This window comes from Rana temporaria, chromosome 12 (assembly GCF_905171775.1).
Source record: "Rana temporaria chromosome 12, aRanTem1.1, whole genome shotgun sequence".
Classification (NCBI taxonomy): domain Eukaryota; kingdom Metazoa; phylum Chordata; class Amphibia; order Anura; family Ranidae; genus Rana; species Rana temporaria.
This window is the reverse complement of record NC_053500.1, coordinates 17,713,919-17,937,794: the sequence shown is the minus strand read 5'-3', so window position 1 is coordinate 17,937,794 and position 223,876 is coordinate 17,713,919. Positions and strand designations below refer to the sequence as shown.

Genomic DNA, 223,876 nt, shown 5'->3' with positions numbered 1-223,876 from the left:
TGAAAACCTATCATTGCGTTAAGGATGGCTTGTCACCCATGGACAGTAATTCTAAGCAGAGACGTTTAGTAGACAAGCATTGCACTGGTTCTTTCAAAGAAGGATTTTACAACTTTTATGACTTTATTCTTATTATTTATTGTTGTTTACAGTGATTTTTTTGGGGACAGTGTAAAGATGATAGATGCTCCAAATGATGAACTGATACCACGCCTCCACAAGGGGAAGCAAAATTGAGAACTTCTAAGACCTTGTTAGTGTTTCTTTCAGAGTCACCTGTGGTTTTGGAGATAATTATGCGTTGTAAAGGAGGTTGGTAGGGAAGGTAGGCTACAGTTTCCTGCTCTTAATTATGACAGTTTTAGAGTATTTTGGAAGGCTGATTTTAGGATTTACCTTCTGTAGCCAATAAACTAAATCACCTATCCTCTACAGCAGCGATACCTCCCATCTTAGCTTCTGTTTTATGTGCAGCACATTTGATCATTTCTGACACAAGCCATTTGATGGCTTGACAGTTCCGTTAAACGCATAAGCAAATGTGACAGTTATCATTGGCAGTATGCCTTGAATGTAACTGTTTTGACATACAGTTAAATCAATAGGTTTAGTTCCGTTTGAAGTAGTGGCTCTCATTCCAACTGAGTCTAAGCCTCGTACACACAATACGATTGTTGGAAGTGGGTTGTCTGTTGACCTACTGTTGTCCTAAAATCTTAACGTTAGTACGCTCCTTTTGACAATTGTTGCCCAACTTTCAGGCCAACAAATGTTGGATGATAGGCTAGTAAATTTTCGGCGGACAACGGCTGCACGTCTGATTTTTCGTTTCATTACGTTTTAAGTAGTGGCTCTCATCCCAACTAAGTCTAAGCCTCGTACACACAATACGATTGTTGGAAGTGGATTGTCTGTTGACAGACTGTTGTCCTAAAATCCTACCGTTAGTACGTTCCTTTTGACAACTGCTGCCCAACTTTTGCACGTCTGATTTTCGTATGGTCAGTACACAAATCCGTCACGCAAAAGTCGAAAGCACAAACAGGCATGCTTGGAATCCATGCTCACCAAACACAAAATTAGCAGAACAGAGTGGCGCTCAAGAGCTGAAATTCCTCGTAGTAAGTAACTACGTTGGTGTTTGTGGCACCACAATTGTGTAACGTTAGTACGCAAGACAAGATCCTGGCACACGCCCTTTTGACAAAAATCAGACGCTCAGTTGGCCAACAATCGTATCATGTGTACGAGGATTTAGTCTCCTATGTCATATGGCAACAGTTAGAAGGTAAGGAAATAAAAAAATAGGTGCGACAGTGACATTCTGAGATACCAAATGAAAGTGGAGCCTGTTACAGGTAAATTCTAGGCAAGAAGATAAATAAACCATTCATATACATTTATAGAAACCTGCCAAAGTTTTGAAATCTGAGAAACTCTGAGTCCATATGGGTGGGCTGGTTGTACAGAAATTGGTCTACCAATCAACCAGAATGTTGGGTTTTTCCCGAATGATCACTGCTGATGGCTATTGCCGGCATCACTGATCAGTGCATTCTGATGGCGGGAAGGTTTCCTTTCTGTCAGAACACAATAGCACAGCAGGAGTGATTCCCACATCCACTCAAATGATTAGATGGGGGAATCTAGTATTTATTTATTTTTTATTCAACCAAGTGGTTGAATAAAAAAAAAATGATTGATGTTTGGCCTTTCACTGGCTCCTACCAATACCCCTCCCTCTCCCAATCTGAGTGCTGCTGTACAAAAGTATACAGACTTGTACTTTGTAATTAATACATTGTTGCACTCACCAGTTTTTTTTTTACTAGCTTAGCTTGAGGCGCGGCTCACACTTAAACCGGCCGTGGATTGCACGGCAACGCTATGCGTCCCTGTTCTCCATTTCAGGGATGAATCAGGGCAGAATCTTTGCCTGAATTCGGCCCTGAAACTGAGCCAAAGACGCACCTCAGCCACCCCGGAGATGATGATGATGATAATATAGGATTTATACTGCGCTGAACACGCCCCCTTAGGAGCGCTCCTAGGCGCACATAGAGAACCGGTCACATTCTCCTGCTATGCGAATTAGATGTGGGGAAACCCATATCCAATTTGCATAGGTGTGAACCCAGCCTTAAACATAGAGGGCAAGATTCACGTAGGAGGGCGTATCTTTGTGCGGGCGTAGCCTATCCTAGATACGCTACGCCGCCGTAACTTAGAGAGGCGAGTACCGTATTTACAAAGAACTTGCGCCCTAAGTTACGGCGGCGTAGCGTAAATGGGCCGGCGTAAGCCCGCCTAATTCAAACTAAGCTGGTAGGGGGCGTGTTGTATGGTAATGAATCGCGACCCCACGTAAATGACGCACCTAACGAACGGCGCATGCGCGCGCATGCTCAGTATCACGTGGAATTTTCTCCCTAAATTACGCCGGCTCAATGCTTAGTCGACGTGAACGTAACTTACGCCCATTCACGTACGACTTACGCAAACTGCGTAAAATACGACGTTTCCGACGTCCATACCTAACATGACTTACCCCTGCTTTATGAGGGGTAAAGTTACGCCGTTCGGACACCTTACGTAAGCAGCGTATCTTAATACGACGGGCGCAAGTACGTTCGTCAATCGGCGTATCTAGCTCATTTGCATATTCGACGCGGAAATATACGGAAGCGCCCCTAGCGGCCAGCGTAAATATGCACCCCAACATACGACAGCGTAGGAGACTTACGCCGCTCGTATCTTGGCAACCGTGAGGCGTATCTGATTCTATGAATCAGGCGCGAAGATACGACGGCGCACATTCGGACTTATGACGGCGTACGTGGAGATACGCCGTCATAAGTCCTTTGTGAATCCGGGCCAAAACATCTAAAAGAAACCCCCACTTGACAAAAAAAAAAAAAACAGTATTTACCCCCTACCTTCCTCCTTCACAACACTGGACTGATTTCACATAAGCAATTCTACTGCTGGTGATACATCGTCAGCGGCAAAGTCATGGGAGAGCCTTCCCATTATATATGATTGCTCCCTTGCTGGCCCTGTACACTGCTGCAGATCCCTTGTTAGTGATGAAGCAGCGAGTGAGCGACATTTTCTTGCTTGGGCCCGCTAGGAAGGCAGCATTGGCGTAGAGGCTGGCAATCAGTCCTGACACCGGGGATCTGTCGCCTGTATCAAGTTTGCCTGTGTGACATCAGCCTTAGCTTTACTACTAAATTACTGGTGTGCTTTAGGTTTGATATATCCAGTATTGTTTGACACTGTGATGGATTTATAGAAACTTTTACATCAGCATCAGAAAAAAGTAGCATTAAAAGAAAAAAAAAAAAAAGATGTCACCTTTGGAAAGGAGTGTCTACATATAAACTTCTGTGCAGCTTTTATCAACGTACCCAATTCCAGGATTCTTCAAGGACGCCTGTGAACAATGACAGCTTGAATCTGATTGGTTGCTAACACAATGTGAAATCGTTTTGTTCTTTTCCTCCCTTTTTTTTGTAAAAACGCATTTACAAAGCAAAGAGCGATGCTGTGCTGTAAGATGTATTATCTGACCAAAAAGGCAGCTTTTTAGTTTCATGGGGGGTGAAGAGAATGTAAACTTTGATTGGTTGTTGTGGGTTTCTACATCACAGGTAATGGCAGAGGCCTCAAGCTTCAAAAGATATAAAACAGAAAGCCGCATTGTGTGAGCAACGAGGAAAAACCGCAGATGTCATTCTTCTGAGCAGGCTAGAAAATAAAACACTGATGCCTTGTGCACACGATCGGAATTTCCGATGAAAAAAGTCAGATCGGATATTCCGACCGCGCGTGGGCCCCATCAGACTTTTTTCCGTCGGAGTTTAGAAGTAGAACATGTTTTATTTTTTTCCGGTGGAAAAAAATCCTATCGGAAATTCCGATCGTCTGTTTGGAACTCCGACAGGAAAAAAAAAAAAAACACGCATGCTCAGAATCAAGTCGGCGCATGCTCGGAAGCATTGAACTTCATTTTTCTCGGCTTGTCGTAGTGTTTTACATCACCGCGTTTTGGACAGTTGGAATTTGGTCTGAGAGTGTGAATGCAAGACAGCTTGAACGGAATTCCGACGGAAAATTCCATCGGATTTTATCCCATCGGAAATTACGATCGTGTGTACAGGGCATAAGAATTGGATTGGTTGCTACAGGAAACGAATACACTTCCCTTCTCATATGCCCATAGCTCACGACTGTCCCTGATTTCGAGGGACTGTCCCTGATTTGGAGCATTGCCCCTCTTTCCCCCTCATTTGTCCCTCATTTTGGTCTGATCTATAAAGTTGTATATAAAAAAAGATTTTTTTTATCTTTCAAAAAGTGTTTCCCAGCGCTAAACCTTTCATCCAATTTCTAAATTGCTGCATTTGCAAATTTTCAAAGCCAATATAAAGGAATAGTAGTGGGTAAAAAAGAAAAAGCCCATGTGGATTTATTTAACCTTTTTTGGGATTAATTCTCCTTTAAGGGGGTGTGGCAGGGTGTGTGGCCTATGCCTACATACATTTGTTAGTAGGCATCCCTATTTCCCATCTAAAAATGTTGGGAGGGATGTATACCAATGGCTTAATTCAATAGGGCTGTGCAAAGTCAAATGGTTGTGTCCAATCAAAAATAACCTCCTATCTGTCAATAAACTAACATCTGATTGGTTGCAAGTAGTCTCTATGCTTTGAGCTGCCTTATTGAATGTCTATTTATGTACACCAGGCTCTGATACAAGGGCGGGGGGGGGGGGGGGGGGGATATATACCATTACATTTGCCTAGTGTCCTACTCCTGTAGGTGGCGATATAACCCCTATGGTCAAGATTCAAGGAGATGTGTCCATCAATGAACGTAAGAGAAAAAAAAAAAAAAAATGACCATAACATTTAAAGCGGATGTGCCAGTAAAAAAAAATATTAAAAGCCAGCACCTACAAATACTGCAGCTGCTGACTTTTAATGTTAGGACACTTACCTGTCCTGGGGTCCAGCGCCGTCCACAGCAGAGGACGAGCGAACGCTTGTCACCCTGCTGCTCCCCCCGCCATCCTCAGTGAGGGAACCAGGAAGTGAAGCGCTCCGGCTTCACTACCCGGTTCCCTACGGCGCATGCGCGAGTTGCGCTGCGCCGCTGATTGGTTCCCGCTGTGCTCTGGGAGCCGAGTGTTCCCAGAGCACAACGGGGGGGAGGGCGGAAGGAGAAAACTGCCCGCAGAAAACCCGAGACTGAGTGGCCGGAAGTGGGTGCAAATACCTGTCTTTAGACAGGTATCTGCACCCCCCTCCCCCCTGAAAGGTGTCAAATGTGACACCGGAAGGGGGGGCAGGTTCCGATTAGCGTGAGTTCCACTTTAGGGTGGAGCTCCGCTTTAAGTTGCAAAAATCCTTTAAACGATATATATATGGATGGCACATTCCCTGCGCACTCCCAGCACAGTAACAGACTGGGGCGGTGCACTTGCGGGACGTTAGGAAAAGTCCTTCAAGCGACATCTTTGAGGCGGGTTGGGAGCGCTGTATTTAGTGCCATTCACTCCCATTGAAATTAATAGGCAGCACTTCAAAAGCGATTCGGAAGCGCCGCAACATGGGCACATTTAACCCCTTCTTTCAAGTTAAAAGCACACCCGCTGGTGGCCCAAAAAGCTCCGCTAAAACGGGCGGTGCTTTAGCGATAATGCGGCCCCACTAAGGAGTTTTTCAGGTGTTTTAGCGCTAAAAATAGTGCCTAAATACCGCCTGAAAAACTCCTGCCCTGCAGGCTCAGTGTGAAAGCCAGAGGGCTTTCACACTGGAGCGGTGCGCCAGCAGGACCGCTCCAAAAGTCCTGCTAGCAGCATCTTTGGAGCAGTGAAGAAGCGGTGTGTTTACCGCTCATCCACCGCTCCTTCCCTTTAAAAGCAATGGGAAACCATGGTAATACCTCCGGCAATGCGCCTCTGCAGAGGCGCATTGCCGGCGGTATTAACCCTTTTTTGGCCACTAGCCGGGGCTAGCGGCTGAATACCGTGGCAATTCTGACGGTATAGCGCCGCTATACTGTCAGCGCACCTCCTGCCCCAGTGTGAAAGGGGCCTAAGAGATAAGGGAAGGCGACAGCCACGTATGAGAAGACTGACCTTTCAAAACTCAGCCTCAGGCAAACACTACAACTGTGCCAATATATATAAAAAGTCCATTTAGTTTTTCCTAGAATCCCTTGAAATCAGATCTAGCAGACTAAAGGAAACTAATACAGGTCTACACCATTTCTGCGCTTGACCAGATGCAGAAAAATGTACATTATAGATATGATTGCTCACTGTGATTCTGAATTTATAGCACTTGCTCCTTCTCCCCAGTGCTTTTTAATAACGGTAGCACATAATCTTTTGAAAACGCTGAATATTGATTAATCACGCTTTATTTGGATCGTACAAAAGGAGGTATTTAAAGTCGAGGAAAGAAAAACATCCATTTAGTGAAATGGAGGCTGGAAACTAGTAGTTATCGGCAACACTGACACTTTTAATGTCTCTGGGTTTTACAAATCATGACAAGACCAGCAGATGGGGACCCCGCACCACATCTTATCTGAAGTCTCCGTCCACCTCCACAATAACAAAAGGTAGGAATCTGCAACAAAGTTTGGTAAAATTAGGGTTGTCCCGATACCACTTTTTTAGGACCGAGTACAAGTACCGATACTTTTTTTCATGTACTCTCCGATACCGATTACCGATACTTTTTTTTAAATGCAGCCATGTGTCCCCAAATGCAGCCTTGTGTCCCCAAATGCAGCCATGTCCCTAAATTCAGCCATGTCCCTAAATTCAGCCATGTCCCTAATGCAGCCATGTCCCTAATGCAGCCATGTCCCTGATGCCGCCATGTCCCGAATGCAGCCATGTCCCTAATGCAGCCATGTCCCTGATGCAGCCATGTCCCTGATGCCGCCATGTCCCTGATGCAGCCTTGTCCCTGATGCAGCCATGTCCCTGATGCAGCCATGTCCCTAATGCAGCCATGTCCCTAATGCAGCCATGTCCCTAGATGCAGCCATGTCCCTGATGCAGCCATGTCCCTGATGCAGCCATGTCCCTGATGCAGCCATGTCCCTAATGCAGTGATGTCCCTAATGCAGCCATGTCCCTAATGCAGCCATGTCCCTAATGCAGCCATGTCCCTAGATGCAGCCATGTCCCTGATGCAGCCATGTCTCTGATGCAGCCATGTCCCTAGATGCAGCCATGTCCCTAATGCAGCCATGTCCCTAATGCAGCCATGTCCCTAGATGCAGCCATGTCCCTAATGCAGCATTGTCCCTAGATGCAGCCATGTCCCTAATGCAGCCTTGTGCCTAGATGCAGCCATGTCCCTGATGCAGCCATGTCCCTGATGCAGTCATGTCCCTAATGCAGCCATGTCCCTAATGCAGCCATGTCCCTAATGCAGCCTTGTTTCCCCTAATAGAAAGCCAACCTGACATCTAGTTGATCAGCGCTGGGGGAACATAACAGCTTTCATTTGAATAGCTGTGTGTTCCCTGCCGCGCCTCGTCATGTATAGACACTCCCCCTTGCTCGGGCACTTTGATAGACAGATTACCCGTCCAATCCTGGGACGGGTGATCTGTCTATCAAAGTTTCTGGCAAGGGGGAGTGTCTATACATGAGGCGCGGCGGGGAACACACAGCTATTCAAATGCGCAAATTAACTAGATGTCGGCAGCAGCGGGGAGGGACTTGGCTTTGTCTTAGGGGACTAGGCGGCAGCAGCAGCAGCTCTCCTCTCCTCCATACGAGGACTGCTCTGCTCCGCTCTCCGCCCCCTCTTCACCCCCTCTCCACCCGCAGTCCACCCCCTCTCCACCAGCTCTGGGGGGAAAAAAAAGTATCGGGTCAGGCATCGGGAGCATTTGCACGAGTACAAGTACTCGCGCAAATGCTCAGTATCCATCCCGATACCGATACTAGTATCGGTATCGGGACAAGCCTAGTTAAAATCCCTGCAATGTACATGGATCACAAAATGTTTTTTTCTCAACAAAAGTTGAGTTAGGGCTCTTTCACACATAATGTCCATTTTTGACGGACTCCGTTTGCTCAGTAGGGGATCGCTCCGCTGATCTTAGCTGAGCCGGCGGATGACAGGTCCATCTCTGCTCACTGTGGAGAGACAGACCTGTCAGAGCTCCACTCTTCGCTATGGGGGATCAGATAAAAACGGATCCGCCTGTCCCTTTTGATCCGATCCGATCAGCCAGACGTATGGAAAATAGGGATTCCATCTGTCTGCATTTAGTGGATCGAATCGGAGCGGATCGGATGTCAGTGGACATGTCACCGCTGACTTCCGTCCCGCCATAGAGTGGGACCGAAGTCCGTTCAGGTCCGCCTAAAAAACTGACAGACAGACCTGAACGGTCTGCATGTGTGAAAGGGGCCTTACTCTTTAAGCTGGAACTCTACTTTATTAACAGTGCAAAGGGGAGTGGTTTGCAGAAATCCATAGCAACCAATCAGAAATGTGAAAGGTTTAACATTCTGAGGGAGATTTACTACAACTAGTTCACACAGATTCTAGTGTCGCTGTGCCTAGCAACCAATCAGCTTCCAGATTTTAATGTTAAAGCTTAAAGTCAGTTTTTATTGCTGTCTGCGCCCCTGTTCCACCCTCTCTATTTGTCCTGGTTACTAGGGCCGAAACAACTAATCGATTATGAAATTAATCTATTACAGTTTTCATAATCGATTAATCGGCCAATAACATAATGGGGTTAAAAAAACTAAAAATTAGCCCTTTTTATAGTACAAAAAAGCAAGTCGCTACTGTAAATATTACTTTCACTGTCCAACAGTAAAAAAAAGGAACATCAGCAAAGGCTGCAGTTGGTAATCAACAGGATGCAATGAAGTCTTCACTTGAAGGAGGATAGGGAAGGTATCAACAACTTGGAGATGACTCATAGAAGATCAAACCGTACCCAGTGTACATGGAGGAAATGAAAGGCACATAGTGTGATTCCGTAAAACATGGGATGTTTAATAACGGTTAAAAACACTTACAGTTGGTTGAATAAAACAGGACATCAATGTAGAAATGTGCATGGCAGCAGTAGAGTCTCGACGGGTTTCGCAAAATCTTGCATCGTCTGTGGTCCAGACGATGCAAGGTTTTGCGAAACGCGTCGGGACTCTACCCCATGTACACTGGGTACGGTTTGATCTTCTATGAGTCATCTCCAAGTTGTTGATACCTTCCCCATCCTCCTTCAAGTGAAGACTTCATTGCATCCTGTTGATTACCAACTGCGGCCTTTGCTGATGTTCCTTTCATCTACACACATTCAGCTCTATTGACCCTTTGAGCGTAGGCTTATTAGAGTTCAATATATCTGGTAAGCCTCCCCATCTGGTGGCGGGTAGTGACACTGCACGTTTAAGTTCATTAAGAATCACCGTGGGTTTGGAACCTTTTCTCACTCAGTCCCATCCATCTATCAAGTTCTATTTATGCACATGGACTTATATTCAAGTACACTGTTCATCTGGTGTTTATCTTAGACCAGGGATCTTCAAACTACGGCCCTCCAGCTGTTGCAGAACTACACGTCCCATGAGGGATTGCAAAACTCTGACATTCACAGACATGACTAGGCATGATGGGAATTGTAGTTCCTGAACAACTGGAGGGCCGCAGTTTGAAGACCTATGTCTTAGACCATCAGTGTCTTCTTATCAATTTAGCGCTACATATTTACATTTTGTCCGACAACAAATGTTGGATAGCGCGCTTTCAAATTTTCGGACAACAAACGTGTGCTGTCGGATTATCCGATCGCGTGTACACAAGTCTGTCGGTAAAAAAAGACCAAAGTACAAACACGCATGCTTCCGAACCACTGCTAACCATAAGACAACATTAGCAGAAGTTGCCCAAAGGGTGGCGCTAACTTTGCTGAAAAAACACGTAGTTTTGTGTATGTTGGCTGAAAAAGTTCTGCCGTCTGTAAGCAGAACAAGTTCACGGCCGACGCCCTTCGCACAAAATTCCACGGATTTGTTCCGATGGAAATCTGATCGTGTGTGTACGAGGCTTAACGGTAAGATTTTAGGACAACAGTCTGTCAACAGACGATTCCTTCCAACAATCGCATCGCGTGTACGGGGCTTTAGAAGCTGATTGGTTACTGTGCACAGCTGCACCAGATTCTGTGTGCACCAGTTTTAGAAAATTTCCCCCTCTGACTTCTAGAAAATTTCCCCCTCTGACTTCTAGAAAATTTCCCAATTGAAATGAAAAATAAAATATAAGAGCAGAGAGAAGTAGAAATGTATACTGTCTGGATAATGTTATAGGGTTGTGAAAAAATGGAAGGGATTGTAACGGTGCCTTAAACAAGTCACAAAAAACTGTAGTCAAAATCCAAAAACAAATACAGACATTTTATTGATAGTATAAATGGTTTAAAAACATAGAAAGAAAACTAGAATTGACATAAATTGTTACAGTATCCCGACATGTTTCGGCAAATCGTTGCCTTCCTCAGGGGTATGAGTCAATCAGTATATTTTGTACAATCTATTGAAAAAATACATACAAATATACTGATTGACTCATACCCCTGAGGAAGGCAACGATTTGCCGAAAAATGTCGGGATACTGTAACAATTTATGTCAATTCTAGTTTATTTTCTATGTTTTTAAACCATTTATACTAACAATAAAAGGGGAGAATCACGTACCTTTATGCGGGCGTAACGTATCTCCTATACGCTACGCCGCCGTAACTTTGAGAGGCTAGTTTGGTATTTTCAAAGATTTTGCCACCGAAGTTACGGCGGCGTGGCGTATTAGGGCCGGCGTAAGCCCGCCTAATTCAAATGTTGAAGCTATAGGCGTGTTTTATGTATATTAACTGTGACCCCACGTAAATGACGTTTCGATCGAACGGCGCATGCGCCGTCCGTGGACGTATCCCAGTGCGCATGCTCCAAATGACGTCGGCAAATCGTCATGCTTTCGACGTGAACGTAAATTACGGCCGGCCCCATTCACGGACGAGTTACGCAAACGACGTAAAATTTTAAAAATTCGACGCGGTTCCGACGTCCATACTTAACATAGGCTGCGCCATGTTTTTGGTGGTTTATCTTTACGCCTGAAAACCCCTTACGTAAACGGCGTATTTCTTTACTGCGACGGCCGGGCGTACGTTCGTGAATAGGCGTATCTAGCTGATTTACATATTCTAGGCGTAAATCAGCGTACACGCCCCTAGCGGCCAGCGTAAATATGCAGTTAAGATACGACGGCGTAGGAGACTTATGCCGCATACACACCATCACTTTATGTGATGAAAAAAAACGACATTTTCTGTGAAGTAAAAAACGAAGTTTTTGAAACTTCAATTTTCAAAGACGAAGTTGCCTACACACCATTGTTTTTCTCACAATGTTCTTGCAAAGTGAGGTTACGTTCCACCACATTTTTCCATTGAAGCTCGCTTCATAAGTAGCTTCTAGGCATGCGCGGGTGAAAAAACGTCTTTTTAAACAACGTTTTTGCTACACACGGTCAATTTCTGTGAAGTAAAAGTTGACGTTTTGAAAAACGACACATAAAATTGAAGCATGCTTCAATTTGTTTTGGTCGTTTTTTAGAAGACATAAAACGACGTTTTCCCCCACACACGGTCAATTAAAGTGACGTTTTTAAAAACGTCATTTTTTTTCATCACATAAAAACGACCGTGTGTACGCGGCATTACGTCGGTCGTATCTTAGCAACATTTAAGCGTATCTCAGCTTTGAGCATACGCTTAAAGTTGCGACCGCGCGGATTCGGACTTACGACGGCGTATCTACTGATACGCCCGTCGTAACTCTTTATGAATCTGGCCCACAATGTCTGTATTTATTTTTGAATTTTGACTACAATTTTTTGTGACTTGTTTAAGGCACCGTTATAATCCCTTCCATTTTTTCACAACCCTATACTATTACTCTATGAGGTGCCGGATCCAATAGAGGATACACCAATCACTTTTTTTTCAAAATGTCTGGATAATGTGTTATGACAAGCATGTTATGTCATGTCAATGTTCTGTGATGACCCTTGCTTCCTTCTTTATTAAAAAAAAGAAAAAAAAACTATGTTGGCGTCAGGTTATAAAGATCAATTTTGATTGGCCTGGCCCCTTATCCGCACCAAAGCTGGTACACGAGCATTGCGTAAGAAAGAGATGTTACCTGTCTGGGTGGTCCTGAGACTCTTCGCATCTCGTTCCAATGTAGCAAACCCGGCAGGGTGGGTTTCATGTGTCTGTAAAAAAAGTGAGATTTATAACTAATGAGCTATATTACCAATACAGAGTTGATATGACTGCTGAAAATTGTACGGGTCCTGCATGTTATCCACACAGAGACTCTACATTCATGCCTCCACGATTGTCTGTATCTTTCTGTCCCCCCCCCCCTCCCCGTCGGGTTGTATATTTGTACACAAGTGACATTTGTGATGCGGTGTGGCGTTCAGTCTGTGTGACCTCTTCTTGCTTGCGGTGTAGGGTTTGAACCACCGGCACTTTAATGATTTTCTTGTCATTGTATTTATGTCCCAGACATTCCGGGCCTCCAAGCGGATGTCAATAAATATGTATGTGTGATATTTGTGTCTAATAAATGTCACTGCAATCTGCAAAGCAATGTTCCCGTTTCATGGAAGATTCATCAGGAGCACAACGTACTGCTATGGAGATCAAAAAACATCAAATCCCTGTGGAGGGAACTGATATATTCCAATACTGTCATGGTGTGGGGACCAACATTTGTGGGGGGAGGGGGAATTGTTAAGCTACTTTCACATTGGGGCCTCGTTTTAGCGGCGCTTTAGCGCTGTTTAAGCGATGCTTTTCGCCCGTTAGCAGGGTGCTTTTTTTTTTTACCGCTCCATTGTCATATGACGCCCGCAGGAACCCTCTGTCCAGTGGCGGCTGGTGCTAAAAAAAATCTACTTTTATTGGGGGGCGCAAACAAACAAAAAAAACAAACAAACATCAATTGCAGCCTCACTGTGCCCATCAAACGCAGCCACTGTGCATATCAAACGCAGCCACTGTGCCCATCAATTGTCGCCACTGTGCATATCAAACGCAGCCACTGTGCCCATCAATTGTCGCCACTGTGCCATCAAACGCAGCCACTGTTCCCATCAATTGTCACCACTGTGCCCATCAAACGCAGCCACTGTTCCCATCAATTGTCACCACTGTGCCCATCAAACGCAGCCACTGTGCCCATCAATTGTCGCCACTGTGCCATCAATTGTTGCCACTGTGCCATGCCATCAAACGCAGCCACTGTGTCATCAATTATCACCACTGTGCCATCAATTATCACCACTGTGCCATGCCATCAAACGCAGCCACTTTGTCATCAATTGTCGCCACTGTGCCCATCAAACGCAGCCACTGTGCCCATCAATTGTCGCCACTGTGCCATCAATTGTTGCCACTGTGCCATGCCATCAAACGCAGCCACTGTGCCATCAATTATCACCACTGTGCCATGCCATCAAACGCAGCCACTTTGCCATCAATTGTTGCCACTGTGCCATGCCATCAATTGTGCCCATCAATTGTCGCCACTGTGCCATCAAACGCAGCCACTGTGCCCATCAATTATCACCACTGTGCCCATCAATTGTCACCACTGTGCCATGCCATCAAACGCAGCCTCTGCGTCATCAATTGTTGCCACTGTGCCATGCCATCAATTGTCACCACTGTGCCCATCAATTGTCGCCACTGTGCCCATCAATTGTCGTCACTGTGCCCATCAATTTTCGCCACTGTGCTATGCCATTAATTGTCGCCACTGTGCCCATCAATTGTCGCCACTGTGCCCATCAATTGCCACCAGTTTGCCCCCTTAAAAACCGCTAGTTTGCCCTGTAAAATGCCGCCAGATTGCCAGGCACTTGCGATTGCTCATCACAAAGCAGGGACGTGGAGCTGTGTATGTAAATACACAGCTCCATGTCCTGTCAGGAGAGAGGAGAACTGATCGTTTGTTTCTTGTATATAGGAACAGCGATCAGTCTCCTCCCCTCATTAGTCTCCTCCCCCCACAGTTAGAACACACACTAGGGAACACAGTTAACCCCTTGATCGCCCCCTAGTGTTAACCCCTAGTCTGCCAGTGACATTTATAAAATAATCAGTGCATATTTATAGCTCTGATCGCTGTATAAATGTTCCCAAAATGGTGTCAAAAGTGTCCGATGTGTCCGCCACAATGTCGCAGTCCCGATAAAAATCGCAGATCGCCACCATTTCTAGTAAAAAAATCAAGGGGTTAATTGTGTTCCCTCTGCATGTTCTAACTGAAGGGGGGGATGGGACTGACATTTCTCCCCGCACACAGCTCCCGGTTCTCACTGTGTCACGAGCGATCGCGGGTGCCCGGCGGTCATCACGCCCTCCGGGCACTCACATCGGCTCCGAAGGTGAGCAGCAGGCGCGTGCCTCAGGAGGCGAGCGCGCCCCTAGAGGCCACAGGGCGAAGCGACGTAACATATTGTAGTTTCGCCCAGCCGAGCCATGCTTCCGCAGTACTGCAGCGGCTGGTCGGTGGTTAAAACGCCTGAAAATTGCCTCAGTGTGAAAGGGGTCTTAAAGCTGGAAAAAAAGAATACCCTTAGCATTAATCTCCCCCCCCCCCACACACACACATGGGCCAGATCCTGTTTCCTCAGTAGGGGATCCGTCCTCTGATTCCCTGCTAATGCAGAGCGGACACAGACACAGACCCCTCTCTCCTCTGTGGAGCGGCAGATGTAAGCAAATCACATGTCCATTTACACCCGACTGCCATCCAATCCGATCAGAGGGGGAACAAATCCACTACCACTTATTTCTTCCAGATGGGATGTAGGTGGATGTAAACAGACATATAGCTAGATTCAGAAAGATTTACGCCGGCGTATCAGTAGATACGCCGACGTAACTCTGAATCTGCGCCGTCGTAAGTTTAAGTGTATGCTCAAACTGAGATACACTTAAACCTAGCTAAGATACGACAGCCTGCGCCGTCCTATCTTAGGGTGCAATATGTAGGCTGGCCGCTAGGTGGCGCTTCCATTGAGTTCGACGTAGAATATGTAAATGACTAGATACGCCTATTCACTAACGTACGTGCGCCCATCGCAGTACAGATACGACGTTTACGTAAGGCGTTTTCCAGCGTAAAGTTATTCCATCAAATAGCTGGCCTAGCCAATGGTAAGTATGGCCGTCGTTCCCGCTTCGAAATTTGAAAATTTTACGTTGTTTGCGTAAGTCGTCCGTGAATAGGGCTGTACGTAATTTACGTCCACGTCGAAACCAATACGTCCTTGCGGCGTACTTTGGAGCAATGCACACTGGGATATGTACACGGACGGCGCATGCGCCGTTCGTAAAAAACGTCAATCACGTTGGGTCACAAGTAATTTACATAAAACACGCCCCCTCATCCTCATTTGAATTAGGCGCGCTTATGCCGGCCCATTCACACTACGCCGCCATAACTTAGGAGGCAAGTGCTTTGTGAATACAGCACTTGCCTCTCTGACTTACGGCGGCGTAGTGTAAATGCCATACGCTACGCCTGCCTAACGCTGCGCCCGCCTACCTGAATCCAGCTAATACACTACATTTCCAAAAGTATTGGGAGGAATAGTGCCCCATCATTGGTATCAGTGGGAAGAATAATGTCCCATCATTGGTGTCAGTGGGAGGAATAGTGCCCAGTCATTGGTGTCAGTGGGAGGAATAGTGCCACATCATTGGTGTCAGTGGGAGGAATAGTGCCCCGTCATTGGTGTCAGTGGGAAGAATAGTGCCCCGTCATTGGTGTCAGTGGGAGGAATAGTGTCCCATCATTGGTGTCAGTGGGAGGAATAGTGCCCCATCATTGGTGTCAGTGGGAGGAATAGTGCCCCATCATTGGTGTCAGTGGGAAGAATAGTGTCCCATCATTGGTGTCAGTGGGAGGAATAGTGCCCCATCATTGGTGTCAGTGGGAAGAATAGTGCCCCGTCATTGGTCTCAGTGGGAGGAATAGTGCCCCGTCATTGGTGTCAGTGGGAGGAATAGTGCCCCGTCATTGGTGTCAGTGGGAGGAATAGTGTCCCATCATTGGTGTCAGTGGGAGGAATAGTGCCCCGTCATTGGTGTCAGTGGGAGGAATAGTGTCCCATCATTGGTGTCAGTGGGAGGAATAGTGTCCCATCATTGGTGTCAGTGGGAGGAATAGTGCCCCGTCATTGGTGTCAGTGGGAGGAATAGTGTCCCATCATTGGTGTCAGTGGGAGGAATAGTGTCCCGTCATTGGTGTCAGTGGGAGGAATAGTGTCCCATCATTGGTGTCAGTGGGAAGAATAGTGTCCCATCATTGGTGTCAGTGGGAGGAATAGTGCCCCATCATTGGTGTCAGTGGGAAGAATAGTGCCCCGTCATTGGTGTCAGTGGGAGGAATAGTGCCCCGTCATTGGTGTCAGTGGGAGGAATAGTGCCCCGTCATTGGTGTCAGTGGGAGGAATAGTGTCCCATCATTGGTGTCAGTGGGAGGAATAGTGTCCCATCATTGGTGTCAGTGGGAGGAATAGTGCCCCGTCATTGGTGTCAGTGGGAGGAATAGTGTCCCATCATTGGTGTCAGTGGGAGGAATAGTGTCCCATCATTGGTGTCAGTGGGAGGAATAGTACCCCATCATTGGTGTCAGTGGGAGGAATAGTGCCCCATCATTGGTGTCAGTGGGAGGAATAGTGTCCCATCATTGGTGTCAGTGGGAGGAATAGTGTCCCATCATTGGTGTCAGTGGGAGGAATAGTGTCCCGTCATTGGTGTCAGTGGGAGGAATAGTGTCCCATCATTGGTGTCAGTGGGAAGAATAGTGTCCCATCATTGGTGTCAGTGGGAGGAATAGTGCCCCATCATTGGTGTCAGTGGGAAGAATAGTGCCCCGTCATTGGTGTCAGTGGGAGGAATAGTGCCCCGTCATTGGTGTCAGTGGGAGGAATAGTGCCCCGTCATTGGTGTCAGTGGGAGGAATAGTGTCCCATCATTGGTGTCAGTGGGAGGAATAGTGTCCCATCATTGGTGTCAGTGGGAGGAATAGTGCCCCGTCATTGGTGTCAGTGGGAGGAATAGTGTCCCATCATTGGTGTCAGTGGGAGGAATAGTGTCCCATCATTGGTGTCAGTGGGAGGAATAGTACCCCATCATTGGTGTCAGTGGGAGGAATAGTGCCCCATCATTGGTGTCAGTGGGAGGAATAGTGCCCCATCATTGGTGTCAGTGGGAGGAATAGCGGCCCCATAATTGGTGTCAGTGGGGGGAATAGTGCCCCAAGGGCCGAATAAAAGCAAAGGGCCGCACCTGGCCCCCAGGGCGCAGTTTGGAGACCTCTGGCCTATGAGAAGGCGCTCTCGAGGTGTAACAATGTAATAAAGGCGGAGTTCCCCTATAAATCGCACCTCCAGACAGTTTGGTTTTCAAGCCGCCGCTGCCTTACGACTTCCCCCGGCAACCAGAGAACACCATGGAAACAACACTACCTCTACACTTCTCATCATTTCCTCCACTTTTCCCTCCAAAAATAATCCAAGTAAGTGGAGAAATATTAAAGCGGAACTCCAGACAACTTTTTTTAGTTTTGAGGAGAGCGGGGGAGGGGGGGGGGGGGGGTTGGCCTGTCAGGTGTTTTTGTGTTTCATTGTCTGTGTCCCCCACCTGATATCTCCCCCTCACTTCCTGTCACAGGTGGAAGAAGGGGCCGGAAGTGAGGAGAAATCCTCCCCAAATGGGGACACAGGAAGTAATAAAATCCTGTCAGAGGGTCTAATACGTCCCCACACGTTCTGTCTGGGGTCCCTCCTTAAGAATGAATGGGGGTGACGTCCCCTCTCTCTCCTCAAATTCTGACCAAAATATACCTCCTAATGTGAGTCAGTCGGAGACAGGTCCGCTTTATTCTTCCTGAGGTAAGACGCGCTCACAGGAGATAGCACCGCCCCTTTCACGGGTAGGCGGGGCCAACAGCAAAGAGCAGCGTTCAATATGTGTCTAGGCAGGTAGGCGTGGTCAGCAGCTACGGGGCCGCTTCGGTATAAGCTCCTAAGGGGTATCTGTGGTCAGTAACTGAGAGCCGCGTTCATTATAAGCGCATAGGAAGGTAGGTGTGGTCAGCAGTTACAGGGCAGCGTTTGGTATAGGCTCCGTAGGGGTGGTGGGCGGGGCCAGCAGCTGCAGGGTTACGTTCAGTTTTGTCTTCTAGGCGGTCCCAGCAGGCAGAGAGTGGGTAGGCGTGGCCGACGACACAGGACTCATGAAGGTAGGCGGGGCCAGCAATGCGAGCTCTGCATGTGAGAGGAGGTAAAATGGCGGGGGCGGAGCTGTTTAAAATGATTGACGGCTCGTGGGCGGGGCTGTGCGCCTGAGGCGACCAAATGTGGTCAGTCCCTCCCTGTTGCCTCTAGCAACCTATCCAAATCCCTGTTTACGCTGCAGCTCTTTGGTTGCTATGAAAAACAAGAATTGTACTTGTTATCAAAGCTGAACTAAAGACATTATAAGGGAGGATTATAACCCCTGTTATTTTTTTAATTAGCTTTTTCTGTCACCTGTTTCCCATTGGGGAAATTTCCCTTCGCTTCCTGTCGCATAGCTAAAACAGGAAGTGACTGGAAACCCCTCCAAAGTGAGCATATCTATGTGTGTCACCAAAACTAGTGTCCCCAATTGGAAGATTTGCCTTCTAATTCCTGTTCAGGTGACAACCAAAAACGTGGGATTTTCTTTTAGTTTCACTTTCAGTGATATCAATAAACAGGACAGAGAGAGGGGGAAATCTCCCTATTGGAGACACTGAGGGCAATAAAAACCTGACAGGGGTTCTAATCTCTCTCCATTCTATCCAAAACTTTAGTTATACTTAAAGCGAAAGCCCCTATATTGTATTTTTTCCTGATTATCTGTCCGTGGCCCCAGAAGACCACGGTGACCAGGGGGTGTTGTTTTCCCAAGAAGCTTTCCTGAGGTAAACATGGAGACCGCCATTGCTGGAAATGCTTGTTTCCAGGCTACCATGACGACAGAACGGTTCTATTACCGGCCGAGGACACAAAGATCACACTCTATAGCAGTGATGGTGAACCTTGGCACACCAGATGTTTTGGAACTACATTTCCCATGATGCTCATGCACTCTGCAGTGTAGTGGAGCATCATGGGAAATGTAGTTCAAAAACATCTTGGGTGCCGAGGTTCACCATCACTGGTCTATGGTCTCCGCTCAGTGGTGGCAAACATCCACGCAAACCAATCAATATATACTTATTGGGATTTTTTTTTTTTACCAAAGACATAGAGCATAATACATTTTGGGCTAAATTTATGATTTAATTTTTTATTTTATGGGATATGTTTTATAGCAGAAAGTCAAAGACATTGTTTTTTAGAAAACTTTTATTTTTTTCTTTTATTTATATCACAAAAATAAAAAAAATACAGTGGTGATTAAAATAACACCAAAAGAAAGCTCTATTTGTGTGAAAAAAATATATATAAATTCCATTTGCGTACAGCGATGCATGACCGCGCAATTACCAGCCCCGGAAGATTTTACCCCCCTTCCTGACCAGAGCACTTTTTGCGATTCGGCACTGTGTCGCTTTAACTGACAATTGCGCGGTCGTGCGACGTGGCTCCCAAACAAAATTGGCGTCCTTTTTTTCCCACAAATAGAGCTTTCTTTTGGTGGTATTTGATCACCTCTGCGTTTTTTATTTTTTGCGCTATAAACAAAAATAGAGCGAAAATTTTGAAAAAAATGAATATTTTTTACTTTTTGCTGTAATAAATATCCCCAAAAATATATAAAAAAAAAAAAATTTCCCTCAGTTTAGGCCGATACGTATTCTTCTACATATTTTTCGTAAAAAAAAAATCGCAATAAGCGTTTATTGATTGGTTTGCGCAAAAGTTATAGCGTCTACAAAATAGGGGATAGTTTTATGCCATTTTTATCTTTTTTTTTTTTTTTTACTAGTAATGGCGGCGATCAGCGATTTTTGTTGGTACTGCGACCTTATGGTGGACACTTCGGACACTTTTGACACATTTTTGGGACCATTGGCATTTTTTGAAGCGATCAGTGCTATAAAAATGCATCGATTACTTTAAAAATGCCACTGGCAGGGAAGGGGCTAACACTAGGGGGCGAGAAAGCGCACGTGCCCCTATAGGCTGATTCGCGAGATGACGTAATATTACGTGATCTCGCGCAGCCGAGCCGACCAGTTTTACGGCGGCTGGTCGGGAAGCAGTTAAATCTTTTTTTTTTTTTTGTATAATTTTTATTTTTTCATTTACAATCATTTTTTTTACAGGACAGGGAAGCCAACAGTGCCACAGGAGGGGGTGGGGGGGCAGCGCAGTGACAGAGGGCTGCACATGGGGGGGATCAGAAGTAGGCAGAACAAGGAGGGGGATTGTGCGGGGGGAAGCAATTACAGGAACGATGCCCTGTGTCTCGCCCTGCAGCAGCTGAAAGCCGAACACACCCATTCCTCATGCTGTTTGGGCCCCCTTGTGTGCCCGGGCCCCCTACAGGAGGACTGGTGGTCTCCCCCATCAGCGGCCCTGGGTACGTTGCTTTGCTTAGCCGTGCCATTCTGCCGACTTATAGCGGTGTTAAGTGGTTAAAGTAGCGTAGTGCCGAATAGCAAAAAATGGCCTGGTCATGAAGGTATTAAAATCTTCCAGGGCTGAAGTGGTTAAGAGAGATAAAGCGGTTTGGGGGGGAAAAAAAAACACTGGCGGTATCCAGGGCGACTGAAAATCATTCGCCTATTGTACAAACCTGTATACTGTGACTGCATTGCAGCTCCTGCACACTGACACTACCATAGGGATGATAAAACGTTCTCTGCCAACAAGTGACCCATAGAGAAGCACCAAACCTACCCATGACACAGGAGGGCACAGGGGTGCAGCTAATGTGCCCCTTCCCGGGTCTCTCTAATGCTATCTAGACAGAAATAGCGCTCGCCTCGTGCAAATTGATATTAATGTAACAGTTTAAACAACGCACGTAGACCCAGTCTGCCAAATCTGTTAATTATTTGTTCTAATTACCCAAGTGAATGGAAATAATGAATCACGATAGGAAACAGCGCAGCGGTGTGTCTGGCAGAGCAGAGGCATGGCATATTTCTCAGTACGGAGGTTGTATACGTGTTCCTGTACAGCAATTGTTACACCTCTCTCTCTTTCTGAATGAAAACGTTTCCACTCTCAGTTAAAGGGAAGCCGTCAGGATCGGAATGTGGGGGCTTGCCAGTGGCGGTGCGTCCATAAAGGGCGCAGGAGCGCCGCCCCCTCTCTCCCCTCTACCATTTTATTATTATTTTTTTTAAAGTGTATTTTGTGCGTGTACTCGAGAGAGGAGCCGGACTGCAGGAGTTGGGAGTAGGCAGGCCTCCCCCAGAGGCAATCTGCCACCTTTCTCCATGCCCCGGGTGGCAATGGCGGGTGTGTGAGGGGGTCCTCCCACACAGCCCGCCCTACCTGCTCCGCTTTGAAGCCCAACGGGGCAGAGGGAGTGAGAGGATCTAGCCTGCTCAACCAGCCCCGTTAGTCCTTCACCTCTCTTTTTAGAGACCTCGTGGTCAAAGTGCGTGCATGTTAACCCAATTTCGAGTGTGTGTAAGTGTGGTGGTTTTTGTGGGAGGGGGTGGGCGTGCTAATCGCAGGCTTACCTCGCACACCCACCGGGAGCCGGGCTGAGACCACCAAACTCAATTCACATGTAGCCGAGACCGGGATCCGAACCCCTAGCTGCAGAGGTGAATGGCTTGTCAGCGCAGTGCCAATCGCGTTGAGCCACCGCAGCTCCCAGCCCGCTCTACCATTTGGAAGCACCTGATTAGAGCCATAGGCGCCCAAAATTGTGAACAGTGGGCACCATGCCGGGCGTTCACTGTTCACTCAGCTGTGTGTTAGCAAAGGGAAGGAATTCCGCTTTGCTAACACTGACCCGCCTCTCAGCGATTGACTGAAAGGACAGGCGCTGTGATTGGACGCCTAGGCATCCAATCACAGGAAAGGACGAGCGGGCAAGAAGAGAAGAAGGAACGGAGAACACTGCTCGCCGCCTGCCTGTGAAGGAATTCACTTTGGTAACATTGAACTGCCTCTCAGCCAATCAGGTTGCCAAGTCTGTTACCGGTCACCTGATTGGCTGAAACGTCAGGCGCTGTGATTGGACGCCAAAGAGAGGACGGAAGAAGACATGGAGGACGTGCAGGAGACTGCCACTGACCGGGCAGCATCTGATGGGGCAGAGTAGTGGCAATTGATGGGCACACTGGCAGCATCTTATGGGGCACAGTAGTGGCAATTGATGGGCACACTGGCAGCATTTGATGGGGCACAGTAGCAGCAGTTGATGGGCACACTGACAGCATTTGATGAGGCACAGTAGCAGCAATTGATGGGCACACTGGCAGCATTTGATGGGGCACAGTAGCGGCAATTGATGGGCACACTGGCAGAATCTGATGGGGCACACTGGAGGCAATTGATGGGCACAGTGGCTGCGTTTTATGGCACAGTGGCGGCAATTTATGGGTACAGTGGCTGTGCTTGATGGTACAGTAGCTGCGTTTGATGGGCACAGTGAGGCTGCAATTTATGTTTTTTTTTGTTTTTTTTAAGTTTGCTTTCGCCCCCCAAAAATGTTGAGCACCAGCCACCACTTGGGCTTGCTGACTTGTTTTTGCAGGTACATGTTCCTGGGGGCAAACGCAGCATCCCTTAGCCCCGGTTCACTCTAAATGCAGCTATTTCAGTGCAATTTCAAAGCTGCCAGTCAGTGCGATTTCATGTGCAGCTTATCGACATCTGTGTGATTTTATGCAGGTTGCACGTGAAATCACCCAAAAAAAGTGCAGGAATCTTTTTCAAGTCGAAGTCGCACCAATTAGAATGCTTTCATAGGCACAAATAGGGTGCAACTTGTCATGCAGCTTTTGAACTGTTGAATCGCATGAAAAGTCGCACTAGTGGGAACGATGGCTATGCGCCGTTCACACCTGAGCGTTTGTGATCGCAAGCGCACCTAAACGTGGGGAAGCAATTCTGATGCAATTGTCGCAGGGCGTCTTTTGGGCGACAAGTTTCGTGCAATGCGGTTTGCCGTGATATATCGCGCGACAATCACACCCGCGTTTAGGTAGAATTGAAAATTAATGGCACGTGAACAAGTGCGGTGCAGATTGTCAGTTTTGCAGAGCGTTTTGGGATTGTAGGCAGAATCGCGGCAATTCCGCCTGCGATCGCAATCACCCATGTGTGAACGGGGCCTTATAATCTGCTTAGTTAACCACTTAACCTCTGGAAGATTTACCCCCCTTCATGATACGGCACTGCGTTACTTTAACTGACAATTGCGCGGTCATGTGACACTGTACCCAAATAAAATAGATTTTTTTTTTCTCCACACAAATAGAGCTTTCTTTTGGTTCTATTTGATCACCTCTGCGTTTTTTTATTTTTTTATGCTATAAACTAAAAAAGACTGACCATTTTGGAAAAAAAATAAAAAAAGTTTTACTTTCTGTAAACACATTCAATAATTAAAAAAAAAAAAAATGTCTTCATCAATATGTATTCTGCTACATGTTTTTGGTTAAAATAATCCCAATAAGCGTATATTGATTGATTTGCACAAAAGTTATAGCGTCTACAAACTATGGGATATATTTATGGATTTTTTTTTTTTACTAGTAATGGCGGTGATCCGGCGCCGCCCCCCTTTTCTGCCACCGCTCTAATTACCATAGATATTTTCATGCATTGCATGAATCTATCTATGGTCGCAGCTGACACCCCCTATTCAGGTGACGGCCCCTTTTTGAGCGCCGCTTGCCTGAATTACAGCTGCGGGGTGGTTTTTGGAAGCACCTGTTTAGAGCAATTGGCTCTAATAGACGTAAAAAAATTTGAAAAGCGGGCGCAACGTTGTGTGTTCGCTATTGCTAACACTGACCTGCCTCTCAGCCAATCAGGTGCACTGGGTCTGTGTTACCTGTCACCTGATTGGCTGAAAAGACAGGTGCTGTGATTGGATGCCTAGGTGTCCAATCACATGAGAGGACGAGCGGACAAGGTAAGGGCCGGGCAGGCGGGGGCCACAGTGGCAGCACTCGGTACACAGTGGCAGCACTCGGGGCACAGTGGCAGCGTTTGATGGCACAGTGGCTGCGTTTGATGGGCACAGTGGCAGCATTTGGGCACAGTGCCTGCGTTTGATGGGCACAGTGGCAGCATTGGGTACAGTGCCTGCGTTTGATGGGCACAGTGGCAGCATTGGGTACAGTGGCTGCGTTTGATGGGCACAGAGAGGCTGCAATTGATGGTTTTTTTCAGAATTTTTCAGTTTGCACCCCTGGCTGGGAAGAGGTGAACATCGGGGGCGATCAAAGGGTTAACTTTGTGCCTAACCAGTTTTTTTGTCGCCTGCTGCCGTCACCCACTGCCCACCCGAGACAAGGTAAGGTCTGGGCAGCCGGCGGGCAGAGTGGCAGCATTTGATGGGCACAGTGGCTGCGTTTGATGGGCACAGGGGCTGCGTTTGATGGGCACAGTGAAGCTGCAATTGATGTTTTTATTTTTTTTTATTTTTCAATTTGCGCCCCCCCAAAAATGTTGAGCGCCAGCCGCCACTGACTGTCACTGTACTAATGACACTGGCTGGGAAGGGGTGAACATCAGGGGCGTTAACTGTGTGCCTAACCAGTTTTTTTTGTACAGTGGGGGAGGTGCTTTTACTATGTGAAAACATGGATCCTATTCCCTGCTTTGCAGGAACACAGGATCCATGCCTTCTCTACTGACCAAACAGCAATCTGCTTTGTTTACATAGACAGACTGCCGTTTTGCCTCTATACCGAATGATCAGCGGGTGCCAGTGGACATCAAGTCCGTGGTACCCGATGATCGGCTCCCACCAGGGACGTGTAGTCAGAGCCTCACCTGCCATCAGTGTTGCCAACCATCAGTATGTTTACCGGCAGCCAGTAAAAAATGGGTACAAATATACAGTATCTGTGACGCTGGGCATGTTCTGTTCCGGAGCCGACCAAGACCATCCGAGTGCCTGCTACAGTGTGTACGGGAGCTGCTGGCGGATCTGGCAGAGGAGGTCCCTGAGCGTGCCATGTGATTATTATTATTATAACTTCACACTGAGATATCAGGACACAGCACAGGACTAAAACTTCAAGGGACAAGGGAATATAACCTGGGTTAGTTGTCAAGTATGAGGCAGCTCCTTTGGGCCCCAAAACAATGACAGGGCCCAGGGCAGCTGCCCCTTTTGCCCTGCCTTAAAGACGGCCCTGATTATGCAGCATAGAACCATGCATTGTATCATCAGTGGGCCCCAGAGAAATGAGAAGGTTTATTATCTGGCACATCAGTTACTTCAAGAGCCTGCGCAAGTATAGGGAAACATCATAGGTGAGTAATAACTTTCTCAGGTTTGATTATTTGTAATCATTAAATCTCAGCATCTGTGAAAGAGCTCGGTATTTCTTTCAACTCTTCTCAAATATGTGAATCATGTAGATATATTAATAAACATTAGACTGAATCTGACTCACCTTGTTTGAGAAATGATTGTATTTTTCCTATTCCGGTCTGTTAGTAACACATTCATTCATCATCCTTATCATGAGAAATAGAAATCGTGATTAATTATGTTTTTTTTTTTTTTATCTGGTTTACATTGCACATACTTTTTAATAAAAAAAAAATGTATCAGTGGTACTTATAAATTAAAAATTAAAATAGGTTGAAATGAAAGGTGGAGATGTCTCAGATTAAACATTCCCAAATTGGATAAACGAGCTGATATAAATTGCACTTTGCTCACATTCTGGGGCTGGTATGCGCTCTCTACACAAGCTGGGTATTTGAATTCTTTCTGGACATTGCATTTCAGGGCTTAATGCATTAGGACAGGTGCAGGGGCGTCCCTAGGGGGGGGGCAGAGGGGGCCCTGACCCCCCCAACATCATGCTGTGCCCCACCATGTGCCCCCCCCAAAAAAAAAAATTTTTTTTTTTTTTTTTTTTGCAATTTTTGTATTTTGCTCCCCGAGAGGGAGAGCGTCCCCAGTCAGCTCTGCGGGGGATTCCTCCCCCTCCCTCTGCTCGCCATCACTGCATAATGCGAGCGCTCACACAACCAGATATTCTAGCCTGGACCGTAGTACACTGTAATCACTGAACTACATTATCTCCATCCCTTCTCTCTCCCCTCCATCTGTCTCCCTCCCCCTCTCCTGTTCTTTCAAAACATTCACAATTTACTTTCACTTTCAGTTAGGCAGATAATATACAGTGCAAATTTCTTTCCTGCATCCACAGATTGCAGGAAAGAAACTTGCATGATTCCCCCATCAACAGACAGTGGTGACAGGGGAATACCCCTCCTGCCCAGCAATTATATTCTCCCGACAAACAGTGATTATCACCAGTGACTATACAGCAACCACTAGTGATAATTATAAGAGAATCTGCTCATTAATGGTTCAAATCTCAGCCAGTTTCTGCTGAACCAGCTGAGATTTAAACTGTCTATGGCTGGTCTTAGCTCTTAGGCAGCCCATACATTGATTAGCACTGTGGAGTGTCGGCTTCCTGGCGTGATCGGGCATGTGGGATTTCAAACACACCCGAGCCCATCTCTATTGGTTGCAGACAGTTGAGCTCCCTGCAGGTTGCTTAGCAGCAGTGGACCCTTCTCTGACAAGCTGATCGGGATGCAATCCAGGTGATGCTCTTAGTCAAATCCTAGTCATAAATATCAGTGATTTTATTGATCAAAGCCCACACTTTACAGGCATAGAGCCCACATGGCTGCGGAACATACGTTTGATTATATATATATATGTGGTTGTACTCTTGATGCTAATAAATACTGTGTTTATTAGATCTGACTGGGAGCATCACCTGGATCACATGCCGATCAGCATGTCAACAGAGAAGGTTATACAGCATTACTGCTGCTAGGTGACCAACTGGGGGCTCGGCTCTCTATAACCAATAGTGCCAGCCTTCCCCTGCATGCACCCATAATGTCACCAGCACTAGGTCCTAATAGACTGCCGCCGCTGCCAAGGAGACAGATGCCAGACCAGCGCTGTAAATAGCAGGGACAGGACAGCTGGGGATCCCCACTGTGGCAGAACCCCAGGGCCCGGTGGCAAGACAACCTTTGCAACAATGATAGTTCTCCCACTGCTTTGGACCCTTATATTTTCTTGGTGTGCCGGTGACATATATCTCTTGTTTTCTGCCACCCTGGGGGGCCCCAGTATAGTAGGAAGGGAGCTCACTGCAGAACATATGAAAGGGCCCATAGTGGGATCGTAGTAAAGGGCCCCAGGATATATATATATATATAATTGCATTTTTATAGTTGGCCACCCTACTTTTGTCCCTGTCCCCCCATGTGCCCCCCCTAAATATGAAAGCTGGAGACGCCACTGGACAGGTGTAGCACTACCCCCCGCAGGGGCTGCTGGCAACTGGTTCTCCTATTCCTGCACAGCCAAGCAACACGCATTTCCAACTTGCATCTGGACACAAGGGGCCAGATTCACAAAGAGATACGACGGTGTATCTACAGATACACCATCGTATCTCTGACTTACACTGGTCCTATCTATGCGCCTGATTCATAGAATCAGTTACGCATAGATATGGCTAAGATCCGACAGTGTTACACTGTCGGATCTTATTTTCGATTTAAAAATGGCGCCAGGGGCGTTCCCGCTGATTTACCTTGAATAATATGTAAATCAGCGAGATACGCAAATTCACGAACGTACACGGACCCGACGCAGTCTTCTTACAACGTTTCCGTAGCGGCTTTCCCGTCGTATACTTACCCCTGCTTTTATCAGGCGCAGCCAATGTTAAGTATAGCCGGCGTTCCCGCTTCGAATTTGAATTTTCTAACGTCGTTTGCGTACGCCGATTCACAAACACGCGCGTCGCAAGTCACGCTCACGTCGAAACCACTGACGTCCTAGTGACGTCAGTGGGAGCAATGCACGCCGGGAAATTCCCCGGACGGCGCATGCGTATTTAAATCGGCGCGGGAACGCGCCTGATTTAAATAGTACACTCCCCCTAGCTGCGGAATTTTAATTCCGCCGGGGGATTTAGGATGCGCCGCCGCAAGTTTGGAGGTTTGTGACTTAGCCACTTGCCTCTCAAACTTGCGGGAGCGGATCTTAAATCACGTAGATCGAGCAGATCTATAGATCCGCTGATCTACGTGAATCTGGCCCAAGAACATTACAACTTACTTCCTATGTACAGAAATATAGGTAGATTCAGTAAGAGTTAGGCCGACTTATCAGTAGATAAGCCGGCCTAACTCAGAATCTACGCCGATGTATGTTTAAGCGTATGCTCAAACAGAGATACGCTTAAACATATCTAAGATACGACGGCTTGCGCCGTCCTGTCTTAGATTGCAATTTTTCGGTTTGCCGCTAGGTGGCGCTTCCATTGCGGTCGGCGTAGATTATGTAAATTAGTTGTTACGCCGATTCCCGAACGTACGCCCGGCCGCGGCAGTCGATTTACGCCATTTCCGTAAGGCCTTAGGAGGCCTAAAGTTATTCCACCTATTAGGTTGAATAACAATGTTAAAGTATGGCCGCCGTTCCCGCCGCGAGGTTCGAATTTTTAAAGTTGTTTGCGTAAGTCGTCCGCGAATCGGGGTTTACGTCCACGTCGAAATCAATAGGCCCGTGCGGCATACGTAACCGCAATGCACACTGGGAAATGTAGTCGCCCGGCGCATGCGCAGTGTTTAAAAAACGTCAAAAACTTGATGTCAAGCCTCATTACCATACAACACGCCCCCTCCAAGAAATTTGAATCCGCCACCCTTACGCCCGCCCGATTTAAGCTACGCCGCCGTATATTAGCAAGCAAGTACATTGAGAATCATGTACTTGCCTCGCTAACTTACGGCGGCGTAGCTTAAATTCCTTAAGCTACGCCGCCGCAAAGTTAGGTCACTGTACCTGAATCTACCCAATAGTTCCTGGACTCGTCCATTAGGAGCGCTGGGCGCCACCCCGTCTCTCCACGCCACCCCCTATATGCAATGGATAGATTTATGCATCTGAAATATGCGTTGTGCGATTTGTCATTCTCACCTAGGCGTTTTGATATCGCGTGCAGAATCACGGCAAATCAAAACGCCCATGTGTGAATGCTATTTTTGCCCTCTTTGTCCCAATAGGGAGATTTACTTTCACTTCCTGTCCCATAGCCAAAACAGGAAGTGAGAGGAAATCCGTGCAAATTAAGGAAATCTCTTGGGCCCCAGGTCACCAGAACTAGTGTCCCCATTGGAAGGTTCCCCTCTATTACTTTTTTGGGGACAACCCAAAATGTGGGATTTTCTTTTACTTTCAATGATAATGGTAAACAGGACAAATAGAGAGGGGGAATCTCCCTATCGGGGGCACAGACAGCAATACAAACTGACAAGTATTCTAATGCCCCTCTCTTCTATCAAAACCTAAAAAAAAATTTGGCCTTTAGTTATACTTTAACCACTAGAGGCCCGCGCTATAGTTGAATGACGGCTACAGCGCGGACCTGAAAATCCGGGAGGACGTCACCCTTTGCACGCGCACCCCTGCAAATCTTCCCAAACTAGCAAGAAAACTTGCCACACACATTCTCACGGCGGCAAGGCTCTTGGTGGCGTTACACTGGAAAAACCGTCACTCCCCAACACTTTCAGACCTTTACGTCAGGATCAAAGACGTAGAGCTCATGTAGTCTATTAGCTGGATTCAGTAAGAGTTAGGCCAGCGTATCAGTAGATACGCCGACCTAACTCAGAATTTGCGCTGTCCTAAGTTTAAGTGTATTCTCAAACAGAGATACACTTAAACCTATCTAAGATACGACGGCTTGCGCCGTCCTATCTTAGGGTGCAATATTTAGGCTGACCGCTAGGTGGCGCTTCCATTGCGGTCGGCGTAGAATATGTAAATCACTAGATACGCCTATTCACGAACATACGCCCGGCCGACGCAGTACAGATACGCCGTTTACGTAACGCATTATCAGGCCTAAAGTTATTCCATCAAATAGCTTGAATAGTATGTTAAGTATGGCCGCCGTTCCCGCGTCGAAATTTGTAAATTTTACGTTGTTTGCGTAAGTCGTCCGTGAATAGGGTTTTACGTCCACGTCGAAATCAATAGGACCGTGTGGCGTACTTTGCCGCAATGCACACTGGGATATGTAGGTGGACGGCGCATGCGTCGTTCGTAAAATACGTCAATCACGTCAGGTCAAGCCCCATTAACATAACATAAAACACGCCCCCTCAGCCGAATTTGAATTAACCGCCCTTACGCCCGCCCGATTTACGCTACGCCGCCGTAACTTAGCAGGCAAGTACTTTGTGAATCATGTTCTTGCCTCGCTAACTTACAGCGGTGTAGTGTAAATGCAATACGCTACGCCGCCGCAACTATGCGCTCGCCATCCTGAATCTAGCTACATGTCAGCCCGCCTTAGAAAATCGTATGGCCAGACATTCAGCAATATGGGAGGGATGGTAACTTCGGTGGAACCCCCTTGACTGCCTGGGTCTCCTATCTCTTCCCTATCGTGGGATCTACATCTGCGCAGGATCCTCGGGTGGCGAGCCTGGTTGGTTGGAATTACTCTCCTTAGCACTTTTTCTCCTCTCTCTCTCTCTTTTTTCCACTATCCCCCCCCCTTTTTTTTTCTCTGTGTGTTTTCAATATACAGACTACGCATTTACAGAAACATTTCCTTCCTCATGGTATGCTTAATTGGATGACCGGGACCTGCACATAGGTCTATAGGCACTGTTATTAATTTGGGCTTACACTCCTCTAGAGCTGTGCCTCGATCTCGTAGGGTCAACCGGCCAGGCTTCATGTTTAATAATTGTACGCTACCTATAGATGCTTTTATTATTTTCCATTCCTCTCCCCTTCTGTATTTCTTTTACTCTACCGTGTTTCCCCAAAAATAAGACCTACCCCGAAAATAAGAGATATCGCTATTTTCCAGGAGGGCTGCAATATAAGCCCTACCCCGAAAATTAGCCCTAGTTCGAGGTGATTGTGTGATTTTTGAGGGAACGCGGTATATACCTGTTACGGCAGTGTGCCTCTAGCGGTGTCAGGTGCCTTTGATACAGAGCGCGCTCAGCTGATCTCCCCGCTGGTCTCCTCTTCTCCCGCCTGTCTGCGTGGGATCTTGGGCCCCCTCTCCCTTCACAGAGCTTTGGTGGGTCACTGAAAGTACTGTACGGTGTGGAGCCTCTGCAATCGACGTGTGCGGTATGCAGCATGGATACTCCGGTCTCTTCTCCTGCCCATCTGCAGGGAGCTTGGTCCCCCTCTCTTCACAGAGCTTCGGCGGGTCACTGAATCTATGGTGCAGAGCCTCTGCAATCAACATGTGTGTGGTATGCAGCATGGGTACTCCGGTCTCCACAAGGTATTTACAGGTTTGCAGTTTTTTTACCCCTCACATGCTGGTGTGCCCTCTTCCCTGCTTCGAGCATTGCAGAGGGAGGGGGGCTGGGGTCCCTCGCTGGTGGCTGGGATAGGTGGAGGAAGGCTGATGTGTTTAGCACTATTGGATTGCAGGGGCACACACATTCTGTATTGTGTGCTATTGTAAAAGAAACCATTTGGGCATTTTAAGTTTGTTCAAACTGGGGATTCTTGACAGGCATGGAGAGAGCGAATATATTAAGACCTACCCCGAAAATTAGCCCTACTGGGTTTTTTGTTGCCAAAATGAATATAAGACCCGGGGCTTATTTTCGGGGAAACATGGTACTACCCCTTCTTGTATTTTTGTTTCGTATTTTTCTTTTTGATTGATTGATTTTTGAGCTTAATTAGGCGCCAAATGCCCACTGTGAAGTGAGCGTCTAAGCGTATTGAAACTTTTTAAAACTTAATAAAAATTGTCAATTAAAAAAAGAAAGGTGGCCAGTAGAAAGGCAGGCAAGTCAGAGCACAAACTATGGTTGGAATTGTTATCACTGGTTTTGGGGCTCTTTGGGCACACTAGAAACAAACTTGAGATTGAAAACTAAAAATGTCATGTTACTTATTGAGAACTATTCGCAAACTGTTTTTAAACCTGGATTTTATACTGAACGGCAAGCTTCAGTAAATTTTAATCACTTTTGAACCATCTCCAGTGACTTTGTGTCCTACCAAACACCTTATTGCATGGGTAGAATAATGATATGCCCTTTGTTTCTTCAGTCTATCAGACTGTAGAGGATCTTCTAGCAACCATGCATTGCATACTAAGAAGGGATGACAGCCTTGACTTCGTTCTCAAGAAAAAAAATCTGGTATTTCTTATTCTGCTCATAAATTGATTTCCGTGGCTTTTATTTTGTCATATTTCTTTATACTATTCCCTACTTTTCCTTAAGAGAAAACCACACGGGTAATTTCAGTACCTGGCTGTGCCATCATTCAGTCCTGGAACTGACCCTTAAATTGAGTTAGACGCCCTGTGAATTGCTATTGACTCTTCACATTCTAAAGGTCAGATTTCGAGAATGCTGTATATCAGTCCACACAATGAGAAGGCGTAACGCTACACAAATACATGAAGGAAATAAAAGCATTGGTTTCACCAGGGGACAAAGGACACCGGAGAGTTAAAAAGGACACTATTATTATTTTTTTGAAAGACTAAGTCAATGTCCAAAACTTTTAACTGTATTTGAGATACAGGTGGACAATGGAAGGGTGAATCATGAACTGGCTTCTATCGAAGATTCCAGAGATGTGATGTTCTCTGTTGAACTCCCAGCTTGCCTTTGTTACAGCTATCACAAGGACCAGTCTTTGAGATATGCAGGCCTTGGGCATTCTGTTGCTTGTCCATACTTTAACTTTATTTGTGGTGTGCAGACTGTAACAGAATGACCCATGACACCCAGAGACTTTTGAAGGATGAGGGGTACTCCTGTGCCAGCGTCACTAATAAGTCTTGGGTCTAGGGTCATCCTGTGCCTCTTTTGGGCATAGGGTGACTGAGAAATATTAATTATAAATTACATGAGATGTGACTGATAACTGATAAGTCATATTGCAGGATATCTTGAGATATTACAAGTGGTTATTCTGACCCCACCAGGTCAGTGGAGTGTTTTCATTCAATGTGAGGACACATGCTTTTTAGGTGTTAATTGGGGCTGCTCCTAGACATTCCATTGTGTGATGCTAACTAAGTCTGAAGGGTCAGATGTCTCCTTTCAGGGGTAGGGAATTAGCATGTAAATTATATTTAGTAAAGGAATGTGACTTGTCAAGCTGTAGTAATTACCTCCTCTAATTGCGGAGACGGGACATCTGGGGGATGACTAATGATTAGCTCAACTGGATGTCATTATCTAAAATAATGTGATTGAAGCCCCATTGTGTGATGTGTGGGTGGAGAGTTCTTTGTCCCTGTGATTAACTTTAACATGCTGTACTGTATATAAGAAAGCTAAGATACCATTAAAAGCGTTCATACATTTTGAAACCAGAGCTCGAGCTTGTGTCTCGGTTATTCTGGGAAATGGGATGGATCGTGTCTGCTAGATTGTGGAGTGTCAGATAAGCTGTCGTGGGTTGATGGAATGGGAATATCGTAAACGGTGGTGACCGTTACACAGACGAAATGGCCTCTCTTCTCTGCGCACCAGCACCAGTTCTTGCACCACCACTGAGCTACTCACTAGCCAAGCTGTGTGCTTACCAGAGCAGCCTCCAACTGGCCATCGCAAACATCTTATCGATTGCTGCCTGCGTCTCCAATTTTAAGAAATGCTTATTCTATCCCCCACCATTCCTTTCCTCCATTGGATCCAAGATTCCTATGTAAATTCGGTCAGAGATGCAGAGAGCGGTTCACACTTGCGACTAAGCGCATGCCACACCCTGGAGATGGTACAGAGGGTGAATCGCGTACAGAGGCACAAGCCACCAGCAGGCTGGGCAGGTCTTGCCTGAGGATCACCGAGGGGCTGTTAGCCATAAAGGAACTGGAAGGTACTGACCCAACAGGGTAACAGGAAAGCAGTGTCCAGAACATGCCGAGGGTCACTGACAGTACTAGGATCCCTTTAGGACCCAGCACAGCTCGCCTGACACAGCCTTTGCCTGGGAAACAACAGTGATTGGCCAGCTCACCTTTAAATCACCTGTATCATCATCCAATCAGTGCTCGTGATAGAGTTACCTTTGTTTGCCACTGTGTGATCCAGCCTGACTTTCTGCTCTGTATATTTTGTGTTTGACCCTGTTTGTTCGCTTCTGATTCGGTACCGTTTGAACTCTGATCTACCTGTGTATGACCCAGCTTGCCTAGACTACGCTTTGCCTGATTCTCCTGTAGTACATCCATCTGCAGCGGTGAACTACAAACACGAGCAACATCCATCTGCAGCGGTGAACTACAAACACCAGATAAACACCCACCTTCATCTGCAGCGGTGAACTACAAGTCCCAGCTGACCTGCTCATCTCAGACCTGCTCATGGTATGTGCTTGTTCTTGAACTGTTTGCATAGTTAGCACACCTGAACTGTTATCTGCTCCTAGCCTGACAGTCACACACAGGAGATAAGTCCGTATGCAGGCCCAGGGTCAAGACACAGGAGACTGAAAGCAAATCCGTGAACAGGCTAAGGGTCAAACACCGAAGGCACAAAGCAGAGTCCATAAAGCGAGCCAAGGGTCAGGTCCAGGAGGAGATCAGAGTAAGAGCCGGTTTACACAGGGGCGGCACGACTTCGGGGGCGACTCGGCCGGGCGACATGAAGACGATATCTAAGGCGACTTGCAAAATGACTTCTGTATAGAAGTCAATGCAGGTCGCCCCCGAAGTAGTACAAGAACCTTTTTCTAAGTCGGAGCGACTTGTGTCGCTCCTATTAGAACGGTTCTATTCACTAGAATGGGACGCGACTTGTCAGGCGGCTGCGTCGCCTGACGAGTCGCCCCAGTGTGAACCGGGTCTAAGTCAATGGAGAACCCGGGTCACAACAGGTAATCAGAAGGCAGGAACAAGTACACAGGAAGCTGAAAGATAAACCAGCGATTTGCTTGTTGGTCTCATGTTATGCATGCACCAGTGCGCCTGCGCTCACGCCGTTCTGTTGGGCAGTGTGCGCCGTTCCGACGCGCATGCGTGCAGGGAAACGGCAAAACTGACAGGGTTGATCCCAGTTTCTTCCCTGACAAAGGTCTAGTAAATGTTAAAAGAAAAGGATCGCCGCTACACTTGACCAGTCCGGATTAATAAAATGATGAGAAGAGGCCTCAGCCTACAGGTCTTCACCAAACAAAACACCCTGGATTTCGCTCACCCCACTGGGGCTTAGTCACAGGGTCCCTGGGCTGGTCACGAGGAGCTTACACAACTTATTTCTCCTCTTGCTCATCAGGTGAGAATGTTCATGTCTAGTGATTGACTGCTCAGGCCTGAGCACTGCTTCCAGGGAGAAGGTCACATGCTCCTTCATACTCAGAAGTACTGAGTATTTATCCAGGTATCTTATGGACTTGCTGAGAAGAGTGACGAGGGTGAGTATCAGCAAATAAAGTGAAGGTTCTTCATACAAGAGAACCTGTCACTTTGTCCGAAACGGGCAAAGTATTTGATTTCTTGAAAAGTTGCAAGATTAAATACAGAAGCTCCCTTCTGCATGGTTACAGGATATTGAGCACTTAAACTAAATAAATGATGTTCTGCTATAACCTCCATTTAACATTATGGGAAATGCTTTGGCTCCCACCATTTGTTGCGCACCACTGCCCTCGCGTCATTTTTTTTCCACCGGAAATAAGTTTAAGAAATTAAAAACACTTTTGCCAAGAACATCAAGAACTTGTCCGGTTCCATCAAAGAAGACAATCAGTGCATATGAATTCAGGTAATCTACTTTCTGCACCACCAGATTCAATAAATTCAGAAAAAAAAAACACATTCATTATATAGACATGTACGAGAGCCACTGCCAGGCTGGCGACAGATGTCAAGTGCAAAAATATAAATGTTGCTTAATGGACTAGTACAGTATGACCTTGAGAATGTCACTACAAATGAAGCCGTGTTTAACGCCGACGAGGAATCGGAGGGTAAGGAGGCAAGGACGTCACAAGGGAAATTATACTTTACACTACCTGAGCATAGCATGATGACAATGATGACTTAATTGTTTTGGGCTGTTTCCCTATGCACTGAAGTGACATAAATGGAATCCGTCTTCAAAGACACCTCATGAGAGCTCAAATTCTTGTGTCTTAGATTACCGCTATCCAAGCGAGTTTAAGGTATATTTCTGGCAAATGTGAAAATGTTGCATTTAAGCTGACAATGGGGACACGGCCCACCACCAGCTTAGGCCCAGATTCACAAAGGAGATACTCCGTCGTATCTCTCAGAGTATCTATGCGACTGATTCATAGAATCAGTTACGCATAGATAGCCCTAAGATCCGACAGGTGTAATTGTTTTACACTGTCGGATCTTAGGATGCAGTACCGCGGCCGCTGCTGGGGGGAGTTTGCGTCGTAAACCAGCATCGGGTATGCAAATTAGGAGTTACGGCGATCCACAACGGTTTTTCGCGTTCGCTACGTCGCTGCTAGTCTAGTTTCCAGTCGCAAATTTAGTCGTCGTTTTGGGTGCCGCAACTTTACACAGCACACGTATGTGCTGTATAAAGTATGGCCGTCGTTCCCGCGTCGAAATTTAAAAATTCACGTCGTTTGCGTAAGACATCCGGGAATACGGAAGTACGCTACGCACGTCCCCGTTCGAAAAAATGACATCAGTTCGCGCAAAGCACGACGGGAATTTCAGAACGGAGCATGCGCAGTAGGTTCCGCAGCGGGAGCGCGCCTAATTTAAATGGCAGAAAGCCCCTTTGAATTACGCGGGCTTATGCCGAAGGCCGCCAGCGTAGGTTTTCATTGCAAGTGCTTTGTGAATCAGGCACTTGCGATGAAAACTTGCGGCGGTGTAACGTATCTACGATACGTTACGCCGCCGCACTTCTACGTGAATCTGGCCCATAGTGTCTGGAATATTCATTGTAGTATTCAGCCGGTTGCAGTATTGGTTAGGCACAGTTGTTGTAGTGGTTATCTTCTGAATGGCCCTGCATTGGAACCTGAGATATTGCAGGGTAAATGTTCCCAAATTCCATATCCCGCCTTCTATAGGTCTCAGAATGTAAGGTTACAAGTTAAAGCCTTGTACACACGATCGGATTGGACTTCCATCGGACTTTTCCGTGGATTTTGGTCCGTTGTCCGTGAACTTGGTAATTGTTGCTCTAGCTTGCCATATTGGGTCCTGAAGAAGCCTTGTAATTGGTGAAACGTTGACCTGGTTCCCGGAAGCATATCGTTTTTATATTGTTGCTATACTACCCTTAAACTTATTTACATAATAGCATTTTCCGGGTACCTAAGTAGAGTTTTTTGCAATATTATTCTGTTGATTATTTGAAGGCAGATATCCATGTTTTTACTAATTTGTTTTTAATGTGTACAAATAAAGATACAATTTTTATAAATTTTGTCTCCTATGTTGAGCCTCTAAAGTCCGGTGATTTAGGCTGGATCTGGTGGGGCCAGTCCCGCACTTTTTTGCATATATATATATATATATATATATATATATACCATATTTTCCAGCGTATAAGATGACTTTTTGCATCTAAAATCATGTCCCAAAAGTCGGGGGTCGTCTTATACGCCGGGTACCTGTCTGTCAGACGGCGGCCATCCATTATTCAAAAGCCGCGCCTCCTCCTCTGACTGTTCCGTGATAGGCTTCTGGAAAAACTAATTTTCCCAGCAGAGCCTCTGTTCAGTGTTCCGCCTATCACGGATGCCTTCTCATCCTCGGACGAGAGGACATCCGTGATAGGCGGAACACTGAACAGAGGCTCTGCTGGGAAAATTAGTGTTCCGCCTATCACGGAACAGCCTGAGAAGGAGGCGCAGCTTTTGAATAATGGACGCCTGCAGCCTGAGAAACTCTGCAAACAGGAGAAGGTAGGGAGATCGTTGAGGCAGGCATACTGGCACAGTGAGGCAGGCATAATGGCACAGTGGGGCAGGCATAATGGCACAGTGGGGCAGGCATAATGGCACAGTGAGGCAGGCATACTGGCACAGTGAGGCAGGCATAATGGCACAGTGAGGCAGGCATACTGGCACAGTGAGGCATGTATAATGGCACAGTGAGACATGTATAATGGCACAGTGAGGGGTCGTCTTATACAGTAAGTATATCCCAAAACCAGCATTTTAGCTGGAAAATTAGGGGGTCGTCTTATACGCCGGCAAATACGGTATATATATATATATATATATAGACTAGCATCACAATTACAGTGCCTGAGTCTTTAGATTTCTGCAGGCATATAGCACAGCAGGGGTAGATCATTCTCAAGAGGATTTGTACTAGGGTTGTCCAGATACCGATACCAGTATCGGTATCGGGACCGATACCGAGTATTTGCGGGAGTACTCGTACTCGCCCAAATACCCCCGATACCTAAATAGAATACTTCCCCCCCTTCCCCCCCCCCCCGCCGCTCCTGCCGCATCGTGCCGCCGCATCGAGGGACATGGCTAGAGGAACATTGCTGCATATGTGAGGGACATGGCTAGAGGGACATTGCCGCATATGTGAGGGACATTGCTGCATATGTGAGGGACATGGCTAGAGGGACATTGCTGCATATGTGAGGGACATGGCTGCATATGTGAGGGACATGGCTAGAGGGACATTGCTGCATATGTGAGGGACATGGCTAGAGGGACATGGCTGCATATGTGAGGGACATGGCTAGAGGGACATGGCTGCATATGTGGGGGACATGGCTGCATATGTGGGGGACATGGCTGCATATGGGGGGGACATGGCTGCATTTGGGGACACATTTAAAAAAAGTATCGGTATTCGGTATCGGCGACTACTTGAAAAAAAGTATCGGTACTTGTACTCGGTCCTAAAAAAGTGGTATCGGGACAACCCTAATTTGTACCAATCTGCACCAGTTTACACATTTTTTAATCAAAGCTACCATTTATTTATTTTTGCGCAGTGTACACCCCGGGTCCATTCCTGGCAACTCATAGATAAGGCTGTACGAAGGCGAGAATGAAGCTATATAACTCCAGGGCAAATGTGCAAGAGTTGCATCATGAGTGGCTGGCTGCCCAATGGCCAATGAGATGAGATGCGGAAGAAGAGACAGAAAAGGCTTCAGTGATTGGGGATCACAGAGTCATCAACGCTGCAGGACAAGACAGGAAAAATGCAGAGATAAGTCTGCCGTAATGTGCAAGCGAGCGTGTGGTATACTTGCACAATGTGACAGGAGCTGCCACCGCTCACCCACGCTACAGTTTCCCTTTCAAGGCACTTGTGTCTCTTAAAAGCGATCTGCAGTAGATTGCTTTTCAAAGAGCGATACAGGAGTGGCTGACAGGCATTCAGTAGGTGATACTTCCACCGTTTTTTTGTTTTGTAATTTGACAGCCAAATGGGGGTTTTGAATGAGAATAGCCAACTGTGAGCAGGGCCGGATTTGCTCTCCCTGCTGCCTAAGGCCAGGTTCCGCAATGCACCCCCTTCCCGCCAACCAAACTACCCCCCCCCCCAAATCAATGGAGAATAGCAACCGGATGACAGTGGCGGCACGGTTAGTTCAAATAATTTTTGTTTCTTTTTTTTTTTTTACTTTTTTATCACTTGTATTTTTATTTATTTGTCGCCTGTCGTTTACTTTCTTTTATTCTTGTATAATTTTCTTATTATTTTTCTTATTTTTTACTTTTTAATTACTTTTTTATTTTATTAATTTAATTATTATTATTATCGGATTCCCCCACACTACATTTAGTCCTGCTAGAAAGCAACTTACTCTGGTCAGGAAGGGGGTAAATACTTCCCGGGGCTGAAGCGGTTAAAAGTTAACGACATCCCAAAAAGCTGGTCGCAGGACTCAGTGCTTTGCTAGAATCGGATTGGATGGGTATGAACACCCATGCGATCTGATTCCAGTGCGGCAAAAAAAGTAAGGTGCCATACAGAATGACGGGCTCAAATTGCATCGCATTCCTATGGGAATAACATGTGGTGTGAACCCAGCCTTGAAGTGATCCCAGGGCCGATCCTAGGGTCACAGAGGCCTGGGTGCAGAAGTATTTCTAGCGCCCCCCACATGGGCGTGATCATCTTACTAACTCCTCCCCTTTGCAAATGGTTCTATGGCTACGACTCAAACACAGAGATGCTCCCCCAAGAAGTCTTCATTACCCTGGGATCCTCCCATTGCCTTTTAACAATAAAGAACATTTGTGCACTAATGGGACCTGGAGGGGGGTCTCTCTAATGCACACAGAGAGGGCTTCTGTTAGAAAGAGCCCCCCAGACATTACTAGGAGGGTGGCACTCGGAGAGCATTTCTGGGAGTGCACGGGATGATTGGCAGCAGCTCCGGCCAACCCTGAAGCCTCTCATCACACCGCCTATGGGAGAAGAGCCGGCACACGCAGAGGGGGCGGGGCAGACAGGCTGCTCCACGCGCACCGGACAGAATAATTAGTGGAGCCTAGTACCGGAACGTACGAATTCCGGGGACGGCGGGAGGTATGCGCTCTTGTCAGTTGCCAGCGGAGAGAGCAAGCGGAATGGGGAACCACAGCACCCGCTACATGCGCTCCGCCTCTGGACACAGACGAGAAGGAGGCAGGGCTGGACTGGGACAAAAAGTTGGCCCTGGACTTCCTCCAGACTGGCCCACTTTGACAGGTCTCTCCCATGGCGGCCGGACAACTCCCGCACCCCCCCCCCCCGGCCACCCAAGCCCCCTCTCCCCCTTCACTAGCCATTCTACTTTATTAGAGTAGAACAGCTGGTTCTGGTACTCTTATAGGCAGTACCAGTGGGGAAGCTAGACATTATTTCACCCGGGGCAAAGAATCAGTTTGTTGCCCCCCCTTATGGGACAAGATTAGGCAGAAGTGAGAAACTCCCAGGCCATAGCTGTTGAGTCAGCTGTCTGTCCCCTCCCCCATGCTCCTCTGTCGTCCCCCCTGCTCCTCTGGTCCTCCCCCTGCTTCTCTGTTCCCCCCCAGGTGAGCGCCGCGGGAAGGGAGAGACAGAGGAGCGGAGGGAGGCAGCAGTCTGCTGTCACTGAAGCCATCAGCCCACCGGGAAACTCCCTGTAGTCCCAATGGCCAGTCCATCCCTGGAAGGAGGGAGGGGAGCACTCTGGAGCTTCGGCGCCCTCACCTCTGCGGCGCCTGGGTGCGGAGCCCCCTGCGCACCCTGCTTAGGATCGGCCCTGAGTGATCCTCAACTGTTCTATTTCAACGCTTTACAAGTATAAACTAGGCCTTAAGCAGGTAAAACAGCCCCGGTACACGTTCTTCAGCTGTCTAGCAGGGAGCTACCCTTTAATTTATTGCATTGCAGGACCCAGTTGTCATAGACCATTATCAATTGCAAAGCATTATCAGCTCCCGTCCTGACTAATGATTTTCTACATACATCAAGCCAGATGGAGCTAATTAATTAATGCTGCAAAGCAAACACCTTTAACATCGACTCAATATTTTAGCACAGCTTACCAGGCAGCGAGAAGAGAACAGCAGAAGGCACTTAGGTACCAGGTGGATTTGTGGCATGATGGATGATATGTTATAGCGTGGTAAAGCGGTAGGGAAGACTTCATTGGGCTAGATTCAGATAGCCCACTGTAACTTTGTGCGGGCGTAGCGCATCTCAAATACGCTACGCCGCCGTAACTTAGTGAGGCAGGGGCTGGATTCACAAAGAATCTGCGCCCTAAGTTACTGCGGCGTAGCGTAAATCTGCTGGCGTAAGCGCGACAAATTAGAATTGTGAAGAGGTGGGCGTGTTTTATGTAAATAAAACATGACCCCACGTAAATGACGTCTCTAACCAACAGCGCATGCGCCGTCCGTGAACGTATCCCAGTGCGCATGCTCTTAATCACGTCGTGAACGTAATTTATGCAAAGCCCTATTCGCGAACGACTTACGTAAACGACGCAAAATTCGACGCTGTCCCGACATCCATACTTAACATTGGATACGCCTCATATAGCAGGGGTAACCTTACGCCGGAAAAAGCCTTACGTAAACGACGTAAAAAAAATCCGCCGGGCGCACGTACGTTTCTGAATTGCCGTATCTTGCTCATTTGCATATTCTACGCTGAAATCAACGGAAGCGCCACCTAGCGTAAATATGCACCCTAAGATACGACGGCGTAAGAGACTAACGTCAGTCGTATCTTAGCAAAATTCCGGCGTATCTTGCTTTCTGAATACAGAAAAAAGATACGCCGGCGCATCCTAGAAGTTACGCGGCGTATCAACAGATACGCCGACGTAACGTCTTACTGAATCTAGCCCATTGTTTATAGCAAGGTGTTCATATGTGTTTTATATCATGCAAAATGTAGAACAATGAGCTTTTCCTCCAATGCACTCCACATATTATCATCCATGCACGCGTTAACTCTGTAAAGTCCAGCGGAGGTCAACCACCAGCTTGTACAATACATGTCCACGTGGCAGGAATGGAAGGCGTTAAGTGCCCAGCTGTATATATCGGTTGGACTCATCCCAGCAGATACGTGGCTCACATCAGCTCCCATTGGCTCAAGCTGAGTGGCTGAGCCCCACATTAAAGAAAAAAAAGACCTGGGTACCATTACAAATGCTAAGCAGGGTTGTGGATGCAATATTAATGTGATGTGATGTAATTAGATGGGGTCACTGGTGCGGAATCGTTCCAGAAGTATTTGTGAAAGCCACGTCTTCAGCTGCTTGCTCTTCCTCCTAAGCTAGTGCAGGCTGAGCAGGTACCTTAACCACTTAAGACCCGGACCTTTAGGCAGCTAAGGGACCTGACCAGTTTTTGCGATTCGGCACTGCGCCGCTTTAACTGACAATTGCGCGGTCGTGCGACGTGGCTCCCAAACAAAATTGGCGTCCTTTTTCCCCACAAATAGAGCTTTCTTTTGGTGGTATTTGATCACCTTTGCGGTTTTTATTTTTTGTACTATAAACAAAAATAGAGTGAAAATTTTGGAAAAAATGCAATATTTTTTTCTTTTTGCTATAATAAATATCCCCCAAAAACATATATAAAAAAAAAAAATTCCTCAGTTTAGGCCGATACGTATTCTTCTACCTATTTTTGGTTAAAAAAAAATCGCAATAAGCGTTTATCGATTGGTTTGCGCAAAATTTATAGCGTTTACAAAATAGGGGGCAGTTTTATTGCATTTTTATAAAAAAATATGTTTTACTACTAATGGCGGCGATCAGCGATTTTTTTCGTGACCGCGACATTATGTTGGACACATCGGACAATTTTGACACATTTTTGGGACAATTGTCATTTTCACAGCAAAAAATGCTATAAAAATGCATTGTTTACTGTGAAAATGACAATTGCAGTTTGGGAGTTAACCACTCGGGGGCTCTGAAGGGGTTAAGTGTGACCTCATATGTGTTTCTAACTGGAGGTGGGTGGGGCTGGACGTGTGACGTCATTGATCGTGCTTCCCTATATCAGGGAACACACGATCTATGACAGCGCCACAGTGAAGAACAGGGAAACTGTGTTTACACACAGCTCTCCTCGTTGTTCAGCTCCGGGGACCGATCGCGGGACTCCAGCGGCGATCGGGTCCGCGGGTCCCGCGGCCGCGGTCACGGAGCTTCGGACCGGGTCGCGGGGGCGAGAGACTGAGCCTCCGGGACTTGACTTCTGGAACTGCCAAGATCGTGAATTGAAACCTGATGCCTATCAGGCGTGATGAGAGGACAGCACTTAATCCCTTGCTACACATGGCACAACAGAGATCGCTCATTACTTAGCAACCCAGCAGCTATGTATCATTTATTTTTTAAAGGGACCGACCCTTCGAGCACTACTGACAGAAGGGCCCCACCGCAAGCCGGCTAACGTTAGCATTAAAGGGGTTGTAAAGGTTCATGTTTTTTCACCTTAAAGCATCCTATGCATTAGGGTGAAAAAACATTTGATGTTTGCCGGCCCCCCAGCCCCCCGGTTTACTTACCTGAGCCTTCGAACAACAAAAGTTGTTGTCGGAAATTCTGACCGTGTGTACACAATTCAACGCACAAAAATTTGACGCATGTTTGAAATCAATTCGACGCATGCTCGGAATCATTGAACTTAATTTTTCTTGGCTCTACGTAGTGTTGTACGTCACCGCGTTTTTGACGTTTGCAATTTTCAACAACATTTTTGTGACCGTGTGTATGCAAGACAAGTTTGAGCCAACATCCACGGTTTTGTTGTCGGAATGTCTGATCGTGTGTACGCGGCATCACTGTGCTAAATTTCTACATGTCACCTCTTCCTTCTAGCACAGGCCTGATATCTCCTTGGGTCTCTGATGTACACATCTGCCCGGCTGAAAGTTTGCTGAGCAGATGTCAGTGCGAAGGTCTGGCTGACCTCCTGCTGCAACCCATTGGACATTCCATAACTGGAGCATCTGCAGCCATAAATGCCAGGAAACTGGCTGCAACCCAGAACCGCTGAGTCTTTGCCAGCAGCTTCAATTCACTCCGAAGGAATTTATAGCTCCATAAGGTGGAGAGAAGTGCGAGGAATGCCAAAGGTTTTCATCTTATTTTCATATCGCGATTGACTGGTTTAAAAGGCATCTCCCTTCTAAACTAGCTGGAACATATAAACAGTTATGTGTGCCAAGCATTTAGTAAAGCATAGCACTCTATGACTACATGGCATTGGAGGTTACATTGGGTTTTTAGAAAATAAATTGTTATCTTGCGGTTAGCTCTGTGGGGATTAGTGGTTAGCCCTTCAGCCTTGTAGCACTGTGGTTCTCCTTGGTTTGAACCCTGGCCAAGGACACTGGGCCAGATTCACATAGAATTGCGGCCGTGTAACGTAACCCGTTTACGTTACACCGCCGCAAGTTTTCAGAGTTAGTGTCCGATCCACAAAGCACTTACCTGTAAACTTGCGGTGGTGTATCGTAAACACGTCCGGCGCAAGCCCGCCCAATTCAAATGGGGCGGGTACCATTTAAATTAGGCGCGCTCCCGCGCCGGACGTACTGCGCATGCTCCGTTCGCAATTTTCCCAACGTGCTTTGCGCAAAATTACGGCGGCGCGACGTGTTTGTGAATCGCGACGTGCGTAACGTACTTACGCCGGAAAAAAAAAATTCAAAAGCGACGCGGGAACGACGGGCATACTTTAACATGGTGGAGTAATTTTACACCATGTTAATAGCAGCCCTAACTTTGCGACAGGAAACTAAGACGTGCGCCGACGTAACTACGGGAAAAACCTTCGTGGATCGCCGTAACTGCTAATTTGCATACCCGACGCTGGAATACGACGCAAACTCCACCCAGTGGCGGCCGAGGTACTGCATCCTAAGATCCGACGCTGTAAGTTAATCGCTATCTATGCGGAACTGATTCTATGAATCAGCCGCATAGATAGAACAACAGATACGACGGTGTATCAGGAAAAAAGCCGTCGTATCTGTTCTGTGAATCTGGCCCAATGTCTGGATGGAGTTTGCATGTTTTCCTTGTAATTGTGTGCTTTGCCCCCACACTCTGAGGACACACACAAACTTTGGATTGTGAGTAACTTGGTTAACGAGCGTTTCGCAATACGAGCATTTTTTTTTTTTAAATCCTGTCTCGGTTTGCGAGTGTTGTCTCACAATACGAGCAGGATTCAAGCCACAGCGGTGTGCAGTACCACATTTGGCCAGAGGTGGGGGAGCGTCGGAGCCGAGCAGAGCCAAACTGAGCCGTTCGGAAATACTTGCAAAAACTCGGAAATACTCCATTTGCCGAGCCTTTCCAAGGTTTTCTGAGTTCACCAGAGCCTTTCCGAGTATTTTTGAGGCTCTCCGGCGCCCCCCACCTCTGGCCACATGTGGTATTGCATGCCATAGAATTCAACGCGAAATAAATTATTTTAATTTCCGTTGACTTCTATGGGGAAACTCGCTTTGATATGCGAGTGCTTTGGATTACGAGCATTCTCCTGGAATGGATGCTCGTAATCCAAGGTTCCACTGTGTATATATATATATATATGATAGGGACCTTAGATTGTAAGCTCCTTGATGGCTGGAGCTGATATAAATATACAATATGTAAAGCGCAGTGTAAATTGTTGGCACTATATAAATATCAGTTCATTTTTGGGCAAGTGTGATTTTAAGCAGGCCTTGTCAGCAGCTGGCTTGGATGTCAAAGAACCCTGATGAAGGGGGGTGTCTTTGAACCCCTGAAATGCATTGGGTATTTGTTGGATTATCCCCCTAAGGCCTTGTACACATGACCGGACAGTCCGCTGAAAACGGTCCGCCGGACCGTTTTCATCGGACATGTCCGGTCGGAGATTTCTGTCTGATGGTTGTACACACCATCAGACAGAAATGAGAGACAATCCGCGCGGACAGACAGCGCGGTGACGTGTCCGCGCCGTCGCCGCGACCATGACGCGGCGAAGTGCGCGACGCAGGAAGGTCAATGCTTCCACGCATGCGTCAAAGTCATTCGACGCATGCCAGGGATGGCGGCCGCTCGGACATGTACGGTAGGATTCCAGCGGGCTGTTTCTAAACAAGTTTGGAAATATTTGCCCGCTGGAAAAAAGGCCCGGCGGGCAAATGTACGCTGGAATCCTGTCCGCTCGGGTGTACAGACGACCGAACATGTCTGCTGAAACTGGTTCGCGGACCAGTGCGCGCGCACCTTCCTGCGTCGCGCACGTCGCCGCGTCATCGTCGCGGCGACGGCGCGGACACGTCACCGCGCTGTCTGTCCGCGCGGATTGTCTCTCATTTCTGTCTGATGGTGTGTACAACCACCAGACAGAAATCTCCGACATGAAGCATTGAACTGGCAGGGCCGCCCACGCGTATTGTTTACGCGCAGATTTCTGTATGATGATACAGCCACCATACAGAAATCCCCGGGCAGACATGTACGGTGAAAACGGTCCGGCGGACCGGTTTCATCGTACATGTATGCTCGTCTGTACGCGGCCTTAGAAGTGGTGTGGCGGTTCAATTTCCATTTTTGTTACATTACACTACATGCCAAGGAGACCTCTGGGGGGGGGGGGGGTGTAGAACCACCTGACTGGGTACCGGGTCACCTAAATAAACATCAACACTTTGGCAATACCAATAATGTACACACTATAGGAAATTTCGCCAAGAAAAGTCCGATGTGAGCTTTTGGTCCGAAATTCCGACCGTGTGTAGGCTCCATCGGACTTTTGCTGTCGGAATTTCCACCAACAAAAGATTGAGAGCAGGTTCTAAAATTTCCAGACGAAAAAAAAATTCCAATCCCAAATTCCGTTCGTCTGTAGCAATTCCAACGCATGCTTGGAAACAATTTGACGCATGCTTTGGAAGCATTGAACTTAATTTTCTCGGCTCATCGTAGTGTTGTACGTCAACAGAAATAATAAATATAAATACTACTGACACCGTCCACTGCCCTACTGACACCAATCTCTTCTTTACTGACACCACCCTCTGCACTGCTGACAAGCACACATGCGTGTTTGTACTCTGGGGTGCGCACCCTAATGAAATGGGCTGCCCACACCAATGCCTGGCACATGCCTATATGGTCAGCACCATTCAGTTCAGTAGTATTCGGAGCTCTGGCTGTGTTATAATGCAACCTTAGGGGGGGCAGGTCCATGACAGCCTTGCTTTAGAGCAGGGGTCTCCAAACTGCAGCCCGGGGGCCAGATGTGGTCCTTTGCTAGCCTTTGTCTGGCCCTTGGGGCACTATTCCATCCACTGACGCCAACAAGGGGGCACTATTCTCTTCCACTGATACCAATGATGGGATACTACTCCTCTTACTAATAAGGGGCACTACTATTCCTTCTACTGACCACCAACCTTGAGGCCATATTTATTCTCACTGATGCTGAGCTTCAGGAAATGTTCTGCCCCGCAGGCCGCAATCTGGCCCTCCTAAAGTCTGAAGGACAATAAACTGGCCCTTGGTTTGAAAAGGTTTTGAGACCCCTGCTTTAGAGGATGTGGAATGAATGATGCTGGCCATCGTTCCACAGGGAAGACTGGCTACATCTAGTGGTGGAAAAGAGTTACCGTATTTGCCGGCGTATAAGACGACTGGGCGTATAAGACGACCCCCTAATGTTCCAGCTAAAATGTTGGTTTTGGGATATACTCGCCGTATAAGATGACCCCCTTCCTACTAGTCATGCCTCGCCTCACTGTGCCATTACATGCCTCACTGTGCCATTACATGCCAGACTGTGCCATTACATGCCAGACTGTGCCACCATTACATGCCAGACTGTGCCTCCATTACATGCCTCACTGTGCCTCCATTACATGCCAGACTGTGCCACCATTACATGCCTCACATTGTCATTACATGCCAGACTGTGCCTCCATTACAAGCCTCACTGTGCCTCCATTACATGCCAGACTGTGCCACCATTACATGCCTCACTGTGCCTCCATTACATGCCTCACTGTGCCTCCATTACATGCCAGACTGTGCCACCATTACATGCCTCACTGTGTCATTACATGCCAGACTGTGCCTCCATTACATGCCTCACTGTGCCTCCATTACATGACTCACTGTGCCTCCATTACATGCCTCACTGCGCCTCCATTATCCCTGACATGCAGAATCTCAGACTGCGGCCATCCATTTTTCAAAACTCCGCGCCTCCTCCTCGTGCTGTTCCGTGATAGGCGGAATACTCAGCTTCCCAGGAGACACTGTGTTCAGTGTTCCGCCTATCACGGATGCCCTCCCGTCCGAGACCGAGAACAAGAGGGCATCCGTGATAGGCGGAACACTTAACAGAGGCTCTGCTGGGAAGCTCAGTGTTCCGCCTATCACGGAACAGCAGAAGGAGGAGACGCGGCTTTTGAAAAATGGACGGCCGCGGTCTGCATGTTACCGGCGTATAAGACGACCCCCGACTTATAAGAAGAATTTCAGGGGTTGAAAAGTCGTCTTATACGCCGGAAAATACGGTACTGAAGAGCACAGCTCCAGGTTGATGGAGAGTATTGCAGCAAAGGTTTGTTTACTTTTTATTTTTTCTTGTAGCTGGATTCATGCTTCAAAAAAATTAAAAAACAATTGCTACTTTTTGATGCAGTTTGTTCTATAATGCATCGCAGTTGGGTTTTCATCGTGTTGGGTTTGCAATGTGATGGGTTTTCATCGTGTTGGGTTTGCAATGTGATGGGTTTGCAGTTCCTTTACCTTTTGTAAAGACACCAGATGTAACCGTGTGAGGTTTACTGATTGTTCTGATCCATCATAATAGGCGCTCAGACAGCAAAGCCTGGGGTTTTCTCCGGCTCTATAAACACTGTGCATTTTGTTGTGAGATGACAAGGTGTCACGGCAAACAGATGAGATGAAAGGAGAAAATTTCTCGGAGCTCAGCATTTTCTGTGTTTAGGTGAAAAAATGAAAAGTCTTACTCAGGTATACAGCTGAGCAGCGCCACACATCAATTTGGGCCTTTGATAACGTCTGCTATTATTTTTGTGACATCCTGAAAACTTGGTATGAGAAGCGCAAATAAGCAGCTTTACCTGTTATCTCCGGAGAAGCAATAGGAAGACATGTGCAATTAAGTTTTTAACGCTCTTTGAAATACTTTCTCTTTTTTTTTTTATAAACCTTGATATAAATGACACAAATTATCACAGTTCTGTATTCATTAAGCCATCAGTAAACATATTTTGTTTAATGCAAGCGGTATAAATATCTGAATTTGGCTTGGTATCAGCCTCATGTACAGCAGAGCTCAGAATGGGGACGGGGGAAGCAGCACAAGGAGGCCATCAGTTGTGCTGTACTGAAGGAGTGAAAGAACGAAGAAGCAGCTGGATGTACCAAACTCATACCTCCCAATTTTTTGAGATGAGGGACACCTATCAGCAAAAGTATGCAGGCATAGGACACACCCCTGGCCACGCCCCCCTTAAAGGAGAATTGTACAAAAAACAAGATTGGTTAAACCCACAGGTGCTTTTTTTTACTACTACTACTTTTCTTTTATATTGGCTTTTGGAACTTACAAATGCAGCAATTTAGAATTCAGAGGAAAGGTTTAGCGCTGAAAAACACTTGTTGATAGATAAAAGGTGCATTTTATATACATCTATATAGATCAGACCAAAATGACGGACAAATGAGGAGGACAGAGGGACAGAGGGACATTGCTCCAAATCAGGGACAGTTGGGAGCTATGCCAAACTGCAAAAGTAGGCAAAGATATGACCACGCAGCGTAATCAAATTTAGATTTTAACGAAAATTGAATTAAAATGGCACGGGCATTCATTTGAAGGCGGGACACAGTGAGAAAAGAAAAATGCGGCATATAATGGGCGTGGTTTAAACTAAAATTGGGCGTGGTTCAAAGGGGGTGAGGTTAGAGTCTGAGATGAACGAGGGATGGAGGGAGAAACTAAGGGAGAGAGAAAGAAAGAAGGAAAGAAAGAACAAAAGAAATAGGGAGGGAAGGAGAGAGAAAGAAAGAAGGAAAGAAAGAGAGATGGAGGAACATCAGGCCCAGGATGGAGGAAAAGCAGGCCCAGGATGGAGGAACAGCAGGCCCAGGATGGAGGGACAGCAGGCCCAGGATGGAGGAACAGCAGGCCCAGGATGGAGGAACATCAGGCCCAGGATGGAGGAACAGCAGGCCAAGGATGGAGGAACAGCAGGCCCAGGATGGAGGAACAGCAGGCCCAGGATGGAGGAACAGCAGGCCCAGAATGGAGGAACAGCAGGCCCAGAATGGAGAAACAGCAGGCCCAGGATGGAGAAACAGCAGGCCCAGGATGGAGGGACAGCAGGCCCAGGATGGAGGGACAGCAGGCCCAGGATGGAGGAACAGTAGGCCCAGAATGGAGGAACAGGAGGCCCAGAATGGAGGAACAGCAGGCCCAGAATGGAGGAACAGCAGGCCCAAGATGGAGGGACAGCAGGCCCAGAATGGAGGAACAGCAGGCCTAGAATGGAGGAACAGCAGGCCTAGGATGGAGGGACAGCAGGCCCAGGATGGAGGGACAGCAGGCCCAGGATGGAGGGACAGCAGGCCCAAATCCTACACCACAATAGCAATATGTGTAGTCATATGTTTACCTACTATTGCAATTTGGTACATCCAGCTGCTTCTTTTTTCTTTCACTCAGTCTCTCATTGGCATAGACCACACTTAACAGGTGAGTCAGCAAGCAGCACAATCCTCACTATGGGTTCATTCTTATCCACATTTGTTTTGCTGTAGTGAAGGAGTATGCTTGATAGGAGGAGAGAGCAGAGTGGAGAGAACTCATAAGTCTGCTGCTTCTATATACAGGTGTTCTGCGCATCCCTGTGCAGGCATTACCATTCATGTCAATTGGGACGCAGAGACTGCACGGACACAGCCGCTGTTTCCAATTTGATATCCATGTGCGGCCTCAAATCCACAGACTGCATTTCAATCCGTGCACCCCCACGGAGAACCTGTGCATCCCCATGTCGCATCTAAACGAATGGAACGGAACAAATACAAATGCATCCGAAGTTACGAATGATCCGAAGTAACCAACGCCAAAAGTTTTTAGTCTTATTAGGAAGTCTTTTGCCTTTGTATAGTCACGTTATTACCAGTATCATGGCACAATTCCCTCAAATGATTGTGAAACGGGCCTGTAAATGAAAGGAACTTCATTCATCCATCTTGCTCTAAACGTTCTTGAGCTGTGAAGGGCCTTCTAATTGAAGCAGATTAGTCACCCCCACAGTTTTACTTCAGGCCTCAGAGAAATATTGGTACTTGCACTTGTATTATAACAATTTCTAATTAACAGCCTTTATCTGACTTTTTGCCCATCCATTTTAATTAAATATCCCTGTGCTGTGGAATGCAGTCTGTGAGCCATCCGAATACACTAGAGTCCTTTCTAATGTACATCTGACACCACAGTGCCCTCTAGTGGTCAGAGGAGCTCTTCGTCTGCATCTCCAGCAGTTTAGGTGAGAGGTACAATGGTATAGGAAAACATTTACACCCCAGTAATGCAAATAAAGACCACAAAGTCTCCCAAAATCTTCTAGGGCCAATTTTTTGTTCTTTTTTTTACATGTTATTAAACATTTATATGTTTTGCAGTCTTTTTTAATTCACGCGTGGCAGTCAGAGCGACGCGAGGCGTTATAGTGCGTCACAAAGCACTGTTCAAAAATGCAATGTGCATGTGTGATATTATGAAAAGCTGATGAAGTACCGTGAAAGGGATCAGAATTAAACAGAATTGTAAGTCCAGAGTGTGTAGCCAGCACGGGGCAGTTTGAAGCTCACCAGACACTGAGGGCCATTGAAATGGAAGAGTAGGTTATGGCCCCACACTGGGCGTTGAGCCCCGTTCCATGGGTCTCTGGTTTGTAGCTGCAGGGCACAGGTGTGCCACCTATCCCTACTGGAGGCAGCCTGTTGAATTCTACAATATATGAGAGTCAGACAGCTACTGCTGCTGCTGGACGGGGCTGGACGGTGCACCTAGGGGCATGAATGATTAGGGCAGTATGCTCCAATGGACAAACGCCTAGGAAATTATCAGTCGGAGTATCATAAATTAAATTTGTTTTTCCAAAAAAAAAATGCCCCTATGGTTTAAATTTAAAAAGGTGGGTTAACTTTTTTAGTTTTAGACCCACCTGCATTGCACTCCCTCATTTGTAAGGCAAACCCCCTTCTTTGGTGCACATCCCTTTGCTTCTCGTTCCTGATTACGAATCTGCTGCCAGTTCCTGGTTCACTGGCTGTTCAAACACCGTCCACCCTGAACTCTGCCTATTCACACCTTTAACTAACCACTTAAACCCCAGAGGATTTGGCTGCCAAATGACCGGGCCACTTTTTTGCGATTCGGCACTGCGTTGCTTTAACTGACAATTGCGCGGTCGTGCGAAGTGGCTCCCAAACAAAATTGTCATCCTTTTTTTCCCACAAATAGAGCTTTCTTTTGGTGGTATTTGATCACCTCTGCGGTTTTAAATTTCTGCACTATAGACAAAAATAGAGCGACAATTTAGAAAAAAAAGCACTATTTTTTACTTTTTGCTATAATAAATTTCCCCCAAAAATATATAAAAAACGTTTTTTTTCCTCCCGATATGTATTCTTTTACATATCTTTGGTAAAAATAATTGCAATAAACGAATATTGATTGGTTTGCGCAAAAGTTATAGGGCCAGATCCACATAGATCGGCACCGGCACAGCGTATCTAAAACCGTACGTCACCAAGCGCATGCTCTGGTCAACCAACCAAAACCTTCTCCAAATTCCTAAATCCCGCTACAAATCGAAAGGAGAACGCTATACAAGTTACTCACTCACTCACTCACTCATACGCTACGCCGCCATAACTTACTTGGCTTTGTTTCAAATCCACAACGAATTTGCGCCATAAGTTACGGCAGCGTAGTGTATCTCTGGCGGCGGAATTCAAATCGGCGATTAGGGGGCGTGATTCATTTAAATGAAGCGCGTCCCCGCGCCGAATGAACTGCGCATGCTCCGTTTCTAAATTTCCCGCCGTGCATTGCGCTAAATGACGTCGCAACGACGTCATTTTTTGAACTTAGACGTGACTTACGTCCATCCCTATTCACGGACGACTTACGCAAAAAAAAAAAGAATTCAAATTTCGACGCGGGAACGACGGCCATACTTAATATGGCAAGTCTATCTATACGCCGCAAAATAGCAGCTTTAACTATACGCCGGAAAAAGCCGACTAGAGACGACGTAAGAGAATGCGACGGCCGCGCGTACGTTCGTGGATCGTCGGAAAAAGCTAATTTGCATACCCGACGCGGAAAACGACGCGAACTCCCCCCAGCAGGCGCCAAAGTATTGCATCTAAGATCCGAAGGCGTACGAAGCCGTACGCCTGTCGGATCGAACCCAGAAGCCGTCGTATCTTGGTTTGAGGATTCAAACTAAAGATACGACGCGGGAAATTTGAAAGTAAGCCGGCGAATCAGTAGATACGCCGGCGTACTCGCTATGTGGATCTGGCCCTATGACTTTCTCTTGCAGGTTTTTTTTTTTTAAAAAAAGAAGGTTGAGGGTTTACTTACTCTTTAACTGATTTTTTTTTTTTTTTTACCAAAGACATGTAGCAGAATACATTTTGGCTTAAATTTATGACAAATTTTGATTTTATTGGATTTCTTTTAAAATAGAAAGAAAAAAAATTTCCCAAATTTCCATTCTTTTTTTCGCTTATAATGCAAAAAAATTTAAACGGAGTCGTGAATAAATACCACCAAAACAAAGCTCTATTTGTGTGAACAAAATGATAAAAATGTCATTTGGGTACAGCGTTCAGGGCTGGACTGGGACAGAACTTTGGCCCTGGACTTCATCCAGACTGGCCCACTTTGACAGGTCTCTCCCATGGCGGCCGGACAACTTCCGCACCAAGTCCCCGGCCATCCAAGCCCCCTCTCCCCCTTCACTAGCCACTAGCCGTTCTACTTTATTAGAGTAGAACGGCTGGTACTGGTTCTCTTATAGGCAGTACCAGCGGGGAAGCTAGACATTATTTCACCCGGGGCAAAGAATCAGTTTGGTGCCCCCCTTATGGGACACGATTAAGCAGAAGTGAGAAACTCCCAGGCCAGGGAGGGAAAGACAGAGGAGCGGAGGGGGGCGGCAGTCCGCTGTCACTGAAGCCGGCCCACTGAGCCATCGGCCCACCGGGAAACTCCCTGTAGTCCCAATGGCCAGTCCATCCCTGACAGCGTTGCATGACCGCGCAATTGTCATTGAAAGTGCGAGAGCGCTGAAAGCTGAAAATTGGCCTGGGAAGGAAGGGGGTGAAAGTGCTGGGTATTGATGTGGTTAATAACTAATCACATATTCTGGCGATCTGTGGACGCTTGGCTCCTCTCGCTGCGTCATAAGCAGGTGTTACTTTAATTGCTATCCCGGGGGGAACGGCTACCAGTGGTCTGCCCCTCCCTGTCACCTTAGCGCTGATTACAATTAATTACTCGCTTTTCCTCGACTTACACCCTTCCACGCCACCCCACCGCGTGTGTCCCCTCTACCCAGCTAGACATTGATTGCGGATTGACAGGACCAGCCACGCAAATTACTTCCACATAAATCCGCCTGTTCTGTCTCAATTAATTCTAAGCCATAAGTTCTATCTGTGAATGTAACACTGGCAGTGTGTTTTATCCTAATGACAGGCCAGCTTACTGTTACACAGGATGCCCCATATACAGTATATCATTATAAATAGAATGTTCTCTCATCAGAAAATGCTATTAATATGGAAGTCAATTTAAAGCCCAAATTGTGCTGATTGGTCGGTTTTGTTCAGGGCTGGCGAGGATTAGAAGCTGTCGAGTTTTACTGCTCTGTGTCTCCGCTCTGGAGGTTTCTGATCCCTGCTTGTTTTAGGGAACCTCCCTCATAGGAGGGGAAACTTACCCAGGAGCTATTAAACAAACAGGGGTCAGCTTTCTAGATCAGGGGTCTCCAAACTTTCTAAACAAAGGGCCAGTTTATTGACCTTGAGACTTTAGGGAGTCCGAACTATGGCCAGTGGTAGTGTAAATTTTCTTGGCATCGGTGGGAGTAAACATCACCATAATTGGTATTGGGGGGAGAAGCAGAAGCCCCATCATTGGTTTAATTGGATGGAACAGTGCCCCTTTATTGGTAACATTGGGAGGGGAGGAATAATACCCCATCATCGGTATCATTGGAAAGCAATAATGCTCCATCATCCGATCACCACCGTTTACGATATCACATTCCATCAACCACGACAGCTTATCTGACACTCCAACCATCCAACAGACACGATCCATTCCATTTCCCCAGAAATAACGAGACCGACAAGCTCTGTTACTGGTTTCAAAATGTATGAACGCTTTAATGGAAAATTCTCAGGTTTTTATACAGTTACAAAGCATGCTTCAGTAGTTACAGGGACAATGAAACTCTCCACCCCCAGCATCACACAATGGGGCTTCAATACACCTTCAGATGGGCTAATTACTAAACATTATTCAGACAGCCTGGCTCCGCCAAGCTGTTCTCACCTGCTTCATAATTCACATTCCTTAAGTCAGACGTCTGACCTTTAGACTGCTAACTCACAACACATATCTATCATCAATAGACTTTTCACACAGTGTCATTAGCATCACACAATGGAATGTCTTAGGAGCAGACCTAATTAGCACAACAGAATGCAATCACAGCTTTCATCACTACAGTAGCAGACTTAGTTAGCATCTCAACAGCCTAGATTAAACATTGAAGTAGACACTCTTATTGACCGGTTGGGGGTCAGCATTAACCAAACTGTAATATTCCAAGATATCCTGCAAAACATGAATTATCATTTATCAGTCACCCTATGCCCAAAAGGGGCACAGGGTGACCCTAGACCCAAGAGTCATTAGTGACTCTGCGTGTCACGGGCCATTCCGTTACAATTAGTATCAGTGGGAGGAATAGTGTCCCATTATTGGTGTCAGGGGGGGATGTTGTGCTTCATTGCTGGTGTCAGTTGGCAGAATAGTGTCTTGTATCTTTGGAAGTAATGACTCAAGGGCCGGATAAAGGCAAGCAAAGGGCCGCAGTTTGGAGACCACTGTTCTAGATGAAAGGGGCCTCAAGAACAGCCCCTGATATCGCCAAAGGACTGCACATACTATTCAGTGATTATAGTGCTGCAAAAAGCTGTCAAGGACTACCAGCATGCTACAGGAGATGGTTAGAGACTGCAGACATGATACAAGAGATGGTCAGAGACTGCAGACATAGAACAGGAGATGGTCAAAGACTGCAGGCATGATACAGGAGATGGTCAGAGACTGTAGACATGATACAGGAGATGGTCAGAGACTGCAGACATGATACAAGAGATGGTCAGAGACTGAAGACATAGAACAGGAGATGGTCAGAGACTGTAGACATGATAAAGGAGATAGTCAGAGACTACAGACATGATAGAAGAGATGATCAGAAACTGCAGACATGATACAGGAGATGGTCAGAGACTGCAGGCATACTACAATAGATGGTCATAGACTGCAAGCATACTACAGGAGATGGTCAGAGATTGCAGGCATGTTACAGGAGAGAGTCAGAGACTGCAGACATGCTACAGGAGATGGTCAGAGACTGCAGACATGCTACAGGAGATGGTCAGAGACTGCAGACATGCTACAGGAGATGGTCAGAGACTGCAGACATGCTACAGGAGATGGTTAGAGATTGCAGACATGATACAGGAGATGGTTAGAGATTGCAGACATGATACAGGAGATGGTGAAAGACTGCAGACATGCTAGAGATGGTAAGTGACTGAAGATATACTATAAGAGATGGCAAGAGATTGCAAACATGCTCCAGAAAACAGTCAGAAACTGTAGATATGCTGCAGGAGATTTAGACACTGGGAACATACTACAGGAGATGGTCAGAGACTGCAGACATGGACCCTAGCTGTGGACCAGATGTAAGGGGGACTCTAAAAGGAACCAAGATGTAAAAGATAACGCCGATGTAAGGGAGAACTCTAATGGGTACCCTGATGTAAGGGAGGACTCTGATGGGTACCCTGATGTAATGGGGGACTCTGATGGGACCCTGGTGTAAGGGGGACTCTGATGGGGACACTGATGACGACCCTGATGTAAGGGGGACTGTGATTGGGACACTGATGTAGGAGGACTCTGATGGGAACCCTGATGTAAGGGGGACTCTGATGGGGACACTGATGTAAGGGGGACACTGATGTAAGGGGGACTCTGATGTGCACCCTGATGTAAGGGAGGACTCTGATGGGTACCTTGATGTAAGGTAGGACTCTGATGTGGACCCTTATGTAAGGGGGACTCTGATGGGGACACTGATGTAAGGGGGACTCTGATGGGGACCCTTATGTAAGGTGGACTCTGATGGGGACACTGATGTAAGGGGGACTCTGATGGGGACCCTAATGTAAGGGAGGACTCTGATGGGTACACTGATGTAAGGGAGAACTCTGGTGGGTACCTTGATGTAAGGAAGGACTCTGATGTGGACCCTTATGTAAGGAAGGACTCTGATGGGGACACTGATGTAAGGGGGACTCTGATGGGGGACACTGATGTAAGGGAGGACTCTGATGTGTACATTAATGTAAGGTAGGACTCTGATGGGGACCCTGATATAAAAGGGGCTCTGATTGGGACCCTCATGTAAGGGGGGCTCTGATAGGGACCCTGATGTAAGGGGGACCCTGATGTAAGGGGGACTCTGATGGGGACCCTGATGTAAGGGGGACCCTAATGTAAGGGAGACACTGATGTAAGGGGGACTCTGATGTAAGAGAGGATATAAGCAAGACTTGGATAACCCTAAAGTAAGGAAGACTCTGATGAAGATGCTGATGTAAGGGGGGCTCTGATGAGGAAGGTTCAGACTGGATTTATTTTGGTCTGATCTTTATTAATAGGTAGTTTATTTGGAATTTCTTTCTCTGTTGTTCTGAATCATATCATGCTTATTATAAAAAAAGCTCTGGGTAAAACATATTCATTTAATTAAACTTCATTTATATATAAAACTGTTTTGGGGTTTTTTCAGCCCACAGATATTTGTAAGATATGATGTGTCCCTCCCTTGTACTGAAAAGTTTGGAGACTCCTGGATGAAAAAACAAATGATGACAGGTTCTCTTTACATTGCTGTCCAATAACCAGCCACTAGGTGGCGCCGTACTACATTCTCTCTGTCCTCTGCTTTTAAACGTTCCATGCAGTGAGTAGATGCCGCCGCTAGGTGTCTCCGGTGCAGCGATAAGTGGTATTCAGGGCTCCGCTGTGTTCCCGGCGGTAGCGGCGGCGATGGGAGAGACGGAGACCGGGGGGGAAACAGCGGTGGAGAGGCCGGGACCTCCACCAGAGGAGCCGGTGCTGTGGAGCCCCGAGGTGGAAGTCTGCCTCTTCCATGCTATGCTCGGCCATAAGCCCGTAGGTGAGTGAAGGCCGCAGCGCATCCTCGGGCTTGCCTAGAAGCCCAGCCGGGGAAGTGTGAACAATAGGCGGCGAGGAATTAGGAAGACCCCGGTGCCTGAAACATACTTCATATAAATGTTCTGTCATGGCTGTGTGTGTCCAGAGCCAGGCACGGAGTGCTTGTCCTGGCTTTATATTATCCTCTCTGTATCATTCTTCTAATACCCATCCCCCATTGTTTACATTCATTACCCCAATATGTAGGGCCCGATCCCAGCACAGCGTACACCGCGCCAGTGCGTCCTGATAGGTCAGTCCCACACCGCGCCAGTGCGTCCTGATAGGTCAGTCCCACACCGCGCCAGTGCGTCCTGATAGGTCAGTCCTTGTATCCCAATGGGCGGGCCAACGCACTAATGTGTGCAACATTTTCAGAGGCGCATAATACTACGCAAGGCGCCATTCAGAACTCCCTCTCGTTTTCCTTCCTTCCTTCCCTCCCGTTTCCTTCCTTCCCTCCCGTTTCCTTCCTTCCCTCCCGTTTCCTTCCTTCCGTCCCGTTTCCTTCCTTCCGTCCCGTTTCCTTCCTTCCGTCCCGTTTCCTTCCTTCCGTCCCGTTTCCTTCCTTCCGTCCCGTTTCCTTCCTTCCCTCCCGTTTCCTTCCTTCCCTCCCGTTTCCTTCCTTCCCTCCCGTTTCCTTCCTTCCGTCCCGTTTCCTTCCTTCCGTCCCGTTTCCTTCCTTCCGTCCCGTTTCCTTCCTTCCGTCCCGTTTCCTTCCTTCCGTCCCGTTTCCTTCCTTCCCTCCCGTTTTCCTTCCTTCCTTCCCTCTCGTTTTCCTTCCTTCCTTCCCTCTCGGTTTCCTTCCTTCCTTCCCTCTCGGTTTCCTTCCTTCCTTCCCTCTCGGTTTCCTTCCTTCCTTCCCTCTCGGTTTCCTTCCTTCCTTCCCTCTCGGTTTCCTTCCTTCCTTCCCTCTCGGTTTCCTTCCTTCCCTCTCGGTTTCCTTCCTTCCCTCTCGGTTTCCTTCCTTCCCTCTCGTTTTCCTTCCTTCCCTCTCGTTTTCCTTCCTTCCCTCTCGTTTTCCTTCCTTCCCTCTCGTTTTCCTTCCTTCCCTCTCGTTTTCCTTCCTTCCCTCTCGTTTTCCTTCCTTCCCTCTCGTTTTCCTTCCTTCCCTCTCGTTTTCCTTCCTTCCTTCCTTCCTTCCCTCTCGTTTTCTTTCCTTCCTTCCTTCCCTCTCGTTTTTCCTTCCTTCCTTCCTTCCCTCCCTCTCGTTTTTCCTTCCTTCCTTCCTTCCCTCCCTCTAGTTTTTCCTTCCTTCCTTCCTTCCTTCCCTCTCGTTTTTCCTTCCTTCCTTCCCTCTCGTTTTTCCTTCCTTCCTTCCTTCCCTCTCGTTTTTCCTTCCTTCCTTCCCTCTCGTTTTTCCTTCCTTCCTTCCTTCCCTCTCGTTTTTCCTTCCTTCCCTCTCGTTTTTCCTTCCTTCCCTCTCGTTTTTCCTTCCTTCCCTCTCGTTTTTCCTTCCTTCCTTCCCTCTCGTTTTTCCTTCCTTCCCTCTCGTTTTTCCTTCCTTCCCTCTCGTTTTTCCTTCCTTCCCTCTCGTTTTTCCTTCCTTCCTTCCTTCCCTCTCGTTTTTCCTTCCTTCCTTCCTTCCTTCCTTCCTTCCTTCCTTCCCTCTCGTTTTTCCTTCCTTCCTTCCCTCTCGTTTTTCCTTCCTTCCTTCCCTCCCGTTTTTCCTTCCTTCTTTCCTTGTTTGGGAGCCACGTCGCACGACCGCGCAATTGTCTGTTAAAGCGAGGCAGTGCCGAATCGCAAAACCTGGCCTGGGCATTTAGCTGCCTAAAGGTCCAGGGCTTAAGTGGTTAAAATGATCGTGTGTGGGCTTCACATCGTCTTTCGGCTTCTGAAAATATCGTTTTTCGGGTTGTAAAAAATGATCGTGTGTGGGCTAAAACAACGTTTTAAACCCGCGCATGCCCAGAAGCAAGTTATGAGACGGGAGCGCTCGTTCTGGTAAAACTACCGTTCATAATGGAGTAAGCACATTCATCACACTGTAACAGACAGAAAAGCGTGAATCGTCTTTTACTAACAAGGAATCAGCTAAAAGCAGCCCAAAGGCGAATGGAACTTCCCCTTCAGAGTGCCGTCGTACGTGTTGTACGTCACCGCGCTTTGTTCATCTATCAGCGCAGCCCCCCCTCGGATCGCCACACTGGAACACCAGGGAAGGGCAAATAAAAAAAAAAAAGTCTTGGGGGGGGGGGAGCTTTGAAAAATAAAAAAGATGCCATCAGTGCCCACAAATGGGCACTGACTGGCAACATGGGTAGATCAGTGCCGCCCCACAGTGTCCATCAGTGCCACTCCACAGTGCCCATCCATGCCCAGTGCCCATGTGTGCCACCCATCAGTGCCGCCCATGTGTGCCCATCAGTGCTGCCTATGTGTGCCCATCAGTGCCGCCTATGTGTGCCACCCATCAGTGCCGCATACCAGCGCCGCCAATCAGTGCCACCTCATCTGTGCCCATCAGTACTACCTCATCGATGTCCATCAGTGCCATCTCATCGGTGCCGCCATATCAGTGCCCGTAATTGAAAGAGAAAACGTACTTAATTACAAAAAAATTAACAGAAAAAAATAAAAACGTAATTTTTTTTAGTTGTTGCGCAAAAAAAAAAATCGCAGAGGTGATCAAATACCACCAAAAGAAAGCTCTATTTGTGGGGAAAAAAGGACGCCAATTTTGTTTGGGAGCCACGTCGCACGACCGCGCAATTGCCATTTAAAGTGCGACAGCGCTGAAAGCTGAAAATTGGCTTGGGCGGGAAGGTGCGTAAGTGCCTGGTATGGAAGTGGTTAATGATGAAGTTGGGAAAAACTTTGTTTTTTGGACATGCTGAAAAATGTCGTTTTTTTTCATGCCGAAAAACGACCGTGTGTGCGCGGCATCAGGTGCGAATGCAAGTTATGTGCAGATGTAGTTAAATTCTGCAGCATTTTATTTATTTTTTAATGGAAGGCTGTAGTTCTATTTTAAACCTTTTGATAAGCTTTTTTTTATGTATTTGCCCCCGCCAAAAAATTAAATTTGAGTTGTTAATGTAGCAGTGAAGGAGAGCACCATTGAGCTGATTGTTTGTTCTGAGTTAACAATGCAGTAATTGCTATGTACTAATACAGGAGTGAACCGACACTTCCACATGATCTGCATCCGGGACAAGTTCAGCCAGAATATCGGGCGTCAGATTTCATCCAAAGTCATCTGGGATCATCTCCGCACCATGTATGATATGCAGGCTTTGGTGAGTGCTTCCAGCCACACCACCCCATTATCCCAGTCTAGAAAGGTAACGTGGTATGTGACCATAATGGCTGTTCAATGAAGTTACCGTATTTATCGGGGTATAGCGCGCTCCCGCGTATAGCGCGCACCCCTAAAGTTGCCCCGAAATTCCTGTGGAAAAAATATTTTTGGGCCTGATTCACAAAGGGGATACGACGGCGTATCTCCTGATACGCCGTCGTATCTCTGTTTCTATCTTTGCGACTGATTCATAGAACCAGTTACGCATAGATATCCCTAAGATCCGACAGGTGTAATTGTTTTACACTGTCGGATCTTAGGATGCAGTACCGCGGCCGCCGCTGGGGGGAGTTTGCGTCGTAAACCAGCGTCGGGTATGCAAATTAGGAGTTACGGCAGATCCACTACGGATTTTCGCGTTCGCTACGTCGCCGTTAGGTGCCCTAACTTTAGTCAGCAAACGTATTGCTGTCTAAAGTATGGTCGTCGTTCCTGCGTCGAAATTTAAAAATGAACGTCGTTTGCGTAACACGTCGGGGAATACGGAAGTACGCTACGCGCGTCGCCATTCGAAAAAATTACGTCACGATGCACAAAGCAAGACGGGATTTGCGAAACGGAGCATGCGCGGTAGGTCCGGCGTGGGAGCGCGCCTAATTTAAATGGCACACGCCCATTTGAATTGGCCCGCCTAGTTTTCATCGCAAGTGCTCTGTGAATCAGGCACTTGCGATAAAAACTTGCGGCGGTGTAACGCTATGATACGTTACGCCGCCGCAGTTCTATGTGAATCTGGCCCTTTGTACTTACAGTTTTGGTGTCTTGCGCGGCATCCATCGGCGGCCTCGTCGGGTCCGGCGTCCGTCTGCGGCTTTCGGGTTGTCCTTTTTGTCGGGTCCGGCATCCTTCTGCGGCGTCCTCCCCGCTCGTTTTCCACTTTCCCACGCCGAGTTTGAATACTGCGCCGGCATATACCGAGCGCAGTACACTCGTGTATAGTCGGGCAGGCTCGGCTACTCTCGCGTTCACGTCCTGTACGTCCAGGACGTGAGCGCGAGAGGAGCCGAGACTGCCCGACTATACACGAGTGTACTGCGCTCGGTATATGCCGGCGCAGTATTCAAACTCGGCGCGGGTATCGGCGTATATCGCGCACCCACGATTTTGCCCTGATTTTCAGGGCAAAAAAGTGCGCGGTGTACGCCGATAAATACGGTATCCATACTTGGGAAAAGTCCTATGAGTCCTATGGCTTACAAATGACTGACGCCTTTTTTGGTGAGGTTCAATGAGCCATACATGCTCCTGTTTTGTGGAATGGTAATGCTCTACTTTGACCAACTTTTCATTTTGTTTTTCAACAACCTGTGTCCAGTGTGAGGCCTCATACAGATGTGTAATATAGGCATAAAATATGCGTAACGTAAATAACTGTGCAGGAGGGGTGTACGGTGCCTGCCATAGAAGTGTGAATGGCTGTAGGGACCTGTACTTGTCTAAACGACAATGGGGTTCATTTACTAAAACTGGAGAGTGCAAAATCTGGTGCAGCTCTGCATTGTAGCATTCACAGCAGAAGCCGATCTGTGGGTGTCGGGCACTCAATGTCTGCCGCCAGTCGTCTGGCAGAGACTCGGAACGGAGCTCTGCCTATGTAAACGAGGTAGAGTTCCGTTCTGACGGGGGAAGGGATAGAGTTTGTGTCCCTGCAAAGCAGGAACTCAAATCATTCTTTTCCCCCTAGTAAAAGCAGCACGCGTAGTAACACAAACACTGGCTAGGCACACAGTTAACCCTTCGATTGCCCTAGATCAGGGGTCTCAGACTCCCCCTTTAAGTTGCTGATCGCCACCATTACTTGTATAAAAATTCCAGTATATATCCCATAGTTTGTAGACGCTATAACAGTTGCGTAAATCCAATCAATATACGCTTATTGGATTTTTTTATTTTATTTTTTGCCGCAAATATGTAGCATAATGGCCTAAATTCATGAAGACATTTTGATATTTTTTTTTTATTGGATATGTAATATAGCAGAAAGTAGTGTGTGTGTGTGTGTGTGTGTGTGTGTGTGTATATATGTGTGTGTGTGTGTGTGTGTGTGTGTGTGTATATATATATATATATAATATATATATATATATATATATATATATATATATATAATATTTTCTCCACTTCCCGCCCGGTCAATAACAGATTGACGTCCGGGAAGTGGTTCTGAAATCCTGACTTGACGTCCTGCAGGATTTCATGCCGCGCGCGCCCGTGGGGGAGTGCGGCGTTCAGTGATGCGGGGTGTCAGTCTGACACCCTGCATCTCCGATCTCGGTAAAGAGCCTCCGGCGGAGGCTCTTTACCACGTGATCAGCCGTGTCCAATCACGGCTGATCACGATGTGAAACAGGAAGAGCCGTTGATGGCTCTTCCTCACTCGCGTCTGACAGACGCGAGTAGAGGAGAGCCGATCGGTGTCTCTCCTGACAGGGGGGGGGGTTCTCACTGATTGTTTATCAGCACAGCCCCCCCTCGGATCGCCACACTGGACCCCCAGGGAAGGGCAGAAAAAAAAAGGGGCAATAAAAAAAAATGCCCACCTATCAGTCCCCATCTGTGCCGCATACCAGCGCCGCCAATCAGTGCCCATCAGTGCCATCTCATCGGTGCCCATCAGTACTACCTCATCGATGTCCATCCGTGCCATCTCATCGGTGCCCATAAGTGCCCGTAATTGAAAGAGAAAACTTACTTATTTACAAAAAAATTAACAGAAAAAAATAAAAACTTAATTTTTTTCAAAATTTTCAGTCTTTTTTTAGTTGTTGCGCAAAAAAAAAAAAAATTGCAGAGGTGATCAAATACCACCAAAAGAAAGCTCTATTGGTGGGGAAAAAAGGACGCCAATTTTGTTTGGGTACAATGTAACATGACCGCGCAATTGCCATTCAAAGTGCGACAGTGCTGAAAGCTGAAAATTGGCTTGGGCGGGAAGGTGGAAGGTGCGTAAGTGCCTGGTATGGAAGTGGTTAAATATATACAGGGCTTTTTTTCAGGGGGAACTCAGTTCCACCACCTCTGGCTCAGACCCTTTGGTGCCTGCTCACCACAATCGCTTGTAAACACAGAAATCTGGTTTCTGTGTTTACAAGTGACAGCTCTGCACTCTGTGTGTAACCCCCTGAACTCTGCACTCTGTATGTATAATGCAATTCTGGTATTTAATGCCCCTTTAAGACCCTTCTACTGTTTTTGAAATCTGAACAGGGTCGTGGTTGAGTTCCTGCACCTATTTTCATATATATATATATATATATTATTTTTTTTTATTTTTTTTTTTTTTACCTTAATCCATTCTATGTATTTTTGGTTAAAAATAAAATAAATACTTTTTAAAAACCATTTCACAAAGAAGGGAAGTATGGCATTTTTGAGAGAAAAGAAAAAAAAACGCTTTACAATCACTTTTTTTTTTTTTTTTTCAAAGGTCCGGATACATTTTCAAGCTCGGGCAAATTGGTAAATAAGTGTTACCTCAAGGGTCAGGTTGGGGATTTGGGTACCTTTTGGAGTACTTGTGGTGCCAAAAATAGCCAGATGATTATTTGTTTTTATGAAACGCATTCACCAGCATGTTCATCGTCTTGAGTCGGATTTGTAGCCATTTGCCCAACATCGGGATTACCAGGGTCGCAGTGCCTGCCTCATGTATGATGAGTTCTTTTGTTGCTGTACATCATAGAACATGCTTTTATGCTGTATGATGATTACCTTGCTCTTGATGTTTCTTATATTTTGATTACTGAAACATGCCAACTTTTCCTCCTTATTACTCATTAATATTTTTGATCTGGTTTTTCAGCACGAATCGGAGATCCTCCCGTTCCCAAACTCTGAGAAGAACTTTATACTTCCTGAAGAGATCATCCAGGAGGTGAAGGAAGGTGAGATCCTACTTGTTCCTGAATTATTATGCAGTTAAAGTGTTGTTATGTCCAGTGAGGGGAAAAAAGTATTTGATCCCCTGCTGATTTTGTATGTTTGCCCACTGACAAAGAAATTATCAGTCTATAATTTTAATGGTAGGTTTATTTTAACAGTGAGAGATCGAATACAGGTACTCCTCACTTAACGACCAGGGGCTAGATTCAGCATTGACATCTATAGATACGCCGCGTAAATTCAAAGCTACGCCGGCGTATCTTTTTTCTGTATTCAGAAAGCAAGATACGCCGACATTAGCCTAAGATCCGACTGGCATAAGTCTTACACCGTCGTATCTTAGGGTGCATATTTACGCTGGCCGCTAGGTGGCGCTTCCGTTGTTTTCTGCGTAGAATATGCAAATGACCTAGATACGCAGATTCACAAATGTACGTACGCCCGGCGCTATTTTTTTTTACGTCGTTTACGTTGGGCTTTTTTGGCGTAAGGTTGCTCCTGCTATTATGAGGCGTACGCAATGTTAAAGAGGAGTTCCACCCAAAAATTGAACTTCCTCTTAACCCACTCCTCTCCCCCTTACATGCCACATTTGGCATGTAATTTTTTTGGGGGGGGGAGTGGGGGCTTCAGGAGAAGGGGACTTCCTGTCCCACTTCCTCCTTCCGCCGAGGGGCTGCAAAGGCGATACGTCATATCGCCTTTTGGCAGCCCCTCCCTGTAGGCGATCGCCTGGGACACGTGACAGGTCCCAGGCATTCGCCTGTCCAATTAAACAGCGCCGCGCGCGCATGCGCAGTGGGTGCCCGGCCGTGAAGCCGAAAGCTGTCACGGCCGGGTGCCCACAGTGACAATGAAGCCGCCGGGGAGGGGGGGGGGAGGAGCGGACCCCCTCCCTCCTGGAGCAGGTAAGTGTCAGTTTATTAAAAGCCAGCAGCTACACTTTTAATAAACTTTAATAAACTTAAAAAATGGGTGGAAAACCCCTTTAAGTATGGAAGTTGTTCCCGCGTTGAATTTTGAATTTTTTACGTCGTTTGCGTAAGTCGTTCGCGAATAGGGCTGGACGTAATTTACGTGCACGTCGAAACCAATCACGTCCTTGAGGCGTACTTTGGAGCAATGCACACTGGGAAATTCCACGGACGGCGCATGCGCCATTCGGGAAAAACGCCAATTACGTCGGGTCACCACACATTTGCATAAAACACGCCCCCCTCATACTCATTTGAATTGGGCGCGCTTACGCCGGCCCCATTTACGCTACGCCACCGCAACTTACGGAGCAAGTGCTCTGTGAATACTGCACTTGCCCGTGTAAGTTGCGGCGGGGTAGCGTAAATAACATGCGCTATGCCCGCACAAACTTACGGCGGGCTACTTGAATCTAGCCCCCGGTCGTTAAATGAGGAGTCACAAGAAATCAATATTTTAAGCATTCTCAACTACTGTACTGTATTGTAGGGGGGGGGGGGGGGACGTCTAAAGACAAACTCCAGCTCAATAACTTTGTTTTAATTTGCATAAGTACAGAACACAAATCAAAATTTGATTTGGTTCAGGGGGTTGCGTTTGGAGGGGGTCGTGCTAAGAGGGGGGGTTTGTGGCAGGTTGTGCTGGAAGAGGTGTTTGGAGGAAGGGGATTTGGGTGGGTGGGTTGTGCTGTGAGGGCGATTTGGGTAGGGATAGTTGTGCTAGGAGAAGGGGGATTTGGTGGGATTATGCTGGGAAGGGAAGGTGCAAAAAAATGTGCATGCACTCAGATGCATCTCCTGGTGCGAACAAGCTCGCAGACTGATGTGCCCTGGGATTGTTTGCGATTCTGAAGGGTGCCTTGGCTGAAAAAAGGTTTAAAAACGCTGCTCTAGACACTTCTCGCATCTCACTTCTCTCTATATCACAGCTAAATAACTCTGAAAAAAGTCTCTTTGCTCAGGGTCAGGGGAGAATTTACCAGTTCTGTCATTTTGAATAAACATTTGATATTTCAGGTAAAGTAACCACAGAGGATGACGGAAAAGAAGAAGGCAAGGAAGATGTAGATGTCAATTCCGTCTCCGATGAAGGTGAGAAGCTTCCTCCTTCTTTTTTTTTTCTTTTTTTTTTCTTCTCCAGGAGGCTTTTTGAATCTTGAATGCATGTTATCTTATCTTGTATTTTGGTACTTTTTAGTACAAGAAAGGTCAGAAGAAGGAAGCCGGTCATGTGACATTTGACAGGTTATGTGATCAGGCTCTTATCACATCTGCATTTCAAGTGGTTCTAAAGACAAAGACTTTTTTTTAATCCTAATGCAGGGAATGCATTAGGGTAAAAAAATTTCCAATGGTTCTATCGCCGCCACCCCACCACCTCCTCATACACTTGCCTGAGTCCTATCTTGATCCAGTGCTGTGCCCATCTGCAGCAGCACTGGTCCCTGTTTTTTCCTAACAGGATACAGAGGAAGCATAGGGAGCCATTGGCTCTTGCTGCTGTCAATCAAATCCTGTGAGGAGGGAGTGGGGTGCAGGGCTGAGCTGCGATGTATGTGTTTTATAGACGCACACAGCAAGGCTCTGGATCACTCAGGAACATGTACACAGTAATTAGAAGAGGGAAGGTCTGGACAGCCACACTCCAATAAAAAGCCTTTATTGTGCAAAATGACAAAAGTACAAACCACAGCAGGGTACAGGATAAAAAAAACTGACGCGTTTCACACTCAGCTGTGCTTAGTCATAGCTTCATGTACACAGAACATAGTACACGGCTTGCTATGGGGCACACACACAAGAGGAGAAGCCGAGAGCACTGGCAGGGAACCCCAGAAGAGGAGGTTCGGGACCGCTCTACGCAATAGTATTGCATGTTTATTATGCTAGAAAAAAATGAAGCCTTTACTACCACTTTTTAAAATTGAAATGTAGAGTGCAGGTTGCAGTATGGAGTGTTTACCAGAAACCTGGCATCAGAATTTTATGTATGAACTACATATCGATCTGTTACTATAGTTGCATCCAGTCTTTGCTTGCTCACAGCTTTTACTAACTCTTTTACAACTTCAGGAAAAAGTGCAGAAAAACCAAGCGTCAAGGAGAAGGAAAGAACTCTGTCCGAATCGGGCTCCAAAGAGGCAGGTGACAAGAGGAAGAGGAACCGTCAGACAGAGAAAGTTCTCAATGCCAGCAGTAATCCTTCTAGTCCTAATGCCAACAAGAGGCGGCGCACGTAGGCGACAGACTGTTAACGGGTACTAGGCATTTTATACTACAGCAATACAACTTTCACCCCTATTAAAGCAACTTTTTTTTTTTTTTTTTTTTGGATAGAGCGAGGGAGGGTTATAACCCCTGTCGGTTTACTTTTGTCATGTGTGCCCCATTGGGGAGATTTACCTTAATTTCTTGTCCCATAGCCAAAACGGGAAGTGAGAGGAAAACTCTACAAATTACGGGAATCTCTTAATTTTTCCAAAGCTAGTGTCCTCATTGGAAGGGTTCTTCTCTATTCCTGTTCTGGGGACAACCTAAAATTTTGTGATTATTTTTGTTTTCTTTTACCTTCACTTTCAATGACAATGGTGAACAGGACAAACGTAGAGGGCGAATTTCCCCCAACTGGGGCACAGACAGCATTAACAACTGACTATCCAAAACAAAAACAAAAAAGGAAAGTAAAACAAGTATTGCCTTTAGTTATACTTCAATCCTACTATTACATGTTTTTAATGTTTTTAAAGTATTTGTATTTATAAAAAAAAAAAAAAAAAACCCTTTAAAAAAATTTGTTATGTTGCTTCTGTTTTTTCCTTTTTTGATAAGAAAAAACAAACGATTGTTTCCCATATAAAGGTGCAAATGGCGCAATCGCAACCAGTCTGATTACTGGAGAGACCAGTTTACTGCCGGCCAAAGGGGAAAACTGGTTGGGTTGCTTTGTGACGCGCCTACATGTTCCTCTATTATTATTATTGTTATTACAGGAAAAGGTTCAAGTTGTACTTCATCTGAAACATTTTTTTAGGTGCTATAAAGCAGACAAGCCAAAAATATAAAAAATCTTTTTGTTTTTCCAATAATTTTTATTCAATATTTCTAAAGGGGTACAAACATTAGGAATGACAGCAATTGAAACGTCACCCTTTACAGAGAAACAGAGTCATTAGAAGAATTGGGATAATTACAGCATTGCCAAGATGTGATCTAGAGAGAATATTATTAGGAGATCCTATGGTTTTATAGGCAGAGCACACGTGACCCATGGGCATCCGAGATTTGCGGAGCACCCAGTTTATCCCCAGTCTAGAACCTGGGGCCTCAAACTCACGTCTGCTGAGCGTATAACCAAACCACGTTCCAATAATCAAGGGAATGACTCTAAAGCCTTAAGGTTTTTAACCTTTATAATGCATTTAATAAATTCCCCAACATAAGATGTAAAATAACCTGTGCACAATATGGATGAGGATATCCGCAGGTTATAAAGAGGCTTGGATCCCATTTACAAATCCATCAGATATCTTATAGTGAAATAGTGGGGTGTGTTGCCCCCTTCCTGGTTTTGGGGCACCTTGACATCCAACACATTTTTGTCCCCTGCAGCCTTTTTAGCCTCTGAATACAGCACTTTGATTCCTATACATCTCGTTCATATATCCTCTCAAGGAAGCAGATTTTTGTGCAGAAGATTGAGAAAACGGCCTTTTATCCCTGGTGGCTGGAACATTTGATGAACCCATGTTTGGGAACCTGGGAATGTGTAAAACATGAGTGGACAATACAGGGTGCATATACTGTATGGAGATGTATAGGCGATACATAATTGTATCTCCACATTTTGTTAGTACTAATGTTTCCAATGTGTTTATGTCAATCTTTTAATCTGTATAAATAAAATATCTTTCTAATTTTGCCTTGTCTGACTATATAGCGCCTTAAAAAATCCTGGTGCATCATTTTGGTTTCATACTCCTTTTTTTTATTTTTATATTGTAATAGAGAAACTGGTCCACAGGGACTACAACAGCAAAGTCATTCAGTTAACATTTGATAAGATCCTACGGGATAAATTGACCGCACCAGCCAAGCAGACACTGGCTGGAAAAAGCGCCTAGAGGCGATTCAGTTCGCATGTGTAGCGCTATACAAGTCATTCATTCATACAGGTAGAGGTACATATGCATGGATCACATAGCATTGTAAATAGTGAGGTAGGGTTTGATCTTTACCCTGTTTGGGCATGGCCCTTAATGGGAATGGAGTCGCAGGTGTCTGTGTGTAAAACTCTACATAGACATAATCCCTATACGGACTGTTTGCAGTGTGGTTTGGTATGTTGAAAAGGGATTTGACAAGGTATCTTGACCCTGCGGGCTCAGCTTCCCTTCTCGTTTTCCCTTTTTTATTGTGAGAGATCACAATCGGAAACAAAGAGCAGCAGGAATAGAAGATTTAGGACAGGCCCAAGAGTAGAGAAATAGAAAGAAAAGAGCGGGTGGTGTACGCGAACATGGATTCAGGCAATTGCCCATTTAGACACTTGCCCTAATGTATATCGCCAGTATTTAAGGACTAGGGACTGCATTCGCTCTACGGTTTTGTCCTTCATCTGAATATTTAAATATATTCCATAGTTGCCAAGTTTTGAAAGAGGTTTCTAGTCTTTTTTGACTAGTGAGGATCCGGTCCTCCATCCGGCTGATGTCATCTACTTTTTTGAGCCAGAGGTCGATGGGTGTGGGGACTTCCAGTTGAGTGGGATTCACCACTTCCTTTTTTTTTTTTTTGTAGGCGCGTGCTGGTGTGTCAGTTGCATGCAGGAGGAAGTAAGCCGGATCATCCGGTACTGTGCGTTCCGTAAATTTTTGGGTTATATGGCGGACCTCTCCCCAGAAACTACCGATCTGGGGACAAGTCCAAAATATGTGCAGGAGGGTGCCCTTTTCTTTTTGGCATCGCCAGCAAAGGTCTGATGATGTTGGGATTCATACTCCTTTTGGGATGTGGTGCTTAGATCTTGTTATCAGGCCTTGATACCTGAGTTTCTATGATCTGTTTTATACCCTGCGCTGTAAATGGCAGTAGCTGCCCTGTGAGTGTCACCAGGGTAAGTTCCATGAGAGGCTAAAAAAAAAAATCAATGGCGCCGCACCCACATTGTTGATGGCGTGTGTGTTTGTTTTTTTGCATTTAGGTGGCTTGCGCTGACCTGATTATTATATGGGAGACCAGTGATTACTTCAATTATTTCAGATTGCTAAAGTAATGGCGATCGTGTAGTACAAGTTAAAGTGATTGTAAAGGATCTCTCCTTCCTTTTTTTTTTTTTTTTAATAATACTTGCCTCCACTGTGCAGCTCATTTTGCACAGAGTGGCCCCGAACACTCTCTTCTGGGGTCCCCCGGCACCTCTCTCGGCTCCCCTTCTCCCCCCCCACCCCGCATCAGATAATAACCTTGACGAAGCGCTCTCCCGGGTGGTTACCTTGCAGGCGTGCTCCCGAGTCATTCATTCGGCGTCCATAGCCACTGAATGTATGACTCGGCCCTGGCTCCCTCGTCATTGGATTTGATTGACAGCAGTGGGAGACAATGGCTGCGCTGCTATCAATCTATCCAATCAAGAGCCAGGACCCTGTGGAGAGAGGGACGGCACGTCCCCACTGAGGAAAATTCGGGGCTCAGGTAAGTAAAACGGGGGGCTTGGGGGTCGGTCACTGCAAAGTGTTTTTTCACCTTAATGCAGTGAAAAAGACCGGGATTACATCTACAGGAGGAGGGAGACTAAAAAATTTATTTGCATAGGGCAAGCTTGAAGGTAAGCAAATGAAATATAGCGTAGCGCAATAAATCAAGTCCACATATTATAAGATTCCACCGTTGTGCAACTTTAAGTGACGGTTCTTAATATTCAGTGACCACCACCTCTAGTTGGAATGCCTGCTCACCTCCAAAAGTTGAACCCACTCCAGAGTCATACACGTCTGGTATTTGATCTCTCAGGGTACATCGGGGAAAACTAATCCTCCTCCTGGTGTTCCTGGATTACACAGACTTCCCCTTGGGTTAGCCCATGGGTCTTCAAACTACGGCCCTCCAGTTGTTCAGGAACTACAATTCCCATCATGCCTAGTCATGTCTGTGAATGTCAGAGTTTTACAATGGCTCATGGGATGTGTAGTTCCGCAACAGCTGGAGGGCCGTAGTTTGAGGATCCCTGGGTTAGCCCTATGTAGATCCTACAGAGGCACTCACGCCAGGTGTTATATCTTTCCAGTTACCTCTGGAACACAAATCCTCCTCCTAGTGCCCCCCTGGGCAGCTCAGACCTCCCAGGATCTCATTCAGTCACGTGGCCATGAAATGACAAAGGCAAGTCATAGTGCTCTCTGCTAATAACATATTTTTTTTTTCTTTAAATCCTCACATAAGAAATGTGTAAAACATGCATATCATCAACTGTAAACCGAGAACTATGTCCTGAATTGCGGCACCTCACAGTAGCTGCGGGCATCATCCCGGTATAACCCCCGAAAACCGAGGACGCATATGTGTGTACGCTCGGTGGAAAGGGGTAAAAATAACTAAATAGATTAGGTAGAAGCAACAATGGTGCAAAGGAATATTTATTTCAGAGAAAGATACATTTCATCTCAACATTAAAAGGATTTGTTTGGGGAAGTTACAAATGTACCATTAGAATCAATGTCTAAAACTTGCATTGGACTATAATGGCGGCGATTTTCACTCCAACAAAAATGCTCTTTAAAGGCTTGCCGCCTGCCGCACGCAGATATACGTCTGCAGCATGGCATGGGCAGGCAGAAGGACGTACCTGCAAGTCCCCTTTAAGAAGCGGTTGTTGTGGGCGCACACCGCGATCTCCGTGAGCACGCCCGCAGGTCCTGGGGACCCGCGATCGTCTCACGGAGAGATAGAACAGGGAGATGTTAGTGTAAACACAAAATCTCCCCATTCTGCCTAGTGACACTGTCACTGATTGTGTTCCCTATCATCGGGAACACGATCAGTGACGTGTCACAGCAAGCCACGCCCCCCTAAGTGTTCCCTCACTCCTTAGGGAACACTTAACCCCTACAGCGCCACCTAGTGGTTAACCTCATTCACTGCCAGTGTCATTTTCACAGTAACCAGTGCATTTTTATAGCGCTGATTGCTGTAAAAATGACAATGGTCCCAAAAATGTGTCAGCCATAATGTCGCAGTCACGATAAAAATCGCTGATCGCCGCCATTACTAGTAAAAGAAAAAAAATATTAATAAGAATGCCATAAAACTATCCCCTATTTTGTAAACGCTCTAACTTTTGCGCAAACCAATCAATAAACGCTTATTTCAATTTTTTTTAACAAAAAATATGTAGAAGAATACGTAAGGCCTAAACTGAGGAAAAAAAAGTTAAAAGTTAAAAAATATTGAATTTTTTTCAAAATTGTCGCTCTATTTTTGTTTATAGCGCAAAAAATAAAAACCGCAGAGGTGATCAAATACCACCAAAAGATATCTCTATTTGTGGGGAAAAAAGGACGCCAATTTTGTTTGGAAACCACGATGCACGACCGTGCAATTGTCAGTTAAAGCGACGCAGTGCCGAATCGCAAAGAAGGGCCAGGTCTTTAAGCTGCATAATGGTCCGGGTCTTGAGTGGTTAAACAATATTCTACATATTTCGGTACCATTTAGGCAATTGTATCATGCTCTAAACGTTATTTACATGTGCACTACTACAGGTTTTAGCAGAATAAAGCCTCGTACACACGATCGGATTATCCAACAGGAATTGTGTGATGACAGGCTGTTGCCCTTGGGACAAAAATCCTACGCTTTTTCCGATTAAAATCCGATCGTGTGTATGAGGCTTAAGGGTTTGGGCCCTATTTGTTTTCAGGGAACTATATTAAATTTGATTTTGGAAGTATTTTTTTACCAGCGCTATAGTGAATACCGTTCTAGCGCTAATTCACAGTAATTACCGCCGCAGCGCTCTAGTAAATGACCCCCTATGAGTTTTTTCCATTCAACCAAGCAGGCTGAACAATAAAAAATGTCTGACCTTAGTCCAGTGATCTCCTCCGCTGAGCTGTTGTGTTCTGACAGAGGGACAGTCCCCCCCCCCCCCGCCAAAACACTCCGATCAGCGCTCTCTGCTATTAGCTGAGAGCGCTGATCGGGAGCCGGTCAGCTACTGGTTTTACAGCATGCTCGTCCGACAGAAGCAGGCTAACCGGGCCAGCTTCTGTTGAGCCAGCTGCCATACACACAGGCAGAATGTCAGACGTTTTTTTTATTGAACCAGCCAATGTCGCCCAGCGTACGGGGCTTAAATCTGCACTACCACCTAGAATGACAATGCTGCTGCCCCAAGATACCTGCTTTAATTTCGTTGGCTAAAACCAACTAAAACATTTTAGTCGACTAACTTAAAGCGGAGTTCCACCCTAAAGTGGAACTTCCGCTCATCGGATTCCCCCCCCCCCCTTCAGGTGCCACAATTGGCACCTTTCGGGGGGACAGGATACCTGTCGAAGACAGGTATTCTTTCCCACTTCCGGGAGTCCGGCCGGGACGTCACCGCGGGGGCTCCCTCCTCCTCCCCTGGCCACCGGGCTAATAGGTGCACATATAGACCCACTCTTCCTCTATAAGTGTGCAACGTTTGTTGCAGACCCGGAACTTGGCACACATGTAGCCCCATTTCTCCTCTACAAGTGTGCAAAGTTTGTTGTCTGGGGAACCTACGGCCGGGGAGCACCAATTTTTCAAAGCCGGGCACCCCTTCCATAGACTCCCATGTTAATTGGTAATTTCTTCGGTGAATTTGGGAACCCGGTACTAGCCGGTCGTAGGTTCTCTCGACCCGGAACTTGGCACACAGGTAGCCCCATTTCTCCTCCTATAAGTGTGCAAAGTTTGTTGTCTGGGGAACCTACGGCTGGGGAGCACCGATTTTTCAAAGCAGGGCACCCCTTCCGTAGACTCCCATGTTAAACGGTAATTTCTCCGGTGCATTTGGGGACCCGGTACCAGCTGGTCGTATTGTTGTCTGGGGAACCTACGGCTGGAGAGCACCGATTTTTCAAAGCTGGGTACCCCTTCCATAGACTCCCATGTTAAACGGTAATTTCTCCGGTGAATTTGGGGACCCGGTACCAGCCGGTCGTAGGTCCCCTTGACCCGGAAATTGGCACACATGTAGCCCCATTTCTCCTCTACAAGTGTGCAAAGTTTGTTGTCTGGGGAACCTACGGCCGGGGAGCACCGATTTTTCAAAGCAGGGCACCCCTTCCGTAGACTCCCATGTTAAACGGTAATTTCTCCGGTGCATTTGGGGACCCGGTACCAGCTGGTCGTAGGTCCCCTCGACCCGGAACTTGGCACATATATAGCCCCATTTCTTCTCTACAAGTGTGCAAAGATTGTTGTCTGGGGAACCTACGGCTGGAGAGCACCGATTTTTCAAAGCTGGGTACCCCTTCCATAGACTCCCATGTTAAACGGTAATTTCTCCGGTGAATTTGGGGACCCGGTACCAGCCAGTCGTAGGTCCCCTTGACCCGGAAATTGGCACACATGTAGCCCCATTTCTCCTCTACAAGTGTGCAAAGATTGTTGTCTGGGAAACCTACGGCCGGGGAGCACCGATTTTTCGAAGCCGGGCACCCCTTCCATAGACTCCCATGTTAAACGCTAATTTCTCCGGTGAATTTGGGGACCCGGTACCAGCTGGTCTTAGGTCCCCTCGACCCGAAACTTGGCACACATGTAGCCCTATTTCTCCTCTATAAGTGTGCAAAGTTTGTTGTCTGGGAAACCTACGGCCGGGGAGCACCAATTTTTCAAAGCAGGGCACCCCTTCCGTAGACTCCCATGTTAAACGGTAATTTCTCCGGTGAATTTGGGGACCCGGTACCAGCCGGTCGTAGGTCCCCTTGACCCGGAACTTGGCACACATGTAGCCCCATTTCTCCTCTACAAGTGTGCAAAGATTGTTGTCTGGGAAACCTACGGCCGGGGAGCACCGATTTTTCAAAGCCGGGCACCCCTTCCATAGACTCCCATGTTAAACGCTAATTTCTCCGGTGAATTTGGGGACCCGGTACCAGCCGGTCGTAGGTCCCCTTGACCCGGAACTTGGCACACAGGTAGCCCCATTTCTCCTCTATTAGTGTGCAAAGTTTGTTGTCTAGGGAACCTACGGCCGGGGAGCACCGATTTTTCAAAGCAGGGCACCCCTTCCGTAGACTCCCATGTTAAACGCTAATTTCTCCGGTGCATTTGGGGACCCGGTACCAGCTGGTCGTAGGTCCCCTCGACCCGGAACTTGGCACATATGTAGCCCTATTTCTCTCTACAAGTGTGCAAAGATTGTTGTCTGGGAAACCTACGGCCGGGGAGCACCGATTTTTCAAAGCTGGGTACCCCTTCCGTAGACTCCCATGTTAAACGGTAATTTCTCCGGTGAATTTGGGGACCCGGTACCAGCCGGTCGTAGGTCCCCTTGACCCGGAACTTGGCACACATGTAGCCCCATTTCTCCTCTATAAGTGTGCAAAGTTTGTTGTCTGGGGGAACCTACGGCTGGGGAGCACCGATTTTTCAAAGCTGGGTACCCCTTCCATAGACTCCCATGTTAAACATCAGTCTAGTCATGGGCACAGTGAGGCATGGGCACAGTGAGGCATGCAGATGGATACTCTAGGCTTATACTCGAGTCAATACGTTTTCCCAGTTTTTTGTGGTAAAATTAGGTGCCTCGGCTTATACTCGAGTATATACGGTATCATGTTAAATAAAAAATTGGCAACTGTCACCATTTTATTATACAGGGTCGCTGCTTTTAGAAAAAATATCATGTTTTGTGAGTTTTAAGTCATTTTTAGGTGAAAAATTTGCATTTTAACATGCAAAAAAACACCCAAAACAACGCCTTTAGCGAAAGAAAGGGTTAAAAGCTTGAAATGAAATGAAAGTGAAAGTGGGGAAGTGTCATCCACCCCTCCCTGTTCTCCTGACCTCCTCCTCTGCCTTTGTCGGTTGTGTTTTAGTAAGAGAACTTGTGATAACTTTTGCGGTGTGTCACCGGACTGCAGGTGAGTTTATTTCCGGGGTCTTTCTGACTCGCACTACCTCTCCTCCCACCTGCTTTACTTGAACTTCTTCCGCTACTACACAACGTCAAGGGGTCGAGTGTTATTTATATTTACATCCGAGCCTTATTTATCAAGCTGTCTTGTCGGATTGTCTGTATTTTCTCTTAGTAAGCAATCACATGCAGACTCCCCCCTGTAGTGCCGCGTACACACGACTGTTTTTAATGTCATGGAAAAAAACTACGTTTTTCTCGACGTGATTCTTGTCAAGCCTGCCTTGCCTACACACGATCGTGAAAAAAAAAATGCTTGAGCAAAGCGCGGTGACGTACAACACGTACGACGGCACTATAAAGGGGAAGTTCCATTCGGATGGCGCCACCCTTTGGGGCTGATTTTGGGCCAGATTCAGTAGGAGTTAGGCTGGCGTATCAGTAGATACGCCGACCTAACTCGGAATTTGCGCTGTCCTAAGTTTAAGTGTATTCTCAAACTGAGATACACTTAAACCTATCTAAGATAGGACGGCTTGCCCCATGTTGCCTAAGCCTGCCCTAGACGCAGCCAGCGTGCTTATATGCTCACCGGCCACTTTATTAGGTATACCTGTTCAATTGCTCGGTAACACAAATTGCTAATCAGTCAATCACATGGCAACACATCAATGCGTTTAGGCATCTAGTTGTGGCGAAGATGACTTGCTAAAGCTCAAACCGAGCATCAGAATGGGGAACAAAGTTTATTTATTATTTATTTATTTTGTTATTTTATTATTATGTTATACTTGGAAAGGCTAATGTTATTTTGTTATTTTATTTATTTATTTATTCTTTATTTTATTTATTTATTTTGCTATTTTATCATTATGTTACACTTGCAAATGCTAATGTTATTTTGTCATTTTATTTATTTATTTTGTTATTTTATTATTTTATTATTATGTTATACTTGGAAAGGCTAATGTTATTTTGTTATTTATTTATTTAATTTGTTATTTTATTATTATGTTATACTTGGAAAAGCTAATGTTATTTAATTAATTTATTTATTTCGTTATTTTATTATTATGTTATACTTGGAGAGGCTAATGTTATTTAATTAATTTATTATTTATTTATCTTGTTATTTTATTTATTTTTTATTTATTTTGTTATTTTATTATTATGTTATACTTGGAAAGGCTAATGTTATTTAATTAATTTATTATTTATTTGTTTTGTTATTTTATTATTATATTATACTTAGAAAGGCTCATGTTATTTTGTTATTTTATTTATTATGTATTTTTATTTATTTTATTTTATTTTTTATATTTTATTATTATGTTATACTTGGAAAGGCTAATGCTATTTTGTAATTTTTTTTATCATAATAAGTTAAATGTGTTTTAATTCACAGAATGGGCGGCTCTGCTTCAACCATTTCTTACGACTCCACCTGGGAGGAGGAGGATGAAGATGACAGTAGTGCAGCGACAGAGAGGTCTTCAGTGTGTAGCAAAGAAGTGCTCTACCCCAAGGTAACGTAAAAGTCACTCATTACTTTTGCTAGAAAATTACTCAGAACCCCCAAACATTAACTTATTATGATAAAAAAAATTACAAAATAGCATTAGCCTTTCCAAGTATAACATAATAATAAACTGGGGTAGATACTCGTACAACGGCGCATTAATGCGCCGGGCGTAGCGTATCCAAGATACACTACGCCGCTGTAACTTACTTTGTTTTGCTTTGAATCCTCAACGAATTTGCGCCGTAAGTTACGGCGGCGTAGTGTATCTCTTGCGGCGTAAGGGCGCAGAATTCCAATGGATGTAATGGGGGCGTGTTTTATGTAAATACGTTGTGACCCGACGTAAACAAAGTGTTTTTTAACTGCGCATGCGCCGTCCCTGGGGGTATCCCAGTGCGCATGCTCGAAATTTAACCGGAACAAGCCAATGCTTACGACGGTGACGTCATTCTACGCAAATTCCTATTCGCGAACGACTTACGCAAACGACGTAAAAAAATCAAAATTGTACGCGGGAACGACGGCCATAATTAACATTGAGTGCGCCACCATATAGCAGCTTTAACTATACGCCGGAAAAAGCCAAACGCAAACGTTGGAAAAAAATGCGCCGGGCCGACGTACGTTTGTGGATCGCCGTAAATAGCTAATTTGCATACTCGACGCAGATTTCGACGGGAACGCCACCTAGCGGCCGCCGAAAAATTGCATCTTAGATCCGACGGCGTACTAAGACGTACGCCTGTCGGATCGAACCTAGATGCCGTTGTATCTTGTTTTGTGGATACAAAACAAAGATACGACGCAGGAAATTTATAATTACGCCGGCGTATCAGTAGATACGCCGGAGTAATCCTTTTGTGGATCTGCCCCTCTGTATTTATTGGCGTATAACACTCACTTTTTTACCCTGAAAATAGAGGGTAAACTGTGCCTGCATGTTATACGCAGGTAGCTGTGGAAAGTTTTTTTCCTGAAATTTCCCTCTTAAAGTTAGGATGCGTGTTATACGCCGATAAATACGGTATTTAAAATTGCACGCACTCATGAATTGGCGCCTTCGGTACTTAAAAATCTCCATATGGTTACGCTTTATAAAAAAAAAAAGATTAGGCTTATGACATCATTCACAGCTCTTTCTCTCTCTCTCTCTCTCTCACTCTAGTGAGAGTTTGCCAGGAAGGGAGGGGGGATGAGTAATAAGAGGGCCAATGAGAGCTGCAGGTGTGTCTGTGAAAATACAGGAAGTGAACAGGAATCAGCTTCAGCTGCCCACAGTTAAAATGAATGCAGCCAGACTCAGCGGAGGGAGATTTCTGCAGAAGTACAGATTCACAGTATATATAAAATAATATGCAAAGTGGTTGGAGGGAAGCTTCAGAATGGCAAAGATGTTTTTATTACAAGTTATGTGAGCAGACTGCAGTTCCTCTTTAATATGTTCCTTTACATCCCTTAGGCACAAGAGACACCCAGAAACCGGAAAGAAAGAAAGCCTAAACAATACCAGGTAATACAATGTCTAGCAAGTAGGAGCAACTAAACGTTGGACGCTCTTTAGTTGAGAACGGATAGAACTTCCGATAATGTTTTTTTCTTGCTGCCTGGACCTTCCCCTTCCAGTGAGAAACACACTCCCCATTTCTTATACACAAGACTTGTTCCCCATGACTAAGCCCCGGGGGGTGGAGTGAAACGCGTTGGAGGCGTGGCCTCACCCTTTCCTTCTTTGAACCTTTGCAGGAGCCAGCAAGGGCTCCATCCCCTTTCAGCACCAGTGGCAGCCCGTTCCTTAGGGGCGCCCGGGTGCCGCCTCCTCTCTCCACGCCGCGGCCACCCCCTATTCATGCGTCCGGTCCCTTTCAGGGCACCGGGCGCATGAATTACAGACCTTTTTTTAATTTTTTGTGAAGAGAGGCTCTAATAGGCTTTAAAATAGGGTGGGCTCAGGTCGCAGAGAATGCGAATGGAGCCCACCCAGATGTGTTACAACAGCAAATGAATATTCACTGTTGAAACACTGATCCTCAATCCAGCCAATCAGAAGCGGGTGTGAGACATGTTTTCTGATTGGCCGAAAAGAGAAGACTCCAAGGAGGAAACGGTAGCTACCGACGCCGTCACGACCCGTAGAGAGCAGGGGAAAGGGAGTCCGCAACCGTCGAGTAGAGGAAGCCACTGTCCATGGGGTAAGAGCTACCGACGACCAACCGATGGGAGGGGGGGGGTTCTGGTATTATGTTTGCCGCCACCCCCCCCAAAAAAAATTCTACCGCCACTAGTCAGCACTCTAGCAGCATCTGCGGATGCATTACTGAAGTGGCTGAAGTGGTTAATGTGCAGTCTTCTCTTTTCTACAGCCGTTCTGTGCTGAATCTTTAAAACTTGTCTGAGAGTTCACAAAAAGGGGGCGGAGAGCTGAAGTTACACTTTGCTGTGCTCAGTGAGGAGAACTCTGAGAGCTGATTGGGTTGAAGATACACAACCCCTCCCTGCACACAGAAACAGAGGTGAGGCTGTCAATCAGCTGGAGCCGGTCCCTCCCCTGTCACCTTATCTGAAGTCAGATAGTAGAGGAACGAGGCAGCAGACAGAAATGACACTTAGTGCTCTGGATTGAGACAAGTACACACTAGGGATATGCTTTGTTCATATTTCATGTCTGAGGTTTACAAACACCAAAGACTGATTGTAAAGTAACCCCTTTAGGTGTTCTTTCTCTTCTTTATAGTATATGTTTTCTGACGCTGCCCGGAATATGCAGGACTACAGACACGGATTCCAGCCTTTAGGTTCCACTTACCAGAGTAGCCCGGTAAGCTTATTTAAATCTTCTCCCCACATTGATGGGTATGGGACTAAACCTGCTAAGTTAAAACAAAACATTCATTTTTATTTTGCTTCTCATAACTTTGCAATAAGCGACTAGTAGACTATTTATTTCGTTAAATTAGTTTAACCACTTCATTACTGGGCACTTAAACCCCCTTCGTGCCCAGAACAATTTTCAGCTTTCAGCGCTGACGCATTTTGAATGACAATTGCGCGGTCATACAACACTGTACCCACATTATATTTTTATCATTTTTTTCCCACAAATAGAGCTTTCTTTTGGTGGTATTTGATCATCTCTGCGATTTATATTTTTTGCGCTATAAACAAAAAAAGACAGAAATTTTTGAAAAAAAACCACAATATTTTTTACTTTTTGTTATAATAATATCCCAATTAAAAAAAAAAATAATAATTTCCCTCGGTTTAGGCCGATACGTATTCTTCTACATATTTTTGTTTAAAAAATCCGCAATAAGCGTATATTAATTAGTTTGCGCAAAAGTTATAGCGCCTACAAAATAGGGGATAGATTTATGTTTTTTTGTTTTTTTTTACTAGTAATGGCGGCGATCTGCGATTTTTCTGTAAGGCCTGCGATATTGCGGCGGACATATCGGACACTTTTGACACCATTTTGGGACCATTCACATTTATACAGCGATCAGTGCTATAAAAATGCACTAATTACTGTATAAATGTGACTGGCAGGGAAGGGGTTAACACTAGGGGGTGAGGAAGGGGTTAAATGTATTCCCTGGGTGTGTTCTAACTGTGTGGGGGGAGGGGACTGACTGAGGGAGGTGAACCGATGCTGTGTCCCTATGTAAAGGGACACAGATCGGTCTCCTCTCTCCCTGACAGCACATGGAGCTCTGTGTTTACACACAGAGATCCACATCCCTGCTGTGTCACCGCTGATTGCGCGTACCTAGTGGACATCACGGCCGCCAGGCACACGCATCGGATCCCGAGCGGTGCGCCGGGCACAGTGTTTCCCTGCTGCGTGCCCCCAGCGGCGCGCGCGGGGAATGCAAACAAAAGGACGTCCAAAGACGCGCTGTGGACGTCTTTCGTCTATAGCGCGGATCCCAAGTGGTTAATTCGTTTTCGGGATTCGTTTTGTTTATTCATTTTTAAATTGATTTGAAATGTTTTCGAATCAATTTCGAATAGAAAATAAAAAATAAAGAAATAGAATATATTATAAAATAGATTTTAAATTTTTTTCTATTCTATTCCTTTATTTTCTATTCTATTTCATTCTCTTTGGAAATTGGAAAACTATTTGAATTCGAAACTTTTCAAATTCGAAAACTGGAAATGAAAAAACTATTAAAAAACAATTCAAATTCGAATTTCGTTATTTCGGATTTGTTTAAATTCTATTTGGGAGATTAGGATACATCCAAATATTGAAAATGTTTCCAAATTTTCATTTGGAACGAAACGAACCGTCTAGTGACCAGTCAGTTTCATTTCACAACATCATTCCTGTAGTCCAAACCTTCCTTTTTATATTGCACTGGCTGGTAGCTGAACAGTTTAAGCCCAGCTCTATATTTTTACTCCCACTCTCCATTGAAGCCCCCATCGTCTCCCTCAAGGACAGTGGGGAGTTGTGCCTATTCCTATGCAGCACAGCGATCGTAACATAATGTGTAAATTCTGTACTGTTCAGAAATACTGTGAGCCCACGGAGCTTGTCCATGATGGCCTGGGCTCACAGGAAGTGGGTTGAATGATGTCATTCAACCCAAAAGACTGCTGGCATTTTGTGGCAAAGAAGAGGCACTGCAGGGGACAACTGCAAAATTGAATGTAAAATAGGTTTAAAGTCGAGTTAGGCTATAAAAGAGTTTGTTGTGGAAAATAATGTATTCGGGTTTGTGTTTGAAATGTCTTCTTCAACCCTCCCATCTATTTTTTATTCATTTTATTGTATTGTAAGCAAAAATAGCTTATGCAAATCTAGACACCAATGTGTAATCCTTTTACAAATAAGAACTTAATACAATCTGTTTATATTCTAGCATCTTATTTATTTATTACAGGTACTTACAAAGCGCTCTCAATTTATGCACCGCTATACACATACCGGGCTAGATTCAGCATAGTAATTTCAAATCTGCGTCGGCGTATCGTTGCGCCAATTCTCAAAGGCAGATACGTCTAAAAAATAGGCTTCCTCCGCCGACGTAACTTGAATGCGGCGCCGTATAATTGTGTGCAATATTACGTTGACCACTAGGGGCGCTTCCGTTGTTTTCGGCGTAGAATATGCAAATTACCTAGTTACGTCGATTCACGAACGTACGTGCGCCCGGCGGTAGTTTTTTACGTCGTTTGCGTAAGGCTTTTTCGGCGTAACGTTGCTCCTGCTATTAGGTGGCGCAGCCAATGTTAAGTATGGACGTCATTCCCGATTCGAAATTTGAATTTATTACGTCGTTTGCGTAAGTCGTTTGTGAATAGGGCTGTACGTAATTTACGTTCACGTCGAAAGCAATGACGATTTGCGTCGGAATTTTGAGCATGCGCACTGGGATTTTTTCACAAGCCGAGTTTTTCAGTACATTTTTTTGTGCTGAAAATGCCCCCCTCGGCTTATACTCGAGTCACCTTTTTGCTTGTCCCTGATCTTCCAGACTTTGGACCATAGGTCCCCTGGACCCCAAACTTGGCACATATGTAGCCCCACTCTTCCTCTACAAATGTGCAAAGTTTGTTGTCCGGGAGACCTACGTCCGTGGAGCACCGATTTTTCAAAGCCGGCACCCCTTACATAGACTCCCATGTTAAACGGTAATTTCTCCGGTGAATTTGGGGACCCGGTACCGGCCGGTCGTAGGTCCCCTGGACCCAGGAACTTAGCACACATGTAGCCCCATTTCTCCTCTACAAGTGTGCAAAGTTTGTTGTCTGGGAGACCTACGGCTGGGGAGCACCAATTTTTCAAATCCAGGCACCCCTTCTATAGACTCCCATGTTAAACGTCAGTCTAGTCATGGGCACAGTGAGGCATGGGCACAGTGAGGCATGGGCACAGTGAGGCATGGGCACAGTGAGGCATGGACACAGTAAGGCACAGTGAGGTATGCAGATGGACACCCTAGACTTATACTCGAGTCAATACGTTTCCCCAGTTTTTTGTGGTACAAGTAGGTGCCTCAGCTTATATTCGGGTCGGATTATACTCAAGTATATACGGTACATTGTACATTGACATCAGTCCCTGCCCCCAAGGAGCTTACAATCTTACTCACATTCATACATTCACATAGTCGGACCAATTAACAGGAGCCAATTAATTTCCCTTTGTGCTGGGAGCGCACCGCACAGTGCACTCCCAGCACAGAGACTGGGGTTTCACCAAGGGCCCTGTACTTACGATCGGGACCCAGATCTCCCGTTTTCCAGGTCACCTGATTGCTGTGGTAGCCTCTGATTGGCACTGGGAATCAGTCACAGGGAAGCCCTTTTGTTTTTCTCTATACAGATGCAGAAAGTCAAAAAAAAGTGTTTGTGAAAAAAAAAAGAAAGAAAAAAAATACCTAGATCAAGGTTTGATCTAAGTCAGTGCCAGGGTTAGTGTTTGGGTCAAGTAGGTCAGGGTTAGTATATTTTGGGCAGGATTTTTTTTTAATTAGCATCAGTGTCAGTTAGTGTCGGTGTGTTTTAGGTAGGACAAAAAAAAGAAAGAAAAGCAAATGCGCACTATTGTTTCTGTGTTTTTGGTGCTATTTCTACATTATTAAATGTCTTTTCTGACCTTTTCATGCAGGATGAGATGCCCAATCTGATGTTTTACAAAAACCAGATGCAGTTCAGGCCAAATGGTTAGTACGGAAGGGGAGATCATTTTGTGAGATAACTTTATAGTTTTGTACATAAATAAAGCTTGTTTAACTGCTTTTTAGCTCTTTTTTCAGCATGTTGTATAAAGTTCAAAGTAAAACTTTTTGAAGGTTATTAACTTTTTGAAGTGGTGAGGAAACAGTACAACTGCAGTCAAAAATGTATTTGTTTGGTAAAGAGTGGGGAACCTCTCTGTTTCTATATCACTGGCCTCATGCACACTGGGGGCTGGATTCAGATACCTCCGCGTATCTAACTTTGGGCGCAAGTTCTTTATTCATAAAGAACTTGCGCCCATATAACGCGGTGACGTGGCGGCGACGATGACGCGGCGACGTGCGCGAACCCGGAAGTTCAATGCTTCCACGCATGCGTCGAATCACTTCGACGCCATGCACGGGTTCTCGGGCCAGCGGACATGTCCGACGGACAGGCTTCCAGCGGACATGTTTCTAAGAAACATTTGTCCGCTGGAAACCTGTCCGCTAGGCCGGAAAACTGTCCGGTCGGCCCTACACACGGTCGGACATGTCCACGGAAACTGGTCCGACGGACCAGTTTCAGCGGACATGTTCGGTCGTGTGTACGAGGCCCTAGAGACTTCAAGGAGGTGTGAATTACTGGGCGTGCCGCAATGCAAACTGGGAAATGTAGTTCTTACATGAACGAGCATCTGGGAGCGATCCGACAGGCGTACGTCTTAGTACGCCGTCGGATCTTAGGTGCATTTTTTCGGCGGCCGCTAGGTGGCGTTTCTGTCGAATTCCGCGTCGAGTATGCAAATTAGCTAGTTACGGCGATCCACGAACGTACAGTACGTCCGGCGCATTTTTTTACGTCGTTTGCGTTCGGCTTTTTCCGGCGTATAGTTACCCCTGCTATTATGAGGCGTACTCAATGATAAGTATGACCGTCGTTCCCGCGTCGCCTTTTGAATTTTATACGTTGTTTGCGTAAGTCGTTTCGCGAATAGGGATTTGCATAGAATGACGTCACCTTCGTAAACATTGGCTTGTTCCGGTTTAATTTCGAGCATGCGCACTGGGATACCCCCACGGACGGCGAATGCGCTGTTCAAAAAAAACGTTGTTTACGTCGGGTCACAACGTATTTACATAAAACACGCCCCCATCACATCCATTTGAATTCCACGCCCTTACGCCGCCAAAGATACACTACGCCGCCGTAACTTACGGCGCGAATTCTTTGAGGATTCCAAAAAAAAAAGTAAGTTATGGCGGCGTAGTGTATCTTAGATACGCTACGCCCGACGCAAATATGCGCCGATGTACGTGAATCTGCCCCATTAATTTTAGGCAAAAACATTTTTTTCCTTTACAACTCCTTTGGAAATGTTTAATACCAGGGTGTCCTTAGGTGTGGACAAATACCAAACATATCTCAGGAGAGGGGACAGGAAAGGTTAATGTGGCCCATTTTTGTAGTCAGGTGCTCCCCATACCAGCCAATCAGATTGCTTTCATTCTCTGAGCTCCAATAGAAAGGACAGCTATGGTCTAATAATTGGTTGCTTTGGACAGCATCATCATTTTTCATTCACACTTGAATTACTTTTAATTTGTTTCACACTCAGGTTTGTACATAGAGGACCTGCTTAGGAATTGGAAGGATCGGTATGACATACTAGAGGAGAATCATGACTACATTCAGTGGTAAGTGTAACAGCTGTTCTGACTGGCTGCTGCCCATTCCTCCCCAAATACTGTCTGTTTTATTTTATTTTTTATTTTTCTTTATTGAATATCCAGTTACTTATATCAGATTTAAAATAAAAAAATAAAACACTCAGATGTTTCCCATAGGCTGGAACATATACATATGTTATTTTAAATTACTGCAGTTTTAACATGATTATAAAGCCTAAACATTTTTTACCTTAATGTATTTATTGCACCACCCCACCCCACCCCCCCCCCCGGTCCTTCATTGATCAGCTCTCTCCCCTCACTTCCTGGTCTCACAGGCTTTGTTGAGGCAGCAGGAGCCATTGGCTTCCACTGCTATCATTCAAAGTCAGTCAGGGGGCGGGGTCAAGCCCAGCTGTCTGTGTCTATAGACACAGGCAGAGCGACTCAGGAGGGAGCCCACATGAGTGCCACCATAGGAAGCGGGTTTCTATGGGGACACTCGCCAGAAGCGAGTGGTTGTGTTCTCCTGACTGGACGTCATATGACATGATCAGGATAACAAGTGCACACGCCGATCGGTGGTGCTGTTTGTCAGTCTGATCTCGCAACACTGATCTCGGCAAAGAGCCTCTGACAATCACAGCTGATCACGATGAAAACAGGAAAAGCCGTGTACTAGCTTTTCCTCACTCACGTCTTACTGTCGTGAGTAGAGGAGAGCCAATCGGCGGCTCTCCTCACAGGGGGTTCTGTGCTTAATGATTATCAGGGCAGCCCCCTGAGGATGCCCACCACTGATGACCACCAGGTATGCCACCCATGGTCACCAGGGATGCCAATCAGTGCCCACATATGATGCCAATCAGTGTCCATCAGCAATGCCTTCCAGTGCCTCTATATCAGTGATGCCCATCAGTGCCGTTTATCGGTGCCCATCCATGCCCATCAGTGCCCATAAGTGTCGCCTATCAGTGCCCAACTTCTTTGGTCGACCATGGCGAGGATTGTTCTGAGTGGAACCTGTCCTGTTAACCCATCTCAAGAGCCACAGCCCTGACGCAAGCATTAGACTGACCCTTGGGACGATTTATGCAAATAGCAAAATGCCATGATGGGTGGATGTCAGTCTTGGGAGGGACAGGTATTCCTGTATTTGCATGCAGACTGCCATATTTGCATGCGGACCACCCTAGGTGATGATGAACCTAATGAATGAACAGGGTGGGCCAGGGGCAATAAAGCAGGGGAGGAAAGGGCTTGATATCCTCCAGCCAGGAAATTAGGCGGGCTCTATAGGACTTGCTTCAGCTTCTAAGGCCTCGTACACACGACCGAACATGTCTGCTGAAACTGGTCCGCGGACCAGTTTCCGCGGACATGTTCGGTCGTGTGTACGGCCGACCGGACAATTTTCCGGCGGATCAGACAGGTTTCCAGCGGACAAATGTTTCTTAGCATGCTAAGAAACATGTCCGCTGGAAGCCTGTCCGTCGGACATGTTCGGTCGTCTGTACGACTCACCGGACATGTCCGCTCGGCCGAAAGCCCTCGCATGCGTTGAAGTAATTCGACGCATGCGTGGAAGCATTGACCTTCCAGGGTCGCGCACGTCGCCGCGTCATTGGCGCGGCCACGTCACTGCGTTCGCTGTCCGCGGGAAATTTGGTCTGATGGTGTGTACAGCCATCAGACCAAAATCCGGCAGCGGACATGTCCGATGAAAACGGTCCACGGACCGTTTTCATCGGACATGTCCCGTCGTGTGTACGAGGCCTTATGCACATGGTGAGAAGCTCACAGTGTCCAGTGAAATCAGAGTAAGTAATTTCGGTCCAGGAAAGGTTGGACTGCATGGACTAGTGTCTTTTTATTCAACCTTACCAACTATGAAAGGAGCCCGTACAACTGTGCAAGACTGAAAGGAAGGCTGGAGGTCAGATTTAAAGTATAAATGTGAAAAGTGAAGATGGCATAGCAAGTCTATTATAAGCAAGCACTGTGATACATTTGAAATGAAGTGTTAATAAATATGAACTGGTTCTATTGCAGGCTGTTTCCACTTCGACAACCAGGCAGGAACCCACATGCCACTCCTCTGCATGAAGATGAAATTGAGGTAGCAGATAAACAGGAGATATTAGAAAAAAATGCATAATTTCTAGTAGAATGAACCTCTAAAACGATTTTGTATGCTGTCTGTGTCTCCATTGAGGCTTTTCCCCCTAACTTCCTGTTTAGGTGAAAGGTTTCAGACAGAACAGGAAATGAGTTTGGCTGGAACTGCTCTATTTTCTGTCCATTGTAATTAGTGATGGCTGTTTGTCTTCTAGATGATGAAGAATGATGAAGAAGTCAAGAGGAGGCTGTGTGAGGCGTATAAGCTCATGTTAGGATTCTATGGCCTCCAGCTATTGGATGAGAGTAGTGGGAGAGTCGGTCTAGCACAGAATTGTCAGGAAAGATTTAGGAATCTAAACAGGTGAGTGACTTCCATTGTGGTTTGATGATGTCTCATGATGTGGGGTGGTGGGGAGTATGAGACCATCAGACTAGAACTTCCGTGGATCAAAACAGAAACAGTATCTATTGAGCTGAATTTCTAATAGCTTACTTGTGGAAGTCATTAGAAGCTTTCAGCTTTCTACATTCTTTGTGCCCAACCTGCGGTGCTTCTGCACTTTATGTGTGGCCCTCAGGGCCCCGCAGACACTAATCTGTGTTTCCCTATTGGCCTGTTATAGCAGTGATTTCTAGCAGCCTTATATAATATGTCTCCTGTGTCATGTCCCCAGTCTCCAACAACTCTTATAGCATGTCCATAGTCTCTGACCAATTATTTTATTAAGTCCACAGTCTCTGGCCATCTCTTGTATTAAGTCCACAGTCTCTGGCCATCTCTTGTATTAAGTCCACAGTCTCTGGCCATCTCTTGTGTTAAGTCCACAGTCTCTGGCCATCTCTTTTATTAAGTCCACAGTCTCTGGCCATCTCTTGTGTTAAGTCCACAGTCTCTGGCCATCTCTTGTGTTAAGTCCACAGTCTCTGGCCATCTCTTGTGTTAAGTCCACAGTCTCTGGCCATCTCTTGTGTTAAGTCCACAGTCTCTGGCCATCTCTTGTGTTAAGTCCACAGTCTCTGGCCATCTCTTGTGTTAAGTCCACAGTCTCTGGCCATCTCTTGTGTTAAGTCCACATTCTCTGGTCATCTCTTGTATTAAGTCCACAGTCTCTGACCAATTCTTCTATGAAGTCCACAGTCTCTGGCCATCTCTTGTGTTAAGTCCACAGTCTCTGGCCATCTCTTGTGTTAAGTCCACAGTCTCTGGCCATCTCTTGTGTTAAGTCCACAGTCTCTGGCCATCTCTTGTGTTAAGTCCACAGTCTCTGGCCATCTCTTGTGTTAAGTCCACAGTCTCTGGCCATCTCTTGTGTTAAGTCCACATTCTCTGGTCATCTCTTGTATTAAGTCCACAGTCTCTGACCAATTCTTCTATGAAGTCCACAGTCTCTGGCCATCTCTTGTGTTAAGTCCACAGTCTCTGGCCATCTCTTTTATTAAGTCCACAGTCTCCGACCATCTCTTGTATTAAGTCCACAGTCTCTGGCCATCTCTTGTGTTAAGTCCACAGTCTCTGGCCATCTCTTGTGTTAAGTCCACAGTCTCTGGCCATCTCTTGTGTTAAGTCCACAGTCTCTGGTCATCTCTTGTATTAAGTCCACAGTCTCTGACCAATTCTTCTATGAAGTCCACAGTCTCTGACCAATTCTTCTATGAAGTCCACAGTCTCCGACCATCTCTTTTATTAAGTCCACAGTCTCTGGCCATCTCTTTTATTAAATCCACAGTCTTCGAACATCTCTTGTATTAAAGCGGAGTTCCACACAAAAGTGCCATAAGTACCCCTCTCCCCCTGACTTGCCACAATTGCCATGTCATTTTTTTGGAGAGGGGGGTACCTATTTTTGATAGGTACCCAGCTCCCACTTCCTGGTCTGGTCGCCTAGGCAACTCCTCCTCTCCCCCCTCCCTCCCTGTAATCAACTGGGACACGTCACAGGTCTTAGACTTTTTATATCCATTGTATACTGAGATTAAATCACACACAGGTGGACTCTATTTACTAATTAGGCGACTTCTGAAGACAATTGGTTCCACTAGATTTTAGTTAGGGGTATCAGAGGAAGGGGGGCTGAATACAAATGCACGCCACACTTTTCACATATTTATTTGTAAAAAATGTTGAAAACCATTTACCCTACATAAATGAAGGAGTGTGTTGTGACCAATAATCTCTTAAGCACACAAAATAATGCTAATATACCTTCTCTCCTCTTTGTTTCTGTAGCAATTGCCACAACAATCTGCGAATCACACGGATCCTCATGTGTTTGGGGGATTTGGGTTACGAACACTACCAGGTGCCTCTCATCCGTTTTTTCCTGGAGGAAACCTTACGCAATGGCAACTTACGGAATGTAAAGAGGAGCGTGTTAGATTACTTTGTGTTCTCTGTGAGGGACAAGAATGAAAGAAAAAGACTGGTACAGCTTGCGTGGGAACTCTATGAACCCAAACATCAGTTTATTTGGGGGCCGATGAATTCAGAGGAAGAGATATGCTGCAGCCCTTGCTGTTTGTGTATATCGAAATTATAGTGTATCTTCATCCAGCAGATACTTATTCTTAGGCTCGGTTTACACTGATGAGATGCGGAAAAAGCACAGGAATCACTGCATTTCCCGCATCGCACTGTGTTCATGCAAACTGCCACAAGTGTCAATTAAAAGTTAACCACACCCCAAAAGCAGGTCGCAGAATGCAGTACGATTGCTAGAATCGGATCACATGGGTATGACCACCCATGCAATTCGATTCCAGTGCGGCAACAAAAAGCTACCTGCACTTGATAGGCTCAGATCACACTGCACTTAATCGCATGCGATTTGCACAGGAATGCAGTACAATTCCTGTGCGAATCACATGCAAGGTGATGCATCGCAGCCTTAGTGTGAACCCAGCCTTACAGTCCTTGGCCCGGATTCACGTAGATCGACGCATATTTCTGCCGGCGTAGCGCATCTCATATGCGCTACGCCGACGTAACACAGAGAGGCAAGCACAGTATTCACAAAGCACTTGCTCCCAACGTAACGTAAATTCCTAGACGTACGCCGGCCTAATTCAAAGTAGGTGGAAGTGGGCGTGATACATTTAAATGAACCGTGACCCCATGCAAATGATGGGCCGAACGAACGGCGCATGCGCCGTCCCGTGGACGCTTCCCAGTGCGCATGCTCAGAATCACGTTGAAAATGCTCCATAAAATACGTCGAATCGCTACCTACAACGTGACATAACCTACGCCCAGCCCTATTCACGTACTACTACGTAAACGACGTAAAATACGACGGCTGTTCCCTGGTCCATACCTTAACATGACTTACCCCTGCTTTATGAGGCTTAACTTTACGCCCGACGTAAGACTTACGTAAACCGTGTATATGAATGCGCCGGGCGCAAGTACGTTCGTGAATCGGCGTATCTCCCTCATTTGCATATTCGAATTGTAAATCAATGGAAGCGCCCCTTGCGGCCAGCGTAAATATGCGCCGAAGATACGACAGCGTAGGAAACTTACGTTGGTCGGATGAAGCATAATTTCAGGCGTATCTAGTTCTATGGGTACGGCGCATAGATACGACGGCGCACATTGACACTTACGCAGCGTATATAGAGATACGTCGGCGTAAGTGCTACGTGAATCCGGGCCATAAGCTTTAAAGTAATGTTGTTGTACCTCACGTTCTACAAATGTCTGTTTCTTTTTTTTTTGCAATTTTTTTTTTACGCTGAACTGCCTGAAGCTGTGCAAAAAGCCAGACAGAGGACCTGGTCTAGTTACTATGACTGCCTGTGATCTACCTGTAGCTGATCTTTCTTTATTACTATACTGACTTACAATGCCCTATTCTGCACTGTGTGGAGGCGGCCATCTTGGTAGAGGCAGGGTTTTCCTTCCTCATGTCAGAGCCTCCAGCAAGGAGAACAGTGAGCAGCACAGTAATGACATCACCAAATCTGAGACTAGCAGTCACAGACAGTAGCGCCTCACACTGCAGATATATAGTTATAAGGCTGAAGGCACAGGAGTGTCTAGGTATACTCACTTACCAGAAAGTGCACTACTATTATTCAGGAGAAATTCTAGGCAAAAGGTATTTTTTTTTAAATATAATGATTAGGCACAATTAACATTTCTGCATGTTTCATATAACATAGTAAAACTGCACTTTTTGGGCTGGATTCAGATAGGTTAGCGGATCTTTAAATCTGATTTACGATCCGCCGGCGCAAGTTTTTGAGGCAAGTGCTTAATTCAGAAAGCACTTACCTCAAAACTTGCGGCGGCGTATCGTAAATCCCCCGGCGGAATTCAAATTCCGCGGCTAGAGGGCGTCTACAATTTAAATCAGGCGCGTCCCTGCGCCAATCGAACAGCGCATGCGCCGTCCGCAAATTTTCCCAGCGTGCATTGCTCCAAATGACGTCGCTAGGACGTCATTGGTTTCGGCGTGAGCGTAACTTGCGTCCAGCTCTTTTCTGAATCGACGTACGCAAACGACGTAAAAATTCAAAACTCGGCGCGGGAACGACGGCCATACTTAACATAGGATACCCCTCACATAGCAGGGGTAACTATTCGCCGGAAAAAGCAGAACGCAAGCGACGTAAAAAAAAAGCGCCGGGCGGGCGTTCATTTCTGAATCGGCGGAAATCCTCATTTGCATATTTGTCGCATGTAAAAAACGAAACGCCACCTAGCGGCCGGCCTGGAATTGCAGCCTAAGATCCGACGGTGTAAGTCACTTACACCTGTCAGATCTTTGGGAGATCTATGCGGAACCTGATTCTATGAATCAGCCGCATAGATCCGACCGACGGAACTCAGAGATACGACGGCGTATCAGGAGATACGCCGGCGTATCTCTATCTGAATCTGGGCCTTTGAGTTCAGGTCCACATGAAAGAGGAACTGCAGTCTGCTTACATCATTTGTAATTAAAAAATCATTGCCATTCTGAAGCTTCCTTCCAATCACTTTGCATATTATTTTATATATACTGTGATTCTGTACTTGCCAAATATGCTGCAGAAATCTCCCTCCACTGAGTCTGGCTGCAGCCATTTTAACTGTGGGCAGCTGAAGCTGCTGCCTGTTCACTTCCTGGATTTACACAGACACACAGAGGCATACCTCCAGCTCTGCAGCTCTCATTGGCCCGTTTTTTGACTCATCCCCCCCTCCCTTCCTGGCAAACCCTTACAAGAGAGAGAGAGAGAGAGCTGTGCATGATTTCATAAGCCTAGGCTAATGACCAGACAAGAAACAGGAAGCGGGCTGTATAAGGGATTTACTGGCAGAAAAAATGCTTTATTATCCAAAGTTAAAACAACAACAAGGGCAGAAGATTTAATAGATGGAAAGTTGAAAAAATTACTGATGTTCCGCTTTAAATGTATAAATGTATAGACTGCCCATTATAAAGTGGCTCATTTAGCTACTACAATGACTATCTTAGGGTTGCCACTTTTTCATCAAGCCAAACCCGATCATTTTAGAGGCGCACAGTAATTAATTTTTATTTTTTTTATACACTATAGCAGTGGTCATCAACCCTGTCTTCAGGGCCCACTAACAGGCCAGGTTTGCAAGATAACTCAACACATCACAGGTGATATAATTTGCTTCTCAGTGATTGCAGTATTCTAGACTGCATCTCCCCAAGGTAATACATAAAACCTGGCCTGTTAGTGGGCCCTGAGGACAGGGTTGATGACCACTGCTTTATAGGATTGTAAAAGACCTGGGACACTTTTGGATACTCCAAAAAGAATAGTATTGTGGCGCACATAGTGCCCCCCTCACCCTCCTGTCAGGTCCTCTTCCAAGCCACGTTCCTGTCTGAATGTGTCTGGGTTTTAGGTGGACATGATAGACCCCAGCTCTGAGGTCTATCATGGATAAAAGAGTATTGTAATATACTGTAGGTTTTAGGCCTCGTACACACGACAGAGTTTCTCGGCAGAATTCACCGAGAAACTCGGTCAAAACCCGGATTCTGCCGAGAAACTCTGTCGTCTGTACAGTTTTGGCTCGATGGAGCCGCCGAGGAACTCGACGAGAAAATAGAGAACATGTTCTCTATTTTCTCGTTGTCCTCGTTCTTCTGTGGGAGAAGCCGGCCCGCCGAGCTCCTCGGCGGCTTCATCCCAAAACTCGACGAGGAACTCGACGTGCCAAGCACGTCGAGTTCCTCTGTCGTGTGTACGGGGCCTTACCCCTTTCATGACTAGAGCATGTTTTGCTATTCAGCACTGCGCAACTTTAACTGTCAATTGCTCGGTCATGCAACACTGTACCCAAATGAAATTTATATAATTTATTTCACACAAATAGAGCTTTATTTTGGTAGTATTTGATCACTGCTGTGTTTTTTTATTTTTGTATGATATAAACTAAAAAAGAGTGAACATTTGGAGAAAAACAATATTTTTTATTTTCTGTTGTAAAACATATCCAATAATAATAATAAATAAAAAAATCTTCATAAATTGATGCCAAAATGTATTCTGTTACATGTCTTTAGTAAAAAAAATAAAAAAAAATCTCAATTGATGCATATTATTTGGTTTATACAAAAGTCATTACGTCTAGAAACTATGGTATATATACTGGAACTTACGTAGCTATAGACGCTATACTGTAATGGAGTGTGACTGTTATAGGTTGTTTGGCAATCTGGCGCTAACAGAAACTACCTGGGAGGGTTACTAACTGACATTGATGTCGCTGGCAGGGAAGGGGTCAACATTTAGGGGCAATCAAGGGGTTTTAAATGTGTGCCCAACAATGCGTGATGTGTGTAATATGTGCTACTTTTACTTTTTGATCTGGCAGCTGTTTTCTCCCTGCTTTTCAGAACTTTGGGCCAGATTCAGAAAGAATCGCGGCGGCGTAATGTATCGTCTTTACGTTACACCGCCGCAAGTTTTCAGCGCAAGTGCCTGATTCACCAAGCACTTGCGTGTAAACTTACGGCGGTGTAACGTAAAGCCGTCCGGCGCAAGCCCGTCTAATTCAAATAGGGCGTGTACCATTTAAATTAGGCGCTCTCCCGCGCCGAACGTTCTGCGCATGCTCCGTTAGTAAATTTCCTGACGTGCTTTGCGCGGTAATTACTGCGCCCCGACGTGTTTGTGAATGGCGACGTGCGTAACGTACTTACGCCAACATTTTTTTTTTTTTTTTAATTCGACGCGGGAACGACGGCCATACTTTAACATGGCTGGTGTAAAGTTAAACCATGAAAAAGCAGGCTTAACTTTGCGACGAAAAAAAAACACTTGCGACAATGTAACGCACGCGAGTAGCTTTGTGGATCGCCGTAAAAGCTAATTTGCATACCTGACGCTGGAAAACGACGCAAACTCCACCCAGCGGCGGCCGAAGTATTGCAACCTAAGATACGAAGCCGTAAGCCTGTCGGATCTTAGCCAAATGCCGTTGTATCTTGTTTGTGAATCACAAATTAAGATACGACGCGGCAAATTTGAAAATACGCCGGAGTATCAGTAGAGTGGTTGGCATTCCGCAACTGTGTGTGTGTGGGGGGGGGGGGGGGGCGTTGCTTCAAATTTTTTACCATCCCTGACCCATTGCAGAGATTTCCCTTCACTTCCTGCCCCATAGCCAAACAGGAAGTGAAAGGAAATCTATGCAAATTAAGGGAATCCATTGCCCTCCCCCCCAGCCCATCAGAGCTAGTGTCCCCACTCGAACATTTCAGGGCGGGTCTTAAACAGCAAGGGGTGTGATCTTGACAGGAAGGGGTGGGTCATATTTAAATTAGGGGGTGCATGAGTTTAGTCAGGCCTAGGGCAGCACAAAATCTAAATACACCACTGCGGCCCTGCGTATAACACGCAGGCACAGTTCACCCTCTATTTTCAGGGTAAAAAAGTGAGTGTTATACGCCAATAAATACAGTATATATAATGTTCGGGGGTTCTAAGTATTTTTCTAGCAAAATAATACGGAATTTAACTTGTAAATATAGCACTACCCCCGCAGGAGCTGCTGGTTATATTTTGGGTGGCACGTTACCTCTATGTCCTCGCTGTCCAGGGTAAAAGGAGAGTCTGAAGAATTTCAATGTCCACACAATGCACTTCTTTTTCTTGGGTTTATTTTGCAGAACTTTAGTAGAATAGAGGAGTAAGGGGGTGGAAGGGTAGGTGGGTTCAGGTGCACAGTCACAAATAAGGAAACACTCCTGTTTCCAGCAAACAGTTCTCGTCGCCACTCTAGCCAGAGTGGGTATTGCTCACCCTGATAGGTCCCTCTCACTGGCCTAGCAGCCGGGATGGCGCATGAAGTAAAGTACAGTCTCTGCCACAGACCTTCTTTTATGAGGAGACACTTTGGTCCGAAATCCTCTGCCACAGGATTCAGCACCCGGATCTCTTTAGCTTTTTTCTTTGGAACTTTTAGATTCGACAGGCGACACTGTCAAGCCTCTCCGTGTACGGTGCATCCTTCGGTGAAGTTTCCAGGCCTTCTCCCAAGGTACCAGCCTCTTGCATGGCCCTCTCCAGGATAGGTCCTCCCCCTGGCTTCCTTCTTTAAATCACTTTCTCCCACAGGACGGACAGCACAGGATCACCTTTGCAGTATAGGCCCCAGCCAGACAACTGGGCCCACCAGGCGAAGCCGCAGCCCAGGGCCAACGTTGTCCTGGAACCGGGATTCAAAACACGCACCCCTGGCCAGGCGGGCCACGAGGCGCGGACGGATGGACCCCGCACCAATGGCGTCTGTCCCTTAAAGCGGGGGTTCTCCCTAAAAAATAATTTTTCTTTATCTACCTTTATCTATGTTTTTTTTTTTTTTTTTGCCTCTGTATTTACCGTTTAATCGTCCAGTTTCGTTTCAGACTCCGGCGGGGAAATAGGCGTTCCTATGAAGAGGGGAACATGATTGACGTCTGGCTATGTCGCGTCACGCGTTCCGAAAATAGCCAAATTAGGACTCGGATATATACAGCGCCTGCACAGTCAGCTCCTAGTCTGTACGCAGGCGCCGTATAGTGCCTATGAAGAGCCGAGTCCTACTCCGGCTATTTTCGGAACACGAGACGCACCATAGCCGGACGTCAATCATGTTCCCCTCTTCATAGGAACGCCTACTCCCCGCGGGAGTCTGAAACGAAACTTAAGGATTAAACGGTAAATACAGCGGAAAAAAAAAAACATACTATAGCTGACGCTTGTATGCTGTATGGGATGGTTCATAGATGTTTTTTAGGGTGAACCTCCGCTTTAAGTACCCCTCCCCAGCATGCACAGCGGGCAACCACTCCCACTGATTCGCTGCCGAGGGGAACACTCAATACACCTTGACTTTGCTGCTGCCACCCTTGGCCTGGGGTGGTAATGACACCCCCAGGCGATCAATGGTGGGTACTCTCAGCACAGCCATGGCTGGAACAGAGGCTAAATTGCCCTTAATCACTCTGGTCTGAGCCAAATAACAGCCCAGACCCCCACAAAATTTAAAGCAGCGCCTGTTCAACAGGAGCAGGGTGCTACATAAACAACAAATGTCAAAAATAGGCTTAGACATGAAAGGGTTAAGCAAAACGCCCGGCACTCAAAAAAGTACTTGATCTTTTTTTTTTGGCAGGTTTTTTATTTGTTATTGGTAAACTCAAGAGGCCTGCACAAATACGCCCGAAAAACGCCTGTAAAAATAGCAACGCCTAGATGTTGAACGAAGCCGGTTTGGCTATTTGGAGAGAACAAAGCTTCTTTGATGGGTGTGTTATGTAAATGACAAATCTAAGAAAGGAAAGTGAAAGTGGAAACTCCCGTATAATTGTATTGCAGTAGTTCCAGGAATAGTTTCATCTTGTTCTCTCTCTTATAGGCGCAGCAACACTTTATACAGCAGGAAAAGATATCTCTTCTTTGTAAATAACTTTTGAAACTTTTTTAAATGGCCAAATAACAGGTAAGGGTATAGCTGGTTAATATTCGAACTAATAGATGACGTCTGCCTTGCAGGGAGATAGCTTCCTTCTTCCGTTCTCTTTGCTGTACTAGCGGAAGAAAACAGTTTGTGATCCTGATGGTTAGATTAGAGGGCGGGCGTGCTCTAGTTGTGTGATCCTGTAATAGGCATAGTGGGTGAACTTCCTGCACAGCCGATTATTCAAGAGCCAGTTCACAGAAGTCACACCCTTCGTGCCAAGCCTAAGGTGATTGTAGCCATAATACTGCACTTGCAGCAACACAGGTAAAGCGATATTACGCCTGATTCACATCTATGCATTTTTAGTGCTTTTTGCATTTTGCAGATTTGCACCACAGACCGTGTTCCATAGGAAATGTTAAATAGACTGTAGGGCAAATCAGGGCAAATCAGCAAAATGCCAGTATTCAGTTTTCCAGAAACATACTACAGTCCATTTAACATGGTTTCCCATGGATGTAGTTCACATCTGTGCATTTTATGGAAACGGCCGGGGACTTTTTTTCTGGTTTTTGGTTCCATAGACTTGAATGGATCAAAAATGTGTATTTAACCACTTGCTTACTGGGCACATAAACCCCCTTCGTTCCCAGGCGAAATCTCAGCGTCCGGCACTGCGTCGCTTTAACTGACAATTGCGCGGTCGTGCGACGTGGCTCCCAAACAAAATTGGCGTCCTTTTTTCCCCACAAATAGAGCTTTCTTTTGGTGGTATTTGATCACCGCTGCGGTTTTTATTTTTTGCGCTATAAACAAAAAAAGAGCAACAATTTTAAAAAAATATATATTTTTTTTACTTGTTGCTATAATAAATATCCCAATTTTTTTTAAAAAACTATTTTTTTTCTCAGTTAAGGCCGATACGTATTTTTCGACGTATTTTTGTAAAAAAAAAAAAAAAATCGCAATAAGCGACTGGTTTGCGCAAAAGTTATAGCGCCTACAAAATGGGGAACAGAATTATGATTTTTTTTATTATTTTTTTTTTTTACTAGTAATGGCGGCGATCTGCGATTTTTATTGGGACTGGGATATTGCGGCGGACGTATCGGACACTTTTGACACAAATTTGGCGCCATTCACATTTATACGGCGATCGGTGCTATAAAAATGCACGAATTACTGTATAAATGTGACTGGCAGTGAAGGGGTTAACACTAGGGGGTGAGGAAGGGGTTAACTGTGTAGCCTGGGTGTGTTATAACTGTGTGGGGGGAGGGGGGTGACTGGGGGAGGGGACCGATGCTGTGTCCCTATGTACAAGAGACACAGATCGGTCTCCTCTCCTCTGACAGCACGTGGAGCTCTGTGTTTACACACAGAGCTCCACGTCCCTGCTGTTACCGGCCGTGTCACCGACGATCGCGTGTACCCGGCGGACATCGCGGCCGCCAGGTACACGCATCGGGTCTTCGGCGATGCGTCGGGACAGTTTTTACCCGCCGCGCGCCACCCAGTGGCGCGCGCGGGTAATGCACATAAAGGCCGTTTTTAAACGGCCACTTGGCACTTGAGAGCCGCGCTGCGGACGTATTTCGTCTATAGCGCGGATCTCAAGTGGTTAAAAGTGCAAAATGCACCCGGAATATCCAACCTGCGACCTGCATAAGTGTGAACCAGGCTTTAAAGGGGTTGTAAACCCTCTTGTTTTTTCACCTTAACCACTTAAGCCCCGGACCATATTGCTGGTCAAAGATTCGGCACTGCGTCACTTTAACTGACAATTGCGCGGTCGTGCGACGTGGCTCCCAAACATAATTGGCGTCCTTTTTTTCCCACAGATAGAGCTTTCTTTTGGTGGTATTTGATCACCTCTGTGGTTTTTATTTTTTGCACTATAAACAAAAATATAGCGACAATTTTAAAAAAAAATAATATTTTTTACCATTTTCTATAATAAATATCCCCCAAAAATATCTAAAAAAAAAATGTTTTCCTCAGTTTAGGCCGATACGTATTCTTCTACATATTTTTCATTAAAAAAAATCACAGCATTTATTGATTGGTTTGCGCAAAAGTTATAGCGTTTACAAAATAGGGGGTAGTTTTATGGCACTTTTATTAATATTTTTTTTTTTACTAGTAATGGCGGCGATCAGCGATTTTTTTCGGTACTGCGACATTATGGTGGACACTTTTGACAAATTTTTGGGACCATTGGCATTTTTATAGCGATCAGTGCTATAAAAATGCATTGGATTACTATAAAAATGCCACTGGCAGTGAAGGGGTTAACACTAGGGGGCGAGGAAGGGGTTAAATACGGTCCCTTGGTGTTTTCTAACTGTAGGGGGGGTGGACTGACATGGGGAAATGACAGATCTTCTGACAGGACCGGGAGCTGTGTGTTTACACACACAGCTCCCGGTCCCCGCTCTGTAACGAGCAATCGCTGGTGCCCGGCAGCGATCGCGGCAGCCAGGCATGCGCAAGTGGGTCGGGGGCGAGCGGGCGGCGCACACATGCGCCCCTAGTGGCCTGCGCGAGAACAGACGTTATATTACGTGCTCTCGCGCACGGGAGCCGACCTGCCACCGTAAAACGACGGCGGCAGGTCGGCAAGTGGTTAATGGCCCCTTTAGAAACGGCACGATCGCCGTTTCTAAAGTGCGCCTGCGCCGCTGTCTACGGTGAATGCCATATAGACATCGGCGCATGTTTTTTTTGTAAATATCTCCTAAACCGTGGAGGTTTAGGAGATATTTACAACACCTACAGGTAAGCTTTAATCTAGGCTTACCTGTAGGTAAAAGTAGATGTCAGAGGTCAGGGGAGAATGCGCAGACTGGTTCGAGATCATAGAAAGACAACAGTAACTCAAATAATAAATCGTTACACCCAAGGTATGCAGAATACCATCTCTGAACGCTCAACACATTGAACCTTGAAGCAGATGGTAAGCAGAAGACTACACCGGGTGCCACTCCTGTAAGCTAAAAACAGGAAACTGAGTCTACAATTCACACAGGCTCACCGAAAATGGACAATAGAAGATTGGAAAAACGTTGTCTGGTCTGAGGAGTCTGGATTTCATCTCAGACATTCAGATGGGAGGGTCAGAATTTGGTGTAAACATCATGAAAGTATGGATCCATCCTGCCTTGTATCACCGGTTCAGGCTGGTGGTGTAATGGTATAGACTCGTAGAGGATATTTTCTTGGCACACTTTGGGCCCCTTAGTACCAATTTAGCATTGTTTAAACCCCACGGCCTACCTGAGTATTGTTGCTGACCATCCCTTTATGACTACAGTGTCCCCATCTTCTGATGGCTCCTTCCAGCAGGATAATGCACCATGTCACAAAGCTCCAATCATCTCACCACTGGACAATGAGGTCACTGTCCTCCAATGGCCTCCACAGTCACCACACCTCATCCAATAGAGCACCTTTGGGATGTGGTGGAGCAGGAGAGTCGCATCATGGGTGCAGCCAACAAATCTGCAGCAACTGTGCAATGCCATCATGTCACTATGGAGCAAAATCTCTGAGGAACGTTTCCAACACCTTGTTGAATCTATGCCATGAAAAATAGAGGCAGTCCTGAAGGTAAAAGAAGGTCCAACCCGGTACTAGTAAGGTGGACCTAATAAAGTGGCCGGTAAGTGTATGTGAGTGACAGCATGGTATTAAATGCCACCGTTGTGCTGCCACATGTATACATACCCTTGGGGGGGGGGGGGACAGGTTAAGGGGAGTGCAGGTTGTAGCTTTAGAAAAGCATTTAGCAAATCCTCAGCACATTTTGCAATATACCGTATTTATCGGGGTATTGCGCGCTACGGCGTATAGTGCGCATCCCTAAAGTGGACCCGCATTCCTGTAAAAAAAAGATTTTAGTACTTACAGTTTTGGTGTCTTGCGCGGCGTCCATCGGCGGCCTCGTCGGGTCCGGAGTCCGTCTGCGGCTTCGGTGGTGTCCTCCTCGTTGGGTCCGGAGTCCTTCTGCGGTGTCCTCCCCGCTCGATCCCCGCTTCCCACGCTGAGTTTGAACTACTGCGCCGGTATATACCGAGCGCAGTACACTCGTGTATAGTCGGGCAGGCTCGGCTCCTCTCGCGGTCACGTCCTGTGCATCCTGTACGTCCAGGACGTGACTGCGAGAGAAGCCGAGCCTGCCCGACTATACACGAGCGTACTGCGCTCAGTATATGCCGGCGCAGTAGTTCAAACTCGGCGCGGGTATTGGCGTATATCGCGCACCCACAATTTTGCCCTGAATTTCAGGGCAAAAAAGTGTGCGGTATACGCCGATAAATACGGTACTTTGTATTTTATGTATCACGATCTCTGAATTTTGTTTGCCAATTTGCAGCATGACCTATTCAGGCCACGGCGACCATCAGCAGGCCTGGGACTCAGACTACGACTCCACCTGGGAGGACGACGAGGGAGATGAACAACCAAAGACTGAGACAGACACTCATCAGGTAGGAATGATAGAAATGAATGCTGATACCCCCAGGAACACGGGAATCAAAGGGCTGCTTTGTAAAGGGCCCGTCTCCTTCTTTCACAGCTGTTACTTTATGATATTTTAAGAAAGTGAAAGTTCAACTGTTGTTTTGGTGTTAAAGTAAATTTGTCGAAGACAGCTGAGCCTATAAAAATAAAATACATCCGCGGGAATTCATTTTTAAGAAGAACCTCATTTCAAAATGATCAAGAGATTGAAAAAAAGGCAGCAAAAGTTATATGCAAATCTTCACTTTTTGGTAAAAGTTAAACCCCCTTATGCCCTGTACACACGTGCGTTTTTTCCATCGAAAAAAAAAACGATGGTTTTCCCGACGGAATTCCGCTCAAGCTTACCTTACATACACACGGTCACACAAAAGTGCGGGGAACTTTTGACTGCCAAGAACGCGGTGACATAAAAGACTACGATGAGCCGAGAAAATGAAGTTCTATGCTTCTGAGCATGCGTCGGTTTGTTTCTGAGTATGCATGGTTTTTATGCGCGTCGGAAAAGCATACAGACGAACGGTTTTCCCGCTAGGAGAACCTGCTCTCTTTCTTTTTCCGTCAGTTTTTCTGTTGGAGCATACACACGGTCGGGAATTCAGACCAAAAGCTCATCTGACTTTTTCAGACGGGAAAACCGGTCGTGTGTACGGGGCATTATTGTTTTGCTTTTATGTATTGGGTGACTCGTTTACCAATGGGGAGGTGGAAGGTGCCAGATCACATTCAACTTTTACAAAGAAGGTAAAAGGTACCTACAGTGGCAGCTGCCTGTAAAAGCCCATACACACGATCTGACTTTTTGATAACAAACCTCCGACGGACCTGTTTGATCGGACAGTCCAACCGTGTGTACGCTCCATCAGACAAACTTTTTCATCGGACAAATGTTCGCTGTGAGAACAGACAAACTTTCCGGCAACAAATGTCCTACGTCGGCTAATCCAATCGTGTGTACACAAGTGCATCGGACTAAAGTCCAAAGTACAAACAAGCGTGCTCAGAACCAATGCTAAAGATCAGACAACAATAGCACAAGCTGCCCAAAGGGTGGCAGTAAAGAGCTGAAAAACCACAGAGTACGTCAATTACGTCACTACGTTCGTGTTTGTTGGCTGAAAAAGTCCTGCCGTGTGCAGGGCCGGCCTTAGGTGTTCAGGGGCCCTGTGCGAGCTAATCCTGTGGCGCCCCCCCATCTTCACCTAAACCATCCTGTGGCGCCCCCTGGTCACCTAAACATACACAAAGAGGAAAAAAATATTTGTAACAAATAATAATTGTATTTTACTTTTTTTTCTTATGTTAAGTCCCTTATATCCTCCTCCCCTTTTGTGTGTAGACTGGCTTTTTATCTGAAAAAGCAGATGCATGCAGGGCCAGGGGCTCAGTGTGACTTACCTTTCGGTGGATGGTGTGGCTATGCACCTATAAATGGTGCCACCCGTCACTTAGACGCCACTGCGCATGCGCCGTCTGCCCGAGAATAGCCGAGAGTTTTCAGGCTTTCCCGAGCAGCGGCGGCGCATGCGCAGTGTGCCTGTCGAGGTCGGCAGCAGCATTTTTTTTTCGATGCGTTGCTCTTCACCCAGTCCTAAGGCAGGGGGACCTGGCAGCGCTCAGGGGGACCTGGCAGCGCCTGCTGCTGTGACTCGTAGGAGTCGGACTCCTGTGATGATCATGTGAGTAACTGAGCTGTGATGGCCACACGGCGCCCCTGTTGCCCAATGGCGCCATGTGCGGCCGCACAGCTCGCACACCCCAAAGGACGGCCCTGGCCGTGTGTATGCATACCAAGTTCACCTGACTGTGAAAGTCACAAGGGTTGGAAACGTGATCTGAGCACATGAATAAATGCATAAATAGAGGTCACCTTCAGGTAAAATTGCATGTCAGGATGATTACAGTGGAACCTCGAATTGCGAGTAACGCGGTTAACAAGCGTTTTGCAATACGAGCGCTGTATTTTTTAAAATCTTAACTCGGTTTGCGAGTGTTGTCTCACAAAACGAGCAGGATTCAGCTGTCTGTTGGCATGTTTACTTTCATTAGTCTATTTTATACTGAAATAAATCACATAAGAAATATATTGATTTTTTTTCCCCCAACATTCATAGTACAATTCACAGAGACGAGCTGCCCAGGACTTGCAGAAATACAGACATGGCTATCCGGTAATTATTTTCTCTGTCTTGTACAATTAAACTACAGCTTAAAGTCTAAGTTATAACACATGATTAACATGAACCCAATAATGCAATGCGTCTGAAAAATTTGAAGGGGTGCCTAAAAGTTTAATGTTGCATAAATTTATTGTTAAGAAACATTGGGGTTGCTTTTCTAAAGGCAAATAGACTCTGCACTTTGCAAGTGCAGTTACTCCAGAGCTTAGTAAATGAGAGGAAGCTCTGCTGACTTCCATCATCCAATCATGTGCAAGCAAAAAACTTTTTTTCCATGCATGTGATTGGGTATACTTTGCAAAGTTAAGCTTCACCTCATTTACTAAACTCCGGAGCAACTACATTTGCAAAGTGCAGTCTTTTTACCTCTACTAACTCATCCCAATTATGTTTATAAGGATGTGTATTAAGGATACATGTAGATAAATCTGGATTTTTGTTTCTCTTTGTGGCCACTCCTAGCTCAGTAGGTCGCAATTGAATAGGTCTGAACAAGGAAGAAAATCCAGCTTCCATGATCCGCAACAAGCATTTAATGTTTTGCTCTGTGTAAGCTACATTGGCATACAGCATAATGCAGTAGCAGATCTACCATGGTCACAAAAGTCGCACTTGGGACTGGGCCCTGGCATTCCACCACTTTGGGGGGACGCTGCGGACCATAGGCTTGGTTCACACTGCTGTGACCCCAAAGTTGTGAGACTTGCTTGCAACATGCTGGCAATTTTCTTGCCACTTGCATGTATTTTCCTTGTGATTTTACACAGCACCAAAGTCACGGAACAGTAGTTTAGGAACATTTATTTTTGTTGCTGAGACTTGATTTTGCATTGATTAAGAAGGCACTCATTGAAATGAATGTGTTTTGGTTAGTCAAGTGACTTTATGTGTCGCTGTGGCTTATAAAGGGCCCCACAATAGGAGTGAAGGGCCCTGGGCTCAGAGAGAAGGGCCCGGGACCAATGGAAAGGGCCCTGGGAGCGATGAATATGGCCCTAGTGGTCAGGGAGGCCCTTCATGGTTTCCTTTACCAGGGCCCTGAAAGTTACTCTTCTGTCATGATGTATTATGGATGGATACCAAAGAGACCCTTTGTCAGGTCACTTTAGTGCTAATGATCAATGGGTAATCATATGCCCTTTGAAATAATTCTCATAGCCAGATTCAGTATATTGAAGTATAGGAATTTTTATTAACCCCCCTGGTGGTATTCCCGAGTCTGGCTCGGGATGGAATTTCAGAACCAAAAGCGGTAACCCTGAGCCAGACTCATGATCGCCTCGCAGCATCCACAGGCAGGGAATTACTTGCCTTGTCCCTGGATCCTGTGATGCCTCTCCGCTGTGTGATCGAGCTGTGTCTTCGCTCGATTCACACAGTGCCTGTGTGCCGCCGAGCTCCGTTCCCTGCGACGTTACGACGCATGGGGGTGGAGATCGGCGCCAAATTAAAAAAAGTAAATAAACACATTACATGCAGTATACTGTAATCTTACAGATTACAGCACTGTATGAAAAAAAATACACACCCCCCTTTGTCCCTAGTGGTCTGCCCAGTGTTCTGCATGTACTTTTATATAAAAAAAACTGTTCTTTCTGCCTGGAAACTGGAGATTGTCCATAGCAACCAAAAAGTGTCCCTTTATGTCAAAAGTGGTTTTAGAGCAGATAGAAAACAGCGATAATAAATCAGAATCACTTGTAGAATTGTGCGATAGCAATTTGTGGGGAAATTCGTCATCAAAAAATAAAAGTAATGACAGCGACAATTCTGCAACTGAGCAAATTTCAGTGTTTTTGATTTAATTACATTATTGAATCATTTGTATTATAATTATATTATTATTTTTTGTAATAATTATTTATAGTTATTTATTATATTGTAATTTATGATTTTGTTTTTCAAACTTTATCATACCCGGGATGTCTACTAGACTCTTGTTTGGACAGGTTTAAGTGAGTTATTCCTAAGAATTCCAGGCCTACAATGTAAAACGCCAAATTTCCATGCAAAATAATGGTACCGCTTTCAGCACCTAAAATCTGAAATAATCATACCGCCAGGGAGGTTAACAAGTCAACCAGAGAGTCAGAAGTCACCTGAAGTCTAAAAATTCTTGACCTAGCCATTTTCTGAGGTTAAGCAGCAACTGCCAAAGCTCCCCTTGCATTCCAGATAAATTGCAAGGATCAGAAAGCTAAGCAAGGAGAAATGGAAATTTTTCCCAAGAGGTAATTTACAGTGAATGTATATTCAGGTTCCTGAGTCCATCACTAACTGGGACTTATCTTAGAAAGGAGGAACTAAATGAATGGCTCTATTATTAGTACCGGTAAATAGGATACATTCCCCTTTCCCTATGAAATTAGGGCTTACGCTGCATAGGCTCCTAGTGCATAACAGCCTGAATAAGCCAGACAAGTAGCAAGGAAGGAGGTATGTAACCTTACCCCATTTTGTACAGCGTTACAGCCCAGAAGTGACCTGAGAAAGCTTTTCCCAACCCATTCAACATAATCCTCTCTTGTGACCATCTTGCCAGTGATGGCACACTAATAAATTCTAAAGTAACTTTTAACCATAGTGGTTGTAACAGGGCAGCTCAGATGCATCGGAGTGTGCGGGAAGTGGTATGGTGAAAAATATAAAAATAAAAACTGAATTCGGTTTTTTTTTCCCTTATTCATAGGATACATCACCCAAACTAAACCTTTTGTTCTACCAAAACAAGATACCATTCAAGCCCAACGGTCAGTATGAAAAATACCACCTCTCTTCTTTAGGCCCCTTTCACCTCCTTAATCAGCCACAGAACCTGTGTAATTAATATGTGTTCTGTTTTAAAGGGATGAGTTGGCAACCCTACGTGGGGCAGACTCCGGATGCGATCCGCTTGCTCAGCAGGGGATCTGTCCGCTGATCACCGCTAGACAGGCGGATGATAGGTCTGTGCCGGCTTGCTTATGCAGAGCGGACATGGACACAGCCCTCTCTTCTCTATGGGCAGTCGGATGTAAACGAGCCAGCTGGTTGTTCACACCCGACTGCCGACTGATCCGATCCTGCCAGACAGAGGGGAACAGTTCCCCCTTCCATTAGTGCTTGTCAGATTGGATTGGATGTAGGTGGGTGTAAACGGACACATGCCCGATTACACTCGCCGCTCCATAGAAGTGAATGGAGGTTCCGATTAAGACTTCCTCGTCTGGAGAACAGAAAGGCGGACCCGATCCTAACGTTTGTGTGAAAGGGGCCTTATGCCCCGTACACACAACCGGAAACCGGACAGCAAAAGTCTGATGTGAGCTTTTGAACAGAAATTCCATCCGCGTGTATGTTCCACCTGACTTTTGCTGTCGGAATTTTTGCCAACAAAAGATTGAGAGCTGGTTCTCAAATTTTCCGACGGAAAAAAATTCCTATTAGAAAATCCAATCGTCTGAATTCCGACGCATGCTCGGAAAGAATTTGACACATCCTCGGAAGCATTAAACTTAATTTTCTCAGCTCGTCGTAGTGTTGTACGTCACCGCGTTCTTGACGGTCAAAAGTTTCGAGAACTTTTGTGTGACCGTGTGTATGCAAGCCAAACATGAGCGAAATTCCGTCGGAAAAAACATCCAAGGTTTTTCCGACGGAAAATCTGATTGTGTGTACGCAGCATTAGACTTTTGTCTCTGTTTTCTACTTATCTACTCGTTAAATGTTGCATGCAAGAAGCCACATCAACTGCAATCAGTAATGATCTACCTTGAACCGCTTTGGCTTGAGTAAACGGAATTCATATTGATTGCACGTAGCACTTTGATCCTTGTGCAGTTGATGGCCTCACTAAAAGGAAATTGGTTTTCAGAGAGTTATTATGGTAAATTTGTTTCTGGAAGTATTTATAAAAAAAAAACTTTGTAAAACATTTAGTTTTTGAAACACACTAAAAGGATTTACATGAAGCAAATATCACTTTCCTTTAGACAATAGAAAACCCAGGTTAAATGGAATTTATAGTCTCCTATGAGGGGCAGAGCAACAGGATTGCTTTCTTGCCCTCTCCCCAGCAGTACATATTTAGCTGGGTATGTTTGTTTAGGGAGCAGTATTTGATTTACCCTTTTATGTGATAGCAATGGTGTTTGAGCTAGCTGTCACGGTAAGGCCTCGTACACACGACCAGACATGTCCGATGAAAAGGGTCCGCGGACCGTTTTCATCGGACATGTCTGCTGGGAGATGATGTGTGTACACACCATCAGACCAAATTCCCCGCGGACAGAAAACGTGGTGACGTGGCGGCGACGATGACGCGGCGACGTGCACGAACCAGGAAGTTCAATGCTTCCACGCATGCGTCGAATCACTTTGACGCATGCGGGGGATTTCGGCCCAGCGGACATGTCCGATGAGTCGTACTAACCATCGGACATGTCCGACGGACAGGCTTCCAGCGGACAAGTTTCTTAGCATGCTAAGAAACTTTTGTCTGCTGGAAACCTGTCCGCTGGGCCAGAAAACTGTCCGGTAGGCCCTACACACGGTCGGACATGTCCGCGGAAACTGGTCCGACGGACCAGTTTCAGCGGACATGTTCGGTCGTGTGTACAAGGCCTTAGGGGTCAACCTTGTAGACCTGTAGCTATAGCTGTAGAGAGGCTCCCAAAGACCAGCAGGATAAGTATACAAGCAGGGCACCCTGGTGAATGATGTAGGCTCACCCAAGATACTGGGTCTAAGCACTAACCGGTAAAAAACAGAGCTCCTGATGCTGGAGATGTTTTTTGCTGCATGTTAATATCAGGTCGCGGTCCTCTGGATCACCCCACTAGGATGTGAACAAGCCAGGGTCCAGTAGAAGATAAAGCATGTAGGGATCCAGCAGAAGCATAGTCAGTAAACAAGCCTAAGGTCGGTAACATGTGGTTGAAGGTTGGGATCAAGCAGAAGCATAGTTGAGGAACAAGCCAACCACTCAGTAAGGATGCCCAAGATACAGATGACAGCAGGAGTGGCAAGAGTGTCATATTGGTTGGACAGAGCACAATAATCTGGCAAACAGGAAGTACTTAAAGCAGATCTCCACGAAAAAAAATTATTAAAAGCCAGCAGCTATAAATACTGCAGCTGCTGACTTTTAATATTAGGACACTTACCTGTCCTGGAGTCCAGCGCCGTCGGCAGCAGAGGACGAGCGATCGTTCGTCACTCTGCTGCCCCCACCGCCATCCTCGGTGAGGCAACCAGGAAGTGAAGCATTGCAGTTTCACTGCCCGGTTCTCTACGGCGCATTTGCGCGAGTCGTGTGCGCCGTGCTCACTGGTCCCCGCTGTGTTCTGGGAGCCGTGTGTTTCCCAGAACACAACGGGGGGGACGGGATCTGACGTCCTGCCCGCAGTCTACTTGCAGACTGTGTGGCCGGAAGTGGGTGCAAATACCTGTCTTTAGACAGGTATCTGCACCCCCCTCCCCCTGAAAGGTGTCAAATGTGACACCGGAGGGGGGAGGGTTCCGATGAGCGGAAGTTCCACTTTAGGGTGGAGCTCCGCTTTAAAGAGGAAGTTCATGAGAGGAGCAAAAAGTTCAAAGTTCAGCCGAAACAAGGTTCAAGACAAGCTTGTACAAGGAATCGTCCAGGGAGCTGTCCTACATCTCAGGTGGAAGAGATACTGCCAGACACAGCAGAGACCTTTGTATTCTCTGATAATTTCCAAAATAAAGTCCATTATGATTTTCCTTTGAAATCTCTGTAGTCTTCCAGTGCAAGGCGTCTGGTGTTGAGCAGTTAAGAGTGTCCCATATTACTGCAGGGCTAGCCAACAGAGGTGGTGGTCACCACAGTGATTCTGTAGATAACGTTCATATGTGATCTCTGTACTCCATTTTTATATGTCAGGAAGTGTGACCAGTTCTTTTTTATCAAACACAGGGGAATACATAGACAAGATGCATAAATGTTGGCGCAATAATTATGACATGCTAGAGGATAACCATAACTTTATCCAGTGGTAAGTTTGTGTCACATTTTTTAGAATGTGTTTTCTTGGGGAAGGGGAGGTCTTCTGCTTTTACGCTGACGCTAAATAGGCTTATAATAGACCAGGGGTGCCCAACAAGTGGCCCGGGACCACATGTGGCCCTCGACCTCCTGCTCTGGGATGGTTTAGAATAGAATACTGTTATTAAAGGTCAGTTTATTACTAAAATCACATAGCCAGATTCAGTAAGACTTACGACGGCGTATCAGTAGATACGCCGTCGTAAGTCCGAATCCGCGCCGTCGTATCTTTAAGCGTATTCTCAAACTGAGATACGCTTAAATGTTGCTAAGATATGACCGGCGTAAGTCTCCTACGCCGTCGTATCTTAGCTGCATATTTACGCTGGCCGCTAGGGGCGTGTACGTGGATTTACGCCTAGAATATGCAAATGAGCAAGATACGCCTATTCACGAACGTACTTGCGCCCGATACGCTGTTTACGTAAGGCGTTTTTCAGGCGTAAAGATAAACCACCAAAATGATGGCGCAGCCCATGCAAGGTATGGACTTCGGAAGTGCCGTCGAATTTTACGTTGTTTGCGTAAGCGTACGTGAATGGGGCTGGGCGTAGGTTACGTTCACGTCGAAAGCAATGAGTATTTGCAATGTGATTCTGAGCATGCGTGCGCATGCGCCGTACAAACGGCCCTCATTTACATGGGGTCACGATTGATTACCATACAACACGCCCCCTACCTGCCTATTTTGAATTAGGCGGGGTTACGCAGGGCCATTTGCGCTACGCCGACGTAACTTAGGAGGCAAGTGCTTTGTGAATACAGTACTTGCCTCACTATGTTACGTGGGCGTAGTGCAAATGGGATGCGCTACGCCGGCATTAAAGATACGCCGCCGTACGTGAATCTGGCCCACAGTGTATATATGGGCATATCTGTTCTGCAGTGGTTACTGGATTGCTTTCAAACTGACCCACAGATGCAGAGCAGCGCACCTGCGGGTTACCTGCACTGAGCCACAGACGTCTGTTATTACCTGCGAGTTTAGTGAGCGTTTTGAAAATGCACCAAACCTCCAGAATATAATAGAAGTCTATGGCAAAGTGCAGGAAAGCCAAAAGTATAGTGGGCTGTGTCCGTGTCTGCTCTGCATATACAAAGCAGACTTGGACCTGCCATCCGTCCTCTCCGTTTTATTGTGGCCCGCCACCGGTTACCAAGTCGCTTAAGTGGCCCTCGTGCTTCAAAAGGTTGGGCACCCCTGTAATAGACAATACCCGCAATGAGATTAAGTTTTGTTGATTGAAATATCAGTCTTAAGTTTTGATAGTCTAAAATGACGAATAACATTAAGATTAATAAAGTAAAATTTTAACTGTACAGGTTTACTTCCGAATGATTTATATTTTCTCCTTTGGCTGTATTAGAGCCAAAGGATTCCCATAGGCCAGTTGCTTGATAACAGCAACGTCTCTCAGGTCCTAAGTGTATATAATAAAATCAGTAACAGCCCATTTATTAGGCAACTACAGGTTGACAGGTTGATAGGTTATTTGACATTAGCATGACTATTTGCAGGTTATGGCCCTCAAAGCACAGCCCAGTTTATTTCTCTGTAGTTTCTTCTTTATATAAAATTGACACTTTAAGTTGTATTTTTATCTGATTCCAGGCTGTTTCCACTCCAGGAGCATGGCGTGAACCATTGTGCCACTCCCCTCACTGAGAGAGAGATTCAGGTACTGGCATATGCACAAAAAAATACTTTGCGACCCATAGCTAGGATGATGAGCATTTTATTAATTGTACATCTCTTTTAGTTGATGAAGAGTGATGAAGCGGTCATGAAAAGGCTTCTTGAGTCCTACAAACTCATGCTGGGATTTTATGGGATTGTATTACTGGACCCAGACACTGGGAAGGTTGCCCGGGCAAAGGAAATATGGAAGGACCGATTTAAAAACTTAAACAAGTAAGTGACAGAGTTTGGGTTATGAGCATCCACTAGGGCAGTAGTCTTCAAACTGCAACCCGTGGGCCAGATGTGGCCCTTTGCTTGCCTTTATCTAGCCCTTGGGGTACTCTTCCTTCCACTGATCCGAGGTTTTATTCCTCCCACTGATATCAACAGTGGGACATTATTCCTTCCACTTCACCAAAGATGGGACATTATTTCTCCTACTGACACCAATGATGGGACACGATTCCTCCCACTGACACCAACGATGGGACACGATTCCTCCCACTGACACCAATGATGGGACACTATTCCTCCCACTGATATCAATGATGGGACACAATTCCTCCCACTGACACCAATGATGGGACACTATTCCTCCCACTGATATCAATGATGGGTCACTGTTCCTACCACTGACACCAATGATGGGACATCATTCCTCCCACTGATACCAATGATGGGACACTGTTCCTAATCCTGCTGACCAGTATGTAAAAGCATTTATGCAATTCTTTTTATTGCCACTGACCACACAACCTGAGACTTTGTCTACTCTTACTAATACTGGTGCATTGTCTACACCCTGGGCCCCCTAAAGTCTAAAGGACAGCTGGCCTATTATGTAAATATTTGGAAACCCCCTGCACTAGGGTATTTAGATCGCACTAGAGAATAAAAGTGTTTCAATAGAGGTTCATGCTGTTGACGTTGACTGGTTGAGGCAGTGCACTATTCTGGGTACAATGTGGAGCCACAGTCATGTCAAGGCCTATGTAAGCAGGGTGGCCAAGACTGGCTGGATTGGATGAGAATGGAAAACAGTTTGGAGGAATTGAAAGTTATTTATACCACCTATTTGGGCCTTCTGTTCAGCAATATTGATGGTTTGTTCATGTTATACATGTGATTAGAGTTGAGCGAACCCGAACTGTAAAGTTCGGGTTCGGTACGGACTTTGGATTTTTCCCGAACCCGGACCCGAACCCGAATAATTGGAAAAAGTTTGGGTCCGGGATTGGAGTTCGGGAAAAAAAATGCGCGGAGGTCCCCGCAAATTCAATAACCAGACCCTTTAGGTCTGGTATGGATATTAGGGGGAACCCCGCCATCAATTTAAAAAAACAAATGACGTGCGGTTCCCACTAAATATCCATAACCAGACCCGTTATCCGAACACATTGACCTGGCCGGCCGCAGAAAAGAGAGGGGGACAGAGTGCGCCCCCCCCCCTCTCCTGAACCGCACCAGGCCACATGCCCTCAATATGGGGAGGATTCTAACTACTGTACCTAGTTCCAACAACATTTTAATGCCTTCCCAATGTCAATGTGACCCAGACACGTGCTTTGCACTGAGAATATTCTCCACATTCTTCTCTAATACACTATTGTCTTTGACAGTTCCATGTTTCAGGCTCTGGGATGGTAGAAATAGTGTTTAGTTAGAATTAGTATTATTATTTTTTTAAAGATGGTATTTATTGATTTTCAAAATTGTACAAGACATAAATACCAGGGGCGCCCAGGTGCTGCCCCCTCTCTCCAGGCCACCCCTATATGCAATGGATAGATTCATGCATAACATGAATCTATCCACGGATCCATGGCCGCCGTGGCCTCATGCATCCGGCCCCTTTCAGGGCACCGGGTGCATGAATTACATCGGCAAGTTTTTTTTTAAAGCACATGATTAGAGCCAGAGGCTTTAATAGGCTTCAAAATAAGGTGGGCTCGGGTCGCAGAGAGTGTGACCGGAGCCCACCCAGGTGTGTTACAACAGCAAATGCATATTCGCTGTTGAAACACTGATCCTCAATCCGGCCAATCAAAAGCGGGTGTAAGACACGTTTTCTGATTGCCCAAAAAGATGTCAAGAATAAGTATTATTACTGTATTAAGTTCAAGTATATTACTGTATTCAGTTCAATGCACTAAAAAAGGTTTTCAGATATGGATCACTTATTGAACCACAGACTGACTGCACAGAAAAAGGATATCATTTTATTATAGGCTGTGATCACGTTGATTCCAAACAATGCCTGTGTTGCTAATAGATACATGTTTTGTTCCCCACAGTAACACACACAACAACTTGCGGATTACCCGAATATTAAAGTGTCTGGGGGAGATGGGCTTTGAAAGATTCCAGGCCCCACTGGTGAGATTTTTCCTGAAGGAGACCCTGTGTAATGGCAATCTACCAAACGTGAAAATAAGTGCTTTGGACTATTTCATGTTCACCGTGAAGGACAAGAAACAACGCCGAAACCTGGTGCACTTTGCTTGGGTGCGCTACAAACCACAAAATAGGTTTAGATGGGGGCCCGTGGAGAAACTCCGGCAGTTCAATCCTCCTCTAGAAAATGAAGAACAAGATGATGAGGTTGACATTTCAGAAGAGTTAAAAACACCAATGATACCCTCGAAGAAGGACAGCTCAGAAGGTTACTATGCAAAAGACAAGGAAATTGCAAGAAGGGAGCCAAAGAATAAGAGAGAATATGGCTTAGTTAGGAGAACAGTGGATTATGTATTTATGTTTTGTTTCAGATTGTTGTTTAGCCCCTTTCTGGTATTTGGCAGATTATTTGGGCGTTTTAGTTCCTTTTTTAGAGGCGGCATCTCCTGGTTTAGAAGAATGGCAGGAAATGAAGACAGATCAAATGAAGAACAAATCAGTGTGAAAACAGAAGGCACTAGGACTGAAAAAACAAAATCAGAACGTTTATTAACAGATCCTGAAACGCAAAAAAGACAAGAAGCAGAATTTAAAGCGTTGAATGTAAGTGCTGATGTGAAAACTGATAACAGTATAGATGAGAGTGAAATGGAAGCCAAACTAAAAACAGAGGGTAATGGCAGCAAATGTGAAAGTATTCCAAAAGATGGCATGGGATCAGGAGATAGAAAATCCTTGGTCAACATCGAAATGCCAAAAAATAAACAGGCCAAAGAAGATGATAACAATACAGAAAATAAAGGCGATTCAAGAAATGTTATGAAATTAAACGAGGGTCAGACTTCAGAAAATGATAGATTAGAAGGGGCCGAAAAATGTAGTGTGAAAGAAGATAATGCAGGGAATGGTAAGGTTTCAGGTGGGGACAGAGAGCATGGCGGGACACAGATAGCTAATGCAGGGAACCAAAAAGGGGAAACAAAAATATACAATTGGAATAGTAAAGATGAAGATGCATCCAGAGTGAAACTTGTTCCACTGTTCAGTGGAGGGGGGGATGATACTCAAGGGGCAAAGATTATTCAAATAGAAGACCATACAGAGACATCGACTGTGTGGTTAGGGGACAATGATGGAGGGATAATTAGGACCCAAAAAACACTGTCTCAGAAAGACAAAACAGACCAGGTTGAAAGAGATTATACGAAAAACAAGGATGAAGAAGCAGCCAATGCAAATCTATCACCACAGTTTGGTGAAGTAGGAGATGAAGATGAGAACCCAGGGATTAGTAAAATAGATGACAGTAGAGGAACATTGGTTCTGGGGTCAGGAGACAATGACGGAGGGAATATTGGGGCACAAAACACGATGCTTGAGACAAACAAAACAGAACAAGTTGATAGAGATGACGGGAAGACCAAGGATGAAGAAGCAGCCAATGTGAAACTAAAACCACAGTTTGGTGAAGAAAAAAACCCAGGTACTCATAAAATAGAAGACAATAGAGAAACATTGGTTCTGGGGTAAGTTGACAATGGCGAAGGGTATATTGTAGCACAAAACACATTGCTTGAGACAGACAAAACAGACCAAGTTGATGGAGATGAAGGGAAGATCAAGGACGAAAAAGCAGCCAATGTGAAACTATCACCACAGTTTGGTGAAGAAAAAAATCCAGGGACTCATAAAATAGAAGACAATAGAGAAACATTGGTTCTGGGGTCAAGGGACAACGGTGAAGGGAATATTGGGGAAAAAAACACATTGCTTAAGACAGACAAAACAGACCAAGTTGATGGAGATGAAGAGAAGACCAAGGAAGAAAAAGCAGCCAATGTGAAACTACCACCACAGTTTGGAGAAGGGGGTGAAGATAAAAACCCAGGGACTCATAAAATAGAAAACAATAGAGAAACATTGGTTCTGGGGTCAAGGGACAACAGTGACGGGAATATTGGGTCACAAAACACACTGCTTGAGACAGACAAAACAGACCAAGTTGGTGGAGATAAAGGGAAGACCAAGGACGAAAAAACAACCAATGTGAAACTACCACCACAGTTTGGAGAAGGGGGTGAAGATAAAAACCCAGGGACTCAAAAAATAGAAAATAGAGGAATACTGGTTCTGGGGTCAGTTGACAACGATGGGGGGAATATTGGAATACAAAACACATTGCCCGAGATAGACAAAACAGACCAAGTTGATGGAGATGATGGGAAGACCAAGGATGAAGAAGCAGCCAATGTGAAACTATCACCACATTTTGGTGAAGAAGGCAATGAGGACAAGGACCCAGGGATTAATAAGATAGAAGACAACAGAGGAACATTGGTTCTGGGGTCGGGGGACAATGACGGAGAGAATATTGGGGCACAAAACACATTGCCTAAGATAGACAAAACCGACCAAGTTGATAGAGATGATGGAAAGACCAAGGACGAAGGAGCAGCCAATAGGAGCACAGTTTGGTGAAGATAAAAACCTAGGGATTAAGAAAATAGAGGACAATAGAGGAACATTGGTTCTGGGGTCAGGGGACAATGATGGGGGTAATATCGAGGCACAAATCACAGAGCCTGAGAAAGACAAATCCTAGTAGATTTAAGGAGTTTGCCATAACAGAGCAGTCATGTGTACAAACTCAGAAAATGAGGACGGAACAAAGAGTCAGTAGATGGGAGTGGAAAAATGGTGGAGAGTGAGATCTACAATTAAGAAAATAAACAGGAAATTAAAAGGGTCGTAAAGGTTTGTTTTTTATTTTCTAAATAGGTTCCTTTAAGCTAGTGCATTGTTGGTTCACTTACCTTTTCCTTCAATTTCCCTTCTAAATGTTTTTATTCTTTGTCTGAATTTCTCACTTCCTGTTCCTCCTCAGTAAGCTTGCCCCCGTCATCCATGGGGGTTAGTCAGCCAAAACAGTTTACTGAGGAGGAACAGGAAGTGAGAAATTCAGACAAAAAAAAAACATTCAGAAGGGAAATTGAAGGAAAAGGTAAGTGAACCAACAATTCACTAGCTTAAAGGAACCTATTTAGAAAATAAAAAACGAACCTTTACAACCCCTTTAAGAGAAGAGTGGAAAATAAACCAGACAAAGCTCCGTTGTTGAAAGTTCCTGGAGAAGCAGAATTTTTTAAACCACACGCAAATGACGATATAAAGATTCTAGCGTGTGTTGGGGTAGGTAGAGAACATAAGACTCCCTCCACCTACAGTCGAGCAAAACACTGTATGTAAAGAAAAATATTTTATTTACTAATACATTATTTTATATAATAAAAATGACAATAAAGCAACATAAACCCCTAACTCGAAATATGTGCGTTTATTTTTTGCAAGCTCCCATTCTAATGACAAAGGAATATAAATGATTCTATTCTTGTAATTAAAACTATTCATTGTACAGTGGAACCTTGGATTACAAGCATAATCCATTCCGGGACAATGCTTGTAATCCAAAGCACTCGCATATCAAAGCGAGTTGTCCCATAGAAATCAATGGAAGCGAAGATAATTTGTTCCGCATTGACTTCTATGGCATGCAATACCGCATGTGGCCAGAGATGGGGGGGGGGCGACGGAGAGCCTCGGAAATACTCAGGGACAGCTTGCCTGATCTCAAAAACCCTTGAAAAGGCTCTGAACTGAGTATTTCCAAGTATTTCCGAAAGGCTCCTAACAATTCCGAGTGTCACTGGCGCCCCCTGGACCTCTGGCCAAATGCAGTACTGCACACCCCATTAGCTTGAATTCTGCTTGTTTTGCGAGACAACACTCACAAACCGATTTTAGGATTTTTTTTTTAAAGTTGCTCTCTTTTTTTTTTAAATGCTCGTTAACCGCGTTTCTCGTAAACCAAGGTTCCACTGTACATGTGTTACATTTGATACTGGTAAAAGGCCATCAGGTTTTTTATACTGCAGTCTGTGTCCTTTTGGGGATATTTCACTTCACTTCCTGTCCTGGAGAAACAACAGGAAGTCAAATCAAATCTCTTCAGATTAAGGGGAAAGTCCCCCTTCGACAGTGGTCACCAAAACGGGTGTCCCTATCGGAAGATTCCTCCTCTATTCCTGTTCTGATGACAACTGCTAGATTTTGGATTCCCCATCACTGACAGTGGTCACCAGGACAGTGGGACAGAAGAAAATGTAAATACATTTATTATATTCGTAGGTAATGTCGGCTGGTCCCACCCATCGCAGCTTGTGATTGGACAACGATAGAGCAGCAATATATTGATGTGCCCACCCTTCTGCTACCCCTTCTTTTCAGCATTTTTGGGGCCTATTTAATCTATGCATGCGCATGGAGGTGCATTTTTTTATAGCATTAGGCAGGTGCATTATCATGTGTCAATGTGCATTTTCTTTGTGCGTTGATATGAGTTATTGACATGCATTGACACTCATTTCCATTGTATTTTTGACCTTATTTTCTGGAGGCGATAGATTTAACTGCCATTAATACCTGTTGCCAGCAGGGCCGTTGGAAGGAATTTGGGGGCCCCAAGCAAAATGAGGGCCCCCAAGCACCCCCCGCGCACACAAAACCTGCCTTCTTACTCCCCCCCAGTCCCTATGTTTTTCTATTCTCACCTCCCCTTCTTCCCTGTAGGCTGCCGCTGTAGCGTGGCCAAGCTCCTCTTAGTCCGGTTTTCTATCATTATGGGTCCCCAGTCCCCTATCAGATAGTGCCGGGGCTGGGCCGGGTACCGCGCGGTACAGGAGATTCAGTTTCCTGTGTTCCCGGCCGGACTGAAAGGAAGTGAGCACTCAGTGTGCACTTCCTGCCAGTCTGGCCGGGAACCGGAAAATGAATCTCCTGTACCGCGCGCGGTACCCGGCTGGACTGACAGGACTCCAGGAGGAAGGAAAAGGAGCTCGGCCACGCTACAGCCTGGGAAGGGGAAGTTGGGGGCCCCAGGCCAGCTCGGGGGCCCCAAGCAATTGTTTGTTTTGCCTGTCCTGTAGCAACGGGCCTGGTTGCCAGCATATGAAAATAAATGTAACGTGCGCTTTGTTGTAAAGTCATTGACTTCTGTGGGTCTTCCAGTGCACTAAAAAACAAAAAAATAACGACATTATTTTCTAAAACGCACAGCACTGCTGGGATGGCATTTTTTATTTTTTTCGTCTTCACTTCCTGTCCCAGAGAAACAACAGGAAATAAGAGAAAATCTCTCCAAGATCCCCCCCAAAAAATCTCCCTTTGGGTGCCTGTCAAAATCTGCACCCCGAGTTAAATATGCTGCAATCCAAAACATCATGGCCACGGCATGTGTACAGCCCGGTCCGGCTGGTGTTTTACAGTTCAGCCAGAGGCTCTAATAGGCTTCAAAATAGGCTGGGCTCGGGGCTTGGAGCCCACCCAGGTGTGTTGCAACAGCGAATGAATATTTCGCTGTTGCAGCACTGATCCTCCTCCTGACCAATCGGGAATTGGATCTTATGCCCGTCACCCAATTGGCTGAAAGGACAGGCGATCCTATTGGATGCCTAGGAGGAGGAGAGGAGATGCACAGCGGAAGTGAGGAGAAGAAGACACAGGAGCCGCTGCCCGATGTCCAGCCTGATGTCTGCCGATGTCCTGATCCCCGCCGCTGCCCGATGTGCCCACCGATGCCCCATGTCCCCACCGCTGCCCGATATCCCAGCCGCTGCCCACCGATGCCCAATCCCCACCGCTGCCTGATGTGCCCACCGATGCCCGTTGTGCCCACCAATTCCCAATCCCCGCCGCTGCCCGATGTGCCCACCGATGCCCAATCCCCACCGCTGCCTGATGTGCCCACCGATGCCCGATGTGCCCACCGATGCCCAATCCCGCCGCTGCCCGATGTGCCCACCGATGCCCAATCCCCACCGCTGCCTGATGTGCCCACCGATGCCCACCAATTCCCAATCCCGCCGCTGCCCGATGTGCCCATCGATGCCCCATGTCCCCACCGCTGCCCGATGTGCCCACCGATGCCCAATCCCCTCCACTGCCATCAGTGCCCACCGATGCCCAATCCCCACTGCTGCCCGATGTGCCCACCGATGCCCAATCCCCGCTGCTGCCTGATATGCCCACCAATTCCCAATCCCCGCTGCTGCCTGATGTGCCCACCGATGCCCAATCCCCGCCACTGCCCGATGTGCGCCCCGATGCCCAATCCCTACCGCTGCCCGATGTGCCCACTGATGCCTGATGTCCCCGCTGCTGCCCGATATGCCCACCAATTCCCAATCCCCGCCACTGCCCGATGTGCCCGCCGCCTAGATGGGGTAAGTGCTGCAGGACTGGCAGACAGCGAGGGGAGGGGGTTGGAGGTGCGGCTGGGGGGAGGGGGTGGTTGTTTGCCGCACATCAGCAGAGGTGCCGACATCGAGGGACACCAGGACAGGTAAGTCTCCATTTATTAAAAGCCAGTAGCTGCAGTATGTGTAGCTTCTGGCTTTTTTTTTTTTTTTTTTTCTTTTAAGGGGGAAAATCTTCCGGTCTGTAAGTGGTATATATTTTTTTGTATCATTCTCCTTTAAGGGGGCGTGGCAGGGGGGGTGTCCTATGCCTACATACTTTTGCTAACAAGTGCCCCTCATTTTTATTTTATGTATTTTTGCCTTTAGGACAATAAAGAGTTTAGACAATTCTACAAAAAAAAACAACGAAACCATAAAAATATAAAAGTAAACCTAAAACTGAGCAAAGTATTGAAGTGATTTGTGTTTCTAGTTCTCTATAGACCGTCCCAGGCCAGGAATGGAAAGTGAAAGGAGCAGAGAGGAGTCCACACCTTCCTGATCACAGAGCTGCGCAGTGTAGTGACCCTTGTCCTTCCTGATCACAGACAAGTGTTTTCTTCTACTCTCCACACTTCAGGTAAGAAGATCGGGGATCTCAAGGGATTGGTGCTACAAAATGTCACTTCTGACTTTCTGCTTTTCATTGCTGCTTCGCTTTTACCACTTCAAAGTAAAGTTTCATGTATCTACATGTCTTACTAAGAGCTGTTGTTATTGCACCCGCTTGTCCCGATCTATGAGCTCCCATACACCTTGCAATCTGTGCAATCCCTATATCATCTCCTTTAGATCTCACCATTTCTTGGGGGACGTTTCCTAGCAGTGTCTGCATAATGTGTGCAGTCTCCATTGGAAGTCAATGTAACAGGGTGACAACTGGGAGATGAGCACAGAAGAATGTTGTCACCCTATAATAGAAAGTGCCTGAGCAAACACCCTGGTGGCAGCCAACGATTGCTTTAACCACTTAAGGACCAGACCTGTTTTTCAGACTTGTTGTTTACAAGTTAACCACTTCATTACTGGGCACTTAAACCCCCCTTCGTGCCCAGACCGATTTTCAGCTTTCAGCCCTGACGCATTTTGAATGACAATTGCGCGGTCATACAACACTGTACCCAAATTATATTTTTATCGTTTTTTTTTCCCCACAAATAGAGCTTTCTTTTGGTGGTATTTGATCACCTCTGCGGCTTTTATTTTTTGCGCTATATACAAAAAAAGACAGAAAATTTTGAAAAAAAACACAATTATTTACTTTTTGATATAACAATATCCCAATTTAAAAAAAATATATATATATATTTTTATCCTCGGTTTAGGCCAAAACGTATTCTTCTACATATTTTTGTTAAAAAAAATCGCAAACATCAGGCTGGACATCGGGCAGCGGCTCCTGTGTCTTCTTCTCCTCGCTTCCGCTGTGCATCTCCTCTCCTCCTCCTAGGCATCCAGGCCAAAATGTATTCTTCTACATATTTTTGTTAAAAAAAATCGCAATAAGCGTAAATTGATTGGTTTGCGCAAAAGTTATAGGGCCAGATTCAGGTACAAATACGTTACGCTGCGGCGGAGTAACGTATCCCATTTGCGTTACACCGCCGCAGGTTTACAGCGTAAGTGCCTGATTCACAAAGCTCTTACCTGTAAACTTGCGGCGGTGTAACGTAAATCCGCTCGGCGCAAGCCCGCCTAATTCAAATGGGGCTGGGCACCATTTAAATTAGGCGCGTTCCCGCGCCGAACGTACTGCGCATGCTCCGTCGTGCGCTAAATGACGTCGCAAGGACGTCATTGGTTTCGACGTTAATGTAAATGGCGTCCAGCGCCATTCACGGACGACTTACGCAAACGATGTGAATTTTAAAATTTTGACGCGAGAACGACGGCCATACTTAACATTGGCTAGGCCACCTAGAGGGCAGCCTTAGTTTTACGCGGCGTATCTCGACGGAAACGACGGAAATTTAGAGCGACGGGTAAAGCGTACGTTCGTGAATCGCCGTAACTAGTCATTTGCATATTCTACGCCGACCGCAATGGAATCGCCACCTAGTGGCCGGCCTAGAATTGCATCCTAAGATCCGACGGTGTAAGTCAATTACACCTGTCAGATCTTAGGGCTATCTATGCGTAACTGATTCTAACTGATTCTATGAATCAGCCGCATAGTTAGGACGGGCGGATCACAGAGATACGACGGCGTATCAGGAGATACGCCGTCGTATCTCTTTTGTGAATCTGGCCCATAGCGCCTACAAAATAGGGAATAGAATTATAATTTTATTGTTATTTTTTTACCAGTAATGGCGGCGATCTGCGTTTTTTTTTTTTTTTTTTGTCAGTCCTGCGATATTGCGGCGGACATATCGGACAGTTTTGACACAATTTTGGGACCATTCACATTTATACAGCGAACAGTGCTATAAAAATGCACTAATTACTGTATAAATGTGACTGGCAGGGAAGGGGTTAACACTAGGGGGTGAGGAAGGGGTTAAATGTATTCCCTGGGTGTGTTCTAACTGTGTGTGGAGGGGGACTGACTGGGGGAGGTGACCGATGCTGTGTCCCTATGTACAAGGGACACAGCATCGGTCTCCTCTCTCCCTGACAAGACGTGGAGCTCTGTGTTTACACACAGAGCTCCACGTCCCTGCTGTCACCGCCGATCGCGGGTACCTGGCGGACATCGCGGCCGCCAGGCACGCGCATCGGCATCTCAGCGAGGCGCCGGGCACAGTGTTTCCGCACTGCGCGCCCCCAGCGGCGCGCACAGGGAATGTAAACAACAGGACGTCCAGGGACGTCCACCCGGCACTTGAGAGTCAACCCCCAGCCCAGGGCCATAGTTTGAGGACCTCTGCCCTAGAGAATAAAATGGAGATTGTTGCAATTCTTTACGTCACACTGTATTGCGCAGCGGTCTTACAAACGCATAGTAGCCCATTATGTGACGCTTACCTGCAGTAGAAGCCCGCAATGTCGCCATCTTCCTCCATGGCAGCGAGCGTCCATCTTCACCCCTCTTCCGGGGGCCGCGAACTCCGGCTCTGTGACTGGCCAGGGTTGCGTGACGTCACAGATTCTGCGCACCACAAGAACGATCGTAGCGGCGGTTCTGCCGCTTGATTGTTCTTATAGGCGGTGGGAGGGGACGTCGTCGTCGTGTCCACACCCCCCCCCCCGCCAACATCCAGTGCTTCTCCGGCTCTCCCGTGCCATCGAAGTCCCGAAGAACGAGTTGGCCGCTGCCGGATGGGGAGGATAGAGATTTCTCTATGACCAGCTGAGGCCCGGGCGCGACGTTACCCGGAAGTAAACAAAGCCGCAATCTCATGCTTTCCAGCCTGAAGGAGAGATGTGAGGTCTTATTGACCCCGCCTCTCTCCATAAAGAGGACCTGTCACACACATTCCTATTACAAGGGATGTTTACATTCCTTGTAATAGGAATAAAAGTGATTAAAAAAAAATGTGAAAAAAATAATAATAATAAAAAAAAATGTAAATGCCCCTGTCCCTCGTAGCCCGCGTTCAGAAACGAACGCGCACGCAAGTCCCGCCCACATATGTAAACGCCGTTCAAACCACACATGTGAGGTATCCATGCGTGTGTTAGAGCGAGAGCAATAATTCTAGCACTATACCTTCCCTGTAACTCTAAACTGGTAACCTGTAAAAAAAAAAAAAGCGTCGCCTATGGAGATTTTTAAGTTCCCGAAGTTTGGCACCATTCCATGAGTGTGCGCAATTTTAAAGCGTGACAAGTTAAGTATCTATTTACTCGGCGTAACATCATCTTTCACATTATACAAAAAAATTGGGCTAACTTTACTGGTTTGTTATTTTTTCCCCCAAAAAAAAGACGTTTGAAAAATAATTGCGCAAATACCGTGCGAGATAAAAAGTTGCAATGACCGCCACTTTATTCCCTAGGGTGTCTGCTAAAAAAAATATAATGTTTGGGGGTTCTGAGTAATTTTCTAGCAAAGAAATAATGATTTTTACATGAAGGAGAGAAGTGCCAGAATAGGCGCGGTATGGAAGTGGTTAATGTGACAAATCTACCACTAAGCCCTGGTTCACATTGATGAACCAGGGTGAAATCTGCGGCAATTGCCGGGAATGGGCGAATCGATTTCGGGGTGCGATTTCCATTGACCTCTGTGCAGAAACCCACACAGAGGTCTCTGACACTTTTTGGGGACCAGTGAAAAAAAAAGCACTGTCACTGTATTAATGACACTGGCAGGGAAGGGGTTAACATCAGGGGCGAGCAAAGGGTGCTCCTAGGGAGTAATTGGGAGTCGCCAGTGGCTCCAGGCCAAGAAGTGTCGGATCACGTACTAGGAATGTGATCTGGCACAGAGAGTCCGCCCTGCTGCAAGTATATCTGCGTGGGGCAGTCTGCATGTGATTAAAGTATAATTAAATACAAAACTTTTTATATAGTTTTGAATAGAGTAGAGCTTTATTAGAACACCTGTCAGTTCGTATTGCTGCCTGTGCCCCCATTAAGGAGATTCCTTCTCTCTAATTGTGCTGGTTACCATTATCATTGAAAGTGAAAGTAAAATCCCCAAATGTTGGATTGTCCACAGAAACGTAAGAGGGGAAATCACTAGTTCTGGTAACCTGGGGGGGGGGAGTGGTCCCTAAGGATTTCCTCTCACTTCCTGTTTGGCTATGGAACAGGAAGTGAAGGGAAATTTCTGCAATGGGGACACAGACTGCGAATAAAAATCTGACAGGGGTTATTAAAGAAAATATTGCCTATAATTCTACTTTTAATGTGTGTTGAAATCTCCATTTGGAAGCCCATGTGATAGGGTGAGGTGAGCACAACTGAGAGATAATGTTGTCACCCTGTAATAGAATGTTGTCACCCAATAAAGTGGCTGAACAAACTCCTTTATGGCAGCCAACGGGTTACTTTAAGGCTAGGTTCACACTGCCGCACGGAGAGGCTCACAGCAGGGGTCCGGTGTGTCCCTGATCACCGTTTTCAGGTCCAATTTTGGTCCGAATTTTTGGCTGAAATGGACCAGAAGACACACTGGGCTCCTGTGCAATTCGCACCGGAGATGTGAGAACCGACTCCATTGAGAGCTGGTCACAATCTCCTAGTGAACCCAGCCTCTGATGAGGACACCTGATGTAAAGAGGGACTCTGATGAGGACACCTAATGTAAAGAGGGACTCTGATGGGGACATCTGAGATAAAGAGGGACTCTGATGGGGATATCTGAGGTAAAGTGGGGCTCTGATGGGGATATCTGAGATAAAGAGGGACTCTGATGGGGATATCTGAGGTAAAGAGGGACTCTGATGGGGATATCTGAGGTAAAGTGGGGCTCTGATGGGGATATCTGAGGTAAAGTGGGACTCTGATGGGGATATCTGAGGTAAAGTGGGACTAGGGTTGCCACCTTATCCCTTTAAAACAGAACACATATGAATTACACAGGTTCTGAGGCTGATTTAATGCAGAGAAGGCACCAAATGAGTCTAATTACCACCTTAATTAGCCACAGAACCTGTGTAATTCATATGTGTTCTGTTTTAAAGGGATGAGGTGGCAACCCTAAGTGGGACTCTGATGGGGATATATGAGGTAAAGAGTGACTCTGATGGGGATATCTGAGGTAAAGTGGGGCTCTGATGGGGATATCTGAGGTAAAGTGCGACTCTGATGGGGATATCTGAGGTAAAGTGGGACTCTGATGGGGACATCTGAGGTAAAGAGGGACTCTGATGGGGATATCTGAGGTAAAGTGGGACTCTGATGGGGATATATGAGGTAAAGTGGGACTCTGATGGGGACATCTGAGGTAAAGAGGGACTCTGATGGGGATATCTGAGGTAAAGTGGGACTCTGATGGGGATATCTGAGGTAAAGTGGGGCTCTGATGGGGATATAAAATCTGACAGGGGTTATTAAAGAAAATATTGCCTATAATTCTACTTTTAATGTGTGTTGAAATCTTCATTTGGAAGCCCATGTGATAGGGTGAGCACAACTGGGAGATGAGCACAGAAGAATGTTGTCACCCTGTAATAGAATGTTGTCACCCAATAAAGTAGCTGAACAAACTCCTTTAAGGCTGGGTTCACACTGCCGCACGGAGAGGCTCACAGCAAGGGTCCGGTGTGTCCCTAATCACCGTTTTTAGGTAAAATTTTGGTCCGAATCTTTGGCTGAATTCGGGCCTGAAATGGACCAGAAGACACACTGGGCTCCTGTGCAATTCGCACTGGAGATGTGAGAACCGACTCCATTGAGAGCTGGTCACAATCTCCTAGTGAACCCAGCCTCCGATGAGGACATCTGATGTAAAGAGGGACTGATGAGTTCACCTAATGTAAAGAGGTACTCTGATGGGGACATCTGAGGTAAAGAGGGACTCTGATGGGGATATCTGAGGTAAAGTGGGGCTCTGATGGGGACATCTGAGGTAAAGAGGGACTCTGATGGGGATATCTGAGGTAAAGTGGGGCTCTGATGGGGATATCTGAGATAAAGTGGGGCTCTGATGGGGATATCTGAGATAAAGAGGGACTCTGATGGGGATATCTGAGGTAAAGTGGGGCTCTGATGGGGATATCTGAGGTAAAGTGGGACTAGGGTTGCCACCTTATCCCTTTAAAACAGAACACATATGAATTACACAGGTTCTGAGGCTGATTTAATGCAGATAAGGCACCAAATGAGTCTAATTACCACCTTAATTAGCCACAGAACCTGTGTAATTCATATGTGTTCTGTTTTAAAGGGATGAGGTGGCAACCCTAAGTGGGACTCTGATGGGGATATCTGAGGTAAAGTGGGGCTCTGATGGGGATATCTGAGGTAAAGTTGGGCTCTGATGGGGATATCTGAGGTAAAGAGGGGCTCTGATGGGGATATCTGAGGTAGAGTGGGGCTCTGATGGGGATATCTGAGATAAAGTGGGACTCTGATGGGGATATCTGAGGTAAAGTGGGACTCTGATGGGGATATCTGAGGTAAAGTGGGACTCTGATGGGGATATCTGAGGTAAAGTGGGGCTCTGATGGGGATATCTGAGGTAAAGTGGGACTCTGATGGGGATATCTGAGGTAAAGTGGGACTCTGATGGGGATATCTGAGGTAAAGTGGGGCTCTGATGGGGATATCTGAGGTAAAGTTGGACTCTGATGGGGATATCTGAGGTAAAGTGGGGCTCTGATGGGGACATCTGTTGTAAAGGGGGACTCTGATGAAGGCACCTTATGTTAAGTGGTTTTATTTTATTTTACTTGAAATGTGGATGTGATTGGCCTACTGTGATGACACAGTGAGGCTGCATATGATGAACACATTTTTATCTAGCAGTAACTATGCATAATTGCCTAAACATTTACTATTTACAGTCTTGCATTACTAACTAGTTACATTTTTCAGTTTTTTTGCCCCCCCCCCCCCCCAAAAGAATTTTAAGCACCAGCCGCCACTGGTAGCTACACAATAAAATCTATACCTTGAGTTAAATGGGTTGTAAACAATTTTTTTTTTTTAAATAACAAACATGTTATACTTGCCTCCACTGTGCAGCTCTTTTTGCATAGAGTGGCCTCGATCCACGTCTTTCCGGGGGTTCCTCGGCGGCTGTCTCTGGTCCTCCCCGCAAGAACTACACACATTCATGCGAGAGAGCTTGCATTGTGTGTAGTCCTTGCGGGCGCGCTCCCGTGATACAGCAAGCGGCCATAGCCGCTCACTGTATCACTCGGCCCCGCCCCTCGGCACGCTGCGTCACTGGATGTTATTGACAGCAGCGCCAGCCAATGGCTGCTCTGCTTTCAATCCATCAGCTCTAGCCAATCATCGGCCATGCTGAGCGGCGAAGAGGATGTCTGGACAAAATGCGGGACCTTCCAGGGGTCAGGTAAGTATAACGGGGGGGGCGGTATTCTCTGAAGTTTTTTCCTTTACAACTCCTTTAAGCTTTAGACTTTGTTTATACTTTTGTGTGTAGCGCCATGCTCCCATTGAGTATGCGCTATTTGTGTTAAATTTTAGTTGTCTGAGCTGTAGTTTAGCTCAGAAGGATTATGCTAAATTGTTGGTTCTTTTTCAGTTCAGCTTGGTTGCACAATTTTCCCCTTGACAGTGGGTGCCGCTGTTACCACTGGTCAAGGTTGGAAAGGCAGCAGGCTGGATGCATTGGGTATCTCTTTCCCAGAAGCAGCTCAGGGGGCGTGGTCAACCCGCTGTGCATTCTGGGGAGGGGTACTTAAGGGACAGAGGCCATTTTGGCAGGGTCTTCCGATAATGACCTGATGGCCCTCCTGGCCTCAGGGATGTGTGAGCTGTTTCGTAGCCTCGGGGCCGGGTGATCTGAGGCCTCGCAACTGAGGAGGAGTTTCTGGGACCCACGGTCCTTCACTACCTTGCCTACGGGAGGAAGCTGAACCAGTGGGATTCAATTGAAGGACGTATCCGGGAAAATCTACCTCACTGTGCTGCCGGCCTGGCTGAAAGATTCTTGGCACTGTGAGTTCTGTACTTTATTGGAACTATACAAAGTGTGCGAGTGGTTACACGATCTTGTGGCAGAAGATCGTGGGACGGCCTCACAACACTTATCAAGTCTGTGGCAGAGACTTTGACGAGCTTCGCACCAGCTGCTAGGCCAGTGAGAGTAGGCCTATCTGGTGGTTGCTGAAATCCAGTGTGAGTGAGTGAGTAATGCGAACTTAATCGCCTCAAGGCGCTTTGCATCCAGTGTCGTCCTGATCCTTCAGAAGAGGTGGGTCTTTCGTTTTTTCCTAAAAGCCCAATGGTTTTCTTCCAAGCGGATGGTCGTGGGTTGAGCATTCCAAAGCCAGGGTCCTTGGACTGCAAATTTACGCTCTCCCTTAGATTTGTAGCGGGATTTGGGGAAGGTTTTGGTTGGTTGACCGGAGCACGCGATTGGTGACGTAGGGCTTTATTTTCTCGCTTAAGTATTGAGGAGTGTTTCCTTGTGTACATTTGTGGGTGAGGCAGAGTGTGGAACTGAATTAATCCTCTGGATCTAAGTTGTGCACGTGATCCGCAAAGCAAAGGTACCCAAGTCTTTCCCCATCCCTCTACCCCTCTGTTGGAGAACTTTGTTCAATAAAAACCTTGAAATAGACTGGGGGCCGGATTCAGGTAGATCTGCGCAATGTTACGGCGTATTTACGCTACGCCACCATAAGTCAAAGAGGAAAGTGCTGTATTCACAAAGCACTTGCCTCCTAAGTTACAGCGGCGTAGCGTAAATGGGCCCGGCGTAAGCGCGCGTAATTCAAATGAGGATGAGGGGGCGTGTTTTATGTTAATTATTGGTGACCCAACGTGATTGACGTTTTTCCCGAACGGCGCATGCGCCGTCCGTGGAATTTCCCAGTGTGCATTGCTCCAAAGTACACCGCAAGGACGTCATTGGTTTCGACGTGAACGTAAATTACGTCCAGCCCCATTCACGGACGAGTTACGCAAACGATGTAAAATTTTCAAATTTTGATGCGTGAACTACGGCCATACTTAACATTGGCTACGCCACCTAGGGGGCATGTCTTTCTTTATGCGGCGTATCTCTTACGGAAACGGCGTATCTTTACTGCGACGGGCAAGCGTACGTTCGTGAATCGGTGTATCTAGTAATTTACATATTCTACGCCAAAATCAAGCGCCACCTAGCGGCCAGCAGAAAAATTGCACCCTAAGATACGACGGTGCAGGCCGTCGTATCTTAGCTAGGTTTAAGTGTATCTCAGTTTGAGCATACACTTAAACTTACGACGGGCTTAGATTCAGAGTTACGTCGGCGTATCTACTGATACGCCGGCGTAACTCTTTGTGAATCCGGCCCTTTGTGTTTGGTGCAGACATTTTTGTGGACAACTCTTCAAGGTGAACCCCTGAAACGAGCGTATGGAACAGTAAGGTAACGGCAGGCCCAAATCTAAACCAGCAGCTCCTTCGGGGGTAGTGCTACACGTGTTTTGGGGGGGCATCAAAAATCATGCAGCTGAACCATGTTTGCCCAGTCACTTCCTGATCTAGGGTACAACATTCTGTTCTTGTTTCCCAATTGTACTCCTGCGTTGTCACCCTGTAACATGGGCTCCTAATGGAGACTACTAATTTACAACGTAGTAGGGCAGCTGCTCAGACTGAAACTTGGAATACAGCAACGATCGCTGTAGTAGTGAAGACTATTGCAGTGATTTCTCCATCCTACAGGTATGGCATATGCATACTTATATTGGTCCAATGTAACTATATAATTAAATCCATAGCTGGAATGCAGCTTTATTGAAAGCTTCCTTTTTAAAAAATATTCATAAATCACATCTGAAATCTCTTCAGCATGTAACAATTTATATGAGGTTTTAGTGATTGGGTTTGTTTATGCTGTAATATTGAGTGATAGTTGAGTAGTACTCTAAAAGGAGAATACCAATCGGTCATTTTGCTTCCTAAAAAATATCGCAATGGGTTGACAGCAAAGCGGCACACATATCATGATGTATTGCCCTTTCTGTACAGATGTATGAATCCTTAGCGGATCCTATGTGAAAAGTTTATTTTTGTGTTTTAGGTTTACCAGCCCTTTTAACCTGGCTGTCGTGATAGAATGGATAGGACCTCTTATGACTCAACCTGGGAGGAAGATGAGGATGATGACCGTGTGGAGCGAGAATGGTCTACAAATAACATGAAGGTCATGAATTATACACAGGTATGTAAAGTTACTCTGGAGAATTTCATAGCTGTGGACCAACACAGATCCTCCTTAAATATATTTTTTATTTTTCCTTCATCTTGCTGACTTCTTGTCACCCAGGACAGGTCTTTAGTAGGACATGGATGGCCCCACCTATGTACCATTGCTCCTCTGTTATCCTGTCACCAGGCTAGGGGCAGGTAGGTGACCAAAGTGGCCATCTTTTCCACAATCACCCTTCAGATGGGTGGGTGCCATTACATCTTCACGTGGGGAAGGGTTTGGACAGGAAAGACATCTGCAGCTTGGGTAGATGGTAAACTTATGCCGCGTACACACGATCGGACATTCCGACAACAAAACACGTGGATTTTTTTGCGACGGAATGTTGGCTCAAACTTGTCTTGCATACACACGGTCACACAAATGTTGTCGGAAATTCAACGGCATTATAAAAGGGAAGTTCAATACCAAGTCCTTCTGCTAATCTCGTGTTAGTAGAGGTTTGGAGAGAGACGATTCGTGCTTTTCAGTCCGTTACAGTGTGACAAATGTGCTACTTTTACCAGAAGGAGCACTTCCGTCTTGTACTTGATTCAGAGCATGCTTGGAATTGTGTGCGCCGGAATTGTCTACACACGCTCAGAGACGGATTTTGTTGTCGGGAAAATTTGAGATCCAGCTCTCAAATTTTTGTTGTCGGCAATTCCGACAGAAAATGTCCGTTGGAGCTTACACGCGGTTGGGATTTCCGACAACAAGCTCCCATCGAACATTTGTTGTCGGAAATTACGACCGTGTGTACGCGGCATTAGTGTTGTAAAATTTTAGGTTGTGGAATTTTATCTCCTTGAAGTATATTGTTCTTTGTGCAGTTTTTTTTTTGGATGATGAGCCGCTTGCTCTCCCCATCTGTTGTCTTTATACACCTTAGGCACCATTGACAACCAGAAGGCCGCAAAATGGAAAACACGTAAAATCCAGATATGAGGTAATTTGATGTCTTAACTGGGGAAAACAAGTTGTAAGTACTTTAACCACTTTGAGCCCACGTTATAGACGAAAGACGTCTACAGCGCGGCGCTCAATTGCCAGGAGGGCATCCCTGGACGTCGTCCTGTTTACTTGTTCCGTGGGCGTGCATTGGGGAAAATCTGTATACGGAAACATTACCATGCTGACTTGGGTGAACTTCTCATTTATGGTATGCCACCATCCTTTCTGTAATGGCCAAGGCTATCCAATATAACGGTTAGCTTTTATACTGCTCAGGTGAGAGTCTTCTCAGGAAGATCTTTGAAGTAATCCCCCATGGCACCAAGTTAAACGTGTTCTAATCTATTAGGTGGGAATTGGCATCAGTGATAAAATGAAAACTTCACTGGGGATTGGAATATTTATTAGCAAAGCAGAAGCCCTCTTTAACTGTTTTACCTTTTCTTGATAGTACGCGTATATGTATTCTTCAGCTGCACGGGATATGCAGAACTACAGACATGGGTACCGGCATTCAGATCCCATTTACCACATTGACCCGGTAAGCTTTTCCAAAACTTTCTGATATGAAATAAAAATTGGTGTGAAAGAGAACCTGTCATGACATTAAACATGGGCTGGGCCATCTTTAATGTTGATTGGACCCCAGGAAAACATTTGCTTGGGGCCCCCCTCAATGCAATTTTGCTCTCCACCTGCTCTGAGACATACAATAAATATTAGCTAGACTTAAAATCAGTTTACTGTATCAGATCAGGCAGTGATTGTGATTGGTTGCCAGAGGTTACAGCATATCATTACCACTTACTGACTGGTTGCCAGAGGTTACAGCATATCATTACCACTTACTGACTGGTTGCTAGAGGTTACAGCACACATTACGGCTCACTGATTAGTTGCTAGAGGTTACAGCACACATTACGGCTCACTGATTAGTTGCTAGAGGTTACAGCACACCATTTCTTCTTGTTGATGAGTTGCTAGAGATTACTGTACAGTAATACTGCTCACTGATTGGTTGCTAGAGGTTACAGCACATCATCTCTTCACTGCAGAGGGGCATGATATACATATGAATGCCACAGCTATTTACATATGTATGCTGCATTTATTTACATATGAATGATGTCGCTATTTACATATGAATTATCCCCGTATTTACATATGAATGGCGGTTATTTACATGTAAACACAGGTCTGCAGGTGAGTCATCTGTACACAACAATAGGGCAGAGCTGGACAGCATTAGTAGCAGCACTTCACACTGAGATATCAGTACACAGCACAGGACTAAAACTTCAAGGGACAAGGGAATTTAAACTGGGATACTTGGCAAGTATGAGGCAGCTGCTTTGGACCTCTATGGAGATTTTTAGGTACCATAGTTTGTTGCCATTCTACGAGTGTGCGGAAAAAGACACTCGCCTGTTGCACAATCCAGCGACAGGGCCACCCAAATCCTCCATTCTCTCCCCTGCCTGTCTACGTCGCTGGCAATACTACTGTAGGCATTGGGCTGTGACAGCTTGCAGCTTCACAGCCAGATGCGCATGTCTCACTGCGCTGTCCTGCATAGCCGGGCAATCTTCTGGGACCTGTGATGTGTCCCAGAAGATTGCAAGGAGGAAGGGCCGCCTAGGCGGCCCAAGCGGAAGTGGGAGCTCGTCAGTAATCGTGATGCATCGCGGAATCGAATCGCTTACCAGATAATCGTAATCGAATTAAATTGTGAGACCAGTGAAGATGCGCACCCCTACCATCTATACCAGCCTTTCTCAACCTTTTGACATAGAGGAACCTTTAAAATACCTTTCTGGTCTCAGGGAACCCATGTTGATAATGACTAAATCTACAGCTCATGTGTGATGGTCAAAAGAAAGAATGCTCCTTACATTTGGGGACAGAAGGAAGAACCTTCAGTGGTTACTCATTTGAGAGGCAGAAGTTTTTTTTGTTTTTTTTTTGGTCATGGAACTTCTAGCAACCTCTGGAGAAACCCCAGGGTTCCACAGAACCATGGCTGAGAAAGGTCGATCCAGAGGGATGTCGGATCAAATTTGAAGACATCCATAGATTGCTTTTACCAGACAATTAACTAGGACATTTCTGATAACCCTTTTTGGCTTTTTTTTTCTCTTGTAGAAAGAAATGCCCAATCTACATTTTTACAGAAATGAGATGGCGTTCAAACCTAATGGTAAGTACCAAGATGGAGAGAGGTTTATTTTCCTAATGTAACTTTAAACTTGGCATAAGATCAACAGATCCCTAAATATAGCAAGCTAAAGTGATGTGCATGTCTCAACGTTTGCTGAAAAGTTTAAATTTGGACCCACTCCTTACACTCCCCAAACACCACCTGTCACATTAAACTATTAATAGAGAAGCTTTGGAGTTGAAGTTTAACATTTATTAGCAGTCAGACTTCGGATACCATTTCAGCAGTGATCTGTGGATCTACTGATTATTTTCAAATGTGGTTTTCACCTTCGCCAATGCTTTGCAACAGCTTGCTGTATACACTGCTCTTATATAACCACTACCATACCGGGCCTATTCTGGCACTCCTCTCCTACATGTAAAAATCATCATTTTTTTGCTAGAAAATTACTCAAAGCTGCCAAACATTATACATGTTTTTTTTTGCAGACACCCTAGAGCAGGGATATGCAATTAGCGGACCTCCAGCTGTTGCAGAACTACAAGTCCCATGAGGCATTGCAAGATTCTGACAGCCACAAGCAGGACATCCAGAGGCAGAGGCATGATGGGACTTGTAGTTTTACAACAGCTGGAGGTCCGCTAATTGCATATGCCTGCCCTAGAGAATAAAATGGCGGTCATTGAAACTTTATCTCGCACAGTATTTGCGCAATAATTTTCCAAATGTTTCATGAACTAAAAAATAACAAAACGATAAAGTTAGCCCAATTGTTTATTGTATAGACTGAAAGATGTTTAAATTTGCGCACACTCATGGAATGGCGCCGAACTTCGGTACTTAAAAATCTCCATAGGCGACGCTTTAATTTTTTTTACAGGTTGCCAGTTTAGAGTTACAGAGGAGGTCTAGTGCTAGAATTGTTGCTCGCGCACTAACGCACTCTGCAACGCTTCACATGTGTGGTTTGAACAGAGTTTACATGTGTGGGCGGGACTTGCGTGTGTGTTCGCTTCTGAGCGCAGGCTACCGGGGACAGGGGGATTTAAATTTTTTTTTTTTATTATTATATTTTTTTTACACTTTCTTTGTAAAGGATTTTTTTCCCCCTAAATAGCTTCCTTTACCTTAGTGCAGTCCTCCTTCACTTACCTCATCCTTCCATTTTGCTTTTTTTTTTTTTTTTAATCCAACAAAAGTTTTATTTAGTTTGCAGAGATACAAGGCATACAGAATCCCCTCGACACGTCGGGGACATAAACATAAAATAGAGATAAAGATCAAGGCCATACTAACATGTACAGATATAGCAATCCCATTCTGGAGGTAAATCCCCCCCCCCCCCCCCGCCCCCACTCCGGACATTGCTCTCGTGGCATCCCCTCCCATCCAAATCTCACCCAACATTAATACCCAGCAACCTATCCATCACCAAGTCCACCGGGGCTAGGCCCGGTACATCCAACCACTTTGCCCATAGCTTCTCAAACTTGTGGGCATTGCCCCTGTGTTGGTATACCAGTTTCTCCATCCTCATCGTTGTCCCAATGTTGGCGATCCACTCAGCACGGGTCGGGGGAGCCTCAGCTCTCCAATGAACCATGATGAGTTTCCTCGCCTGGAACAACACCCTGTGAATCACTTCCCTGTCCGCCTCTTCCCATTCGTACTTCTTCAGAGCCCCCAAGAGACATGCCCTCGGGTCCTGCGGAAGAGTCACGCCAAACGCTGAGTTAATGGTACTCACTACTCCTGCCCAATAAGTGTGGAGTTTGGGACATCTCCATAGCATATGAATCAAATCTCCATGGTCTCTCTTACAACGTGTACAAGTAGGGTCAAGTTGCGGGTTCATCTTACTAAGCCTGTGTGGGGTGTAATAGGTACGTAACAGGATATACAACTGGGTGAGCTTTTGTGATACATTCAAGGAGCACTTGCCCACCGCCTGAAAAATCTCCTCCCACTGTTCCCCATCCAACTCTCCCGCATCCGCTTCCCACCTCTCTCTTTTCCATTTTGCTTTTAAATGTCCTTATTTCTTCTGAGAAATCCTCACTTCCTGTTCTTCTGTCTGTAACTCCACACGTAATGCAAGGCTTTCTCCCTGGTGTGGAGAATGTAAACATCCCTTGTAATAGGAATCTATCGTGACAGGTCCTCTTTATGGAGAGATGTGCGGTCAATAAGACCCCACATCTCTCCTCCAGGCTGGAAAGCATGAGATCGGAAAAAAATAATTCACCCGTCTCATGCTGACAGCCGTGATCAAGGCTTTGTTTACATCCGCGACCCGGACGTCATAACGTCACGCCCGAGCCTCCCGACTGTCATAGAGATGACTGGTGACCTTCTGGCCATCAGAAATCTCTATGGTCGTCATCCTGCGGCAGCCGATTCTTTCTCCTGGTCCCTGATGGCAAGGGAAAGCCTGGGGAAGCCCCAGATTGCGGCGGGAGGGGGGTACATCCCCTCCCGTTGCCTGTAAGAAAGATCAAGCGGCGGAACTGCCGATGTGACCGTTCTTATCGTGCACAGAATCGGCAGAAAATAATGGCGCCTGTAGCTGCAGGTATCATTCAGATATTCCCGCTGAAAGTCAAGGACGTCAGATGTAGAGAATTGTAGAAGGATCTCTCTGTTGGATTTTTTGAGCCCGCATTCTCCACCAATAGCTAAAAGGGAAGACCCTATGAAGTATGTTTTATATTTAATAGGAGTGGAAGTAATAACCGATTTCTGTATCATTCTCAGGTTGTCAAATTGAAGACTTCCTTAATGCAGGGAAAGATGACTATGACATGCTAGAGTACAACCATAACTACATCCAATGGTAGGTGTAACTACGTTTATGATCTATTGCTTTCAAATGCTTTTGGAATACAAACTCTTCTGTTTTCTGGAGCTTAGATGGGAAGCTTCCTGTTGTGAAGATTTCCCAACGCTTCCTGTCCCGATGACACCACAGGAAGGGATGGTTTCGGTGTCCCAGTGGGGACACCAAAACCATTCAAAAATCTAATAGTGGCTCCAATCCATTCTCACTTTACCCGGGGGAAAAAAATAAAGTTTTCCCTAGAGATCTGGTTATAGTTCTAACTGATATAAACCTCTTGTGTTTCAGGCTCTTTCCACTTCAAGAACGTGGTGTTAACCCACATGCCGCTCCTCTACACAAAAAAGAGATTCAGGTATTAGAAACCCCAATGAATTAAAGAGGAACTCATCTAACTGTATATACGTTATATTTCCAAAAGTTTTGGGACACCTGCCTTTTACATGAACGTTAATGGCGTCTTAGTCCGTAGGGTTCAACGTTGAGTTAGCCCACCCTTTGCAGCTATAACAGCTTCAACTCTTCTGGGAAGGCTGTCCACAAGGATTAGGAGTGTGCCTAAGGTAATGTTTGACCATTCTTCCAGAAGCACATTTGTGAGGTCAGGCACTGATGTTGAACGAGAAGGCCTGGCTCACAGTCTCCGCTCTAATTCATCCCAAATGTGTACTATCAGGTTGAGGCCAGTCAAGTTCCTCCACCCCAAACTCGCTCATCCATGTTTTTATGGGCCTTGCTTTGTGCACTGGTCCAAATCATTTGGTGGAGGAGGAATTATTTTGTGGGGTTGTCTTTTAGGGGTTGGGCTTGGCCCCATTAGTGAAGGGAACTATTAAGGCGTCAGCATACCAATACATTTTGGACGATTTCATGCTCCCAACTTTGTGGGAACAGTTTAGGGGTTGGCCCCTTCCTGTTTCAACATGACTGCACACCAGTGCATAAAGCAAGGTGGGCCAACTCAATATTGAATCCTACGGACTAAGACAGGGATGCCATTAAAGTTCATGTGCGTGTAAAGACAGGCGCACCATTATAGTGTAGCAGAGCAGGGAGAGATCAGTCAGATAACTTGAATCAATTCATTGCCTTTTTTTGCAGGAATATTGGCTATGGTTCTATCTGTAATTTATTATTCTATGCAGTTATTAACTTCATCCTGTTCGGTTCCCAGCCTGGCCGTTGATTGGCTAGGTTGGACAGATTGATAGCAGCGCAGCCATTGGCTGGCGCTGCTGTCAATCACATCCAATGATGTGGGGGGCGGGGCCGAGTGATACAGTTGGCGGCTATGGCCACCACTGTATCACGGGAGCGCGCTTGCAAGAGCTTTCCACCATGCGAGGGAGCTTGCATGAAGGTAAAAAGCTCTTGCAAGGAGGAGACAGCCGCCAAGGGACCCCAGAAGACCGGGTTCGGGGATACCCTGTGCAAAACGAGCTGCACAGTGGAGGTAAGTATAAAATGTTTGTTATTTTACCAAAAAAAAAAAATTTTACTTTAGTGTTCCTTTAGGAGTACAAAACTAAGAATGTGGGTAGATGGGGCTCGGGTTTATGCCTCTGTTTGCCCCAGAGTTTGGGGTTTCCTCCACAATGAATAAAAGTACTCTTGGGCACTTCTAGGCAACTCTATTTAAAGTGATTGTAAATGATCACCTTTTAAATCAACCTATTCAGTTTTTCAAAATGGAAATGAAAGGCAAAACATTTTTGTCTTGATATATAAAAAAAAAGAAAATTATAAATACCTTTTTTTCCCTCTTTTATAAGTGATCACATGCCCTCTGTTCTCAGCTGCATAAGAGCTGCGGGAGGAGAAGCAGCAGCACACTGAGCTTGCCAGTGAATGGCTGTGCAGGGGAGGCGTGTCAGGACAAATCTGATCATTGGAGGAAAACAGGCTGAATTCCAAGCATAGTTAGAGAACTGATCATGGTGTGTTCTCCTGCTTAGTGTGGTCAGTTTTTAATAGGAAAGCAGGGGACTAGCAGGAACATCTTATGTTCTCTCCTGCTAGACTACGCAACTGCCCATCTCCATTGGTTTATTTTCCAGCAACCTAATGCTGCTGCCTTGTCTCCTAAGAGCCTATCCACACACTGGGTAAGAAAGGGGCTTCATAGAAGATGTCGTTTTGGTGGCTTGCCCATGTAATGCCCCCCTCTAGATAGGTGGTTAGGGGAATTTTAGTTTTGGTTCCATTGTATTGAATTGAGCAATCGTTGATTGTGTAGGTCTTAGGGTTTCTTGAGCTGAGATTCTGATTTACTTATCCTTGCGTCTGGAAGAAGTTTCCAGAACAAAGGGCTGGGAGATTTTAATCAGTTGAATATTTATCATGCCCCAGTCAATCCTTGGAAGAGGGCTTCCAGAAGGTGGCTGGGGAGGTGATACATGTGCAGGAGGCCTAAATAGGGGGTTATTTTCCCTCAAGGGATGGTTCCAGTCTCTTAGGGGGCGTTTGTCATTGGGAGATAGCCAGAGAGACAAGAAATTGCAGTCTGGGCCTCAGCAGCTGCTTGGCTGAAGGCCTAGGGGCGATTGTCTGAGCACTGCACTGAAGTCCTGGGTCTGGAGAAAGATCTAGTTGATCTCCTTCACAAAGCATCTACCTGTGGATTCTGGGTGGCAAACAGCTCCTGGAACACTGATTAAAGTCCTTGTTGGGTACTGATAGCTGTGCAAGTGCTATAGGTGAACTAAGTACCAGAAGTAGTGTTTATGGACTGCTGCTGTGGGGTCTTATATATAATGGCCATTCCCTGCAACCCCAGAAAAGCTGCTATTTGGGGATTAGAGAGAGGTTTGTCCTACTGTTGTTGCTGTTGATCATTTTGGAGTATCCTCTGACCCCAAACCCCTCTCCTGTTAAAGATCTTCAGCAATAAATACTAATGCATCCCCTAGACCAGGAGTCTCCAAAGTTTCTAAACAAAGGGCCAATTTACTGTCCTTCAGACTTTAGGGGGGCCGGACTGTGACCATCTGGAGTAGAAAAAAGTCCTGACATCAGTGGGGAGAAAAAAATGCCTTATTGTTTGATTCAGTGGAAGTAATTGTGCATCATCATTGGTATGAGTGGGGGGAATTGTGCCCCATTCTTGGTGTCACTGGGAAGAATTGTGCCCCATCATTGGTGTCAATGGGGCCAATTGTTTGTGTCATTGGGAGAAATTGTGCCCCATCATTGGGCCCCGTTGTTTTAATTGGGAGGAATAGTGCCCTATTGTTGGGCCCCATTGTTGGTCTCATTGGGAGGAATTGTGCCCCATTATTGGTTGTCATTGGGCCCCCTTATTGGGTGTCTTTGGGTTCCATTATTGGTCTCATTGGGAGGAATTGTGCCCTTTCATTGGTGTCATGGGGGGGAATTATGCCCCAAGGGCCAGGTAAAAGCAAGCAAAGGGCCACATCTGGCCCCCGGGCCATAGTTTGGAGACCACTGCCCTAGACTGGGCCTGAATCATTGATGTGTGTGCGACTGGCAGCCTCTGTAATATTTTGGAGAACCTGGGCATAGTCTAAGCGGCCACTTTGGGGATGAGCGCTACACCCACATCAATAGGAATTGACCTAGGGCACCTTGCTGATCCCTTCTAACTGCAAGACATTTACAAGCATAGTGATGATGTCACAGGGATTGAGAAAACCTGTTACTCATTACAGGAATTGGGTAAAAGAAAAAAAGAATGCTAGGACATACACTACAGGGCGTTATGAGGGGAAGCCAAGTTTGGTGTAGTTCCTTTCTTTTTTTTTTTGTCCTGCTTCTAATTTTTTTTATTTTTTTTTATTACATTTATATTATTCATTATAACAAATAAGTGTTCCCTAGGAAATGAAGAAAGATAGAAGAGTCACGAGGAATCTCCTTGAGGCGTATAAGCTCATGTTGGGATTCTACGGTCTGCATCTAGAAAACGAGGAGACCGGAAAAGTCTGCAGAGCGAGGAATTGGAAAGAAAGATATATGAATTTGAACAAGTGAGCTGCTTTCTTTATGGTTTGATGTGTCAAGATGAGCAGTAGTAGATTGTTAGCCTTAGATCGGACCCAAGATATTTGCACCTCATTAGGCCATAGTGAGACCAGAAACTCTTGGGTTTGACCCTTAAAGCGGGAGTTCCGCGGGAAAACGTTTTTTTTTTTAAAGACGTTTTTGTAACGCTGATGGTACAATGAAAATTGTACTCACCAGTCTCCTACTCGCAGCCGCTACCAAGACGATTTCCCCCAAAATAATATTTTATAAAAATTGATGATGGACATTGCCATCTTAACTGCGGGCACTCTGAAGCCCTCCTGTATTATCTTCCGGGATGCGGTGAATGCTGTCCCAGCATTCACCGCTCTATCCCGCGCAGTGTGACAGCGAGCAGCGCCGTCAACACTGCATAGTTGCTAGGACAACAGCCGGCAGCGTCCTGAAAAGGACACTCCCCGCTGTGACTAGCAGACAAGTTACTAATCACGTGACCCGCGAGATATGGCGGGATTTCGAACACAGCGCGTCTCCTGGGATTCTCAGGACTAACTCCCAGGAGACATAGCGCTGATGGGGGATTTTTAAAACCACGCCCACTCCCACGGGGAAAAGTGAGTGACAGCTCACTAAAGGCCCTCGTTCAAAGGTAAGGAGGCCGATTAAAAAAAAAAAAAAAAAACGGATACAGACCGTACTATGGCAGCTGGTTTTAAACAGGAAAAGTTGTCAATTATGGTGAACCTCCGCTTTAACGACTTTAGCCCCGGAAGATTTTACTGCTTAATGACAGGGCCATTTTATGCGATACGGCACTGCATCGTTTTAACTGCGGTCGTACGATGTTGTACCCAAACAAGATTGTCCCTGTTCTGTGAGGAAAGACGGATCGTGTGGTTTTTTTCAAAATTGTCGCTCTTTTTTTGTTTATAGCGCAAAAAATTTAAATCGCAGAGATGATCAAATACCACCAAAAGAAATCTCTATTGATGGGGGGAAAAAATGTAAATTTAGTTTGTGTACAGCGTCGCACGACCGCGCAATTGTCAAGTTAAAGTGACGCAGTGCCGAATCGCAAAAAAAGGCCTGGTCATTAAGCAGTAAAATCTTCCGGGGCTAAAGGTTAAGGGTCAAACCCAAAAGTTTCTGGTCTCACTATGACATAATGACATGCAAATCTCTTGGGTCCAATCTAAGGCTAAAAATCACTGTTATATGCCATGCAACACTATGCTTGGTGGAACACTGGCTGCAACAGAGGTCCAGACACACAAGTGCACAGATGTACAGTGTGCTTTTCAGATTGTATTTCATGGCATGCATATCTCTCATTGGACTTTTAAAGGGGTAGTCAAATCAAATATTTTATATATTTGTTTTCTCACTATTTTTTTTTATTCATAGTCACACTCACAATAACCTGCGGATCACCCGTATCTTGAAGTGCATGGGGGAACTGGGGTTTGAACACTTCCAAGCTCCTCTGGTCCAGTTTTTCTTGTGGGAAACCCTGTGCGAAGGCCAATTAAAGAACATAAAAAGGAGTGTCTTAGACTATTTCCTGTTCTCCGTAAAGGACAAGAGAAAACGTCGAGATTTGGTGCGCTTTGCCTGGAAACGCTACCAACCGCAAAGCATGTTCGCCTGGGGACCAGTAGACTTGCTAAGAAATGATCAAGAAGCGCTGAAGGGACGCAAAAGAGGAAACTGTGACGGCATCAGGGAAGAAGATGAGACGAGACCCCAAAAAATCAAGAAAATTCATCAAGATGATAAGGAACATAGGAATGTAATGAATGAGGAGGAATATAGGAATGTAATGAATCAGGAGGAATATAGCAATGCAATTAATCAGAAGGAACGTAGGAATGTAAAGACAAGCAGATGGATTAGAACATGGCAAACATTAAGGAGGAGTCTGAGAATAAAAAAAAGTCGCAATGTCCTGAAGGAACGTAGGGAGGTAGAGCCCCTGCAAAATAAACCAATTAACACTGAGGAAAACGTAACATCACAGGGTAAAAATAGAAAGCGTAGTGGGCGTTTCAGTTGCGTCCTGTTATAACATAAATAATGAATGCATTTTTTTTTGTTGCATTAGTTATTGTCTTTTCTAGACTGTTTTTGGATTTGTTGATGTGTTCCTTTTGCTGTTTTTGCAGTCACACTGCGATCCTCTAGTGTTCACATCAGTGGTGGGGCGCAAACAAACTGACAAAAAAAACATAAATCACAGCCACTGTGCCCCCCTTAAATGCAGCAAATTTGCCTTTCTCGGGTCAGCGCCATCGTCCTCGATGTGTTCTCCCATCCTCAATGTCATCTCTGCTACGATTGAACGCCTGATAGGCGTCCAATCACTGCACCTGTCGCTTCAGCCAATCAGATGACCGGTAACCAGACCCGGTGCACCTGAGTCAGTGTTAGGGAAGCGATTCCCTAACACAGCATTGTTTAAACAGGGAACGCACAGCCTGGCTCTAATCAGGCACTTGCAAAACACACCCACCGCTGTAATTCTGATGGCCGGCGCTCAACAGGGGGCCGGACACCTGAATAGGGGGCGGCAGCGGCAACAATAGATGGATTCCTGCAATGCATGAATCTATTGTTGAGTGACGGATGCAGGAGAAAGCCGCTATGGACGCACTGCCACTGGTTCCTATGTACCCTCAATAAAGACAGCTTACCTGCTGCAGTAAAAGCATTGGAAAAGAAAACCACTTGTTATTAATCTCCATATACCAGATTGTATCTGAGTTTGTTGCTTCTATTATTAGACAATGTATAGGAATACTCCACTTTTGTTGAGAAAAACCATTCAACTTGTAAAATAAATATTATTACTTATGTACCCTTTTATGCCATTTACATTGTTACTTTTTCATTTGTGGCACGCCTCATTCAAAGGCCCATGACCAATTTCTCTCTGCATTACCTTTTCTTCTTTGTTTTTTTCCGGATGCCAACGTCATGCAAGCGCCAATGTTTTTAAACATTTGCCTTTGCTGTGTTCAGCTAGAGAAGGGGTCTCCAAACTTTTTAGCCCGAGGGCCACATTGTAGATTTTACAAATATTCGCGTGCCGAAAAAAATTGTTATTTATAAATAAATAAAAAGTACCGTATTTATCGGCGTATACCGCACACTTTTTTGCCCTGAAAAGGGCAAAATCGTGGGGTGCGCGGTATACGCCGATACCCGCTTTCCCGCGCCGAGTTTGAATACTGCGCTGACATATACCGAGCGCAGTATAGTCGGGCAGTCTCGGCTCCTTCCGCGCTCACGTCCTGGACGTACAGGACGTCAGCGCGAGAGTTGCCGAGCCTGCCCGACAATACACGAGTGTACTGCGCTCTGTATATGTCGGCGCAGTATTCAAACTCGGCGCGGGAAACGAGCGGGGAGGACGCCGCAGAAGGACGCCGGACCCGACGAAGAGGACACCCGAAGCCGCAGACGGACCCGACGAGGCCGCCGATGGATGCCGCGCAAGACACCAAAACTGTAAGTACAAAAATAACTTTTTTTCCACAGTATTTGGGGCAACATTAGGGGTGCGCGCTATACGCGGGAGCGCGTTATACCGCGATAAATACGATAACCTCATCATAGCCTTTCTGCATTTCTGTGTCCTCGTCAGAGCCTATCCACACATCTGTGTCCAATTAGAGTCTCCCCCATGACTGTGTCCCCCCATCAGAGTCTCCCCCACGACTGTGTCCCCCCATCAGTGTCTCCCCCACATCTGTGCCCCCAACCCTGATTACACCCCGGGATACCCCCCACAACAGTGGTACACAAACATCGCTCTGCCTGCCTTCTTTTCTGTCCCGCTGACAGTAGCCTGCCTAAAACGCACTGGGGGAAGGTTGAAGCAAGCAGACCAGCAGTTCTGTCCCTGCAGTCTCGGCAGTATCTGAATGAGCTGGATAGAACATACAAGCATGCCGGGGTTTGGAGACTCAGTGAGCTAGGATATGTATTAAACTAAGACCAAAGGCTTACATACTTCTTCCGCCACTCTCCTTATTGGATGCCTAAATCTTTTTTTACCTACCTGAATCAACTTTTCTCTACCTTTCCATAGGGCCCTCGCCCTCTGGGATACAAACTATCCACACTTATGAGACCCTCCTCACAGGGGGATTGTCTCTCCCAGACTCCCATAAATGTTTTATGGCCACCCAACTAGTTACTGCCTCCTGGTGGCTCTCCCTGGATCATACCAACTCATCTGCTAGGCTGGTGGTGGCTATTGTTGGACCCCAAGAGGCTCTGCAAACCCTTTTATTTTGTGGCCCCAAGGCTCCATATTCTTTAATTCCAACTATCAGAGCCTGGAGGGCCGTATTGGCTAATGAAAAATACCTTGACACTGCAGTTGTCATCTAATGAACCCCTCCTTACTTCATGCTACCAGATCCGGTTGTGTGGACTAAATACAAAATAAAACACATTTCTCAGATAGTGGATCAGGGCTCTCTACGCCCCTTAGCTTGTCTATCTCAAGACTTTAATGTACCCCTCACACACAATTTTAGCTATAGGCTACTCTCCCACACCTTAAATAGCCAATTCCCATGGGCCTTAGAACTGATTGCACTGAAAAACCCACATCTCACATTAATGCCCATCTGGTATTGGTTGCCCTTCCTCCATTATAATCACTGAGAAATAAGTGGCTGAGGGATGCACCACATTTAGACAACAATGATTGGGATAACATATGGGATCTTCCGTTTAAAACACTAGTTTCTCTTAGTGAGAGATTACCGTATTTATCGGCGTATAACACGCTTCAGCGTATAACACGCACCCCAATTTAAGAGGGAAGTTTAAGGGGGAAAAAAAGTTTTTTATTTTTTTTTTAAAATAAACCACTTTGAAGCAAAATAATCTTCAGTGAGCATCAATGCAGCGTGATTAGTGCCCATCTGGAGCATTGCTCCTCACTGCAGGCTGATCAGTGCCCATCTGCAGCATTGCTCCTCACTGCAGCATGATCAGTGCCCATCTGCAGCATTGCTCCTCACTGCAGGCTGATCAGTGCCCATCTGCAGCATTGCTCCTCACTGCAGGCTGATCAGTGCCCATCTGCAGCATTGCTCCTCGCTGCAGCCTGATCAGTGCCCATCTGCAGCATTGCTCCTCACTGCAGCCTGATCAGTGCCCATCTGCAGCATTGCTCCTCACTGCAGGCTGATCAGTGCCCATCTGCAGCATTGCTCCTCACTGTAGCCTGATCAGTGCCCATCTGCAGCATTGCTCCTCACTGCAGCCTGATCAGTGCCCATCTGCAGCATTGCTCCTCACTGCAGCCTGATCAGTGCCCATCTGCAGCCTTGACGAAATAGACAGAGCCGGATCTCATGTGTACTCTGCTCGGCGTCACGCCCAGTCCCCCCTCCCTGGCCCGGATCCTATGATGGACATAACGTCGGTCCAATGCCGGGATGTCAATGCTAGGAGCCGTCTAGGGGGGCGGGAGTGAGTGTGACTGCGAGCAGAGCCGAGTACACACGAGATCCGGCTCTATTTCAGCGGCACTTTTCCCCTCGGTGGCAGCCTATATCGGCGTATAACACGCACACACGATTTCCCCCCTATTTTAGGGGGAAAAAGTGTGTGTTATACACCAACAAATATAGTAATTCAATTAAAAATCGTACAGAGAGCCTATTTTATCCTCTTTAGGCTCCACATAATCAATCCATCCCATTCCTCGGCTCAGAGTGTTGGAGGTGTGTTTTTTTCCATGGTGACTATTCCCAAATTTTTGGGTCATGACCTGATATCACAAGATTTTGATTGGACGTGCTAACCATCATCAATACTTTTACATCAACGTCAGTCCCTCAAGCCATCAAAATTTGTTTATTAGGCCTTGTCGACAATCTTCTTCATACCAGGGTGGGAAAAAAACCTTTGTCGTTCTCCTTCTATTCTATGCAAGAAAGGCCATCACCTTGTATTGGCGGAGGCTCTCCCTTCCATTTCCATCTGGAAACAATTGATCACCAACAATCTCCCATTGTATAAAGATACCTACACACACACACAGAGGATGTCCTGCCAAAAATGATAAAGTGTGTGCCAAATGGTTGGCAGACCCCACCACTGCTTCATAGCTTCTAGATAACGAAGGGTTCGAGAGACGTTTAGCTAGATTTCTGTTTGTTTTGTGCTAAGTGCAGGAAACTGGGTCAGTTCTATCTCTTTACGTCAGTTCATATTGGCACCTGACAGTGAAGGTTACACAGTCACACCATTGTCAACTTGGCGTTGCTCCCGCCAAACTGCATTCGTATCCTGTGCTTTAAATATATGAACCCTGCGCTGGCAATACAAGCATATTCATTGTATTGTTTTTAGTGTTCTTGTACTTGTTTTTTACATGGAAAACTTTAATTAAAAAAGATTTAAAAAAAAACTAAGACCACAGGCAGATACAGTGAGGGGAAAAAAGTATTCGATCCCCTGCTGATTTTGTATGTTTGCCCAATGAAAATCAAAGGATCCGTCTATAATTTTAATGGTCGGTTTATTTTAATGGTGAGAGACAGAATAACAACAAAAATATCCAGAAAAACACATTTAAAAAAAGTTATAAATTGATTTGCATTTTAATGAGTGAAATACGTATTTTGATCCCCTATCAATCAGCAAGGCTCTGGCTCCCAGGTGTCTTCTATACAGGTAACAAGCTAAGATTAGGAGCACTCCCTTAAAGGAAGTGCTCGTAATCTCAGCTTGTTACCAGTGTAAGACACCTGTTCACAGAAGCAATCAATTAATCAGATTCCAATCTCTCCACCATGGCCAAGACCAAAGAGCTGACCAAAGATGTCAGGGCCAAGATTGTAGACCTACACAAGGCTGGAATGGGCTACAAGACCATTGCCAAGCAGCTTGGTGAGAGGTTCACAAATGGAAGAAACACAAAATAACTGTCAATCTCCCTCAGTCTGGGGCTCCATACAAGATGTCACCTCGTGATCATGAGAATGGTGAGGAATCAGCTCAGAACTACACGGGAGAATCTTGTCAATGATCTCATGGCAGCTCGGACCATAGTCACCAAGAAAACAATTGGTAACACACTACTGCGTGAAGGACTGAAATCCTGCAGCACCCGCAAGGTCCCCCTGCTCAAGAAAGCACATGTACAGGGCCAATCCGAATTTTGCTAATGAACATCTGAATGATTCAGAGGAGAACTGGGTGAAGTGTTGTGAGATGAGACCAAAATTTAGCTCTTTGCTCTTTGGCATCAACTCAACTCAACTTGGAGGGGGAAGAATGCTACCTATGACCCCAAGAACAGCATTCCCACCGTCAAACATATAAGTAGAAACATTATGCTTTGGGAGTGACAGGAAAAACTTCACTGCATCAAAGAGACGTTAGACTATTAAATCTTTCAGAGAGACCCTCCTTCCCTCTGCCAGGGCTTTGAAAATGGGTCGTGGATGGGTATTCGAGCATGACAATGACCCAAAACACACGGCCAAGGCAACAAAGGAGTGGCACAAGAAGAAGCACATTATGGTTCTGGAGTGGCCTAGCCAGGCTCCAGACCTTAATCCCATTAAGGTTTGAGTTTCCAAACATCGGCCTCAAAACCTTAATGACTTGGAGAGGATCTGCAAAGAGGAGTGGGACAAAATCCCTCCTGAGATGTGTGCAAACCTGGTGGCCAACTACAAGAAACGTCTGACCTCCTATGCTTGTCAACAAGGGTTTTGCCACCAAGTCATGTTTTTTGCGAAGGGGTCAAATACTTATTTCACTCATTAAAATGCAAATCTATTTATAACTTTTGAAATGCGTTTTTCTGGATATTTTTGTTATTCTGTCTCTCACTCTTAAAATAAACCGACCATTAAAATTATAGACTGATCATTTCTTTGTCAGTGGGCAAACATACAAAATCAGCAGGGGGTCAAATACTATTTCCCCTCGCTGTATACACTTAAATTGTATCTCAATTGACTTTGTATTCACAGCAGCTAAAAAGTATCCCAATGGGGAGTGCAGATGGAGTATACAAGTGTGGATTTTAGCGTACATGAAAACCCTAACTGAATGACACAATTTGGTAAGGCTCCATTCGCACTTGTACGAATTCCAAAGTTGGACAAGTGCGACTTGCCTACGACTTTGGCTTTGACCAGTGATAATGGACAACTGTTTAACATTTAGGTCCGAAAGTTGAAGCAAAATAGTGCATGAACTACTTTGAGGTCACCGCAGGGCACATATATGAATGGTTATCATTGGAAAACCATTGAAAAAAGTCATGCGACTTTAAATATCCAAAGTTGCATGTCAAGTCGCACAAATGTGAATGGAGCCTTAAAGCGTTTGTTAAACCCCAGCATTTTTATATTCCTGATATGTGCCTGCTGTACCATGTACTTGTATGGGAAAGTATCCTGTTCTCTTTGTATTGCTTCCTTTATGTAAAATCCCTGGTGTTCCTGGCAGTCCCTCTGCTTTGCTATTAGAAACTGACCACACTAAGCAGGAGACACACCCTTATATGCTGACAACTGCTGGGAGTACAGGCAGGGAAAGACCTCGTCTCCATAGAAGTCAATGAAGAAGGAAAAGAAGCCACAAAACCCTTCTGTAGAGTGGAAGCCACCCTCAGGCTAGGCTTTGTCCAGGCCACACCCCCCACATGTTTTTCCCTGCCCATGGAGTTTAGTCTATGGAATCAATCAAGCGACAAACATGGCCGGAAAAAGATGTAATGTAATGGAGCACAGGGGAGACATGCAGGGTTTTTTATACAAAGCATCAAGTTTAACAATATATACTTTATGAATATGCATAAGGTCTAGGTGTGTTATAGGCTTGACCGTATATTTTAGTCCAATCAATGTCCATATTGGCAAGGGAACAGTTAAATGTGACTGGCAAAAAAAGATATTTCTGCAGTATTTGGTCGGATCAGACTGGTTTTGATAAGGAAGTAATTTTGAGCGACAAGACTTACAACAAAAATAGACCTGAAGTGTGCCTTGGTGGTCTTTTCGGTATGCCAAGAAAGGGGGGCATACCGAAAATGGGTAGTTTATGAGGAAGGATGTGCTAAAAAGTGCCCTGAAAAAGGGAAGGGCGGGAGGGTATCATGCACTGATCTGACAAAGAGCATGGGCGAGTGGGCTGCTTAAGTACCCTCTGGGCTCCTCCCATAAATTCAGGTCACCATATTGGCCTTCTTATTTATGGCTGTGGCCCTATGACCGAGAGAAATGTGGATCACATAAACACGCAACAAGACTTACAACATAAATAGACCTGAAGTGTACCTTGGTGGTCTGGTTGGTATGTCAAGAAAAGGGGGCAATGGGGGAGTAACTCTTAATTGATTCTTGTTGTTTATTGAACCACCTTGGTGAAGGCTTGTGCCATTTCTTTCTGAGGATTTGGGATGTATGTGGCAAAACAAGTGGATTTCCATCGGCCTAGTTTCTCGATTACGTGGTCTGGTACTCCATGTTGGAAGGCAGCTGAGGCTGTTCCGATCTGGAAGGGATGTCCAGAGGGCTGACTGGGGTTGAAGCCCAAGATGCTTGATAAACTGGCTGTCGAGCACCGTCACCGAGCACCAGGCGTTGTTAGTCTGAAACAGGTTGATGTCAACCCCGGGGCCGGTTTGTTTCCGTTTTGTAGACTGTGAGATGAAGGGTGTAATGGTTCAGAAAAAGTGAGTCAGTTGGCTTCAGAACAATGTCTGACTGATGGAGCCGCTGAGGGTAAATTCACTAGGTCGTAGGAAACCGTAGAAGACCTGGTAGATGGTCGCCTGGATGACCAGGCTGAGAAAAGCCCCAAACGAATAACGAGTAAGGATTTCAGACATGTCCCTGAAGAGGGCACTCGTGATAGGTAGGCGTTTTCCACTGACTACGGGTTGGTGCTTCTGTATGCTCTGTAGGAGGGACTTGACTGCATGGGCCGAGAATACTGACTGTTTACTGGGGTCCTGTAAGGACAGGAATGCTGGAAGCCGGCTAGCTATAGCCTTATAGTATTGTGAGAAAGGGCCAGCTGCGTTTTGGCAATACGATGTAAAGGCTAGGACGTGTCTATCGCTGCTCCAGGGCAAGAGGCCAAAAGTTTGCGGTAGGTGTTCCAAGCAGTGTGATAGGCCTTCAGTGTGTTGCGTGCCAAGGAGTGGTTAATGAGCTGGGTTATTTATTTATTTATTAAAATGCTTATTGAGAGCGCAGTCTTTACCCGAGGGCCTCGATGCGCTCGATTACATTGGCGAGATGCGACTTCAGTCCATCGTCGGCGACGACCAGGGTGGGACTGGAGTAGTTGTTGGGTCGGCTCCAGGCTCTTGCTGGAAAAACAAAGTAAGGTTGAAACGGGACTGCGCATTAGCTGTGATTTTTCAGACTGATACTGCATCTGCCCCCTGCGTCTCTGCACTGAAAACCGAGCCACTGAACACCGCTGATGGCTCGTTTTCACTCTTCCCCGAGCAGAGCGATGCTGACTAATCAGATAGGACCCCCTTGTACACGGGACACTGCTAAACGTACGTTCAGAGGCATTTGGACGTTTTTTTTCAACTGCTCCTGAAATCATTCAATGTTATCCTATGTGACCATGTACACAGTCTTTTTTTTTTTTTTTTAAACGCTTCTAAACGCAAACGCGGCAAAACGGGTTACTATCTGTCAAGTTTAGTCATTTACGAGCAGTTGTAAAAACGTCCCGTGTACATGGAGCCTATTTGTCTGGCTGCAAGGGTCTCAATGAATGTCAGGTTGCTGGGGCAAGGCTGCGTGGTCACAAAGGTCTTGATGAGTGGGAGGTTGCTCGCGATGGTTTTGCATTTGCAAGTGTCTCAAAAGGTGTCAGGTTGCTGGGCCGAGATTGCGTGGTGACAAAGGGGGCTGAGACGATGTTGGCACTGATGGACACTGATGGGTGGCATTGATGGATACTGATAGATGGCACTGATGGGCATCACTGATAAGGAGGCACCGGCAGGCATTAGTGATGGACACTGACTAGCACCATTTGTGGGCACTTATTGGCATTGATTTTGGGCACAGATTGGCATTCTTGGTGGCCATGGGTGGCATACCTGGTGGAAATCCCCGGTGGTCCTTGTGGCATCCCTGGTGGTCTGAAGTGGGCATTCTCGGGAGGGGCTGCACTGATAATCAATCAGCGCAGACCCCCCCTGACAGGATATACATCGACACAATGGCATGGGCAGGCAAAGAGCATACCTGTACATCTCTTTAAATTTTGGCGCACGCACGAGCCCCACCGCGTGCCTCGTGAGTTCCTCCCGAGGGTATCGGGAACTCGATGTTGCGGTCGGCAAAGGCAGAAGAGGGGAATGCCTTTGTAAACAAGGCATTCCCCTGTTCTGTCTAGTGAGACGTCAGTGTTCTACTGTTCCCTGTGATCGGGAGCAGCGATCAGTGACATGTCACTGGTAGCTCCTCCCCCTAACAGTTAGAATCACTCCCTAGGACACACTTAACCCCTTCAGTGCCAGAATCACTCCCTAGGACACACTTAACCCCTTCAGTGCCAGTATCATTTTCGCAGTAATCAGTGCATTTTTATAGCACTGATGGCTGTAAAAATGGTCCCAAAATGTGTCAAAAGTGTCCAATGTGTCTGCCATAAAGTCACAGTCACGCTAAAAATCGCAGATCGCCGCCATTTCTAGTAAAAAAAAATTATAATAAAAATTCCATAAAACTATCCCCTATTTTTGTAGATGCTATAACTTTTGCGCAAACCAATCAATAAACGTTTATTGTGATTTTTTTTCTTTTTACCAAAAAGATGTAGAATACGTATCGGCCTAAACTGAGAAAAAAATTGCTTTTTAAAAATAAAATTGGGGATATTTATTATAGCATAAAGTAAAAAATATTGCTTTTTTTTTAAATTGCCGCTCTATTTTTGTTTATAGCGCAAAAAATAAAAACCGCAGAGGTGATCAAATACCAGCAAAAGAAAGCTCTATTTGTGGGGAAAAAAGGACGTCAATTTTATTTGGGAGCCACATCGCCCGACCGTGCAATTGTCAGTTAAAGCGACGCAGTGCCGAATCGCAAAAAGTGCTATGGTCCGGGGCTTAAGTGGTTAAAAACACTTTTTTTTTTTTTTTTCAAATGACATTTAATTCATTTATTTTTTATTGCATGTCTTTTTGACCCCACATCTCATATTTAAGAGGACCTGTCATGCTTTTTTTCTATTACAAGAGATGTTTACATTCCTTGTAATAGGAATAAAAGTGACACAATTAGATTTTTTTTTTAAAACAGTGTAAAAAATCTAAAGTTAAAAATATAAGAGTTTTTTAAACGCGCCCCGTCCTGCCGAGCTCGCGTGCAGAAGCGAACAATAATTCTAGCCCTAGACCTCCTTTGTAACTCAAAACATGCAACCTGTAGAATTTTTTAAACGTCGCCTATGGAGATTTTTAAGGGTAAAAGTTTGTCACCGTTCCACGAGCGGGCGCAATTTTGAAGCGTGACATGTTGGGTATCAATTTACTCGGCGCAACATTATCTTTCCCAAAATGAAAAAGAAATCGGGCGAACTTTAATGTTGTCTTATTTTTTAATTTAAAAAAAATGTACTTTTTCCCCAAAAAAAGTGCGTTTGTAAGACCGCTGCGCAAATACAGTGTGACAGAAAGTATTGCAACGACCGCCATTTTATTCTCTGTTAGAATTTTTTTTATATATATATATCTATATATATATATAGATATATATATATATATATACAGTATATACGTTTTATTTTGCATGGGGTTCTAAAGTAATTTTCTAGCAAAATAAAATGTTTTTAACTTGTAAACACCACATCTCATTAAGGTGGTTAATAATATCTCCCCCCCCCCCCATTTCTAGCACAGAAATCAGCTGCAATTAAAAAAAAAAAAACGGTCAGAATTCTGGCACAGTGCCAACTCCCATTCTCCGTATACACCCCCCCCCCCATTACATATAATCTGTCATTTCTCCACAATGACTATAGCTACAGAGTCCCATGTGGGATGATATCGAAGGTCTCGGGCTGATCTTTCAAACGATATAAATATGTTGGTGTATTAGGCGCCCTCTTCCCAGATATAGCCGAGTGATTTGGGATGACATTACACTTTATTGGGACTGCACACAGCTGGGAGATTTGAATCCGGTTCAGACTGGCAGTTGGTCTCCATGGCAACAGAACATTCCAGAGTGGAAGTAGCCTGCTTACCAGAGTGCAGACTGGCAGTTGCTATGATGTCACAGCAGAGTGGCAGTTGGTATCCTTGGCAACAGAACATGTCGGAAGCCAATTTAAGGGAGTCGGAGGGAAGTCCAGTCATAACGTTGTCGATTGTGGATCGAAGCAGAAGTGTGAGAGGAGCTCTCTGATAACAAAGAGAAAAGAGATACACATATAGCGTTTTTTTAGCGTCGCAGAGCGAGAAAAGACAAATTAGTAGAGCGAGATTTACTAATTCTTATTAATATTCGAAAATTATAACAATGACTTCAAGAAAGATCATTGAGAAGCGCACCACGCGCACCACGCGCACCACCACCACCCCCACCACCCCCCATGTCACAGCCACGCGCACCACCACCACCCCCCATGTCACAGCCAACCAGAGCTTCAGGAATGCAGGGGCAGCTGTGCTCCGCAACCTGAAACCCAAAGCTAAAGAACCCGTAGTCTTCAAAGTGCTGACCCAAAAGAAGCAGCCGGTGAAGGTAAGATTAGTATTTTATTTATATTAGCAAATGTTTGATATCTATAGGGATTAGATGTATCATAATCCACACAGAGTGATAGATTTCAAGCATGTCTTTCTTTTAATGTTAATGATTGTGGCTTACAGCTAGTGACACCCCACAATTCACCATCTCAGAAAATCTGAATATTAACTGCTTGTAAATATGTTCTGTGTGAATGGGGGGAAAACAAATGATCTCAGGCTATATATTCCCTGCAGATTGAATGTATGACTGTGGAAAATACTGCATAATGGCCACTAGATGGCATTGGCTACTTATAGAAATAATATATATTCCTCAGCTCCATCTAGTGGCCACAATGAAGTATTTCTTTCTATTGACACATTTAAGCTGCACAGAATACAGACGCATCTCAGTAATTCCAATTCAAAAAGTGAAACTTATATATTATATATATATATATATATATATATATATATATATATATATATATATATATATATATACCGTATATACTCGAGTATAAGCCAACCCGAATATAAGCCGAGGCACCTAATTTTACCACAAAAAAATGGGAAAACGTATTGACTCGAGTATAAGCCTAGGGTGTCCATGTGCATGTCTCACTGTGTCCATGTGCATGCCTCACTGTGTCCATGCCTCACTGTGCCAATGCCTCACTGTGCCCATGACTAGACTGACGTTTAACATGGGAGTCTATGGAATGGGTGCCCGGCTTTGAAAAATCGGTGCTCTCTAGCCATAGGTCTCCCAGACAACAAACTTTGCACACTTGTAGAGGAGAAATGGAGCTACATGTGTGCCAAGTTCTGGGTCCAGGGGACCTACGGCCAGCCTGGTACCGGGTCCCCAAAATCACCGGAGAAATTATTTTTTTAACATAGGAGTCTTTGGAAGAGGTGCCCTGATTTGAAAAATCGGTGCTCCCTGGCTGTAGGTCCCCCGGACAACAAACACGTTTTAAAACACATTTTTTTTCTCAGTTTAGGCCGATACGTATTCTTTTGGTAAAAAAATCACAATAAGCGTATATTGATTGGTTTGCGCAAAAGTTATAGCGCCTACAAAATGGGATAGATTTATGGCATTTTTATTTTTATTTTATTTTTTACTAGTAATGGTGGCGATCTGCAATTTTTATTGTGACTGTGACATTGCTTCAGACACATCGGGAGACTTTTCACACTATTTTGGGACCATTGTCGTTTATACAGATAACACTAGGGTGCGATCAAGGGGTTAAATGTGTTACCTAGGGAGTGATTCTAACTGTGGGCGGGGAAGTTTCCTTATTGGATGATAGTCGCTCACACTGCGTTTTATGCTGTAAGGTAGGTACTCCAATGTGTGAGAGTACCACCTTTATAAAGAAGTGTGAGCGCTACTTCCAAGAATTGTCTGACTTCATGGTTACTACTCCCGCAGGATTGGATGTGTCAGTCAGCTGCCGCCGGAGTGATATATTTCCCCCTTGTGGATTATTTTGTCTATATTTCGCCAATATTTGGTCAAATATAAAACCGATAATTTAACTGCAAACTTAAAGGGGTTGTAAAGGTACAATTTTTTTTCCCTAAATAGCTTCCTTCCTTTACCTTGGTGCCGTCCTCCTTCACTTACCTCATCCTTCCATTTTGCTTTTAAATGTCCTTATTTCTTCTGAGAAATCCTCACTTCCTGTTCTTCTGTCTGTAACTCCACACAGTAATGCAAGGCTTTCTCCATGGTGTGGAGAGTCGTGCTTGCCCCCTCCCTTGAGGGAAAAGGGGGCGAGCAGGAGAGTCAGGACGCTCTCTACGTTGCAGATAGAGAAAGGAGCTGTGTGTTAGTGGGCGTCCTGACTCTCCTGTAGTCCAAGGGAGGGGGCGAGCGTGACACTCCACACCAGGGAGAAAGCCTTGCATTACTGTGTTGAGTTACAGACAGAAGAACAGGAAGTGAGGATTTCTCAGAAGAAATAAGGACATTTAAAAGCAAAATGGAAGGATGAGGTAAGTGAAGGAGGACTGCACTAAGGTAAAAGGAAGCTATTTAGAGAATTTATTTTACCTTTACAACCCCTTTAAATTCTTCTAAACTTGGCACTCGTCCATGGTTGGGGGGTTGATACTCAGGAAAGATTGAAGTCTATCGTTCAGCAGAACATCCAGAATAGTTTTATGAAAGTTGTAACTCATGTCTGTGTTTTATAAAAGAAGGATCTGAACTTATGTTTCCTATTTGTTTTATTTACAGGAAGTATCAGCAAGAGAAGAGCAATGGAAGAAGGAGAGGCTGAGCCTGGAGGCGGAATTGAAGGAGGAAAGGAGGACTGATCAAAAGAAGACAGAGGGTGAACTGGAATACCTTCAATTGAACATTAGGCATAATTGGCGGACAAACGACGAACAAAGGGAGAACGAATGGCATTATATGGATAAGAAAATGAAACATATGGATGGCAGACTGATAGATGTCCTGGAGCAACTAAGAATTGCTAGAGAGGACATGGGGGAACCAACAAAGAGGTTGGTAGAAAAACTGGACGAGATAGAACGCCAACTCCGCAAAGAACAGAAGGCGATTGAGTCCAGAATGGAAAAGAGAGAAAAAACCTGGAGGAATGAGAGGAAGGAGCTAGAAGAGAAATGTAGCAAAGACAAGAAGGAGTTGGAAGATAAACTGAAGATCGAAAGCCAAGAGAGAAAGGAACTTGCAAAGAATTTGAAGGCGATGAAAGACAAAATGTGGGGGTTGGACGAAAAATGGAATGAGGACAAGAAGCCAATAGAGAAAAAATTGGCAGAAATCAGTGTTAACGTGGACAACAACCGCAGGCACATGGATGAGAGTCTTTTGAAGATGGAGGAAATGTTGAAGAAGATTACGGGCCAAATCAAAATGTGCGAAAAGGAGATGAAATACCAAAAGGTCCATCTGAAAGACGAACAGAAGAATATGGAAGAAAAGATGAATGAAAAATACAACAATGAAAGGATGGAGATGGAAGAAAAATGGAACCACGAAAGAATGGCGATAGACGAGATATTGAAAGAGATTAAGGCCCAAATGGAAAATAATATCAAGGAGATGGAGGTCCAACAAAACAAGGCCCTAAAGGAGACAGAGGACCAATGTAAGAAGGTGGAAGGAAAACTGAATGAGATTGAGGGCCATCTGAAGCAAGAACGGGAGATGGAGGACCAAAGAAAGAAGGTCTTAGAAGAGATGGAGAGAAAATTAAGGGAGATGGAAGACAAACTGAAAGAGGCCGAGGACCAAGGAAGGAACGAACGCAAGGAGATGGATGGCAAACTGAAGATGATGGAGAAGAAATTAAAGAAGACTGAGGACCAGCTGGAAAAGGAAAGAAAGGAGATGGAAGACAATATGAAAAAGAGAGAAGACAAATGGGACCAGGACAGGAAGGAGATGGAAGTAAAATGGAACCAGGACAGGAAGGAGATGGAAGTAAAATGGAACCAGGACAGGAAGGAGATGGAAGTAAAATGGGACCAGGACAGGAAGGACATGGAAGTAAAATGGAACCAGGACAGGAAGGAGATGGAAGTAAAATGGAACCAGGACAGGAAGGAGATGGAAGGACAGATGAACAAAAAGATAGAGGCAATGGTAAGTATCGCTGGGATATCATTGAATATTTAGGGGATATTGCAGGAACATGGGAAAGTTTTAAGGATGTCTGATTTCTGTAACTTGGAGATAAAATCATAGGCCCGGATTCACAAAGCACTTACGCCGACGTATATCAAGATACGCCACGTAAGTGCAAATGTGCGCCGTCGTATCTGTGCGCCAGACCCACAAACTAAGATACGCCTAAAAATAGGCTTCATCCCGTCGACGTAACTTGCCTACACTGGCGTAGCGTGGGCGCATATTTAGGCTTGGCGCATGTGGCGCTCCCATTGATTTTCTATTCAAATATGCAAATGAGAAAAATACGGCGATTCACGAACGTACGTGCGCCCGACGCAGGCTACGCGATGTGTGCGTAAGTTGTACGTCCGGCGTAAAATTAAGCCCCATAAAGGAGGTGTAACTCAGCAGCAGACATGCAAAGGTCTGCACCAGGGAATACAAGCCGGCGTATTTTACGGAGTTTACGTTGGACGTGTGTGTGGCTGGGCGTAGGTTAAGTTCACGCCGTAGGCATTGATCCGGCGTAGTTTAGGCAGTTGTTTCGACGTGGTTGTGAGCATGCGCAGAGGGATGCGTCCACGTCCCCGGCGCATGCGCAGTTCGTGATACGTATCTGTCTGGCGCTCGGACCATCATTTGCATGGGGTCACGCCTCATTTGCATGGCTCACGCCCACTTCCACCTACGCCGACTTACGCCTTCGAAACCCAGCGCAGTTTTGGGAGCACTGGCTTTGTGAATTCCATGCTTGCCTCTCTGCTCTGCGGCGGCGTAGCGTATATTATTTGCGCTACGGCGGTGTAATGTGCGCCCGCTCTCTGTGAATCCGGGCCATAGATTATATCTAAATGCAAACCCCATGCAGATATAAAAGACACAAGTGAATGCAGATCTGAATTCATTAATACAGCCTTAGGGTTTAGGGGTCTAAGAATTGGCATCAGTCCCTGTACAGCATAGCTCAGACTAGGGAAGGGAGGAGAAGCATATGGAGCCAGTCATTTATGTCACAGAGTGACAGAGCTATGAGCAGCTCACCAGTCATCAGCTTCTTCATCATTGTTTGGTCTGGGGGAAGGACAAGACCTGTGAGTCCTACTGAACTACACCAGTGGGTATCCCCCCCTGCTAGGGAGGTCTGTGCTGTGTGGAAAAGCTGTGTAAACTGTAAGACTGGATGGGGGGCCTTTAAACATGGTGTTTTTCTAAAATTTTGTACAAATTAAATTTTTTACATTTGGTTACTTGCGGGTTCATTCACCGGAGGGATGATGGGTGACTGGAAGTTCATTGATCTCCCCCCAACACCCGCCATGACCACCCCAAGCCTGCTAGAAGAGCAGCAGAGCCTGGGATACATGGCGGGGGGGGGGGGGTCAGGTGGGAGAATGGTAGTCACCCTATTAACTTCCAGCAGAAAGCTGAGATGTGGCTAAAGGGGAAGGGGGGATATGTAGGCCCGTACTACTGCCAGTGTAAGTCTTACATAGGGGGCAGAAAAAGGGTTAAATCATGCTGTGTGCCACCGGCCTCCTTAATCTGCATTACATATCACACACTTTAAGGTACTAAATGGTTTGAGATTTCATTCAAGTTTAAGTTTATTTTCAGAAAAAATTAATCAGTACAATGTAATGAACATCAATTAAAATTATTACATTGTGGCATACAGTCAAAAACAACAAGGTACATTTAGTTCATTTCCTGCCCTTCCATTCCACATTGAAACAAAGTACCATTAGAACGTAAAAGAAATTGTGAATAACAAAAAAGAATAAATATATTGAAGAAAACAAAATCCAACCCAATTGTCCTCCCCAACCTCCAGAGATACTATAATCCGTATAATCCAATCCAGACCCATGAAATTTAAAAAAATATAATAGATTGTTTGTTTAGATCTATAAGGAGTGGTTTGAGATTTCATAAATTTTCTTCTTCTCCTTCCAGGTAAAAGAGATGAAGGCACAGGATGAGAAGGCGCAGGATGATGAGAAGGCACTGGCCGAGAAGGTGCGGGCCGAGGACAACGCCCTGCAGGAAACCACAGGTATGTAATAATACTCCGCAATATAAAACACTGCACATGGAAACGACTTCTTATTGCTCCATATATGTGAGTGCCATTAGATTGTTCCAGAAACAGCAACTAATGACTCATGGAAATTCATACATTATAATACAATACATCACAATACAATACAATACACAATACAATACATCACAATACAATACATCGCAATACAATACATCGCAATACAATACATCACAATACATCGCAATACAATACATCACAATACAATACATCACAATACAATACATCACAATTTACATCACAATTTACAATACATCACAATACAGTACATCACAATTTACAATACACAATATATTATTATAGATTATTTTCCTTATAGCGGTAGAACAATATCAACTAATAACAATATTCTTTGTTTCCAGCCAAGATGGTTTACAACCTGCAGAAAACGATCGATGCCATGGCCCAGGACTGCAATGCTCTAAAAACAGACCTAGCAAAGGTAAGAGTCATCAGTATACATTCAGTGGGATATAATGGGGTGATAGGATTAGTAGTCCTAGGATTGGGCACAGTAGGATATAATGGGGTGTTAGGATTAGTAGTCTTAGGATTGCGCACAGTGGGATATAATGGGGTGTTAGGATTAGTAGTTTTAGGATTGCACGCAGTGGCATATAATGGGGTGTTTAGGATTAGTAGTTTTAGGATTGGGCACAGTGGGATATAATGGGGTGTTAGGATTAGTAGTTTTAGGATTGCACGCAGTGGCATATAATGGGGTGTTTAGGATTAGTAGTTTTAGGATTGGGCACAGTGGGATATAATGGGGTGTTCGGATTAGTAGTTTTAGGATTGCATGCAGTGGGATATAATGGGGCGTTCGGATTAGTAGTTTTAGGATTGCCACAGTGGGTTATAATGGGGTGTTAAGATTAGTAGTTTTAGGATTGCCACAGTGGGTTATAATGGGGTGTTAGGATTAGTAGTTTTAGGATTGGCACAGTGGGATGATATAATGGGGTGTTCGAATTAGTAGTTTTAGGATTGGCACAGTGGGATGATATAATGGGGTGTTCGGATTAGTAGTTTTAGGATTGGCACAGTGGGTTATAATGGGGTGTTAGGATTAGTAGTATATTAGTATTAGTTCCTTAGTAGTTGGAGGGTATGAATGGCTTTGTATTTGTTCTTTATATAAAGTATTGTTTTATAATCATCTGTTTTATCTTTTAGCTGAATGCGGAGATGGCCCTTCTGAAAGAAAAGTGTGAGCCTTCTAATTTACAGATCGACAACATCATGGAGCCCAGAGCCCTGGCCACCAGGAGGAGGGAGAGCTCAGAAGATGACTCGGCGATGGACAGAGGGTAAGTAATGGCTAGATGGCTTCATCTTTTTTTGGTTTGGTATAAACCCAATTTAGGTGAAGTGTATTAGCTAGATTCAGATAGGTTTACGCCGGCGTATCAGTAGATACGCCGTCGTAACTCTGAATCTACGCCGTCGTAAATTTAAGCGTATTCTGGAAACCAGATACGCTTAAATTAGGCTAAGATACGAGCGGCGTAAGTCTCCTATGCCGTTGAATCTTAGGGTGCATATTTACGCTGGCCGCTAGGTGGCGCTTCCGTTGAGTTCGGCGTAGAATATGCAAATGACTAGATACGCCGATTCACGAACGTACGTGCGCCCGTCGCAATTAGTTACGCCGTTTACATTAGAGATACGCCGGCGTAATGATAAAGCTGCTGCCTAGGTGGCGCATCCCATGCAAGGTATGGACGTCGGAACAGGCCTATCTTTTTACGTTGTTTGCGTAAGTCGTACGCGAATCGGGCTTGGCGTTATTTACGTTCACATCGACACGGCGTACTTTGGAGCAATGTACACTGGGATATGTCCACGGACGGCGCATGCGCCGTTTGTTAAAAACGTCAATCACGTCGGGTCACCAGTCATTTACATAAAACACGCCCCCTGTTCCGCATTGGAATTAGGCGCGCTTAGGCCGGCCCATTTACACTACGCCGCCGTAACTTAGGAGGCAAGTGCTTTGTGAATACAGCACTTGCCTCTCTAACTTACGGCGGCGTAGCGTATATGCCATACGCTACGCCTGCCTAACGTTGCGCCCGCCTACGTGAATCTGGCTATAAGTGTACATCGAATGTTATGTCTGAATTTCAGAAGAGAAGGCAGATGGGAGCCAGGCTTTCTGGTGGAGACTCATATTGATAGATTATTGGGTCCATCATTTTAGGGGCATCCTGGAAAGTCACTGGGGTAGATTCACGTTGTTCGGCATTTCTTTGTGCGGGCGTAACGTATCCTATTTATATTACGCCTCCGCAACTTTTACAGGCAAGTGCCGTATTCTTAAAAGAAAGTTGTGGCGGCGTAGCGTAAATAGGCCGGCGTAAGCTCGCCTAATTCAAATAGTGAAGAGGTGGGCGTGTGTTATGTAAATTAGGCTTGACCCGACGTGATTGACATTTTTCCCGAACGGCGCATGCGCCGTCCGTGGAATTTCCCAGTGTGCATTGCTCCAAAGTACGCCGCAAGGACGTCATTGGTTTAGACGTGAACGTAAATGACGTCCAGCCCCATTCACAGATGAATTACGCGAACGATGTAAAAAAAAAAAAATTTGACGTGGAAAAAACGGCCATACTTAACATTGGTACACCACCATATAGCAGGGGTAACTATACGCCGGGAAAAGCCTAACGTAAACGGCGTAAATGTACTTCGTCGGCCGGGCGTACGTTCGTGAATTCGCGTATCTTGCTGATTTACATATTTCGTAAATCAGCATACACGCCCCTAGCGGTCAGCGGAAAAATGCAGTTACGATCCGACGGCGTAAGAGACTTACGCCGGTCGGATCTAATAGAAATCTATGCGTAACTGATTCTATGAATCAGGCGCATAGATACGACCGGCCAGACTCAGAGATACGACGGCGTATCTGGAGATACGCCGTCGTATCTTGTCTGTGAATCTACCCCACTGAGGTTATGTTCCGGCACCAACATTCAGAAAACACTTTACAATGGAAGAAATTTGTAGAAAAATGTATTTGTATCATCATAACAATGCAATGAAATAACCACCAATTGTTTTCTCTTCTAGGTCTACGACGGTCTCTTATATCACATGTAAATGCTGCGGCCACGTACTGCCCCAGAAACTACCTGTCAAGTAAGTATATTCTATCCTATTGTATTCTTCACATGTGTGTACCTAGACACCACCGTGCTCATGGGGACCCTGATGTAAGGGGGTGTTCTGAGGGGGCCCTGATGTAAGGGGGCTCTGAAGGGGACCCTGATGTAAGGGGGCTCTGATGGGAACCCTGATCTAAGGGGGGCTCTGATGGGGACCCTGATGTTAGGGGACTCTGATGGGCCCAGATGTAAGGGAGGACTCTGATGGGGATCCTGATGTAAGGGGGACTCTGATGGGACCCTGATGTAAGGGGGCTCTGATGGGGACCCTACTATAGGGGGCTTTAAAGGGTACCATGATATAGGGGGGCTCTGATAGCTACCCGAATGTAAGGAGGGACTCTGATGGAGACTCTTATGTAAGGATGGGTGCTGATTGGGACCCTAGTGTAAGGGGGGCTCTGATGGGGACCCTAATGTAAAGGGGGGCTCTGAAGGGGACCCTGATATAAGAGGGGCTCTGATGGGGATCCTAATATAAGGGGGGGGGCTCTGATGCTGACTCTGATGTAAAGGGGGGCTCTGAAGGGGACCCTGATATAAGAGGGGCTCTGATGGGGATCCTAATATAATGGGGGGCTCTGATGCTGACTCTGATGTAAAGGGGGGCTCTGAAGGGGACCCTGATATAAGAGGGGCTCTGATGGGGATCCTAATATAAGGGGGGGCTCTGATGCTGACTCTGATGTAAAGGGGGGCTCTGAAGGGGACCCTGATATAAGAGGGGCTCTGATGGGGATCCTAATGTAAGGGGGGCTCTGATGAGGACTCTGAAGTAACGAGGAACCCTGATGTAAGGGGGGACCCTGATGTAGTGTTGAGTAGAAAGATTTATTAGTATCATTATAGTAAAGCAATGAAATAACCTCCAACTGTTTTATCCTCTAGGACCACCGAACTCTATAATTTGCTGTGCCCTGCCTGCCGCCTCCTACTGCAGAAGCCAAGCTCCGACCAGTAAGTATATTCCTATGATAGAAAGATGTTTCTTATTGTATTCCTCACATGCGTGTCCTGGACACGACAGCGCTGGGGACATGAGAACATCCCATTATATCATTACATTTATTATTGGATTGTTCAATCTTGTACTGACTTTGTTTTCTTCTTTAACAGACAGCCAACCCCAAAGCCTCCTGCAGAACCAAAGAAGCCAGCAATTGGGGGTCTCCGCAGAAATCTCCAATGGTAAGTATGGGGAAACAAAGGGTTAAAGGGGAGGGAAAAATGGATAGGAGAGCAGATCATGCATGCTCAGATATTTATCACTGGGAATGGGATCAGCTGGGATAAAGTACTAGAATGACATCTAATCTCATATCTCCTTTTCTTATCAGTATAAAGCAGGAGACCAGCCAAGGAACTGCCGCGAAGACGACAAACAAGACTAAGTCATCAATGGCCTCATATCGGAAGACAATAAAGGTAAGTACTCTAAAGGATGAAGGACAATAGGGTGGTCACTATAATGAATGAGTGGTTAGATCGGTGACTGCTCATGACTGGGGTCCCAGGTTTGCAGCTCCAACCATATTAGACATGTGCACTGCCGAAAAATGTGTTCGTTTTCGTTTTTTCCTATATTCAAAAATTCGATAATTGGTTATTCGAAAATCCGAAAATAACATATTTCCGAATTAACGAATTTGGAACTAAACGAGTTGCACATGTCTAAACCATAGTTGGAGACATCAAATTTCCTAGGTCCCACTCTATACAGTGCCACCACGTCCCCTCCACCTGATGTCTTTATATTAGTATTATGTGTAGAAATTTCTGTATTTAATCATTTTTATCTATTTTTCTCCACCAGCCAGCCATTGTTGCTCCCATAATCCCCAGCAGAAGAGAACGATTACTAGACATGTATCCCACCAAAGGTAAGTAACCGTCTATAAACCTCATTTGTGTTTAGATAGTAAAGGGAAGAAGGTGATAAGTCACCCTGCTGATCTCATGATGTACCAAGGCCCATTCCAACAACCCCCCCCCCCCATTAGATGACAGAAAACCCACCCAGACAATATCTTCCACCCCCTCATTCCATCTCTGGAACCCCCACTTTTACACATCCCACTAAAGTCTATCAGATGAGGAGTCCGCCATGACACTGAATCCCATTTCATCCATAGACCTGACATGACCTTCTCCTGAAATATAGTCCTCATGTCCTCTCCTCTTATTCTTCATCCACAATATCAATGGAGAGTCTCCTATAATATGGAAGTCATACTAACCATGGAGTAGATCAGTATGTGTGATACACTCAACCCTCACTTATCACCTCTTCCCCCAATCATAATCCCAAAGTGTGTGCCAAAATGTGCTCTATAAACGATTTCCTTCTATAGTGTGATTTATTTGTATCTCTCTCTTTGTTTTTTCCCTCAGGAAAGCTGAATCTCGTAACTCGGAGATAATCCAAAGGAGACTGTCCAAAAATCTAAAGAAGAATGGATTATGATTTACTATTGCACTCCCAGTCATGTCTCTCACATTGGGATTAGGGGGTTAGGGTTGGGGTTAGAGTTTAGGGTTAATGTTGGGGACACTGGGTTGGGATTAGGGGGTTAGTTTTGGGGTTAGAGGTTAGGGTTAATGTTGGGGGTCACAGGGTTGGGATTGGGGGGTTAGGGTTGGGGTTAGGGTTAATGTTGGGGGTCACGGGGTTGGGATTAGGTTTGGGGTTAGGGTTAATGTTGGGGGTCACAGGGTTGGGATTAGGGGGTTGGGGTTAGAGGTTAGGACAAGGGTGGCTGTTAAAGGTTAAGATAAGGGTTAGGGAGTTGGGGTTGGTTAGGGGTTTAGGGAGTTGGCATTAGGGATTATGGTTAATTTTAGGGTGCTAGAGTTAGGTGTTGGGCTAGGAGTTAGGGGTTTAGGGATACACCAGCTTTCAAAGGGGTCAGGAAGGATTTTTTTCCCTATTTGAGTACATTAGACCATGCTTTAATAGTTTGTTTTGCCTTCCTCTGAATCAGAACCATAGATAGCTGATTCAGGAAGTATTTGATCGCCCTGGAGGGTTAGGATTAAGGGTTAGAGTTAGGGATTAAAGTTTGGGTTAAAGTTGAGCATTAAGGTTAGGGCCATGGGTTAAGGTTTGGATTAGGGTAGACACGTGCAGAACCGATACATTTGTTTAGCTTTGTATCGGATAGATTCGTCATATTACTCATTTATTTTTGTTGTTTAGTTTAGTTTAGTTTACTCATTATCTAACAAATTTAAACATTTTCGTAACAATCCGAAATCTGTGTGAAGAGTAGCTGGTTGTTAAGGAGTGGGACGGGAAGCCGGCCGCCGCGTTCTTAACACCCAATGACTCATCAGCTGTTAGCACGTTTAACAGCTGAAATGTAAACAAAAGAATGCCGGCAATAAAAAATACAATTTTATTTTATTTTATTTTTAAATGGCATGGTGTCCCCCCAAAGATCACACCAGACCCTTATCTGAGCATGCGGCCCAGCAGGCCAGGAAAGGGGGGGATGGGCGAGTGCCCCCTGCTCCTGAACTATCTATATATATAGCAGGCCACGTGCCTTCAACATAGGGGGATGCTTTGGGGCAGGGGGGCTCCCCCCAAAGCACCTTGACCCCATTTTTATGGGGACAATGGCCACTTCCCTACAACCCTGGCCCGGTGGTTGTGGTGGTGCGGGGGTAACTTATCAGAATCTGGAAACCCCTTTATCAAGGAGGCCTCCAGATTCCCGCCACTCCTTATGTGAACGATTATGGGGTGCTATAGACCCCATATTCATTCATATGGGGGGGGAGGGATCTGGGGGATGGGGGACCCTTGTTAAAGGGGGCTTCCAGATTCTGATAAGTCACCCCCCCGCACCCCCACAACCACCAGGTCAGGATTGTGGAGAAGAGGCCATTGTCTCCATCAACATGAGGACTAGGTGCTTTTGGGGAAGGGGGAGCCCCTCTGCCCCAAAGCACACCCCCATGTTTAGGTCATGTGGCCTGCTCTAGTTCAAAAGCAGAGGGGCATTCGCCCATCCTCCCCTTTCCTGACCTACTGTGCTGTAAGCTCGGATAAGGGTCTGGTATGACTTTTGAGGGGACCCTGTGCCATTTAAAAGAAATCCATTTGGCTGAAGGGCCTGGAATGGATAGGGGGATAGACCCCCACGCTGTTTTTTTCTATTGCCAGCATTCTTTTGTTTACATTTCAGCTGTCACCGGGGAAATGTGCTGATAGCTGATGAGTCATTGATTGTTAGGGACGCGGCGGCCGGCTTCCTGTCCCACTCCTTAACAACCAGCTATTCTTCACACAAAACTGGAATTATTTAAAAAATTCGGAATTTGTTAGAGAAGGAATAAACATAACAAAACTTAACACATTTCCACGAATCTCTGAATAATAAAAATATTGGTCCAAATTTATATTTGGACATAATTGCACATGTCTAGTTAGGTTAACCCTAACTCCAACCCTGACTCCAGCACCCTATTCCCTAACCCTAACTCTAACCATAACACAGCTGGGAGAGGAATTTGTGGATTGCAGGAGACTGTCTTGGAAGGGAACATTCTTATTGTGGGGACATGGCGTGATGGGAATCATGTTCTGCACTGAGATCTGGAGCATGGTGGGTCCCACTTTGAGCCTCATGTTGGGCCCTTATTTTGGGTACCGGCCTTTAAGGGGGTCAGGAAGGAATTTTTTCCCTATTGGAGCACATTAGACCATGCTTTAATAGGGTTTTTCGCCTTTCTCTGAATCAGAACCATAGATAGCTGATTCAGGGAGTATCCGATCGTCCTGGAGGGTTAGGATTAAGGGTTAGAGTTCGGAATTAGGGTTTGGGTTAAAGTTAGGCCCTAGGGTCATGGGTTAGGGCCATGGGTGAGGATTATGTCCTTCACCGAGATCTGGAGCATGGTGGGTCCAACTTTAAAGCCTAATTTTGGGCCTCATGTTGGGCACCAGCCTTCCAGGGGGTCAGGAAGGAATTTTTTCCCTATTGGAGCACATTAGACCATGCTTTAATAGGGTTTTTCGCCTTCCTCTGAATCAGAGCCATAGATAGCTGATTCAGGAAGTATTCGATCGTCCTGGAGGGTTAGGATTAAGGGTTAGAGTTAGGGATTAAAGTTTGGGTTAAAGTTAGGGCCATGGGTTAGGGTTAAGGTTTGGATTAGGGTAGACATGTACAGAACCGATACATTTGTTTAGCTTTGTATCGGATAGATTCGTCATATTACTAATTTAGATGTGTTGTTTAGTTTAGTTTATTCATTTTCTAACACATTCTGTGTTAAGAGTAGCTGGTTGTGGTTGTTAAGGAGTGGGACGGGTTGGGGTTAGAGTTTAGGGTTAATGTTGGGGACACTGGGTTGGGATTAGGGGGTTAGGGTTGGGGTTAGAGGTTAGGGTTAATGTTGGGGGTCACGGAGTTGAGATTAGGGGGTTAGGGTTGGGGTTAGAGGTTAGGGTTAATGTTGGGGACACTGGGTTGGGATTAGGGGGTTAGGGTTGGGGTTAGAGGTTAGGGTTAATGTTGGGGGTCACAGGGTTGGCATTAGGGGGTTAGGTTTGGGGTTAGAGTTTAGGGTTAATGTTGGGGACACTGGGTTGGGATTAGGGGGTTAGGGTTGGGGTTAGAGGTTAGGGTTAATGTTGGGGGTCACGGAGTTGAGATTAGGGGGTTAGGGTTGGGGTTAGAGGTTAGGGTTAATGTTGGGGACACTGGGTTGGGATTAGGGGGTTAGGGTTGGGGTTAGAGGTTAGGGTTAATGTTGGGGGTCACAGGGTTGGCATTAGGGGGTTAGGTTTGGGGTTAGAGGTTAGGGTTAATGTTGGGGGTCACGGGGTTGGGATTGGGGGGTTAGGGTTGGGGTTAGGGTTAATGTTGGGGGTCACGGGGTTGGGATTAGGGTTGGGGTTAATGTTGGGGGTCACGGGGTTGGGATTAGGGGGTTAGGGTTAATGTTGGGGGTCACGGGGTTGGGATTAGGGTTGGGGTTAGGGTTAATGTTGGGGACACTGGGTTGGGATTAGGGGGTTGGGGTTAGAGGTTAGGGTTAATGTTGGGGGTCACGGGGTTGAGATTAGGGGTTAGGGTTGGGGTTAGAGGTTAGGGTTAATGTTGGGGACACTGGGTTGGGATTAGGGGGTTAGGGTTGGGGTTAGAGGTTAGGGTTAATGTTGGGGGTCATGGGGTTGGGGTTAGGTTTGGGGTTAGAGGTTAGGGTTAATGTTGGGGGTCACGGGGTTGGGATTAGGGTTGGGGTTAGGGTTAATGTTGGGGGTCACGGGGTTGGGATTAGGGGGTTGGGGTTGGGGTTAGGGTTAATGTTGAGGGTCACGGGGTTGGGATTAGGGTTGGGGTTAATGTTGGGGGTCACGGGGTTGGGATTAGGGGGTTAGGGTTAGGGTTAATGTTGGGGGTCACGGGGGTTGGGATTAGGGTTGGGGTTAGGGTTAATGTTGGGGGTCACGGGGTTGGGATTAGGGGGTTGGGGTTAGAGTTTAGGACAAGGGTTGCTGTTAAAGGTTAGGATAAGGGTTAGGGAGTTGGGGTTGGTTAGGGGTTTAGGGAGTTGGTATTAGGGATTATGGTTAATTTTAGGGTGCTAGAGTTAGGTGTTGGGCTAGGAGTTGGAGGTTTAGGGATACAACAGCTTTCAAGGGGGTCAGGAAGGAATTTTTCCCTATTTGAGTACATTAGACCATGCTTTAATAGGGTTTTTTGCCTTTCTCTGAATCAGAACCATAGATAGCTGATTCAGGAAGTATTCGATCGTCCTGGAGGGTTAGGATTAAGGGTTAGAGTTAGGGATTAAAGTTTGGGTTAAAGTTGAGCATTAAGGTTAGAGCCATGGGTTAAGGTTTGGATTAGGGTAGACACGTGCAGAACTGGTACATTTGTTTAGCTTTGTATCGGATAGATTCGTCATATTACTAATTTAGATGTGTTGTTTAGTTTAGTTTATTCATTTTCTAACAAATTCTGTGTTAAGAGTAGCTGGTTGTGGTTGTTAAGGAGTGGGACGGGTTGGGGTTAGAGTTTAGGGTTAATGTTGGGGACACTGGGTTGGGATTAGGGGGTTAGGGTTGGGGTTAGAGGTCAGGGTTAATGTTGGGGACACTGGGTTGGGATTAGGGGGTTAGGGTTGGGGTTAGAGGTTAGGGTTAATGTTGGGGGTCACGGGGTTGGGATTAGGGGGTAAGGTTTGGGGTTAGAGGTTAGGGTTAATGTTGGGGGTCACGGGGTTGGGATTGGGGGGTTAGGGTTGGGGTTAGGGTTAATGTTGGGGGTCACGGGATTGAGATTAGGGTTGGGGTTAATGTTGGGGGTCACGGGGTTGGGATTAGGGGGTTGGGGTTAGGGTTAATGTTGGGGGTCACGGGGTTGGGATTAGGGTTGGGGTTAGGGTTAATGTTGGGGGTCACGGGGTTGCGATTAGGGGGTTGGGGTTAGAGGTTAGGACAAGGGTTGCTGTTAAAGGTTAAGATAAGGGTTAGGGAGTTGGGGTTGGTTAGGGGTTTAGGGAGTTGGTATTAGGGATTATGGTTAATTTTAGGGTGCTAGAGTTAGGTGTTGGGCTAGGAGTTGGAGGTTTAGGGATACAACAGCTTTCAAGGGGGTCAGGAAGGAATTTTTTCCCTATTTGAGTACATTAGACCATGCTTTAATAGTTTGTTTTGCCTTCCTCTGAATCAGAACCATAGATAGCTGATTCAGGAAGTATTTGATCGCCCTGGAGGGTTAGGATTAAGGGTTAGAGTTAGGGATTAAAGTTTGGGTTAAAGTTGAGCATTAAGGTTAGGGCCATGGGTTAAGGTTTGGATTAGGGTAGACACGTGCAGAACCGATACATTTGTTTAGCTTTGTATCGGATAGATTCGTCATATTACTCATTTATTTTTGTTGTTTAGTTTAGTTTAGTTTACTCATTATCTAACAAATTTAAACATTTTCGTAACAATCCGAAATCTGTGTGAAGAGTAGCTGGTTGTTAAGGAGTGGGACGGGAAGCCGGCCGCCGCGTTCTTAACACCCAATGACTCATCAGCTGTTAGCACGTTTAACAGCTGAAATGTAAACAAAAGAATGCCGGCAATAAAAAATACAATTTTTTTAATTTTTTTTTTTAATGGCATGGTGTCCCCCCAAAGATCACACCAGACCCTTATCTGAGCATGCGGCCCAGCAGGCCAGGAAAGGGGGGGATGGGTGAGTGCCCCCTGCTCCTGAACTATATATATATATAGCAGGCCACGTGCCTTTAACATAGGGGGATGCTTTGGGGCAGGGGGGCTCCCCCCAAAGCACCTTGACCCCATTTTTATGGGGACAATGGTCACTTCCCTACAACCCTGGCCCGGTGGTTGTGGTGGTGCGGGGGTAACTAATCAGAATCTGGAAAGCCCTTTACCAAGGAGGCCTCCAGATTCCCGCCACTCCTTATGTGAACGATTATGGGGTTCTATAGACCCCATATTCATTCATATGGGGGGGAGGGATCTGGGGGATGGGGACCCTTGTTAAAGGGGGCTTCCAGATTCTGATAAGTCACCCCCCGCACCCCCACAACCACCAGGTCAGGATTGTGGAGAAGAGGCCATTGTCTCCATCAACATGAGGACTAGGTGCTTTTGGGGAAGGGGGAGCCCCTCTGCCCCAAAGCACACCCCCATGTTTAGGTCATGTGGCCTGCTCTAGTTCAAAAGCAGAGGGGCATTCGCCCATCCTCCCCTTTCCTGACCTACTGTGCTGTAAGCTCGGATAAGGGTCTGGTATGACTTTTGAGGGGACCCTGTGCCATTTAAAAGAAATCCATTTGGCTGAAGGGCCTGGAATGGATAGGGGGATAGACCCCCACGCTGTTTTTTTCTATTGCCAGCATTCTTTTGTTTACATTTCAGCTGTCACCGGGGAAATGTGCTGATAGCTGATGAGTCATTGATTGTTAGGGACGCGGCGGCCGGCTTCCTGTCCCACTCCTTAACAACCAGCTATTCTTCACACAAAACTGGAATTATTTAAAAAATTCGGAATTTGTTAGAGAAGGAATAAACATAACAAAACTTAACACATTTCCACGAATCTCTGAATAATAAGAATATTGGTCCAAATTTATATTTGGACATAATTGCACATGTCTAGTTAGGTTAACCCTAACTCCAACCCTGACTCCAGCACCCTATTCCCTAACCCTAACTCTAACCATAACACAGCTGGGAGAGGAATTTGTGGATTGCAGGAGACTGTCTTGGAAGGGAACATTCTTATTGTGGGGACATGGCGTGATGGGAATCATGTTCTGCACTGAGATCTGGAGCATGGTGGGTCCCACTTTGAGCCTCATGTTGGGCCCTTTTTTTGGGTACCGGCCTTTAAGGGGGTCAGGAAGGAATTTTTTCCCTATTGGAGCACATTAGACCATGCTTTAATAGGGTTTTTCGCCTTCCTCTGAATCAGAACCATAGATAGCTGATTCAGGGAGTATCCGATCGTCCTGGAGGGTTAGGATTAAGGGTTAGAGTTTGGAATTAGGGTTTGGGTTAAAGTTAGGCCCTAGGGTCATGGGTTAGGGCCATGGGTGAGGATTATGTCCTTCACCGAGATCTGGAGCATGGTGGGTCCAACTTTAAAGCCTCATGTTGGGCCTCATGTTGGGCACCAGCCTTCCAGGGGGTCAGGAAGGAATTTTTTCCCTATTGGAGCACATTAGACCATGCTTTAACCTGCCTGGCGGTGTTCCCGAGACTGACTCGGGGTTAGATTTTCCTGCTACGATTGGTAACCCCGAGTCAGACTTGGGCTCGCCTCGCTAGATCCACAGGCACTTTTTACTTACCTTGTCCCTGGATCCAGCGATGCCACCGCGCTGTGTGAGCGAGCGGGACCTCGCTCGATTCACATAGTGCCTCCGTGTGACGCCGATCTCCGTTCCCTGCGACGTTACGACGCACGGGGACGGAGAACGGCGCCAAATTCAAAAACGTAAACAAACACCTTACATACAGTATACTGTAATCTTATAGATTACAGTACTGTATGTAAAAAAAACACACCCCCCCTGTCCCTAGTGGTCTGTCCTGTGTCATGCATGTCATTTTATATAATAAAAACGTTTCTTTCTCCCTGCAAACTGTAGATTGTCCATAGCAACCAAAAGTGTCCCTTTATGTCAAAAATAGTTTTAGATCAGCTAAAAAACAGCGATAATAAATTATAATCACTTGCAGAATTGTGCGATAGAGATTTGTGGGGAAATTCGTCATAAAAAAAAAAAATAATGACAGCAACAATTCTGCAACTGAGCAAATTTCAGTGATTTTAATTTGATTACATTATTGAATAATTTTTATTATAATTATATTATTATTTGTTATAATTATTTATAATTATTTATTATATTATAATTTATAATTTTGTTTTTAAAAAAATGTCATACCCGGGATGCCTATTAGAATCTTGTTTGGTCAGATTTAAGTGAGTTATTTCTAAAAATTACAGACCTACAATATAAAACGCCAAATTTCCTTGCAAATAATGGTACCGCTTTCAGCATGTTTTTTCTGAAAGAATCATACCGCCAGGGAGGTTAATAGGGTTTTTCGCCTTCCTCTGAATCAGAACCATAGATAGCTGATTCAGGAAGTATTCGATCGTCCTGGAGGGTTAGGATTAAGGGTTAGAGTTAGGGATTAAAGTTTGGGTTAAAGTTAGGGCCATGGGTTAGGGTTAAGGTTTGGATTAGGGTAGACATGTACAGAACCGATACATTTGTTTAGCTTTGTATCGGATAGATTCGTCATATTACTAATTTAGATGTGTTGTTTAGTTTAGTTTATTCATTTTCTAACAAATTCTGTGTTAAGAGTAGCTGGTTGTGGTTGTTAAGGAGTGGGGCGGGAAGCCGGCCGCCACGTTATTAACAACCGATGACTGATCAGCTGTCAGCATGTTTGACAGCTGAAATGTAAACAAAAGAATGCCTGCAATAAAAAAAAATGGCATGGGGTCCCCCCAAATTTCACACCAGACCCTTATCTGAGCATGCGGCCTGAACTATAGAAGGCCACATGCCTTCAACATAGGGGGATGCTTTGGGGTAGGGAGCTCCCCCAAAGCACCTTACCCCCATTTTTATGGGGACAATGGCCACTGCTCTACAACCCTGGCCTGGTGGTGACTAATTAGAATCTGGAAGCCCCTTTATCAAGGAGGCTCCCCTTTCCTGACCTACTGGGCTGTAAGCTCGGATAAGGGTCTGGTGTGACTTTTGAGGGGACCCGTGCCATTTACAAAACAAATGGCTGAAGTGCCTGTAATGGTAGACCCCCACGCTGTTTTTTTCTATTGCCAGCATTCTTTTGTTCACATTTCAGCTGTCACCGGGGAAACGTGCTGAGAGCTGATGAGTCATCTGTTGTAAAGGACGCGGCGGCCGGCTTCCCGTCCCACTCCTTGACAACCCGCTAGTCTTCACACAAAATAAAAATTTGGAATTTTCTAGAGAAGGAATAAACGTAACAAAAAGTAACACATTTCAACGAATCTCTGAATTATAAAAAAATTGTCCAAATTTATATTCGGACATAATTGCACATGTCTAGTTAGGTTAACTCTAACTCCAAACCTGACCCCAGCACCCTATTCCCTAACTCTAACCATAAACCACTTTCACACTGGTGGGTGCGTCAGCGGTAAAGCGCTGCTATTTTTAGCTACGCTTTACCGTCAATTTCACGGCGCTATTCAGCCGTTAGCCACCCGCAAAGCGCCGCTGCAGCCCATTCTTTTCAATAGGCAGGAGTGGTGGAGGAGCTGTATACACACCGCTCCTTCACTGCTCCAAAGATGCTGCTAGCAGGACTTTTTTTTACCTTCCTGCCAGCGCACCACTGCAGTGTGAAAGCCCTCTGGGCTTTTACATTGGAGAGACAGCAGCGGCTCTTTCAGGGCGCTTTGCAGTCGCTATTTTAAGCATTATAGCGCCTGCAAAGCACCTCAGTGTGAAAGGAACCACAGATACCAGGGTGCCGTGACGAGGCTCTGTGGCTTAAGCATGCATTTGCAAATGCGTGTGAACTAAACCCCTGTTTTTAATTCAATCTTATATTTATTGAGAAAGGAAAAGTGTACCGTAGACAAATATGTCATTCATTAACACATAAATAGAAATAGACACCATTGCAATACTGGTATCATACCGTCTTATGGTTTAGATTAGGGGTCTCCAAACTTTTCAACACGAGGGCCACATGTAGATTTTACAAGTATTCGGGGGCCGGAAAAAAAAATCAGTTATGTATTAAATGTATATCTTTTACATGGATCTTTTTGTAATCAGCATGATATGACTGAGAACAAAAGAGAAAAAAAAAACTTTAGCAAAACAACACAAAGACATTTAAAATAAACTTGGGCCTTTAATATGAGTGCAAATATAAATAGCTTAGTTCTGCAGCAGGAGAAGCCAGACCCAGCAGTATACCAAATGAAGCTTAAACCATATGGGGTTCTGTCTTTCCACCGGCTCTCCCATCAGCAGTGTCCCCATCAGCACAGCAATGTCCCCATTGGCGTTGTGCAACACATTTACCTCCTACTTCCACACCAGGGGCGTACCTAGAGCATTTGGCACCCGGGGCGGATCCTATATCTAGCACCCCCCTACAGTAAAATGTAAAAAACACCCCACTGTGCCCCCTGCATTCCTCTGTATCCTTAAATATCTCTTTGTCACTACTGTATAACCCCCTCTCCACAACTGCACCTCTGGACCCCTTTACATTACACAGCACCCTGCATCTCTGGACCCCTTTACATTACACAGCACCCTGCATCTCTGGACCCCTTTACATTACACAGCACCCTGCACCCCTTACATTACATAGCACCCTGCATCTCTAGACCCCTTTACATTACACAGCACCCTGCACCACTGGACCCCTTTACATTACACAGCACCCTGCACCCATTACATTACATAACACCCTGCATCTCTTGACCCCTTTACATTACACAGCACCCTGCACCACTGGACCCCTTTACATTACATAGCACCCTGCATCTCTGGACCCCTTTACATTACACAGCACCCTGCACCACTGGATCCCTTTACATTACACAGCACCCTGCATCACTGGACCCCTTTACATTACACAGCACCCTGCATCTCTGGACCCCTTTACATTACACAGCACCCTGCATCTCTGGACCCCTTTACATTACACAGCACCCTGCATCTCTGGACCCCTTTAAATTACACAGCACCCTGCACCCCTTACATTACATAGCACCCTGCATCTCTAGACCCCTTTACATTACACAGCACCCTGCACCACTGGACCCCTTTACATTACACAGCACCCTGCACCCATTACATTACATAACACCCTGCATCTCTTGACCCCTTTACATTACACAGCACCCTGCACCACTGGACCCCTTTACATTACATAGCACCCTGCATCTCTGGACCCCTTTACATTACACAGCACCCTGCACCACTGGACCCCTTTACATTACACAGCACCCTGCATCACTGGACCCCTTTACATTACACAGCACCCTGCATCTCTGGACCCCTTTACATTACACAGCACCCTGCATCTCTGGACCCCTTTACATTACACAGCACCCTGCATCTCTGGACCCCTTTACATTACACAGCACCCTGCATATCTGGACCCCTTTACATTACACAGCACCCTGGATCTCTGGACCCCTTTACATCACACATCACCCTGCACCACTGGACTCCTTACATTACACAGCCCCCTGCATCTCTGGACCCCTTTACATTACACAGCACCTTGCACCCTTTACATTACACAGCACCCTGCATCACTGGACCCCCTTACATTACACAGCATCCTGCATCACTGGACCCCTTTACATTACACAGCACCCTGCATCACTGGACCTCTTTACATTACACAGCATCCTGCACCACTTACATTACATAGCACCTGCACCTCTGGACCCCTTTACATTACACAGCACCCTGCACCACTGGACCCTTTACATTACACTGTAACCCTTTGCATTGCACAGCCCCCCACAGCTCTAGATGTTACACACCCCCTAACAGTTCTGGACCCCCCCTACAATGCAAACCCCTCCCCCTACAGTGCAGACCCTTCCCTACAATACAAACACCCCCTTTTCAGACCCATAATGTTGTGCACCTCGGCTCAGGTGATTAGCGTGCCGTGTGCTGCACACACAGCACTTGTAGACTACCCTTAGGGGGAGGTGGCTTCGGTCTGCTCGGCTGTGAGACAGTCACAGCCGAGACTTATCAGAGCTGTGGCCGGGTCCCGGGTGTGCCAACGGACCCCCCACCCCGCCCCCCCACAAAGCCAGGCTTCAGCCTGTGTGTCACTGTTACGGCTGCTGCTGCTGCCTCCCTGTCACAGCCATGCCGCCCGCTGTCTCCGCGCTATGTCCTCTTCAGTCGCGGAGGGGGGGCACCGGCCTGACACCCCCCAGCATGTGGCACCCGGTGCGGCACGCCCTCCTCCCCATAGTTAGTATGCCACTGCTCCACACTAGCCGACTTCAGCTCTTCGCAAATCCCGACTCCCGCCCGCTGCTACACACACGGAAAGATTGTTATTTCAAACAGCGGGCGGGAAGAGGGGAGGGCTGCGCCCGTGACGTCACTGGTTGCCGGGACATCGGTGGTCCCAGCACCCCTGGCCTCTGGCCTGGATTTTGTGGTGCCTGCCCTGGTCAGTTGTTCGAGAACACTTGCTCCTCTTTCTGTCGGGAGTAGCGGTTAGTATTTCCCGAACGTAATTAGGGAGTGATGGGAGTAGTGGGAGTAGCCTGCTGAGGTGGGCTCTCCCCAATCTCTCAGAACTCCTAACTTCCTGGCTGGGAAGGGTGCTGCTGGTCTGGGCTGTGGGCCAGGGTCCGTTGAAAAGCCTGTGGAGATAGTGCCCCTGGAGTGGCAGTCCAGGGGTGCCATACCATGCACAAGTGTTTGAGAGGGCACTTACAAGTGTGGCACCTTGGTCACATCTCCACAAATACTTTTTTACCAGCTGCCTCTAGGGCCGGGCCTTTTGGCTGGGACCAGAGGAATTTTTGTTTCCTGGCCGGAGGGCCGGCCATCGTATTGCACGATGGTCACTTTCTACTCACATCTCCCACCTTCCTTCTTCCCCACTTTCTTTTTTATTTTACCCCTGTGTCGTCACTTTGTCTTTTTTTGTTGGTGCATGTTATGTTCACTGTGTGATTAGTAGGGTGCCGGTCCTCGGGCCAGCCCTGAACGTCTTGGGAGTGGGTGGACATGGCCTTTTGGCTTAGTTTGCCTGCTCTCATGGGGTCTCCCTTCGGGGGAGCCCCACCTGGGAGGGTTCTGTTTCGTCAGACCCTCCAAGGAAGTTGGGTCTGTGTCGGCTTCGGCTGCATGGACCACTTAGTATCCGTCTGGAGCCTAGGGGGAAAGGGATGGCGGTCGGCGGATGCTAAACCTGCTGGCGTGGAGGTGAAAGCCTTCTGATCGGGACAGAGAGGCATAAGGTCGAAGCTGGAGGGCTGGGCCTCTGGCTTCCGGCCTGGATTTGGTGGTGCCTGCCCCAGTCAGTTGTTCGGGAGAGAAGCCTTGCTCCTCTTTTCGCCGGGAGGAGCGGTTAGTATTTCCCGAATGTGATTAGGTAGAAGGGTTGGGTGTTGTGTGTAGTAGCCTGCTGAGGTGGGCTCACCCGACCTCTTCTCCTGCTTTCCTGGCTGGGAAGGGTGCTGCTGGTCTGGGCCGTGGGTCAGGGTCTTTTGAAAAGCCTGTGGAGATAGTTGCTCTGGAGTGGCAGTCCAGGGGTGCCATACATTGCACAAGTGTTTGAAGGGGCACTCATCGTGTGGCACCTTAGGTCACAATCTCCACACACACCTTTTTGACATCTGCCTCTAGGGCCGAGCCTTTTGGCTAGGACCAGGGGAATTTTTGTTCCTGGCCGGAGGGCCGGCCATCGTATTGCACGGTGGCCACTTTCCACTCACCTCTTCCACCTTCCTTTTCCCCCACTTTCTTTTTTATTTTACTCCTGTTCGTCACTGTACATCTTTTTTTTTGGTGCACTTTAGCACTTTATGTGTGATGAGTAGGGTGCTGGTCCTCCTCAGGCCAGCCCTGAACGTCTTGGGAGTGGATGGACATGGCCTTCTGGCTTAGTTCGCCTGCTCTCATGGGGTCTCCCTTCGGGGGAGCTCCACCTGGGAGGGTTCTGTTTCGTCAGACCCTCCAAGGAAGTTGGGTCTGTGTCGGCTTCGGCTGCATGGACCACTTAGTATCCGTCTGGAGCCTAGGGGGAAAGGAATGGCGGTCGGCGGATGCTAAACCTGCTGGCGTGGAGGTGAAAGCCTTCTGATCGGGACAGAGAGGCATGAGGTCGAAGCTGGAGGGCTGGGCCTCTGACCTCCGGCCTGGATTTGGTGGTGCCTGCCCCAGTCAGTTGTTCGGGAGAGAAGCCTTGCTCCTCTTTTCGCCGGGAGGAGCGGTTAGTATTTCCCGAATGTGATTAGGTAGAAGGGTTGGGTGTTGTGTGTAGTAGCCTGCTGAGGTGGGCTCACCCGACCTCTTCTCCTGCCTTCCTGGCTGGGAAGGGTGCTGCTGGTCCGGGCCGTGGGTCAGGGTCTGTTGAAAAGCCTGTGGAGATAGTTGCTCTGGAGTGGCAGTCCAGGGGTGCCATACATTGCACGAGTGTTTGAAGGGGCACTCATCGTGTGGCACCTTAGGTCACAATCTCCACACACACCTTTTTGACATCTGCCTCTAGGGCTGAGCCTTTTGGCTAGGACCAGGGGAATTTTTGTTCCTGGCCGGAGGGCCGGCCATCGTATTGCATGGTGGCCACTTTCCACTCACCTCTTCCACCTTCCTTTCCCCCCACTTTCTTTTTTATTTTACCCCTGTTCGTCACTGTACATCTTTTTTTGTTGGTGCACTTTAGCACTTTATGTGTGATGAGTAGGGTGCTGGTCCTCCTCGGGCCTGCTCTGAAAGTCTTGGGAGTGGGCGGACATGACCTTCTGGCTTAGTTTGCCTGCTCTCATGGGGTCTCCCTTCGGGGGAGCCTCACCGAGGAGGGTTCTGTTTCGGCAGTCCCTCCGAGGATGTTGGGTCCGTGTGGCTTTGGCTGCACGGACCACAATTTACTCTAGTCCCTACCAGGAGCCTAACGCCCCGGGGGATCAGAGCTGGGTCCTTTTCGGAGGACAAATTGACGATGCACCCGTCAGTTTTCTGTGTGTGCACATTTTTCCTGCACCAGGTGAAGTTTTTGGGTTGTGTTTTGCACGCCACAGGCTTTTCAATAGAAAAAAATATGATCAACAAACATAGGCCTCCATCCCTGTTAATAGATAGAGGAGGGGGAGTTTTTGGGACTTTAAATGAGATGCGTTTTTAGCAATAATTAAATATATATATGAAAAAAATGTTTCCATAATAACCAGGCTCAAAGTTACCAACCAAAAAAGCAACAAACCAAATGAACCTGTCTAGCTCTATGCATTAAAAACAGAGGTTTAGTTGCACACATTTGCAAATACCTGTGTAAGCTGCAGGCCCCGTCAAGGCGTGGCTGCGGGCATGGCCGAGCCTAGCCGAGTGCGCAGTACACTCGGCTCGGTCTGTTTCGGCAGCAGGGGAAAAAAGTGCGCGGTATACGCCGATAAATATGGTAAATGGGTACCAGGTGTGTTCCTTTTTTGAACTGTCTGCCCCATGTGAACATATTTATCAATTACTCAAATTACATAAGAGTAGTTTAGGCATAACAGTAATTTTTTACTCATCATTTGAAATTAGCTGCACTTTCTTGCAATGGCTGGCATGTATCCACATCACTCGACAGCTGTATCAGTTGTCAGGGACCATGGGCGTCCGCTCCATAGGGCAAGGGGGGTCGTTCCCCCCCCCTGGAATCGCCAGGGAGAGCCAGGAGCAGGGCCGAACTGGCCCTGGGGCCAAATTAAGCGGTGACTGCAGCGCTTCCCTCCCCTCTAGTTGTCCCTTATTTAAAGTGCCTGTCCCTCTTCTGAAATAAATATACTGTCAATATGGTGTAGTGTTTCAGTCAAGGGAAAGGGGTGCTGTGTAATGTAAAGGGGTCCAGTGATGCAGGGTGCTGTATAATGTAAAGGGGTCCAGTCAGGGGCGGACTGACCATTGAGGCACTCGGGCACTGACCGAGGGCCACTAGGGGGCCCCATCAGGGTTGCCAGGCTCATTAAAACCAGGGACAGTATGTAAAAATCTGTGTTTTTTTCACATCTGTCCCTGATATGTCCAAAACCGACACGCTTTTGATGTGAAAATCCTGAGATTTTAGCTGCCCCGCCTCTGTAATGCCTCCTAGCTTGGTGGCCATCTGTAAGCCTGGGGGCCCCATAATCTTCTATTGCCCGGGGGCCCCATGAGTTGTCAGTCCGCCCCTAGGTCCAGTGGTGCTGGGTGCTGTGTAATGTAAAGGGGTCCAGTGATGCAGGGTGCTGTGTAATGTAAAGGGGACCAGTGATGCAGGGTGCTGTATAATGTAAAGGGGTCCAGTGGTGCAGGGTGCTGTGTAATGTAAAGGGGTCCAGTGGTGCTGGGTGCTGTGTAATGTAAAGGGGTCCAGTGATGCAGGGTGCAGTGTAATGTAAAGGGGACCAGTGATGCAGGGTGCTGTATAATGTAAAGGGGTCCAGTGGTGCAGGGTGCTGTGTAATGTAAAGGGGGCCAGTGATGCAGGGTGCTGTGTTATGTAAAGGGGGCCAGTAATGCAGGGTGCTGTGTAATGTAAAGGGGACCAGTGATGCAGGGTGCTGTATAATGTAAAGGGGTCCAGTGGTGCAGGGTGCTGTGTAATGTAAAGGGGGCCAGTGATGCAGGGTGCTGTGTAATGTAAAGGGGGGCAGTGGTGCAGGGTGCTGTGTAATGTAAAGGGGACCAGTGATGCAGGGTGCTGTATAATGTAAAGGGGACCAGTGATGCAGGGTGCTGTGTAATGTAAAGGGGGCCAGAGCTGTGGGGTGCTGTGGAATGTAAAGGGGGCCAGATCTGTGGGGTGCTGTATAATGTAAAGGGGTCCAGTGGTGCAGGGTGCTGTGTAATGTAAAGGGGTCCAGAGCTGTGGGGTGCGGTGTAATGTAAAGGGGGCCAGAGCTGTGGGGTGCTGTGTAATGTAAAGGGGGCCAGAGCTGTGGGGTGCTGTGTAATGTAAAGGGGGCCAGAGCTGTGGGGTGCTGTGTAATGTAAAGGGGTCCAGAGGTGCAGTTGTGAAGAGGGGGTACACAGTAGTGACAAAGAGATATTGAAAGATGCAGGGGGCGCAGTGGGTTGTTTTTCCATTTTAACGTGGGGGGCTCTTTTAACCCCCGCTAGCGGTCAAAGAAAGGGTAAAATGCAACTGTGTATCGTCGCTGCCAAAGCGCCACCCCTCTGAAAAAATTTCAGCGGACGCCCATGTCAGGGACACTCGGTTGGGTCCTTCAAAATTTAGTCCCAAAGGTACTTTCACATGTTCTTTTACTAGGACCCAATCACCTGGCTGTAAATCATGTGTTCCAGTTACTTGATCTGGAATTGAATCAAAAACAAACTTTTGCATCACCGAAATAAAAAGAGGTGAGGAACTGGCAGGTACAAAAGAAGACATCCGATTCGTTATTGCCCTTCTATACTTTATGAAGGTTGTACTTCAAGCTCCCCAGTGAACCTTTTATAGCCCTAGATTTGGGGAAGTGGAAAATATGGGCGTGGTTAGTACATAACCCCCGGCTGCTGACTCAGTGGGAGTGTCCTTTCAGTTACAAAGATAGGAATAGAAAGTGAAACTTGAAGAGAGCAGATATATTGTGGCGTAACTGGTTTGCGAGTTACACACCGTCTTGTTTTCTCCTGGACATTTTATATCGCCGGAGATTTCCAGCTCAAAAGTGAAATCCTGCTTTGGGTGTCGCCGAATAACCGAGGTGAGTAAAACCAGAGAGTGTTCTGAGCCCAGGCACACGCCGCCTTCTAATGTCTGACTTCTAGGAGGAGGAAATGAAAGGGCTTTAAACATTTGTCTTTGCTGTGTTCTGTTATCATAGCTCCCAACTGTCCCTGATTTGGAACAAAGTCCCTTGTTCCTCCTCATTTGTCCCTCATCTCTATAGTTGTATATAAAATGCACTTTTTATCTTTCAAAAAGTGTTTCCCAGTGCTAAACCTTTCATCCGATTTCTAAATTGCTGCATTTGTAAATTCCAAAAGTCAATAAAGATTCATAAAGCCCGGCGTAACTTTGTGCGGGCGTAGCGTATCTCAGATACGCTACGCCGCCGTAACTTAGCGAGGCAGGTTCTGTATTCAGAAAGAACCTGCGCCCTAAGTTACGGCGGCGTATCGTAAATGTGCCGGCGTAAGCGCGCCTAATTCAAATTGTGAAGAGGTGGGCGTGTTTTATGTAAATAAAACATGACCCCCACGTCATGCGCCGTCCGTGAATGTATCCCAGTGCGCATGCTCCTAATCACGTCGCAAATAGTCAATGCTTTCGACGTGAACGTAATTTACGCAAAGCCCTATTCGCGAACGACTTACGCAAACGACGGAAAATTCGACGCTGCCCCGACGTCCATACTTAACATTGGCTACGCCTTATATAGCAGGGGTAACTTTACGCTGGAAAAAGCCTTACGTAAACAACGTAAAAAAATCCGCCGGGCGGATGTACGTTTCTGAATCGGCGTATCTAGCTCATTTGCATATTCTACGCGGAAATCAACGGAAGCGCCACCTAGCGGCCAGCGTAAATATGCACCCTAAGATACGACGGCGTAGGAGACTTACGCTGGTCATATCTTAGCAATATTTAAGCGTATCTCAATTTGAGCATACGCTTAAAGATACGACGGCGCGGATTCGGACTTACGACGGCGTATCTACTGATACGCCCGTCGTAAGTCTACCTGAATCTAGCCCAATATAAATAATAGTAGTGGTAAAAAAAAAAAAAGCACTTGTGGGTTTAACCACTCTTGTTTTTGTGTACAATTCTCCTTTAAGGGGGTGTGGCCGGGGATGTGTCCTATGGCTGCATTCTTTTGCTGATAGGTGTCCCTTATTCCCATCTCAAAAAGTTGGGGGGTACCGTATGTATGTGAACCCCGCCTAACTGAATGACATGGATTTTTCTGCGTATCATGACCTATTGACATTTATTTTTATTTTAGAAAATATTGTTTCACTTTTTTTTTTTGTCACCCTTTGTTACACCTCAGTGCTACATACCTCCCAACCTTTTGAAATGGGAATGAGGGACACCTATTAGCAAAAGTATGTAGGCACAGGACACACCCCTTGCCACGCCCCTTAAAGAGGAAGTAAATCCTGATGGGTTTTACATCCTCTTTTTTTCCCCCCCTGCAAAGTAAAAGCATAATGGGCTAGCATGCATCGTGACACTTACCTGCAAAAATGAAAGCTGTGCTGTCCCTGCTAGTGGCCGCATCCACCTTCGCCCCTCTTCCTTCCAGGGCCGCAGACTCTGGCTCTGTGACTGGCCAGAGTCACGTGACGTTACTACCATGCATGCGCGCGGGAGCTACTGGTCACGGCACTTGCTATCGAAAAAATTGCACGGGCGGCCGCTTCACAGCGCATGCGCTGATGACCTCATCGGCGCAGTGTACAGCAAATATCTCCTAAACGGCGCACGTTTAGGAGATAGTTACAGTACCTATAGGTAGGCCTTATTATAGGCTTACCTGTCGAGCCACTAGGGGGCGCGCGCCCCCGCCGCGTTACTGGGAGCCCGATGCGCGTGCCTGGCAGCTGCGATGCCCGCCGGGCACCCGCGATTGCCCAGTAACGGAGCAGGACAGTGGATCCCTGTGTGTAAACACAGAGATCCACGTCCTGTCAGGGAGAGGAGACCGATGCTGTGTCCCGCCACGTGGTATTTTTAGTGGCGCTATACAGTCGGAATTGCCGCAGGATTCGGCCGCTAGCGGTGCGGTATTAACCCCCGCTAGCGGCCGATAAAGGGTTAATACTGCCCGCAATGCGCCTCTGCAGAAGTGCATTGCGGGCGGTATTGCCGCGGTTTCCCATTGTTTTAAATGGGAAGGAACAGTGAAGGAGCGGTATACATGCCGCTCCTCTCACCGCTCCAAAGATGCTGCTTGCAGGAGATTTTTTTCTCTCCCGCCAGCGCATCGCCTCAGTCCAGCTTTCACATTGAGAAGACTGAGCAGGAGTTTTTCAGGCGTTATAGCAGCGCTAATTTTAGCGCTGTAACGCCTGAAATACTCCTCAGTGTGAAAGGGGCCTTAGTCCGTAGGGTTCAATATTGAGTTGGCCCTCCCTTTGCAGCTATAACAGCTTCAACTCTTCTGGGAAGGCCGTCCACAAGGTTTAGGAGTGTGTCTATGGGAATGTTTGACCATTCTTCCAGAAGCGCATTTGTGAGGTCAGATGTTGGATGAGAAGGCCTGGTTCGCAGTCACCACTGTAATTCATCGCAAAGGTGTTCTATCGGGTTGAGGTCAGGACTCTGTGCAGACCAGTCAAGTTCCTCCACCCCAAACTAGCTCTTCCATGTCTTTATGGACCTTGCTTTGTGCTTTGTCCAAATCATTTGGTGGAGGCGGATTATGATGTGGGGTTGGTCTTGGCCCCTAAGTTCCAGTGAAGGGAACTCTTAAGGTGTCAACATACCAAGACATTTTGGGGATGGCCCCTTCCTGTTCCAACATGACTGCCCACCAGGGCACAAAGCAAGGTCCATAAAGACATGGATGAGCGAGCTTCGGGTGGAGAAACTTGACTGGCCTGCACAGAGTCCTGACCTCAACCCCATAGAACACCTTTGGGATACATTAGAGTGGAAACTGCAAGCCAGGACTTCTTGTCCTCATCAGTGCCTGACCTCACAAATGCGCTTCTGGAAGAATGGTCAAACATTCCCATAGACACCCTCCTAAACCTTGTGGACGGCCTTCCCAGAAGAGGTGAAGCTGTTATAGCTGCAAACACTTTTGGTAATATAGCGTATAGGTAAAGCACTGCGAAAATTTAGGCCCAGATTCTTAAAGGGCTTACGACAGGGCAACGCAATGTACGCCATCGTAAGTCCTAATCTGGGCCATCGTTTCTATGCGCCTGATTCTTAGAATCAGTTACGCATAGATATCCATTAGATCCGACAGGCGTAAGGCTCTTATGCTGTCGGATCTTAAATGCAATTTTTTTTTTCCGCTAGGTGTCGCCTCCGTCGTTTTCCCCGTTAAGTATGCAAATTAGCTAAATACGCGAATTCCCGAACGTACGCGCGGTCGTTGCAGTGAAGTTACGACGTTTACGTTAGATTTGCGCAGCGTAAAGTTGCCCCTGCTATATGAGGGGCAACCATTGTTAAGTATGGCCGTCGTTCCCGCGTCGAAATTTTAAAATTTACGCCGTTTTCGTAAGTCGTCCGTGAATGGGGCTGGACGCCATTTACGTTCACGTCGAAACCAATGACGTCCTTGCGACGTCATTTGGAGCCACGCACCCTGGGATATTTTACGGACGGCGCATGCGCAGTACGTTCGGCGCGGGAACGCGCTTAATTTAAATGCTCCACGCCCCCTACCCGGCTCATTTGAATTAGGCGGGCTTGCGCCGGGTGATTTACGCTACGCCGTGAATAAAGCACTTGCCTGTAAAACTTGCGGCGGCGTAACGTAAATCACATACGTTACGCCCGCACAGTTTTACGCCCATCTACGAGAATCTGGGCCTTAGTTTTAAGCCCAACAAATAAAAACCGCAGAGTTGATCAAATACCACCAAAAGAAAGCTCTATTTGTGGGGGGAAAAAGGACGTCAATTTTGTTTGGGTGCAATGACGCATGACCGCGCAATTGTCAGTTAAAGCGACGCAGTGCCGTATCGCAAAAAGTGCTCTGGTCTTTTGCCAGCCAAATGGTTAAGTGGTTATGGCTGTGCTTAGGCCTGATTCACACCGATGCATTTTTAGTGCTTTTTGGAGATTTGCACTGCAGTCCATCTAACATGGTTTCCTATGGAACACGTTCTGAGGTGCAAATCTACAAAAAGGCCCAAAAAAATGCATAGATGTGAATCAAGCCTTACGGATCGCTTTAGACTCTTACATGATCTGCGAGTGTTTGCTGGCCTCTGGTTATACAATGGCTCTTTCCTATAAACCGCACCCAGTAGATTGGAACAGAAAGTGAAACCTGAATTCAATATATTTGTGCTAAAGCCGGATTTAGGGGGGGGTAAGGCCCCTTTCACACGGACGGCTGTTTTGCCGCAGATAAAAGCATGTTTATCTTTTGCTGGAATTCAAAACTCCAGGCACAGCGGTCAGCTGCATTTGTACAGTGCGATTAGCCACGGTTGCGTTTAGCCGCGGCACGATATTAAACGGGGATTCGACTTGGATCCCTGCCAATACCAAGCACTCTGTCTGGTATGAATCTTGAGGGGGAACTCCACGACAAATTTCAAATAAAAAAACGGCATGGGTTCCCCCTCCAAGAGCATACCAGGCCCTTGGGTCTGCTATGGATTTTAAGGGGAACCCCCGTACGCCGAAAAAAAGGCATGGGGGTCACCCCAAAATCCATACCAGACCCGTATCCGAGCACGCAGCAGTCAGGAAAGGGGGTGGGGACTAGCAAGCGCCCCCCCCTCCTTAACCGTGCCAGGCCGCATGCCCTCAACATGGGGAGGTAGGTGCTTTGGGGCAGGGGGACGCCCTGCGGCCCCCCCACCTCAAAGCACCCTGTCCCCATGTTGATGAGGACAGGGCCTCTTCCCGACAACCCTGGCCGTTGGTTGTCGGGGTCTGCGGGCTTAATGGAATCCAGGCCCCCCCACCCTAGGTGAATGAGTATGGGGTACATCGCACCCCTACGCCATTCACCTGGTGGAATATTTTTTTTTTAAAACACACTACACAGGGTTATTAAAGTAATTTATTAGTCAGCTCCGGGGGGCGTTCTGCCGGGGCCCCCGCTTTCTTCTTTTAAGCTCTTTTACGAGCGAGGCGTCTTCTGCGGAGGGGGTCTCGGGCCAGTCTTCACCGCCGTCTGCTTCTTTTCCGCCAGGGGGGGGGGGGCGCGTTCTTCTATAGCTCTTTTACGAGCGCCCCCCCTGGGCTTCTTCGGGTGCGTCTTCTGTGGGGGGTGGGGGTCCCGGGCCGGTGTTCACCGTCATCTGGTTCTCTTCCGCCAGGGGGGGCGCTTTCTTCTTTAGCTCTTTTACGAGCGGCCCCCCTTCCAGGGCTTCTTCGTCGTCTTCTGCGGGGGGGGGTGTCCTGGGCTGGTTCTCTTCCGCCAGGACGCTTTCGCCGGGACGCTTTCTTCTTTAGCTCTTTTACGAGCGGCCCTCCTTCCGGGCTTCTTCAACGTCTTCTGCGGGGGGGGGGGGGGGGGGTCCCGGTCTTCACCGGCACCTGGTTCTCTTCTGCCGGGGCCCCACGTTCTTCTTTAGCTCTATTACGAGCGGGGGGCCCCGGGCTTCTGTCGCCTTCTTCTCTTCTTCAATGTTGACACGTCGCTTCCTCGCGCTGTAATGCCGTGTGCGCAGCTTGCACCAATTTATATAGGGCTTTTATATATACACAACCAGCAGGAAGGGGTATGCAGGGATTGTTGGATAGGTGGGTGGATGGATAGGTGGGGGGATGGATGGGTAGGTGGATGGATTTATGGATGGATAGGTTGGGGGAAGGATGGGTAGGTGGGTGGATGGAATTTATGGATGGACAGGTGGGTGGGTGGATGGATAGGTGGGTGGATGGATGGATGGGGGGATGAATGGACAGGTGGGTGGATGGATTTGTGGATGGACAGGTGGGTGGATGGATAGGTGGTGGGATGGATAGCTGGGGGGGGGGGGGGGGGAAGGATAGGTGGTGGGATGGATAGCTGGGGGGGGGGGTGGAAGGATAGGTGGGTGGAAGGATATGTGGATGGATTTATGGATGGATAGGTGGGGGGTGGGTGGATGGATAGGTGGGGGGGGCAGGATAGATAGGTGGATGGGTGGATTTATGGATGGATAGGTGGGTGGATGGATGGATGGGGGGATGAATGGACAGGTGGGTGGATGGATTTGTGGATGGACAGGTGGGTGGATGGATAGGTGGTGGGATGGATAGCTGGGGGGGGGGGGGTGGAAGGATAGGTGGGTGGAAGGATATGTGGATGGATTTATGGATGGATAGGTGGGGGGTGGGTGGATGGATAGGTGGGGGGGGGGGGCAGGATAGATAGGTGGATGGGTGGATTTATGGATAGATAGGTGGGTAGATGGATAGGTGGGGGGTGGATAAATAAGTTGGGGGGGGGGGGGGGTGGATGGAAGGAAAGGTGGATGGTTGAGTTTATGGATGGCTAGGTGGATGGAAAAAAAATGCATATATGAAATTCAGCTTTAAATTGGAGATAAAACCTCTATTTTAACAGGTTGCAACTTGAATTACCTATTTTTAGTGAGAAAAAGTTAGTGAAAGTCAGGGGGAATGGTTCACTTTTGGCATACCTACATCCCCCTTAAAATGGTTGTAAACCTCAAACATGAAATTTGAACAAAGCATATCCCTTTATAGCTCCAGCACACAGTCTGTGATTGACAGCCTCAGCTCTGTTCTTGTGCGCTGTGTGGAGGGGGGGGTCACTTCCCTCCAATCAGCTCTCAGAGCTTTCCTCACTGATGTAACTTCAGCTCTCCGCCCCCTGTTTTCAGAGCTCCTTTGTAAATTCTGCACTTTAAATAGATGTGGGGGACAGGCGGTTGTAGATAAACAGGTAGGCCCGGATTCACAAAGCACTTGCCCCGACGTATCTCAAGATACGCCGCGTAAGTGCAAATATGCGCCTTCGTATCTGTGCGCCGGACCCACAAACTAAGATACGCCTAAAAATAGGCTTCATCCCGCCGACGTAACTTGCCTACGCCGGCGTAGGGTGGACGCATATTTAGGCTGGACGCATGGTGGCGCTCCCATTGATCAGCCATTCAAATATGCAAATGAGGAAAATACGGCGATTCACGAACGTACGCGCACCCGACGCAGGCTACGAGTGGTGCGCGTAAGTTGTACGTTCGGCGTAAAGTTAAGCCCCATAAAGGAGGTGTAACCCAGCAGCAGACATGCAAAGGTCTGCACCTAGGAATACAAGTCGGCGTATTTTACGTAGTTGACGTTGGACGTGAGTCTGGCTGGGCGTAGGATACAGTCATGGCGTAGGCAGTGATCCGGCGTGTCTTAGGCAGTTGTTCCGACGTGGTTGTGAGCATGCGCAGGGGGATGCGTCCACGGCACGACGCATGCGCAGTTCGTTAAACGTACTTGTCTGGCGCTCGGACCATCATTTGCATGGGGTCACGCCTCATTTGCATGGGTTTGCATGGGTCAAGCCCACTTCCACCTACGCCGGCCTGTGCCTTCGAAACCTAGGCCACGCCGACGCAGTGTGGGGAGCACTGGCTTCCTAAATTCCATGCTTGCCTCTCTGCGCTGCGTCGGCGTAGCGCACAGGGGGATGCGCTGCGGCGGCGTAAACTCACATGTTATCGCTCGTGCAGCGTTTACATGCGAGGGATCGGCCCTGGATGTGAGCATTCTGAAGAGGAGTGGCTCCTAATTTGTGATTTTCATTTCTGTCTCTTACAGTCTCTAATTATTCTGGGACTGTGACATCATGTCTGGCTGGAGTACCTGGGTTTACGATGAAGAGTCCTGGGACTCAGAACATGATTCTACCTGGGAGGACGATGAGGAGGATCTAAAAGAGTCAAAACCGAGAAGAAAAAAAAATCGCCAGGTAAGAACCCCAAACACGCACCTAACGGAGGGCTTTGTTGTTCCAAAATGAGTTAGTGTCTCTCTTTCATAGTATAGCGCTGGGGCCATAAAAGGGAGAAATTGATTGGTTGCTATATTTTAAAAGGTTCACATAACTTGAGAAAAAATGGAAGCCACGTCTATAATGGTCACATGAGATTTGTTAAATCCTAAATCTAAAGTCATAAGTTATCTCTTAGACCCCTTTCACACTGGGGCGCTTTGCAGGCGCTATAACGCTAAAAATAGCGACTGCAAAGCGACCTGAAACAGCCGCTGCTGTCTCTACAGTGTGAAAGCCCCGAGGGCTTTCACACTGGAGCGTTGCGCTTACAGGACGGTAAAAAAAGTCCTGCTAGCAGCATCTTTGAAGTGGTGGAGGAGCGGTGTGTATACCGCTCCTGCCTATTGAAACCAATGGGCAGCACGGCCAAAGCGCCGGCACAGCAGCACCTTGTGGGTGGTTTTAATCCTTTTTCGGCCGCTAGCGGGGGTTAAATGCACCCGCCGCCCCAGTGTGAAAGGGGCCTTAAAGTGGATGTAAACCCCCCCCAAAAAAATGTTTTACGTCACAATATAGAGAATAAGATTTCCTATCATCTGTGCCCAGTCTTGCCACACATAGTTAATCCAGCGCTGAGCAATCCTCTTTTATTGTTCAGTGAAATAAAACAGACTTCCAGATAAAGACCAAAGTCCTTGCTTGAGTGACAGGTTATTTACATATCTCGTGCACTAGCTTGCAGACATGCACAGCTTCTGTAAAGTGCACAATTCACATCCCCCTCCCCCTTCCCTCTCCTCCTCCTCTCCTCTACCCTCCAGCTCTCGCAGGATTGGCTGTCTTTCCTGTGTTTTGATTAAATGTTTTCAAAATATGGGGTGGTCCACAGTTCAGTGTGAACAGCCATCAGAATATACATAGACAAGAAGCTGTGCATGTCTGCAAGCTAGTGCACCAGATATGTAAATGACCTGTCACTCAAGCAAGGACTTTGGTCTTTATCTGGAAGTCTGTTTTATTTCACTGAACAATAAAAAGAGGATTGCTCAGCGCTGGATTAACTCTGTGTGGCAAGACTGGGCACAGATGATAGGAAATCTTATTCTCTACATTGTGACATCAAAAATAAAATAAAAAATTGGGTTTACATCCACTGACAAAAAAAATAATCAAATGTCATCCCTTGCTCATTCTGGAGCTCCGTGCTGGATTGTGCCTCATGGGGTAAAGATGATAATGAGAAGAGAGGGGATCAGCCCAGAACTACACAGGAGGAGCTTGTGAAGGATCTCAGACAAGTTGGGACCATAAGGCCAGATTTACAGAGCAGATACGACGGTGTATCTCCTGATACGCCGTCGTATCTGTTGTTCTATCTATGCGACTGATTCATAGATTCCGTTACGCATAGATAGCCATAAGATCCGACAGGTGTAATTGTTTTACACTGTCGGATCTTAAGATGCAATACCGCGGCCGCCGCTGGGGGGAGTTCGCGTTGTAAACCAGCGTCGGGTATGCAAATTAGGAGTTACGGCGATCCACAACGGTTTTTCGCGTTCGCTACGTCGCCGCTAGTCTAGTTTCCCGTCGCAGTTTTTTGGTGCCCTAACTTTAGTCTGCAAACGTATTGCTGTCTAAAGTATGGCCGTCGTTCCCGCGTCGAAATTTAAAAATAAACGTCGTTTGCGTAAGCTGTCCGGGAATACGGAATTACGCTACGCCCGTCGCCGTTCGAAAAAATGATGTCACGGCGCGCAAAGCACGACGGGATTTCGGAAACGGAGCATGCGCGGTAGGTCCGGCGCGAGAGCGCGCCTAATTTAAATGGCACACGCCCATTTGAATTGGCCCGTCTTGCGCCGGACGTCTTTACGATACACCGCCGCAAGTTTCCAGGTAAGTGCTTTGTGGATCGGGCACTAAATCTGAAAACTTGCCGCGGTGTAACGTAAACGGGTTACTTTACGCTGCGCCGCAGCTACGTGAATCTGGCCCCTAGTCACCAAACAAACCATTGGTAACATAATACGCCGACATGGATTGAAATCTTGCAGCGCCCACAAGGTCTGAAGTTTGCCAATGAACAGCTAAATGATTCAGAGAAGGATCGGGAGAAAGTGCCGTGGTCAGATGAGACCAAAATTGAGCTGTTTGGCATTAACTCGAACCACCGTGTTTGGAGGAAGAAAAATGCTGCCTATGACCCCAAGAACATCATCCCTACAGTGAAGCACGGAGGTGGAAACATTGAGCTTTGGGGCTGTTTTCCTGCTAAAAGTACAGGCCGACTTTGTCACATTGAGGGGCCAATGGACGGGGCCGTGTATTGTAAAATCTTGCATGAGAACCTTCTTCCCTCAGCCAGAACACTGAAGATGGGTCGTGGATGGGTCTTTCAGCATGACAATGACCCAAAACATACCACCAAGGCAACAAAGGAGTGGCTCAAGAAGAAGCACACTAAGGCCACGGAGTGGCCTAGTCAGTCTCCAGACCTCAATCCTTTAGAAAATTTATGGAGGGAGCTGAAACTTCGAATTGCCAAGCGACAGCCAACAAAACTTAAGGATTTAGAGAATATCTGTAAAGAAGAGTGGACCAAAATCCCTCCTGAGATGTGTGGAAACCTGATCACCAACTACAAGAAATGTCTGACCTCTGTGCTTCCCAACAAGGGTTTCTCCACCAAGTCATGTTTTGCTTGGGTATCAAATACTTATTTTACCCACTGTAGATAGATAGATAGATAGTAGAGTGATTTTTGATTTTGTTTTACTTGTTCTTTCAGTATTCTCGGAGTGGCAAAGCAGCTGAGGACTTGCAGCGATACAGACATGGCTACCCGGTGAGTCCTTCTTCCAGGGTCCACAACACACAACTGATGGGCTTGTTCTTCAAAGACAAATATATTTGACCTCTAGGCAGATACAGAAGACTAGTATTTCTGAATATAGAGCTGCATAGCATACTAGCTCATTATGTATTACTTACCTTAGATCGAAGCCCCCGCAGCCATCCTCGATCCCCCCGGAATCTCTGCCAGAGCTTACTTCCGGATATCACGGCTCCGCCACTGTGATTGGCTGGAGCCGCGATGACGTCACTCCCGCGTGGGAGCCACCGTTAACGGCACGACGTGCCATTGCTTCAGTGCCCATATGCCGATCACTTCGGCACATCCAGACACAGGGGGATATCTCCTAAACCGTGCAGGTTTAGGAGATATCCAGGGTAGCTGCAGGTAAGCCTTTATATGGGCTTACCTTGTAGGGCTTGCACTAGGTCGGTGCGCCCTCCCTCTTTTGTTTTTTCTTTAATATGGGCTTACCTGTGTAGCATAAAGTTATAAAAATGGGTTTACAACCACTTTAAGCACAGTCAGAATTCTTAAGCCCTGATGAAGGAGGATTGTGTTTGGCCCCTGAAACGTGTTGACACTAATCTGCAATAAATAATTTATATCACTAAATGACCTTGGACTCTTGGATATTTGTTTGACTTTTTAATTGGATTCAATTAGGTAGATTCACAAAGAGTTAGGCCGGCTTATCAGTAGATAAGCCGGCCTAACTCAGAATTTACGCCGGGGGTTTGTTTAAGCGTATGCTCAAACAGAGATACGCTTAAACAAAGCTAAGATAGGCCGGCTTGCGCCGTTCTATCTTAGCTTGCAATTTTTTGGATGGCCGCTAGGTGGCGCTTCCATTGCGGCCGGCGTAGATTATGTAAATGAGCTTTTACGCCGATTCCCGAACGTACGCGAGCCCGCCGCAGTCGATTAACGTAGTTTCCGTAAGGCCTTAGGCGGCCTAAAGTTATTCCACCTATGAGGTGGAATAACAATGTTAAAGTATGGCCGCCGTTCCCACCGCGAGGTTCGAATTTTTTACGTCATTTGCGTAAGTCGTCTGCGAATCTGGAGTTATGTCGTTTACGTACGCGTCGAAATCAATAGGCCCGTACGGCGTACTTAGCCGCAATGCGCCCTAGGAAATGTAGGCGCCCGGCGCATGCGCAGTAAGAAAAAACGTCAAATAACGTGAGGTCGAGCCTCATTAGCATTAAACACGCCCCCCCTCAACCCATTTGAATTAGGCGCCCTTACGCCCGCCGTGTTTACACTACGCCTCCCTAAGTAAGGAGGTAAGTGCTTTCTGAATCATGTACTTTCCTCTCTTACTTAAGGCGGCGTAGTGTAAACATGCTAGGCTACGCCGACCTAATTTTAGGCGCCCCTACCTGAATCTACCCATATGTGCCTGGATTCTACACTCTGGGTCCTTTCCATTTCCCCTTGGAGGGGGGGGGTTCCCCGTTTTGGGGAGTGCTGCCGGAGCCAGTGTGCCCAGTGACAGTTTCAATCGCCCTGAAATCCGAATCCAGCTCTTTATTTGCTGTGTTCGATCCATCTACATTCTGTCGCTCTGAAATTGATGCGCAACAACTAACTTGGCCTTGACAATTCACACTTACCTGAAATACCTGATTTACAGCTTGCCTGCTTAACTCCTATTTGCTTTACACGAGGAAATAGCCTATGGATAATTCAAAACTTTACTCAGTCAGAGTGGGTTAAAGTTGAAAATATATATTTCCCGTCTATAAAGATTATACATTTGCATAGGTTTGTTCTGGTCTCATGGTGGATATACTGCTGTAGTGAAAATGTCAGGCCGTTTGAAACAGCAGAATATCTGTATAATATATTATATTATTACAGTGTATATTATACAATAATTGGCAGCTGTGGAATTTAAGTGAAATATATAAATTCTTAGGGCCAGATTCACAAAAGAGATACGACAGCGTTTCTCCTGATACGCCGTCGTATCTCTGTTTCTATCTATGCGACTGATTCATAGAATCAGTTACGCATAGATATCCCTAAGATCCGACAGGTGTAATTGTTTTACACTGTCGGATCTTAGGATGCAGTACCGCGGCCGCCGCTGGGGGGAGTTTGCGTCGTAAACCAGCGTCGGGTATGCAAATTAGGAGTTACGGCGGATCCACGACGGTTTTTCGCGTTCGCTACGTCGCCGCTAGTCTAGTTTCCCGCCGCAAAGTTAGTCGTTTTTTTGGTGCCCTAACTTTAGTCAGCAAGCGTATTGCTGTCTAAAGTATGGCCGTCGTTCCCGCGTCGAAATTCAAAATTTAACGTCGTTTGCGTAAGCCGTCCGGGAATACGGAAGTACGCTACGCGCGTCGCCGTTCGAAAAAATGACGTCACTTCGCGCAAAGCACGGGGGGAGTTAGGAAACGGAGCATGCGCAGTAGGTCCGGCGCGGGCGCGCGCCTAATTTAAATGTTAGCCGCCCATTCGATTTGGCCCGCCTTGCGCCGGACGCATTTACGATACACCGCCGCAAGTTTCCAGGTAAGTGCTTTGTGGATCGAGCACTAAACCTGAAAACTTACGGCGGTGTAACTTATATGGCTTAAGTTTCCAAAGGCGCAATTGTACGTGAATCTGGCCCTTAAAGCACAACTCAGAAACCTAAAAATGATGTCTGGCAGTGGGGCTGACCAGCCCTGCAAGGGTTGACTTCAGGGGAGAGTAAACAGTTTTACTTACCTGATCCTCCACTCCCCTGGCAGATGGTGTTCCCCCTAAGCTCTGGCACTGGGTTGTTTCATTCGTGTCCAATGCAGGGCTATGGATCAGTGGCGGCCCGTAATGCAGGGCGCAGTGTGACAACTCTGAAGAAATGACACTTTGCTACAATGTTGTGTAGTGAGTGTACAGCTTGTATAACAGTGTAAATTTGCTGTCCCCTCAAAATAACTCAACACACAGCCATTAATGTCTAAACCGCTGGCAACAAAAGTGAGTACACCCGTGAGTGAAAATGTCCAAATTGGGCCCAGTGAGCCATTTTCCCTCCCGGGTGTCATGTGACTCGTTAGTGTTACAAGGTCTCAGGTGTGAATGGGGAGCAGGTGTGTTAAATTTGGTGTTATCGCTCTCACTCTCTCATACTGGTCACTGGAAGTTCAACATGGCACCTCAGGGCAAAGAACTCTCTGAGGATCTGAAAAAATAATTGTTGCTCTACATAAATATGATCTAGGCTATAAGAAGATTGTCAAGACCCTGAAACTGAGCGTCAGCACGGTGGCCAAGACCACACAGCGGTATAACAGGACAGGTTACACTCAGAACAGGCCTCGCCATGGTCGACCAAAGAAGTTGAGTGCACGTGCTCAGAGTCATATCCAGAGGTTGTCTTCGGGAAATAGACATATGAGTGCCGCCAGCATCGCTGCAGAGGTTGAAGGGGCCCAAATTGGGCCCAATTTGGACATTTTCATTTAGAGTTGTACTTACTTTTGTTGCCAGTGGTTTAGACATTAATGGCTGTGTGTTGAGTTATTTTGAGGGGACAGCAAATGTACACTGTTATACAAGCTGTACACTCACTACACAACATTGTAGCAAAGTGTCATTTCTTCAGTGTTGTCACATGAAAAGATATGATAAAATATTTACAAAAATGTGAGGGGTGTACTCACTTTTGTCAGATACTGTATGTTGGACTAACTACCAAAAGGCCAGTTCTGTCTTGGGAATTTTCATTCCATGTTTATTAAAAGATGATACTTAAGAATATGATTAAGTTTTTGATTTGAAACTGGTTAATGAATATCTTTTCCCCAATAGAATCCAATGCTCAACCTGAAGTTCTACCGAAATCTCATACGCTTTGAACCTTATGGTCAGTAATGAAAACACTTTTAAGCTGTCAAGTTTCCTGCACATAAATTCTTGTAGAAAAAGACATCAGATACAGATCAAAGGTGACTCCATACTGCTGAGCAGTCCAACACATACAACCATTATTAATATGGCCAAGTACAACCCATAACGACCACTATTATAAATGCCAAGGCCAATCGATAACAACCATTACTATTATGGCCAAGTCCAACCCATAACTGCCATTATTATTTTGGCCAAGTTCAACCCATACGGCCATTATTATTATACCCAAGAGTAAACCATACAACCATTATTATTATGGCCCCTTATAATGGTCATTATTATTATGACCATTATTGTTATGACCAAGACAACTCATACAGACATTATTATTATGGCCAAGTCCAAAGCATACGGCCATTATTATTATAGCCAAGTCCAGCCTATAACTGCCATTATTAGTATGGCCAAGACCAACCCATAACGGCCACTATTATTTTGGGCAAGTATAACATTCATTATTATTATGGCCAAGTCCAACCCAAAATGGCCATTATTATTATGGCCAAGTCCAACCCATAATGGCCATTATTATTATGGCCAAGTCCAACCCATAATGGCCATTATTATTATGGCCAAGTCTAACCCATAATGGCCATTATTATTATGGCCAAGTCCAACCCATAATGGCCATTATTATTATGGCCAAGTCCAACCCATAATGGCCATTATTATTATGGCCAAGTCCAACCCATAATGGCCATTATTATTATGGCCAAGTCCAACCCATAATGGCCATTATTATTATGGCCAAGTCCAACCCATACAGCCATTATTATTATGACCCATTATAACGGTCATTATTTTTATGACCATCATTGATATGACCAAGACAACTCATACAGACATTATTATTATAGTCAAGTCCAACCCATAATGGCCAAGTCCAACGCATATGGCCATTATGATAATAGCCAAGTCCAGCCTATAGCTGCCATTATTAGTAGGGCCAAGACCAACCCATAACGGCCATTATTATTATGGGCAAGTATAACATTCATTATTATTATGGCCAAGTCCAACCCATACGGCCATTATTTTTATACAGTAGCCAAGTCCAGCCTATAACTGCCATTATTGGTATGGCCAAGACCAACCCATACAACCATTATTTGTATGGGCAAGTATAACGTTCATTATTATTATGGCCAAGACCAACCCATAATGGCCATTATTATTATTATGGCCAAGACCAACCCATGACGGTCATTATTAATATGGCCAAGACCAACCTATATGGCCATTATTATTATGGGCAATACCAACCCATAGGGCAATTATAATTATGACAAAGTCCAACGCATAATGGACATTATTATTATGGGCAATACCAACCCATAGGGCAATTATAATTATGACAAAGTCCAACGCATAATGGACATTATTATTATGGCCAAGTCCAACCCATACAGGCTTTATTTTTACCAAGCCCAATCCAAAGCAGTAATCACTGGGCAGAAAGTTCCTTGGTCTGCATATGAGGTCTGCATTGCTATTGGAGAAATCTTTGGGATGTGGGGGTTAGCGGGGGGTAGATTATAGGATATAATATAGATGTTCACATTGCTATCATAGTGCCCATAGCACAAATACAGTGTTTTTACTGGGCCTCTGTATCCTGTGTAGTAAAGTCCTGCTATAGGATTAGGACCAGTCATAATTAAAAGTTAGCCTGGTACTACCTCCATGTTTGTAATAACAAGGGACTAAGAAATGATGTGATGGCAGCAGTCATGATAGTTAATCTTTTTTACTTTCCTATTGACAAAACTGCTGGATAAGACACAGTAGTCAAAACGATATGCACATGTACACCACTGGATGTAATGGGTATAAGTATATAGTGGTATACCCAACACCTGTAAAAAAAAAAATACCTTTTATATCTACTACAGTTGCCAATTGCTTGAGGTATACTTTAACTTTTATCCTTAACCCCTGAGTAGTAATTATCTGAGATGCATAATATTCTATGAGAAAGCAACCTATACTGTTTATACTGTAGAATCCAAGGCGTTTTTTTCAGGGCGTTTGGTCATTTCTTTACGCACTTTCTCCACACTGTGGCTTAAAGTATGTGAATCATGCGGTATAAAACAGAGGTCGTTGTTCAGGATGAACTCCGGGATAAGCAAATGTTGTTTAAATACAGGAGCCATGTGAATCAGTGTGAGACTTCCTGTAATAAAGACCGCTCACTGCTGCTCTCTCTCTTTGTACAGGGTGACTGGTCTTGTCTCCGCCCCCTCCTGTTTCTGCAGGCATCCAGTAGTGGTTGGAGCCTGCTGGGCCCCTCCCACAGCTTTCATCTCTGCACAGGCATAGTGAAGATGTCACTGCTATTTTTAGAAGGCAATATTTAACCACTTAAGGACCGGGTCACGAACATTTACGTCGGCAGAATGGCACGGACAGGCAAATCGATGTAAATATACGTCACTCATAGGCGTGCACACACACAGGGTGTGCCAGGTGTGCCTGGGCACACCCTAATCACCCTGTGTGGTGAAGATTGCACCAAAATATACTGTGTTAAACGTGCACTAAAGCACAGAAAATTACAGCATTAAATGGCACATAACACACTGAAATATACAACGTTAAATGTGCACTAATGCACAGAAAGATGCTGCATTAAACGTGCAGCAATGCACTGGAATATACTGCATTAAACATGCAGTAATGCATAGAAATATACTGCATTAAACGTGCACTAACGCACAGAAATAGACCCCTGATATTTCACCAAAGCTCCCTAATAGGGTTCCTAAAATAAAAAAAATAATAAAAATAAAAATTACTGACATCAATCTCTGCCCTACTAACACCATCCACCGCTCTACTGACACCATCAGTATACTGTATATACACATGCAATTATGTTTGCGCTTCGGAGTGCAATAGGCTGCGCACACCAATGACGTCACTTTAAATTTGCCGCCGTGTGGGCCCCTGCCGCGAGCTTCGTGATCGTGCCCGCGGACTCGATGTCCGCCGGTGTCCCGCGATCGTGTGTCACGGAGCTGTAGAACCCTGTGTAAACAAGCATCTCCCCGTTCTGCCTAGTTACGCTGACGCAGATTGTCTGCTTCCACTCATCGGGAGCAGCGATCAGTGACGTGTCACAGTAAGCCATGCCCCGTAACAGTTAGAATCACTTCCTAGGACACACTTAATCCCTTCCTAGCCCCCTAGTGGTTGACCTTTTCATTGCCAGTCACATTTACACAGTTATCAGTGCATTTTTATAGCACTGATCGCTGTATAAATGTGAATGGTCCCAAAATAGCGCCAAAAGTGTCCGCCATAATGTCGCAGTCTTGATAAAAATCGCTGATTGCCGCCATTACTAGTAAAAAAAATGCCATAAAACTATCCCCAATTTTTAGACGCTATGGCCCAGATTCACAAAGCACTTACGCCGATGTATAACAAGTTACGCCGACGTAAGTGCAGATGTGCGCCGTCGTATCTGTGCGCCAGATCCACAAACGAATATGCGCCTAAAAACAGGCTACACCCCGCCGACGTATCTTGCTTACGCCGGCGTAGAGTGGGCACACATTTAGGCTGGGTGCATGGTCCCGCTCCCATTGATTAGCCATTCAAACATGCAAATGAGGGAAATACGGCGATTCACGAACGTGCGTGTGCCCGGCGCATGCTTCGCTAGATGCGTGTAAGTTGTACGTCCGGCGTAAAGTTATTCCCAATAAAGGAGGTGCAACCCAGCAGCAGACATGCTCAGGTCTGCACCAGGGAACACAAGCCGGCGTATTGTGCGTTGGACGTGTGTCTTGCTGGGCGTACGTTATGTTTATGATCCGGCGTAGCTTAGGCAGTTGTGCTGGCGTGGTTTAAAGCAGGCGTCCACGTCACGGCGCATGCACAGTTCGTGATACGTACCTGTCTGGTGTTCGGGCCATCATTTGCATGGGGTCACGCCCACTTCCACCTACCCTGGCGTACGCCTTCGAAACCCACGCCACGCTGGCGCAGCGTTGGGAGCACTGGTTTGCTGAATGCAATTCTTGCCTCTCTGCGCTGCGTTGGCGTAGCGTACGGTGGTTACTCTACGACGGCGTAATGTGCGCCTTGCTTTCTGTGAATCTGGGCCTATAACTTTTGCGCAAACCAATCAAACGCTTATTGCGATTTTTTTTTTTTTTTTTACAAAAATATGTAGAAGAATACATATTGTCCTAAATTGAGGAAAATAATTTTTTTTATATATATTTTTTGGGGGATATTTGTTATAGCAAAAATTTAAAAATATAGCTATTTCTTTTCAAAATTGTCGCTCTATTTTTAAAAACCGCAGAGGTGATCAAATACCACAAAAAGAAAGCTCTATTTGTGGGGAAAAAAGGACGTCAATTTTGTTTGGGAGCCACGTCGCACGACCGCGCAATTGTCAGTTAAAGCGGCGCAGTGCCGAATCGCAAAAAAGTGCTCTGGTCTTTGGGCAGCCAAATGGTCCGGGGCTGAAGTGGTTAAGTTTGCAAAGGCATTGGTGCAGAATCTATTTTGAATGAAAGCTTTATGCATGTTATACTCTACATTCGGATAACGACCTCTTTATTTTGTATTACGGTTGGTATGATCTGTTCTCTTTTTCACTCGCAGGAGTACATATAGATGACCTGCACAACCACTGGAGACATAATTACTATGAACTAGAATCTAATCATAGCTACATTCAATGGTGAGTTCACAAAAAGTTCCAAAAGTAGTGTGGGGTGGGGGTGGGGTGGGGGCTATGGGGGGTGGGGGTGGGGTGGGGGCTATGGGGGGTGGGGGCTATGCTCCATCTTTACTCAAAGTCCCTAAAGTGACTTTTTTTGCGATATGATGTATTTCTTTTTAATAAGGCCAGCCTGTAAAGACGAGGATAATTACCTGTACCTTGTCACCAATCCTTATTCACTTTAAACGCTCCGTTGACATGTTGAGCGATCCTAATCCTGGGTGGAAACGCCACGATTCGAAATGGCGGCAAATCGCAGGACGCCCTTGCAATGGCACCCTAATCGCAGTGCAATTTTGCAGCAGTTGTCACCCCCGACAAATCGCCACAAAATCGCGGGTTGCCCGTCGCCCAAAAGAAGTCATGGAACTTTTACAGTGATTAGTCGGGTGAAAATTGCGGCAAAATCACGGCGCATTTGGGGTGCCATTGGAGGCGATGGGGATAGCAAGGGGCGTCCCGCGATTTGCCGCTCTTTCGAATCGCTTCCGCCCACGATTCGAATTGCTCAGATGTGAACGGAGGCTAAGAGCTATGCAGCAATATTCTGCGTCTGACAATCCAGAGAGTGTTAAGTTCCTGATTCCCCCCTATGCGTGCGTGGTTGTATCCACATTGATACCAATGATGGGGCACTATTACTACCACTGACACCAATGATGGGGCATAATTCCCACTCCCCACACTAATACCAATGATGGGGCACTATTACTACCGATGATGGGGCACTATTACTACCACTGACACCAATTATGGGGCATAATTCCCACTCCCCACACAAATACCAATGACGGGGCACTATTACTACCAATGATGGGGCACTATTACTACCGATGATGGGGCACTATTACTACCACTGACACCAATGATGGGGCACAATTCCCAATCCTTACGCAAATACCAATGATGGGGCACTATTACTACCAATGATGGGGCACTATTACTACTACTGATACCAATTATGGGGCACAATTCCCACTCCCCACACACAAATACCAATGATGGGGCACTATTACTACAGATGATGGGGCACTATTACTACCACTGACACCAATGATGGGGCACAATTCCCAATCCACACACTAATACCAATGATGGGGCACTATTACTACCAATGATGTGGCACTATTACTACCACTGATACCAATTATGGGGCACAATTCCTCCCACTAATACCAGTGATGGGGCACTATTCCTCCCATTAATACCTATGATGGGGCCCAATTCCTCACACAACTACCAATGATGGGGCATAATTCCCCCTACTAATATCAATGATGGTGCACTACTTCTCCCACTGACACCAATGATGGGGCACTATTCCTCCCACTAATACCAAGTATGGGGCACTGTCCCTCCCACTGCCACCAATGATGAGGCACTATTCCTCCCACTAATAACAATGATGGGGGCACTATTACTACCAATGATGGGGCACTATTACTACCACTGACACCAATGCTGGGGCACTATTACTACCACTGACACCAATGATGGGGCACAATTCCCAATCCTCACACTAATACCAATGATGGGGCACTATTACTACCAATGGTGGGGCACTATTACTACCACTGATACCAATGATGGGGCACAATTCCCACTCCCCACACACAAATACCAATGATGGGGCACAATTACTACCACTGATACCAATTATGGGGCACAATTCCCAATCCACACACTAATACCAATGATGGGGCACTATTACTACCACTGATACCAATTATGGGGCACAATTCCTCCCACTAATACCTATGATGGGGCCCAATTCCTCACACAACTACCAATGATGGGGCATAATTCCCCCTACTAATATCAATGATGGTGCGCTACTTCTCCCACTGACACCAATGATGGGGCACTATTCCTCCCACTAATACCAAGTATGGGGCACTGTCCCTCCCACTGCCACCAATGATGAGGCACTATTCCTCCCACTGACACCAATGATGGGACACTATTCCTCCCACTAATAACAATGATGGGGGCACTATTACTACCAATGATGGAGCACTATTACTACCAATGATGGGGCACTATTACTACCACTGACACCAATGATGGGGCATAATTACCAATCCTCACACTAATACCAATGATGGGGCACTATTACTACCAATGATGGGGCACTATTACTACCACTGATACCAATGATGGGACACAATTCCTTACACTAATACCAATGATGGGGCACTATTCCTCCCATTAATACCTATTATGGGGCCCAATTCCTCACACTAATACCAATGATGGGATACAATTCCTCCTACTAATATCAATAATGGGGCACTATCCCTCCCACTGACACCAATGATGGGGCACTATCCCTCCCACTGACACCAATGATGGGGCACTATCCCTCCCACTGACACCAATGATGGGGCACTATCCCTCCCACTGACACCAATGATAGGGCACTATCCCTCCCACTGACACCAATGATGGGGCACTATCCCTCCCACTGACACCAATGATGGGGCACTATCCCTCCCACTGACACCAATGATGGGGCACTATCCCTCCCACTGACACCAATGATGGGACAATATTCCTCCCACTGACACCAATGATGGGGCACTATTCCTCACACTAATACCAATACATTGAGCGGAGTGGTGCCGACAGGACCACTCACTAAGCAAATTTCAGACCGTTCATTGGGTATCCGACAATGTTTAGAAAGTGTATGGCCAGCTGAAGAGTCTTATCTTTGGAGAGCGACTAGGGAAAAGTGGATGCACGAAAAGGAATGCCGAGGGGATGTAATGTTTCCTATTGCAACACTGGGATCGATTGTGTCATTACAGTAGACAGAACCCCTCAATTATCACTCACTTGGAGTTTATCTCTAAAGCAGATCCTCATTCACTGGGCGTCACCTAAATAAGAGGGATCTATAAGTAAGACTGCACAGCACAGTGATCATAGGCGTGTGCCAGGTGTGCCTGGGCACACCCTAATCACCCTGGGCCAGATTCATCAATAGATACGCCGGCGGATCTCCTGATCCGCCGTCGTATCTGTGAGACCCGACGGTCGGATCTGTGAGATCCCACGGTCGGAGCTATGCGACTGATTCATAAGAATCAGGTTCCGCATAGATCTCCCTTAGATCCGACTGGTGTAAGTGACTTACACCAGTCGAATCTTAGGCTGTAATCTCCCGCCGGCCGCAAGGTGTCGTCGCTTTGTTTTACACGTCGCATATGCAAATGAGGAAAACCGCCGATTCACGTCCGTACGCCCGCCCGTCGCTCTTTTTCAACGTCGTTTGCGTTCGGCTTTTTCCGGCGGAGAGCTACTCCTGCTATATGAGGGGTAGCTAATGTTAAGTATGACCGCCGTTCCCGCGCCGAGATTAAATTTTTTTACGTCGTTTGCGTAAGTCGATCGGGAATCCCGATGGCCGCAATTGACGTACCCACCGCTAACAATGACGTCCTAGCGACGTCATTTGGAGCATACGCACTGGGATTTTTCGCCGGCGGCGCATGCGCAGTTAAATCGGCGCAGGAACGCGCCTGATTTAAATTGTACACTCCCCCTAGCCGCGGAATTTGCATTCCGCCGGGGGGAGTTACGATCCAACGGTGCAATTTGCGAGGTAAGTGCTTTATGAATCATGCACTAGCCTCGCTAAATTGCACCGGCGGATCGTAAACCAGGTAGATCTAGCGGATCTAAAGATCCGCTGAGCTACATGAATCCGGCCCCCTGTGTTGTGCAGATTGCACCGAAATATACTGCGTTAAACATGCACTAACGCACAGAAAAATACAGCATTAAACGGCACATAACACACCGAAATATACAACGTTAAACGTGCACTAATGCACAGAAATATGCTGCATTAAACGTGCAGTAACGCACTGGAATATACTGCGTTAAACATGCAGTAATGCACAGAAATATACTCCGTTAAGCGTGCAGTAACGCACAAAAATAGACCCCTGATGTTTCACCAAAGCTCCCCAATGGGGCTCCTAAAATAAAAAAAATACATAATAAAAATAGAATACTACTGACACTGTCCACTGACCTACTGACACCAATCTCTGCCCTACTGACACCGTCCACCGCTCTGCTGACACCATCAGTATACTGTATATACACATTCAAATATGTTTGAGCTTTGGGGTGCACACCCTAATGCAATAGGCTGCGCACACCTATGACAGTGATGACGATGAAATCCAGATTCATGCCTAATCTGCCTAAAAAGCACAGCCAACCACTGTAGGCTCAAATCCCTTGATATACACATTTTTCTCCAAATGATCAGCCAACTTTGTTTTATTGCAGGCTGTTTCCACTACAGGAACCTGGTGTGAACAGAAGTGCCCGTGAACTTACGAAAGAGGAGATTGAGGTACCTGATTGGTGCAAAAAAGGCAATTTGTTATTCATCCTTAGGCCCCTTTCACACAAAGCGTTTTTCAGGCAAAAAATCGCGCCTAAATAATGCCTGAAAAAATCCTGCCCTGCATTCTTCAGTGTGAAAGCCCGAGGGCTTTCACACTGAAGCGGTGTGCTAGCAGGACCGCTCCAAAAGTCCTGATAGCCGCATCTTTGGAGCAGTGAAGGAGCGATGTGTTTACCGCTCCTTTACCGCTGCTGCCCATTGAAATCAATGGGACAGCGCGGCTATACCGCCCGCAAACCGCTGCTGTAGCGGGCAGTTTGAACCTTTTCTCGGCCGCTAGCAGGGGTTAAAACCGCACCGCTAGCGCCCGAATATCGCGGCAAAAACAACAGTATAGCGCCGCTATACCGCCAGCACACCTTCCACGCCCAGTGTGAAAGGTGCCATACTTACATTGCTGCAATGCTGAACTAATGTCTAGGAGAGGACCAGTGTTTATTTCGTCAACTAAAACCGACTAAATCATTTTAGTCGACTACCTTAATACCATTTTAGGGCCAGATTCAGGTAGGAGATACGACGGCGTATCTCCAGATACGCCGTCGTATCTCTGAATATCTTGGCGCCTGATTTAAAGAATCAGATACGCCAGAATTTCTCTAAGATACGACCAGCGTAAGTCTCCTACGCCGTCGTATCTTAACTGCATATTTACGCTGGCCGCTAGGGGCATGTACGCTGATTTACGCCTAGAATATGTAAATCAGCTAGATACGCCTATTCACGAACGTACGCCCGGCCGTCGCAGTACAGATACGCCATTTTCGTAGCGCTTTTTCCGGCGTAAAGTTACCTCTGCTATATGAGGCGCAGCCAATGTTAAGTATGGACGTCGGGACCGCGTCAAATTTTCCGTCGATTACGTCGTTTGCGTAAGTCGTTCGCGAATAGGGCTGTGCGTCACTTACGTTCACGTTGAAAGTATTGGCTTTTTGCGGGTTAATTTGGAGCATGCGCACTGGGATACTTTCACGGACGGCACATGCGCCGTTCGGAAAAAGCGTCATTTACGTGGGGTCACAATAAATTAACATAAAACACGCCCACATCTTCCAGATTTGAATTAGGTGGGCTTACGCCGGCCTATTTACGCTACGCCGCCGCAACTTACGGAGCAAGTGCTTTGTGAATACTGCACTTGCCTGTCAAAGTTGCGGAGGCGTAGCGTAAATAGGATATGCTACGCCCGCACACAAATACGTGCTCCCTACCTGAATCTGGCCCAAAGTTTTTTTTAATTGTCATTAAAAACTATCGTGTGTGGGCTTCAGAGCATTTTTCACGATCTAAAAAATGGCCATTAAAAAATTCGAACATGCTCTATTTTTTCACGACGTTTTTAACGTTGTCGTTTTTAAGGTTGTAAAAAAAGGGTCGTGTATATGCTTTAACGACGTGAAAAAAACGCGCATGCTCAGAAGCAAGTTATGAGACGGGAGAGCTCGTTCTGGTAAAACTAGCGTTCGTAATAGAGTAAGCACATTCATCACGCTGTAACAGACAGAAAAGCGCGAATCGTCTTTTACTAACACGGAATCCGCTAAAGCAGCCCCAAGGGTGGCGCCATCCGCATGGAACTTCCCCTTTATAGTGCCGTCGTACGTGTTGTACGTCACCGCACTTGGCTAGAGCATTTTTTTTTCACGATCGTGTGTAGGCAACGCCGTTTTAATGATCGGGTTGAAAAAAAACTTCGTTTTTTCTAGAGCCTAAAAAAAATTTTTTAGAACCCGAAAAACGGTCGTGTGTACGCGGCATAAGACTAAAACTAGATAGAGAATTGACGTCAAAATGAACACTGGTCTGTAGTGCATGTTCATACCTCAATACCATAAATAATAAGATATTCGATTTTTCACTCCAGCATTATATAATGAGTTTGGAAATGGTAGAGAAATACTTAAAGGGGAGTTCCAGGATTTTTTTATGTTTATTAAAAGTCAGCAGCTACAAAAAGTGTAGCTGCTGGCTTTTAATAAACATGCACTCACCTGCTCCACTGTCCAGCGACGCAGCCGCCTTGAGCGTCGCTCCCCCCCCTCTCTATTCTTACTGTGGGCACTCGGCCGTGACAGCTTTCGGCTTCACGGCCTGGGCACTCACTGCGCATGCGTGAGCGGCCTTGTCTTGTTTTTTGTTTTTACATTTCACTGCCTTTTTGGTGAATGGGTAGGGGTAGTCTGTACCTGATACCCATTCACATGGGGGGGGGCAGGATCTGGGGGCCGCCCGCCGAACCTGACAACCACTGGCAAGGGTTTCGGGAAGAGGCCCTTGTCTCCATCAACCTGGGGGCAAGGTACTTTGGGTGGGGGGGAGGTGCAGAGCCCGCCTGCTCCAAAACACCCACCCCCCCCCCATGTTGAGGGCATGCGGCCTGGCATGGTTCAGGCCACAAAACCACAGAATAGTCCCCAAAAAGTCACCAGCTGCAATATAAAGCAGATAAGTTAGTTCATTAAGCGAACCTTGGCCTGGCCCATGCTCCCCTTCTTCTACCTACTTTACCTTTGCTCCTCCACCGATCCATACAGCTGCATGGATTTGAAGGGACCATGTGATTTTCTTTCTTTGATCACACAATGCGGTGCTTGAGTGCCCAATCACCAGGATCTAGAAGTTTCACATGGGGGCAGGCAAACAGACCTTAGACCTGTGTAGGATCCAAGAAAAAGGACTTGGAGCTTACACAGCTCTTCTCTCTACTCAAGGGAGCAAACGGAGAGTGAAGGTAAGTATGTCCAGTTGGGTAGACAGATTCAAAGCGAAGTTCCACCCAAAAGTGGAATCTCCGATTAACTAACCTTTCCAGTGCCACATTTGGCACCTTTCAGGGGGTAGGGAGGAAATGGTACCTGTCCCCACTTCTGGGAGACGGCGCTGTGGTGCCGTCCCTCGGACGTTCAGTCACTCCTCCTTGCTCTGCCGCCGGGCCAATTAAAAAGCGCAGTAAGGAACCGGCTGTGGACAAGCTGAAGTTAGATGCTGATTGGCTGTAATGCACAGCTGCACCGGATTTTGCACTCTCCAGGTTTAGTAAATCAACCCCTATGTGTGCTTAACTAACAAACCCCTCTCTCACTCTGCTCTGGTCATGTTGGCCTTCATTATTGGTCTGGCTGACGCCACTCTCTGCCGCCTCTGTTTCAGGAAATGAAGAAAGATGAAGAGGTAATGAGGAGGCTCATAGAGTCCTATAAGGTCATGCTGGGATTTTATGGCATTCAACTCGTAGACTCAATGACTGGAAAGGTGGCCCGGGCACAGAACTGGGAGGACAGATTTTCAAACCTTGATACGTGAGTTGTAGATTTTTGCATATGTAAAGAACGTCAGATTGTTTCCTATTAAAAACTGACCACACTACGCAAGAGAACACACTGGGGCAGATTCAGGTACCTGCGCGCCTAGTTACGGCGGTGCAGCGTATTGTATTTACGCTATGCCGACGCAACTTACAGGAGCAAGTGCAGTATTCACACTGACACGCCCCCGCTGCACAGCCATTCACTTGGAAGCTCAGTGTGATGCTGCTTCTACTCCCCCCAGCTCCTATGCAGCTGAGAACAGAAGGAATGTCATCACTTATTATACAATGGCCCAGATTCAAGAAGCACTTGCGCCTGCGCAACCATGGTTGCGCGGCGCAAGGGCTTACTTGCCCCGGTGTAACGAGTGCTCCTGATTCAGGAACCTCGTTACACCGACTGCAGCCTAGGATGTGACAGACATAAGCCTCCTTATGCCTTCACATCCCAGGCTGCATTCTTGCGTTGGCCGCTAGGGGGCCCGGCCTTTGTGATCGGCGTATAGTATGCAAATTGCATACTACCACCGATTCACAAAAGTTGCGCGGGCCCTGGGCACGCAAGGTACGGCCACTTTAGCATAAGGCTGCTCCTGCTAATAGCAGGCGCAACCAATGCTAAAGTATAGCTGCGCTTCCCGCTCGCGACGTTCAAATTTTACGTCGTTTACGTAAGTGAACCGTGAATGGCGCTGGACGCCATTCACGTTAACTTAGAAGCAAATGACCTCCTTGCGACGTCATTTGCCGCAATGCACGTCGGGAAAGTTTCCCGACGGAGCATGCGCTGTTCGCTCGGCGCGGGAGCGCGCCTAATTTAAATGATTCCCGCCCCCGGCGGGATCATTTACATTAGGCAGCCTTACGCACGGCTGATTAACATATCGCCCGCGCAATTTACGGAGCAATTGCTCCGTGAATCGCGGGCAAAGCGCAATATTTGCGTGGGCGCAGAGAAAAATTTTTGCTCTTTGCCCACGCAAATATTGCGCGATTCTACCTGAATCTGGGCCAATGTTTTTTTTAAATATCTACACAAAAATAATTTGCCTTTCATTTCAGTTTTAAGCTGAAACACTTTAAAGGGATAAGTTCACTTTAAAAAACATTTTTTTAAATAAATGCACATGTTTTGCAGATAAAAAAATGTGCATTTGTTTGTTTATTTTTGGAGCCTGTAAAGCACGGGTGTCAAACTCCATTTCATCGCGGGCCACATTCGCAGTATGGTTGCCCTAAAAGGGCCGGTTGTGTCTGGGGTGCGAAACATAAACAGTCCTACTATTTAAGTGGGTACAATAGTACGTTGCGTACAGAGTGCAAAACTCAGGATTATGCTATGTACAGGGTGCAGGGTTCAGGAGTGCGCTGCATAGAGTGAAAGAAAAAATCACTGCTCAAGGATACTAATCAGGAAAATCTCATCACCTGATCCGAAGCCACGGGTGCTGGCAGTGCATGGGATAATGCAAAATGAAGGAAGGATTTCTGGACAGCCGCACTCCAAAACTTGTTGCTTTTATTGTAAAACAGAAAACACAGGATACATGCCACAGCAAACGGGGTACAAGCTGATGCGTTTCACACCAAACCTTAGTGCTTAACCATAGCTTACAACCCATGCATAGAGCGCAGGGTTCAGGCATGCGCTGTATACAGGGTGCAGGGTTCAGGAGTGCGCTATGCATAGAGTGCAGGGTTCAGGAGTGCGCTGTATACAGAGTGCGGGGTTCAGGAGTGCACTATGCACAGAGTGCAGGATTCAGGCATGCGCTGTATACAGAGTGCAGGATTCAGGCGTGCGCTGTATACAGAGTGCAGGGTTCAGGTTGCGCTGTATACAGAGTGCAGGGTTCAGACTGCGCTGGATACAGAGGGCAGGGTTCAGGCATGTGCTTTGTATAGGGTTCAGGAGTGCTCTATGCATAGAGTGCAGGGTTCAGGAGTGCGCTATGCATAGAGTGCAGGGTTCAGGAGTGCTTATAGAAAGGGAAAGGAAGAACTGTGACATGACACTGACAACTAACTAGGAGCAATATGTTTGGCTTTCGGACATTCTGACAACAAATGTTCGATGTGAGCTTGTTGTCGGAAAATCCGACCGTGTGTACGCTCCATCGGACATTTGCTGTCAGAATTTCCGACAACTAATGTTTGAGAGCTGGTTCTCAATTTTCCCGACAACAAAAGTTCTTGTCGAAAATTCCGATCGTGTTTAGGCAATTAAACGCACAAAAATCCGACGCATGCTCGGAATCATTGATGTATTTTTTTTTCTCTTCCGCAGTCACACACATAACAACCTCCGGATCACACGTATTCTTAAGTGTTTGGGGGAATTCGGCTACATACACTACCAGGCCCCGCTGGTCAAGTTCTTTCTGGAGGAGACCCTGTGTCACGGTAACTTAAGGAATGTAAAAACAAGTGTGCTGAACTATTTCATGTTCACTTTGAAGAACAAGAGTGAGCGCAAGGACATGGTCCTCTTTGCCTGGGAGAACTATGAACCAAAAAATAAGTTTATCTGGGGTCCTGTAGAGACACTCCGAAAACTCAGACCTCCAGCACCTTCTATTGATGATGGGTCAGAGGATGTGCAAGCTGAGCAAGGAAATATTGCAAGATTCCAGGAAACTGTTTGGTCAAAAGGTGACAGTGATTTTCAAAGCAAAGCCGGAGAAAGTCAGCAAGAAAGTAAGAATGAGAGGAATTCCCATTGGCTAAAAACTTTATTATATAAATTAATTGTTTTAAGTCCAGTGAATATCATATTTCTGATTTTAGATTTTTACTGCTTTCTCACAGGCCGTGGCCACATCGCTAGCAGTCATGCAAATGGAAAACAAACTAAAAAGCATAAAGGGACAGGTAAAACGGAGTCCAAGAGCCTCTCATCGGAGCGCGGCTCAGTAGAAAAAGAAAATGTATTAAGAAATTACAAGGGAAACGAAGAATCACCGGAAGAGTCTGGTAACAAGGAAATTGAAATGACGCTACCTGAGTTAATAGAAGTCAGTGAAAATAGAAAGTTAGAAGATTTAACTCTTGACAAGAAGAAAGGTGGGTCACCAGCTGAGTCTAAGTTAGAAGATGATAAAGACAAGATGGGGCTACCAATAAATGCTGGGCCAGAAGAAGGCAAGGAGAATAGAGAGCAAGCAGTGCAGTCTGGGGCAGCAGATGACAACCATAATAAAGAGTCACCAACAGACTGGGAGTCAAGAAATAATAAGGAGACAGAAGGGCCACCAGCGAAGTCTGGCTCAGAAGAAAAAAATAAAAAAGGAGAGGATCCAAAGCAAACTGGGTCAGCAGATGACAAGGATAATAAAAGCCCAACAGCGGAATGTGACTTAGAAAATAACAGGGAGAAAGAAGGGTCGAAAATAGCGTCCAAGTCAAAAGATGATGGGGAGAATGAAGAGAACACAATGCAGTCTAGGTCAGAAGATGACCAGAATAATAAAGGCCAACAAACAGAATGTGAATCGGGAAATAAAGAGAAAAAAGGGCCATTAACAGAATCTACCCCTGAAGAAGACAAGGAAAAAGAGGATCCAAGGCAATCTGGGTCAGCACATGACATAGATAATAAAGGCCCAACAGCAGAATGTGAATTGGGAAATAACAAGGAGAAAGGAGGGCCATCAACAGAGTCTACCCCTGAAGAAGACAAGGAAAAAGGAGAGGATCCAAGGCAATCTGGTTCAGCAGATGACAAGGATAATAAAGGCCCAACAGCAGAATGTGACTTAGAAAATAACAGGGAGAAAGAAGGGTCGAAAATAGAGTCTAAGTCAAAAGATGATGGGGAGAATGACGAGCACACAATGCAGGCTAGGTCAGAAGATGAACAGAATAATAAAGGGCAACAAACAGAATGTGAATCGGGAAATAAGGAGAAAGGAGGGGCATCAACAGAGTCTACCCCTGAAGAAGACAAGGAAAAAGGAGGGGATCCGGTGCAACTTGGATTAGCAGATGACAAGGATAACAAAGGCTCAATAGCAGAATCTGACTTTGATAATAACAGGGAGAAAGAAGAGCCACAAATAAAGTCCAAGTCAGAAGCTAAAGGGGATAATGGAAAAAAGCCTATGCAGTCTAGGTCAGAAGAGCACAAGGATAGTAAAGGGCAACCAACCAAAAGTAAGTCAGGAAATAACAACCAGAAAGGAGGACCATCAACAAAGTCTACCTCCAAGAAGAACACAAGGAAATAGTAGAGGATCCAATAAAATATGAGTCTAATGCCTTATACACACGATCTGGCTTTTGCCCGACCAAACTCACATCGGAATTTCCGACGGAATTTCATCGGAGTAAAAGAGAACATGTTCTCTATGGAAACTCCGATGGAATTCCTCTGAATTTCCGATGGAAAAACTCAGATGGGCATATACACGGTCACGATTTTCGATGAAAAAAGTCTGCCAGACTTTTTTCATCGGAAATTCCGATCGTGTGTACGAGGCACTAGTCAGAAGATGAAGGGGAGAATGGAGAGGAATCAATGCAGCCTAGGTCGGAAGATGACCGAGATAATAAAGGGCAATAAAATGAATGTACATTGGGAAATAACAAGGAGAAACGAGGGACAACAACAGGGTCTGGCTTAGAAGAAAGCAAGGAAAAGGGATCAACCAATGCAATCCAACTGCAGGACAGTAGAAAATTAAATGATGTAAGGCTCTGCTATTAAAAATTATTGAAGAACTCAAGAAATGAAGCAAAGCTGCATAGAAGAGACAGAAAATACAATAAAAGCATGTGCACAGTAAAGCACTTTAAGGAAAAAAGGTTGTTTACCCTGAAGAAGCAGCCGATCCCTTTCCACCAGCAACCTATGTGTTAATGCAGATGACAATTAATAAAATGACTGTTCTCCAAAAAAAAAAAAAAGTAAAGAAACACATTCTTATTTTAAGGAAAATCGCTGAATTGTGTCGGCTTATTATCTGTTGTATGAATGAATTGCTCTCCGTATATGTAGGGGCTTTTTCACCCATGTGTGTATTCACATTTTAATGATGTGTGTGCAACCATCCCTTGTAAAATGTCACACTTGGCAAAGACTTTTTGTGTGAACCACAGTGATTATTAAAGTATAATTAACGAAACCTGAAGCTGATGGACGAATTGGCTTGGGGTGCTGATATTGCGGGATCCCTGGACAGGTAGGTGTCCTTGTATTAAAAGTTAGCAGCTACAGTATTTGTAGCTGCTGACTAAAAAAAAAAAATAAAGGCTGGAACACCACTTTAACGTGAATAGAAATACACGAAAAGCTAAAAAAAAAAAAAAAAAATAGAAATAAATCTAGAAACTGCCACTGTGTGCCCAAATAAAGAACTTCCACCATGAAGTGATATAAAATCTGTATTTGATACCTTCACCGGGGTGTAAGCTTACCTCACATTAGATGTGGCGTTACCAGCTACAGGTGGTTATTTCAGATTGTGCTGTGATCATGAAACCAGATGTACTCCACTCAAAACTGAACTTCAGCGCCCCTATGGCGTTGAGGACGAAACATGTAGGGTAAAGCCACAAGAACATAGAAAGCAGACACTCCCAGCTCAAGTTTCTGCTGGCTCCAGCAATATTAATTTGGATGCTGTTTTCTATATTGCTCCATACGAATTTGAGAGGAGGTGGTGGCCGAGTACTTTGCAAAATCCTGCTGGTTTTATGTGAGTGCAATCATTTTTTAAAGCGGTTGTAAACCCGCATGAAAAAAAAATGTTTTTTTTCCTCCTGTAAGGGAAAAGTCATAATGAGCTAATATGCACCGCATATTAGCTCATTATGAAATACTTACCTCGGAACGAGGTGCGTAGCACTTACCTGGTTCACGCCGAGCGAGATTTCATCTTGCCTCGGCGTGTCTTCCGGGTATCGCCGCTCCAGCGCTGTGATTGGCTGGAGCGGCGATGACGTCACTCCCGCGCGTGAGATTTAAAACTCGGCAAGGTCCGGCGGCTGCCGGTCCTTTCGCCGTAGATCCCCCTGCGCATGCGCAGCGGCGCATTGCGAGGGAAATATCTCCTAAACCGTGCAGGTTTAGGAGATATTCTCCTTACCTACAGGTAAGCCTTGTTATAGGCTTACCTGTAGGTAAAAGTACAAAAAGTGGGTTTACAACCACTTTAATTAATACATTATTTGGTATAGTTGGCACTATGAGCTCCTGTTTATGTTTTTTATAAATGGAACCTTCCAGGTGTTTTCTATACAGGTAAAGGGAGTGCTCCTAATCTCAGATTGTTACCTGTATAAAAGATACCTGTCCACAGAAGCAATCAATCAATCAGATTCCAATCTCTCCACCATGGCCAAGACCAAAGAGCTGTCCAAGGATGTCAGGGACAAGATTGTAGACCTACACAAGGCTGGAATGAGCTACAAGACCATCACCAAGCAGCTTGGTGAGAGGGTGATAACAGTTGGTGTGACTGTGATTATTCGCAAATGGAAGAAACACAAAATACCTGTCAATCTCCCTTAGTCTGGGGCTCCATACAAGATCTCATCTTGTGGAGTTTCAATGATCATGAGAATGGTCAGCCTAGAGCAGGGGTCCTCAAACTACAGTCCTCCAGTTGTTCAGGAACTACAATTCCTATCATGCCTAGCCATGTCAGTGAATGTCAGAGTCTTGCAATGCCTCATGGGATGTGTAGTTCCGCAACAGCTGGAGGGCCGTAGTTTGAAGATCCCTAGCCTAGAGTGTATGTGTTTTGATGGCCACAAACGCCTCTGTGTTTTCTAGATGCATGGAGGTGCCATTAAAGTGGAGTTCCACCCAAAAATTGAACTTACACTTTTTGGAATCCTTCCCCCCTCCGGTGTCACATTTGGCACCTTTCAGGGGGGAGGAGGGAACAGATACCTGTCTAATAAAGGTATTTGCTCCCACTTCCTGGCATAGATCACCTCAGTGATCATAGTGACCTACACCACTTCCGGCGCCTATTCTGTCCTCCCCCGCTGTCTTCTGGAAGAAATACAGGTCCCAGAAGACAGCAGGGACCAGTGAGGACGTGCAGTGCGCCTCGCGCAGTAGGGAACCAGGAAGTGAAGCCACAAGGCTTCACTTCTTGATTCCTTTATCAAGGATGGCGGCGGCAGATCGGCTTCGAGTGCTGACATCGCGGGTAAGTGTCTATATATTAAAAGTCAGCAGCTGCTGTATTTTTGTAGCTGCTGACTTTTAATATTTTTTTTTTTTCGTGGGACCTCCGCTTTAAAGCCTCGTACACAGGGGTGGACTGACAACTCATGGGGCCCCCGGGCAATAGAAGATTATGGGGCCCCCGGGCTTACAGATGGCCACCACGCCAGGAGGCATTGCATAGGCAGGGCAGCTAAAATCTCAGGATTTTCACATCAAAAGCATGTCGGTTTTGGACATATCAGGGACAGAGGTAAAAAAAAACACAGATTTTTACATACTGTCCCTGGTTTTATTGAGCCTGGCAACCCTGATGGGGCCCCCTAGTGGCATGGGGCCCTCGGGCAGTGCCCGAGAGTCCCAATGGTCAGTCCGCCCCTGCTCGTACACACGCTCGGTTTACTCGGCAAGGACCAGCAAGAAAACTACTGGCAGAGCTTTGTTGCCAAGTAAACCGAGCGTGTGTACGAGGCTTTCAGGTTTCTCGACAAGAAAACTGCCCAGAATATCGACGAGAAAAATAGAGAACATGTTCTCTATTTTCTCGTCATGAGATTCTCTGCAGTTTTCTTGCCGAGAAACCCGAGAGTGTGTATACTTACCTGTCGCCGTGGAAACCTGCGCATGCCCGAAATGACTTTGACGCATGCGCGGTAGCTTCCTAGGCCCGGCGACGGTCGTACACGATGACGTCACCGCGTTCTTTACTTTCAAGAGAACTGCGGTTCTTTTGAAAGGAGAGTCTGTACGCTCGGGGCGGCAAGAGATTCTTGCCAAGAATCTCGTCGGGAAAAATTACATTTTTTTCCTGACGAGATTCTTGCCCGTGTGTACAGGGCTTCAGAATTATTTCCACCCCATGTGTGTCTGCAGAGGGCAGATCATTCCCATGCACTGTGGGAACCGTGCACGCAAAAGCACATTGCACACACCAAAAGTGGTGTAAGCCAACCCGAAATGAGAAGCTTACTGTGAACCTGTGCATCACCCTACCATGAACAGGGGGGTACAGGGAGGAGGGTGGAGGGTTGGCAAATAATACACAAGGTATTGCCATGGCATCCTCATAAACTGACCAGCACACTGATGATTACAAGATCCCCATGCCAGACACAAGTAATGAGTGTACAAAGCATATCAACCTTAACATCCCACCACTGCCATCAAAGAATGTCACCAAGAAGGGCACGGGGATGATGTGGGTTGATTGATGCACAGGGAAACCCTATCCATTCCTTGTCCAGGGAAATAAACTAGCATGAAAATGCCGTGTTCCCCAATCCAGACACAAGTAACCACTGTAAACAATGTGCTGCCACCAGATGTTGAGCAATGATGCCCATGCCAGCTTACTAACCAGAGCAAGAGCCTTCTTTGGTGAATGAAGAGTGAGAAGAGAGCTTACTTTGGGCAGATAAGAGCGCTTAGGCCCAGATTCTCGTAGATGGGCGTAAAACTGCGGCGGCGTAACGTATGTCATTTACGTTACGCCGCCGCAAATTTTACAGGCAAGTGCTTTATTCACAAAGCACATGCCTGTAAAGTTGCGGCGGCGTAGCGTAAATCACCCGGCGCAAATTCAAATTAGGCAGGTAGGGGGCGTATAGCATTTAAATTAAACGCGTTCCCGCGCGGAACGTAATGCGCATGCGCCGCCCTTAAAATTTCCCGACGTGCATTGAGCTAAATGACGTCGCAAGGACGTCATTGGTTTCGACGTGAACGTAAATGGCGTCCAGCCCCATTCACGGACGACTTACGCAAACAACGTAAATTTTTACATTTCGACGCGGGAACGACGGCCATACTTAACATTGGTTGCCCCTCATATAGCAGGGGCAACTTTACGCGTCGCAAATCTAACGTAAACATCGTAACTTCACTGCGTCGACCGCGCGTACGTTCGGGAATTCGCGTATTTTGCTAATTTGCATACTCGACGGGGAAAACGACGGAGGCGACACCTAGCGGCAAAAAAAAAATTGCATTTAAGATCCGACAGCGTAAGAGCCTTACGTCTGACGGATCTAATGGATATCTATGCGTAACTGATTCTAAGAATCAGTCGCATAGATACCCGGGGCCAGATTAGGACTTACGACGGCGTACATTGCGTTGCGCCGTCGTAAGCCCTTTGAGAATCTGGGCCTTATAGTGTGGCTGGACACACACAGGCAGATCCATATGTTTCATACAATCTGTACACAATGATGGAAAATTCCGTTCGTCTGTATGGAACTCTGACGGAGAAAAAAACACGCATGCTCAGAATCAAGTTGACGCATGCTCGGAAGCATTGAACTTCGTTTTTCTCGGCTCGTCGTAGTGTTTTACGTCACCGCGTTTTGGACAGTCGGAATTTGGTGTGAGTAAGCTAGATTCAGTAAGACCTGCCTAACGTTAGGCAGGCGTAGCGTATCTCATATACGCTACGCCGCCGTAAGTTAGAGAGGCAAGTGCTGTATTCGCAAAGCACTTGTGTCCTAAGTTACGGCGGCGTAGCGTAAATGGGTCGGCGTAAGCCCGCCTAATTCAAATTGTGTTGAGGTGGGCGTGTTTTATGTAAATAAACCATGACCCCACGTAAA

The 223,876-nt window shown here is 46.2% G+C and overlaps 5 protein-coding genes across 7 annotated transcripts; all 5 read left to right on the top strand.

Annotated features, from left to right (window-relative positions):
- The first annotated feature begins 59,123 nt into the window (after positions 1-59,123).
- On the top strand, positions 59,124-69,864 carry LOC120918624 (MRG domain binding protein). Its single transcript, XM_040330311.1, has 5 exons — positions 59,124-59,335; positions 62,494-62,615; positions 66,480-66,561; positions 68,551-68,625; positions 69,607-69,864. The coding sequence occupies exons 1-5, from the start codon at positions 59,128-59,130 to the stop codon at positions 69,771-69,773; spliced, it is 654 nt and encodes a 217-aa protein (XP_040186245.1). The 5' UTR covers positions 59,124-59,127; the 3' UTR covers positions 69,774-69,864.
- An 8,709-nt stretch (positions 69,865-78,573) lies between these two features.
- Positions 78,574-119,643, top strand: LOC120919499 (opioid growth factor receptor-like). The gene is made up of 9 exons (XM_040331695.1): positions 78,574-78,650; positions 80,049-80,169; positions 81,625-81,675; positions 82,897-82,980; positions 86,782-86,836; positions 88,450-88,528; positions 90,554-90,620; positions 90,835-90,983; positions 117,261-119,643. The coding sequence occupies exons 2-9, from the start codon at positions 80,050-80,052 to the stop codon at positions 118,891-118,893; spliced, it is 2,238 nt and encodes a 745-aa protein (XP_040187629.1). The 5' UTR covers positions 78,574-78,650; position 80,049; the 3' UTR covers positions 118,894-119,643.
- Positions 119,644-124,008: 4,365 nt separating this feature from the next.
- Positions 124,009-160,511, top strand: LOC120919538 (opioid growth factor receptor-like). 3 transcript variants are annotated; one of them, XM_040331742.1, is made up of 9 exons: positions 124,009-124,236; positions 134,254-134,394; positions 135,314-135,370; positions 135,827-135,916; positions 137,518-137,572; positions 140,291-140,369; positions 140,661-140,727; positions 144,210-144,358; positions 160,364-160,511. In XM_040331742.1, the coding sequence occupies exons 2-9, from the start codon at positions 134,290-134,292 to the stop codon at positions 160,404-160,406; spliced, it is 645 nt and encodes a 214-aa protein (XP_040187676.1). In that variant the 5' UTR covers positions 124,009-124,236; positions 134,254-134,289; the 3' UTR covers positions 160,407-160,511. The 3 variants fall into 3 exon arrangements, with proteins under 3 accessions (XP_040187676.1, XP_040187674.1, XP_040187675.1); XM_040331740.1 differs by lacking the exon at positions 160,364-160,511 and adding an exon at positions 145,761-146,620 and having other exon boundaries at positions 124,029-124,236; XM_040331741.1 differs by lacking the exons at positions 135,314-135,370; positions 160,364-160,511 and adding an exon at positions 145,761-146,620 and having other exon boundaries at positions 124,029-124,236.
- LOC120919537 (golgin subfamily A member 6-like protein 22) lies at positions 160,405-169,514 on the top strand. Its single transcript, XM_040331739.1, has 10 exons — positions 160,405-161,740; positions 163,721-163,820; positions 164,228-164,307; positions 165,042-165,175; positions 166,941-167,009; positions 167,924-167,992; positions 168,152-168,223; positions 168,373-168,460; positions 168,849-168,915; positions 169,427-169,514. The coding sequence occupies exons 1-10, from the start codon at positions 160,541-160,543 to the stop codon at positions 169,453-169,455; spliced, it is 1,908 nt and encodes a 635-aa protein (XP_040187673.1). The 5' UTR covers positions 160,405-160,540; the 3' UTR covers positions 169,456-169,514.
- A 17,307-nt stretch (positions 169,515-186,821) lies between these two features.
- On the top strand, positions 186,822-218,442 carry LOC120918260 (opioid growth factor receptor-like). The gene is made up of 9 exons (XM_040329774.1): positions 186,822-186,987; positions 194,694-194,844; positions 197,660-197,716; positions 201,533-201,587; positions 206,258-206,336; positions 210,684-210,750; positions 213,955-214,103; positions 216,399-216,808; positions 216,920-218,442. The coding sequence occupies exons 2-9, from the start codon at positions 194,722-194,724 to the stop codon at positions 218,335-218,337; spliced, it is 2,358 nt and encodes a 785-aa protein (XP_040185708.1). The 5' UTR covers positions 186,822-186,987; positions 194,694-194,721; the 3' UTR covers positions 218,338-218,442.
- Positions 218,443-223,876: the final 5,434 nt, after the last annotated feature.

Excerpts from the sequence above, each read along its gene's own strand:
- LOC120918624 (XM_040330311.1), top strand. The coding sequence starts at position 59,128 with ATGCCGCCGCTAGGTGTCTCCGGTGCAGCGATAAGTGGTATTCAGGGC. Across the intron at positions 62,616-66,479 it reads TGTATGATATGCAGGCTTTG|CACGAATCGGAGATCCTCCC; the intron begins GTGAGTGCTTCC and ends CTGGTTTTTCAG. Across the intron at positions 68,626-69,606 it reads CAATTCCGTCTCCGATGAAG|GAAAAAGTGCAGAAAAACCA; the intron begins GTGAGAAGCTTC and ends TTACAACTTCAG.
- LOC120919499 (XM_040331695.1), top strand. The coding sequence starts at position 80,050 with ATGGGCGGCTCTGCTTCAACCATTTCTTACGACTCCACCTGGGAGGAG. Across the intron at positions 81,676-82,896 it reads GAAAGCCTAAACAATACCAG|TATATGTTTTCTGACGCTGC; the intron begins GTAATACAATGT and ends TCTTCTTTATAG. Across the intron at positions 82,981-86,781 it reads CCACTTACCAGAGTAGCCCG|GATGAGATGCCCAATCTGAT; the intron begins GTAAGCTTATTT and ends CTTTTCATGCAG.
- LOC120919538 (XM_040331740.1), top strand. The coding sequence starts at position 134,290 with ATGGATAGGACCTCTTATGACTCAACCTGGGAGGAAGATGAGGATGAT. Across the intron at positions 134,395-135,313 it reads AGGTCATGAATTATACACAG|GCACCATTGACAACCAGAAG; the intron begins GTATGTAAAGTT and ends TATACACCTTAG. Across the intron at positions 137,573-140,290 it reads GATGGCGTTCAAACCTAATG|GTTGTCAAATTGAAGACTTC; the intron begins GTAAGTACCAAG and ends TATCATTCTCAG.
- LOC120919537 (XM_040331739.1), top strand. The coding sequence starts at position 160,541 with ATGGATAAGAAAATGAAACATATGGATGGCAGACTGATAGATGTCCTG. Across the intron at positions 165,176-166,940 it reads GACTCGGCGATGGACAGAGG|GTCTACGACGGTCTCTTATA; the intron begins GTAAGTAATGGC and ends TTTCTCTTCTAG. Across the intron at positions 168,916-169,426 it reads AGACATGTATCCCACCAAAG|GAAAGCTGAATCTCGTAACT; the intron begins GTAAGTAACCGT and ends TTTTTCCCTCAG.
- LOC120918260 (XM_040329774.1), top strand. The coding sequence starts at position 194,722 with ATGTCTGGCTGGAGTACCTGGGTTTACGATGAAGAGTCCTGGGACTCA. Across the intron at positions 194,845-197,659 it reads GAAGAAAAAAAAATCGCCAG|TATTCTCGGAGTGGCAAAGC; the intron begins GTAAGAACCCCA and ends TTGTTCTTTCAG. Across the intron at positions 214,104-216,398 it reads AGATTTTCAAACCTTGATAC|TCACACACATAACAACCTCC; the intron begins GTGAGTTGTAGA and ends TCTCTTCCGCAG.